The sequence below is a fragment of the Mirounga angustirostris genome, unplaced genomic scaffold, assembly GCF_029215605.1.
Source record: "Mirounga angustirostris isolate CCGP_5_RB_7025 unplaced genomic scaffold, mMirAng1.0.hap1 SCAF_3, whole genome shotgun sequence".
Taxonomy (NCBI): domain Eukaryota; kingdom Metazoa; phylum Chordata; class Mammalia; order Carnivora; family Phocidae; genus Mirounga; species Mirounga angustirostris.
This window is the reverse complement of record NW_026991711.1, coordinates 160694784-160901426: the sequence shown is the minus strand read 5'-3', so window position 1 is coordinate 160901426 and position 206643 is coordinate 160694784. Positions and strand designations below refer to the sequence as shown.

Below are 206643 nucleotides of genomic sequence, written 5' to 3'. Positions count from 1 at the left end.
TCTGAAAACTGTAAGACACTGAAGAAAGAAATTAAAGACGACACAAATAAATGGAAAGATATGCCATGTTCATGGATTTGAAGAAGTAAAATTGTTAGCGCATCCATACTACCCAAAGCAATCTATAAATTCAATGCAATCCCTATCAGAATACCAATAGCAATCTTCACAGAGCTAGAACAAATAAGCCTAAAATTTGTATGGAACCACAAAGGGCCTTGAATAGCCAAAGCTGTTTCTCAAGCTTCTTGAGAAGGAAGAACAAAGCTGGAGAGATCACAAGCCCAGATTTCAAGATATACTACAAAGCTGTAGTAATCAAAACAGCATGGCACTGGCACAAAAACAGACATATAGATTAATAGGACGAATAGAGAGCTTAAAAATAAACCCATGTCTGGGCGCCTGGGTGGCTCAGTTGGTTAAGTGACTGTCTTCGGCTCAGGTCATGATCCTGGAATCCCGGGATCGAGTCCCACATCAGGCTCCCTGCTCAGCAGGGAGTCTGCTTCTCTCTCTGACCCTCCCCTTTCTCATGTGCTCTCTCTCTCTCTCATTCTCTCTTTCAAATAAATAAATAAAATCTTTAAAAAAAAACAAATAAACCCATGTCTATATGGTCAATTAATCTATGACAAAGGACACAAGAATATACAATGGGGAAAAGACAGCCTCTTCAACAAATGGTGTTGGGAAAACTGGACAGCAACATGCAAAAGAATGAAACTGAACCACTTTTTTACACCATACACAAAAATAAACTCAAAATGGATTAAAACCTAATGTGAGACCTGAAACCATAAAACTCCTAAAAGAAAACATAGGCAGTAATCTCTTGGACATCTGCCTTAAAAATATGTTTATGGATATGTCTCCTCAGGTAAGGGAAAAAAAGGTAAAAATAAACTACTGGGACTGTACCAAAATCAAAAGCTTTTGTGCAGCAAAGGGAACGATTAACAAAACAAAACAGCAACCCAGTGAATGGGAGAAGATATTTGCAAATGATGTATCTGATAAGGGGTTGATATCCAAAATATATAAAGAACTTATACATTAAAAAAATAAATAAAACAATAAAAAGAATGAGATTTCCAATTTAGGAACATTAAAAAAAAAACCCAAAACAACAAAACAGCAAAAGAAAGAACTTACACTATTCAACACCAAAAAAAAAAAAAAAAAAAAAAAATCAATTAAAAAATGGGCAAAGGAAAAACAGACATTTTTCCAAAGAAAACCTACAGATGGCCAACAGATACATGAAAAGATGCTCAACATCTCTGTATGTATATGTGTGTGTATGTATAAATACATATGCACACACCCACATATGCACACAATGGAACATTACTCAGCCATAAAAATGAATGAAATTTTGCCAGTTGTGACAACATGGATGGATCTAGAGGTTACTATGCTAGGTGAAATAAGTCAGACGGAGAAAGAAAAATACCATCCGATTTCCCTTACATGTGGAATCTAAAAAATAAACAAAAACAAATGAACAAATAAACAGACTCTTAAACACAGAGAACAAACTCGTGGTTGCCAGAGGGAAAGTGGGTGGACGGATGGGCAAAATAGAGGAAGGGCATTAAGAAGTACAAACTTACAGTATAAAATAAATAAGTTGAAGAGATGAAAAGTATAGCATAGGGAATACAGTCAATAATATTGTAATAGCATTGTATGGTGACAGATGGTGACTGTACTTATCTTGGTGAGCACTGAGTAATGTATAGAATTGTCTAATTAGTATGTTGTACACCTGAAATGTAACACTGTACATCAACTATACTTCAATAAAATAAAGTTTAAAAAGTATGATATTCTCGGGGCACCTGGGTGGCTCAGTCAATTAAGCGTTCTACTCTTAATTTCAGGTCAGGTCATGACCTCAGGGTCATGAGATGGAGCCCTGTGTCGGGCTCTGCACTGGATGTGGAGCCTGCTTGAGATTCCCTTTCTCCCTTTGTCCCTCCTTGCTCCCTCTCTCTTCCTCTCTCCCTCTCACACACACACACAAGTACGATATTCTCTAACCACTGCCTGCAATCTTCCAGCTCACTTAACTCCAATACTCCTATTTAAATAATTTCTCAACTTCACTAAGATCTCCAATCCATTAACCTCACTACTTTTTTCACTATCCATCACCACCTCTATATAGTTACTTCTTTCCTTCCCAGCTTAGAGTCCCTGGTCCATCAGGGGAATCAATCACTTATAAACATCCTCAACTCTCTTGCCCCTCTCTCCTTGTATTTCAACCCTAGCTGAGTCCCATTGTCAGCTCCTACAATGAAGCTGTTGAATATTCCTGGATAAAAGTCACATAACTGGGATGACTGACTTGTCATCCATGTTGTAACGATTATAATCTCAAATAGGTTCTCATTCCTTCTTGGCAATCCTAGAACGTTTCTATAGCAAGTTTGATTTTTCAATTTCTCAAGATAAATAGTTTGTATTTTATCCTTCTCCCTCAAACCTTGTTCACACCTCATCTTCTTTACTCTTAGCCTCTGACCTTGCTTTAGATTTAATAGAGAAAATAGAAGTCCTTCAATCAGAATTACCTCATTTTCCTCATTTATCAGAATACCCTCATTACTGTGAAATTTACCTAGTTATCAGAACTTTATCTTCTCTGTTTTATCTCCTATCTCTGCTCTTGTCTAATAGAAATTCCTCCACTTGTGGAATATTACTTAGTCATTAAAAGAATGAAATCTCACCATTTGGGGGTGCCTAGGTGGCTCAGTCAGTGAAGTGTCTGCCTTCAGCTTGGGTCATGATCCCAGGGTCCTGGGATCGAGTCCCACATCAGGCTCCTTGCTCAGCAGGGAGCCTGCTCCTCCCCTACCTGACACTCCCTCTGCTTTTGCTTGCTCTCTCCCTCTCTCTCTCTCTCTCTCTCTCTGTGTCAAATAAATAAATAAATAAAATCGAAAAAAAAATATCTTACCATTTGCAATGACATGGATGGAGCTAGAGAGTATTATGTTAAGGGAAATAAGTCAGAGAAAGATAAATACCGTATGATTTCACTCATGCGTAGAATTTAAGAAACAAAACAAATGAGCAAAGGGAAAAAGAGAGAGAGAGAAACCAATAAACAAACTCCTAACTACAGAGAACAAACTGATGGTCACCAGAGGGGAGGTGCGTGGGGGATGGGTGAAATATGTAATGGGAGTTAAGGAGGGCACTTGCTGTGATGAGCACCGGGTGTTGTATGGAATTGTTGAATCACTATATTATACCCCTGAAACTAATATAACACTGTATGTTAACTAACTGGAATTAAAATAAAACTTAAAAAAAAAAAAAGGAAATTCCTCCACTTGTGCTCTGGCTCCAGTACCCTTTTGCCTTCTCAAGTATCTTATTCCTTCAGTGGTCCCCACTCTCTCTCCTGCATCACCAATCTCTTCCTTTCCACTGAATCATTCCCACCAGCATAATCTGCTCTAGTAAATTTCATCCTAGAGCTTCTTTCTCTAATCCCATATCCCACCTTAACTACAGCCCCACTTCTCTCTGTTCTCTTTACTATAGGTCTTCTCTACAGCTTTATAACCAGTTTCCCATCTCACATTCACTCATCAGCCCAGTTTTATCTGGGCTTGCATCTTCATCACAGTACTGAAACTGCTTTTGTCAAGGTCACCAAGAATGCCCATATTATCCAATCTAATGGACTCTTGATCTCTGAGCAGTGTTTGACAGAAATGACATTTTCCTCTCTGTAGCTGCAAACTCTCCTCCCCTCTGGCTTTGCCTTTTAAGCTTGAACTCTAAATATTGGAGACAGCACTCCATGCTACTTCTTATTTGCCTGTTCTTTGCATAGGTGATTTTATCCAGTCCCATGGCTTTAAATGCTGATGCCTTCTAAACTCACACCTTTAGCACAGAACTTCACTCCCGAGTTCCAGATTTATTCAATTGCTATTCAATCTCTACTTGGATGTCTATTAAACATCTCAATCATTATAGTCCTAAATACAGCTTCTAATCTCTCTCCTAAGTCACCATTTCAGTAAATGGCACAATCATCCAGTTGTTCAAGCCAACAATTAGAAGTGATCCTGCAATTTCCCTTTCCCTTATTTCCCATATGTGGCAGCCATGAAAACACACCGCTCAGATCTCTGATCACAGGGAGCATTACGGGCTGATGGCCCCAGTTGCTGTGCTCTGAAATCTATCACCATGATCCAGGCTGCATTTCCCATGGATTACTCCCAGCCAGTGACTGAGTGAGGCAGGGTCAGTAAAGGAGGCCCATTCCTGGAAGACACAGGACTCCTCTGATGGGGGACATTGGCTTGAGGATTCCCCATTGACTTTCTTGAAAGATTCTTAGAATTGCATCATATCTACAACTTTTCCTACCCATTTTTCTCCGGTCCTCCATGAGAGTTGAATCAGCATCCAGTCTAAAGGTTTTCTCAGTCCCCTTCAGAGCCCTCCCTGTTTTTCCTTCACAGGTGTCTTCCCCAATAAGTCTTTTGCACATTTAATCTAACCTTATGGTCTGTTTCTCAAAGAACCTGAACTAACACACCACAGCTGAACTGTCAGCAATTTTATGTTATTTCTGTTTCCTAAATACATCTCTTGCAGCCATCCATTCCTCTCTATTGCCACCATCACTGAGTAGCAGCCATGCCATTTCTCCCCTGGATTATTGCAACAGCTGCCTACTCTCCAATCCAGTCAACACAGTAGCCAGAGTGACTTTTTTTTTTTTTTTATAGTAAATCAATCATGCCACTTCCCTGCTTAAAATCTTTCGATGGTTTTCCATTATAATGCCTAGGGTAAAATTTAAACTCCCACAACCGCCACAAGATACTTTAAAACCTGGCTCCTGCCTATCTTTTTAGCTTCATCTCATATCACCTTCCTCCTTAGCCCCGATGCTCACCAAGCTCCAGCCATACTAGTCTCCTTTCTCTTCCTACAAATTGTCAAATGCTTTCCTGCCTTGGGGCCTTTCCGCTTGCTCTCTCTTCTTCATAAATTACTCTTCCCCCATCTCTTCAGAGGGTGGGCTCATTTTCATCCTTAGTGCTCAACTTAAATGCCCCCTCATCAGCAGGGCCTTCTCCACCCAACATTATCCTATTTCCTCTCAAGTAGTTACCACTCTCTGTAACCACTTCCCTTAGTGTGTTTCTCCCACTTGAACAGGAGTAGGCAAATTATGACCCATAGGCAGCAAATTGTTTTTGTAGGGCCCAGGATCTAAGAATGGTTTTTACGTATTTAAGTGTTTGAAAAAAATTTTTTAAGAATATTTCACAACACATGAAAATTATGTGAAATTCAAATTCCAGTGTCCATAAATAGAGTTGGAACACAGTCACTTTCATTTAGGCATTATCTATGACTGTTCTAACACCACAACAGCGAAGCTGAGTAGCTGCATATGGCCCACAAAGCCTAGAACATTTACAGAAAGTTTTCTTTAAACTTTTTTTTTTTAAGATTTTATTTATTTATTTGACAGAGAGAAAGAGTGAGAGCAGGAACACAAGCAGGGGGAGTGGGAGAGGGTCTTTTTTAAACTTTTATTTATTAAGTAATCTCTACCCCCAACATGGGGCTCAAACTCACAACGCCGAGGCGAAGAATCACATGCTCTAGCGACCGAGCCCGCCAGGCACACCCAGGAAAGGTTTTCAGACCACTGCACCAGACTGTGAGTGCCATGGGTCGGGGGCATTGATGGTCCTGTTCAGTCCTTCACTCCTAGTGCCTGGTCCACAGCTAGTGGACTTATCCAAGTGCATGCGGTGTAGTACTAAATCTCGGCATTGAGCAGCTCAGTTTGGAGCGAAGTGCCCTCACCTGGCAGTGAGAAGACATAACTCTTCCTAACTCTTACCACTTAACTGACCCCGAACAATAGCAACTTCGGTGTTGTTTCTTTTCTTCACGTGTGAAAGCAGCCTCTGCACGGACGCGACATTCCTCTGGGGTCAGGCCGGCGTCTCTCGGCCAAGTCTTGCCTTTTCCTGCAGGTACGAAGCCCCCCAACTCACACCGTACGGGAGCCGGCCGGCTGAGGCGGCCTGAGGGGCGGGACCAGCCCGGGGGCGGGGCGGGACCAGCCCGGGGGCGGGGCGGGGCGCGTCTGGGGCGGGGCCTCCCTCTTTCCGGCTGTAGTCGCCGCCGGGCCGGGCCGCACGGGGGCGCCGCTGGGGCCGCGCCGCTCCACGAGTTGCCGAGCAGCCAAGGAGGCCCTCACTTCCGCGTCGGGCCCCGCGGCGTCCGGCGGCCGCGCGGAGGGCCGGGCGGGCCGCAGGTCAGTCGGGGAGGCCGCCTACCCGGCCCCGCCCGTGCAGAGGACCTGGGCGCCGGGTGGGCCGCGGGCCGGGAGGCGGCGGGGCACCCCGAGGAAGGGCCCGGATCGCGCCGATATCACGGGCGCCCCGGGCTGCAGGCTCGGGCTTCGGGCCGATTCGGGGGCCCCCGGGCAGCGGGGAGACCCTGGCGGGCCTTTGAGGTGTCCCAGCCCCTCCCCCTTTCGTCCCGCATCGTGGGAGGAGTGCGAGTGCCCTGAGCAGCGTTTCTCAAAGTGGGGTCCGCGGGCGTACTCCCGACTCTATCTCAGACTTTCTGAACCGGACTCTGTGCTGTGGCCCGGGAATCTGAATTTACAGCAAGCGACTCTGATGGTTTTGATGCAGGGGGTCACAGAACCGCACTTTGGGGGCACTTCCCCAGAGGGCAGGGCATTTCCGACACGGCAGGGAGTCTAAGTGGGTGCATTTCAGGATGGGGCCTCGTGACTGGCCTTGAAATGGTGATGGATAGTTCTCTGCCATAGGAGAAACTGACTGAGGCAGGGCTATCTCTTAAATCCTTGCACTCAGGGTGCTGCTGTGTTCCTTTTGTCACAACAGAAGTCTTCAGATGGACAGATGCTTAGTGAATGAAGTGCCCGGGTCAGGGGCCTTAGGGATGAAACAGTGCTGAAGTAGGCAGTGTGGGGTGCAGCAGAAAACTCGGAGCTGGTCCCGCTGACCTGGATTGGGGCCGACTCCACCTCTTAACCAGCGGGGCAGCCCTAGTGTGGACGCTGCTCACATCACTCGATTTCTTTCTCCAGTGTCCTCATCTGTCAGTAGGGACAGTAATTCCTATCCAGTAGCGCTTTTGTGTGAATTAGGTAATGTCTGCCAAGTGTCTCCTGCAGTAACTGGCACCTAATAAGTATTGAGTAAATGGGAGTTATTAAGAGTGATGTAGATTCTGCCTTCCTAGGGCTTTTGGTCCCCCAAATTAGGGATTAAATAAATGAGATAAAACGTGCAGAGAGGTACAAAGTATATTTGGTGGACTGTGCACAGATTCTAACTGGGGGTGCTTGGGAAGGTCATGCAAGTAGTGAGATTTGCCTGTGGCTTTGAAGAAGAGACGGATTCCAGGGAGCTGGTAATTGGGGCAGCATGAGCCGGGTCCATCCCATGCTTCAGAGGTGGTTCTCTCACATGGATCATTGCCCGGTTGCTCCTAGGACTTCGAGGCAGCCAAAGAAGTCACATTGATCGGTGGTTTTTGAAAGCTGGACCATTGGTCCATAAGAGTTTCTGTCTGCTGACCATGTTTGACACACATTGTTTTCGTCAGACACCAGCGGTCTCCTTTTCCCAATTCATTGGAGATTGGCTAAATTGGAGCATCTACAAAATGATGCTTGTTGATCGCGTAGTAAAAGTTAGTTGCCATGAATATAGTTGAGCCTCTTGACAGCCATTTTACATTTGCTGTGAAATGTGCAGTTACATCAGGAGTACCTTTTTCATCACAGTATTGTTTTAGGTTCCATAGAAACACCACAGTCACCTGTGGTTCATCCATCTCCAGAGAGGATTAAGAAGTCAAATCCTTAAAACTTCTCTAAAGCTTCAGGCATTTTTGACTGGAGAAGCCAGATGATTTACAGGTGTTATCTGTTGCTCTTCTGGACCAGTCTGGCTACTGGTATACATAAAATTCTGATCTCAGTTGATAAATTATGTATTCCTTAGTTACCTAACCTAGGAACTACAATTACCATTGTTAATAATTTCTGCTGTTATGTCTCCTTAAATCTCCAGAGCCAATATCAGTCCCTCTGTATACACTTTATGGTAAAATTTATATCATTATAGATAACATTTATCATTTATCGAGTACTTACTCTGAGCCAGAGACTGTTCTATATGTTCTGTCAGCTTATCTTGGCTTTTTATATGTTCTGTCAGTTATTTCTCTGATAGTCCGTTGAGGTAGGCACCATCCCTGGCTCCATTTTATAGATGAGGAAACCGGCAGAGGCAGATAAGTATTTGCCCCTCCCAGTAAGTGGTAGAGCCTCGTAGCCTAATCCCATGCTACATGCTGCCCCCCTCTGCAGTCTAGACAGCTCCCTCAGACTTACTATAGCTTTAAAAGATATGTGAATATCAAAGAACATAAGCAAACTTCACCTTTGCTTTATATGTGACAGACAATGCACTATTTTGTTTAATTCCTTATACAATCATTTCAATAGCTATGATTTGGTTGGTGATAGTTTATCATTTACAAATACTCTTGAGCCAGTTTTCCAGCTTCCCAGCATATCTCAAACTTCTTTCATATTTTATAAAGTCCTTCAATATTGTCAGTGCTGAGGAATTTAAGTCACATTAAAATGTATTTATTATCTACTTAGTGTACTGTTGGAAATGTCAGCAGTGACTGTTCTTTGTTTTCACAGAGGTGGACCCGGACCACCCTTATTTTGCACTTTCTGAAAGCGTTTGAAGGCAAAAATTAAGGTGTTGCTGGGAACAATGGAAGGTCACAAGGCAGAAGAAAAGGTGTTAGATATTCTTCGACTGAATGTGGGCGGCTGTATTTACACAGCCAGACGTGAGTCCTTGTGCCGCTTTAAAGACTCGATGCTGGCATCCATGTTCAGTGGTCGTTTTCCTCTAAAAACAGATGAATCGGGTAAATATCTAAAGTCTGTAAGCATGATCATAAATACTCATTACAATAGTCTAGTTTAAATTCCCTTTGGTTTTCATAATTGCAATAGAATGCATTCGACCAGTGTACTAATTATTGAGACCATTAGGGCTGAGTGGAGATTTATTAAATACATGGAGAAATGAAATACCAGTTTCCAGAATCTGTGATGCTGTCACTACAAGTTGACAAGACAACGAACGCGTGTAAAGGCCCACCATGACCTCATTATGGTGACAGATTATATTTGGAAAGTTGTTCCATCCATGCAACTCCATGGATAAAGGCATGGAGGCTTCTGTCTGTGTTCTTCAGGTGAACACACTGATTTCTCTGGAGAAAGCAGCCGCCCTCCTCGCTCCCGGGGCAGTCGGCAGCAGTGAGCTTTAGTGTGAAACCTGCCACCTCATCTAGCTGCGTAGCCTTGTGTGGGCTCACGTGCACACAGAAAATGTCAGTCACCTAGTGGCAGAGGACTAAACGCTGGTGTTCCAGAAGAAGCGGGGTAGGGATCTGTGCTGCCGTCCCTGCTTGGAGTGCTCCAGTGTTGACTGAACCTACTACTGGTTGTAGAGAAACCTCAGCAAGGCCAGTAAGGCATTTTGCACCTCTTCGGTGTTCTGGGGCCCGGACAACCCACTCTGGCTTCTGTGTCAGAAGAGAGGGAGTGAGGAGTCTTGAGCATGAGGGGCTGTTAGTAACCCTGGGTCTTGAGAGAGTGCTTTGCCAGCTGAAGGGCAGTTGAATGAATGGGAAACACCAATGGCTGGCGCCCAGGGCTTGATGGCCACGTGGGCAGGAAGGTTGTTGGTGGAAAGATGGTAAGCAGGGACTGCGTTTTTGCTCTGTCCCCAAGTTTTAGTTAATCGCTTCTAAGTTAATCAAGGGAGAAAAGGAATTATTGAGTAACCTCACACCAACTTGGCTAAATTGTCATAAAGGAGTGCCAGCGTAGCATTAGGAGCTCTGGGTTTATATGTCAGTGACACTCCCAGTCGACTTCCAGCCAAACATGACGTATTAATGGGCATGCCATCATTAGGGAGGCACTCCATACATCTTTCCTGGCTGGGCAGGGCTGAGGTTAGGGGCGAGCTTACATTTCAGGGGCAGTCTGGGGTCTCCGTGGCTTTTGAAGGGCCACAGTGGGAATATGGTCATTGCATCCAAAATCCCAAATGGACCTCGGAACACATGTTCCTGTATGGTAGGTGAGAAAACAGGATCACCAAATTTGACTAAACCCATTTGAACAGTAGCTCTTAACTTTCTTGTGAGAAAGAAACGTTTCTAATTGTAGAGGTCTTCAGTCTGATTTTAGTTTGACATGTTGAAATTTTATCTATGGTCATATGTATCTATGCAATGATTTTTGAACTGAATGTTTTCTAGGGGCTTGTGTTATTGACCGTGATGGACATCTGTTTAAGTACCTTTTGGATTATCTTCATGGAGAAGTTCACGTTCCCACAGATGAGCAAACCCGTGGTGCTCTGCAGGAGGAGGCTGATTACTTTGGCATCCCTTACCCATATAGCCTGTCTGACCACTTGGCCAATGAAATGGAGACATATTCTTTAAGGTCAAATATAGAACTTAAAAAGGTCTTGGCATTTTCTTAAGTTTTAAAAAATATATATGTATACATATATCTACATGCTAATACACAAAGCAGTGTGTGTTATTTTGCATAGCCTGTGTTGCCACATAAGCCAAACATGGGAAAGTTTTACTTTTTCTAACTTTTGAAGACACTTTTCTTAATTACTACTCATTTTTTTAAGGCCAAAGTCCTATGTTCTAGGGAAGTGTATTACATTGCCACTCAGAAGTTTATGGAGTCTTTATCTCTCATTGAAGATTAATGTCTTTTGATGGCTTTTTAGATAGAAATATTCTGCTCTTTAGGTTCTTTGTAAATTAACAGCAATACTGTAGTATATAAGGGTATAGGGTTTTATTTTATTTACTGAAATGACTTTTTAAAAGAATGGTCGTGATAAAGAAATGACTGTATAAAATCTCCTACCTGATTTAGTGAGTGTAGCAGTTTGTTACTAAGTTAAAACATCGGTTTGATTAATTCACTTTGAGATCAATAAATCTTTTTTTAAAGATGCTTCTCCTTTAAATCACATTTTAAAGATCTTTACATGACTTGGAAAGCTTCATTACCTGTTTTTGTCTTATCGATAAGTATTATATTTGCTTTTAGCACCTTTAGGGATCTAAAAGGAAAATATTTTTCCTAGATAATTAATAATAGTGAGAACTGATCTGAATTGATTTGATTTGGACATTGGCTTAGGAGAGCAAGCCGGTGGTATGGTTATTAGGAGTGTAGTGTGAAGAGAAAGTTGATTTGGTTCCAGATCCCCTTCAGGATTTTCATGGTTGTATGGGTTCTGCTACTGAAGTTATTTAGAAATTGAGTCATCAGTTATTTGGTGCTGTTTGCCACATCTGCAGATTGGGGCTAAAACACCTGACTGGAAAGTTGGGGTGGGTTAACATTCATCTTCTGAAGTCTCAACTCTGTAGTCTTTTATTTCTGTTTTGTATGCAAAGAGGACACAGCATGTGCACATTCACCATGTCAGCCAACACATACTTATCTCAGATGTCTTAGGTGCATAGAGCACTGCTCTAGGGACTGTGTGGGACACAAAGAAATACAACTGCAGTTAGACAGCAATATTAAATGAAAATGTAAGACATGTTAGTGTCCTATTTTCATTCACTTGAGTCAGTAAATATTACGCATCTCCTTTGTGTCAGGCACTGTTCCAGGCCCTCAGGATACTAACAAAAGTGCTGGTCCTCAGGGCGCTCGCAGGAATGATGCTGTTTCTCCCAGGGGAGGCCCTTGCCACTCCCCTGGGCGAAGCCCTACTGCTCTGTGTCCCTTAGCACTTCACCGGCTCACCTGGTAGCACTTACACTGTGTCCTGACAGCTTGTCAACTGTCTTTCTTTTACCTTAGCTATAAACTCAAGCAGGGCTGGAACGCTGTATCCAGGACCTTAGACACCGCTCACCACATTCGTACCTTCTTAATAGTCAAGTGGATGAATGAATAGGTAGATAAATGCCAAAGGAGTTCTTATAGTTTGCATTGAGTTCGTATATTCATATCTTTCAGTGGAAAAGAACAAGTTAATCTGGTTAATTCATGATTGGACGTGGAGTTAAAAATAAGCATCAACCATGAGCCTTAGTCAGTAGAAGGTGAAAAGAAGATTGAGTCAAATGGGAAATTGGGGGAAAATAAAGGGAAAAGAGAAAGGTCTTTTAGTCATACGAAGATTTTAAAATTAAAAATAATGTTGGTAGTGAGGCTAAAGGAGGAGGAAGGAAAATACAATTTCTATGTGGGAAAGGATTCTGTAGAGGAAAAGGTGTTGGGTTTTTGGGTGATGCCTTTTGTGATTTGCCCCACCCACACCCCAAGTTCAACAAAAGCATGTTTGGTTTTTCAAGGCATGAAGACTAGGCCGAAATTTATAATCTTTTATTTCCCTTATGACCAACTGGTAATAGAGCAAATTCATTTTTACTTTACTCCAGAATTAAATTCAAATTTTGTATATTTTTTTGCTCCAGGCTCTAACAGACTTCTGTGATTCATATGGTTTAATTTGCAATAAGCCAACAGTTTGGGTTCTTCACTATCTTAACACATCTGGTGCAAGCTGTGAGAGTAGAATTATTGGTGTATATTCCACAAAAACTGATGGAACAGATGCTATTGATAAGCAGCTGGGAGGAAGAATTCACAGTAAAAGCATTTTTAAAAGGTATGTCCATATTTAAATATGAAAAGGAACAAAATAAAGTCTTGGTGTCTTGTAAGAGGTGTTACTGAATGGAGTATGTGGTTGACTAGAGAAGATCATCAACACCCGGCAACAAGCAGCATGAGCCCTCGTGGCTGGCGAGCCCAGCCCACTTCATGATGTATATGTAAGCTATAGGACATCCACGGTGGTCTAGTATATTGCCTCTCAACTGGGAGTGGGCATCAGAAGCCCCTGAGAGACTTTAGAAAAAAAGGAAAGAAAGAAAAGCAAAGCCACCTGCCTGGCTGTCTCCTCTGGACCATCGTCCAGGAGCAGAAGCACTGCTCAGAAGTCAGCAGGCCCGCCAAGTGACCCAGGACTGGCCTGTGCCTTGGTGTCCTGTTCTGAGAAATGATGAAGAACTTCCCTGGTCCCTCCCAGCCTTAAAATTCTATGACTCGAACATGTCAAATTCTTAATGGTTATTCTCTTAATACTTTTTCTGTAAATTTACTTAACATTGGTCAATTCACTTAGCAGTCCTTTTGTTTTTTTAATTCTCTGGATGGTTGGATTGGGTCACATATCAGTGACCAATGAATGACCACATGAACTTGCTTATTAGGTGATTAAATATGTTATCGTTTTCTGAATTCTTTACAGGATGTTTATATAAGATATGGGAGTGCCTGGCATAATGCTATGAAAGTTTTAGTCAAAGGCGGATCTTTTAAAATTTTCCTGGGGTTAGGTAATTTTTTTAAAAAACTTATTTTTAAAAATTTGTTAATTTGTCTGCAGTCTATATTGTGGAATTAATAAGTACTTCACCACAGTAAAAAGAGATCAGATGTAGGTCAGCATGAGTATAGTATATTATACTCATAGTATATGATACATAGTATATTATCTATATGCTTAAGGAAGGGTCACAGAAGAACAACTATTCAATACCAATATATTTTTCCCCTTAATTAACAAGCACTTGGTGAGTATCTATTAGTTATACGTGTGTGTGTGTGTGTGTGTGTACACATTCATACTTAGGTAGTATGTTTTCATCACCTTTTGCAATATTTCTAGAGAGGCGGGAAATAATGTTCAGTACATTTGGAGCTATTATTCAGTAGCTGAACTGAAGAAAATGATGGATGCCTTTGATGCCTGGGAAGGAAAAGGTATAGTACAATTCTTTTATTTCATGGCAGAAGGTAGATTTTTTCCTTAATAAAACAAAGTAAGCACAAATGCTGCATTTCTCTTTTTTAGAAAGTATTTCTTTGTATAGGTCAAGTATTTCTTTGTGTATTTGCCACCTCATAATATCATTGATTGAGGCAGTTTACTTAAAAATCTTTAGACCTGGGGCACCTGGATGGCTCAGTCATTAAGCGTCTGCCTTCAGCTCAGGTCATGATCCTGGGATCCTGGGATCGAGCCCCACATCGGGCTCCCTGCTCGGCGGGAAGCCTGCTTCTCCCTCTCCCACTCCCCTTGCTTGTGTTCCCTCTCTCGCTGTGTCTCTCTCTGTCAAATAAATAAATAAAATCTTAAAAAAAAAAAATCTTTAGACCCCTTGGGGTGCCTGGGTGCCTCAGTCAGTTAAGCTTCTGACTTGGTTTCAGCTCGGTCCTGGTCTCAGGGTCATGAGATCTAGCCCCTCGTCAGGCTCCATGCTTAGCACAGAGTCTGCTTGGGACAGTCTCTCCCTTTCCCTCTGCCCCTTCCGCCTGCTCTCTCTCTCTAAAATAAATAAATAAATCTTAAAAAAAAATCTTTAGATCCCTGAGTTGCTAGCTATTACTAATAGTTTATAATCCAGTAACCTAAAAAATAGTTTGTAATTTCAGCATCTGTTAGTTAAGCTTATTTAGTTCAATTAAACAGCAGTTGATTTGGCACCTACTGTGTGCCTAGCATTGTTCCTAGGAAGTATACCTTTAATTTAAGCATACAGTGTACAATCAAAAAAAAAAAAAGGAGGGGTGCCTGGCTGGCTCAGTTGGCAGAGTATGCAACTCCTGATCTCGGGGTTGTGAGTCAAGCCCCATGTTACGTATAGAGATTACTTAAAAGTAAAATCTTAAAAAAAGGAAAAATCTAAAAAAAGAGAGAAAATGAAAATAATGCCACAGATGTCTGAAGAACGCTTAGGAAACAATCATCTTTAAATGCACACTTTGAAGTTTGACCATTTTTACCAACTGCTCATATCATTTGATAATAATAATGCTGTTTAGGATCCAGTGTGATGAGTGGTTTACATTCAGTACCTCTTAGTCTTAAAACAATTCTGGATGCTGTTTATCACTTTACTGATGAGAAAACTGAGTCTCAGAGAGGGCATGCCACTTGTAAGGATAAAACAGAGGGTTAACTGTTCTATGCCTAAGTTTTTTTTTTTTTTTTTCTTAATTAACAAGTACGTATTGAGTGTCTCTTCCGTGCAAACCCTATAAGAAGTCCTAAAGTTGGGTCCACAGATAAATAAGACACATCTTGGTCCTCAAATGATCTTCAAAGCTGGTAGAGACCAACATTGCAAGTCACATGAGATTGAATAAAGGAGAGGAGGAGGCTTTTAAAAACTCTCCCATCACCTGTTTCCCTTTCAGGCGAGGTGCTAGTACCAACCCTCTTCCTTTCCTTGACTTTGTCCCCCTCCCTTTTCCTCCTTTATTTTTTTTTCTAAATCAGACCCCTCAAACAGATAGAAAACAAGTGCTATTCTCTTTTAAGTTTTTCATTTTAGATTTAATTGACTTTAAGACACTTAGGCTTAAGTTAAGGAACAAACCCCCCGGTGTTCTCTGTGTCTCCTGTTGTGGCTCTGGACTGGCAGATGACCCCGGAGGTTTTGTGGGGGGGCCCTGTCTGGGATTCTTTCTCCACTGACCCAGGAAGCCGAAGTGGAGAGCTGGTCTTACTGGCTCACAGAGTGGAAGACTGATTTTAACTTTTTTGAGAGCATGTAATGAAGTATCATTGGTATTTAACACCGTTCTGGAAGGCCTGTGCAAAGCCATCAGACGGGAAACAGAAAGAGAAAGAATTATTAGAAGGAAGAAGACAGTTATTATTTGGGGACAGTATGTCTTTTTAGAAAACCCAAAGGAATCAACTAAAGGTATTTTAAATGATGAGTTGAGTAGACCAAACTAGCTGGATACAATATGACTAAACAAAGACCAGCTTACTTATGATAGATTAGTTAGAACTTACAGGAGAAAATCCCATTCACAATAGCAATAAACAACAAAATCACTAGGACTGACCTATCAAGAAATGCTTTTGTGGAGTCTTTTGTGAAGAAAACTGCTCAAATATATTTATCCATCCATCAATTCATCCATCCATCTATAAAAAAAAAGAAGACAAAGATTATGGTGAGACATACCATGCTCCCGAATGGGAAAGCTATTCAGACAGATTTTATAATATTCATTATAAAGACGTCAGTTCTTCTCAGATTAAGTTACAGGTTTAATGCAATTCCTACCAAAATATCAGTGGAACTCTTTGGGAATCTTGAGGAAATGATTCCAAAATTCCTTTGAAAGAATAAGCCAGTGAAATAGGAACATTTTGGGAAGTAGCAGTCATTAGAGGAATGAGTCTATAACTGTGTGATAGTAAAAATACTATATAGAGATTTGTAATAAGAAGAACCATATGTTTCTGGTACAATAATAGATGCAGAGATCAGAAGCAAACCCCAGTGAACTTACAAGAATAAAAATACTATGTGATAAGGAGTATTAAATATCAGTATAAAAAGATGATTTAATAAGTAATTGAGAAATATACTTGGGAGAAAACAACTTTAGCCTCATGTCATTTATCAAAATAATCCCAGGTGAATTTATGGATGAAAAATGAAGCTGTAATAAACTATAGTGAAACTTAAGCAAATAACTGATTTCTTAATAGGAAAATAAATCATAAAGACGAAAATGGATAAATTTGATTACATATTTAATATATTAACTTTAAAACAAAAATGCATAATAAAATTAAAAGGCTAATAAAAACAGATAAAAATATTATATTTAGAGACAAGAGTATCCCTAAAATAGAGATTTATTTAAGTTGATTAGAAAATCAATTCAACCCCTATTGTAAATAAATGTGCAAGGTTCATGACCACAGAATTTCCAGGAAAGTAAACATGTGGCAAGAGGTTCAAACTCATTATTTATTAATGAAATACATATTAAATGAGAATTTTTTCATACCAGATTAGTAAAGATCTCTCATGAATTCTTGGCAGGAGTGAAAGTTAATATTACTTTATTGGGAAATAATTTATCATTACATATCCATAACATCAAAATTGTTCATTTCCTTTGACCCGATAACTCTACTTCTAGGTATCTACCCTAAGGTCATAATCAAATGCAGACAAACATTTATGAACAGATTGTTCAATTAAGCATTATTCATAATAGAGAAAAAATAAAGGCAATATAAATGTCTATAATAGAGAATTAAATACATATTGGTACATCTATGGGAAATAGTTGAGCATAGCTATTAAAATTATTTTGAATAATTTTTTACATAGATGAATGCCCACGATAAAATAAGCTGTCATGGAATGATCAAAAGCAGGAAACAAAATTAAATATAAAATGTTTTCAATTATGTGCCTATGATATGAATAAGAAAAAGACGAATCAGATTCATCAAAGTGTCATGAACCATGATTCCTAGTTTTAGGATTAGAATTGATCTTGATTTTTTTTAGGATTTTATTTATTTATTTGAGAGAGAGAGAGAGATTGAGAGAATGAGTGGGGGGAGTGGCAGAGGGAGAAGCAGACTCCTTGCAGAGCAAGGAGCCCGACATGGGACTCGATCCCAGGACCCTGGGATCATGACCTGAGCTGAAGGCAGATGCTTAACCGGCTGAGCTACCCAGGCACCTGATCTTGATTTTTTTATATGTACTTTTCTATATTATCCAAATTTTGTACAATGAAACTGAGTTACTTTATAGGCAGGAAAAAAATAAAAGTTTTTAAAATAAATTATGGTGTATCTATATAATGGAATACTACTCAGCAATAAAAAAATGATCATTAATGTGTATATCAACACGGATGAATCTTCAAAGCATCATGCTAAAGAAGCCAGAACAAAAGGCTCTCTACTCTATGATTCCATTTATATGCCACCCCTGAAAAGGCAAAACAAGGGAATGGAGGGGAGGGCATTGATTGCAAAGGGGTACAAGGGAACTTCTGGGGTGATAGAAATGTTTTACGTCTTGACTGTGGCTATGATTACATGACTTGTATACATTTGTCAAAACCCATTGAACTGAGTACTTTAAAAGGGAGAATTTTATTTTGTGTAAATTATATCTCAATAAACCTGACTTAAAAAAAGTCTTGGGAATGTTTTTATAGCTTAAGTAGGTTTGGGATCAAGCAGTTCCAGAAAATTATTGTCTTAAAATGAGGTCCATAGGCTTCTGTGAGTATTGGGTATGTCTATTATAATAATTTATATGCCCAGCTTGCTAAGTTGGTTAATATTTATCACTAAATCTTTAATGATTAAACAACAAGACACCAGGGGTGCCTGGGTGGCATAGTCAGTTGAGCATTGGACTCTTGGTTTTGGCTCAGGTTACTTTTTAAAAAAATGTACTTTTACTTTTTAAAAAAGTTACTTTTTAAAAAAATGCCAATTTTTTATTCAACGTTATTTTTTAAGCCTTTTAAAATGCAAAGTGCATCTATATATACTTTTTTGTGATTCTTTTTTTTAAATTGAGGTGAAATTCACATAAAATCAAAGTATACACTTCAGTGGCATTTACTATGTTAACAGTGTTGTATAACCACCATCTCTATCTAGTTGCAAAACATTTTCATCACCCCCCAAGGAAAGCCAGTACCTATAAGCAGTTACTGCCCATTCTCTTCTGTTTTCAGCCTCCGGCAACCACCCATCTGTTTTCTGTCTCAATGCATTTGCCTATTCTGGATATTTCCTGTGATTGAAATCATACCCTATATGACCTTTTGTGTTTGACTTTTTTCACTCAGCATAATGTTTTTGAGGTTCATAAAAATACATTTCCAACTTTCATTCAGAAACTTAGCTGATTTAAAAATTAAAATGAGTTTGACCACAATCTTGGCCTAACACATTAACTCAGATTATTCTTGTTTGAAAAGGTGCTTATAGGGTAGTGATCGCTCATATTTATATAGTGGTTGCCTTTTACAGAGTGGTTCACAAAATATACCTGACTTGATGATTACTGCAGCCCAATGAGGTGGCTAGGGCGGGAGTTAGATGACCCTCACTGTCCAACCCTTACACGACTGTCAACACTATGATTTATAAAATAAAGGCACCTAACGTCTCTTAAGTGTTCAAGTGCCAGGAAGTATACTAAGCATTTTGCGTTTATTTACTCATTTAATCATCACAATCAACCTATGAAGTATATACCATTATTGTCATTTCATAGATGAGAAAATTTAGGTACAGAAAAGTTCACTGACTTTCCCAAGGTTGCATGATCAGTGAGTGATAGACGTGGCATTCAGACCCAGGCAGTCTTGGCTCCAGAGCTTGTGCCTTTAACAACAGCACACACTCTTCTGCCCGGGACCCGTATGACGACCTACTGATGATCAGTGGTGGAGCTGGGGCTGGTAGGCGGCAATTCCTCGACCTGGCTTATGAGCTGGGCCGCTGTTACCTTGGCTCTTCTCGGGAACGCTTGCTGTGTACACCTACCTTCTTCAGATGGGAGGCATGAATTTCAAACTCTTTCTGCCTAGTCTTTGACAAAACAGTGCTGCCCAACCTTTTGCCGTGGACAGTGGCTCTCTTAATTATGCCTTTTTATCTTCCAGGTGTTAGCTACTGGCGGGTGCCTCATGAGCTGATAGAATGTTGGACCCTGGAAGAGCGGCCCTTACTTGGAAGCCTCCGTCACATGGCCCCAATTCGAAAGAGGTTATCTGTGCTCTGTTGATATTGTTTTTTGTTCTTTTAATGTGACCTGTAGTTTTACTGCCTTTATTGGGGAAATGAATAATGTTGACCATACTAAATTTATTAATCACCAGGGTAAGTATTCTGCCTTACCATCAAAATTAAACTGTGATAAATTCAAAGTTACCAAAACCATGTAAAAACGGAAAATAATTCTCTAAAACTGAGTTATAGTATGTTCTTTTGGGGAGAGTGTGTTTTTAAGAATACTAGTGGATACAGTGAGAATGCTGTGGTATTTTTCCCTATAAAAGTGAAGTCCTAGGCTTTATTGGCAGTAGTCAAAAACTTATTTAATAGACTTAATATTTGAAATCTCCTGTGACTTATTTTGAATTCCTTTCTCCTTCCTATTACCACAAATAGCATTTTTATTTAATGGTATTTCTTATATTTTATGAAATTATTAGCATTAAATTCACTACATCTGTGCTTTTCACTTTAAATACATTTAAATACATTTAAAATCATATTTATTTTTTATTGGGTATTATTCATGGTTTTCAGATGTTCCGATTTCTTTATCATTTGTCCTCGAATTTGATTCACTGCTCCTGTGGAATCTCTGATTGCATTCTTTTTTTTGCCCTTTGGCTCTTCCACAGAAATGCAGAGAATTTTATTCAGTTTTTAGTGGTTCATTATCTCTTGTTAAAACAGATCTTTTTTCTTAAAGGCCCTCAATTTATTATAATTATTTTGCTTTTTTTTTTTTAAGATTTTATTTATTTATTTGAGAGAGAGAGAATGAGAGAGAGAGAGAGAGCATGAGAGGGGGGAGGGTCAGAGGGAGAAGCAGACTCCCTGCTGAGCAGGGAGCCTGATGCGGGACTCGATCCTGGGACTCCAGGATCATGACCTGAGCCGAAGGCAGTTGCTTAACCAACTGAGCCACCCAGGCGTCCTATCATTATTTTGCTTTTTGACCTTGCAGTTAACAAATATTGTTTGGGTCTCAAGCAGTGGTTCTCAAATGGGGGCAGTTTTGTCCCACAGGGCATATTCGGCAATGTTTCGAGACACTGTCGGGTGGGAGATGCTGCTGGCACCTAGTAAGTAGTGGCCAGGGACGCTGCCAAACGTCATAGGGTGCACAGGCAGCACCCACACCAAAGATTTATCCCGCCATAAATGGCAATAATGCTAAGGTTGGGAAACCTTGGTCAAGAGTCTAGTAGAAGATGTGGACTGAAAAAACAGGCAGGAATGGTCTTAGGGAGATTCTCCTCTGTGTTGTCTTTTCTTTGGTTTATTAAGCATTATTTTTGATTCATGGATAAGATAATGATGACTTAGAAGCAACTGCAAGGTCCCAAAGAATCATTTGAGTCACTTGAGAAAATTTAGTTATGTTCAGTAGTTTTAGGGTTGAATATATTATATTTGCATTCTCTACGACATGTCGGTGTTCAGATCACCATGCCATTTTGATGAGAGGGAGAAGACTTGGGGGAACTTTCTGTTCAGGAGATGATCTTTGTGAAGTGAAACTGATGCAAGCAGTAGGAGTAGGCAGGGTTTCAGCAGTGGTTGTTTGACAGTTTTAAGGTCATTTCAAACAATATTCCCTGTGATTTGTCCTTCATTTTGTTAATGTGGTATATCACATTGACTGGCTTACAGATGTTGAACCATCCTTGCATCCCTGCAATAAATCCTACTTGATCATGGTGTATAATCCTTTTAATGTACTGTTCAATATGGTTTGCTAATATTTTGTTGAGTATTATTGCATTTATTTTCACCAGGCATACTGGCCTGTAATTTTCTTTTCTTGTGGCGTTCTTGTCTGGTTTTGGTATTAGGGTTCTCCTGGCCTCGTAAAAAGAATTAGGAAGAGTTCCCTCATCTCCTGTTATTTGGAAAAGTTTGAGAAGGATTGGTATTAAATCTCCTTCAAATGTTTGGTAGAATTTACCTGGACTTTTGTTTGTTGGGAGTTTTTGTTTTGTTTTTGTTTTTAAAATAAGCTCTAGGCCCTATGTGGGGCTTGAACTCATGACTCCAAGATCAGGAGTCACATGCTCCACTGACTGAGCCAGCTAGGTGCCCTGGTTGCTTTTTGATTACTGATTCAATCTCCTTAGTAATCGGTCTGTTTAGATTGTCAGTTCCATCATGAGTCAGTCTTGGTAGGTTGTATGTTTCTAGAAACTTTTAAAAATTCATTCATTCATTCATTCATTTCCTTTTTTTAAAAAACACTGTTTGACATACAATGTTATATTAGTTTCCGATGTACAACATAGTGAGTCAACAATTCTATACATTATGCATTGCTCACCATGCTAAGTGTCGTTACCATCTGTCACCATACAATATTATATAGTATTATTGACTGTATTCCCTATGCTGTACTTTTCATCCCCATGACTTATTTATTTTATAACTAGAAGTTTGTACCTCTTAATCCCTTAGGAATTCGTCCATCTCTTCTAGGCTGTCCAATTTGTTGGTGTGTAATTATTCGTAGTAAGCTCTTTTGACCCTTTGTATCTCCATGGTATCAGTTGTAACATCTCCTCTTCATTTCTGATTTTATTTATTTGAGTCCTCTCTCTTTTTTCTTGGCTGGTCAGTTTTATCTTTTTAAAGAACCAGCTTTTAGTTTCATTGATCTTTTCTATTGCTTTATGGTCTCTATTTCATATACTTCTGCTCTAATTTTTATTGCCTTCCTTCTACTAATGATGTGTAGTTGTCACTCAGCTATTCTTTAGGATTTTATTTTTTAAGAGGAAATTGTTCCATATATAGATGTAGACTCAGTATATCTGTGGGAGGAGGTAAATTCAAGATTTTCCTACATCACCATCATGAACTGAAACAAATCTATCATATGGTTTTGATAACACATCAAAAATCATATGATCATCTCAATAGATACAGAAAAAGCATTTGACAAAATTCAACAACAATTTATGATAAAAACTCTCAACAAAGTGGGAACAGAGGGACTACATTTCAACATAAGAAAGCCATATATGAACAGCCCACAGCTAGCAACATACTCAGTGGTGAAAAGCTGAGAGCTTTTCCCCTAAGGTCAGGAACAAGACAAGTATACCCACTCTTGCCACTTTTATTCAACATAGTGCTGGAAGTCCTAGCCAGAGCATTTAGGCAAGAAAAAGAAATAAAGGGCATCCAGATTAGAAAGGAAGAAGTAAAACTGGCACTATTTGCAGTTGGCATGATATTATACATAGAAAACCTTAAAACTCCATCAATACTGTTAGAACTAACAAACAAATTCAGTAAATTTGCAGGATACAAAATTAATACATCAAAATCTTGTTTCTATACTAATGATGAATTATCAGAAAGATAAATTAAGAAAACAATCCCATTTGCAGTTGCACCAAAAAGAATAAAACATCTAGGAATAAATTTAGCCAAGGAGGTGAAAGATCTGTTTTTGAAAACTCTAAGACGTGAGAGAAATTGAAGAAAACATAAATAAATGGGAAGATATTCTGTCCTCATGGATTGGAAGAATATTGAAAAAATGTCCATACTATCCAAAGCAATCTACAGATTCAGTGCATTCCCTATCAAAATTCCAATGGCATTTTTTTTTTTTATGGAAATAGAACAAACAATCCTCAAATTTGTATGGAACCACAGAAGATCGTGAAGAGCCAAAGCAATCCTGAGAAAGAAGATTTGACAAAGCTGGAAACCTCATGGTCCCTAATTTCAAATTAGCATAGTCCCCCCCCTTATCCACACAGGATATGTTCCAAGACCTCCAGTGGACGCCTGAAACCACAATAGTGCTGAACTGTATATGTACTGTGTTTAGTTTATAAATTAGGCACAGTAAGAGATTAATAGCAATAACTAATAAAATAGAACAGTTATAACAATATACTGTAATGTTATCTGAATGTGGTCTCTTAAAATATTGTACATCCTTCTTGTGATGATGTAAGATGATAAAATGCCTATATGATGAGATAAATTGAAGTGAATGACATAGACATAGCATTAGGCTAGTAGTCATAGTATGAATGACATTGTGACACAGCGTTAGGCTACTACTGATACTCTGATTATAGTCAGAAGGAGGATCATCTGCTTCCAGACCATGGTTGACTATGGGTGATTTAAACTGCAGAAAGGGCAGACTACTGTATATTACAGAACTATAATAATTAAAACAGTATGGTATTGGCATAAAACCAGACACATAGATCAGAAGAACAGAATAGAAAGCCCAGAAATAAAGCCACACATATATAGTCATCTAGTTTACAACAAAAAGAGCCAAAAATACACAATGGGGAAAGGACAGTCTCTTTAATACATGGTGTTGGGAAAACTGGATATCCACATGCAAAAGAATGAAACTGGATCCCTATCTTGCACGATACACAAAAGTTAACTCAAAGTAGATTAAAGACTTGAAGGTAAGATCTGAAGTCCTAAAACTCCTAGAAGAAAACAGAGTAAGTTCCTTGACATAGGCCTTGGCAATGATTTTTTTGTATCTGACACCAAAAGCAAAAGCAACAAAGGCAAAAATAAACAAGTGGGACTATACCAAACTGAAAAAATCTGTATGGCAAAGGAAACCATCCAAATAAAAAGACTTTCTGCTGAATGGGAGAAAATATTTGCAAATCATGTATCTGATAAGGAGCTAGTATCTAAAATATATAAGGAACTCATACAACTCAATAGCAAAAAAAAAGTGATTAAAAAATGAGCAGAAAATCTGAATAGACATTTTTCTGAAGACAAGAAGGCTGACAGGTACAAGAAAAGATGCTCGGGCGCCTGGGTGGCTCAGTTGGTTAAGCGACTGCCTTCGGCTCAGGTCATGATCCTGGAGTCCCTGGATCGAGTCCCGCATCGGGCTCCCTGCTCGGCAGGGAGTCTGCTTCTCCCTCTGACCCTCCTCCCTCTCATGCTCTCTGTCTCAAATAAATAAATAAAATCTTTGAAAAAAAAAGAAAAGAAAAGATGCTCAACATCAATAATCAGGGAAATGCAAATCAAAACCACAATGAGATATCACCTCAGAGCTGTTAGGATGGCTATTACCAAAAAGACAGGAGATAACAAATGTTGGCAAGGATGTGGAGAAAAGGGAATCCTTGTGCACTTATGGTGGGAATGTAAACTGGTGCAGCCACTGTGGAAAATAGTATAGAGGTTCTCCAAAAAATTAAAGGTAAAACTACCATATGATCCAGCAATTTCACTTCTGGGTATTTATCCCCCAAAAATTCCAAGAGTAATTTGAAAAGATATATGCACCCCCATGTTCACTGCAATATTGTTTACAATGGAAAAATTCAAGTGTCAATTGATGGATGAATGGATAAAGAAGAGGTGATACACACACACACACACACACACAGTGTATTCTTCTTCAGCCATAAAAAAGAATGAAATCTTGCCATTTGTGACAACATGGATGGGCCTTGAGGGCATTAAGTAAAATAAGTCAAAGACAAATACCATGTGACCTAATATGTGGAGCAAAAAAAAAAATCCAAGCTGATAGATACAAAGAACTGATTGGTGGTTGTCAGAGGCAAGGGGTGGGGGAGGGAAGAAATGGGTAAACTAGGGTGGGTTTTTTTGTTTAAATAAATCGAATTTTTTGAAAATTAAAAAAAAAATAAAACACTGCTCCGCCTTTAGACTTTTTATCATGAATGGCAAACTCAATTCAGGAATCTTTGAAGGTTTGTCCAGTACCTCTCAAATTCAAAAATTCAAACGGGTTTGACCATTCTAGCAGCTCCCAAAATGCCTTTTGTAGAATGCTAATTTTCCTGGGTGCCAAATGTTGCATTACAGAATTATTGGGAAATATGGATCCAACAAAGTTAATCAAGTGTCTTTACTTGAGACCTCAGAACCTTTGTTAATATAGAGTGTAAAGTTTCAAGAGGAGAGTAAAACATGCAATAGCATTTCTCAAAGAGTTTATTGGACTGTGAAACACTCAGTAAACTTCCTCAGTAGCTCTCTTAAAAAAACAAAACAACAACTTGGGATCATCCTGGTTATCCTCCGGATCACGTGAGGATTCTTAGGAACCAAGTGATGTAGTGTATAATTCCAGTGTAACATACTAAATTTTAATTTGTCGTTCATATTAACATTATCGTGATTTTAAGAGTTTGTATTCAAGCAGAAATAATCTTACGTATACTTGGTGATTTACTTATTGACCTTGGTGGGAGAGGAGATGAGGTAGTCTGATCCCTCCGAACCTGACTCAGATTCTTGATGAAAACGATTTTGCCCCTGAAGATAAAACTTTGGAGACGTTTCCATGGGTCACCCAACCTGTAAACGCTGACCATGACCTGCTTCTGTATTCACAGGCGACTGATGGCGTTCAATGAAGAGGAGGACGAAGGTGTGAACTGTAAGACTGGTCCCAAGCCAGTCAGATTCCTGGGCCCTTCCACCAGCACCCAAATTAAAGTCAAGAACTCGGCGTCGGTCAGGGTGTCCCCGGCCAGCGCCCTCCAGTCTGCGGGCGGAAAGGCAGCGCTGCGCTCGGCGCCGCCGAAGCCTCCGTCCCCCGCGGGCACTGCGCTGCCGGGGCAGCCCCAGGCTCCTCGCGGGGCCGGGAGCGCCGAAAACGGAGCCGCGCACCCACCCCCCGCCAAGGTCCTGCTCTCCGACAAGAAGGCCACCCCGCCCCGAGTGATAAAACTGAAGCGGACTCCACTGCGCGCCGCCGGGCCGTCCCCGCCTGCCGCAGCCGCAACCGCAGCCAGGCCCGCGGGGCCCCCGGCGGCGGCCCCGGAAGCCCCCGGCGCGCACGCGCGGACTGAAAATGGGCGGGGCCAGGCTGATTGACGGAAGCGTGGGCTCCGGACATCCCGCTCGCCTCCCGGAGCGCCCGAGCCGTGCGCTGCAAATAGGTGGCGCTGTTTCTTGGTGCAGTAGGGGGTGGAAACCTGGGTTTCTCTTTAGGATCATTACGGGAAAAATGAATTGTGTCAAGTAGGAATGGAAGAGGGAGAGTTTACGTGGTTGGGCCTATCTTTACTTCTCCCGACTTTGAAACGGTTGTCTACTGACAGTTTGAATTTCAGGTTTTTAATTTTTTTTTTTTTTTTTGGATGGTTCATTGGTATTAAGGCAACAAAACAGTACAGTAAAATCATCACTAGAGAAGTCCACTTTGTTCCTGAGTAATTATAGACTTTAGGCACTTTTGTAGTGTTACTCATTGCTGCCCAGGGCCGAATGAGGTTAGATATTCCCGTCTGGTGAAATAGGGTGACGTTCGTGTTTCCCTGTGCTGTGTCACAACCAAGAGATTTGAGAGAAAATGCAGACCCAGGTGAACTCCCTGCAGGTTTCTTTCAGTCTCAGAAGGCTTCGTGAAAAGAAATGAGGAGGAAAAAAAAAAAGACAGTAATCTAAGATCACACGTTCTCTGACTCAATTGAACTATTTTCTTTTCCTAGATTGTTTTTTTCTTACTCCTTTTTTTGCTAGCCGATTTATTTATACATCACAAGAAGATGTCTTGAGATGAGAACTATATAACATGTCTTCGGAATGAATTGTTAAAATATTTTATTTTAATTTGAATAGTGAAGTTCTGAAAGTACTTTGAAAAAGAAGTTAAGCGTTAACTTTAAAGTTACTACTTGTTTCTCAGGAATGACCACTGAGGAGTCATTCTGACTATACAATATGATTTTTATGCATAAAATTCCCACTTAACTTGAACTTAATATTTTTAAACAGAATATTTTGATTAATCCTCTATTTTTTCACAGCTATTCAGTTGTATGTGTTTACTCTTATGCATTAAGTTTTATAATTGGATGCCATATTTCCACCTTCAGTAAGCAGTATGCCTTCAGTGTATTAAAAATAAGTTCATAAAGCAGGGTACTTTTTACTCAGTGCTTATCATTGTACTTGCATTACTTTGAAAGAGTAGAGTAAATATACTCAAAACATTACTTTTTACAAAATAAAGTAAAATTTTTCCATACAAAGTAACATTTTCCATGACTGTGCTTATTTTTAAGCCTTACAGCCCTTTGGGAGTCTGAGAGGTTGTTTGCTTATGTAGTTTATCTATTTCTGGTTACAAAATTGCTTTCTTGTCTAGATAATATATGAAATAATTAAACCAATTTCAGATAGCTATCCAGATACCAGCAGCCTTTTAAAATAGGTGTTTTATTTGGCTAGAAAAAAGTGAATATTCAACTGATGGTTCATGAATGACATTTCCCTGTAGAATATAAAAAATATTTAGTCACCTTGAAAAATACTATTATAAAGAATGCAAGCATTCTGAAAATCAAAGATCACAGTGAATTTGGAGAACTGCCATTTCCGATGTTACTAGTATTGCTTGATCTAGGGCATTTTGAATTGCTGATTCGTTTAAGAGTATTATTTTACACCAATGGTACCAATAGACTTGCTTGATGCAAAGTTGCCACGAAACCTTCAATCTGTAAGAAATGCAGTATCTATGAAGCACACAATAAAGCAAAGTGCAATTAAACGAGGTGTGCCTGTGCTCATGGGTGAGTCTGTGAACAGCCTGCTCTTCTTTGCCACTAACAGCTTAAAGGACGTCTTTTTAGCACATCTAGTCTTAACAAGCAGAAGAGTTTTTGAAATAGCTACCAGGCTGTGGTGCAGCTGAGGTGGAAAGGAACAAGTGGCCCCTTCTGGGGATCAGGAGTCAAAGTCGAATTCAGAATGCTCAAGTAACTTGAACATTACTTTTGTTGGAGTGGTTCCTTGGGGATTAGGTACTTTTGCATGAAAACACATTTCTCAAGATTCTGCAGACACAAAGGAATAACTCATAACCCACTGTTCTTCCTGGAAAATGAAAAATAAGAAATGGGAAAGTGTGCTTTATAAATAACGGTTCAGTGTCCTTACTTTGGGAATGTAGGTTTGTGCAGTTGTTGGGTCAGAGGACACAACAGAAATTTTTAGTGGTGAGTGTAGGATATTTAGTTATTGCTCATATCAAAAAAAGATATTTGACTATGATGCCCTTTCAGGTAACCTTTGCCCAGATTAAAGCTGGTTAGTTATATCATGGAGAGCCTAAGGCTGACAGTTTATATTTCATATTTGTAAATAGTAAGTTTTCGGTTCAATATTACCTTACACTACAGTTTTATAAAGTATTTTCATATATTCTATTTTATTGTGTTCATTTTGCTTCTTAGTTTCAGAACAACAACATAATGAAGGTCGTCTTTCCCAGTTCTTTCAAGATCAAGAAAAAAATGAGGTTGAACAAAATAAAGGCTGACACCCCCCATCTCAACCCCATGTTTTGGCCCATAATCTGATATCCACAGAATGACCAAAGGAAACAGTAGACGGAGGAAGTAGACTAAAAATGTGAATTTGTTTAATATTTAAAGTTTTTGAGCAGGAAAGTATTAAAGTATTAGATTACATGCTTTTCCTACTCGAGAGGGGACTCCGTTGCCTCTCTTATGTGCACCGCCTGGTACATGGTAGTCCTTCAGTGAATTTCTGAACGGTTAAGGCAATCCCCTGCTCCGCACCCCCCCCCCCCCCGCCACAATTATTTTTAAAAGCGTGTCTGGTAGCAATCTTCAGGAGCTGTGGAAACTGATTTCCGACCTTGCAGAGTATATCCTGTCAGAACAAAAGAGGTGGAAGTAGAAGTTTTTTAGTAGGGTGATTATTGCTAATAACCAAAATTACCGTCAGTAATGGCCAGACCAGTTACAGGACTTGTCAAGCTGTTTAAAATAATCCAGAGCCACGGATCAGGAGATCTCAGGTCGATGCCAGCACTGGACTGACTTCTGAGAAAGGAAGCAAGCAGTCTGGCCTCTCTCCTCCTGCCTTATTGCTTCAGCTGGAATTGCTGATGCAATTTCTTTTTCATTCACAGACTTAATCTTATTCAAGTGCTAACAGTGAAAACATTGTTGACTCACTTCCCAGTCTGTGGTTAAATATAGTATAATTATCCAGCTATTCCTTGATTTTTAAAGAAGGAATTAACATACAAGCATATTTGACTTTACCTGAGGAATTGTTCATAGAACACTTTTGATTTAAATAGCGTTTTGAATGGGCACAAAGACTTGTGGTGGTAAATTGTTCTGTAAAGGGGAGGATGCTAACATTTGTATGAATATGAGGTTACCTTAAAAAGGATTCCCTTCTACCTGCAATTCCTTTGGATGGCTTTAATCTATAGCAGGTAGGACGTAGGTTAGATACTGTAGTGGAAAGTATGAATTTGATAAAATGAAGGGAAAGAACTTCTACTCTAGCAAATGGGAAGTATTTGCAAATTATTTACACATGTGTATTCATTCCTAAATTAACTAGGAACTTTCTTTTTTGTCCCCCAAAACTTAAATTTTATTTATTTTTTTAATTTTATTTTATTGTTATGTTAATCACCGTACATTACATCATTAGTTTTTGACGTAGTGTTCCATGATTCATTGTTTGTGCATAACACCCTGTGCTCCATGCAGAACGTGCCCTCTTCAATACCCATCACCAGGCTAACCCATCCCCCCTCTAACCCCCTCCCCTCTAGAACCCTCAGTTTCTATCTCAGAGTCCATAGTCTCTCATTGTTTGATTCCTCTCCGATTCCCCCCCGCCTTCATTTAACTAGGAACTTTCTAATGATGGAAAATACTGTCATTTTGCCATATGTGGAAACTGCCTTGAAAACTGTCAGCAAGCTGCTGGTTGCTCCCTGAAGATTCGTTGTTGAGGGCTGCAGTTAGGAGGCAGGATTTCAAGCAGGTAGTACAGCCACAAAAGGAAACATGAATAGCCAACAGGAAAAAAAGAATTGGTTTCAAGCTATTTTCAGAATTTCCTATTCATGGGAATTTGGTTGGTGGTGCAGCCTCACAAGGGCCATTTTCACTTACCGTCCTGTCAGCCTCATGAGATACACATCGTTACACATTGTTACAGAAAAGCTAATTTTTCTTTGTTCACATGTGTTGCCTCAGACAGCCTGCAGACAGTTCGTATTTGCTGGCTAGCCGGTTCCTGAGGTAAGCTGTAGCTAAGACAAATCGAGTTTTAGAGTGACTGTCAGTCAGTATTCAGCCCGACTTGTTTATTTAACAATTTCTCATTCTATACTGTGGCTTCTCATGCTTTTCATTTCCTTCCTTTACCCTAAAGCCCTCATTACCTTAGTAACACTTTGCTCAGCTACAGGGGCCTGGAGCTTAGAAGAGAAACTTGTTTTAAACCGAGAGCACGTTACTGAAAGAAAAAGGTAGTGTATTTGCTGAAGTTGGGAAAAGGCAAATACCGCTTCTGTCTGCCAAGATCTCTTCAACCCTTGGACATTCTGCTTCAATAGCAGCTCTTTCAAGAACTCATCCCCTGGGGCGCCTGGGTGGCTCAGTCGGTTAAGCGACTGCCTCCGGCTCAGGTCATGATCCTGGAGTCCCTGGATCGAGTCCCGCATCGAGTCCCGCATCGAGTCCCGCATCGAGTCCCGCATCGGGCTCCCTGCTCGGCAGGGAGTCTGCTTCTGCCTCTGACCCTCCCCCCTCTCATGTGCTCTCTCTCTCATTGTCTCTGTCAAATAAATAAATAAAATCTTAAACAACAACAACAACAAAAAAGAACTCATCCCCTAACTTCTTGGTTTGGAAGATGTGGGAACTTAACTTTTATGTAGATGACAGGAATAGCCCAAGGACCTCAGGAGTGGTGCATTTAGACTTCAGCTGTGGGTCAGACAGTCTGGATTTTACTGGTAAGCTAGGCTGAACCAATCAAGAACCCAACGTCGCTGGGGAAGCAAGACAACATGTGCCTTCTCACCAGCTCTGTCTGTTCCCTTTCTCCAAATCCCTTGTGCCCTCCAGATGAGGATTTTTTCAACATTGACAGTATTGACACTTTGGATAATTCCTTATGGTGGGTAACTGTGCCGTGCACCGTGGGATGTTGAGCAGCATCCCCGGCCAGTGACCCCTGGCCTAGTTGTTATAATCAAAATGTCTCCAGACTTTTCCAAGTGTCTCTTATGGGTGGGGGGTGGGCACACAGTTGATTATCCCCAGTTGAGAAGCATTGCTTTAGTTGGGTGACTTAACCTGAGCAAAATAATTCTTCTCCTAACTGGGGGCCATGGGTATGTGAGAAAATATATCCCTGGGGTCAATCACAGGCAGGATGGAGCCTCGGGGATTAAGGGAGGGGATGATACCAAAGAAAGGGTGTCCCAGGCCTGCCAATTAAAAAATATATCCTATTAGCCCCCACTTACATGTTTGGTTTTGGTATTGTAGCAGCCAAGGGCAAGCTGCCCCAGGATGGGTTACTTGGGCATGAAGATTATTTTGAGTTGAAAGTAATCAAAACCCAGCAGAGTCAGGAAAAGTTCTTTTCTTTCCCCTCAATGGCCTAAACAGAATGTAGATAGAGGACCTGCTCCAAAAAGAGAGCAATCACCATAGATAACTATAATAATATGAACCAGATACCCTAGGCAGGGAGGAACCTAGCAAGGTCTCTGATCAAAGTACTCTCTGTCCCATTGTTCCTGAATGGCTCAGCAAACATTTGTTTACCAAACATTTACTTTTTTCATCTTTCTGTGAATTGCATTCTTTCCCTTTGAAGTCCCAGGCCCCTTAGTTCAGGATGACATACACTCCTCATTTTGCCTGACTGTCTGGGGGATTCATGTCTGTGATTCCCCATATGGATGAAATTGAGATTTATTTTCTCCTGTTAGTCTGCCTCATGTCAGTTTGATTCTTAGTCCAGCTAGGACTTTGAAAGGCAGAGGAAATTCTTTCTCCCTGACAGTATAATATTAGAAACATTTTTGTTTGCTGTTCTGACCAAGCAACTACCTGATAAAAATGAAGATGTACTCCCCTAGGCTCTTTATATATTGACTTATTTAGTACACCCACCTGATGATGTAGGTATATTATTATTATCCCCATTTTACCGCTGGGGAAACTGAGGCACAGAGGGATTTGGTAAGCTGCCTAGCAGCTAATAGGAGGAAAGGCAGGATTCACATGCCTGTCATCTTCCTGGAGTACAGGCCCTTACGCACTATGGTAGGCCTCCTCTTAAGGGACCTTGTGACTCCATTTCCAAAGATGAGCTAGACAGGACTTGTGCATGCTCCTTGGTTTTCTGTATTCTGCATCGTCATCTGTATGCTGCCTAGCTATTATTTATTTATCAAATTCTCTGGTAATGCTAAAAGTATGCCAATTATCAACTCTTTGCCTCTTGGTTCTGTTGGGGTGGCCTGTCCTTGGCCCCTACAGTTCCAAATCCACTCCTTATTGCCCTCCTTGTGATTCAGGAGCTCTATAAGCACTTCTCTTTAGCTCCCTCACTTTGTCACTGGGGGACCCGGCAGAGGGAAGGGGCTTTTTGCTGATGCATAATATGCATCCCTGTGTTCTTGCTCCTGCGGTGCTTAGTTGGGGTGTGGGAACCCCAGAGGCCCTTGCCCCCAGTAAGTTTTGGCGGCAGCTTCCAGTCCTGTGGGTACCCCTGCTGGCTGCCCAGATAATTCAGCAGTACCCCTGCAGGTGGCTTCCTGGCAGGTTTTGCTAGTACCCCAGCCAGATTCTCAGAGTTCAGCGTCACCCCAGCAGGTGGACCCCTGGCAGGTTGGCCAGCACCCTCTCTGGGGGAAACTCTCTGGCTCCCCAGTACCCCATGCGGCTTCTTGCTGGCCAGCACCTCCGTGAGCTTCTTGACCTTTAACGGGCTACAGGTCCACCCTCCTCAAGGAGATCAGAATCTCAGCCTTGGGGGGCAGGGTCAGTAGGGGTGGGGGGCTCGCCCAAACTTGTTTTTTCCTTGGACACTCTGCCACTACTCCAGTGGTAACTGTCCCTGTATCTGCTGTTCTTGTATTCTTTAGTAGGTAATCCCTGTTACTAGTTATTTCTTCTCTCATTCATAAACACATACACACACACACATAAAAGAACATATATATGAAGTTTCCCCATATACACTTGTAAAGCTTCCCCATTTAAATTACTTGGTGGTTACTGTCTCCTGATTGGAACCTGACCCATACAAAGTGCCAGGAATTATTCCAAGTCATTTGCAAAGATGAACTTATTCAATCCTTACAACAAACCTTCAAGGTAGGTGTGGTTATCAGACCACGGAGAAACTGAGGTAAGATGTTTGGAAACACACCCAAGTTTACACAGCCAGGAAGTGGTGGGGCCCAGATGTGAATCCAGACAGTCTGCCACCAAGGGCAGAACTTTAGTTGCTCTGTTCTCTTCCCATCTTCTCTAGAATTGGCTTCCTGGATTATTTTGCATAAAGCCATTTAGACTCCAGAATTTTCTAAGGGTATTGGGAGTTGACCACTCTTTCCTATCTGCTCTCTTGTATGTATTGAGTTCCTACTGTGTGTCAGGCATTGGCAGAGAGGTAATAATATTATTAGCCAGCTTGTTACATAGTGATGGTGATTCATAGAAAGTGTCTTCTCACAAAGGACAAGAATTGGTAAATCTAATTCAAACTTAAGCATCTGAAGTTAAACAAAATAGGATAGTTTTTTTTTTAAAGATTTTATTTATTTATTTATTTGAGAGAGAGAGAATGAGAGAGAGCAAACACATGAGAGGGGGGAGGGTCAGAGGGAGAAGCAGACTCCCTGCCTAGCAGGGAGCCCGACGCAGGACTCGATCCAGGGACTCGATCCAGGGACTCGATCCAGGGACTCGATCCAGGGACTCGATCCAGGGACTCCAGGATCATGACCTGAGCCGGAGGCAGTCGCTTAACCAACTGAGCCACCCAGGCGCCCCAGGATAGTTTTGTTTTTGATGGGAGGTACTTTCTACACTCCTTTTCTGTAGAAATTCTTTGGTCATTGTTGCACTCGTGGTTCTGAAATAATTTTTGTGTGTGTGAGAAATCTACATGTTTTCTCAAGCGGAGAAACAAATTTGCTTAGAATTTGTTTATTCCCTAAAAACGGTGTGTGGCAATGTCACCTGTGAGATTTGAACTTGGTGGAACCAAAAGTTCGTGTGAGCTGTGAGAAGAGGCAGAGTTCACAAACAAGGGGACTTCTGAGAAGCACTCCCCAAAAATAATTTACAAGAAACTGCGTGATGAGAGCGACATTGCGCGCATCTCAGCGGGATGAGATCCAGACCAGGGTGCGGGGGCCACTGTAACGGGATGAAGCACTAGTTTGGGCTGCTCCACAGCCAAGGACTGGGGACCTGGTTCTTGGAAACTAAGAATAGACAGAGAACTGCCTTGGGGTTTATAAAGCCTTGTTAGAAAAAGCAAAAGGATAAAAAAGAGAAAAAACTCCTTGAAATAGCTTGCAATGGAGAGTATTAAAATTGTGCTACAAATTCTGAGGTAAGAAGAGACTGCCTGGGACTTAGCAACACCTCATTTTTGTTTTCTCACCAAACTGGAGCAGTTACGATGGCTCAGTACGTTTAGGAAAATGCTGGAGCAGTGTATTAGCCTGCGGACTGATTTGGATGGTGGTGAGGAGTTTGATTAGGAAATGTGGGAGCAGGTCACTGGTTCTTTCTCCTTTGCGTCATTTTTTGGTGCCTGGGGGAAATCTGGAGTCCTAGCCCAACTGCGCCAGAATTTTAGCTATGGCCTCTGAAGCCAGTGGAACAAATGTGCCCTCACATGCATAGTTCAGGATGCTCTCATCAGCATGTCCTAGAGAAGTGGAGATCTTACCATCTCTAGACACAAGAGGGCACTCTACACAGACAGGGTAGGGGGACAGTGCAAAAAGGGAAGGAGGAAGGCAAAGCCGCCCGAGGGTGAAGCTCTCAGTCAAAGGTGGTGTCGAATTTAGGCATCTGCCTGTCTGGTCACTCTCTCAGTTTCCCCTTCTCCACGGCCCCCTCCCGCATCCCAGTTGCCCCAGGAAAAAGAACTGACCGGGTCCTAGATTCCCTCGTCTCATGATTACGTTGAAATCGAGGCTCAGATCTAGGCTTTCAGAGTCACAGTTCCCAAATCTCTTAACTTTGGCAAAAATCTGCAGGTCGCTTTTTTTTTTTTTAAAGATTTTATTTATTTATTTGAGAGAGAATGAGATAGAGATAGAGAGAGCATGAGAGGGGGGAGGGTCAGAGAGAGAGGCAGACTCCCTGATGAGTAGGGAGCCCGACATGGGACTCGATCCCGACATGGGACTCGATCCCGGGACTCCAGGATCATGACCTGAGCCAAAGGCAGTCGCTTAACCAACTGAGCCACCCAGGCGCCCCTGATCAGAGCTTTCTACCTTTGCACTGTTATTTTTTTTTCAAGTTGAATTTTTTTTTTTTTTTTTAAGATTTTATTTATTTGACAGAGAGAGAATGAGAGAGCACATGAGAGCGGGGAGGGTCAGAGGGAGAAGCAGACTCCCTGCTGAGCAGGGAGCCCGATGCGGGACTCGATCCCGGGACTCCAGGATCATGACCTGAGCCGAAGGCAGTCGCTTAACCAACTGAGCCACCCAGGCGCCCTGCAGGTCGCTTTTGGTCTGGTAACTTTTCCCATTAACCTCATTTGGTGTCGCTTCCCTAGGAATATTTAATTAGAATCCCTTTTTCTGACGCCAGCAGAATTGAACTACTTGCGAACTGAGATTTAAAGTGGCTATGTCATGTTTCTAGTTTCTTCCCTCGGACTCCTGTACATCTTTTATTGAGGGTGAATTTTGCATGACTTGTGTTTAACTCTCTAAGCCTTGCTGTATTCAGCACCCCTCGGAGAGGCTCAACGGGACAGAGCTGAAGTAGGCAGAGGTTCTCAAACGGAATATAAATTTGCAATGTAATGGGAACCCAACAGGGAGGTTTGAATTTCACAGATGGAGTCCTGGTACAATGTAGGTGAGTTTTGAAGTTATTCAATCTTCATGGGTATTAAAATGTTTTAACCTCTACTAGAGAAATGTCTAAGAGCAAGGAATCTATTCTTCCAGCTCTTGTGCATTAACTACAGACAGGAGAGTGCTCGTGCCTGTGGGTTTTTTTTTTAAAGGAATTTGAAACATTTTCAAGGAATGGCAGTCTCCTACCCAGCTAAGATCACAATGGTTGCACGTGAATAGAGGTAGTGTGGTATTTAAATGGCCTAACTTGCACTATAATATTGAAATTACCATTTCAAACATGAAAATTAGTAAAGGCTCACATGCCCGAGGCCTCATAAGAAAGGCAAAATCTAGGAAAAACCAAAATTAGGTCTGAACACTTTTTAGCACTCTTTTTGTTTTCTTTTCTGTGACCTGGGCGCATTTGCAATGTGCTTGGAAATGTGTTCTTGCCAGTGAGGCAGTCCAGGCTGAGAGTGGTTGGGGCGGACGCCAACGAAGAAAGGTGCACCCCTGAGCTGGAAAACCCGGTGTTTTTCTGTTGCAAGAATTATTGGACTCATCTTTAAAGCTGTCACATATACACTGACATTTTTCAGTGGCAGGCCAAATCTTGCTACACAAAATTTGTGCAAAGTCCTTCTGTCTTGTAAAATATAAATTCAGGGCCTCAGATGGAGTAAACAGGGATTGCAGTCCTGCACATTTATCTTTCTTATTTGAACGAACAACTCTTCCTTCCTTCCTGGAATGTGACTTAACATTTAAAATTCCTGTTAAATCTCTGGGTACACCCAGAGACCTCAGAAAGCTCTCCACGGAGAAAGCAAACATCCTCCTGCGCTTGGCAAAAGAAACGGATGCTTGCGTGGCGAGTAGGCTCAGCTGCTCGGGGCCGCTCTGTGCCAAGAGAACCACTGAAGCTGGTTGCCAGAAAAAATGTTAATGTTGAGCTGAAAGTCAGCATGTGCACTTGAAAGAGGCCAACCAATCTGTAGGACACAGGGAAGGTGATGGAGGCAGGGCCCACACTGAGCTGCCCTGCAGTCAAAGATAGGGGATTTGGGGTTCTTTGGGGCTTGGGCTCCCTAGCATCCATTCTCCCTTCCTGAGGAAACCATAGCCCTTCCCACAGGGCCCCTGTGCTTCTGGGGAGCTGGCCACACCCCAGCTCCAGGGCTGGGATCCGATCAGTCTACACTAATTAGTACATCTTATCTGCTGCTCCCTCCCCCATTTTGGTGATTGGTTGATTGGTGTAGTGACAAGCCTGCCAGCAATCTGGGCCAATGATTTTCGCAGAGAGTGTTTTTGCAGGGACTTCTGACAAGGACACTTGCTCCACGGGGATGCTACCTGGAGAGCCTCTCTTTTCTTCTGGACAGTGCAGGGGATGGACTTGAATCCGAGAAGCAAGGTAGCTATTTGCCATCACTCTGAACACAATGTCAGCCTAAGGAGGAAGGAGAGCTGAGCTAATCAAGAGAAATGAGCTGGAGTCCTGACCAAATTGGACCCAAGGCATACTTTGTTGCTGGACTTTTCAGTCACTGAACCAATAAATTGTCTTTATTGTTTAAACGAGCCTGGGCTGAGCTTTATGTTTCTTGCAACCAAGTTTTCCGAACTCCCACATGGTGTCTAGGATGGTTGGGGTGCGTACCCACCTATATGTGGGCAATGTACTGGCCAGAGCCATTGTGAGGCCTTGTTTTTTTCTGAAGAAGTACTTGTCCCAAGAGCAAGAGTATTGCGGAGAGCTCTGTGCCACAATCGCTCGAGTTTCCGCGGAAGTCCTACACTGAACAGTAAAGTGGGCATCAGTAAGAAAAGCAAGCCAGGTGTCAAATGCAGCATATTTTAATTTGTTTCAAATAAAGCAATATATGTATATATATTTTTTTCAGAAAAACACCAGATGTTAAATTCTACAAAAGCGCATGTGTCTTCAGCAGATCACGTTTGTCTGATCAGCAAGAATTTTTCTTTTCCCACATTAACTCTCTAAAGACAAGCGATGGACTGACATCACCGTTAGGACACAGGCTGCTACCAGCCTCTGCTCTCTGGCCACACCTGGCTTTTCCTCACAAACGAGTAAATACCGCCTGGCTAAAATGCTGCAATGTCTCGATGAGAAAAAGCGTCAACAGATCAAGCAAAGCCATGAAAGTTATGAAAGCAAGCTAGAGCTGATTATTAGAATTAGTAAAAATGATTAAGAGAGGATGACACAACCATACAGGGTTTGTATACTCTGATTGACTCTCTTTTGGCAGCGAATTGGGTCAGCACCTCGGGCAGGGAACCAAAACTGAGAGAAAACTGCTTTTTTTTTTTCCTTCCCTCCTAGCTCAGGCCACCAACGTCACAGCCGGGACTGAGAGGACCGCAGCATCCGTGGAAACTTCTATTCTCGTGGGGCAGAGATTGCACTGTGAAACCCTAGCGACATTACCCCGGAAAGGCCTGGCCTCCGAGCTGTCTCCGGTGTGCCTTCGCCGGGGCTTCTCCGAATGGGCTGCGGCCTCGGGGGTCTTTGTCCCCAAGGGGGCTTCTTGGCTTTTGGCGCCGCCTTTGTTTTTGGGACGGTAGCCATTGTGTGGCTGTCTTCTGTGTTCGTGGCGGTTGCTGCCCTTTGTCATCGGCTCGGCTTCATTTCCACTGCCCTGCGGCTTGGCAGACCCGTTTAGCCTGTTGTTATGGTACTGGGGATTAAATCTTCGTCTTTGGCTAGAAGACCCATTCTGCCAAAAAAAGAAAAGAGATAGGTATTAGATGCCAACAAACCCCAGGGGACATCAGGGAAACCAAACCTCTGAGCCACAGGTAAGCTTTTGCATACCCTAGAGGAATATGTCAACATGCAAATGGGGTCAAGCTGATACAATCCTCAAGCTTAAAAGAACAGTGGACTGTCTTGTAAGCGGAACTCCAAGGAAATCACCGACAGGAAGAGAGGTTTCAGAAGTCTAAGAGAGACAATTCCAGAACCAAATAAACCCCATAAGGTATGCCTAAAATATAATGGAATGAAACGTTAACACAGAGGCAGGGCAATGATGATTCTCTACCATGAAAATTTCTTGGACCTTCTAAATAGATTATGTATATGAATTCTCATTATATATATAAGAAAAATGTAAAATTCTGCTTAAAATTTAGCTTGTAAGTTCTCTTCTCTAAAGCAGTTTTTCTACTTTCATCTCAAAACAAATACCATAGCTTAGAAATATTATCTTGGTAGATACAAGGATGGGGTCTATCTGGTAGATCCTGGTAGAGGTAGAGGTGACGTTATTTTCCTACAGGTGATTAGTTCTTCTTCTAAACTTTTGTAGTTCTCAGCCAACACGAGTTCTGAAGCATCACCCTGGAAAACTGGCAACCTTCAACAAATCAGCAGACAAGAACATAAATGGAAGAGTAGAGAGGAAGCAATGGTCCGCATGTCTGTCCCTGTACAAGGGAAGGATATCTGAACCCCTTGAGGTCCACAAGAGTCAACATTCACAGAGTGCTTGAAGTGTGCCAGGCCTCCCGCAAGGGACCATCTCATGTGTCATCACACTCACCCTTTAAGATAGTTGCTATTATTTGCTTCATTTTATAGATGAGGATAATGAACTTAAGGGACTTGCCCAAGGTCTACAGTTAGAAAATGACAGAGCCATTCTCATTTCGCGCATGGTCTCCTGACAAGATTCATAAATAGGTTGTTCCATGAACAGAGACCTTTATTGAAAATCAAATTTATATTATTAAAATGTGTGATTTTGGGGCGCCTGGGTGGCTCAGTCGTTAAGCGTCTGCCTTCGGCTCGGGTCATGATCTCGGGGTCCTGGGATCGAGCCCCGCATCGGGCTCCCTGCTCGGCGGGGAGCCTGCTTCTCCCTCTCCCACTCCCCCTGCTTGTGTTCCCTCTCTCGTTGTGTCTCTCTCTGTCAAATAAATAAATCTTTAAAAAAAAAAAAAAGTAAAAAAAAATAAAATGTGTGATTTTATGACTTACAAACATATAAAGTTCTAAATTGGTGCTTTGTGCCTGGATAGTAGAGGTTTAGGGCAGACCCACCCCTAATCTTTCAGGCCCCAGGGCAAGAGTACAAGGGCAGGCCCATAAACCGCACGACTGAATACTGTCTCTCCCCTGCTCTGACTCCTTCCCACATTGTGAGTGGGCCTTGCACACATGACTGTGGACCCTCTAGCCTGCACACTTAAGCTTCATCCTCACCCCCCACAAATAATCCTCCCTCTGGACCTAGGGATGTGCACACTGGCAGTATGGTTGGCTCTCAGGGTGCTATATCCAGGGAAGTGGCCCAAACAGACCCTGAGAGGAGGCTTTGGGCCATCTGGGACTAGAATTCCAGGATCTGGAGTATTTGGAGCACTTTCCCAAAGGGAGAGTACAGATTCTGAGTAGTGACATCTCCTCAGTCTTGCTCCATGTGGAGGGCTGTGGCTGGGAGAGGGCCGGGAGGGCTTACTCCAAAGCGAAGGGCCTGCCCCAAGGGCCCTTCTTGTCTGGGTCTGCAGCACTCTGACTTCCATATGGAAGTATATTTCTGTTTCAATGAGCCATTGCCTGAAATGCTTTATTGGAAATGGTAACCGTGAGCTGAAAAAGTATCTGTGTAGATTGCATTAATTTGGCTTCTTTTGTTTTTAGAGAAGTGAAAGGGAAACCCGGCCTAAATTCTAGACTTACTTTTCGTATGGGGTTTAATAATGACCAAAGAACAAAAGCTGTGAAGATGTGTTTAGATGACAAGTAAAACAGATCCAATTATGATCTTTAGCCCAGGAGTATATGAAATGCTCCTTGTCAAAGTGCTGTTTTGATGTTGGGAAAGACATCTGGGCCCAGAGAAATGCCTATCTGTGTCATTCATAACCCTAGACCACAGAATCCAACAGGGCACTTGCTAGAAAACCAGGATTTTGGAATGCTTTAAAAACGTCTCTTTATTTGAGCTCTCTTTCTTAGAGACCATGAAAGGTGTCTTTATAGCATGCCCAACATCTGTATCATCAAGTCCCATGTCTTGTTCGTCCTCTGACGATAAGGGGGAAATCACTTCTCAGGCATATAGTGGAGGAACAGAAGGAAAGAAGGGGACCTTTGGACACTTATATTTTTAGGTGCTATGGCAGAGAGGAATTAATAATGTCACTTTGAAATATATTCTCTTTACCATAAGCCCAAAAGAAGAGAGGGAAGTTTGAACTAAGTTTGGCCTCTTACTGATAAACTACACATAAATGGGAATTCAAGGGTCCAACAGATGCCAGATTTCCTTTCACCAACAAAGCCAGTGGCCAGGTACGGAATCTTGTTCCCACGTCCGTGTGAGTCCCTTCTGCACACGGGCCAGTTACCGGGGCTTGGGGGCGGGGGGTGGCCTCGAAGGCACAAGAAGAGCTGGCTCCTTCAGGCAGACGCTGCTAATGCCAAGTGCATGAAGGCCACCTCGTCCACCTGGGAAAGGGCCTGTGAAATGGGGATGGATGGACCAGGGGGCTTCCGTGAGGCCGGCTGGCAGACAGAGGACTCCGACGTCAGGCAGGTAGTTTCCTCCCGGCACCGGGGTCTGCAGGACCCCCGGAGGCAGCGCACGCCGGCCTCCCCACACGGGCTCACCTGCTTATTAGCTGGCACGGCCTGGTGAGAGCTGTCGGCAGCACTGGGAAGGTTGCTCGCCATTTTGGGGTTTGCAGCTTTACCCTCCAAGGGCTTGTTGTGATTGGACGATTTTCGGGTAAAGTGACTCTGTTTCCCAGAGGTCGCTGCATGGGCGTTCAGCAGGGGCAGCAGGGAGCTGCAGGGAGTTCTTGAGGAATAGTTGTTCTTTGGGTGTGTAACTGCAACAAGAAAGCGCGTGGCGTTACGGGCCGTGCCATGAACCCTCCTGCCTCAGTAACCCCTTAGCAGATGGGAGACACTGGCAGGAGTTTCAAAAAACACTGTTTTGTTTGCTTTTTGTTTTTTTTTAAAGATGTCATTCGAAAGGGCACTTTCGTGTTTGGGAGACCAGCAGGGTTCTGTGAGAGTCACTGGACTGTGATTACAGCATAATCATCCAAGTCGGGAAACAAGAAGACGTATCTGAGCGACTGTAATATTATTCCTTAGGTGAGGAACCACAGAAGGAAGAGAGAATGAAATCTCGACGTACCCTCTCATGCCCGTGCACGAGTGTATTCTGCCTCTCGGGTTCCCCGTTCCCAAGCCCGGGCCTGCCGTCAGCTCGCTAGACCAGTGGGTGCTGCGGAGACGCAGGAGGACCGGGAGGCACGAGGACACGTGCGTGTTCTGCTGGGTGTCAGGGATTTTGTCACCCTGGGTCATGCATATTCTACAACGACGGAGCCAGGCCTGCCGGCCCCAAACATGCCCTAAAGCACTGTTCGGATTCCCCGAGAGCCACTTATCTGCTTTTTCTCAATGCCATTTTCTACAGCTCCGCTGCAGATGGGCACCGATCCCAATGCCAAAGTCAGTGCGACTAATCACACAGATCCCAGCGGGCTGGTCTGTTCAATGTTGATGATCCCCATCCCTGCTGGTTTTGAAAGAGGTGGTCTGGGGTGGGATGATTTCATGTGATGTTGCCGAATCAGGGCTGGAGGGAACCACTCAAGGATGAAGTTATGACCTCCCTCTCACCGCTCACCGGAATTTGACTGCCATGCTCGACAGTCAGACCTTTGAATCTTAAAATTGTCACCAATTTTTAAAAGCAATTTTCTCTGCTACCTGTGTTGGATCAGACTTCATCCTAAGGTTCTTCCAGAGGATTAGCAGTGACTAGTAAGGATCACAGAACATCAGAAATGGAAAGGACAGGGATGCATCTCTAGTCCCCGCATTTATAGGTACGATGTGACAGCCCACTGGGAACTGTCCAAACGTGGCCAGGGGGGATTTCAGTGACTCTAGTGTTCACTAGGTTCAGTTTCATGGGGGAGCGGTCATTATCTCCCACGTCTCAGAGATGACTCTTTCTGGTTCATTAGCTGTGGGTTTTCAGTCTCTCAACAAAGCTGAGCCGGTAGGACGACTCTCTCCAACAGGGGAGGTGGTCTCCCCTGTGGACCCTTGGTGTTTGGCACGGGATGGTCCGTCCCACGAGGTGGCACTGGGAGTGCTCAGGTTGAAGCTGCACCCATCACGCCGCTCAGCCAGTGACAGTCACTTGGCAACAGGGTCTCATTCATCACCAGGCTAAAATGGAAACTTGCACGGACAGTTAAATGTCCAACTGTGAACCGGACTGCGCTTTTTTAGAAATGGGGCAAACGCTGGGGTTTGAGAATGATAAACGGGTTGATTATGACACAAGGGAGGGAACACATAAGGAAAAAAAAAGGAAAATAATTGAAAAGAAATGCCATCAGGGGGAGCCCGGCTGGCTCGGTTGGTAGAGCATGTGAATTCTGCTCTCGGGGTTGTGAGTTCAAGCCCCATGTTATATGTAAAGATTACTTAAAAATAAAATCTTAAAAAAAAAAAAGAAATGCAGTCAGAAAATCAGATAACTGCCAAAGATACGTGAACAAGGATGCTCACAGCGGTGTTATTTTAATGGTGAAAAAGTTGTGAGCAACCTAAATGTCCACAATCAGGCGACTGGTTACGTCAGTTATATTTATATAAATTATGAGTTAAATACGTTGACATGGAAAAATCTCAACCGTATGCTGTGAAATGATAAAAGCTAATCATATTACTATGTATTATGTAGTATAGTATAATAAATTGTAACATGTAGTATCATGATAGATGTAATATATAACTTACACAAATGAAACGTGCATAAAAAGTGCGAGGGATACATAAAAGTAATGTCATGTTCTATTTAATACAGTTCTCTAATTTTTAGATCAAGCTTCTCTTTTTTTATACTCAGGAAAAAAAACACTTCCGACTTTGGAAAAGAAAAAAAAAGTGCAGCCAAATCTCAAATTTTCAGCTGACTCTGAGGCTGTGGGTAATCCACGTCTCTCACCAGTCCTTCTTTTCCTCCTTGGGCCCGTCCTTAAAGCCATTTCACTGTTCACTCCCCCCCTCCCCCGATGGGTGGGCTGGAGTAGGAGAAAAAAAGATCAGCCAGCTTTGTTGCATATTAACTGCTCTAATTAAGGCTTAATAGCGAACAAAACTGAAGCTAATGGTTGAAGTGAAGTCTTTCATTATCTGCAGACTTCCCTCGGCAAGCACAGAGAACCGGCCAGAGGAGAGGCTCAGGGCACCGCTGAGCAGCATGCATTCAACAGCTGGGCCCTTTATGACTCAAGAGCCGAATGTTCCCAGACTTGTTAGGGAGACTGGCTCTCAGTGTAACAGGTCTCTGTGGAACCAGGCTATTGGAAATCAGAGAGGCAGTTTATCTGGCGGTGCTTAAGAAAAGTTTGCCGAAGATACAGACTAGTTGACCTGTTCTGTTCTGCTTCATAAATCCTGGGGATTTACTGACGGGCAGTGGCATTTGAAGACTCTAAGTTCAAATCTTGACATTTCTAGTGACTTGTGTCGTGACCTTAGATCATTAAATCTCTTCAGACTTCGCTTTAGCCCCGCTGGGGGACCGCACACCTGACATTTCCCATGTCAACTCCAAATAGCACCGAGCTTACTCACACGGAATTATTTAGCAAGTATGCAAAACTCACTTTCTCCGCAGAGCATGATTTGGGCCTTTAGCTGTTCAATGTCACAGGAGAACCGGGCAGCTTTCCCGAGCTCTTCATCATATTTACGCTCGCTGACAAAGTGCTGCAGGAAAGAGAAGTGAAACAGGAGCCCCACAGTTACGGGAGTGACTGAGGCACACAGCAGATCCATTCACTCTGCTCTTCGGTGCCACTGACCCTGCTAAGCAGGAGGCCAGTCATGCCCGCTCTGTCCCCTGTGTGGCTGTTAAATCGGGCCTGGTTTGACCTGCCTGGAGCACGATCACCTTCTCCTTCTGGGAATATGTGAGGGGCTTGTTTTTCCCCTGCCCAAGACCTGGAGAAAACTGTGATCGGGCAAAATGTGTGTCTGGACTCACTTGCTTAACCTTGGGCACCCCTCTACCTCCTTCTAGCATGTTCTGTCCTGTTACAGATTTTGGGGTTGCATTCTGGCAGTTTTCCTAATTTGGCCAATGGCAATGGCTTGCTAATGTATTACCCCCTCGAAAGAAGATGTGTTACCCTTCCTGATCCTAATAGGGAAGCAGAACGCCCAAAAAGCCTTTAGTAATTGGAAAACATGATCTTGAATGGAGGAATTTCAAGTGCTGTTAAAGGAAGTGGAACAGAGATTATTTTTCATTGAAAATTAAGATCTGTGTGTAGATGACAGAGTGAGAAATACAGAAATAACTATGACTCGGTCCGTCCTGAATTTGCTACGGAGTTTACCGCACAGCAGGGGAAATGGATACCACTAAACATAATATAAGGTAGAATGTGGTAGGTGCTTGAGGAATATAAAAGGGGAAGAATTATTTCCTACTAAGGGGACTAGAGAAAGTGTTATGTGAGAAGGAGCATTCGTGCTGGAACATTAAAGAAATATATATTGATCACTTACCAGACATGGACCAAATTCTTAACAGATAATCTCATTTTCATCTGATCACAGTATTATGAAGTCAGTACTGTCATTATCTCTACTTTATAGAGGGGGAATTGAGGTTCTAGGAATCTGATTGGAGAGTAATTTCCCCAAGGAGCTGGACTGTTTCACTCCAAAGCCTGCGCCATTAACCATCTTATGATGAGTGGGGTCTGAATAGGCAGGAAGGAAGCTTGGAGAATCAGCAGATGTCAACAGACCCGGAAGCGGGCAACTTCATATTCCTCACTTGATGTTCTAGCCAGGCGGGGCACGGAGGTTGGAACATATATAATGGAGTCCAGTTGTGGATTCTATTCTGAGGGGAAGGGTAGGCCATACGGGGGGAGATCAGATCTGCTCTGGACTATGACTCTGGCCTTAGGGTGGATGACCAGGCTGGAGGGAGATAGGGGAGGCAGAAAGACCAGGCAGGAGGACATTGCAAGGGACTGGCTGGCAGCAACAAAGACCAGATGAGAAGGGAAAGACCATTAGGACTTCTCAGGATCCTCAGAGGAGGTCCTTATCCCCAAAGGGCTCCCTTTCATGCCTAACCAGGGCAGAGGGGACTGAAGTTACTTGCCACTTTCGACCACACCCAACCACTTTTATGCCTGGATGAGCAGACAGTCCTACTTAGAAAGCAAGTAGCAACTGTGTCCTGAAAGTGCTCTAGACCCTAGAAGCTGGGTAGACGCTGAGCGTGTGTGTATATGTCTGTATGTTTAGTGTACTAGGGAAAAAGAAGAGGATAAGGGAAAATGTATAAACTGTAACTCCCTGTTTTGTTGTAGATACTTGTTTTTGCCCTTCTGGTAACCATTTCTTTTTCTAATAACTGTATCCCAATGCAGTTTCAAAGATCCAGTATTGGTGGGTCTGTCAGTCAAGGCCTCCCTTGGCCCAATGGTGTCTATGATCCAAGTGAAGGCCAATCAGAATCTCCTTCTTTGGGATGTGACTCGGGTGGGGTGGCACAAAGGGAGATGACATCTGAAGGTCCCCCATTCTAATGGTGCCCTGAAGAGAGTCTGGGAATTACATCTGTCTATGTTCCCCAGGTGGCTGCCTGGGTTTCTGCCTAAGTGTAGCCTGGAGTCTTCAGATCACACTTTGGTGAGCTACGCTCATATTCGTTCAGATTCCACTTGTTCTTGAGGTTAGCCAGGGTCAGCTTCTATTGCTTGCAACTGTAGAGATCCAATAAATACATATCTGTGGGTGGTATTCTTAATAAAAGGGCAAGTCAGCTAGAAAAGGGTACCGGAAAGAAGTCGCTGTATATTGTGCTAGCTTTAGAATCCTTACTGTTCTACTAGGTTCATACTCACTGTGTGTTCCCATGTACGAGTGTTTATATACATACACCTACATTACATATGGTGAAAATAATATCCCCCATTCCAGCTATAATACATGGTTGAATACAGTTTATTTGGGTCAGTCTCCACTGAGTAAGAAAATAGCTCATTCTTCTCCTCTGTAATAATATACCCCTTCAAACCATAGTATCCTTAAGTACGGTGATTAGTTGGTTCTTCGCCCTTCTGTATTCTCTAGTTCAACACTGTGAAAGAGAGAGCTGGGTGCATGATGTTAGATCCTCAGAGAGCAGCACTCTATGGATGCAAAACAAACAGAATGGGGCTCAGATCTCTGGCTCAGGGTTCAGGCTGTGATATTTTAGAACTGACCTTAATTTCTGCCCTGAGTTCAGCCAGCTGCATCTCTGCCATCTGACTGGCCAGATCGGTCAGTCTCTTTAGTTCTTCTGCTTTCTTCTGACGAGCAGTCAGGATCTCCACTGCCAAATAAGAAAGAATAATACGTTAGGGCCAGAGATCTAAACATATTAAATGACCTAATTTCTTGGAATTGGTTCTCCCTCCACACACTGATCACTCTGTTGGACCACGACTATGTTTTCCAAGTTGGTTACTGAGGTGGGTTTGCCCTCGGTGCTCATGACCGATCACTCGCTTCCGTATGTTCTTATCCACCAATCCCCAAATCAAACACGGTCCCTTCGGATTCACTGTACACCCAGTCTTCTTTGTTTTCCTCACTGGCGTCTGATCTCACTTCCTTAATTTGGACTTTTCAACTTGTGCATTACTCCAAACAAGTATCACCAAAAAAAGACGTTTGGTAAAATCCTGTCTGAATGATATCGCAAAGATAGGGAGTCCGCCAAGCAAAGACCACTCTTCTGTATGTGCTGTACTATTAAATTCTAACAGCATCAGACCCTCTGAACTTTAACACTTACTCATTTAGAGCAACTAGCTGTGTTACTGGAATATGACATAAAATTTTTACTTTATTAGCTTTTTGTGGGCTAAAAAATGCCTCTGCTTTTGATACTCTGCAGATCTGTTTCCATTTTTGCAACCAAAGAGAAGTTCCAGACCAGAGTGCCTTGTCTTTGTTTTAAGTGTCCCCCATGGAAAAATTTCAAGGGTGAGTCAAAGCCCGCTTGGACTGGATTTGTGTATACTCTTTAGCATCTGCACATGCAGAGAAGACACCAGGGAGTTTTCTGGTGCCACATTTCACACGTCTGTCTGATGACCTAAAGGTTCAAGCAAATGTAGTAGTCCACAGGTGAATTTCTGTGCGTGTGTGTTTGTTTCCCAAAAGATCATAAAGCTCAAAAGCAATACTAACACATACAGTGAGATTTAAATATGAAATTTCATCTTCCAAAAGATAGCTTTTTGTTCTCTAATTTTAAGTCACATATGAACTGCCTTCATTTCTTTTGGACAGCATTTTGAGTTATGAGAAAAAACCAGTCCATCCAATGAAGATGCTATGCATGTTGGATTCACATTCCTTTCTTGGCTGAACAAAGGTCAATTGCTTTATTAGACCAGATTCACAGCACACACGCAGAGCTAAACAATGATTTCTGACTGTAAGGGTTCTTAATTTATAAATGTCAAAAACAGTCACTTCAAACCTCCCCCCCAAAAAAAGTTCAAAAGCAATCAAGAGTTAAGATTTCCTGCACACTATAAACCATTCTGCAGACAGACTGAGAAACATCATCTTTCTATGCTGATACCAATGTTGAGATGTCAACAGAATAAGTAATCTATGACTCATAAAGCCTAACTGTTTGCTAAACTACTCTAATCATGCTTTGATTATTTACCAGGACTCCCCTTGCCTCCCATTTACAATTCCTTGTAGCTGAGCAGAGGCTGCTTTGTGCCTTCGTCTTACAGAATACAGAGGGGCTGGTGGAAAACATGTCCCCATGATGGTTATGAAAAGAATCTCCATCTGAACACAGACACTATATTACTGAATGATGTCCCAGCTACCCAGCCAGATAAGAGGTCACAAAAAGCTGGCCTATTATCACGTGTGGCCGTAGAGTACATACATTTTGTTTGGTCCACATACTACTTTTACAAATTAATTGTCCACATTTGAAAATTAGGAGATTCCACTCGGAAGCTGGATTTCTGGCTTCTCTTAAAATACTGGAATTTCTGGCCACAGTTGGCCAACAGTCCCATGTGGCAACAACTGGCTACCCCTGAGTTGTTGCCCTTTATGGATGGAGCATGGCGCCCAGCGTGCCATGGTCACTCCCTGCCCTGCTCGGCTCATTAATGTTTCCAGCCTGGCCCCTGTAGGCAACTCCAATCATGGCACAGTTCTTTGTGTTAAAGTTCTTTGTGTCCACAATGCCTACGGCCTGGTACAAAGTGGGTGCCCAATATGTACGTTTGCTGAATGAGGACTGAATGAATGCGTCAGTCCATTATTTAAAAGGAATATGCCAGGCGCCTAGGTGGAGCAGTCGGTTGAGTGTCTGACTCTTGGTTTTGGCTCAGGTCATCATCTCAGGGTTGTGAGATGGAGCCCCGTGTTGGGCTCTGCGCTTGGCACAGGGTCTGCTTAAGACTCTCCCTCTCCCTCTGCCCTTCCTCTCCATGCTCTCTCTCTCAAATAAATAAATCTTTTTTTTTTAAAGATTTTATTTATTTATTTGAGAGAGAGAGACAGAGTGAGATCATGAGAGGGGGAGGGTCGGGAGGGTCAGAGGGAGAAGCAGACTCCCTGCTGAGCAGGGAGCCCGATGCGGGACTCGATCCCGGGACTCCAGGATCATGACCTGAGCTGAAGGCAGTCGCTTAACCAACTGAGCCACCCAGGCACCCAAATAAATCTTTTTTTAAAAAAAGGAATACACAAAGAAGGACAGAAGTTCCTTTTCTAGAAGGACCACTGAAGCATATTTAGCACTTATACCTTTGATTATATGTTTGCCATTATAATTCAACATAGGAACGGGACTAAAGTCTGCAGGATGAATAAATGATTCTTGAGCAGGAAGCTGAAACAAAGTACTTTGCTCTTGCAAACATAAAAAAGAAATTCTGAAGGCCTAGACTTGGTGAGCAGATAGTAAAGGGGTCAGCAGACCATGAATGACTACTCAGTTAAACAGATCTGACTTTTCTTAATGGATCATTTGTGGGACTGGTAACAATTAGGGATAATTGTACTTTTTGAGAAGAACTTGGGCATTCACACAAAAGATTTTGTAGAAATAGATATAAATGGGCCCTAAAATAGGAATGCAGGTGCAAGATCACCAATAAATTCTGAGTTTACCCTCATGCAAATGTGCATGAAAATGAATACTTTTGCATCAGCAAGCACTGGGATGAGTTTTACATATAGTCACATTAACATTTCAAAGCCTTTCATTATGAAAAAGCCTTAAAACTGGAGATCTAAAGCCAATATTCTGTGGGGACACTAACATTTTCACCTCAAAAACATCAATCACAGAAACAAAAAGCAAAAACAAAACCAGATCAGATCCTAAGATTCATTGATCCTAAAATTTAAAACAGAATAATAAGTTATGTTTTGAAAGCACCATCCTTTTGGAAATCTGTAGAGGGAGACAGTTTCTTACAGCTTTCATTTTCACTGCATTCAGGACTTCATTAATATTATTGAGCTACTTTTATAAACAGTATCTGGTATGCTGAAATCCATTTTCTCAATAGGATTTTGAAATTCCTTCAAGTTTTTGGAACACATTGGAAGCTTGCTCGTGTTGCAAGAACCATGGAAAATTTTAGGGCTTCTCAAATAATACTCCTTAGCAGAGGGTGGACTTGAAATCCTGGGGGGAGGAGCTGGGACACAAAGCTTGTTTCAAGCACAAAGATTCTTTGAAATCCTTTTTATTCTTGTGAGCTCTGCATTTTACCTCACAACATATCTGCGTTTCTGTCACTATGTTTTCTTCCCATATCTTCAATAAATTTGATACTCCAAGAACACACCTATTTTGGCCTTCAGTTCCCTCAAACAGAGTCTGAGACCATAGCACCGCAACATGCTTTGTTTCTTCATCTGTCAACGTAATAATCATATTACCTTGTAGGGTTATTGTGGAACTAAATGAAATAACCTACGTGACGTGTTTAGTATCATACACTAAAAAATGCTAACCTCACACATTAATAAAGTGAGATATGTTCATCTAGAATATACTTCCTTTTTTTTTTTTTTTTTGCAATTACTAATATTGGATCCCACAGCCTACAGACACTGAGTTAATTACAATAATTCATTTAACAAATATTATGAAGTACCGACAGTCTTCTCGGCACCATGTTAGGTGCCGTGACAGACAGAGGAGCTTATGTTATAAATGAGGAAATAGGTCTGTAACATGTACAGCAAATAGAAAATGTGGAAAGTACTCTGGAGATGATAGATGAGCACGCTCAAGATGGTGGTTGGAAATTCTTAGTGGAGGGAAATTCAATGGCTCTTTCTACCTGTGGAGACACACGCCTGTGTCACCTGAGAGATGCTGCATAGCCCCTTTGGCCTCCATTTTCTGGCGGTCCTCTGACAGAGGAGGCTGGACTGACCCCTTCGCAGGTGAGTGCTTTTCCCTTTTTGTACACATACTGTGTCAGGCACTGCCTAAGAGCCTGGCATATATTTCCTCCTTTTATCTTTACAATAACCATTTGAGATAGATACTATTCTTATTCCCCCTCTTCTGATAAGTAACCTTGGACTTTGAGAAGTTTAACAAAATGGGTCAAGGTCACACAGCTAGTAAATGGGTGGAACTTGGATTTGAATTCAGTCCTGCTAGCCCCCCCCCCCCCGTGCATGCAAAACGGCTTCCCTGGGGCTCTGGGCGGTTCTAAAACCAGGAGCCGTGGACCAATGACTGAGGTTAGGCAAGCCAATCTCGCCCTTTCAGCTAGGCTAAAGCTCCCTGTGTGCAGGTCCCCAAGTGTGCTGTTTGCTGTTTAGCCCAGTTTGAGACAGTTGGTAACACATAAGCAAGCACACAGTACGTGTTTATTGATTGAGTGGATTTTAAAAATGGGGATGCTCTCCAGAGAAGCTCCAAGTCCCACAGGTCTTGGCACCTAATATTATTGTCTCAAGAAGATAGAATGAGCATGTGAGATCTGAGGTCTATTGATAACCTTTTAGGAAGTGATGTGCTGGTAACTTTACATTTTGGTACCAGAGACACTCTTGTGTCTGTGTTGGCTGTTAACATTTTTATCAGCAGGACATGAAACTGACAACAAAGCATAAGCTACACCTGAGAAACAGGGAAAAGCCCAGATCATGTGGTAAGCAACTTTTCTGAAGGAATCAACAAACTTCGTAAGAATACAATAATTTCACAGACAGAGGGATTGTGTAACTACCTAAATATTCCACAGCCGAACCCTGAATCACGTTTCATTTTATTTAATAAAACTTGCTGAATTTGAGGTTCTCACACATTGCTTAAAGTCATTTAAAAAATTTGTGTAACAAAAATACCGATCGCTATTTTTCATAAAGTGACTACTGAATTACGGCCAAGGGCCAGGAAAGAAAAATAGAAAAAGAATGAAGAATCTGGTCGATCCTTCGTTCTGGTAAAAAGAAAGGCACAGTGGTCAAAGGGGAAGGAATTAGCTGGTTGGGGTGCAGAATGCCATTCATCCAATTAACGAGATAAAATCTGGGTGAGGATGGAGAATTTAAAATGCGCAGGAGATAAGAATTGTAAGACTAGATCCCAGCTGAAAAATATGGTCTTAGGGAAGGTTCCGTCAACGACAGCGACAGCAGACTGCATTTGATCCTAAGAGAGGGCTCAGCAGCCCCGCTGTGGCCTGGTGTTGCAGCTGACGGGGCAATCTGGTCTCACGTACAATGTTCCACCCATGAACCCCAGCCTATTCGAGAGAGTTTAAATCTGTCCTACTATCTGTTGAATAGCTTTACGACCGTTGGACAAATTTAGAACCAAAAATAAGTTTAAAGATAATACAGTAAATCCAACCCAGGGTATACTAGTATTTTAAGATTGTCTGAGGGTGTTTATTATTTAAACAGGGTATTTGGGACATTAAACAGTCTCATTTGTGATTTCAACTTAAAACATGTAATTGATTTTCTTTTGAGGTGTTAAGTTGGCAGCTGTCAGCAGATTTGACTGAATTTGTAAACAGAATCGGGAGTGTTTTAAGAAAACTTCACTTAGTACATCTCTAAGTTTGAATTATTAATCTTATAAGAGCTGCTTAAAAGCTTGGAACATGTTGCTCTTAGGCTGGTGAGTTTGCCTTGTCAGGCATCTGAAGCGCTCGGAAAAAAAAATCAGACGCGTTAAATTTATAGATGTGACTCAAAATGTTAAAGGGATTTTAAGTAAAGTTTCAAATGGACTGTTTTTTTTAAGGGAATGTAATTTGTTAAACTTGAGCTAGTTGAACCTAAGAAAGAACAAGTGAAAAGGATCGTATGAGTAACATAGCAAGATACGTAAGTTGTGAAAGCATACAACTGATGTTTTATAAATTTAATTCTAAACTCAATGTCATTTTAAACCCCGTTAACTATAAGTAACCCTTTATATGCCCCCAATTTTCAATAACTCAGCTGACACCTATTCTTTGCTGAGTACCCGCTCTGCTGTGCGCTCAGTGGGGCCTGCTACTTCTATCCTCTGGCCACGTGAGGCTCCCAAGGTTTCCAGGCGCTAAGTGACTTGCCTGAGGTCACAGAGCTCATGAGCCAGGATTTCGGTGTGAATTTTAGGACCTCGCTCAGAGTCCATATCACTGCCAGTCGACCTATGGGTTGCTTCTGACCAGGAGGCTCCTAACCGAACAACCATGTGTTACTTACTGGCTTCTTCTTTAACTTTATCCATTTCTGCCATTAATGAAACTTCTTTGTCAATGATGCTGGGAAGGGAAACACAAAAACAAAAGCAAAGAATGCTTAATCAAAGAGAAACTTTTAATAAGCACTGGAAGCAAAAGAAAAATTATTGTCATTAAACAAAATACAAAATTGCCATAAATATTTCTATGTTACAATGCCAGCAGCACCCTCTGCCTTTCCAAAAATGAGGCTACACGGAAGGGATGCTCCCAAGTATTGCACAGTGACATCTGCTGATTAAATCACTGTCAGCAAATCTAAAAAAAAAAAGCCTTTCAGAATTGTGCTGCTTTGAATTTAAGTTTGGGAGTATTTTTGCCCTGTGGATTCCAAAGTTCCACCACTATATGAAGAGTATTTGAAAAGCCGGCACTCAGGTGATCAAGGGCTGTGGGTCACAAATGCCTCTGTGCCTCGCTCCCCCAGACACTGGCTGGGGGGCAGGGAGGTGGGCCCATCTCTGGTGCAGATGGCCCGGGGACCTACTTTGGGAAATAGGGCCTGGGTCAATCCATCCATGTGTTCTATAATATGAGTCTATGCCTTCTCGTTCCCCCAAAGAAGCATTCCAACTTCAAATTAACTTTTTTTCCCCCACTATATTACTTTTTTGGTTAGTTCTTTGAAAAAGTGTAACCTTCATAAAGTAAATAATGATCTGCCCAAAAGTTCACTTCTCTCCCATCCTGACTCCTAGTTCCCCTCACAACGAACACAGCATCAGAATTCCTTTATCCGGGTGACTCTCGAACAATACCTTGAACTGTGCATGTCCTCTTACACGCATTTTTTTGGGTAAACACAATACAGTACCATAAATGTATTGTCTTTATGATTTTCTTAATAACATTTTCGCTTCTCTAGCTTCCTTTATTGTAAGAACACACTATATAATACATACAACAAACAAAACGTGTGTTAATCGACCCTTTATGGTATCAGTAAGGCTTCTGGTCAGTAGGAGGCTATAAGTTAAGTTTTGGGGGAGTCAAAAGTTATATGCAGACTTTAGGCTGCACGGGGGGTGGGCACCCCAATCCCCTCCCCTCCACTGCTCAAGGGTCAGCTGTATATCCTTGAACAGATTTTTAGGTATATATAAACATAGATGTGAGGTGTTCTTAAATTTTTATTTCAACCATAACTATTTCAATATATATCTCAAAAAGATAAGGACTTTTGGGATTATAACCACAGTATTACTAGAATACCTAAAAACATTAACAATAATTTAATGTTATCTGGTATCTATTCAGTGTTCAAATTTCCCTAATTGTCCCATACATATTTTTTAAAGTTTTTTATTAACATATAATGTATTATTTGTTTCAGAGGTACAGGTCTGTGATTCACCAGTCTTACACAATTCACAGCGCTCACCATAGCACATACCCTCCCCCAATGTCCATCGCCCAGCCACCCCATCCCTCCCACCCCCCTCCACTCCAGCAACCCTCAGTTTGTTTCCTGAGATAAAGAGTCTCTTATGGTTTGTCTCCCCCTCCGGTTTTGACTTGTTTCATTTTTTCCCCTCCCTTCCCCTATGATCCTCTGTCTTGTTTCCCATACATACTTTTTAACAATTTGTTTGAACCAGGATCTAAATAAGTACCATCCACTGCAATTGGTTGATTGTCTATGAAATCTCTTTTCATCTCTTACCCGCCTTTGCAAATCATTTACTGAAGAAACCAGGTTGTTTGTCCTATTAAGTTGTCCAAGGTCTGAGTTTTGCTGACTGCATCTTCATGGTATTACTTAACTCATTTTTTAATTTTCCTATGAATTTGTTATGAGATCTAAAAATCTGATTAGATTCAGATTTGTTTTTATTTCAGGAAGGATACCTTATGTTATCTACTTCCATCAATAGACATATAATGACACAACACAGTTATAAATATTCCTCTTAGAAAAAAAATCAAACCTGAATGCATTCAAATTCCAACATCTCATAACAAATTTATAGGAAATACAAAGGACACCTCTATTTTTTATGATTATTAGCAGTCATTGATGATGGTTGCCTAGTTAAATAGGGTTTTAAGAAGAATGGGGATATTCAAATTCTATTACTCCTTCTTCATTTATTTACTTTGAAGTCTTCCACAAAGAGAAACTTACCCTTATCAACTATTTGGGTTAATATGTAGAGTACAATTTACATAGGTAAGCAGGATAAATGCTGGTAGATCCGTTTTCAAAACGATAGTTGGTTCCTTAGCATCCCTCCAAAGTAACCAATGAGATTTTTTTGCTTGTTTGTAGTTTATGAACTCATAATTAATGTGCTTCCATACACGGCAGCAAGCATCCATAGTTATTACCTCTCTGTTCCAACAGATGTACTTTCTTTTCCTCCATCAGGTGTACTTCTAAAAACTTAAAGTGTATTGAAAATTTCTTTCCTCTTAAGAGGAATATTTTGTAATATTCATCAGGGTAAGAATCTTTGGACTATGTCTATAGGAGCATCCAGATGATGGAACCTGAACACTTGGGAGAGTCAGGACTGTGCACTGAGACACTCAGCTCGTTCCAACCAGGAAATCCTAATGGAAAGAACTGACGTGTCCAGTGAATGGCAAACTCTCCAGAACTGGGCACTAAGCCTAATTCATCAAGTGCAGATATCAACTGTCCCCATGACGCATATGGCTTAAGGTCACTGGATATGATCACTTTGGTGTGACAGCACATCAGGAGACCTGTACCTTATTTATTGGCATTAAATAGGTATGATGTCAATGTGGTTTTTTTGTTTGTTTGTTTGATGTCAGTGTGTTTTAAATATAGGAAATACAAAAGAAGGAAGTCTTTATCCCATCTCTGTCGCAGTGTATTTGGCTCTCTTCCCTGGAGGTGTCCACTATCACCAGCTTCTTGCATTTCTTTCCAGAAACCATCTATTCATAAACCAGCATATGTTTCTTAATCATATGAAATGCTGAGTTAAGTCATGCTTGTGCCTCTGTGATTAGGAGGTATATTTAGCTTCTCTGTCAAGTTCACACATGTAGCCAATAGGGGCCAAGCAATTTTTTGTTTTTGTGTTTAACAACCCTCCCAGAGAGGGCAGTTCTATGTTAGTTTAGGAAAATGAGGCTAATTGATGAGCTGTTAGAGATAAGGTGAGAACCTAGAAATCTGGAGTCAGAAGCCCCAATTACAACAATACGTTTCAGCTACTCTGTGTGAGGACATGTTTTGAATTTTTATCCCTTATAGAAAGAGAGGCAGAAGAGAGAGGGAGGAGTCAGCATGAAGGCTGGGAACTGTGCAGGGTGAGACAAAGGCGAGAGGACCTGCCGAACTCACTGGGGAAAAAGCGAAAAACCAGACAGGGGAGAAAATGATGATGGCAAGAAGAAACTCCCCCCCCGCCCCCAAACAACTGGTAGGCTTCTAATTAGAGTCTCTGGGATCTGAAAGCATGTAAGGTACGTAGCTAAAGGAAATTCATGCACAGGATACAAGAGTGGGTGTGGTCAGCCTTCCTGAGTGGCAGCCTCCCATAGTCCTCCTACCCACCCAGTTCCCAAATAAGTCCCAGAGCCTGGAGGCTGGGAGCCCTGCACCCTGTGTGTGTGTTGGGAGGGGAGAATGGTGGAGGAAGGGGCCTTTGCTAATTTCTTTACCAGCTGCAAGATCGGGATAAATTCTTGTGATTAAATTTGTTCACATAATCATGTGCCCAGAGAGTTTATAAGATGGACATTTGGGGTATAATACATATCCCCAGGTCCAACACATCCTCAACAAAGCTGGATATTCATACAGTGGTTAGTTTTGGGCCTTCCGGGCGAGCAACAGGAGGGATGAAGGTTTTCACAATAAATTGTTAATCTGCCCACTTGAGGATGTGAAGGAGCCTGTGAAGTCGGCATCAAACCATGCTTCCATTCCTCTGGGTATTTCAAGTAAAGATTGTACTCAAGAGTCTTAGTAATGCAAGCACGGCTATGTACGACTACTTTCAGAACTCGAGTACATAAAGGCAAGCCAGGGATCTCTGCTGAGTCCGGACCCTGCGCAGAACCGATGAACTGAATGCAAACCAGGGTTCAGTGCCAGCCTGAAGCAGCTCCCTCCGAGCCTCCCTCCGGAATCTCAAGAAGGTACACCTGAGGGTTTCTTTGGGCTTCACTTTCAAAGCGGCAGGACTGTGGAAGGGAAGATTACTGTGGGAAGTAGATACAGAGGATGAAGAGGAGGCAGTAGTAAAGGTCAGACAGCGAGGAGCCAGACCAAAGGAGGGGTCAAAGAGGAAAGACTGCATCTAAAACCTTCCAAGGCCTGGTCTCATATCCAGCTCCACGAGCACGTTTGTCAGCTCCATGCGCGTTAAGTCCTACTGGATCTTCTTAGAGGTCCTGGGGCAGATACATACACTGAGTGCACCTCATGAAAAACTCTGCAGGCTGGCAAGGACAGAAGGTGCTGGGCAAAACCCTGGGATGGAGGAGTTAGCAGATACGGGGGGCAGGAAGTCTTGAGAGGAATGACATCAGAGAATTGAAAAGGCAAGGAGAAATCACAGGCAGTGTCGCAGACCACATTCCTACTGAGGAGCTTAAAGGTCACGTGTTTGCTTTTTAGGGACACCTGTGCAGACAGACGTCAGTCCTGAGTTGCTTCAAAATGAGAGCTGATCATAACTAACACATCCTGAGTGCTTACTGTGTGCTAGGCACATTAGGTAGAGCACCGGCACCTTATTGCAATGACCTTGTTTAAGCTTCATGAAACTCCAGAAGGTATGAGCTCTACTCTCTCTTCACCACAGGGCCTTAGCACATGCCCTTCTCTCTGCTGGAAGACAACCCTCCTCCCCAGCCCTGCCTTTCTTCATTTCATTAACTGTGAGTCTTCCTTCAGGTCTCCACTAAATCATCACTTTTTCAGGGAAACCCTGAGTTTTAAAAAACTTCTGTTCAACTTAATGGTCTGAGACTATTGCAGGTTGCTCAACAAGAAACTGCTCAATAGTAACGATAGCCAAATTATGGAAAGACCCCAAATGTCCATTGAGGGATGAATGGATAAAGAGATATGGTGTGTGTGTGTGTATATATATATATATATATATATATATATATATATATATATATATAGAATATTATTCAGCCATCAAAAAGAATGAAATCTTACCATTTGCAACAACATGGATGGAGCTACAGAGTATAATGCTAACCGAAATAAGTTAGGCAGAGAAAGACAAGTACCATATGATTTCACTCATATGTGGAATTTAAGAAACAAAACAGATGACCATAGAGGAAGAGGAAAAAAAAAAAGAGAAGGGAAAACAAACCATAAGAGACTCTTAACTACAGAGAACAAACTGAGGGTTGCTGGAGGGGAGCTGGATGGGGGGATGGGCCAAGTGGGTGATGGGCACTTGTGAGGAGCACTCGGTGTTATATGTAAGTGATGAATCACTAAATTCCCCTGAAACCAATATTACACTATATGTCAACTAACTAGAATTTAAATAAAAACTTGAAACATAAAAAGAAGAAAAAGAAACTGCTCAATAGTGACGTGCAGGGGAGACAACGTATTCATTTTTCTGTGGGATAACAATAATGACACTTCTTAATTGGTATACTGTAGTGCTTGCATATAAATCGTGTTTAAGCAAAAATTTATATAGTTTCTGCCACTGATGGAATCTAATCATTTGAGATGTAAGCTTATGAATGAAAGTGCAATGATAATCACCAAACCACATAGGGTTTGGCTCAGAATCAAAACAGGTAGTTGATGATTCTGCATGCAAACTAGGGTGGCAATAAATTTTGAAATTTGTGTTTTCCCCCACTGATCATCAGCAATTCTTGGTTTTGAACATTTTTGCTTTGAAACAGTAATCCTCTGTACTTGACAGAAATACAGAACTCTTTAACTACTCTTTCACTGACCACTATAAGTTCCTCTTTTTTTTAAATTTAAGGTTATTTATTTACTTATTTGAGAGCGAGAGAAAGCATGCGCAGGAGCAGGGGGAGAGGGCCAGAGGGGGAGGGGCAAAGGGGGAGGGAGAGGGACAAGCCAGCTTCCTGCTGAACACGTGGGGCTCTATCTCAGGACCCCGAGATCCAGACCTGAGCCAAAATCAAGAGTCTGAGGCTCAACCAACTGAGCCACCCAGGTGACCCCCACTAGACATTCTTTAAATAGTTGGATAAAGTCCTCCGGAGGGCACCAGACTTAAGACACATGGAAAATGTTCTACATAAACCGAGCTCACATAAAACCTATGCTGACCTCACATGTTTCAGATATGCCCTCTATCCTTCCAAAAATACATCTTCTCATTTTATCTAAACTGTCTGGATAGTAAAATTTTATTCTGTTGCCATAAAAAAGCTTTTATTATTAAAGCAATAAGGTGTAAGGAGGAGATTACCATGGCAAAGCCTTTACGGTTTATTATATAGTTAATCACAGAGATAAAGTGTCATTTTATAAAAATGTTGCCACTGTCTTGATTCTTTTCTACAGAGGACTTATAATAACAATAATAAAAAGAATCAGAAAGGCACTTTAGCAAGAAGAGATTTATCATTTTCTGCTCTGTGAAAGATTCTTCTTTAAACCCGGAGACTAAGACACTGAGTGACAAAACTGCTTCCTTTTGAAGCTGGGGCGAGCCATGTCGAGTCTGTCCTTCATAAATAAAGATGCTGGGATAGGGAGCAGCCACGGGACTGTCAGTGGTTGATAAGCTGGCGAGCAGAACCTGCTGGTGGGTACTGAGGAATGAAAGCAGAATTTCAAAGGGAATTTCAAGAAATCAAACTGCCGGGACAGCTGGATTCGATGTTAAAGAGTTAACACTAGACCACATTTCATCTCGGTGAGTTTGCCTCAGGGAGGCTGCAGTGAGAGAAATTGCCCGGGACCATCTGATCCCAGACAATTTGGCTTCAGGACCCTCTTGTGGATGAAGTGCTTCAGTTCAGAGCCTTCTTAGCTCCTCAGCTGCCAAGCAGAACAAAGCAGGTGGAGCGGAGGGGCCGAGGCCGCAGCGGGATGGGCGCCGAGCATGCTCTGTCCCCCAGCCCCAGCCCGGCAGACAGAAAGAGAGCGTGGCAATGGCTGGGGAGACAGGATGCCAATGACCTCGAGGGTGAAGTTTCAGTCTTTGTGGCCTGTACCAAACAGCATAAAGAGTAATGTAAAAACATGGCCCCTGCTATAGGCTGCGCTCCTGCCTATGGCATCAGGGGGAAGGCCTGTGAACGCCCAGAGGAGTACCAGCTTCAGTGTCCAGGGGCCACCATGTGGGCCGAGGTGAGGAGCCAGGGCTGACGGAGGAGGCAGCTTGTTGCGAGGAATCGCAACTGCCCACCAGGTGGATGGCAGCGAAACTCCCTTTATTGGACGTTTAAGGGGTACTATGCTGTTACCATGGGTGCCATTTCCAGTCCAGCTCCCCAAGTGTTACCAGGAATTCCCGGGCCCAGGGTAAAACCCGTTTCTCAGCTACTGCTGTTGTCAACAGAGCTCCTGTCCTGGGCTGACAGGCACAGAGGCGGTGAGGCCGCGGTGGTTTTCTATTCCTAGGGCCAGGAGGACTGGCGGCTCTACCACCTGCAACAGGTGCCTGCAAATGGCACCCATGATCTCGCATGCTGCCAAGTCCCCGTTCCTCCTTTCTCTGCTCTGCTTCCTGAAGGGTTGCAGAATACGCCCCCTCCCCCCAAATACAGCAGTATGGTGTACTGACTATTGTGAACTCCAGGCACTTGAAAAACAGCCAATGCAGGGAGAGGCGGTATCTAAACTTCCCTCATCTGACTAAAGACAGAGCCTCCAAGGAACTCAATTGTCATAAATCCCCTCCTGGCGATTTTTGCCAAGCAGGTTAAGACTGTTGACTCCTGTCACAGGAGCCCAGAAGGTGACACCACACCCAGACGCACTTTGTCACAAATGATCATACCTCCTGTCTGTTCTTCTAAGGGCCCACTCATCTTTCCTAGAATCATTTACTCTCCCCTGAGAGGCCTATATCCCCCCACCCCTGTCCCTGTCAAAAGGGTATGTAGTTCTGAATTTTGAGCCACCTCAGGAGCTTCCTCCCTTTTCCCTGGGTATCTCCCATGTAGACATGAGGTACACACGTTAATAAACTTCTGTTCGTTTTCCTCTTATTAATCTGTCTTATTACAGGGGTCTCAGCCAAAGCTCCGGAGGATAGAGGGAAAGTTCTTTTTCCCTCCATCCCCATCTTGTCCCTCTCCTGTACGCTGTATGCTGGTCACTGGTATCATGTGATTTGTGTGACTCCTTTTCCTTCCCATGTGATCACATCCTCTAAAGTCTACCCCAGACGTGTCTCTCCTGCCCTTCTCTACAGCCCCTGTGGCCGGTTTCACTCCATGCTCATTATTAAGTAGTTGGCTATTTTCATTCTTTAGTTTGTTGCGATTCCTCGGTCTGTCGCCTTCTACTCTGTACCTTTTTCCATTTGATTTTACAACCACCTGCCTTCTTTTTTATAATTGGAACTCTTCTTTCCAAATGCAGCAGTGGTGACAAATTGATCTTTCTAAACATCTCCTGAATTCCATACTGTTATCTGGTAAACACGGCAAAACCCAACATACGTGTCCACGGCACGTAGACTGGGGTTGGGACACAGCTCTTTGAAGAGGTGCCTAGTAATCGGGACTATCGGGGAAAGGAAGTGGCGGTGCCTCTAAGCATGAATCACACTCAAAACATAAAGCAATTAAAAGCCCTCTGGCTGTCCACGAATGCAATAAGTGCACTCAATTTGCCAATCAGGCTGAAGCCCGTTTTATTTCTCTTTCTTTTATCCGAGGTAATATTATCTGTTAATGTTAATATGACTTAGTTGCGTATTTTATATTGGAATCCTACAGTGATTTAAATCACGGTCAATGAATATTTCATCACACTGTCTGAGGTGCACTTCTGGAATGAGACACGTGCAGATTTAGCATAAGGACTGACTCCCGATACTTATAAAATCCAGGAGTTCCTCAAAAAGCAAATAGTTAATTGAAAAAAAAAAATCCACAAGGATTCTTTCTCTTCTTGGAGTCTTAAAAATGGTATCAGAGTTGCAAAATCCTATAAATTCTACCAGTCCCACAATACCACAAGCTCAGCTGAAAAATCTACCCTCCTTGTATACCTCCGTTTAGAATTTTACATAGGATTTCACTTAGTAATATAATTTCTTGTCTTTACTAATTACTTCTTCTTCTCTCAACTGATTGATTGCCCCGAGTTTGTACCAGGCCAAGCCTTTTGTTCACATACAGAGTCTGCCCCAAATTCTCCAAGAACTGGAAGTCCACTGAATCCAAAGAAAAATACTGAAACAAGTAATCTTCAAGCAATGTCTAGAGGTTTGTCTACAAGTCTGCCTGACTTGGACTCAGAACCTTGGGTAGAAGTTAAAAAGAGACATCGTTCATCTCCAGTGAAATTGAAGGAATCATCATCTCTACCTGAAGAGGCATCAGATCAGCTGTATCCTTCAGATGAACAAGAGCAAGAAGAACTTGATTTTTTATTTGATGAAGAGACAGAACAAATAGAAGGACGAAAAAACAAAATTACTGATTGGTCTGATAATGATTCAGATTATGAAATTGATGACCAGGATTTAAACAAGATTTTGATTGTAACTCAAGACACCACCTTACATGAGAAAACATCCTGGAGGAGATCGAACAGGCAACCACATGTCTCGGGCAAAAATTACATCTGAACTTGCTAAAGTCATTAATGATGGCTTATACTACTATGAACAGGATCTATGGATGGAGGAAGATGAAAACAAACACACAGCCATAAAGGTAATATTTTCTGGGTAATATTTCTGCCGATACTAGTTTTTTTATTATGTTGCTCCCTGTATTTTCCTAAACTTGAGGCTTTATTTTATTAAATTTTGAATATAAATAAATTTAATTTTGAAAAATAATAAAAAAAAAGTTTTGTTTTGTTTCTTTCCATGGAGATCACTATCCAGAGAAAGTAACTTACCTGTATTTCAGTTTCTATAGCTTAAACATTATATCATTTACTCCCACCCCCTTAAAAAAAAAACCTCAAACTAAGACTACCACTATGGAAAAGAAGGCAGACTTGTATCTGTGGATGTTTAACTGTCTTACAGCACAAGGGGGCCATTTAAGGCACTGAGTTAACATTCTTCACAGTTTTATTTCATTTTACATGCTCATTAAAAAAGCTGGAAAATATAGAAAGCAGTATAAAATAAAACCAATTTCAAAATGAAACAAGGCAAAGTATCTCTTCGTTTCATACCCCAAATAGAGTCAAGCACTCAGAACACCAGGGCATTTCTCTCTACTTTGAGTGGGGAGGGGAGGCATCCATGCAGAAGCCATCACGGTTGTTGAACACAAGGAAGAGCAACAGAAGCTGGAAGAGACTGATGTGGCACCAGGAGTCCCAGCAATGCTGGCCCACGTCTTGCTGAGCTCCTGGCCTCGGGGAGGCTGCTCCTGGCCTCCTGATGGCGCTTGTGTGAGAAGGGGCGGGTGGGCGCCTGAGTTTCCTGGTTTGGGCCCTGAGGCTCTTCCCCACCCAGCATCTCCAGGCTCGCTGCCACTGCTCCTCCTCAGCACCTGCCTTAGTCCGCCTGTACCTTTTCCCATTCAATTCTACAACCACCTGCTTCCCAAGTTGGGGGGGGGGGGGGGACGCAAATGAAATCTTAAACTTTATGTACTTACTCTTTACTTTAGAAAGCAGACTTTCCTAATTTCTGGGATACAGATTAATAGTGGTATACATATATGACTTATACATAAGTTTTTGGTTTGAGAGGGATGTGTTCACAATCCATTTATTCATGGCATGAGACCCAGGGAGCGTACTCCTCCCAGAGCACACTGTGGTCTCTCTGCTTCAGGTTCCTCGTGTTGTTCCTTCTGCAGGGAACCCTCTCTCTCTTCTCGGCCTGGCAATTCCTAGCCTCACTTCGAGTGGCAGTCCAATGTCACCTCTGCGATGGACCCTTCTCCGGCCAGCCATCAACCCTCCCCGACGCGCATTCCTGGGCTCCCCCCTCACCCACAGAATTAGAGCCTCTGGGAATGGTGTCCAGGTGCTCCCTGTGCCTTCCAAAGTCTGAGAAGCACCGGCTCATGACACGTTTGTCTCCCTATTGGAGGGTTGAATGAAGAATGGGGAAGAGAAGGCAGAGAGAGGGCATGGAAAGATGTGAGAGGGGAAGGGGAGTTGATCCGGTGGCCACGGTGGCCATTCAGAATCAGGGTCCTTTTGCCTTACTTCACCCTCCATCAAGCAACGAACAGTAAAACCATCCTTATCGCATAGCTGGGATCCACTGCATGCTAAACAGAAAGGTGGAAAAAGAGAACTTCTTCCCATTGTCTTGGTACAGAGAGAACGAAATTGACTAAATACTTATCTGGAAGGAAAGAGAACCAACGTAGATGGGCCAGGCTAGAGATTCTCTAGAATGATCTGAGAAATGCATATCTTGTAACTAAACTCTTCATAAAACCCCTTGATGGTAATACCCCGTTTTGTAGCTGAGTAGGGGTTAAGAAACTCAACCATCTTCAGAGCTAGAATATGTGGAGCTGAGATTTAAATCCTATTCTAACTCTACACAGCATGCCTCCTAATTAAGTGATTAATAAACCTTGGAAGATGTGACTTTTGTTAGAATATGGCTTTCAGTCACTGGAAGAACATAAACTGACATAATAAGGAATTCTGTTATACTGACTGCAGGCACAGCCTGTTATATGATTTCTTGCTGTCCTAGCTGACAAATTGCCCAAAATGACTCCTTAGTCTCCCCCTAAGAGACTACAGAGTCTCCCTCTGTATCAGTGTCATAAACAGAAATAAATCCTAAGATCCATTCTGAAGTTGTGATCTAGGATATCCCAGTTTGGAAACTATAACGTATTTTATATTTACACTAATATATAGGAACAAATTTGTCTTATTTTCCCGCTGAAAATGGATTATACTATAAATTAAAACACACACACACACACAACACATACTCTCCACCTGGAATTTGCTTCATTCCTTTTTATATCTCTATTCTATCATGAAAACTAACCCTATTCAGGAGCATGTTTTCCAAGCTGATGGGATTGGTAGCGTTCCTTTGCTGAAAAGATTCAGAGATCTTTTCAGATTTCAAGCTGAAATCACAATCAACTTCTTGTCCTCCAGCTCTTATTGTGGGTCTCTGATTCCACAAAGAAGGCTGCAGTAAAAGGAAAGCTGACCTCCAGTGCCAAGTGTGTGGCGGACATAACATATGGAGGTAATCACACACGGAGCTCAGAAAGGCTATTAATACAAGGTGCTTTTTATGCTGGTTTCCTGGGGACTATACCCAACTGAAAAGGCCAGTTCTGTACTTTTTGTATTTATCAACCCGCTCTTCCTTCATGTCGACTGATTCACTCAGCCCTTGCAGCGGCCCTGGGGAAACATCTAATGCACAGAAAAACCTCGGGGAGGAGAGAAAATAGGAAAAGAGAAGCTTCCACCTCCAAAGAGTGAAATACACCTATTTAGAATGACACATATTCACAAACGAGGCAAGATTTGAAATACAGTGTACCACAGGGACTCGCCTTAGTCACAAAGTCACAGGAACCTTGAGTTTCTCCGTGGTTTATGGTATTTACCCTTTTCACAATTCAGAATGGATCTGGAGCTTATTTCTATTTATTGGACTGGGGCAGAGTAAGGAAAAGGAGTCATTTTGCTCAATTTGTCAGCGAGGACAGTGACAGAAACCATACATAGGGCTCTCCTGAGGCATAAATATATTTATTAGCCTCTTCCATCATTGCCTCTTGATATCCTCTGCAGGTGTATGTTCATCTCCATACTGTGAGTTCTTTTAATACGCTGGCATAATCTCGAATGTTGGGTGTGGGGAGAAGGTACAGGTTTGTTTAATTTCCGTCGTATAGTTCTTTGTACAAGTCACAAGAAGGTGGGCACTTAGAAAAACTATCTGATGAGAAGGAAAGAGATCAGTCGGAAAGTCTTTGCTGGTGCAGCTTTTGATCAATGGGAAGATTACATTTATTTCCAAAGCAGAAGGACACGGAAACCTTTTATTAAATTTTGTTTAAAAACCGTAGAAAAGGACAATGGAAGCTTCTGATTTTGTCTTCATTACACATTTAATCTAAGGAGCTGGCAAAATCTAGCAACCATTGAACACGTTGCTGCTATTTAACAGGGAACCAGAGTCTGTGCGGCATTACGTAACGACGCCAAGTGGCTGCAAAGGTTCCCCATGTCAGCTCTCCCGCAGGTAATCCCATTACGAGCATCCCCTGGCAAACGGCCTAGAGAAGAGCATCATTCTGTTAATGGACAACACACTCTTCCAGAACTCTTGACGTTCACGGGTGCACGAGGGATGAGTACCAATTCAGCCACCGTTTTAAAATGGAGTCTATGCTCATTATCTGGGCTTATGTCAATGTCTTCCATGTGACTGAACTCAAAAACCAACTTTGCTTGTTGTCACGGCATCTACTCTGATTCTAGAAACCGCTTCAACTAGGACGTATTTCAACTCGCCCATCAAGGTATACATAGCGCCACAGTTTCCGTGATTCAGCTAATTAGATGGTCACCAAATATTTGCTCCACCACGACTGCACCCTAAGGGGCAGAGAGACCTGTTTTCCTTCAGCTTAAGTAGCTCAAGGGCCGGCGCGGCTGCAGATGTCACCGGCGTGACAGTGGCTGGACACAGGCCATGTGAGCCCAGGAGCACCAAGGAATATTGCCACCTGGCCGAAGCCAAAGAGAAATAATAATCCTCTAAACAGACATTTAATGAAACAGCTCCCTACTGTATCTTTACATACCTCAACCTAATCCTAGTCCCCACTGTGACATTTGGTTTTAGGGCAAAATGAGAAAAAGACTCAGGGAGAGACGGAATGGCTAATGAGAGTGTCCGCCTGCTATTAGCAACAATCTCTGGTTCTTCATTTTTCCATTTTCTCCTCAGGACTGAGTTGAATTCTGTAATGCAAAATAGACAAAAACGCCAAGCCCTCAATTTGCTACACTTCAATATAATTGTTTTTCTGGTCTTGAGGAGACAAAAGTGTAATGTAATGTAGCTAGAAAGTTTACGTTTAAAATTTCCTGCAACTGGACCATTTCCTTACACCACACACAAAAATAGACTCCAAATGGTTGAAAGACCTAAATGTGAGCCAGGAGTCCATCAAAATCCTAAAGGAGAACACAGGCAGCAACCTCTTCGACCTCAGCTGCAGCAACTTCTTCCTAGAAACATCGCCAAAGGCAAGGGAAGCAAGAGCAAAAATGAACTATTGGGACTTCATCAAGATAAAAAGCTTTTGCACAGCAAAAGAAACAGTCAACAAAACCAAAAGACAACCGACAGAATGGGAGAAGATATTTGCAAATGACATATCAGATAAAGGGCCAGTATCCAAAATCTATAAAGAACTTATCAAACTCATCACCCAAAGAACAAAGAATCCAATCAAGAAATGGGCAGAAGACATGAACAGACATTTTTCCAAAGAAGACATCCAAATGGCCAACAGACACATGAAAAAGTGCTCAACATCACTTGGCATCAGGGAAATCCAAATCAAAACCTCAATGAGATACCACCTCACACCAGTCAGAATGGCTAAAATTAACAAGTCAGGAAACGACAGATGTTGGCGGGGATGCGGAGAAAGGGGAACCCTCCTACACTGTTGGTGGGAATGCAAGCTGGTGCAACCACGCTGGAAAACAGTATGGAGGTTCCTCAAAAAGTTGAAAATAGAGCTACCATACGATTCAGCAAGTGCACTACTGGGTATTTACCCCAAAGATACAAATGTAGGGATCCAAAGGGGTACATGCACCCCGATGTTTATAGCAGCAATGTCCACAATAGCCAAACTGTGGAAAGAGCCAAGATGGCCATCGACAGATGAATGGATAAAGAAGATGTGGTATATATACACATGGAATATTATGCAGCCATCAAAAGGAATGAGATCTTGCCATTTGCAATGATGTGGATGGAACTGGAGGGTGTTATGCTGAGCGAAATAAGTCAATCAGAGAAAGACATGTATCATATGACCTCACTGATATGAGGAATTCTTTTTTTTTTTTTTTTTTGATATGAGGAATTCTTAATCTCAGGAAACAAACTGAGGGTTGCTGGAGTGGGTGGGGGGTGGGAGGGATGGGATGGCTGGGTGATAGACACTGGGGAGGGTATGTGCTATGGTGAGTGCTGTGAATTGTGCAAGACTGTTGAATCACAGATCTGTACCTCTGAAACAAATAATGCATTATATGTTTAAAAAAAAAGAAGAAGAAGAAGAAGATAGCAGGAGGGGAAGAATGAAGGGGGGTAAATTGGAGGGGGAGATGAACCATGAGAGACTATGGACTCTGAGAAACAAACTGAGGGTTCTAGAGCGGAGGGGGGTGGGGGGATGGGTTAGCCTGGTGATGGGTATTAAAGAGGGCACGTTCTGCATGGAGCACTGGGTGTTATACACAAACAATGAATCATGGAACACTACATCAAAAACTAACGATGTAATGTATGGTAATTAACATAACAATAAAAAATTAAAAAATTTTTAAATTAAAAAAATTAAATTTCCTGCGGCACTGATAAGAAAGCACCATCTTTCAGTCAATGTTAAGTTATTCACTAAGAGAACAAATAAAAAACTCCAAGACCACAGGAAAACTGGGCTTTTAGCATCAAATGGAAAGCTACGAATTAACCAAAAGTCAGCTAAAAGTTTGGGGAGGGCTGGGGAGAACGAACCCAGGAGGAAAGAATCCTGCTATGTGATAAACCTGCAAGGAAAGAAAAATTGTCTCATTTGGACTCGAATTGGAAGTCATTCCAAGCTGTATGTTCCAGGATTTGTACATGATTTGGGCACCCAAGGAGCAGCAGACTGGGAGTGTGGGACACAGGGCTGCCTCGCTTGTTCTGGAAGGTCCCACTGGCAATTTCCGCTTCGGGAAGCCTTCTCAGAAAAAGGACACAATGTTTAAAATGTCACAGGGATGCTTATCTGGTCGGTGTGTGGGGCCACCCTGCTGACTACCCTGGTGGTCTGTGTGGTTTTGCTTGGCTACCACTGAAGCTTCCACGGCAGACGAGAGGCCCACTTCGGAGTGAGATTTGAGGGATGCCGGAAGATAGACTTCATCTCGGAATGGCTTTTTCTGCAGCCTGAAATTCTCACTTGTAGGGTTATTCTTTTGGCTGATGGAGAGGGTCTCAACACTCTGTTAACATAAGAATTAAATATATCACTTTGGGAAGGAGAACCCACGGTCATCAGAAGGATGAGGTTATCAGTGACACAAGAATGAGTGTCAATCGTTACTAAGAAAAAAAGGAAAGTGATATGGGGACCCAGTACAAGTTTATCTTGTAGTGAGTGGTGATGTGGGGAGGAGCCCCTGGCCCACAGGGAGCACCTGTCTTTGCTGTGGGGGAGGATACTCCAAGGTGTAGAGAAAGAGGAAAGCAAGGGCTGGGGGTGTGGGGGCAAGCGGGGCCTGGAACTCCTGACCTACTCCAAATTCTGCTGAAGTAAGACCTGGCGTTGCTTCAGGAAAAAATAAACATGAGGTATAAGGACGCATGCTTGGACTGGTTTCCCTTTCCTACCTGAAAGCAAAGCAGCGTAAAAATATTGTCCCTCCCAGCCTCCATTCTCTATGACCCTGTTACCCCATCCCCAGCACAAGCTCTACCCTCTGGCTCATTACCATCTTCCATTTCCTTTAGGAGTGCTTTTAATTAGATGTTAAATTGACAATAGCGCCTCGCAATTTTTACAGCCCTGTTTTGGAATACTTCCTCCCCCAGCATAGGGCACAGCTATCAAGTATTATTCTCCTTCCTTGATGTTTTTTGAATTCAATGTTTATTGTTCATTTTAAGCCGGCACCATCAACTTGGACACACACACACACACACACACACACACTTGTGATGAGAAGCTAGACTAGTCTGCACACAAAGCAATTATATCTGGCAGCTAGGATTCCAAAGGATGAATATTTTCCAGTTGTGGTAGGGGGCCAATCATATAGGAGGGAAACCAGCTGTTTCATGTTACTTCCTGATGTGACTTTTCACACAGACACTCATGTTGCAAAATTTATTTTCTGTTAAGACCGCGTGAGAGCATCATGTCATCTTTGCTGCCCTCTCGGATCCCCAATTCTTTATGGGAAAACGAGAATGATCCATGTAATGGTCATTCAGCCTTATGTAACTGTGTCCTGGTCGCAGGCCAACTTTGAGCTACTTCATGGTCTTCTTCAGTAATTGTATTGAACAAAGCGTTCTTCACGGCCAGGCTGGCCCCAAAAGCATTGGGTTCATTTTATTCAGATGCGTGCTCACTGGGGACTGGGCATGTGCAAGCAAGTGCTTTCTCCCAGTCTCCCCAAATCATCGTTCCCGTGAATCCCAGCACGCTTTTGGAGAACTTGATCAGGCAGGATTCACCGCCTGAAGCCCGGTAGCAAAGTGAATGTTCAGAATGTCTTCCCTGAGAGTTTCTGTTTATTTCTAAGCTCCACGCAGTGCCCGTCGAAGGCTCTGGTGAGGGCGCCGCATGGCCCGAAGCAAGGACAGAGGAGCCAGAAGTGCAATGGGGCTTGTGCCCCGGGTGGGTTTAAGTCTGTCTCCGAACCATCACTCGTTTGGGAAATCTCGAGGCCTTGTCCCGCATCTTCCACATCTGCATATGCCTTACAATGTAATCCTGAGGGTCTGACTCTATTAAATGAATGACGCTGCATTCAAAATTTTCTCTAATGCCTGGAGTCCGAGATTTCACCCCCAAGAGGAAAGCTTCATTTCTGAAAACATGCAAGCTGCCTTCTTCAATTCTGTGACCCGTTATTTTTTAAGAGCAGCCCAATCCCTGAAATTCATCCATTTCTCCCCCTCAGAAAATGAGAGGAGGACTTTATCCAAGTACATCAATCATCTCGCTGGCTAGGCTGCAGGCTTGTTTGGAACAGAGAGGCAATGTTTTTCCGTTTGGCAGAAATGCCTGCTAATGGTCGATGAGAAAGAATTCCTTTTGTTTTATGTTTAAGTTAACATCTGTGTACTTACTTTGGCATCATTTTTATTAAAGGTTAGATCGGAAAGCAAGCACTGGTGTTGACGCATTTTTGTAGTAACAGCACATAGAAAATGGTTCATCTCTATTTCTTCTTCTTCCGTTTGGAGGAAAAGTGCCATTTGTTAGGAGGTGACTTTTAAACAGCAGTGCTGCCTGGCAGAGTTCATTCAGAAGCGATCCTACCCAGCAGTTTAAAACAAAATGTGACCCACAAGCCGAGAAAAGATACACAACTTCCCTGGATGCTGACTGCCCTGGCCCCACACTTCCAGGTCTTGAGGAGTGAAACACAGAGAGTCGGTTATAAATCTCAAGATGTCTCGTGACCCATGTGGTGCTCATTTTACTAAGGAAATAAAACAAAAAAAGTACTCCAAGCAGCTGGAGGAGAGGGGTAACTTGAGGTCAGTGCTACACTTAGTCAATTAGTGTGTGAGTCACTCGGAGGGAAGGGATCATACAGAGGCCCCAGAGGAGGAGTTTACTCTAAAATGCCACACAAAAGAGTAAGATAGAGTGGTCTTCTCTGAGCAGTTTACTAATGCCTCCAGAGACTAGGAAACTACGACCCCCACGAGCTGAATCTGGCCCACCCTCTCTCTGCATTTCGTGCCATAACAGAACTGAGTAGTTGCACAGAGACATGGCCGACTGTAAAGCTCAAAATATTTACTAGCTGGCGCTTTATAGATAAAGTTTGCTGACTCTGGCTCTGGAGAACAGGCCTGGAAGTTGAGTGTGCTTATATATATATATTAGGGTAATTTAAGGATAGATTTAAAAAATCATAGAACTATAAAATTTAAAAATCAGTAAAACTAATAACACCTTTTGTTTGTATAGCACCTTTATCTTCTCTAAGGACTTTCAAACATATTCCTCCAGTTTACTTTGAACAATTAGTTTATCGTCTGATCAGACAGAGAAGAGTTCCACTAAGGTGGAGATGACATGACTGGGTGGAGGGAAAATGATCCCTCACTGAATGATCAGTGATGGAGATGGTTTTCTTTCAAGTCTCTGATACATTATGCACATTGGGATCTTATATTATATGTAGCAGATGGTTTAAAATTCAAGACTTCTAGATTACGTTAAGCGTAATCCTTGGTTTTACACAATTCTATAATCTGCTAAGAAGCACATCTGTGTCAAAGAAAGGACTTGGAAAGGAAAGCTATGCAGAACACGGGATCAAATTCTAGAATCATGGAGAGCCAATGAGGTACAGAGAACACATGTGAGCCTGGGTACTGCGGATATGCTTTTCTTGTCTTTATATTTTTTCTCTTTAGCACCCTGATTTTCCTTCAGGAAACCACAGCTCTTCAACTCTCAGTCCATGGGATTCAGGTGGGGCTCACCCGACCACTAACTCTGTGGTGGGCACATGGCCCTGGCCTGGCTAGTGGGGAGACTGTCCCTCTTGCCACAGTGACCAGTTTAGGGACAGATACATGACCCAGCCCAACCAACGCGAATTAGCCCTTGGACTTTTGCTGGAACTGGTGGAGACAAAGCTCTCTCTCAGATCACAGGGACTAAGGATTATGCAAGCTGGGAGCTGCTAGGGGGTCACCTCTGCTACCACATGGGAGAGATCATACCTAAGAATGAAGCCAAGAATCAGCAGAGCCAGGGAGATTGTAGGAGAGGCTGAGAGAGGAAAGGAGGGAGAGAAGGAGAAAAGGAGAAAGGGAGGGAGGGAGAGAGAAACTGAATTCTCAGAACACAATTTGGGCTTAGAACCAAATTTGCCTAAAGGAATCTCCTGGATTTTTCATGTACATCAGCCAATAAATTATCCTTTGTCGTGAACTAGTGTGACTTGGGTTTCTGTCACATGAAACTGGAAGAGTCTTGACTGATACACTGAGAACTTTTTCTACTGACAGTAACTTAACCTTTACCAGTAGATACCTCATTTCAGTCATGCAGTACACGTGAGCAAATATACAGAGCTCAAAGAAATGTCTCCCATCAACACCAGCTGCAGAGCAGGGCAAGGCAGGACCAAAACCACACCAGTGTATCATTTCTTAATTCCCCAGTCTCAAGATACCCAAGAATGGGATTCTATCACTAAGCTTGCCTAAGATGTTTCTGAGTTTTGTTAAGGGAGTCTTTCTTATTTTATAATGATAAGGCTGGAAAATTTTTTTTTCTCAGTGGCGTTCATGATATTAGCCTTCCAGGGATTTGTCAAAAATATTATTTGTTGAGGTTGTGTTCTACATCATTCATATACTTTGGGGCCAACTTCAAACTCCAATGAATTATGTGTATCGGGTTTCTTCTTATTCAAACATTTTCCCTTCTTTTTTATTCCCAAGATATAGGCCTCTGCCTGCAGGATTTAAAAAAATTTGCTGAGGAGTTGTTCTGTGATGTTTATGTATTAAATAAACAACATTTCCCATCAGATGCTTTTACCTGTAGGAACAGCTCAAGTGCCGTCAGTTTATAGTTTCTAAGTCGAACTACTCACCAGTTGTGTAATTCAGCAAAGGCAGCTTTGATCTTCTTCACCGAACTATCCACTTCTTCCTTGATCATGACACGGTATCTCGTTAGAGATACAGTGCAGCGTTGCAAATCCTTCACCGATTTCTCAATGTTTGGGCCTAAAAGTAATGTCATGAAAAAAATGTTAAATTGAACACTTTATCTTTTTCTATCTGAGCTAAACAACAACAACAAAAGCAGCTAACTCCCCTACCCCTAATAAAAAGAGAGAGATTTATCTTTTGTTTCTCAATGAAAAAAGAAAAAAGTTCTGTCAAGAAGATGTTTCCGTGTTTACAACCCAGACTTTTAAAAAAACCCCAGCGGGTGACTGGTGCTGTGGTTTGACTAGTGGGTGCTGCAGGCGGGCCCTTCTGGGCACACGTGCCTCCCTTGTGCTTTGGAAAGGGGCTCTGATCATTATGTTCTATTACAGATGACAGTTTCTTAGAATCTGATTACGTCTGAAGACCATTCGTGCTGCTGGCTCTCACCACTCTGTGTGGTTAAAAGCCAGCAGGGCTTTTGGAGGAGGAAAAGGACATGGGGATTGGGAGAGGTACAAATGAGCTCTGGAGGGGAGGGAGCCGGGTATGCTGGCTCTGGTTCCCATCAGTCCCGAGCCAGGCCTGTAATTAGAGCGGCAGCCCTCAGAGCTGCTCGAGGGCTGCCAATCTCGCCTGGTTTCCTGAAACCGTCACCAAGGTACACGGGTAGGGCAGAGCAAATGGGCAAATTGTACCGATCCCAACAAGGCCACGTTTCTTAGAAGAAAGAACTCTCCCTCAAGAGAAGTAAGAAGGTCTATCAAACCAAAGCCAAGGAAATCAGATACAACTGAGGCTGAATCAGAAGAATATCATTTCATCTTCTGGGAATCAGAAAGGAAGTGATTAAACCTTTCGTGTTTAATACCAGTTATGTGTAAAGTATAACAAAGTCCAAAATGCAATAAAATACAATAAAAACACAGTGTGTCAATGATAAAATCCTCTTTTGGGGTTATACTGTCTGCAAGTTCTAACACAGAACTGAATTTACATGAGGAAGGTCATATCAGCCTCTAGATTCATCTTCATTCAGTGCAAGTTAAGAACGTGTGTGCCAGGGAAACATTCGGCAGTCACATTACCAAAAGGGCTCCCGCATTAACGTTTGCTTCATAAAATATGAAGGTAGAAAGGATTCATGGTGCAAATCTATCCATGCCTACGAAGAGAAGAATGACCACAGAGGGGCAGAGAAAGGGGATGTAATTCCTCTTAAACATCTGAGACCTTCGATGAACATGGGAGGAATCACATCTACTTTTTAAACTATGTGGGTCACAGAAAGAAATGCAATTGCATGGGCATCTCTCTGCACTAAGCAGCATCCTTTGGAAAATTCTTTCATTCTGGCACTTCTCTGAGTGTGCAAAATGTGTTGAGTCATTTGTGCAAAAGAAATCACTTTACCTCTTTTCTTTGCCAACTCATCTGGCTTTATTTCAAGATGAGCTGCAGGGGTATTGGACTTAACAGGAGATGTTTTTGCCTTAGGCTTGCTTGGGTTACAAGGCTGCTCAGCTGACCACTGTAGGCCATCTGACCTCTCTGGTGTTCCATGTATAGGTTTGGGATTCCCATCTAAGGATAGTTTCTGTTGCAGTGGTCTGTTGCCTTCTGTAAGAAAACACCAAATAATGACTGTGAAGTGATAAACTAAAAACAGTGATGAGAAAGTGATGGGGGAATGCCAAGATTTTTGTTTTTGTTTACATGTTGGCAATAATGCCCTGTTGCAAACAGTGAGGAGACTGCTTTAAAAGAATCTCTAGAAGATTTGAGGATATCCTAGAAATACCGCCTTGAGCTGGGAGTTGGAAGACCTGGGTGGGCGTTTCGGCTCTGGTAATTACTCATACGGTGGCCCTGGGCAAGCCACTTAACATCTCGGAGCCTTGGTTTCCTCACTCGTAATGAAGGTTATTAGGAGATGAAGAGGTTTTTGGGTTTTTTTCCCCTCATTCAGTAAAGGTGTAAGCATCTTTAAGTAGGATTTCATATTGAGGCTATAAAAATGCAGGCTTCCTATCTCCAAGTGCTACATTAATGTCTTGTGGTATTTTATTCTGAATTAATGAAGGCAGAAGAGTGATTGGAGATAGGGCAAGAATGAAGTGACAACAGGTACTATAATCATTTCACTTAATTTATGGAGGGATTAAATCGGGAAACATAATATCTCTACCATATTTAAAATCTAGGGAGTCAAATTGTCTCTAGAGCTTTAATAGATGTGGCAATAAATTAGCAGCACATTGCTCTCAGCATCTTTTAAAGGTAGGGTTCTATTTAGTTATTGCTGGAGTGAATTAAATGGCATCTTAGTGGCCGGAAAAGGAAATGTATCACCCTTAACATCTTACTCACAACCAGAGAGAGCTTTGGGTATAAAAAAAGTGAAGCCAGAGTGCTTTTGAAGGCCAGGTTCTTGGAGAAAGCTGAGTGTAGTAGAGAGAGTGCAGGTATGGATCCAGGAGACCCATGTTCTGAGCTTCCCTGTGTCCTGGATGAGCCTGTAGGAATGACTCCACTTCTCTGGTTGACTATGGCTCACACTCAAACAGAGCACAGCACAACCTCTATGAATCCCAGCCCCTTTGTGCCCTGTCTCACTTCTCTCTACTCCAATGGCACCTCATAAAAACTTACTGCATTATATTTTAACACAGGGCTATGTGTCTGCCCCTCATCCCTGCCTTGAGGAGGCTAGGACTCCCTTGAAGTCTAATACTGAAATCAGATTCATTTTTGAAGCCCTAGTACTTGGGTCTGGCTCAATAGCTACCTGTAAAATTGTGACTGAATTAAAGTACCCTTAAAATGATTTCATAGGAAAAAGACACAACAAAACAAAGAACCTTTCCTAACACTTGCCACAAACATTTGGAGACTATACTTGGAAGGTGCAAAAGACTATCATCTGGGTCGTAGTCAGTTTGATTTTAGACATTTAAGAGAAGTGTAAATTTTACTTTGGTTGAATCCATCATTCATAACTTATATATCAAGAAAGCACAGGGTGCCTGGGTGGCTGTCAGTTGAACGTCTGACTCAGGTCATAATCTCAGGGTCATGAGATTGAGCCCTGCATCAGGCTCCATGCTCAGCGGGGAGTCTGCTTGAATTCTCTCTCTCCCTCTCCCCCTGCCCCTCCCTGCCATGGTCTCGCTCTCTAAAATAAATAAATAAATCTTAAAAAAAAAAAAAAAGCACAGCATCCATCTTATGGGCTGAATGATGAGTACTCTCTAAAGGGCAATTACAATACACAATGAAATACTCAACAAAGGTAGTGAACAAATTAAGTACTGAAAATAGCATTTCCTCCAGTGGTGAAACAGATTTAAATGGTAGTATGCAATTTTATCTTTAAGTATACTAAAGTGGAATTTCAGTGTAGGGCAGTGGTTATCAAGGTTTATTGTACTTGAGTTCTCCCTTAGTACTTGTTACAAATGCAAATTTCCAGAAAACACCTTCAGGGATTTTGATTCAGCAGTGGGCCCAGGATTCTACTTGCCAGGTGATTCTGTTGAGGTGAAGATGGATGGCACCACCCACCTAAAGAAACTCTACTGCATATGAGGAAAAACTAATTTTCTGATGAGTCTGTAAATGTTTTGTTAAAATAGTGATTAAGTGCAGGCTGGCTCCAACTCACTCCCTCTCTAAATCTTAGTGAAGATTCAGCCTTGATGAAATATTATAAATTGAGAATCTAAAATATAGCTCATTGTGCCCAGTGTAGTAAATTAGTCTTATTCTTGAAAATAAGGGGATTTATATTATAGCCTAATGGAAATAATGACCTTAGAATGAAGGGAAAGCATTATTCTGTTGGATGCATAAGAATTTTAAATGGAAGGCAAGCATGCAAATGAGCATGGGTTCATTAACCTAGAGCTGAAAATATTTTATTTGTGTCTCAGACAACTGGTATGTGGGTTACTGGTTCATTTCATCATTCATCCAACAAAAATTCATTGAGAAATATGAATAGCAGGTTTTTTTTTAGGGGCCTGAAAAGCTGTCTTATTGGTAGAAATCACTGAACACTGGAAAGATCTGAAATTCTCAAAGATGGTTTGGATATATTTGCACATTGGCTGTCTCCAAATATAGTAAAACTCTGGAGCTCTTTCAGATGAAAGCTGGTGGTAAGTTATTCAGCTATAACAGAATTAGGTTCATCTTAACCACAGATCCTGATGTTTCTAGCAACAGAATAATGGGGGTTCTTTCCTGGATACTGTGATTTCCCTCTAACATTATGGCCAGAAGTACCATCAGTTCTCTATCTTTCTGGAATCTACTTATAAACTTCAACAGACTGTAGCTGACTCAGAGTTGATTCCTATCTCTGTTCAATAAGGTAGCCACTAGCTCTAAGTGGTTATTCAACATTTGAAATGTGGCTTGACTAAATTGAGATGTGCTGTAAGGGTAAAATACACACTGAGATTTGAAGCCTTAGTCCAAAAAAAAAAAAAAAAAAAGAATTAAAAATATTACTTCGACAATTTAAAAAATATTGATATGTCAAAATAATGATATTTTGTGTATATTAAGTTAGATAAAATATATTACCCAATCTAAATTCACCTGTTTCTTTTTACTTTTTTAATGTGGCTACTAGAGATTTTATTTATTTATTTATTTTGCTACTAGAAATTTAAAAATTACATATGTAGCTCACATTATATTTCTATTGGGTAACACTAATATAAAGCAGAAGGAGCATGAGATTATTGATCTAAAATCTGCCATCACTACTAATTTATATTCTAGACTAAGAGAGTTCTGATTTTAGTGAAACCTTAAAATATCCTCTGCGATTTCTACATGAGAAAAGTGGTGACAGAGTGATGTAGGTCTTGTTCATCACTGTATGCTTGGTGCCTAGTAAGTACATGATGAACACTGAATGAATGAATGAATGAATGAGCATTATTCTGGTACTTTCCATGTCTGGGGCCCTTCTAGTTATAGGGAGCCTAGTTTGATATGAATCTCTGGCTGTGTCTTTATCCAATATTCATCAAATACTTGAATCAAAGTAGTTACATCTTGGAAAGAAAAGTTATCTCTGGAAACACCCAATCTGCCCAGATCTCAATAAATATTATATATATTTTCATCTAATCCTAAAAATGGCTCCTAGAAGCTTATATGTTTTTGAATTTAACTATTACCTGAGCCTTCCCTTTATTAAAAATACTTACCAAATCCCAACATAGATGGTATACATCTTCCTGAGTATCATTCTGATTTCTGATTCAATCTAACTCAACAGATACATATGGAGTGCCTGGTATGTGCAAGCCCTGGTTTATTCATGGGAGATAAATGGGACATAGTCTCCCTGCCCTTAACAACTAATATGTAAAATGTGAAAAAGTAACATAAGACCATAACAGTAAATCTGAGTTCACCTTTCCCCACTGAATTATGTTGGCACCTTTGCTGAAAATCAATTGACTATTATGTGTGTTCTATTTTTGGACTACATTCTATTCCACTCATGTAGTTGTCTATCCTCACCCCTAACACCACACTGTGTTCTTTACTGTAACTATTTAATGAGTTTTAATATCAGGTAATATATGTCCTCCAACTTTGCTCTTCTTTGTCAAGATTGTTTGGGCTAACTTAGGTCCTTTGCATTTCAATGTAAATTTAAGAATCAGCCTATTTCTACAAAAACAATCAGTGTATTTCTACAAAAAATCTGATGGGAGTTTGATTGGGCTTGAGTTGAATCTATAAGTCAATCTGGAGATATTTAGTATCTTAACAATATTGCATCTTTTGATCTTTGAACATGATACATCATGCCATTTATTTAACTTTTCTTTAATTGGTCTCAGCATTGTTTTATAGTTCTTAGTGTCTTGTGCATCTTTCGTTAAATTTATTCCTGGGTATTTTAGATATCTTAGGCTACTGAATATAATATTTTTAAAAACTTCATTTCCCAATTGTTGGCTGCAAAAATACAACTGATTTTTTATATATTGAACTTTATACTTACTTACCTTGCTAATTTCCTTATTAGTTTTTTTTTTTTTGTCTTTTATAGGTTTCTTAAAATTTTCTATATAGGCAATAATGACATCTGTAAATGCAGTTTAGTGTCTTTCTTTCCGGTCTTTCCTTGCCTTATTAAACTGGTTAGGAACCCTAGTACAATGCAGAATAGGTGTCCCTGCATTGTTCTTGATCTTAGGGAAACTGTATCCAATATTTATTATTAAATATGATCTTAACTGTGGAGCAGATTTTTCATATGTTTATTAGGAAATTCTCTTATATTCCTAGTTTTCTGGGACTTTTTATTATTTTGCCAAGTGATTTTATTTTGTCTCACTTATTGAGATGATCATATTGTTTTTCTCCTTTATTTTAATAATATAGCAAACTACATTAATCGGTTTTTACGTTAAGCCAATGTTGCATTCTTGGGAAAAAGCACACTTGATCATAGTGTATTACCTTTTTTATATATTGCTTACTTCAACTTGCTAATATTTTGTTGAAGATTTTGCTTCTTCACTCATGAACAATATTGTTCTGCTTCTAATGACTAATCTTTCTCTTCATTATAGGTCACATTTGATTGCTTCTTGTGTGGATTTATTTTACACAACAAAACATAAACTGTGGTGGTTGTTTTTTGTTAACATTACCAAAGAAAACAAATCTTCCTCTTGGGAGAAATATAGGACTAGGTTTCAAAGATTTTCATAATATATGTACAGTCATGTATGTGTTCAGACTTGAAAGTTTCTGAAAACTCTTTTTTCTTGTTAGATTTTACTCTTCAGTGAAGCTTTATGTATTTATAAGTAGACGGAAGGAAGTATACTCGGAATTCAAATCTAAGTTTAAGAAATGTGTTACATATAAGAGTAGGTCTAAAAAAATTATTTTAACCCATTGAGTTAAGATCCTACTATACACCGTAAAGCACAGCTCCTGTACACAGTAAAGCAGTTGTCTGATGATGATTAACACAGTATTATAAAGTAGTTCTACTTAGAAAAAACTGAAAAAGAAACAAAGTATAATTTTGTTATCAAATTATGCCTAAAATTGCTAATGTCTATGTTACTGAAAGCATGTTACATTCACTTAAAAGTAATTAAGTCAATATGTTAGTGTTTTATGGTAACTGTTAATAATAATAATAGTTCTTTGATCATAATCTTAGTGTTCTTAAATATTCACAAAAAGAGATATGCAAATGGAAAAGAAACATCTTAAAGTGTTCCATCACCCTACTAATCAGTTTTACAAATAAAAACAATGAGATTAGTACAATCTTTCTGGACTGCAATATATTAAGAATTTCAAAAATAATCATACTCTCTGAACCCCAAAATTCCATTTCTAAGAAAATACACCAAGGAAATCATTATAGTTGTTTATAAAGATTTATATATAAGAAATGTTCACTACAGCATTATTTACAAGAGCAAACAAATGGAAACAATCCACATGGACAAAAGTTTGGGAATAAAAAGAAGTATGTCAAATTCATAAGAACACAATGTGGCCATTAAAATCATGTTTTTAAAGAAATGAGATAATGTTTATCATGTCATGTTAAGTAAAAAGAATACAAAAGTTCACATACTAAATAATATTTGTTTTTAAAAATCCTATATATCTGTGCAGTTAAGAAATTCTGAAATGAAATTTAACAGTGGTTGTTTCAGGGAGGTAGGATTTTTTTTCCCCTTAAACCTTCAGTTTTCAAAAAAAAATTTTTTTTTTAAAGATTTTATTTGTTTGACGGAGAGAGACACAGCGAGAGAGGGAACACAAATGGGGAGTGGGAGAGGGAGAAGCAGGCTTCCCGCTGAGCAGGGAGCCCGATGCAGGGCTCGATCCCAGGACCCTGGGATCATGACCTGAGCTGAAGGCAGACGCTTAATGACTGAGCCACCCAGGCGCCCCTCAAATTTCTTCATTAGTATTTTCTTCTAAAACCAGAAATACAAAATTCATAATTGTCTTTAAAAAGTAGCACAGTGACTTCACAAAATTTAACCTACACTTCTTTACATATTCTATCACTAATACTTCCATGGAGAAAGGCTTGTTTGTCCGAGCGCCTCTCATGTCCAGTTACTGTTTTAGGCACCAGAACTACAAGGGTGATCAAAGGCAGATGTGCTCTCAGTCTTTCCAGAACTTGCTGGGTATTAGGAAGACATATAAATCAAACTGCCACACAAACAAATGTAGAATTGCAGCTGTGATAAGTGTTATGAAAGAAAAGTGCACAGTGTTCTGAAGTCTGTCACTGGCGTAGCTGACTTCATACAAGTAATTCCCCAGCCAACACCTCTGTTCACCCGAAAGCCTGTGAACTAACCAGGTTAAGGAGGCAGCAAAGTGCAGGCCAGGCAGAGATGGCTTTGGGGGCAGGAGGGGGCACTGTGTGCCAGTTATCAAGTTACTGTCTCTTAGCTCAAATCTCCCCTTCTTTGCCTCACTTTGTGGTGCTGGAGCTGGTCCCTGTAAATGATTCTCTTTTGCCGGCCAGCGGGATGTTGGCTTTATCAGGGGAGGGCGATAACGTGACCATGCGTGCTAAGAGGGCAGGCATACTCTTCTCTTCCAGGTCTGGTTCTTTATTATGCTTATTCGTCACAGGAGCTCCGGGCGGCACTCCTGCCGCGTTCTCCGTGTCCCGTGGCTCTGAGCAGGGCCAGTCTCCCTACACCCTCTGGCAGTGGTACCGTTCTACAGAACAGCCCGGTCCAGGCTCTGCAAGTTTTTGTTGTTGTTGTTTTGCCACCATAAGGCTGCATGTTCCTCTGATGGCCATATACCTTTGATGGGAGGAGAATCTCAGTGTTAGATTGGAGGGCTCTCTTTATTGTCCAACCTTCCTAGAGATAGTAACTACTCTCTTGCGTGTCTAGATCCCTTTTAGTAATTAACCACCTCCTGGTATTTCTAGTGTTTTAGTAATTCTCTGTATTACTTTCCTCCCATTCAAATAAACCATGTGGGTTCTGTCTCCAGACTTGAACCTGACTGATACCCACAGCCAGCATGAGGGACTGAGAGGGGACCAGGATGGCTGGAGTAGAGACAGCAAGAAAGAGTAGGCCATACAGTGAGGCTGGAACTGGAACAGGGGCCAGACCATGCTGAGCCTACAGGCCATGGTGAGACTTTTGGTTTTTATCTTAAGAGTTCAGAGTTGTGGTTTTGAAAAGATTTCGGGATACAGAATGACTTAGAGGGGAACAATGTAAATGCTAGGAGATTAATCAGTGAACCCGTATAGCAACACAGGCAAGAAAGGATAATGGCTTTGGTGGGAAGGCACAGGTAGAAACACAGTGAGACTGGATGGATTCTAGGAATATCTGGAAAAGAAAATCGACAGGACTTGTTGATGGATTGGATGTGGGAGTTGAGAGAGGAGAAGATGTCAGGACTGATGCCTAGATTTCTGGCTTGCACATCAAATAGATAGTACACTAGGATCATGAGCACTTTAAGAAAGTGGAGCCTGGGAGGGAGATCATGAGTTTGCTTTAAGCATGTCGTTGAAGACTTTGAACTGTTAAAGTGAAAATGTCAAGCAAGAGCCTGGAAAACAGAGTTGCCTGGACTGGGAAGATGAATTTGTGAGCCAGCTTATATAATTAAAACTCGGGCATGGTTGAAATGATCTAAGAAGATGGTACGGTTTTATATGAGAAAGGGCTTGGAACCAACCAAGCCTTGACGAACTTCCCTGGTTAACAGCCAAGTAGAGAAGAGTGACCCTCAAAGGAAACAGAGGAACAATGAAGATGGAGGGAAAATCAGGAGAGTGTCATGTCATAGGCACCAAAAAGAAGAGACAGAGTAATTAAGGATAGAGTGATCAACAGCACTAAATGTTGCAGAAAGAAAAAAAGACAAAGGATTGCAAAGTGTCTGCTAGATTCAATACATGGAGGCCACTGATTAACTTAGTGGGAGCAACGTCTTTGGAGTGATGGGGCTGTAAGCCATAATGAATAGGTTGATAAGTGAGAGACAGAGGTGAAGAAATGGAGAGAGTGAGTAAAGATAATTCTTTCAGATGTTACAGAATAATGGTCTAGTGATGAAGCCCCAAGAAAACTCTTCACATGACTGTGATGGTGCCCCTGGATTTGCATGTTCCATCATTCTTCTGTCGCTGCTCGACAGGGGAATGAACAAAGTCAGAGGAACCCGTAACTTTGAAACAGAGACCCAAACAGACAGGTTTATTTCAAAGACATAGTATCAGTCAGTTCTGCCTTTTCATAACTTCTTTATCAAAGACAGATGGACTTTATTATTTCAAGTCCTATGAAACTTGATCAGTTCAGTGGGTATAAGGCTGGTAATTTTCAGATTGGAAAGAAACCTTTTAGTTTTATTTACATGACTTTTCAAGGTCTCATATGTCATTAATACCTCTCCAGGCTTATTTATATTAAAAGATAATAGATAATAGGGGTACCTGCATAGCTCAGTCGGTTAAGCGTCTGCCTTCGGCTCAGGTCATGATCCCAGGGTCCTGGGATCGAGTTCTGCATCGGGCTCCCTGCTCGGCGGGGAGCCTGCTTCTCCCTCTCCCTCTGCCCCTCCCTCCTGTCATGCTCTCTCTGTCTCTCTCTCTCAGATAAATAAACTCTTTTAAAAAAAGAGAATAGATAATAAAGTCAATGAGTTAAGTTGTCGGTGACACAGGTGGGCAGGTTCCCTTCATTTGTTTCACTGACTTATTTCACTACAAAACAGTCTCAATTCTCATTGCATTTTGATAGAGCCGTTTAAATCTTTGTTCAAAAATTAAAAAAAATTTTTTTTTGGAAGGTCTTTTGTTCTTTGCAAGGAGTGCATTCCATTTAATTAAGTCTGTCTGTAACGGAAATCACCTAACAAGGTACGGGTGGGAAGTTACAAAGATATCAGCTCTTCAGAGATGAGTAGTTTTGTGTTTCTGCTGCAGGCTTGCAGCAAAAGTCTCTTTCAAATGAGAAGGAGAACGGAGACAGCTCTGGATTTCACTCTACCCACGTGACAGAAAAATACCCCAGGGGTTCTGCATTTCCTGTGCCCGGGTGTCACTACATCCTGTGTGTGTCTCTGTCTCTTTCTGCTTTATCATTACCCAGAGAAAGGAAGCAGAGTCCCCAGTCATGGAAGCTGCACTCGCAGGCCTCCCCTAGCTACCTGAGCAGTTCAGACACTGGGAGCTGAGGGGGAGACTGAACAACACACAACTAGACCCAAGAGCTGACGCTAAGTATTCAGATGCTAAAATGATAATTAAGGAGGAGTGATAATCACGATAAACGTGCTTTAAAATGTAAACTTCCAAAACGCATGTTCTTATAACAGTACAAAATAAGATCAGCTGTAGAGATTAAAAAAGTGTGGTATCTTTAATTTAAAAAAATAGTAAAAACCTATGGTTACAACTCTGCAAGGGTTTCAGCTCAAGTCCTTAATTAAGGTTTAAATAAAACATGGGCTGCTCAGGCCACTGCAAGCTGGCGTGTGAGACCCTGCTTCGGGGCATCTGGGCCTCGGCCCCAGCGTCTCCTCTTCAGTCACTCACCCACCACTGCGGCCTTATCTCGTGCCGCTGTGCACACCCTCCCTCCCTGCCCTGGTCTCTCTCCTACTCACGGTCTTCACAACATTTATTATAATCCAGAATTCTCTTGGTAACTTGGTTCTGTTCTGGTCGATTTTGTATCTCCTCTCACCTTCAAAAACGTACACAAACTCCATGAGGGCAGAGACTGTGTTGCCTTGTTTACTTCCTCTAGAAGAATTCCTGGCATGTGTCAGGATGCTTAAAAATGTTCACTAAGTAGATAAATGATTTGAGGGTTTACTCCGCGCCAGATGCTGTGCTAATCACTTACTGCTTACCACGGTCTTGTAAAGTGGAGTTATATTTTCTGTTTTGCAGGTGAGGACACTGAGACGCAGAGTGGTTAACTTGTCGAGGGTCACACACCCTAGTAAGTGACGAGGCCAAGACTTGAATCCAAACATCCCTAATGCTAAAGCCTGGTTCTTCACTACAATATTATATTGCTTCCATTTGAGAGCTGGTCCTGCTGAAATCCCAGAATATACACATTTGGCTTTACTATTAAAGTTCTAGGCAAGCTGCTTTCATCTTGTTGATCTTTTCTAATCCTCTGGTCCAATATAGGGCTTAGAGAAGCAGGGGAGATAATCTTGAGGCTAGGACCAACAGCAGCATAAAAAAAATCTGTTTGGAAATCCTATAGGGAACCTCACATCATAAAAATACTGTGAAATAGTCTGGTGAGGTGTGTGTGTGTATGTGTGTGTGTGTGTGTGTGTGTGTGTGTTTAACAATCAGCACAAATGAGAGACAAGCAGCCAACATTCTAAAATAACAGGACACTTTCTCTCACATTTGGTTCAGTTCACTCTGAGAATGAGAAGCGGAATGAGAAGCAGTTCTGTGCCAGGCCCATGCCAAAACAGAGAATCCGTATTGTCAAGGCAAAATGACGGGGCTGTTCCTGTTCTATGATACAGAGCAGATCGTGAAGTCCGGTTTGTGGAGGTCAGTGAACACAGCATGGAGCCTTCTGTTTGAGACAGGTAACAAGTAACAGAAGAGCTGGCTTCCCAGGATGCTTCACCAAATGAGGGGACATAAAGGAAGCCTGCTGGCTAGCAAGAGGAGCTGTAGCTGACGAAAGCCCCGCCCCAAGGTTTATCTCAATGGAGCCAGTTGGTGGCCCATAATCCTGCTCCTTTCCTATTCAATGGGAATTGTGTCCAGTGGGAGGAAGACAACACAGAAATCTGAATTCCTGTTTGGGCCTACACTGTGATAAACACCTAAATATTTCAGCAATCGGAGCCTTAGGAAAAGTAGAGCAGGACGAATACTTAGGAAAGTTGAACCCTAAAGTCATAATGTGCTTTAGACATTTAGATGGGCCTCAGGATTAAACATGATCCGTGGCATTACTTTTGGTAAAAATAAATCTTAATCTACTCCTTGTCTGACTTTGTACTTGGATGCAGAATGATCTTGATTGGATTATGTAAAAGATCTAATTTGAGCTGTTATTAAAAATTCTGAAATACAGAAAAAACTACTCCATGGCTTAAAGGAGTAATTTTGTACTAAGTTTAAATCAAACTCCCAAACTTCTAAGCTCCGGGCTGACAGGCAGCATTGTCCCACTCGTCAGTGCTATATTTACAGCCTGAAACGATGATGCTTTTGGTGGTGAGTTTTCATGTAGGAAGTCACACTAACACCCCTGAACCACCTGCATATATCTTAAAGCTAACTTCTCCCCTACCAGAAAATGATTCTGTTTAAAACTTTTTAAAAAGAGAGATCTTGAATGTCAAGGTGTTATAAAAAGATAAAACACACGTTGCACATGTTCACAGCCTGCTGCCCAGCTGGGCATTCGGGGCAAGCTTCCTTGAGCCAGTTTCATTATTGGAAAGATTGATAAATGCTCCACTGCAAGCAGACTGGAGATTTCTTTTACGCTCATACTTCGAACTCACTCAAGTACAGAATATCATTATATGGCTTTGTTATGATTCCTTTTTCCTAATTTTTCAATTATACATCTTTTAGGAGTCAGGGAGCCCATGGTTTCAGCAGCAACTCCCCAATGCATGCATTAAATTGCACAGATCTGAGTCAGGCTTTGGCAAAGTGGTAAGAGTTACCCCAGGGGTGTGGGTTCTCTTCTTGTCCTCTCAACCCGGGGTGCGGGCATGCTTTGGCTTCCTCAGCAATTCAGTGAGGGGATGGGGTTAAAGGATCAATGCCATGCTTTCTAGTTCCACGGCTCTGCTCAAAATGGGGTGCAGGATGTCCAAGACCTAACACTCATCTGTGAGATAGCTGTTAGAGGCCTCGGGACTGCCAATGGATCAGACAGGCATTTCAAAGCCATTTCCCAGTTTGGGCATCACCTTCCTGGTAAATTTTCACTATCTTCTGGAAGGAAAACCTAACTAGTTACAAACTCATTTTTAAATGTATGATCATAACACGTGAGCCGCTGATGAAGTTAATGGTCAACCAGGAGGACTCCCTTCCTTTTGCAAAAATATCTAATGACCTTCCATATCATCATTTATTCTTTAACAGGAAAATTGATGTAAGGCATGGATTTGTACCGAACCAGCAACATTCACAAATAATACCGACGTACTTCAATGCCTTCGTGCTGAACGTAACAAAACCAAAAGGATCCTGGGATGGCTCTTTGTGCAATAAAGGAGGCTTCACAGAAAGTTTCATGGTAGAACTGACAAAAGCCTCCTTGTACAGAGAACTCCTCTAGTGGGTACTTAACTTTCAAGACAGCTAGCCACTGTGAAGTGAAGCGCTTCAATATTGAATTTGTTCTAACGTCATATACTTGATAGAGTTACCGAAATTGTTTTAGAAAGAAGGTATAAATTATAAGTAAATGAACGAATATACGTGCTAGGCTTTTAGTCTATGATTGATATCAAAACGGCAACTTGAGTAATTAGATTTTGAAAGTAATTCATGTGAATGCAATAACAAGCAAGGTTGGGAATCTGCCACTCGATTATTTAATTTTTTTCTCCTGCCCTTACTATAGATCAAAATATTCTCAAAATTGTAGGCATGGTAAAAATTGAATTTAAAAAATCCTGGGAAATTTAGATTCTAAATGGAAATAAGCTCTTTCTGTTGTTTGTCTGTTTGCTTTTGAGGAAGCACCGTGCACTAGGGGTCATGTGAATTACTGCACTCACTACCAGTCGAGTTGGTAGGTAATGTGTTTGTGGAAGAAAATCAGTGCTTGGTGAGCAAGCTAAAAACTTACTAGCGTGTTGTACAGCATGTGAGTTATTTAACGCTTCCCCACGGGAGCCCTGGTTTGGTACACGTCACCATGAGATGGTCTGTTTGCATTTGTCTCTTCTGCCGGGCTGAATTCTTCCTAGGCAGGGCCCCTCTTGCTCATTTTTGGCTGATCAGAGGACAGCGTTGCCTCACAGGCTGCAGACTTGCAGTACACGAGGTTGTGGAGTCCGGTCCTTTCTACTTCTTTTTAACCCTCCAAATCCCTTCTTCCGCCTCAAGGCTATGGGTCCTTCAATTACCGTGACTCCCATGAACCCTCCCTGGATCACTCATGGATGTAGCACCTCTCTTCCCCAAACTGTCAACTCAGCCTTCTCTTCGAGAATAACAGAAAGCGATTCCTGCAGGGCCTCAACCATACCATATCCTTCTGTGAATTTACTGTGGCTTTAACAGCACAGTGGTTAGCATGTAAGAGGAGCTTAGAGAGTCACTGAGTCGATCAGGGCGGGATTTTATAACTAAAAGAAGGACTGCAGGAAGACATGTATCATATGATCTCACTGATATGAGGAATTCTTAATCGCAGGAAACAAACTGAGTGTTGTTGGAGTGGGGGGTGGGGTGGGAGGGATGGGGTGACTGGGTGATAGACACTGGGGAGGGTATGTGCTCTGGTAAGCGCTGTGAATTGTGCAAGACTGTTGAATCTCAGATCTGTACCTCTGAAACAAATAATGCAATATATGTTAAGAAAAAAAAAGAAGAAGAAGGTAGTGGGAGGGGAAGAATGAAGCGGGGGAGATCGGAGTGGTAGACGAACCATGAGAGATGATGGACTCTGAAAAACAAACAGGGTTCTAGAGGGGAGGGGGGTGGGAGGATGGGTTAGCCTGGTGGTGGGTATTGAGGAGGGCACATTCTGCATGGAGCACTGGGTGTTATGCACAAACAATGAATCATGGAACACTTCATCTAAAACTAATGATGTAATGTATGGGGATTAACATAAGAATAAAAAAAAAGTCAAAAAAAAAAAAAAGAAGGACTGCAGGAATTACTGGGTGGTGTGGTCCTCGCTAGGGGATCTGCCAGGCATTTTGAATTAGGAGGCATTTGTTAAAAATTTGTGTGTGGGGTGGAGAGGCCTACACCCATAGTTAGGTGACTTAAAATCACAGGAATCCTGCACAACAAAGAATCGCCCTGTGTCCTGAACTTTCTCAGGTCCTCTTGGATGCTTTACATATAAACACAAAGTATTTTTTGTACAATTCTCCTATGGAGTTCCAGGATTTAATACGGGGTGAATTAAGAAAAGACTGTACTTCATGGTGTTCAGAACTGACCAAAAGCTTTGCAGCATTTGGAAAACTGCACAGCCAATGACTCGTGCGGTCACGGTATCTGACTTGACAACCAGCGTCCCTGCATCAGCCTGCATTTGTAGTAGCCACTTTCAGAGTGATTCTAGGTCTATATACAAACAGGCTTATTTCTTTCTTGCTTCACGCATCAAATATATAAAAAAAAACAGTGTCCACAATATCCTGTTGACCATTGTTTTCTTTTAAGTGCAAAGTGATTCATTTTAAGTGGGTGTGAATATCTGACCATTTTATAAGGTTTTCTAGTTTAGTTGTTCCAGATTTCTTATATTTTTTGCTTTACTGAAATTCTGTTTCTAGATAGACTATATTTTCTCTGATTTTTATTTTAGGATTTGTTATAAAAGTGGAGCATTCGCTTAGATAGTGTTGAGACAACTGTCTAGTACATTCTGGTGCAGTTTTCTTATTTTACAGAAAGGAAATGGGACACTAGAGATGAAATGATGCACCCAAGGTCATACAATTTGATTAAAAAGTAGCCTTTTGTAGGTTAAGATATAGCTCTAGTACAAATAATTAACATTCCAGATGCTAACACCCTGGAAGATTATGTTCTGTCACATAATACAAAATACCAGGAGTTTAAATAATCTGATCTACCCTTTAATAACATTTGCTGTTACCACAAATTATTCCTCCCTTACCCCAGCAAAGGTGTCTTGAAAGAAAATTTCTTTTAACTGGGATTTCTGTTTCCCTGATGATCCTAATACACACTAGAACTATGTTCTTTGGACAGAATTATCTTCTTAGTGCGGGGCTATGCTGAGCTTTCTCCTTCTGCCCCGTGACATCCCCCCGACCCTGTTCCTGTGGGAAGATGTTTGAGTCCTTGTTGGAAGGAAGACCTTTCTCTTCCAACAGCATCAGTAGCGGCCGCCACCGTCTCCGTGGGTTCCCTTCTGCCTCCTTCTCTTCTGTGTCTTCCTAAGCAACTTTATGTAAGAATTACTGACCTGTGACCCCACGGAGTGCCTTCGCAGGTTCCTCGAGTATCGAGATTTTTTTCTCCCGAGGGATAAGGGCCGGCTTTTCGCTGGCAGAATCTGTGGACGAGCTGTCTTTCTCACAGCCGTTCACGTGGCCGTCTTCCATCTGGGGTGGTGGTGGAGGCTGCAAGGGCCCTGCTTCGGGCCTCTCTGCCTTGTCCTTAGCATCTTTGTTGCCTTGATGCTGCTTGGACTTGCTTCTCTTTCTTTTGTTGTTCTAGAATGAGAAACAAATGAGAAGTTGACATCATTCAGCTCAGGCCCTTGAGATAGAAGATGAACCTGAGAGATCAAAATAAAGTGTGTTATCTTACTTGTTTTCTGGGGCAAAACACCTACATCTTTATTGACCACCCACATGTAAGTAAGTATCTTTTTTCTCACAGTAAGTTGTGTAAACTTTTACCTCGTGAACACAGTAAACAAAAGAATTTCCCTTAAAAGGGAAAAACAGCAGGGAATGGCTTAAAAGCTGAAATGTTATTTGAGCAAACTGAAGCCCTACATGTATGAGGGGTAATATATAGTCTTGTGAGAACTGCTTTGAAAGAACTTGAATTCAGATATTGTGTCGCTGGAGAAGAGCTCACGTTTCTTAAAGAGGTGATGGGGGGGGGCGCCGGGGGGAGGCAAGGAGGACTCTAGGGTTCTGCTCCTCTGAGGGAGGACAGGGGCTTGAGTAGGAGAATCAGTACGAGAAAGGCCACGAGGCCTGGCGAAATGAGGAAGTAGAAGGCAGGCCCCAAAGTCGAGGATGGGTCTCTGAGACAGGCACCGATCCACCAGGAGATGCCTGGCATCGCTGCCTCTGCGCGCAGAGCGCAAGGTAGCCACAGGACATATACTCATCCCCGGGAATACGTCAGCTGGAGGACACTGCTGCCACAAAGTCATGCCAAACTGATGTGCGCGCCCCTGGATTTGGACTGTGCAGCTGAAATCCCGGATCTCTCAGCTGCTGGTCAAACAGCATTACCAGGCTTCACTTCATTCCCTTGGAAGTAGCACAACCCTGCATTTTAGACCATTAAAATTTTTCTGGACTCCGATGATCACAATTTGGCCAGGGGTTTACTGTACCTCTCCTACAGTGCCCTAGTGGTCCATACATAATAATATATAGGAAATTAAGATGTTCCCAATTATGTTGTATGCTTTCCTTGACTTTGGTTCTGTACGCACAGGGTGCTCCGTGTAGTTAACATTCAGGATGGTGCAGGCCTGAGCCATCAGCCCAGACCCTGTCCCGCCCACTGCAGCAGGGAGTTCCCGCTGAACGGCAGCCCGGCTTTGTTCTCCAAGACGTTTGAAAAGAAAAAAACAGTAAAAGGAAACTGTTTTCTCTTAATTCTCCTCCCCACTCCCTTTCTTCCCCTTTGCAACCACAATCACTCCCCGGAGGCGCGCTCCTTGAGCTGAGAGAAGCCATTCACAGGGCGAAGGGAAGGGCTGACGGCCCAGATTCCCACACAGGCTCTGTGTCTGCTGGGCTGGGGAGACCATTTTCTCAATGAACCTCTAAGATGGGGACTCAGTAGCGAGTTGGGTCCACAGCTGCTGTCTGATCCTTTACTCACATCAGAGAAACTTGATAACCAAACCACACATCTGAAATTTTTCCACGGACGTGTAAATATTGCCTTTCCATCACCTGCGAATCATCTTCTGGCACAGACGTCAGGGAAGCCACGAGTTGAGCTAAGCAGAGATTGTCAAAGAGGGTGACTCACAACGGTAAAAAAAAAAAAAAAAAAAAAAAAAAAATCTGGTAATTCTTCCTATTCCCATGAAATTCGGGTGCGAAAGAAAGAGGAAGGGTAATTTCAGTCATCTCAGGATTTTATGAAAGTGATGCTGCTTTCTGTTTGCTTAAAACCTGTTTGGCAGGCCTGTGATCTCCCTTCGGTGGGGAAGGCGGGACTGGCCTATCATATTGTGGGATGCCCAGAACACAAGGCCCGGCTGGGAAATAATGGGGATGGGTGGAGCAGTTACTTTGAAAGGAGAATCAGACTTTTTGTGACAGTCATCAAACAGGTTGCAGGCGGCGAACAAAGGTGGTGCCCCTTGTTGGAGCTAGTGCGCTCTACAGATGCTCACAAGATCAGGCAGGCACAGGCTGGACACAGAAGGCCACAGGGTTCACAGGCACACCTCACGTGCGCCCAGAAGCCCAACTCCTTGTGACTGGCCAAGAAAGCAAAATGATTCGAATCGGGCAGAGTCAAATCTCCTTCTCTCTGTTCTCAAAGAGCGGTTTGCCAGGATTGTCAAGAAGGAAAAACAGGTCCCTGACTTACTATGACTTTAAGGTATTTTCTTTTCTTCTTCCTTTGTTAAAGATCGAATGTAGAACTCGGCAAAAAAAAAAAAAAAAGAAAAAGAAATGTATCTCAGGGCAGCCTTGGACAGATTCTTTCAGTTGGAAGAACATGGGAAAATATATTTAGAGCTTTTCAAGTATCTCTAAAACACTCCCTAATTTTTTCCTTTGTGCTACAGAATATGTTCAGGCAAGTTAATGTCTTGAATCCTTTGAATTCCCCGGCTGGGCTCCCCTTAATACTTGAAAAAAGAAAAACTCAGGGACTTCTAAGGCACACCTGGTGGTTCAAAACAGTCGAACAGAAAACAAGGGCATTACTAGTAAGGCTGGCTGGTAATTGAAGAGAGCCTTGAATTTGCAAGCCCTCTGTGTATACATATCAACATATATGGAAGAGGCATAAAATTGGCAACCTTGTTTAAATGGTAACATTCATGAAGGTTTTGATTGGAGATGTTATTAATTTACAATCGATATTCATCTTACCTTCTTTTTCCCCGTCATATTCCATTCTTTTAGAACTTGGACTGCACTGCCTAGACAAAGACAAAGAATCTTCAACACGTATTCATGTAATAAAACACCACACAGAATTTATCGCTGCCTTTCCATCCTGGCAGCGATTTTTTTTTTTTTTTTTTTGCTTTTTCATTTGTTTTGATACATCCTACCTTAATAAAAATGCCAGTTTCATTTTTTATTTCCAGATTTTCATTTAATTCACTGCATGATCTTGGTTTTATCAAAGTATTAAAGCCCCACTACATGAAGCTTACCTTTTTATCACTATGTTGTCTTACAGAAAATGAAATATATCTTGAGAATGTTCTGTTAGCTGCGCTGGCATAGGTGGAATTAAAATTGTTCTGTTTGATATATGAATCAAAATACCTGTAATCTTCCAGACCAAACATGGGATTTTGAATATTATTAACCAAGTGAATCAAAGCTTTCTGTGTGCCCATTCCTGCTCTTTCCCTGCCTTCCACTCACTATATTCACAGCTTGCAACGTGATAAGGACGACAGATTATCTGATGTTGGTTTTGCTGTCACCTCACAAAGGGATGGGATGGGCTCTTCGGAAGGAAGGCTTCCACTAGGAAACAAAAAAAAGTTCGTCGAATGACAAGTTGATCCCAGGTTTTCTCAATGCTGTTCACATACGTATGTGGCCGTGCACAGGCTCAGAGAGGAAAAGCCTAATCTGATTACGCTGTAAAATATTTTAAAAGACATGTTTACCGCTGATCAGCTACGGTAACTGTCTCCATGTGGTCTAACAAAGTTCTCCGTTCATTCCAACTGGGTGGGTCATCATTTCAACAGTAAGTTATTGGTAATGAGTACATGGGTTGTTTTCATACAAATAAGTACTTCTAAAAGAGTAGCTCTTAAATGTATTCTTTTAACAATTTTAAGCCTTCTCATACAATCTCATTATACTAATAGTTCTCTACAATGAGTGTGTTGGCTAAACGAAGATAAACTTCAGGCTGGTCTTTATAACGAATTTCAAATTAGTAGGGTCCCAATTATTGAGTCCACTGTCACTGTTAGATAAGGAGAAGGCCATATTGCTTTGACTAATGTTTAGACAGGCTAATTATTCCTATCTATTCAAAGTTTCCAATTCAATGCCCCTCTTAGGCTTTCTGAGTTACATGTACTTGAAATAATAAGACTGCACTTAAAAGTAAGTTATAATTCAGACTTTTTATTAACTGAGCTGGTCTCTCTCTCATTTGCCCAGGGAATTAATGTTTCACCGTATTTTCCTTTTGAAGAACTTTAAGAAGTCACTTTTATTAGGCTCCTTGGTTAGTCAATCCAGGCTAATGATCATTAGGGTAGTTCTTACTTCCAGCCAAAGTTCAGTTTTCCAAATAAAATTAAATTTTAAGGAAGTGTCAAGTACTGTTCTTTTTAATCAGAGAAAGGTGAGTGGCTTACTGCTCTAAGTGTGATATTCAATTATTCCTCTGATTTTCATATTTTGACATAAATTCTGTTTGCAATTTGGACAACGAGCTTTTGGAGAGTAATTCTGAAGGAGAAATAGTCATGTTCACAGTGAATTTCGAAACTGCTATTACTAAATTTTAATTATGCCGAAACTGCTCGGAGCTTTTGAAGCCACTCGGAAATAGTGCCTTTAATATGCCTCCTAAGTGGTTCCTAACAAATAGTTTTGAATCCCAGTGGTTTTTATTTATTTTTTATTTTTATTTTTTTAAAGATTTTATTTATTTATTTGAGACAGAGAGAATGAGAGACAGAGAGCATGAGAGGGAGGAGGGTCAGAGGGAGAAGCAGACTCCCCGCCGAGCAGGGAGCCCGATGCGGGACTCGATCCCGGGACTCCAGGATCATGACCTGAGCCGAAGGCAGTCGCTTAACCAACTGAGCCACCCAGGTGCCCCTAGAATTTTTTTTTTTTTAAAGATTTTATTTATTTATTTGAGAGAGAGAGAATGAGAGAGAGAGAATGAGAGAGAGCACATGAGAGGGGGGAGGGTCAGAGGGAGAAGCAGACCCCCTGCCGAGCAGGGAGCCTGATGCGGGACTCGATCCCGGGACTCCAGGATCACGACCCGAGCCGAAGGCAGTCGCTCAACCAACTGAGCCACCCAGGCACCCCTCGACTTTTTTTTTTAAGATTTTATTTATTTGACAGAGAGAGCACAAGCAGAGGGAGAGGGAGAAGCAGACTCCCCGCCGAGCAGGGAGCCCGATGCGGGACTCGATCCCGGGACTCCAGGATCATGACCTGAGCCGAAGGCAGTCGCTTAACCAACTGAGCCACCAGGCGCCCGAATCTCAGTGGTTTTTAAACAAGTTTTCCAATTGGTCCCCAACCAGAGTGATACGTTTCTCAGCAATCGGTGAGTTATTCTAACGAGATCTCAACGCTGACAAGGTGACAATTTCAAGGCCAAGCAAGGTACGTTACTTAAACACAGATGGATTTGATGACAGTCTTTCAGTTCCTGGGCATCTGTGCACTTCATCAGGGTCACTTTGAAATAAAAACTGTCATGATGGGGAATGTGGGGGCTTCAGTCCAAGTGAGGGTGGGGAGGAGTGGGGATAACTTTTTTCCTTTCCTAAAGCTTTTTTCCACGCAAGTGACGTTGGCAAGTGAATCTTGAGAGTTTATCTGAGCCAGGATGTGCAGATTTCCAAAAATTTTTTCTTGAGACAAATTGCACCAAATGCTGCAAATCACATTAATATCAGATTCTCTACTATTGTTTCTCACAACTCAAAATTCTGTATCTGCTAGTACATGAGGCAGAAAAAAACAGGAAAGTTACTCATTATGGGTCTGCCTTCAGGTCTGTTTTGAATGGCAATCATTTTTAAATTCAATTAGAACCCTAAACCTTGATTGTAGATATCAGAATGTGAGAGTATTGCCTGGTTTCAGGACCTTGCCTGAAATGCAATTATACTTGCAGAATCTTGGGAAAATTATTCTATTCCTAGGAAAATAAATAAATCAAACTATCCCTAACAAATAAAGTATGAACAGGATATAACTGAGAAATGGGCTGACAGGTCTCCTCTGACCTTATTTATCAGATTATGTTTAGCTGGTCCATATTTATGACAGAGAAACTAATACCAGGGAGGAAGACATATGGTAACTAAGGACAAGTATGAGATCTTTGTTCATAAATGGAAGTTGTTCAAATAAGAGAGGAGAGGAGAATTTCCCCATAATTTACAGAAAATATAAGTTTATAAGATAAACATATTCCTGACACTTTAGATTCTATAACATCACTGGCAATGGGTTGTCTGAAGAAAATTCTTCTTTTAGACAGCAAAAAGGTTCTAGAGGTAGATAAGATGAATTGATATTCTGATTAATTAGGCAATCTCAAAATAAAAAACTAAGGATATTAAAGAATAAACCAATCCTCTCAGACTGTGTAAGCATCGAGTTCAAGGATGGCGGTCAATGAGGCCACGTAGAACTATGCGGGCTGAAGAGTTGAGGAGGCCTTCCAAATCAGGAAGCACATTACCCTCCATGAATAAGGACACCATCAAGTAAAGGGGTGGACAATGGAATTAGTATCATTACAACAGGTATCTTTTGGAAACTAGCTACAATCTTTTTTTTTTTTTAATGAGGGAAAAAGAAATCCCAAATTCTGCACTTATTGAGTACATAGATGTGTTTTTAAAGTGTAGCATATTTTTATGAGAATTAAATTATTAGGAACTAATTGATACTCAATGCAATCGAGGAAAAAAATACAGAAGATATAGAATCGTTAGTTCTAACAGGTTTGGGGGTCCTGTAGACTTACCATCCACGAAGGCTTGCACTGCTTTATCGACATTAAAATCAAACTGTTGTAGCACCAGGACGATTTCATTATTGCTTTTGTTGGGAACAACTGATCGAACTGCATAGATCTATGAAGAAAAAGAAAAGAAAAAGAAAGGTAAACACTTTAACTATTGTTCATCCGTGAAACTCTCACTGGATAGAACTATAACTCTTAGAAAGGCCTTGAAAAGCCAACTAATCTCTCTTCTTGCCCTTAAGCAGACTCAGGCATTTCAGAGCAGTAAAAATTCATCCTAGTAATCACCTCGATACCCTTTTTATTTATGTGCACATTTCACAAAGAGCTCCTTGTGGGGAGTGTAGTAGTGAGTATGAAAAGCCAACTCTGGTCTTGCGATCTGCGCCCCCCAGCCCAGCTCCCCAGACTACAGATGCAGACAAGATGTGTTTGCAGTGAAGACACAGATCGCTTTCTGTCTCAGGCTCTCCTGTCCACGGGCTCAGGGGCTGTCTGTGCAAAACTCACAGAAACAGCCTCATGCCTCAGCCTCTCTCATCTGCACAGTGGAAGCAGTCATCAAGGCTCACAGAAGCGTGTTGTAAAACTCCAGTAATGTTTACAGGGAAGTAAAAATGTGGGGCATTGTACTTTTGAAATGGTAATCTTAGCACATTTCTGAAAACCAAACATTTAAAACAGTGTAAAAGTAAATACATATATGAGGGTTAAGGATTTCAATAGGTTAAGGTGATAATAAAATTTTAATGACCTATATGTATTTCTTAAACGAATTTAGCACATATTCTTTACTAATAAAATTAGTTGACCTCTATCCCACAGAACTTGGAATTACTACAGGATGCTCTACTTATTTGAGCAAAACTTAGCTCACCCAGCTTTCTATTGTGAGGATTCCTGTAGTTGATACAGGATAGATTCTAGAGTCTGCATGGTGCAATGGTAAGTGGTATCTAAAATGATGATCACAAAAGTGCTGCACAATCTTTACATGTTTTCATCAATGGTTCAATTATGGCTAATTGAGTTTTAGAGTTACATACAGTTTACTGTAATCAAATTCATGGACTACGGATTATATGGGTATGATATGTGTAACGTGACTCTATTGACCAGAACATTTAGTTAAGCAGTATGGCCTGTTTTCTAATTATGTCAGAAAATAGGCAGCCTATTTCATATAGATCTGTATACAAGATCTATTTAGATAATTATGAGCAAACAGCACAAGCTATGAGTACCTAACTTATAGAGGTTTGACACTATTGATCAGAAAGCTGCTTTTGAAATTTGACATTCATAAATGCTAAACATGTGGGTTTTACCAAGGACTCTAATACACTATATGTATTTGTATGTATGTGACTCAAGATTCCTTTTTTTTCTATTCTCACCTTTTATGGTTCTTAGCTTTTTAGCTTACACATTAAAAAAATTAACTTCTTCAGATACAAGTTCTTTCTCACTTTTTTTCCTTTCCCTCTTTAAAAATCCAATCAGTGAATATTTTTTTGCATGCCTACTGTGTGACAAGGCACCAAACTTCCTGGAACTTATAGACTAAAGAGGAATGTACACATTGATCAAATGATCACACAAATACATACATACTTATACATTGTGATGAATGCCATACAATTGTATAACAGGGAGGGGCGCCTGGGTGGCTCAGTTGGTTAAGCGACTGCCTCCGGCTCAGGTCATGATCCTGGAATCCTGGGATCGAGTCCCGCATCGGGCTCCCTGCTTGGCAGGGAGTCTGCTTCTCCCTCTGACCCTCCCCCTCTCATGAGCTCTCTCTCTCTCTCTCTCTCTCATTCTTGCTCTCAAATAAATAAAATCTTTAAAAAAAAAACCCAAACAATTGTATAACAGGGAGACGTGACATTACATACATATGCTAACATCTGGAAGACAAGTGAGAAGAGATGGGTAGGAGGTAAGGGGAAAAGCATTTTAGGTAGAGGGAACAGCATGACTGAGGAGTGAGGCCTAGATGAGGAAGGAGTAGCTGGAGGGGAGGATGGAGGGAGGCAGCGGCTGAGGCTTTTATAAAACAAGATGAGGCCAGTCATGGGCAGGGCCTACATCATGCAGGGCCTACAAGGCCATGCAAAGGATTTAGGTCTTGTGGGCATCCCTTGACCATCCTTTCTTTTGTTAAGTTGTCCTTTCTTACTCATTCATCGGGTTAGAAAAATAGCTTTCTCACTCTATCTATCTCTATTATTGTGTAAGTTAAGGTATACAGTGCGTTGGTTTGATAATTTATAGACTGAGAAATGATTAGCACCACAGCATTAGCTAATAACACTATTCCATCACATAATCACCATTTCATTTTTGTGGTGAGGACATTTAAGATCTACTCTCAACAACTTTCAAGCATGTTATACAGCATTATTAGCTATAATCACCATGTTGTACATTAGATCCGCACAACTTATTCTCATATAACTGGAAGTTAGTACTCTTTGACCAATATCTCCCCATTTCTCTCTCTCTTTTTTAAAGAGAAGCCGAGAGAAAAACAAGAACAAAAACACCTTCATCCAGCCCAGGAAAGTCATTAACAGTGTGTGTCCAACAACAGATACAATTGGCCTAGTAGTTACTAGTCCACTGGAGTTATGTATAAACATTACATGTTACCCTTCTAATGTAGCTCTTTTATTTATTTTTTATTTTTTAAAAAGACTTATTTATTTGGCAGAGGGACAGAGAGTCTTAAGCAGGCTCCACAATGAGTGTGGGGCCTGACATGGGTGGGGCTCAGTCTCAGGACCCTGAGATCATGACCTGAGCTGAAGCCAAGAGTCTGATGCTTAACCGACTGAGCCACCCAGGCACCCCTGTAGTTCTTTTAAATAAAATTCTAGCATTTCAAGGTTGGTTAGTATTATATAAAATTTCTTAATAATTATCATTATTATTACTATATCAGCGATACCCTTCTATATAATGCAATGATTAGTTATTAATTACATTAACTGCATTATAATTACATTAGACCAAAGTTTTCAATCTACCTGCACAATTGTGTGAGCAATAAAGACCCAGAATTATGGAATAAACTTAAAATAACCGTTGTCCCTGCCTCCAGTCTCTCCTCTGCAAAACATATTTTATTATATTAAGGTAAAATATAATATACAAACCACAGCTTATGGAGACACTGCCTTTGTAGACATTTATACAACTCCTGCCTATTCCTCTTTAAAAGGAAAAAAAAAAAACAATCACGGTCAGATATAGAAAACATCTATCCTTGTCATTTTATATATCCTAGCTCTAAACATATCCTAAGAAAATTGCCAATAACTGAGTTCTGATATCAAATCTAACTATGAATATTGCATACAATTCTCAGAGGAAGATACTTAAGACAGGAACGTCCCGTTTTAAAGAAATCAGAAAAAAGAAAAGAAAAAAAGAATTTCTGCCTACCCCTAGATATTCCACAGTGATGCTGAATTCTAGTGAATTTCTGGGCCAAGCTCTGTGTTCGCTTTAATCACAGGGCTTGGCTAATGTGAAGAGAGTAGTATTGTTTTCCCACCTTCCTATTTATAAATTCACTACATCTGTTTTCCAATGAAAACGTCTTTGAGAAAGATGGAGAAATCCGGTGTGCCCGTGTGTGCCCATAAAAATACAGGAACCTCACGGTGTCAATCTTCGCGATGCAGGAGAGTTAGAAGGGGTCCACGCATTTAAATCAAAAAAGACCTCATTTATGAAGTAGCTTTAAAAATAAGGAGTGGATGACACGGGCGGGGTGAGAGCGAGGTTGTCCTGAAAGGCCACCTCGTCTGCGTTTGGAACTGAAGCTCCTGGAGGCGCGGATCAATCAATGCGTGACTAATGGTGGTTTGCATACCGGGATCTCATAAAATTCACGCCCGCAGTGAGTGTTTTGCAGACTGTTTCTGGCGCGGCCGCAGACAGGCAGCCTCTGCTTCACCGCCACAGCCCGAGCGGTGAGCCTGCGGCTGCAGCTCCCCCCCCCCCCCGCCCCCGAAGCCCCCTGTTGGAAGCCGCACCGACTGCGTCCCCCCGGGGCTCTGCCGCCGCCGGCAGCGCGGTCCGGGAGGGGCGGGCCAGGCGGCGGCGCAGGCTGTCCGGTGACGAGCGGGACCCGAGCTCGGCCGCGGTTCGTTTAGCAACTGCTTTACCTTTCTCGAATCACTGTGCGCTCGTTGTGCGTCTACTAATTTAAATCTGCTTTGGCAAATGCAATTTGCAATTGGGAAATCTGCCTTTTGCACCTGAAAAGTTGTTTTGATTTCACCTTCCGCGTTTCAATCTCGTGCCTTCCGCTCTCTGGGCCTTTCTATCTGGCTCGGCAGGCTCGGCCCCGTTCTGCCTCAGGCCCGCCCTGCTGGCGGTCCGCCGGCTGCGGGCGGCGGGGCCGGGTGGCTTTCACAGACGCTGTTTGGTTTCAGTTTCCCACATTAACCTGCCTCCCCGAGACTTGAGTTGTCTGGTTTAAGAGCTGTTAGCGGATTTCCTCGTTCACAGTGTGCATTTTGTGAGCCTGTCTGTGATGACTCCTTACAAATTCTTCTTGGCTTACTGATGAGTCACTTAGACTATGTCTGAGTTTCAAAAATGGTGCTCTGACCAAGCTTTCCAATCCACCTACACAGCTGTGTGATCAGTAAAGACCCAGTATTCTCCAATAAACATGAAATAACTGCTCCCTCGGCTTCCAGCGTCTCCCCTGCAAATTCATTGCTAGGCTACTGCCAGCCTGCACTTCCTAAAGTATAATCACCGCCATTTCACTCCCTTTCTTAGGAAGAAAGCTACAGCTCTACAACCTAGCCTTCAACCTGCCCTTCCAAACGACCCCGCCCCCCGCCCCTCTGCCCAGTATTAGCTCCCCACCCCCGCCTCTGTGAGCTTTGCCCTTGACATGGGAGGTATCTGCTTGTCCAAATCCTAGAGTCCAGCTGAAACGCCACGGGTTCCATGAAGTCCTTCTCTGCTAGCCCTGCCAGAAGTCATCCCGCCTCCTTTCAGTTCCCACAGCCTTTATCAGGAGGTCTCTTTACACATGGCACCTTCTACTCTATCCTAAGTGTGTATGTGCTGTGGTTACTAGATGGTAAGCGACATGAGGGCAAGAGTCCTCCTCTCAGACCTTCCTGCATCATCAGCATGCCCACCCCACCTGACTAATATCCGTGTACGGAGTAGGTACTTAACTTATTTGTTGAGTGAGAGAATGCCAACATGTAGCTATATCCAGCTGCTGTTTTGAGTCGAAGGAAGATCCTGCCAGCAGGTTCGGGCCCTCCCATCACTCTGCATTTACCGTCCACAAAAACAGGGGGGCCAGGGGGTGGGTCAGCTGACTCTGGTATGACCTCAACATTATATGGGTAGGGAGAATCTGTCCTCTAAATTTCAATAACAGAGATGGGAAGGATATTTAGGAGACTCGGAAGTTTTACTTTCTTTTAGGTACTCATAGTATTTTGTGAAATTTTAAAAATATGAAATAGCATAGTAACTGCCTATCATTCCAAAGGCCAGCCCAGCAGACAGATATTGCTTGAGTCCCCACTAAGGCACAGGCCCTGAGGACACAGAAGGGAACCGGATACAGTTCCTGCCCCAAGAGGGACAGTGTAGCAGTGGGGCCAGAACCCTTGTACCTGAAAGTGTACCGTAAGCCTGTGCTGTCTTTATGAACAAGGTGCGTGGTACTACAGAGAAAGGAGACGTAACGTTTGCCCAAGGAGGGGAGAATACAGAGGAGACAGCCAAATGTCTCGGAAGGAGCTTTGGAATTAAACAGACCTGTGGTCTAGTCTTGGTCCTGCTACATGCTTGCTCTAGGACCTAGGAGGAACTGTTTAAATTGTTAAAACTTGGTTTTGTAGCTGTAAAATGAGGAAACTACCCGCTAGAGTCTCAGTAAAAATGAACAGAGATGATGCATGGCAAGTGTTTGATATAGAATTTGGCATATATTAGCAGCTCAATAAATTTTAAAAAGTGTTGGCACATTTACATTGGGCCACGAAGAAGAAGGGTCCCTCCCGCATGTCTTTGAAGTGGCTAGGGTGATGGCCAAAACTTACTTGGATATCCCTCTTCTTAAGAAACGTCCTGCACAGCCTCACTGAACGGTCAGTGGACCCAGGGCTCTTCTCAATCTGTCCCTCTCCCGCAAGCTGATGTACCATAAGGAAGCCCATCTCTACGGTAACTAACAACATGTGCTTTCTCCACCCCCACCCCTTGCTCCTTCTTTCATTATTTATTCACTAAATGCCTTCTAAGATCAGGCATACTAGTGGCTGGATACAGGAGCAACAAAACAGATACGGTCACAACAAACCTAGAGGGGAAAAGACATGTGAATGTGTAAATTTGAAATGTATATAATTGCAACTCATGCTAAGTGAGTGATATGAAGGAAGCAATCAGGATGTAGTGACAATGATCACAGGGGTCAGGAAGTGGCCTGGCAGAAAAGACAAAGTGGGCTAATCAGATTGTCATCCTGGGGCATCTGGACTATTTGACACACTGCGAGAGAACAGAGTGGAGGTGAAGAGGGGCTGTTTCTGGAGCTGCCTCACTTCCTGCCTTCCCTGCTTCTTTAACGTTTCTTGAAGTCTCATGAGACCCTACCAGACCATTCTAATAACCTCTCTTGTATTTGCACTAGTTTGAGAGGGTTTCACTCTATAATAAGGAGCAAGTGCTTAGATGCTACACTAGCAGCTAGGGCTGAAAATAAAAATAATAAAGCCAAATAATTGATTCAATTGGCAAAGGGGAGAAATGGACAATTTTACAGATAAATCCAGTTAGAATGTGAAGGACAGAGCGGAGAAGGCCCATGAGCCTTGTTCACATACCTCTTCCTGCACTCAAGTTGGCATAATTACTCATGTGACTCTTTGTCCCATTGGACTATGAGCTCCTGAGTGAGAGAGACCATAGTTTTATATTTATGGGGGCCTAGAACAATGGGTGGCATTCAGTAGATGATTCATAAATGTTTGCTGAATTGGCGAATGAACAACTGAATGAACTGAAGGAAGTAGGGAGTCTAGTAAGACGGCCCCTGAAATATTCCAGTTTTATTTATCCGTTTTTTCCCCAGTGCATTTCTGAAATTCAGCGTAAAGTATCGCAGTATTAAAAAGTATTCAAGCCCAAAATGGATGGAGTCCCTCCTAGGTACCAGGCACTGTATATGGCTGGTCCTAGCCTTGAGGAGCTTGGAATCTTGCAGCTTAATCTTATCCCCTACAATAAGGACAGCAATCGAACAGCCAGCAACCTCCTTTTCACATCAGTGGGAACCAGAGTTATTTATGGGTTTGCCATTCCTGCAACTTTGAAAGGAATTTTATAATCAGCTTTGGTCACATTTCTCAAATGCGGAGCTGTTCAGAGATGCCTTAAAAACAGCTCATCGGTGTACGTTTTGCTTCACTTGCTGGACCACTAATACTATCTACACGCTAATGAAGGCACTTCTCTTATGAATCTTCTTGAGGAAGAAGATACTCTTTGTAGACCGGTACCTCTGCATCACGGATAATTCTATAATTTAATTGCCTTTTCTAACATCTACTTTCTGCCAGCAAAAAAATATGCACGAGGTGTTGTCAGGTTCTACTTGGCTGACTTTTTGGGAATTAACACCAGGGGTCCAAATCAAAATTAACTTTTTTTTTTTGGCAGGAAACCAGGATTAGAAGGAATAATGAAGATTTGAAAGTGGAAAAAAATGCAATTTTCATAGACTCATGAGACGTTTAAAGTAGAGAAGATCTTAGAGATAGGCTAGTTGTGGCTTCTCAAACTTTAAAGTACATTCAAAGCACCTAGGAATCTGATCAGAATGCAGAATCTGATTCAGATGCTTGGGGCAGAGCCCCAAATTCTGCATTTCTAATAAGCTCCTGGGTGATGTAGATGCTGCTTGTCCAAGGATGTGGTAGGCATAATAGTGGCCCCCCAAGACATACATGTCTCAGTCCCCTGGAATCTGTGAATATGTTAGGTTACATGACAAATTAAGGTTGCACAGAATTAAGGTTGTTAGTCAGATGACTTTGAAATGGGGAAATTATCCTGGATTATCTCAGTGGTCCCAATAGAGTCACAGGGTCCTTGTAAGTGAAAGGAGGAGGAAGACAGTCAATGTCAGAGTGATGCAATGTGAAAAAGACCTGACAGGCCATTGCTAGGTCTGAAGATGAAAGGGGCCATGACCAAAGAGTGCAGGCAGCTTCTAGAAGCTGGAAAAAGCAAGAGAACAAATTTTGCACCTAGAGCCTCCAGAGAGGAACACAGGCCTTGCTGACATCTTGATTTTAGCCCAATGATAACCATTTGGACTTCTTTTTTTTTTTTTTTTTAAAGATTTTATTTATTCATTTGACAGAGAGAGACAGCGAGAGCAGGAACACAAGCAGGGGGAGTGGGAGAGGGAGAAGCAGGCTTCCTGCTGAGCAGGGAGCCCGATGTGGGACTCGATCCCAGGACCCTGGGATCATGACCTGAGCCGAAGGCAGACGCTTAACGACTGAGCCACCCAGGCGCCCCCATTTGGACTTCTGATTTCCAGAAATGTAAGATAATCAATTTGTGTTATTTAAAGCTACTAAATTTGTGGTGATTTGCTACAGCAAAGGGAAACTAATACAATGGAGCACAATTTGAGGAGCAAAGGTCTACCCCTTTCTTCTTCCTAATATGGGGATGTCTTTCCCTTGCTTGCCAATTAATGTCTTTAAAAAAAACAATGCACCTTTCAGGGGCATCTGGGTGGCTCAGCTGATTAAACGTCTGCTCGATCTCGGGGCCTGAGATCGAGCCCCAGGCCCGTGTTGGGCTCCCTGCTTAGCGGGGAGAGTCTGCTTCTCCTTCTCCCTCTGCCCCCACCTCCCACCCCACGTGCTCTCTCTCTCTCAAATAGATAAAATCTTTAAAAAAAAATACAAATTCCAAAGAGCAGCATTCCCCACCATACACACATATTTTGAGGGAATTCTACTGTTCATTCAAGCCAGATTTTGTGAGGTAAAGTGACATGAATCTGACATAATCTTTGCCCCAGGAACTGGCAAAACAGAGGGAAAATAAGACAAAGTCATAAGTAACAACTAAACAAGAGTTATTCTGACAACAAAATCCTTTCTGATTCACATGTTCTCTATGCTTCCTTTCACTACCCCTCTCAGGTTCCCTTTGCCTTTCACCTGGACTCTGGAAAAGGCCTTCTGATGGAATTTTCTGGCTCAGTTTTTACCTCTCTCCAAACCGTCTTAAAACAATCACTGCACAATTAATCTCCCCAAAATGGTTGAGCACGTTTATCTGATTGAGGGCAGGAGCCGGCAATGAGAAAGAATTTGAGCAGAGGAAAGACAGGAGATGAATTATGAAACAAAGTCCCAGAGGAAATGAAAGAAAATGGTATCCAAATCCATGTGGAAAAGCAAGCTTTGGAAAAGAGTGGAGTTTCTTCTCTCTCATTCTTGGAGTTCTGAGAAAGGAAGACATAATGCAAATTTGAGATTGTGAAGAGAAAAATGTAAGGAAACTATTTCCTGAGTGAGAGTTTTAGTGCTTGCTTCGGGCCTTAAAAAGTGGGAACAGGCTTAGAGCTGCCTTATGGGGAGGTGAGAGAAGTGGCCTTTATAAATGGAAGAATGAAGAGCAGGAGTGAGGGTCCACGAACGCTGGACAGCACAGATTTGTCATGATTTTCCCTAGCACTTCTCTGGAAGCCAGGAGCAGAGAAAAGGAATGATTCAAGGTTACAAACTCTAAGGAACACAGTGGTACATCTTAGGGCTCAGGAGATGGGGACTGAGAATCATAAATGTAGCTGATCGAGGCATCTGTGGGGGATGATGGACTGAGAGTAGGGAGAGACTGAGGGCTGAGGGATCCTGTCAAGAACACAGAGCAGATGTCAAAGAGAGGGAGAGGCTGAGAGAGGCCGATGATAAGAAGGATGTGGCCAGAGAAGGGATGTTAGATACTGCCAGTCCTTGGTCCTAGTCTTTTAAAGTGTAAACATAATCATTTTCCTCAAGACCAGCCCTTCACTTTTCTCAAGGAACCAAAGTGTTCCCCAGAATGCCATCTTTTATGGAGTAAATGTATGCTCTTCAGCACTTTTTTTTTTTTTTTTTAAATCAGCGGTGCTTCCCAAGCTTTTACCACCCTGGTCAAGCTCAAGTGTATCTGAAATGTGGTTCTAAATGAAGCACACTGTACCAGGAATGGCTGGATCAGGGCAGAGGACTATAGGACCTGCACCTGTCCTCGTTGGGCTCCATTTACCCATTAAAGGAATCTAAGATGGCGTTAGCACTTCTAGGAGGCACATCAACTACTGGCTGAAATGGGAGCTTACTTTGCTACTAACACACCCTGGATCGTTTCGGCAACAAGCATCCCCCGTCCTATACTTGTGTAGCAGCTAGAGTGCAGGGGTAGGATTTTGCATTCGTCTTTGTTAAATTTCTTTTTATTTTTTTTTAAAGATTTTATTTATTTATTTGAGAGAGAGAGAGAAAACATGAGAGGGGGGAGGGTCAGAGGGAGAAGCAGACTCCCTGCCGAGCAGGGAGCCCGATGCGGGGCTCGATCCCAGGACCCTGGGATCAAGACCTGAGCCGAAGGCAGACGCTTAATGACTGAGCCACCCAGGCGCCCCCGTCTTTGTTAAATTTCAATCCGTAGATTCTGACCCATCCCTCAAGCCGGCTGTTATCCCCTGGAACCTTGCTTTTGCCCACACCCCCAAAAAACAGGGAATGCATTAGCCATCCCTTCTAACTTTGTATCATTTTAAAAATTAGTTGGTATCTTCTATATCTTATCCAAATTGATTTGAAGTTTGGATGGGCCAGAGCTAAGTACAGAGACCAGAGAATTACTATGAGAACTTCCTTCAGAGCTGATGTTTACCACTTAACCCATGTTCATTTGTTTATTCATTCAGTCACCACGTACAGACTATGCTGAAAGCTGGACTGCACGCCATGGCAGGCACACCCCCTGACCGGCTTTGGAGTTTATAGTGTAGGAAGGCAGATGTTCGATGAATGTTACAGAAGGGAAAATAAAGACGCTTTGGGTACCAGTAACAAGGGAACCTATCCTAATCTAGAATCAGGGAAGCCCCATCCGATGAGTGAGGATGAAGGGTGATTAAGGCCCAGGAGAGGGCATGGAGGGAAGAAATGGAGTGTTCCAAGAAGAGCACACAACATCTAGTAATGGACAGGACAGAGTGACTAGAAGCACGTTCAAAGCCATGATGCTCCAGGACTGTGGGAGGATTAAATGTTAAAAGGAAGGGGATTTCAGATGAAGCTGGATCGAAAAGGCGTGGGGCAAAGTCTCTGCAAGCCATCCTGTCATTTTGAGCCTTATTCTAAGGGCAAGCCATTGAATGGTTTTACTCAGAAGAGGAGAGTGACAGTTGCATATTTAAGAAGGTCACCGTTGTTTCTATATAGATGAGCAGCAGGAGGTCAAGTGGGTGGCAGGATTCTAATGCAGTGTCCAGGGGACAGAAAATAGACTGAGATGGGGCAGAGTAGAGGCTGACTCACAAATCAGTTGGGAGAAGTGACTGATTGGTGTTTAACTAGATGCAAGGAATGAGGAAGGCGAAAACCTATGGATGAGCCAGGTTTCTGGCTTGACCATTTATATGATAGGGGTGTCATTTGAGAGACATGGAGCCCTGGTAGAGGGGCAGCACTCTATCTGAGGGGTTTGTGAGGTCTCCACATATCCAGATACCTGAAAGCAGCTCAGTCTCTGAAACCGCAGCTCCAGGGAGGACCCAAGCCAGGAAAACAGATTTGGTCACCGTCGGCATCAAATAGCAGTTCTCAGCCCTGGCTGCAAACTGGAATCACCCGATGAATTTTAAACATATTCCTACACATAGGTCCCATCCTCAACAATTCAATATGGGCCTGGTTGTTGATTACTTTTTGTTTTCTTAGTGAATCTAATGTTCATCCAGAAACTGAGAACCATGGATGAGAAACAAGGGAAGTCCTAGATAGGTAAGGGACAGTGTGTAAGAAAAAGAGAGTGGCATAGGACAGACCTCTTTTTAGGTATGACTGCTCACCTACCAACGAATTTACTTGAGTGCACTATCTAGCCATCCATACCTCGCCATTATTTATGCAACATCATAACTTCAAAAGTATCAGTTCTAGTTTAGGACACTTTTTGCTAACTTTAGAGAGGGTATTCCAGATATCTACTGCTTCATAGAGAGTCACCCCAGAACTTTGTGGTTTAAAACAACAATCAATCTGTAATTTTTCAACATTTCTGTGGGTCGGGAATTTGGGAGTTCAGCTGTGTATGTCTGGCTTGGGGTCTCTGGTGCAGACAGATGGAGGAGGTGGTAGAGCCAGGCAGACGGACGCAAGTGCGGGTGGGATCTGGTCGGGCATCTCTCTCTCTCTCTCTCTCTCTCTCTCTCCTTATGTAGACTCAGGCGTTCTCCATGTGGCCTCTCCTTATGGGCTAGTCTGGGCTTCCTCACAACTTGGTGGGCTTAGAACAGTTAGATTGTTTATACAGCAGCCCAGAGGACCAGCACGAGTGTCCCAACTAGTAAAGAGGCTGAATCACCTAGCTTTAGAAGTCACATAGTGTTACCTCCTTTTTACTGCCCTGGTCAACCAGTTCCAAAAACATACCTAATTTTAAGGGGAGTGGCACAGACCCCACCTCTCAATGGAAGAAATGTTGTTAAAGCCGTTGGAGAATACGACCTACCTCAAAGGGTTAAAAACAAGCACCACCACCCAGATTTCTTTCCATCATTTCTATAGGTCTACACTTTGTCAAGTCGCTGAACATTTGAGGGGAAAAAAAGAAAATTAATTGAATGGTTGTTGTAATAGTAAATGAAAATTGATAGCTTAAAGTTATATAACTTCTTTAATTCCTAGAAATAACCTGATGACTTGTAGAGCAAGAGATACTCAAATGGATTTTCTCCTCTCTAAAGAAATAGTAAAATTAATAGTAAAATCAGGTAAAAAAAGATAACCAAAGTGTCTTAAAGCTTTTAATTTTAGTCCATGATAAAATTTTCGTATTAGAATTCTGACCTTTAATCTGATACTTGGAGGTTTAAAAAAATATCAAATGGCTGCTGTTAGCATTAGTGGCCCTCTAATCCATATTGAGACAAGCAATGAGCTTTATACACATTTCATTTCACCCATTTAGCTAGCATGGATTCAGCATATACCTGCATGTTCACTATAATTGTGCTTGATTCCTCATATTTTCTCAGAACTACAGTTAGATTTGCACATAATTTAGAGCAGGGTGAGCTCCTGAGTCCACCGGAAGTGTTTTTAGCCACCTGTTGCACCCACACAGTATTAGGACTTAGGTAAATATTCTGTCTAGCTACTTTCCCTGATGAATTCCACATTTGGACTTACTAGTGAGCACAGAAAAAGAGGCAATGTTATTTTTACAAGGGATTTTGTTTTTGAGATTTTAATCAGAATAGAAAAGTAAGATGCTTTTAATTGATCTTCTGCTTCTAACTTAGAATATTCAGTAAAAATCTTTCCTCCTTTTCTTTGGAATTTAAGGTCTCCACTTTGGGGGGAAAAGATAATTACTGACATCCACTCTCACTCTGGGGATTTTTCTCCCCCTGCTCATTCATAGAACTTTTCGGATAAAGAGTACCAGGAAGATATAAGTCACAATTACCATTTAATCAATACCAGAATAAAGAAGTTAATTACCTGTTAGTCAATACCAGAATAAAGGACTTAAGTTAATCTCTAAATTATATCAACTGTGGCGATTTTTTCACTGTGGTGTGAAGTAAGGAGACTTTCTAAACGCCATGGAAACCAGGAACACTCACTTTGGGGGAAGTGTATTTGTTTTCACCTACACACTATGTTTTAATTCTAACAGGCTTGACCAATTCAAAAGAGGCATGCTGGTTTAAACATCAGTAGAAATTATCATCTGACTGATTGTGACTTGTTTTTCTGATGATTTTACGAGTTTGTTAGTTTGATTTTCCTGTAAAGGCAGCAAAAGAGTTAAAACTCGTTTGCACATTCAGTCTTAGTTGAATAGCTAAAATTATAATTTCAGCCAATAAAAAAGCCCAACACTAACAAATGCCCATTGATGGATAAGTGGATAAAGAAATGCAGTATGTACATACAATGGAATACTCTTCAGCCTTAAAAAAAAAGAGAAGGAAATCCTGTCCTATGTGACCACATGGATGAACTCTGAGGACATTCTGCTAAGTGAAATAAGCCAGACACAGGAAGAATGCGGCATGAATCCACTCATATGAGGTCTCTAAACAAACAGTCAAACTCGTACAGAAGCAGAGAGTAAGAACAGGGCTTGCCAGAGTCTGGGGGAAAAGAGAATGGGACGTTGCTTTTCAGTGGGTAGAAGGTTTTGGTTGTGCAAGATGATTAAATTCTAGGGATGTGCTGGGTGACACTGTGCCTATGGTTAATAATGCATTGTACACTTAAAGAGGGTAGATCTCACGCCAAATGTTCTTACCACAGTAAAAGAAAAAATGTTAGCTTTCGGTTATGCAATTGATCCCCATCATCATTTCAATACTTTTTTTTACGATAGTCATCTTCAAGGATTGAGGAGCAGAGCTCTGAAGGGTCTGCACACAGGATGACATCAGAAATGCCCTACCAGTGAACCATAAATGGACTTTAGAGCTGGTTTAATCAAATTTTTTGATGTTACAAGAAACTGAGTACAGAGAGGTTATGTCCTACACTTGAACTGAGGCAGCTCATTTCTATCAGAGCTAAGACTGCCTCCAGGCTCTCCGACCCGTGACGCAGTCCATTTTGTCGGTCTTGTAAGACACCTCTAAGGTGGAAAAGACCATGAATTTATCCAACATTAGAGTTGGAAAGGATTTGGAAATCCTCTGCATGAATTCCCTCATTTGGCAGATAAAGAAACTGAAGTCCAGAGAGGTTTCTACCAAAGGATACACGGTTTTTCAGCAGAATTAACATGTTTTGTTTCCTTACATGTGATTAGAAATAGAGTATATTTTTAATAGAAAATAGGACCCCCAAATTATTATTTGCTGGAGAAGTTAATACTCCCTATCCTAGTGGCAGTATGGCTCAGCTGGCTAAGGGAGGGGAAATCCTGGAGTTTGCATGTTAATTTACTAATTAACAGTAGTTCTCAAACTTTTTATTAATTCTCTTCAATGAATATATAAATCTCATGCTTTTCTCTTAAGTGAGTGAATTTCAAAATAGGTATTTCAGTTTTCTTTTTTATTATAAAATGTTGTTATACTCTAGAATATCGTGATGCTATGGAAATTTCTCGCTGCGGGAAGGCGAACAGAACCCAAGCCACACTCCCCACAGGATGCTCCCAGCCAGTGACTGTGTGGCAGGCAGTAGTGGAAGTTCATTTCTAAGGGATGCGGGGCTTACCCAGTGGGCAGGTTTGGCCCCAGGACTCCCCATCATCGGAAACGTCCTTAAAACTGCACTCCAAGCTCAGACTCTTCCTACTGGGCTTTTCCTTTCCTTTCTTCTCCCTCTCTTTCAAAGACACCAGACCTGCATGGAAGTTTGTAGACTCTCCCTGCTTGCTCAGGCTTCCTCTCCCTTCTCTTTTACAAGCACTCCCTCACTGCCCCGAGCCCCAAGAAATCTCTTGCTCATCTAATCCCATGCTGGCATCTGCTTCTTGGAGGACTCAAATGAACACAAATAAGCTTCTTCTAATTACTTCTGTCTTTCCCTACTGACTTTCCAATGCTTGCCCCAAACCAGGGGGGCATGGCCACTCCCTCCTCCCTTCTTCTTAATAGCTGAGAACCACCATTACAGAATCTTGGCTCAGTTATTTAGCTAAATATTGATTAACAAATATTTCAGGGACATAAAGTTTATGATATTACTATTACAGGAGCCCCTGAATACACAACTAATTTAAAAGTCCATTTGTGTTTATAAGGAGCAAGTAATCAAGTTGTAGAGGAAGGACTTACAGACAAAGAGTGGCTTCGATAATAACATAAGCAGCACACTTTTAAGTGCTGAATCTATCTAATCTAATCTAATCTAATCTAATATATCTGGACAGATTTTTAGTGCTCAAGGTCAGAAGAGAAGAAACCACTGTAGCCTTGTCATTTTTTAAAATCTGTATCAACTGGATAATTTAATACGAAGGATCATTGTGAGAAACAACTAGAATATTGGTGAAGTGCCCATAAATTCCAAGGGATTGCCAATAGAGGTAACTTTTCCCTTGCTGCCAAAGGGTTTTCGTTTTTGGCGTGCTCCTGTATACTTTAGCATTAACCATCTATGTTACATACATCTCTCAGCCATAGTGCAAGAGGGGCTCCTTTTCCAGCAAAAGGCTGGAAGGACGGGGGACAAGAGAAGCAGAACAGAAACACTGTGAATTCCAATCATGTAGCTCGGAAAAAGCAATGTGATGCTAATCCTGCAATAGTAAATTTCTTCTTATCCCCTGAAACTGATGCTGACATTTCCATTTATTCATTCAGTTCCTTTAGACTCCCTGTCAAATCTCTTCTAGTTGCCAAGCAACAATAACAGCAGTTCTGTACATAAGCATTAGGCAATAACTATTGTCAATGTTTCTCCTTTCTTTGAAAGGGAAATTTAATGACCCTTTCCTATGAGAAAATGATGACAAGAACCTGTCCATGGTGAAACCTGAAAGCCGTTTGTGTTTTGCTATTTGAGTCCAAGGACTGGGCTCAGTTGATTTGCACATCCCTACAAAATTATGAAATTAAGATTTGCCCCAAAGCTTGCATGATTTGGTCTTTAAAAACAACTATGTATCGGGGCGCCTGGGTGGCTCAGTTGGTTAAGCGACTGCCTTCGGCTCAGGTCATGATCCTGGAGTCCTGGGATCGAGTCCCGCATCGGGCTCCCTGCTCGGCAGGGAGTCTGCTTCTCCCTCTGACCCTCCTCCCTCTCATGCTCTCTCTCATTCTCTCTGTCTCAAATAAATAAATAAAATCTTTAAAAAAAAAAAAAAACAACTATGTATCATACACCTGAAACTAATATAACACTGTATGTTAACTATACTGGAATTAAACAAACAAACAAACAAACACAATAGCATATCATTAAAACTGTCCCACATCCTATGAAATGAGTTCTCTGTTAAATGAAGTTAATATTTTACAGATGCTCTGATCTTGCTAAAATTTCTTTAATCAGATACTTGGATTTTTCCAACCATTCCCCACCTCACATAAAGACTTGAACTATATTTCACTACACTGTAAAACACAGATCAAGATAGTTACAGGAAAAAAAAAATAAAATGGGACATCTGCCCACCTGGTAAGGACAGACTCTAGGACACACAGTTTATCTCCGTCATCTGTAGAAATGACCCCTCTCTGTCCTCACAGTGGACTAGAGGCTCTTCTCCCCTTTTCTAGTCTTCCTTCTTCACTTTAATGACTATGATTATTGTTTACAACCCAATTTACCTCCATAACTTTAACAGCTCTAAAAGCTATTCACAATAAGTGGTACAGGTCAGCAAGGATATTCTAGATTAAGCTTCCCCATTTCCATATCATTCTGTTTTCCAAGCCTCACTTATTTTTTGTGAGGCTCAGCAATAGCTATGAAATTTTTGTTTGAAAAAGTCAAGTCCAGTTTTATGTTCTTTTTCTCATTTGGGCTTTTTATTTATTTTATTTTTTTCTAATCTCGGTTCTATGTAAATTTGTATTTTGAGTTCCAAACAAAAATGTTAACTAGAGCTCCTTTTCCATTTTTTAAGTTATAAAATAAATAGATGAGCTCCCCTCAGATCTTTTAGAGTTTACATAATTAAGAGCTCATAAAGCTCAATTTATTATTGTATTTGCTGACTCTGTTAGGTGGTATTATTACCATGTCCAATCTACAGATTAGGAAACTGAGGCCCAGAAAAGTTAGGTGACTTGTTCCAGACTGTTAGTAACTGGGGGGCCGATAATCTCTGCCTCTGTCTCCGAACTCCATGACCTTACCTCACTGGAGATCACTTCCTAAGCATACAAGGTTTCCTCAGGTTGCTTAGGGATCACTCTTTGTTAGAATTAGTTATCAGTCCATACCTGGACAGTCAACAAGTATTATTTTGTAACCCCATTTTATAAGCAAGTATCCCCTCTGCTTTCGATAATAGAATTGTATTCTATTTAAACTGATTTATAATAATGCATGAAAATAGCTGACTAAAAATTTTATTTTGTCTATGCCTGTTCTAATAATTTTTTTAGTTGAGAATTACATATAAACTTTCATAAATTAGCTTGACAATCTAGTGTTTTACGTGAGAAATAATATAATAGTCACTGCTGAGACCCTATCCTTAATTCATCCATGAGTTTCTAGTACTGAACTTCTTTTTTTATTATCATTATTTTTAAAAGATTTTATTTATTTATTTGAGAGAGAGAGAAAAAGAGATCACACAAGCAGGGGGAGGGGCAGAGGGAGATGAAGAAGCAGACTCCCCACTGAGCAGTGAGTCCATGTGGGGCTTGATCCCAGGACGCTGAGATCATGACCTGAGCCAAAGGCAGATGCTTAACCGACCGAGCCAGCCAGATGCCTTCTAGTTTGAACTTCTTAAAAAATATGTCATTTAGAAAGGAGTTGTAAAAAGTGAGTATGTCCAAAATATAAGGTCCCTGATTAGTGTAAAGATTTTGTTCTGGTATCTTTCCTTAACAAAGTGAGATGTGGAGATTTTTCTTCTTCTTTTTTTTTTTTTTGGTACATCAGGATATGACTAGTTTTACTCAGCAAAGGACCTCAGTTGTTATGGTGAAACCTTCCTGAGGTCACCTATATTTGATAATCATCTTATAAAGATGCTGCTTTTTTGCAGAACTACAAAGTAGTCAACCTATGTAACCCTACTTTCTGTTTTAAGAAGCAATTTAAAACTTGCTTTGCTTTATTTAACAGCAAAGAGTACTAAAAGAAGATGACAATTCCATTAGCCTATATTTGTTTTCCAGAAGGCTCGGGATTTTGCAAAATATCGTGAATGGGAAATGTAGTCTCTAAAGAGCTTACCTATTCAAGTAGGCATGTTCATTCATTCATTATCCATTCATTTACCCAATTGTATTTGGGGGTCAACTATGTGTCAAAACCAAGAATATGAAGATAAGAGAGGCCCAATCCCTGCCCCCAAGGAGCACATAGTCTCGCATGGGCAGATGACAACTAACAATCACAATCTGAATAATGGTTTTGGTGCAGAAAGCAGATGCTCAAAGGAGAACAGGAGGGCAAGAGAATTCAGGTGAGGCAGGAAGGAAAACAAGGGAGATATTCCTCTGAAAGAGCTCCTGAAAGGGAGGTGAATGAGGGCCAGGTTCCTGAGGAGGACACCCCCCATATAGAGTAAACTGCCTTTGCAAAGGCCCACAGGCAGGACCATTCAAGGTCAGGATGGTGGCATTGAAGGGGGCCTGCGGGAAAGCGGCAATAAACAGATGTAAAGAAAGACAGGGTCAGATCTCAGAGGACGTATTGAGACTGAATTTGGAGTCCAAGATACTTCCAATTTAAGTCCTTACAGTTATAATCCACTAATATAAAGATATTTTAAAATGAAAAAGCCACAGAGAGTGTCAATTGTAAATTTCCGTTGTCTTGGATATTAAACCTTAAGTTCTTAGTTTCTCCTTTGGACTAAAAGCTACCCGAGGACAGAAATGATTTCCTCACCAAAGTACCTACTCCTTTTCAAGTCATCCAACAGTGGATCCACTCGAGGTAACTGATGAGCTCATTTCATCACAAGACTTTTGTGAAGTATTAATTTCCCACAGTGCTTGGCTAGGTATTTACAAGAATACTGCACAGATCTGTTCTCAGGTCTCTAAAAGCTTGTAATTGATAATTTAAAACATAACAGTTGTGATTATTCTTAATTTTCAGAACTAAAATGTCATTGCTCATGTGACAGATTGAGAAACAAACTAATCATAAAAAGGCCATAAAAGCTAATAACTAAAGGAAATAAATGTACTAAAATAAATCCATGTAAAATTATAAATGATCGGAATTTTCAGTTGTTTATTATGATTTATTTTATTGAGTTGAGAAATCTATTAACCTTTTGATATAGAAATTTACTAACTGAGTTAGAGGAGTTCTACTTTCATTGTCATGCAGATTGATAATATTTACAACTTAAACATCACCCTCTTTCAAAATAATGCCTGCGCTTTGATAAGTCACTGAAGCGCAATGGCAAAAACACCATCTACTGTTAATCTTCCTGTGCATATATGACAGTGATCATGACAAGTGGATGGATGTGGCGCCTAAGCCAATGCATGGAGCATTCACACTGAACCTCTGTGGTCTGGGAGCTGACGGATCAGCCTCCTTCCCCTTACTGGCTGGATGCCACCTCTGTTTTGAATAAGACACTCTTTCTGCTGAGCCTACCATATTGGTCTGTCCAACTAGCCATGCTTGGCAAAGAATCAATTACTATGACTCGGATTCTTTAAAGTGCTTTTCCTTCCCATAACCCAACTTTAGGAGCTGTCCAATCCATCCATCAACAGACACTTGGAAAGGGGCCAATCCTTGGTCAGCACTGTGGTGCTGGACCCAACTTCTCAAACCGGAAAACACAGTCTCACCTAAGAATGTGACTAGGAGTCAGAAAGAATGTGAAGCCCTGATGTAAAAGGGGCACATCTTTCTGCTCTTCTTTGCTCAATTCTCAGTAAGTAAAAACAACCTTGTATTAAAATGATATATGGAATATATTACAGAATACAATGACTAAAAAATTTGCATCAATTTCTATAACACATAAGACTCCAAATAAACTGTATGTTGTGGAAAAAGGTTTTGGCCACATTTTCAGAGACCTGGGGTCACAGGTTTGTTCTTCTGTGCCCTGGGGGTACTTTGGTGGAAAACTGGGATGTAGAAGTGCAGTGGAAGGAGGCCAGGCTTTAGAATCAGACACAGCTGAGTGTGAATCCCTACTCCTCCACGTTTCCTGAGAGTCTGACTTTGACCAAGTCACTGTACTTTAAGCTTCCGTGTCCTCAGAATGTTATTTAATATGAAGATCTATAAAATAGGTAGCAAGTAGTTGGCGGAGGCAGGGTGAGGTCTAAAAAAAATATCGCACAGGGGCACCTGGGTGGCTCAGTCGGTTAAGCGTCTGCCTTCGGCTCAGGTCATGATCCCAGGGTCCTGGGATCGAGCCCCGCATCGGGTTCCCTGCTCTGCGGGAAGCCTGCTTCTCCGTCTCCCACTCCCCCTGCTTGTGTTCCCTCTCTCGCTGTGTCTCTCTGTGTCAAATAATAAGTAAATAAAATCTTTAAAAAAGTTAAAAAAAAAAAATCACACAAGTCATGCTCCTGCCTAAAACCTTTCAGCAGCAACTTTTGTCCTTTGAGTAAGCCCTACATGGCTCCATCTCAGATTCTAAACCTTTTGGGGCACAGACCCTCTTTGGCAGTCTGGTGAAGCCTACGAGGTCTTTCTTAGAATGTTTTAAATATAATACATATGATTATAAAGGCAACCACCATTCATATTGAAATAAAAAACTATGCCACAGTAATATCTGTGCTCCTCTACTAACATCAAATAACGTGATGTAGCGGCAGTTCCAGTAACTATAGTAATTCTGAAGTAGTGATGAACAAACAACATTTTAGGAGATCTGTAACAAATGTAATTTGATTTGAAAGTATCTGTGACTTCTGGTTGTGAAAGTCACAGATACTCCTGCTGCAAATGTGGGTTTTTTTCCTCTGCCTGCATTCATGATTGAAGGAGATGCTAAATTTCATCTAGATGCGAGTGAAGATGAAAATGTATTTTTTTTATGCCAGTTTGTGGAACCCTGGATTCCACCCACGGATCCTGGGGAGGCCCAGGAACACAGGCGAAGAGCCACTATTCTACAAACACTGGCTCCCGCCGTGCTCACTGATCTCATGTCCCCTTACCATCCCTCTGCCCACCACACTCTGGCAACACTGACCACTCGATCTCCAAACACATTAAATTGCCCCGCCTCAGAGCTTTTGCTTTTCTATCTGGAATGCTCTGCCCTTGGCTCTTTGCATGGTGTTTCTTTCCTGTTGTCTTCATCTCAGCTCAAGCGTCACCTCCTCTGAGAGGGCTGCCCTGACCAACCCCACCTAAAGTACCCCCTCCCCTAGCCATCCTTATTGTACCACTATCTGAAATGGATTTATATGGTCTCAATATGGACTCTCCTTTTCCCTGCCCTAGAAAGCAAGCTCCATGGGAGCAGGAACCTCATCTACATGTTTAGCGCCATAATCCCAGCATCTAGAACAGTGTTTGGCAAAAAGGAGGAGTCCAATACATCTTTGCCAAATGAAAGAAAAGAAGTGGGGACTCCACAAATGTTACTGCTCCCATCCTTCACTCTGTGTTTTAGGTACTGTGAGGAAACAAAGATGTGAAAGACAAACTCCTGCCCTCAAGTAGTTTACAATCTAGTGGAGGTGGGAGGTGGCCCTGTGGAAGGTGGAGAGGCCTTCCCACTCTGCTGTACAACTATGGACAAATCTCTCGTAGGGCCTCAGTCTCCACAGTGCCAGATGAATGGCTTGGACAAATTTATCTCCATGGTCTCATATGGTCTATGGTTTATGATCATTAGGAGCTAACAGTGCAAGTAGTATATATAAGAAGTGAGGGGTTTTGAAACCCCAAGGGGAGGAAACTTCACAGAGGAGGACAAGACTTGGAAGGGCTTTGAAGGGTAATCAGCCCCCAACAAATAATGAGAAGGCGGGATTTTCAGAGTAATGAACTGTCCCTGTTGAAAGAAACGTTACAGGTTAAACCACTAGATAATGCTGTGGCCATCTCTATATGAGGCCATTTCTGGAGATGTAACATAATAGCCTAGCCCTCAGATGTAACCCAGCATGGTGGTTAAGAGTATGAGCTGTACAATGGCACTCCCTGGGTTCAAATCCCAGCTCTGGAGCTCACTAGCTATGTGAACTTAGACTAATTACTTAACTTTTTGGTGTCTCAGTTCTCCCCCCTGTAAAATGAGAAGAACAATACTATTAACTTCGTGGGGTTATGGTCAAGATTAAGTGAGAAAATGAATATAATATGCTTAACATACATTCAGCAAATGCTCCTTTTGATTCTTTCTGTTGAGTGGTTTTCTAGTGTGTCAAACTTACTATGTATCCCCCCAAACCATTTTTTTAAAAGATTTTATTTATTTATTTGAGAGAGAGAATGAGATAGAGAGCATGAGAGCGGGGAGGGTCAGAGAGAGAGGCAGACTCCCCACTGAGCAGGGAGCCCGATGCGGGACTCGATCCCGGGACTCCAGGATCATGACCCGAGCCGAAGGCAGTCGCTTAACCAACTGAGCCACCCAGGCGCCCCCCCACCCCCAAACCATTTTTCCCTTCTTCCATTGTAACTGAATTTTTACTAGCTAGAGACTATTCAGTTTGGAGTTTCTACAGCCAATATATAACTATATCGTACCTTTTCCTTGACATTCACATGTGTATTGAGTTCAGCCATCTTGCTTCTAGTGGAATAAGCCCTATAAAGAAGGAAAAAAAGGTTAAAGTTTTAAAATTGATTTTTCAATGTTTATTTTCATGCTCTCTCCCAACATAGTAAACAATTTCATTCAGCCATAATCATAAATACTATTTTAGAATGTAAAAATACTTTCAAGCTAAGCATTTGTCTTAGATATGTTCTAAAAGCATGTTATGATAACTCTAGAAGACAATGTAAAATCTTTTATTCATACTGTATTGACATGAAAAATGACAAAGGCAGATGGGTGTGCACCCAAACTGTGTTTCTTATTAAGTAAAAGAAAGGTGGTCAAAAACAGTGAGAGGAGGAAAAGCATACCTATTTTAACTGGGCATTGTCATCCCAATCCTTGCTATCCCAAAACTCTTATTTGCCTCTAGTTAATATAACAAACATTTAATGAGTCTTTCCTGCATATACATAACTATACCAAAGCTCTCGAGGAAAAAACAGAATAAATGATTCCAGATTTAAACATAAGAAACACTGTACATAACTTTTTAAACTGGCTTTTTCACATATGACCATCCTTCCAGATCAAGGCATATATATTCCTTCACCACAATTTTAATGACTATAAATTCATGACCTCTATCAAATGGAGTGTTAAAGTTGCCTATAATCTTTCTGTCTCCCTAAATTCTTTAGGTTTTCTACCTCTGGTGTCCAATCTTCTCTGTGAAGTGACCCACTCAGGGAAGATCTCTATTCTTAATAAGAAGTGGTGGTATTTTCTTTCTTCTCATCTGGTCTAAATCTTTCACCATTATTATGGAAGACAGAACTTAAGTCTTTAATAGTTTCAATCTCTTTTTGGAATAGAGCATAAATGACTTAAATGGGCAAACAGATTGGTTCAGAAATTAGCAGCAGGATAGGCCAAGATATCGATACACTCCCTATTTGCATGTTTAACGCTTTTTGTCAAGCAAGAAGCACTGAAACTCTATCTTAGATTCTTTTTGACTCATGCTACAATGAGAGTCTCTAGAGTTGATACATTTCAGGGATAACTTGCAATAGTTCTCTGATTTCTCCTCACCATTTTGTTTTAAATTTAGGTCTTAAATAAAACATACATTCAGATCCATTATCTTTTGTTGATTTAGGATGAAAGCTTGGCAATATGTAATCTTAACTCTACTACCACTCAAATAGGAAACCCACATAGATATATTATTATGTATTATCAGATATATAAACAGTAAGATTTCATTTTCATAAGTTTCCAAATGATAATGCCACTCACACATGCATTTGGGCACAGTAGCAGGAGAGACTCGGAGAACTCAATCCCCAGTAAGACAGCTCGTTCCCATATGCTCTGTCTGCAAAGAGTGTCCATGCCACTGAATACAGCTCCCATTTAAATAACTGTCCCAAATGGCAAATTCTACATCCTCTGACTTGGCATATGGCAGAAAGCAAATAATACTAGCTGGGGAGGGGGGCGGCCTGGGTGGCACAGTCAGTTAGACCCACTTTTGGGTTTCGGCTCAGGTCGTGATCTCAGGGGCATGAGATTGAGTCCTGAGTCTGGCTCCAAGCTCAGCAGGGAGTCTGAGATTCTCTGCCCCTCCCCCTGCACTGCACTGTCGCTCTTTCTCTCTCTCTCAAATAAATAATCTTAAAAAAAAATACTAGCTGGCAAATAATACCTGAATTTTCCTCTCATTTCTTGCTGCTTCTGAGAATTACTAGTAACAGAGAATGGGATTATTTTCTGATGGTTGATTTTCTTATTCAAATGGAAGTTTTGGCATGTAAACACACTGTATACACGTGGATTTTTCTGCGCATGACAGTGTGTGTGTGTGAGAGAGAGAGAGAGAAAGGAAACAAGGGTGGGGGAGGGGCGGATACGGGTTATACCTATGGAACTATGAAGGATCAAGGGTGACAGCTGGATTTAGTGTCATTTGTTAGGATAGATCTGTGAGCCACAACTCCTTTCATTAGACTACATTAGCTAAATCTTCTGGACACGTCTAATCTTGCCATTATAGATATGTGAAATCTGATAGAAAAAGCATTTTGTTTTTGTTTTGCTTTGATGTCTAGGATTTGGGTGTGAAGCATTTTCTAAGGCTGGAGTGTTATAATCCATGGAGGAATCAGGGAAGAATTCCATTGAGGACAGAAAATTTCTGAGATCTGAGGAGGTGGCAGCACTGAATGGTGCACTATATTTGTAGATGAAAAATATACACATATAGATGTACCTTTCTTTTACTTAATATATATACTTATATATATTTTCTTGGCAATTCCCTTTCTCTTTGACCTCAAAGTCTAACTCAAGAAGACTCTTCTTTGGTTGTGGTGCCAGTGGATTAATTACAACATTTTGTGTATGTTTGCGTGTGTGTGTGTGTGTGTGTGTGCGTGTAAGGAAAAGCTGGCTCTGAGGATGGAATGGGGCTATTATAGGTTTCTCAGATGGAAGGATAGGATAAAGATATTGGTAGGGGCTGTTCTTTGCCCATCTTATTTTCTTAATCCTCCTTGCCTGTGTGGAGTGCTGTGTCTACAGGCTGTACCTTCCAGGTGGATTCCAATGAATGCTCTCTCCACAGCAAGGCTTTCTGCTGGCTGGCGTATAACAGAGAGATGGGGAAATCAGCTATAGTTCCAGTTAGGGAAACTAGATGAAGGATATTAGTCTAAATAGAACACAAATTTGGTTTGCCTTGAAGAATTAAGAGTTTAAATGGCTAGACAGTCAAACTGAGTTCTATCGCTAAGGACAAACGTTAGGGCAAGGTTGATCATCCGTGTGCTGAAGGTCCTTGTTAAATGTCCACACCCTCAGTTTGGCACCAGCCCCTCTGGATTATTCCGAAGCACACCTCACAGTGGCATGCCATCATACGCGCCTTACCCTTCCTGAGCTGACTTTCTCTCCCCTATAAAAATGAAACTGTGCTGTGCCTCTATTCTTTTGGGATTCTCTTTTCTGCCATGAACTCCATCTGGACAGTCTGATCAATTTGATCTGAATCTTAATTGTTTAACTTATTTTTAAATTTTACTTATTTATTTGTCAGAGAGAGAGAGAGCACAAGCAGGGGGAGCAGCAGCCTCCCTGCTAAGCAAGGAACCCAATGCAGGACTCGATCCCAGGACCCTGGAATCATGACCTGAGTCAAAGGCAGACACTTAATGACTGAGCCGCCCAGGCATCCCTTAATTGTTTAACTTAGATAGTTAAAGAACTTCTCCTTTAGGACGGATATTGTCACCTCCTCCAAAATAATAAGCCCAGAGTTTGGCAACTTAGAGTTGCAGACCCCTTAGCTAATCTGAGAGGCCTCTAATGCTGTGAGTGACAGGGGTTTGGGACTAACAGACCTCCTTATTTCCCTTGCATCACACTTGGTCACCACACATGGTAGTTTATCATTATGGGACAGGACTGATGCCCATATCCTAACATACCTTGATCAAAAGAGCTTTAAATCCAGAAGAAAAGTACAGGGATCTCTGACTTCTTGGCAAAACATCTGGTTTCTAATTCCTACTATCACTTAAGAGTGTTCTCAGAACTGACCAGTTACTGAAGCCCAATTATTCAAATCCATAAATACGTGTTCTGTGCCTATCAATCAATCAATATAAAATTAAAATAACCAGAATTCTGATACCGACGTAACGTTTCAATAGCTTAGGTATTGCTTGAAATTTTTTTCCTTAAAGTTGTACTTTAGCTTTCAGTAATAACATTACAAACATACATAATCATTTAAGTTTTATATATATCCTAGAGAAAAATAAAGATCAAGAAAACTGTTGACTGAAATGTATGAAATAACAGATTAATCTCTTACTTCGTTCTAGATATATGTGTGTGTGTGTGTATTCCATAGTCAAAAAATTTACTAGGAAAAGATATCAATCCCAAAGAAAAGAATTTCACAATTTATCACCCATATATCATCTATATACTTCTCCAGTGCAAAATTAATAATCCGCAAATATGGCTACCACTAGTCACTTCATGGGCAAAGTTGTATCAAACTGAACTACTCATTATGCAAAGATCTTACTCTGGCAAATATGTTTCAGCATTTCTAATTAATACAAATCGTGAAATTCAATATATATGTCAATCTAATCAGTTACCAAACTCTGAGTTTAAAAAATATATGTATTTCTAATTCTTATGCAATCATATACAACATAAAAAGTGAAAACAAGGTTTTGAAATGCCAAATTGCTTTCTGACTCTGTTTCCCTCGTGTGTTACTGTGTAGACAGGAATGAAGTTTCACTTTTGTTTCTCTGAAACCTATTACTGCTTTTAGATTCACTTTCTTGTTCTCAGGTACTACATCACTTTTCTTGACATGGATTCAGGGAACCAGAGGTAATACATAAGAAAAATTTTAAAATAATGATTTTAGCAATTTTTTCAAGGCCATTTACGCAAAATTCTTCCATGATTTATAAAAGCATAAAGATCATAATGCATAATTGGAGTTGTTAATAGGGTATTTCATAAATTATCACAATGTAGCTGAAGGAGATAATTAAATGGCGGACATCCCGACAAATAAGGTACAGAGAGGGAAGATGAGCAAGTTCGTAGAAGATGGGGATCAACTTGACTTTCTGGCTGATCATCAGAATCAACTGGAGAGCTTTCAGAAATAGGGAGCTCTGGAACCCAATGCCAATTGGTATGAGGGGGTTGAGGCCTGAGAAAAGCAACTCTCCAGGTCATTTTCATGCAAAGCCAGATCTGAATGTGGCTGGGCTGAACCGGAATGTGCTGGGACTGTAAAATATATCCTTGATTTCAGAGACTTACAACAAAAAAGGAATGTAAACCGTCTCAATATTTTTCAGATCTATCATGTGTTGAGATGATAATATTTGACATATGGGGTTACATAAAATACAACATTAAAATTAATTTCGCCCATTTCTTTTTACTTTTTTAAAGGTGACTACTAGAAAATTTTAAATGGCCTATGTGGCTTACACTGTGTTTCTATTGGAAAGTCCTGTCCTGGAGTAGCTGCTTTTAGTTTGATTCCCAGAAGGGTAGTATCAGCGTCACCTAGGAACTTGCTAGAAATGCCAATTTTCTGCCCCTCGTTAGACAAGACTGAAGCCTAAGCTCTGGCGTGGGGGCAGCTCAGCAGTGAGCATTTCGTCGGCCCCTGGGGCATTCCGATGCACACAGCTGAGTGGGTCTCTAAGCTTTGAGAACAACTACTCTCAAGTCTCCATCCTGGGAATATTAAGAAAGGGCCTCTTCCTGGATCTCAACCACTATACACACACATAGATTCTTATAGAAGCCTATATAGATAAATGGGGGGCCAGTTTCCCACAGATTACATTAAAGAATGATCTTTCCACCAACATTTATTAATAATAATTAACACGCTTATGGAGCATTTATAATGCCAGGCACTCTGTTAAGTGCTCAACATTTTTTTCAGTTAACCCTCCCCCTATAAAATAGAAATTATGATTATCCCCCGTTTTATCCATGTGAATGCTGAGGCACAGAAATTCAGTAATTAAGCCAGGGTCGCAGAGTAAATAGCAGGCCCAGGACTCAACCCTGGGGGCAGTCTGACTCTGGAGCCCACAGCCAGTGTGCTTATGGCACCTCAAAACCATCGTAAACAAGTCATGGGGCTCACTGTATATGAACTGCAGCAAGAATTCTGCAGGGAGAACGGAACCCATCCCAGGCATTGCCTTCTCAAGCGGGACAGGCAGGTGAGGTAGGCCTTGTGCCTACGCAGGGCATACACACTGCAGAGCAAAACCACTAAACTCACACAGGAACGGACAGGAATATACTTGTTATAAAGAGATGGCTGTTTCCCTGCAGCTTCCTACCTCAGATGAGAGTGTAGAAAGCTGCGTTTAGCTGGCCCTGAGCCAACAAAGTGCTTCCTTGGCTCTTCGATGCTGCCCAGGGGCTCCATGACATTCCAGGGCCTGAGGTTTAACTGCTTCTTCTTTCTAGATTAAAATAATTAAAGTGTCCATGTGTCTGACTCTGGTACAGCCCAGACAGTGCTGTGATCACGTGGGTACTCCTGAGACTTCTTCTCATGGCTGTCTCAGAGAGGAAGAATCAAGACTGATCTTGTGGGTAGGTAGTCAATTACTCAATGTGATTGGCGGGAGCAGCAAAAAGACTCAGTCAAAACAGAGTGTCCACCAGTCTCCTAGAGTGCCAGCTCCTAACCTGTATAAACTTAAGAGACATCTGCATTTTTACTCGGTTTACCTCTGGAAGAAGGCAGAATACAACAGATTAATTTATTTCCTTCTCTACTGCCATCAATGGGTCCTTAGCAGAGAGCAGTGCTATGAGAGAACGAGAAAGAGGTCAGGTAAGTTTTGACTAGATCTGTCTATGTGGGGCACCACATCCTGATGGACATCTGAAGAAAGTTCTGGAGTGTCACCGTATAGCATGAGGGCCTCAGGTCTCCTGCTACAGAATAAGACGCTGGAGTTGCAGGGGAAGAAAAATAATTTTACCTATGCCCTTCTGAGTTCTTACCTGACAACCCTCTGTAATAAAAGACAGATTAACAAGAGAAAAACGAACAGAAGTTTATTAACGTGTGTACCTCCTGTCTACACAGGAGATACCGAGGGAAAAGGGAGGAAGCTCCCAACGGGGCTTAGAATTCAGAATTAAATACCATCTTAACAGGGAAAGGGGAGGAGGGGTGTAGGCCTCTCAGGGGAGAGCAAAAGATTTTTAGGAGAGATGAGAGGGACGATAGTTCATGACAAAGTGTGTCGGAGTGTGGTGTCAACTTCTAGGCTCCTCTCCTAGGACGGGAGTCAACAGTCCTACCTGGTTGACAAAACTGACCAAGAGGAGTTCAGACACTGCCTCTCCCTGCATTTGCTGTTTTTCAAGCGCCTATAGCCCACAAAAGTCAATAGGTCAAAGGGGCATAGTTTGGCAGCAAGTCCTGAACTCCTACAGTCATATTTTGGGGCAGCATAGTCTCTATCCTTCAGAGAATGACCTCTGTGGTCCTCTTAAGCTCTCAGGACTACACGTGTGGAAGGGCCCTGGGAGTGATGGGAACGTTCAACAAGTAAGGCGGCAGAAAGTTGAAAATACACCTTAAAAAAATAAAAGGCGTGGGTGCCATTGCAATGTACTAGGCTGTTTCCCTGAAAAGATCACCTTTAAACTGGGCAGGGACTAACTGTCCAGTCCCCCAACACAACCAGGGGTACCTGCACGTCTGCTGAGGAGGGAAACAGTGTTCCTTCAACAAAACCGGGACTTCGTCTAAATGGCACATGACATAGGACTTCTGTGGCTTGACTCTCCCATTGCCTAATCCTTCTCTTCTGTTTTGTGCTGTCTTCCCTTTCCCTCAGTCCTTTGCTGTTCCTTATCTGGTGTTGTAATTACCGAGCTCTCTTCTATTCCAAGTGCTTTAGCTCTTTCTTCCCTGGTTTAATTCCCACAGTTTAATAAAAATTCTTGTGCAGTGCCTTGTTCCTCAGAGGAAAGCTGCTTTAATTATTAGGAATGAGGACACATAAACAATGAAACAGAGAATGGTGACTGAAATATGAATTTCATATAAAGATACTTACCTAGATTTTTTTGTTTAATTTGGAGGGAAAAAAACACCTCAAGGTTGCATTTTTATTCAAAGACACTTCAATGTACTAAACTCACTGTTAGAACAACTTGGCTGAAAAGCATTTTAAGGGCAAATGTCAGAAAAAATTTCACATTTAAAAGCCCAGGCTCTGCCTCTTTTGAAAGGCAGGGTTAGCCTTTGGTTTAGAAATGTCGCTGCCTACGAAGTTCTTTGTGGGGAGAAGAAAGAAAATTGAATGTTTTATTTAAACAGGTCATTAGCAGTCGATACTTATTTGAAAAGGCCTGCTTCCAGAGGCAGATAAAAGCTTCCAATCACTTAGAATATCACTTGAGCGCATCTAGGGCAAGATGTGCTGCTGATGCCAGTTCCAGACCTCTCCGGGAGAACGTCTTCACTCAACAGCCCAGCACTGGAGTAGAGGCAGAGTCCTCCAAATTGTCCACCCTTGTATATGCTGCACGCATAGGCAGCAGAGAGCACAAAGCACAAAGCACACTCTATGGCAGGCCCAGCTTTGAATTTTCCATTTTAGTACTGGCAAATGCGTATGAATGAAGATTAACCATTTTTGCATAGAGTGCCAAACCACCTCCCCCAGGCAGCAGAATGCAAATGGAAGCAAAAGAGCAGAGGGCAACTAAAATCAATGCAGCAGATCCCAGGCTCTGCGAGCACATGGGGTGGGCGTGTGGCAGGCTTTATTAGCATTCAGCTGTGGCATGATTTTTCTCTTTAATGTGAAATTATTTCATTTCATAGGGTTCTGACGGCTTGAGAATATAAATAAATGCCTTTTTCTAGAAGTGACCCGATGCTGGCTCCTGGAAGGCTCTGCTTCTGAAAGCAAGCATATGTTTCCATAGAGATGTGGGTGACCCGGGCCCAGTGCAAGTACCCACTTGTACCAGCCGTTCAATTATGTTTCAAGATGCAGTGATGTCAGCTCAAGTCTTTAAAACATGTCCATCCTCAGAGACGCCTTGGGAAAGGTGAGGTGACTGGCATTATGAGGTTCAGAAGGAGAAATTCTGCCCTCCTCATGCACGCCGTAATAGGCTCTCTTCCCGCAGATTACACCTGCTTGCCCCCCACCCCCCTACTGCCCCTTGAGCAAATCTCTGATCCCGGACGGGTGTGGACAAAAAAACCAAGCACGGTTCGTCTTCACACACCTGAGCACCAAGTGCCTTACACAGACTCCCCAAAATGCTGAAAAAGAACACGCTTTCCCTCTCTTTCCTAGCCCCCAGTTCTTCGACTAGCTGTGAGCAATTCTTACAGAGGGCAATGCTTGTTCTTATTATGTGACAGACATTCACTGGACACCTACCATGTGCCAGGCTCCACGGGGAATGCCGGCAGTGGTTACAAAGTAACGCTTACGCACTTCTCATGTAGCAACTCATTTAATCCTCATAATAATTCTATGGAGTAAGCTCGCCTCATTTTATAGAAAAAGAAATGGAAGCACAGAGAGTAAGCTATTTACTCCAGTCACACTGCCAGTTAAGTGCCTGAGCTGAGCTCTCAACTGGGACCTCCTGAATCCTATCACCGGATGGAGACAGACATGTACACAAAAACACAGACGAAGGCCAGACGAGGAGGTGGAGAAGGAAATCAGAGCTGGCATGGAGCTGGCTCAGGGACGTGGGCGGAGCAGCCCTTGGGCTGCCTGCGAGTCTTGTCGCGGACACGGGGCATGGCAGAGGGCTCGAGGCGGGCTTGCCGTCAGTGGGGGCTGTATGCTTTTTAAAACTTTTTATAGCAGCTTTATAAAGAAAACGTTGATACTCATCTCCAAAGAAAACATGCATTGTGGTTCTGCAACATAACTCTGGACTGGCAAAGAGAAATCCTAACCAAACTTGGCAAAGAAAAGCTACACGTTTGTAGCCAGCTCTGGGGAAGCTGGCTCATTTGTCGTGGAATAAACCACCTGGTAAAGGAACCATCCTCTTTTCGGAGCCGAGTCTGCTTTCAAAAGTCTCTGTTCCAAGAAGCTCACAATATTCCTAATTCATGAAGTCAGAGCTCTTTTAGTAAAGATTTAATGATTTTCTCAAAGTAGCAGAGAAGGGTTTTGCCTACTTCCTTGAAATGGCACTGGCGGAGTAAAGACAGTGTAAGATGACTGCCTCACATGCCCTGGCCCTGGGTGGCGGGGGAAGTACCAGGAAACTGAGGCAGCACCTTGATATCCAGCAGCAGAGAGCCCACCAGCAGCCAGCCCCTTTAATGCGTTGACCCCCGCCCCCCCCCCAGCAGCAGAGAGCCCACCAGCAGCCAGCCCCTTTAATGCGTTGACCCCCGCCCCCCCCAGCAGCAGAGAGCCCACCAGCAGCCAGCCCCTTTAATGCGTTGACCCCGCCCCGCCCCCCCTGCCCACCACAATTACTGTTCCTCCTAAGGCTTTCTGACAAAATCAGCTTCAACTCACTCTTTGAGGCTTCCTGGCGTGCTCCAGATCAAGGTGCCCAGTGCAAGGCCCGAGCTTCTGGCTTTCTCAACAGGCAGATAAGCCCTGCTCTCCAACTGGCCCCCTTTATCAACACGCCTTTACCATGACCAGTAAGTCATCTCGATAGTGACGCAGGTGGAATCAGAAACCCGTAGGTGGCAGGATCCTGGGTGTGGCCCAGTAACGGCAGTAGGCTGGTGGCCTCAGCCACCTGAGAGGCGCGGAGGGGCTCACCTTCTGAGAAAAGGCTTGTTAACTGGCCGGTGCTTTTGCCTTCAGGCCCCTATTAGTGAATGGCCGGTTCTTCAGTCTTCTTATCTTAGGGAAGGCACAGCTGTAAGACCGAACTTGCAACCTTTACGCTGACTGCCTCAGACGCTGAGGGACAGTACAGGCTGGGACTCTAGTCATCATTCCAAAGGTCAGCTTCTGGGTATGGTCATCTGCTAAACGCTTCTAATCTTCCCGTGACACTGGTGCAGGTGTGTCAATCAATTAGCAAACATTCCTGGCACTGCACCCTGAGGCTTGCTCTCTCCCCTCCCCCTTCTAAAACCTGTTCCTGGTTCTAGACCTAACTGGAAGCATCTGGTGGCTAATTCTGCACTAAATGAATCATGTACTACCATGTCCATGGGTACATACATTTTACGAGGGGTCACGCTCTCATCCAGAGGAATGAAATTCTCATGGTGAGGGTTCAGTCTTTACCAGTGAAAAGCTAATGTGAGGTGTATGGGGTGGGGATAGCCACCGGCGGAGGAGGGGGCAAGGCAGGCAGAATGGAGGCTTTCTTACCTGTCATGCCTGTTCTACCTGGAGGGAAGTTAGTCCTGGATATGTTACCTCTGTTTGTTGGTTTGATTTTTAAAAAACTAGTATGTGAATTCGACATGTTTTCAGAAAGGTGTTATTTCCCCTTAGGGTCAGGCCTGTCGTGGTCCCCAGCATCAGAGCCCATGTCAGTCACCACCCACAGGCAAAGTCATCCAAGGACACCCCCCCACACACACACAGCACAGCCGGCCCTGTGGTAGAGTGGTGGAGGCGTGGGCATGAATTAAGGTGCTTCTGTCAACATCCACAGCATCTTGGGCCCCTAAATGATTGCGGAGAGGAAACTGCCTATTTTCTGCTATTCAGATTCTTCCTTATCTTCTTATGACAGAAAATAAATAATTACCATTTACCACGTTGGAATCCCAATTCTGCCTCTTACTAGTTTTGGGATTTGGGCAGACTACCCCACCTCTCTATGGCTCTGTTTCCTCATCAGTATAATAAGGATGATAATAATAAGGACCTCACTGGGGGGTAATGAGGATGACATGAGTTCATGTTCATAAAAGTGATTAAAACAGCGCTTGGCACACAGTAGGAGTTATAAAATAAATATAGAGGGGGCGCCTGGGTGGCTCAGTTGGTTAAGCGACTCCCTTCGGCTCAGGTCATGATCCTGGAGTCCCTGGATCGAGTCCCGCATCGGGCTCCCTGCTCGGCAGGGAGCCTGCTTCTCCCTCTGACCCTACCCCCTCTCATGTGCTTTCTCTCATTCTCTCTCTCTCAAATAAATAAATAAATAAATAAATAAATAAATAAATAGAAATCATCTCACTAGATTCTTCCATAGCCTGTGTGGTTGCTTTTCCATAATCCTCATTTTACAGGTGAGAAACTAAGACTAGCATCTAGCTGGTCACGCAGGTAGCCAGTGATGGGGCTGGCCCTCGAAATGCAAACTTCTGACCACAAATTGTCCTTACAGGGCTACACCCTCCCCTCCCCTGGACACTGACACCTTATGGGAGGACGAGGGCAACTCGAGGGAGGCATGGGTGGCAGGCCGCAAGCCCGGATGCAGCGTTGCCAAGAAGGATATAAACTCGCAGGGCTCTGACTATGCCCACAGAGTAATTTGTTTTTCATGTTCTTTTTCACGAAGACCTCTTCCCTGCGGAATGGCTTGGAAACCCAGGCCAGGTCACAGTTTCCGGCCGTGTGGCTAACTAGATATGATCGGAGCTCCAGTGACCAAATTCATAGCTAAGGTACTTGTCTTCAGAGGACAATAAGCAGTTACAATACAGAGAGAGCAAAGTTCAAATGAAGTCTTAGGGCTAATTAGAGAACAAATTAAAAATTACTACATCTCCTTTCATACATTCTGATTTCAGGTAACTGTATTAAGATGGGTAAGAGAGAATTAATATGATTTTTAATGCCCTTGAGTTTATTCTAATGTAATCACAGATAATAAAAACTCATTTTGACTATTTTATGATATGCTAAAAATTCTACAGGTCATATTTACTATCTTAGTAAGTTTTCTTTCAATTTCTAATTGTAATAAAAAATAGAAATTTGTCACCTGAAATATGCTATGATGGGAAAATTAATAAGAACTTTTAAAGCACTTCAAATATACAAGATATTAATAGATTTAATGAATTACAAAAAGAATTCCTTCCCTTTCAAAGGCCTGTCTCTGATAAATTCCACTTCTCCTTCTCTTTTCCAAAGTACCTATCAGAGTGCCTCGGACAATTAAATGTTCAGTGAAGATGTGGAAAAAGAGGAATAAATGTCTTCTCATTTTATTTTTCCTTCCTTGGTTGCAATGAGCCTTTAATAATTCATTCCCTGGCGTTCAACGTCTAGGACTGGGTTATCACTTTATTTATTTATTTTTTTTAAAGATTTTATTTATTTATTTGAGAGAGAGAGAATGAGAGACAGAGAGCATGAGAGGGAGGAGGGTCAGAGGGAGAAGCAGACTCCCTGCCGAGCAGGGAGCCCGATGCGGGACTCGATCCCGGGACTCCAGGATCATGACCTGAGCTGAAGGCAGTCGCTTAACCAACTGAGCCACCCAGGCGCCCCTAGGACTGGGTTATCACTTTAAACGCCACCATTAAAACCAGCATTGGCAAGGGCTGTTCTAACCACGTCACTTTACACACCCTCCAATCCACTCCCTTTCCTCCTCCCCCGGTATCTCTAACCCTGCAATATTTTGGTCATTCTCAGGGTCAAGGTCTAATCATGAGCACTAAAGCCCTCAACATCTTTCTATATCAAACCTCAGGTGTCACATCTCTTTAACCAGGTAACTTCCTCAATGTCTTCTACTTATTTTATTTCTTCCTCACGCAAAGTCTTGTGTTCAGGGTAACCAGGTCACTAAACTAGCCCTCTAGTTCATTCCTCTCCATCAAAACCTATACTCAGCCCAAAAGGGCTGAAACTGTACACTTTCTATGGAATCTGAGAGAACAAAAATTAATTGGTTTTCACAACCCAATGCTAAATACATTTAACCACTAACCCTACCATTTATATACTCCTATTAACTCTACCCACAGATATGGATTTTTATTGCTGCATTCACCCATATGTATGCTGTGGGTTCTTTGTAAACCTTTCACGGCTGCCTGCTTACTCCTTTAGTTTACAGCATGAGAGGCCTGGGAGCACACACCTCACCCTCTCTCCTCTGCGTTGAGCTCCAGCCTGCCCTGTGGCTCAACTCACACCGGGGGAAGTTCAGAAAGCACTGAATGCTTACGATGGTCTATAGGCCTCAGCAATATGTAGTTTAATCTCTTCCAAATCATTTTTCTAAAGATTGAATCAAAACTGGTTTTTGTACAGTAGTTCAAATATTGTACAGGCCTCTCAAATAAATATAATACCGTATATTATCTCCCTTTGGAAGACTTTCTGTTAGTCATCCAATCTACCTTAAAGCAATTTTCAGGTGTAAATGTATTAGGTTTTGATCACTTGTTTGATGAAAAAGATCCATCTCTCACAGCCTCGATTCCACTTATACCCATTCTTGGCAGACTGATAGAGACAAGCAATCAGGGTGGTTTGATTTTTTTACTAATGCTAAAAATGTCATTATCCAGCCAGAGAACATGCCCTTTGAGGGTGCTCCCTGTGGCCTGGACACTGAATGTAGAGGGTCCTTACATCTATGTCCCTGTGGGAAATGATACTCAATGCTTCTCGAGGGATGGATATTGTGGGGCATTGGCTGGGGGTGTGTCAGAACCAAGAGAAATAAGAATGCCAGTAATGGAATCGTAAATCATTCTGAAATGTCTACAATCATGTTTATAAAAGGGGCTTCTTAGAGGGGCAAGAAGACTTTAGTTTAGGTGGGTTTATCAGACAGGGCTTCTGAGGGGAGGGGCTCTTTTACGCTACTTTAAGGAAGTGCTGGTAATGATGGGAATGGCATTTCAAGTTAAGAGGAAAAGCAAAACTGAACCTCTCTGGCAGAAACAAGTAAGTCACACATGAGGCCGGAAATAAAGCCTGCCTCCAGACTGCACAGAAGTCAATTGATAAATATTTACTGGGGGTCCGCTATGTATCTTGGCTAGTAGATGTAAAGTGTTCAACTTATTGTAATGCAGTATAATTTTAAGATTGGCTCTGAACAGAGATAAGATTAGCAGGCAGTAAGCAATTAGATGACACCAGAAAGCAGTTGGTGAAAGGTGTTATATGGTGAGGTTTCAATTATACACTTGCCCTGTTCGTAATGCAGCAAAGAGATAATGTCCTTGTTTTGCTTTCCTTTTAGCAAATGGGAGAGTTCCTTCTCATCCCTACCTCACCCCAATTCTCTGACCCACTCCCCTGTCATTTTTGGTTCCGGGTTCTGAAACTAAACCCAATTTTCTCTATTATTTTTGAAATGCTGAATTGAAAACTTGACCTTTTTTTTTTTAAACCATTTCAACCTGATGCAACTTGATTCTTTGTCCTTTTAGTTTTGCAAAAATATACACTTTAATCTGACTACTATTAAATATATGCTCCAAAACAAATAAAAGCTATGCAGCTGAGTTTCATTTCATTCTGGGAAAGCAACTCATAAATTACATTAAAGATTTCATTTGGTTCTATTTTTACCTGGTTTTGTATCCCGGGAATACCCAAAAGTTAATATTATGTAACTTACCAAACTCTGTCTTGAAAAGGAGATAACCAGACACTGAAAAGACACTCTTGTTTGTTTTACTAAGTAATTCTTTTTAAAAATATGAGTAAGTATTAAAGAGGGAAAATGTCTTTGAAAATTAATCTACTTAAAAAAATCTATTTCTGAATGGCTGCCAGCCAGACTTCAGTTGGGTTTCATTTTTCATTTCAAGCTTTCTAACAATATAGGAATAGACAGAATGAGACCACTCTAGATAACCTCTTGAAAAACATAGGGGAAGGACTGAGGAAAGACTACATAATGCTCACGGTTTTAGTTTAATTTTTTAAAAAATCCTGAAGCTATGCTGTATGATGGGAAAAAAGAAATTGATCTGTGACAAAGCATTCTCCTTCTTCAAACCTCTGAATAATCCATCAGCCTCTTGCTTTACAAAGACTTCTCATATCTGATAATGCTGCTATGCCTTTAGCAAGAGCTATCATATGCTGAGCTCATTCATTCATCCATCCACTCATTCATTCATTTAACAAACACTTGGAGAGGACCTCCTTTTGCCAGGCACTGTCCTAGGTACTGGGGAAGACAACAGCCAACAAAACAAAAACTCTTCAAGCATCTCGTTGGGTTTTATCCCTTTATGCCTATTTCACCAAGTCCTCACAATGCTCCTGCAAGGTAAGTATCATTATCTTCATTTCATAGATAAGAGAACTAGGCATAGAGGAGTTCAGGGCAAGGTCCCAGAGCCAGTCAATAGCAAGGCAGGGACTCGAATCTCTGAAACTAATTCCCAAGCATGTGCTTATTTCCCTAGATGGCCGCCATTGTTTTGGTTCAATGCACATAAAGGAAACTGTTTAAAAACTATTTAATGGGGTCACTCCAGTTGGGAAATCTTACTATTCACAAGAATTAGAATCAGAAATGTAAAGCTGGCTTGGCAGAAAAGCCAAATGGAATAGAAAAATTATCAACGGGAAGAACAATGTTTTCTCAGTGTTTTAAATTTTGTTCTCCACTTCCCAGTGAGGACAAATCATGGTGGAATACATTTTGCTGAACCATTTTTCATCTTCCTGCTCACCCTTTCCTTTACTTGCTATCTCCTTGTGTTCCTGTCCCCTTCTTCCTATTACCTCTTATGTCTTTGTTATTATTTAAAATTTTTAAAAAAGTTCCAGTTGAAGTAGAGTTGATATGGAATATTAACATCTGGTTCTTTAAGTGGAAGATGCTGTCTTGAGAGTAATGTGTCTCCTGGCACAGGATCTGTTCAAGCATAGGCTGGATGACCACTTTGTGGGATGCTGGAGAGGGGATCACTTATAATTCAGGAAAATGGGGGACCTCTGAGTCCCTTGAAACTCCAGGATTCCAAAAGGGGAGACAAGGTAGTATTGTAATCTCTCCTCAGTGTTTCCTCTAAGTTTCCCATGAAGTGTCTCATTCTGCCTTTGTCATGTATTGTCTAAAAGCTTGAAAACGAACACTGAAATCGTTAGGTCTAGCTGATACTTGCTAGGCATACTCCCAGAAGTGAAATATTTCCTCTGGGCTTCTCGTGCCCAGGAGTCTGAGATGGTCATGGAAAGAGCCTGCTTGTAGGCAAGACAGGAAATGCTTCCAAATATATGGCTTTGTTGGAAAATAATTTGTGACTTACCATTGAGGCAGATTTGAAAGAAAACTCACCAGAAAGGAATGAATACCTTCTGTGTAACTTAGATTTTTTGTTTGATTTGGTTAATAATTCAATCTGACTCCCATGGAACGTATCTTCAGGTCTCAACTTACCCACAGTCCTGCAAGCTGGAACAGCTTCAACACTCAACATCCATCCCTCAATACTTGTTTCACAGAGGTCTAGTAATTGTCCACTCTTCTGGAATCTGGAGTTAGAAGGGACTCAGACGTCTTCCTTCTTCCTGACTGCATGTGAGCCTCCCTTCCAACACCCTCATTAAGTGGTCATCCAGTGTCTGCTCAAACATGTTCCATGATGGAGATTCTGCACCTCTTAACATAGCCACTTCTGCATGAGACTAGTTGTGAGTAAATTCTTAGGTAAAATGGAACCAACCACCTTCCTATAATTTCCCATGCAATGTTCCTAGCTATGCCTTCAGATAGTCCATAAATCTGACCACTCTTCCCCACGTGTCACATTTGTCCTATGCATGCTTTCTCTATTCTAGTACGGAATCATTCACAGAATCACAGGATATTAGATTGGGTAAGGACTTCACAAATCTCTAACTTATTTTATAGACAAAACATTTTGTATTGTCAGAACTTTAGAACCTCATTTTTGAGAGTGCATTCATTCCTCATGTGACATAGTATTGCGTATTCTCACCCTGGTATATATGATATCTATACCATATATTATGTTATGCTAGATCATATTATGTACCAAGATATTGTATAACAATATGTGTATATATTCATTCTATGGTTTTATTCTTTTTTTAATGCAACCTAAGATTGCGTTTTATTGACAATCAATCACACTATACATTGGTCATAATGAGCTTATATTAATGAAACCCCCAAGACTTCCTCATTCAATCCATTACTAAGTCCCATTTCCCCAATCTTTACTTTTACAGTTGATTTTTTGGGGGGAACTTAAGTGCATGAGGATACATTTAATTCAAATTAATTTTGCCTTGTTAATTTGGCCAATTTTTCCAGTCTACTGGAATTCTTTTGGATACCAAATCTACAACTTTCCACTTCAGCTCTACATTTCACTTTGGTCATTCACAAGCTTGAAGGATATCGTTTATGTAATTTATGCCATTAAGTAAACAATCTGGTCTTGAATCTCAGCTCTGACACCTAAGAAATGTGTGACCTTGAGAAAGTTACTTAAACTCTCTGTGCTGCAGCTTACTCTTTTATAAAGTGGAAATAAAGTATCAACTGCATAGGATTGTGGTTAAGGATTATATAAACTAATATATGCAGAGTAATAGAAGAGTGTTTGACACATAAGAACCCAACAGGTATCTGTTATTTCGATTATTTTTATCAAATTCATCATTTTTAAAGTCATTGCTAAAGAAATATCTAGAATAAAACAGAAGTAAATGTCTGTAGATCACTTTCTATGATCACATGGACCTATTCTTTAGCACTCTTTGGCTTTAGTTATGCAAGCCTACTTGTGAATCCACTTAACTATTGTTATTCCATTCATATTTCTCTATTAAATCTATAATGAAATCTTGAGATATTGTGAAAACTGGCTGCATGATATTCCTATACACTGTAACTACCACATTTTCTTCATCTTGCATTCCAATTACTCTATTGAACAGGAATATCACTCAGCCCCCTTGATTTCTTGTTGGTACCTAATGATTATCACTTTCATTTCTAAGTGTTCTCAAAAATTTCAGAATAAATTCTAAAATTCTGTTGAGATTCTATGTTTTCTCTTTTTGCCAATCCCCAGGCACTTGGGGCTTTATCCATTTGCTGACATTCCTTCAAGATGGCTGGTTGGAGTGGGAGAGTCCCAAGTGTGAGTGTTCTCAGGCCTGTGGATATAATCTGGGCCAGGAGAACCCAATCCACGAGGAAGGGCTAAGGATCTGGTATTATGCTGCCATGGGCTTCAATTCCCTCTTATCCTCATTTTGTTCTGGAGGCAGAACAGATCCATTTCCCTTATCAGGTGGGAAATCATGATCCTTGATTAAAAGCCAAGAGTAAGAAGAGATGAACAGTCCTTTGTTTTTCTCATCAGAGGTCCTGTCCTTTTCTTGTTCTTTATTCTACAAAAGTAAAATAAAATTCTACAGTAAAAAGTACAACTAAAAATAATACTCTACTCTTGACAGAAATTTAACTATGTTATTATCAAAAACAGGAACAACACACTTGACATCATAAGCATTCCAATTTTCTATGTCTGGTTTATTCTGTGACCTTCATTTTCTGTAGGATTGTTCCTTGCCAGCTTTTTAAGTCCCTTTTGTTGTTTTTAGAATTTTTTTTACATACTTCAGCTCACTTTGGACTCTAGGCTTCCCGACACCATTCTAGTGGGATTATTTCTCTCTTTGGTATTTGTTCTTATTTGCCTGTCCTTCAATTCTTCTTTAAATGGTCTTTTATATTTTGAGTTGATCTGAGCATGCCCTTTGAAGCCATAGCCATCTCTTCTCCTCACTGTTTTAGAACTTTCAAAAACCTCTAGTTTTTTTATTTTATTTGAGAGAGAGAGAATGAGAGAGAGAGAGAGAGAGAGAGCATGAGAGGGGGGAGGGTCAGAGGGAGAAGCAGACTCTCCGCAGAACAGGGAGCCCAATGTGGGACTCGATCCCAGGACTCCAGGATCATGACCTGAGCCGAAGGCAATCGCTTAACCCAACTGAGCCACCCAGGCGCCCTGTCAAACCTCTAGTTCTAATTGTTAAAAAAAACTGTGGACTCTTAGACTTGACAAATGTGTGTGTGTGCATTATCTTTGATAATTTGGAAAAATATTCATGATTATATTATCAGAATTTCATTATTGCTTTTTGCTTAATTCATTATATATACAATGAAGTGTGTGTGTGTGTGTGTGTGTGTATTTATTGGGTATCAGCTATGTGCCAAGTCCTGTCCTATTTACTAGGACACAGAGATAAACATGATAGATACAGTGCTGCCCTCTTGAAGCTTAAAGTTTCACAACAAATAGATAAGTGAGTGCAAAGGCAATCATGATCCAGTGTGATACTGAATTTGAGAAGGGAGGTTTGAGAAGCTTTGAGAGCACATAGAGCCCTAATCTCAGTTTTAAGAGTTGGGTTTCTCATCTCTTTAGTCTAGAGTCTCAGCCTATAGAATCATATCTATTTCTTCTCTGAGACTTGAAATTTCCCTCCTAATATCTGTGATACATATCTGGCTATAACCATCACCTGCTCCTTGGTTATCACAAAAGCTAAAATGGCATGGTCACTATTTTCCAAGAGTTTGGCACGTAGTAGACACAGAAATATTATTGAACAAATGAATAAAGTTTCCTTCTACTTCTATTTCACCAACCAATTTCTTCTTGGTTAAAATTAGATCCAAAACAGCAGTTCCCTTCATTTCCTTTACCTTCCTAGAGATGAAAATGAGGTAAATTGGTATCTGAAACCCTGTCTTCCTTTAAACATGAATAAGACTTCTAGCAAATGCCTGAATAATTTAAGTTTCTCATCATTCCCATTTACTATTTTTGTGTCACTTTTGTATGCTATATCAGAAATAAATTATATCAATGCTTGATATGGCTGGATGGTCTCAGTTCATTTATCCATGTAAAACTATTTACTGAGTGCTTATTACGTGCAAGAAATTGTTCTGGACGCTGTATTTTTTCCTTCCTCCTTTTAACTTTGCCAAGTGTGTGTCCTTTCTTGGGTTTAGAGATACCCACTCTTCTGCCTACCCTGGAACATCTGGAATCCTGCTGCATAGGAACAACTCATTTTCCTTATTTCTTCTCTGTCAAAAATTCTGCCATTTACCAACCTGTTTTTAACTGCAGATTAATTAAAGCAGGGTTTCTCAATCTTTTGATAAGGAAAACATTCTTCTTTTTCTGTGATGTTACTGAAATATCAAATTAAGTAATTTCTAAATTTCTAATTTCTAAAAGTAATTTCTAAAAGTCAGAGCTATGAGACAAAGCACTACATTGTTTATGAACAGCATCCTTTACCACCTGCCATTAAGAATCATTGATCTTGGGGCTCCTGGGTGGCTTACTTGGTTGGGTGTCTGACTCTTGGTTTCGGCTCAAGTCATGATCTCGCGGTCATGAGATCGAGCCCAATGTGGGGCTCCATGCTCAGTGGGGAGTCTGCTTGGGATCCTCTCTCTCCCTTTGCCTCTGCCTCTCCCCCTCCTTGTGCTCTCTTTCTCTCTCTCTCAAAATACATAAATAATATCTTAAAAAAAAAAGAATCACTGTTCTTAATGATGGAAGTAATTAACATGCTAAAAGGATATACCCAAATTCATAGCATTATTTAGTTGATCATCAACATGAGCAGTAACTTTTAGGGTTTGAACTTTCATTTACATGTTACATGAACATATATGTTCATTTACATATACCCCATATGCAGCATAAAAACCGGAATTCACTTTCAACACTCAGACATGTAAATATGAGCATTATTTTCTTAATTTCTTTGATCTATTTTTGCAAAGTAATTTAAGTAATCTGTAATCGAAAGCAAAAACTGTCCTCCAAATAAACCACCACAATTTATTTTCCATATAAAGATATATTCCTACCTTCTTGAAAAGTATAGATTTTCATCAGAGTTTCTATATCAAGTATTTGAGTCATCAAATCATTTTCATTGGTGGTGATTTGAGCTCAGAGTAACTTGTCAGTAAAGAAACAACAAATCCATTTGTCTTTGGTGTTTTCCTGGTGTGCCGCAACAAACTGCTCTGTCCACACGAGGTCATGGCCACCTGACCTGCAGTGGGCTTTGCTGAGTCAGGAGGTCAGAGATCACCATGGACTGCTAAGTAAGCAACAATGCATAAAAATAACGGAGAGGGGAAAAGATCCCAATGCTAATTAACCTATCAGCTAGGCCACATACACTTTTGTCCAAAGATAAAAGGAATTCTGCATTGGGCAAGAAAACTTTCAATTAAAAGCAGAAAATAAAAATCATGTGTAGCGAGTTTACTTAGAGTCCTAATGTTTTATCCCATTAGGGGTATCATTTTAATAATAACTGATCAAGACTTTGCAATAAGGTTAAGAAGTAACTTTTGAAAAATGTCAAGTCTATTTTCAAGTTTGAATTAGTCACGATTACCAGGAAATATAGAGCAAATTTTAGGAAAAATTAATTATACCTATAGAAACTCTTAGTAAATTACTACTTCAGATTATTACATAGAACATATGAATGAAATATCTAAACATGTTTAATTTACTAGCAAGAAGTATCTGAGATATACTAATACTCTGATCCCTGTGATAATTAGCGCTAGGAACATAGAAGGAAGCAACCTCCAAAGTGTAAGCACAAATACAACCTGTAGTTGGACATGGATTCCTTGACCGGGGAGTTAACCCAGCAGACATCATGTGTGAGTTACTGCAATGGTTTACATTTGACAGTAACACTTTTACTGTTGGCATGTTAGTGGTTCTCTTTTTCCTTTTTTTTTTTTATATCAAATATTTCACACAGTTATATACGGTATTATACCTACTACCAACTCAAGTCCATGAATAATCAGCAAAAATGGCAGATTTTGTTTCTTATTTGAGACTACAGTTCTCATCTAATAGTTTTTTAAATTACCTTCACTTGAAATTCTTAGTACAGCAAAAAGTTTCATTAACTCCCTCTAGGTAAAAACAGATGGACATAAGAACAAAAAAGTAGACATAAACAGACTTTATTATTTTTCAGGCTTAAGAGGCTCTTTTCAGATGTACCAATCAGCATAAAATGAAGAGAGTATCCAACAGAAAATAAACCCTTGGGTGAAGAACAAAAATATCAACATAAGAACAGGTATGAATCTGTTGACCATTAATGTATACAAGTGGATGGAATGAAATAATCAATCCATGCTCAAGAAATTAAGTCCATGGCAATGGGCCCAACTTAGCATTTGCAAGACATGACTGCCGATTTATGGTTTCTGGGTGGCTCACGAGTTGCATTAGAATCCCAGTATGTTCATGTTTGAAAAGAACTTCATAATATCTCAGTGAAATTTCTCTGTTTATAAATTTGGAAACTGAGATCCTAAGTGTATAAGGAACTTGTCGAAAGTCACACAACTGGAAAGTAGCAGGGCCAGGCCTTGAAGATAGGTCTTCTAGTCCTTATTCATTCAAGAACATTTTATCAAGAACTTCCTATATACATAGATTTGTGCCAAGTACTAGAAAAAGCGAGTGGAATATAAACCCTGGCCTCAGAGAACTTTGATTCTGGAGAGGGTTACCAAAAAGGTAAACAGGACACAAGTCAACACATACTATTACAGAGGAAGGACAAGTTTTATTAGAGCACTTTGACTTGGGGGGGAAGGGGGCAAATTAGCAAGATTAGAAGGGTCAAGGAAAGCTTCAAGATGGATGTTAGATCTAAGTTGGAGCCTGATTATAAAGATGAATGGGGTGCAGTGAAGAGGGAATGAGAGGGGAGAACATAATCTCAGCAGAGGGACTCGAATACACCAAAGCCCAGACTTTGTGCAAAAGGCATTCGGGCTTGACAGGGTGTTCAGTATCCCTAGAACCAAATGACAAGATGAATCTAGAGAGAAAGAAGTCTCTGAATCACGTTATGGAGCCTCAACTTTACCCTCAGGTTAGCAAGTTGTCCCTGAAGGGTCGCAAGCGAGGGAGGGAAATGGCCAGATGCACATTTCAGAGAGAATGCTAGGGCAGTGCAGGGATCAGACTGGTGAGCGAGAGAAGTCTATGAGCCCTTGACACTGGAAGGCGGATGTCCTGGTCCTTGGAAAGAAAGAAATGCCCTAGTGATAAAGGTTGATCCATCATCCTTATTAAAACTTGGTTAGCCTGAATATATCACTGCAGAGTCTGAGCATCTCTGAGCTCATGAAGTCCAATACATGGACTTTGAAGACTAAAAACCAGGCCTCAACCAAAAGGTCTTGCGTGGGCAACCAGCTAGCTGCAGCCCCAGACAGCGGTCACACTGCTGTCCCAGCCAACCATACAGATACCACCCTCCCTGAGCCCTTGGCTCCTTAGCTATAAACGGGAGTAACCGTATCTATTTATCTACTTCATAACGATGCTGTGAGGACACCTCCTCTTCCTCAGCAGGACACGAAGAGTAATACTATCTATTTCACAGCAATGCTTTGAGTTAAAAGATAACATATGTAAACACACATAGTTTTAACACTTGGGTAGTAGGAATACAATGCTGTTAGTTTCTTTTCCTGTGATAAAGCAAAAGCTGTTCTCTGTGAAAATAACTGACTCAACAAAGATAGAGAAAAACCTGTGGACTTCACTTCATTTACACTAGGCTCTACCCAACTAACTTAACGAAGCAAGTCAGTGAATGTTACACCGTGGAGATTCTCATTTTCAGTGGGGATCGTCTTGGTTGTTAAAAAAGCAAGAATGAAAACACACACACTTTCTTAAAGTTAAAAAAAGAAAACAATACACTGGAGTACATCCTTCCCAGCACAGCCAGGCTTTCACTTGGAAAGCCTCTTTCTGAAATGACAGCCCCACCTGGTGCTCCCCCTCCCTGACTGGGGTGCTTGGCAGCTGGCCTTTGTCTCCTCTCTGTTACTGCTGGGCATTTGCTCCCCCACCTCTCCACAGACCCCACCAAGGTTTTAGGCATTTCTTCAGACAGGGCAGAAGACGGGGAAGACACAGGAGGAGAACAGCTTTGGGGAGGACCTAAGAGCTGGTTGTACATGGAAGTTAGTAAAAGGAATTTCCCACAATTGAAATATAAAATCAATGTATCATGAATCTAAGGAGAAATCTACAAAATCCTTTTAGAGTGACAGGGCCAGTATAAAACTTGACTCTTGTCACTGATATAAAGAAAGAAGTCTATCAGCAACATAAACATGGGAAAGTGCCCTCAAAGCGCAAACCTTGCCCACAAGGCCAGGATGTCACCATGGGCCCTATGCTAAGTAATTCTCATGGATTATTTTATTTAATGTTGACCAGAATCCTGTGACATTGATCATTCTATTCTTCTCACAAGCAGAGAGGAAACGGGGGTATTAGTTTGCTATTGCGGCTGTAACAAATTAGCACAAAGTTACTGGTTTCAAGGAACACAAATTTATTATCTTACCGTTTTGTAGGTCAGAAGTCCAACATGGAGCTCCCTGGGTTAAAATCAAGGTGTCACCAGGGCGGCATTCCTCTCTGGAAGTTCCAGAGGAGGACCTGTTTCCTGGCCTTTTCCAGATTCTGTTGTTCGTCTCCACATTTTAGCTCTTGTCCCCCTCCATCTTCAAAGCTAGCATTGTGGCTTCTCTCTGATCATTCTTCCACCGTCACATCTCCCCTTCGCCCCCACTCTGACTTCAGCCATAATATCTGACTCTCACTCTTCAAGAATGAATTTTCACCCCCTTGGGGGAAATGTAGCCCCTGCTGAGAATGCACAATCTACTCAACTGGGAATATTGATACCGAGGTAGAACCAGCACAATCTTCCACCCAAAGCTCCTTGGCCTTCCATCCTCTGCTGTGTTAGCAGGTGTGCAGTGTGGATGGAACTGATTCGAGGCTTAAGCATTGAGCACAGAAAAATTTGTGCAGGGAAGGAACATACTGAGAACTCAACACATGAGAGTTTTCATTATTATTATATTATTATTTCTACAACAGACAATAGAAATGTTGAATTTGTATGTCAAATAAATGATCAGCTGAGAAACACATTTTAAATGCAATTTTTAACATCCCCCATATACTTAAATTAATCCAATACTTAGGTAGAGCTATATATTTAATTTTTGTTCCTGGTTAAAATAATGGATGTCCCTGATCTAATTCTGCCTTGGTTTTTATTACTTTTCTCAATAACAAAAGCCAGGAACAAAATCAGATTTTGCTTCTAGCAGTTTAAATAGATAAAAATCAGTGTGACTGTCAAAATCCAGGTTGCTCTTGTCAGGCTGAGATGAAAACCAGGGTTACATTTGAAAAAGATGAATGTGGACACTAACAGGAAAAAGTGCCTGGCTAATTGAGTAAACAAATAGGACTCGCAAGTCCCAGATGGAATATGTATAGCATTGTAATCAGCAAAATGTCTTTTTATGGTTATTTTCCTAGAACATTCTTAAAGTAATGTAGATCCTACAAGGGGGTAGGAGCAGTAGTACCATTTCTTTTAACTTAAAATTTTCATTTACTAGCATTTAAAAAGTTGTCTTTTTTTTCTTTTTTCATTACAGACCTCAAATATATGCTCCTGCCCCTTTCATGGAAGTGTAGCAAAATACCTCAGACTACTAGGATGATCTAGATCAAAAGGCGATGGAGTAGCGCAGCTTCTGTGGCCTGAAATAGAGAGTAACCGGGCCAAGTTGTGATCTTGGTTTTATATTGAACCTATTTAGTTTGGACACTTCACTTAGATAATCTATTTTAATTAGGTGGTAGAGTAGCCAAAGAATATTCTTGGAGGGGGCGCCTGGGTGGCTCAGTCGGTTAAGCGTCTGCCTTCGGCTCAGGTCATGATCCCAGGGTCCTGGGATCGAGCCCCGCATCGGGCTCCCTGCTTGGCGGGAAGCCTGCTTCTCCCTCTCCCACTCCCCCTGCTTGTGTTCCTTCTCTCACTGTGTCTCTCTCTGTCAAACAAATAAATAAAATCTTAAAAAAAAAAAAAAGAATATTCTTGGAGTTAATTAAGATTCCACTTCATTTCTAGCAGCAGGAGAGGTGTACCTTATTATTGAAGGCCAGGACTGAGATCTGCTAGCTTATAGCACCAATCTTCTCCAGTAGTCTGGGCTCCTACTGCACAGCAAGATTCTCTCCCTCTTCATATCCTTAGGTATTTTCTGCACTCCTTAAAAGTCCCCTAGCTGAACTCATGGTCAAAATGTGCTTCTCAGCCTGGCTCTACAGAGCCTGAGGCAGGGCTGGTATCCCATCATCCGTCTTCTCTGCTCATCAGTAACAGAACTCTGAAGTCCTACCTGGGCTCATGCCCGCCCAGCACAATCCAGCCTCTCTGGCAGCTCAGTCTGTTCAGGTGGCTACATGCTGGCCAGAGGGATGTGAATGGAAGGGATGTGCACAACTTCTGGGTTGTCCCCTTAAAACAAGGGCGTGGTCTCCTCTCCTCTGGCCCTCTCTTGTCGGCTGAAGTGTGACAGTATCTTGCAATGGAAGCCATACAGAGAGGATGGCAGAGCAACAAGATAAGAGGACGGTCCCTTTCGCTGCGGAGCCCCGGCATCAGCCCGCGTGCTCGCGTCTCGTGTACACTTTCACAGGGAGAAACTGACCCTTACGTTTAAAGCCACCACTGTTTTGCTTTTATTACAGAAGCCAAATAGGCATCCTAACCAGTATTTGCTCAAAAGTGTCCTTCACTGACCTTCCTGAAATTTCTAGCATTCACACTTTTGGATTAAGAAGACTTCTGTATCCTAAGGAACTATGAGTAAATGTCCTAATACCCCCCCGAAATCACAATGGACAGGTAAAAAGCTGATTTTAAATTAGCATTGTATCTTTTTAAGCTGACTAGTTTGGATAAACACATGAGAGCACATAGAAACCACCATATAATCCTTTTATTTAGTTTCCACAACTAAAACAGGGTGTGGAAAATTGAGGAAGATACAGAGAGGCACCACACAGAAGATTCAAAATAAACAAAAAAGAGGTATAGGATGGCACTGGATTGGCTTATTCAGTTGGAAATCTGGTGGTCAACTTAATACCGTGATATCACACAAGGGATGGTGACAAACTGTCTCTTCCACTCCAGAAAGGAAACAATTTTAAATTGAAGCCAGAATGCCTTGACAGTTTGGAGAAAAGTGTTCTCTGAGCCTATGTTTAATTATTTGAATTCGTTATTGAGGGAGGTTGTGAAATCTTCTCTGTACGTATTTAAAAACTGGATAGATTTTAATCTTCCAGAATGTCATGTTAGAGTTTTGCCCCATGAGGTCAGGCAGGAAGAGTGAGAATGGACCTCAACAAAGTCCCTCACTCCAGGACCGGAGGTGCTCCCAATGCAAAACCTCTCTCTTTCTCCCTTCCTCTCTCTTTCTAGAGTGACACTAAATTACCTTCTGCTTACAAGCAATGAGAAGCAATAAGCTTCTGTTTTTCTTCTTTGTTTTCCAGAACCACATGCCTTTACCTATGTCTTTCATTCCATGATGTGCCAAAAACTGTAAAATTTAATGTCAGGGAACCCTGTGTGTGCGTGTGTGTGTGTGTGCGTGCGTACATGGTGGGGAATAGGGAGGCAGAGCTAGGAAAGGAGTTTTACAATAATCCAGATGAGATTGATGGCCACACCATTCTTTTCAAAGACACACACACACACGGATGCATTCTGTTCTAATGCAGGGTTGGGAAATCAGATAGTGAATCCTGGGGAAGGGCCATAGAATGGCATCAGGTTCCAGGCCTCAGTCCAGATACATCTTAGGCCTTCAAGCACACAATTCAAAATCCTGTCAACAAGTTCTATGTGTTTTGCTTGTACTTTTGGTGAAAAGAGTGCTCTTTTTTAGGGAGATACATTTGAAACAACAGAAAATCTTACTTATTAAGAGGTGATAAAAGCTGAAACAAAAGTGGTGTATTTATCAGGAGGGACCTGCATATTATAGAAACACTGTGACCTCTCTCCACCTGCTACCTACTTTCCCTCCCCCATGAAGGAATGGCTTATCTCATAGGTGCGTTTAAAATAATAAACTGAGCATGCCCCACTCAATCCCCCCTTCTCTCCCTCTGTTAGGATCTTTCTGCCTGCCTGCAAACAGAGTGACTTCTTAGCTGCTCTTGGTCATGCAGTAAGCTTTGGGCACAGGCCCATAGGCCCTAGCTGACTAGAAAATGTCCTATAATTTCCCACTTTGCCTGTGACTGCGTCTGCTCACTGCAGGGGTAAAGTATTAGCAAACCATCCTGGCCCTGATATAAAGCCACACTTTCCAATAAGCATCTATCAGAAATAGAGCTGACATTTTGATCTCCTCTTACCTGACTTCTCTATCTCTTCACACTGCTTGGCACACTGTAGGGTAGATAGCAAATAATTTTTGAATGAGAAAAAAAGTGGACCTGGGTGGGCCAATTTGCTGACCTCCTAAAAATCCCACTGAAAGTTCTGAATTTGAGGCTCTATTTTTTTAAAAGATTTTATTTATTTTAGAGAGAGAGAGAGGGAGTGGGGGGCCGAGGGAGAAGGAAAGAGAGAATCCTCAAACAGACTCTCCACTGAGCACAGAGCCCCCGCACAGTGCTCGATCCCAGGACCCTGAGATCATGACCTGAGCCAAAATCAAGAGTTGGATACTTGACTGACTGAGCCACCATGAGGCTCATGAGGTACCCAATGAGGCTCTCTATATTTTTTGATCATTCACTCCATTAGTAAAAATGCTAGCACATGGATGCCCAATATGTGTATACTACTTATCTGTAAATGGTTACCAGGTACCTTTGTACTAACACACTATATACTTTATTAAAATACTCTAAAATAGAAATTTCAAATGACATGAAAAAATGTAAATATGAGTTCCAGTAGATTCTTCCTGTACCCCAGTGGATTATTCTGAGCACCCCACTCTGTAGCCCGCTGGTCTATACTTTAAGTACTGTCAAGGTTAGAAGAGAAGGATCTGGTGGTCTGGAGCAGTCCAAACAGACTCGGGCAGTCCAGTAGGGACCCTGTTTCACACAGCCTTGCACTCCTCCCCATGCACTGTAAGGTGGCTTTCTATTTAATGGCACATGCTCAGAAAGTATGTGTTGAAATGAATTGCAAGGAGAAAGTGGATGAATGGGTGTTCATTGAGCTAGAAGGAAAAAGGGAAGGGAATTCCAAGTGAGACTTATCTTAGAACACTTTGTCCAAAAACAGACATCACAGAAATGGGATGGAGGCTGGCTTTCATCAGACACTGACTTCAGAACCAACATAATGTGAAGCAGCAGGAGATGAAGCTGGTTATTGGAGGAGAGAGAGAAGAGAGAAGGTGGCAGGTCACTCTGGGCCATGAAATCTAGGCAGAGATATCTATCTGCATCTGATTCCCTGTAGAACAAAATATGCGATCGCTAGACACTTTAAAGATGTAAACATCTTTGTGTTTTATGTTTTATGAAGATCAGACTGGAGTTAGGATGCGTATCAGATGGATTAGTATTTGCATTTGGTTAGAACAGCTCTGAAGAGTCTAGAATGAGACGATGAGAGTCTGGCTGGAGCAATAAAGGAGATAATGGAGAAGAAAGTATGAAACAAATAGTCAATTAGAAGGAATATGATCAAGCCTTGGTAACCAATAAGATATGAAGGAAGAAAGAGAGGACCCAAATATGCCTAGAGATGATCCCACCAACTGGAAAATAAACAACCTTAATTGATTTCTGGAAATATTCCTCTCTCCTGATTTGCTATGGTTAAGTAATTCCAGTGTGAGTTGATGTTTCTTTGTTCCTATTTAAATGCTTGAGGTTCACCCTATAAACTCAAAGTAAAATTCTGAAACATGAAACATGGACTAAATTTTCATGAGTCCAGGGTATTACTTACTAAGTTTGCTGGAAGATAAAATCAAGCAATGGCACTCTGCCTTGAAGAAAAAGGAAACATCACGTTTGTGTGTATGCAGTTGACAACCGCCGGTTTCCTACACGCAAGTGAACAATCTAGTCAACCACAAAGACTAGTAATAAATTCATGACCTTTTCAGCCACATTTTTCCTGTATGTGAACTCCACGGTATTGTAAGCTATGGAGTTTAGCTCTGGGGTAATTCAGACAGCTGGATAATAAAAAGGGATAGAAGCTAGAATAGGGCGCCTGGGTGGCTCAGTTGTTAAGCAACTGCCTTCGGCTCAGGTCATGGTCCCAGGGTCCTGGGATCGAGTCCCATATCGGGCTCTCCCCTCTGCGGGAAGCCTGCTTCTCCCTCTCCCACTCCCCCTACTTGTGTTCCCTCTCTCACTGTGTCTCTCTCTGTCAAATAAATAAATAAAATCTTTAAAAAAAAAAAAAAAGAAGCTAGAATAGACAACAGTGCTGGAAGAAAAAGAAACCAAGCCTTTTTGCCAAATAGCTGTAATTCTGTGGACAGGCTATATGATGTGCTTATGTCTGTGCAGTTCATTTTTTGAAACCTGTGTGACTTAATCTGAAAACGGACTTAAAATGGGAAGAAATGACCAAAAATTACATAAAGCTCACTTTCCAAATAGAGTTCTGCAGAAAATACAGCTGCCATCTGGCCTTCCAGCTAACTTCACTCCTTTCTTTTTCAGCAGATATTATTTAATCCAGACCACACAGTTTGTTCGTCTAGTTGGTTCATGAAAATTTCAGAACATGACTCTACGGCAGGAATGTTTGGCAAGTGGCAGGACATTAGCTGCTTGACATCAGGGCAGTTTCCTTGTCTCTGGTTAAGTAAGTCTCTCCCAGGCTCTGCGTGCTCAGTGTCTTCAGCGATGGAGTCAGATTATCCTTGTCCTCTCTCCAATGGGAAGTCTGCAGTGCACTTTGAGACAGCTCCTGCCCTCGCGTATATGCGGCTACTCCAAAGTTAACTACCAAGACTTTAAAACCCAAGTTCACAGTTAACGAACAGTATGATGGTCTACTTGCATGTAAATGGATCTAAACCAAGTCAGTGTACTTGCCATTTCGTGTGAAATGGGAATAAATTTTCCCTATCCTCATTATATAAAATACCACCTGTGCTTTAAAATTTAGCCAAGATTTATGAAAGTACAGAAAAAAAAATTTGGTCTGGGTTGGCTTTTCAAGTCCTGTTTAAACTAAGAAAAGAGGCATTTAATAATTTAAAAAAAAAATCACATCAGTTACATAGCGGCTTTTCTCCCTTTCCAAGTTTTTCAAAAGGCGGAAGTTGCTGGTCTCTGTAACTGCCAGTCTCCAAAGAAAGTGAGAGGGTGAGCTGAGACGTAGAGCCTGTGAACTTCTGCCAGGTTCAGATAGGGAGAAGTCTTCCCATGACATTGGGGGTTTGGCTTGTATTTCTCAGTGGTCTCACTTAGCCAGCAATGCTAAAGACTGCAGCAGAGCCCAAGCGTATGGAATCCTATAGATACTGCCATTGGAATGACCATCAGGAATAGTAAGTAGTAACCTATCCTAGTGAGGCAGATTAGAGAGGTAAATGTATGTCCCCCAAAACCTGGCCATAAAATAAAAATGAATGGAACAAAAATTCAACATCTATGAAGAATGCTGGAGGATGATGCTACAGTTTGAGAAAATATTCAGGCAGAACTTCACACAATTTTAACCATAAACAAGGTTCTAACAAATAATAATTCCATGATCCTTAAGGCTTTATTAGATATTTACCACACTGTTCAGATTTTCATTTCCTATTAAATAATCTAATTGATCACAAGTTTGTCATTAATCTGCATAATTCCATTTCCTTCACCATTTCTTGTTCAGAGTATGACATCATGGAGTCAGAGAATGGAAACTGTTTCTATACTTTGGGAGGAAAAAAAAAGCAATGTTTGTGATAACCCAATTTTTTCCCTCCTTCTAAGCTAAACACTTACAATTCTTAACACATGTTTTTTCTTGGAACCATTTTTACTTCTGGCTTTATGTAAAATGTGAGATTTTCTATCTCAGAAAATGGCACCAGTTCATCTCTTCTGATGTCCCCATTGTATGTTCATTGCCAGTGAGACAATCTGCTTAGAACTATCATTATTATTACTATAAATAGACTGTAAAATGTGCTTTTCGGCATGTTTCATCATTTTCAGTTTCAGAACTGTGTTTATTTAAGCCCTGATCAGAAGGTTAACACATAAAAATACCTAATGAACCTGGCTTTCTGGTATGGAACTCAAATATACTTTGTAGATACAAATAATACCCATTTGTCAAGAGTGCACTGACTTACTATACACAAGGAATGCAAAACCACAGATGTAAATATAGTGTTTGGGATTAGGCCTGTTATTAAAATATATATTTCATGAAATTTATTAATTTTTTAATTAGTAGTTACATAGCTATTTCTTAGTCAGGTTGTAAAATCTTAACATTCAGGTTTTTAAGTATGTTTTTATAGGCACATACAATACTCTCAATCTCTTAAGCTCTTGAAATAAGGCCCAGTTATCTAATTTTCACCATCTAGGCATCAGGGTGTTATAAAACAGAATATTGAGGTGAGAGATGGTTTCAGATTCTGTGAATTGTATTGTTTCTTAATCACCTGCAAATAGGTTTGCATCACTGTTGAAAAAGGCAGAGATGTGTGCACGTGTGTGCACATACAAAGACATACATGCATAAAGATATTGACACACACAATGGAATATGGAATGGAAGGAGAACTAAATTCAGAATTTAAATTTGCAGTTTTTAGTTCAGCTTCCAGCAGCTCAAATATTTCAAGTTCTCTGAGTCTGTCTCACCATTTGTAAAGCAGCTGAAGAACAAATGTGTGTGGAAACCTTTTGTAAACAGGGAGACAAAAAGCACTAAACATACACAAGGGTTGTGTGTTTATATGTGTGGTCACTATAGCCTGACCCAATTCACTGAACGAAGGCAGTTTTCCTCAACTCTCTCAAAGCCATCTAGATCTTTAAAAAAAAAAAAAAAAAAAAAAAAAAAGGATACCTGTAAGTCAAGATGAAGAAAAGTAAATGAAATTAAAAGGAATCATGCCACATTAAAGAAAATATTGGGGAGTCTACCTGGTCCTCCCCAGGAGCTATCTCTGGGGCCAGGCCCAATTGTTGCCTATTATGCGCAGCTTCTTCTTCCACTTTTTTTCTATAGAAACCACACTTTTTCCAGAAGAGCTAAGTTTTCCCAAAGGCAGTTTCCATAGCAGTGCTCCAGTGGCCTGGCACTGAGCGGGACGGGAGGGAGGCGGGTTGAAGGGCAAAGAGGAGAAATGAAAGGGATCCTGAAAGGGGAGGGAAGGAGGAAGGGCAGCCTTTTATGTCCACTGGAAACTTGTTTGTCAAGTTCTTGTAAGTCAGGGATTGTACGTATATCCAACCATACTTACTACAATTTTTAAAAAAGTCATTCAGAGTTGACATTTCCTAAATGTCATGTTTAGCTACAAAACACAACCCTGGCAAGACGTTAAAGGTACTGCCTTTGTTGCTAAAATCTGGTTTGTTCAGTCACAGCAAATAATTAACAAACTCAATTGAAAAGCATTTTCTTGTGTATCCCAGAAATCACTTTAAAATACATCTACAGACAGTTAAAGTTACTTGTATTTTCTACACACTACCTCTCAACATGGGAAGAAAGGACATTAACAAAAATCCTTGGCAATAATTAGCCTCCCATTTTGGTGAGGACTCCAGAGGCAGGAGACCGAACCAGGGAAGCAAGATGGAAATGGCCAAACATGGCTCTTTACTAGGGCTGCTGACACTGTATAAGACCTGAGGCTCCATTTCTAGGGTCATGAGACTACAGCTAAAGTCATCTCGTTGTACAAAGGTGAGGAACATCAACATTCTTTCCTACTAAGCACAAAGAGCCTTCACTAAAATTTGTGGTCTTGCCCATATATCTTCTTTGGGATAAAAGAGAGGGTCTGAGCTAATGATTCACATTGTTAAAATTATGGACACAGGCAAGGAATTACTCATGGTTAGCTAAGCTTAGATTTGTTCCAACATGCCTTCCTGAAGCGACTCCTCTCAAAAACAAACTCACTAGGCAAATGTTTAACTTCATTAAGCCTGTACTGACATCAAGAGGGTAGATTTCCAATGGACTCTGCCATGCAAAATGTGGATCAGGCATCTTTACCGAAGGCCTGCTTGGATATTTATGGAATGTTCTAACTAAAAAGAGGAGCAGAGTTCAGACAAGAAAATGTAAAAGCTGTAGTTTCCTACAATAGTCTGATGTATTTCTGGTTTAGACTATAGCACAGGACCTGTAAAAGTCACTGCTTCAATAAGAATTGATGATGTGTTTATTTCTCAAGAAATGTGTCTGAGTAGCAAACACCTCAGAATTATTTTTGGGGGATAAACTAAACTAAGTCAGGTGTGTGTGTGTGTGTGTGCGCGTGCGCGTGTGCGCACACGTGCAAGAGGGGATATGGCAAGACAAAGGGTGTTTAGATTTAAAATCTGAACATTTGGGGTATTGCAGCAACTGGGGGAAGGGGGTGGTGAAGGGTTAGAAGTGAGTGAGAAAATCAGGGCCACATCTATGTGCTCTTGTTTTCCCCTTTGAGGGTAGTGACTTTCTGTAAAAAAATAAGAGGTTTATTTTCATAACAGCAGTGAGGAATCGCTAGGCAGATGTGTGTGGGTTGGTTCTGGCCCTTGATTAGCACACAGGAATGATACTGCCTTTACGTTTCCCCAAATACATCCATTGAAACACAGACGAGGGGCCTCCATTTGAGTTGCACAAGCAAGATCCCAAATTTCAACGCCATGATCATGCTGTTTGAGGAAAGTTTAAACGGGGCCAAATTTCTATTTGCAGAGCCATTCTCAGATGTGGTTAACAAATTACATGCACTTTTTCTTCCCCTCTTCTCTGCTCCTCTAGGTTGAAAAATCTGAAATCAAGGTATTTTGAAAATGTTTCTGCGTCTTGATCAAGGAAGGTACCTGAGAGTCACCAGATATAAATCTTATGGCAAAGCCGAGCATATGACCGTAGTCCGTCCCCTGCAGCCAACCACGAATGCTCCCAAGTCTTCTCAAGACCATCCCTGCCATGTACAACATGCAGATGTTCCTGTCAAAGTAGCTCGCTTTTTGACAGCTAAAATTGGAATGTGGCTTTGAGCACACGCGGGAAAGCTCGCTGTGGGGCTGTTTGTGTGTCAACGTGGGAGTTCCCCTCCCCCGCTTTTCCACTTTTTTCCTCCTAGAAGCTGGTTTTTGTGCTGTTAATCCTCTCGGAATGTAGTTCTTATCACCACCTAGAGGAATTCATTACCCTTTCGCCCTCACAGCTTCCCAGGCCCCTTAGACGAAGGAACAAGAGAGCAATTGTCTGGGGAGCTACCCCCTGAATTCAGGTGTGCTGGCACTGAGGTCCGTGTACCCGGTTTTTCCTATAATCCAAAAGGAAGGGGAGAGATTAATCATGCTTCCCCCTCCAGGGGAGGGGGAGGAAAAGAGGCTTCAGGAACAGAGGCCGAGGCCCCCTGCCATTAAATCCAGCTATTCTAAAGCCAAGGGCTAAAAAAAAAAAAAAAAAGGCCGCAGGTTCGCAAGAGCATTCCATAGCTGCGTCTGCACAGGCCAGAGCGGCCGATCAATAGAGTGGGGGAAAACGAGTTAAGCCAGTTATTTGGGGTGATGTTGAAGAGAGAGAAACACTGCTTGTTTGCCTTTACTTTTTAGCTTCTGCCGGTGATATAGCGGCTTCAAGACCAAAACGTTTTGTATTTTATAGACATTGCAAAACTCGATTTACGTCTTTCGGTGTATGCCCTTTTCTGTCATCCTTAAATCGCCCGTTTTGCTCACGCAAGAACACGAACTCAGAATACAAATGCAGCATGCTTCTCTTTTGCTTATAAACCGCGAGGCATTGTCTCATCGGCTAGGCACTAACAAAACCCAAGGGGTGGGACACAGAAACACATCAGTCTGGTTCTTTCTTCAAGCACATGGACATAAAACTGAGATGTACCCAAACCAGAAAGGTAGCCAAATGGACTGGGAGAAGAGATAGAACAACATTCCCAGAATCCACGGAAAGGTAATAGAGGGGCGCCTGGGTGGCTCAGTCGTTAAGCGTCTGCCTTCGGCTCAGGTCATGATCCCAGGGTCCTGGGATCGAGCCCCGCATCGGGCTCCCTGCTCAGCGGGAAGCCTGCTTCTCCCTCTCCCACTCCCCCTGCTTGTGTTCCCTCTCTCGCTGTGTCTTTCTCTGTCAAATAAATAAATAAAATCTTAAAAAAAAAAAAAAGAAAGGTAATAGAAAGCAACAATTAATTAAACAATACTGAACTGGACCAACCCTCTTAAAGAACTATGTCACAGGGCAGGGATTTATAACCAAGCTCTTCAGGTATTTCTAGAATCCAGTATTTCCTGAATGAAGCCCACAGGGCTATCTCACACTGAAAGTCTACATTATCATTAGCTATGTTTTTACAGGGCTGAACTGTAGTTGTATTGAAGCACAAACTCAATTTATAATCTCTCACTGGAGGAATGGGGGAGGGGTAAATGCCAAAATTTTTATGTCTCACCTTTCAGTTTAAGGTATGTAAATCAGTCGTCAATTCTGAATCCAATATTAGTGACTCCCTTTGCTAACAATTATGCATATCAGAACACCAGGAATAATGCAGTATTAACTAAAATACATCAAGTGTTGGAAAAAAGTTACTGACAGGCTAATATATTTATTTTTTTAATGGAAAATTTTAGTCCTTGGGAAACTAAAATTAATTTCTCAGGAATTTGCAAAGTACCTTGCATTCAAATATTTTTACTGCAAACATGTAGCTGCAGTCACACAAATCCACTACCATACGTTAAGTGTACTCACTTCACACACATTTGTTGCCCTGCATCCCTGATATGTGCACACTTGTGGGAAAGCTTTCCGTTGCTGGTTAGCGCATCTAAAAACACAAACACTGAGAGAGATGTTTGGCACTTCCTCCCAGCAAGTGCTCAGCTACGGAAGAAATATCCAAATCTGCCTCTCCCTCAGAGTCCTCATTGACTTCTATCCACTGATTTCATAGTGGCACATTTCATTTTCAAAACACTTCCATAAACATGATTGTGAACCACGCTGTGAGGTTAATTTTGGTGATAACACAGAACCCGAGATTTGTTATTCGGAAGGTTCCTTGGTAGTGACTGAACATACGGTGCGTGCACTGCTCGGGGTTAACGCCTCACACATCAGTACTGAGAGATTGCCTTAACCCCTTCTCTGGAGCTGAAGGCCAAGATCCCCAACATTCAAAGAGAAAGAATTAACTGCAGTCATCCTCGGTCAGTCACTATTCACTGGGCTTTTTACGTCCACGTTAGAACCTCGTATTAAGAGAAATGAAATTTTGGACAATATACTGAAAAGGGGAGGCTACTAACATTCCATGGGGATGGGATGAGGTGGTTAACAGATATGCTGATCTCTGCTTCCTTCCAAAACCTACTAGTATTGTGAGAAAGAAATAAAAAAAGGCAAAAGCCCAGGACAACAAATGGATGAGGAGACATGAGGGGCTGAGATGTGACACAACAGTTTGGGAAGATGGAAGGCCTACTGAGGAGCTGAACGGACTCTGCCAAGGCGACTGACACCTAAGGATCCACAGACAAGAATGTAAAGAGAAGCCAGCCAGTTGGTTCCCAAAGAACCCCAAGAAGGTTCAGAAGGGCGACAGGCCCACTCCACTCAGAGCAGCCAGGCAACCATCCTCCCCAGCCCTTGAGACACGGGTTCATTCTCTAGAAAAATGTACTCCAAGAGGCTGGAGGCTTCAGGTGTGATGGAGGACTGTCTGTGGCACCAGGCTGGAAACAGGGGACTTAGGAGGAAGTCGGGGCACTCACAGTGAGACCTCTAGCCCTTCTCCAACTCAACAGCTTAGGAGGATGGTTACTCTTAGACCTCCAGGCAAGAGATGTGGATTTAATTCATGGGAAATAGAGTGACCATAATAGCAAGACGTATAGATGTTGACATTTGGGGAAGGGGTAGGTGGCTTCTAACAAACTGAATTTGCAGAAGGGAATGAATTCTTGTCTTTCAGTGGCTGGATGAGATTGGCAATTAACAGGAGACCAGAAGGAGAGGTTTGGAGGATAACCAATAGAGTCTGGTGGATACGGTCATTATTTCCCCCGACCTGGGCATCAGGAACCTTGGCTTTTGGTCCTGCCTGTTCATGCAACCTCTGAGTCACTTTTCCTTTCTAGGCTTCAGTTTTCAGTCCTTCGGTCCTGTTATTTTCAGATTCTCACTCTTCCCAGGAGGTCTTAGATGACAGACAGAATGTCAGGGGTCTTTAGCATGGTGCCATCTGCAGCCTGAGGTCTCATCTGCTCCCACAGCAGATGGCTGCCATTCTTAGATGTGAGACAATGACACCATCTTTCCAGAGTGGCTGTTTTCAACAAACTTGCATCCTAAGTAAGTATAGGACAGGGCACCTACAATATGCCAATATCAACTCTCTCTTTTTCCACACGACAAAGTAAAAGCACCATCAGGTGGAGCCAACCTAAACTCAACTTCTTCACTCTCGCACCTTCTTTTTTTTTTTTTTCTGAATGAAACTCAAGAGAAAAGAGTGAAAAACTCAACACCCCTCCCTCTTTTCAAGGGTCAACTCTGAAAACAGAACAATAGTTAACATGCACTAAACACTTAGATCGGTCTGACGCACTGGCTAGAAGCTTTACTTGCCTTTTCTTTTTTTTTTTTTTAAAGATTTTATTTATTTATTTGACAGAGAAAGACACAGCGAGAGAGGGTACACAAGCAGGGGGAGTGGGAGAGGGAGAAGCAGACTCCCTGCCGAGCAGGCAGCCCGATGTGGGACTCGATCCTGGGACTCCAGGATCATGACCTGAGCCGAAGGCAGTCGCTTAACCAACTGAGCCACCCAGGCGCCCGCCTTTTCTCATTAGATTCTGATATACCCCCATTTTACAAATCGGGAAATGGAGGATCCAAGAGCTTGAGTAATCTACTGGTACATGCGGGGGGCAGGGCAGGGTCAGACTTAGGTGTCTCTCTAACTGAACCCATACTCTTGTTGCTGCTGTCTTCTACTCAGGTAGCCGGTCCCCCAGCCACGCAAACAAGCCTTCTGCAGTCCACTCTCCAGTGACATTTCCTGTGGCTTCAGAGGATTGACATGATCAGCCCTTCTGCTGAAAACAGGTATCTTATGTAGGCTAAGGAGATCCTACGAGGCGCTCTGAAAAATCAACACTGGCTCTGCAAGAAGCAGCCTTGCCCAAAGCTAACTGAAAGCCATCTGAACATTTTCAGAACCGTGGCCATAATCATCTGTCTTGTCGCATACCATGTCCCAACATGCAACTGCAGTAAATCTCTTGAAAATCACTTCTGCATGTTCGCTCAGACAAAACAGAAGCCCACAATATTTTTTGTCATTGCCCTGTAGCTCCCCCATCTAAACTCAGAGCACTGGTATTATGGTTACATAATAGGTAGCTTGCGGACGTTACTTTTTTTAAAGGACCACTTTTTCAGGGTTTATCACAAGTCATTTTAAATTCCATTTAGCTCTAACTTGTTATACCACTTTATGTTCGGAAACAATGTCCTCTGCTGCATCAACAAGCTATACTGGAAAATACAGCTGTTTGGGGTTTTTTGGCGAACTCTGATTCTACCCTTTCGAAGGGTCGTATATAGGGTGCTAAGGAGAAAGCGAAGTTATATGGCTTACTACAAGACATTAATCTGGAAAATTAAATTCAGGTATTTTGATATCTAATCTGGATTAATGGTGTGGCCTTGAGACTTCAATTTCATTTGCCATAAATGAATCCAAAGACCAAATCATTGTGTACTGTAACTTTGCAAACCAAATGATTAGTTTACCTCATTACCAAAGACCATAATAACTCAATGATGGGACTGAAGAAAGTGGCAAACTTGGTAGGGTGGATATTTGTGCTTTGATCATCCAGTATCTATCCTCTCCCACAGCAGCTCTATTTTGCTTTAGAGGACTCGGTGACGCTACCTCCAGAATGGGCCTGGGGGTGAGATATATGGCCCAGGATGAACTCATTGGCACATCATTCTAAGTGTCTCAGTCATGGCTTTGAACGCAACCTCAATGGGCAATCGGGCCAAGGAGAAGCAAATCTGGAGCTTTGTTTGAGCTATTAGAAAATTAGGCTTTCTCTTTGCTAGGTTTGAATGAAGGCGATGATGGGACTAAAGCTGCCTTAGCCATCTTGTGAACACGTGGAGTCCGGAGAAGAGCCAATGTAGAGGAATGTAGAAGAAGCAGAGTCAAGAAATGCACAGCCTGGGGTGCCTGGGTGGCTGTCGGCTGAGTGTCTGCCTTCAGCTCAGGTCATGATCCCAGGGTCCTGGGACTGAGTCCCACATGGGGCTCTCTGCTCAGCAGTGAGTCTGTTTCTCCCTCTTCCTCTGCTCTCTGCCTGCTTGTGCTTACTCTCTCTCTCAAATAAATAAATAAAATTCCAGAAAGAAAGAAAGAAAGAGAGAGAGAGAGAGAGAGAGAGAGAGAAAGAAAGGAAAGAAAGAAAGAAAGAAAGAAAGAAAGAAAAAGAGAGAAAGAAAGGAAAGAAAGAAAGAAAGAAAAAGAGAGAAAGAAAGGAAAGAAAGAAAGAAAGAAAGAAAGAAAGAAAGAAAGAAAGGAAGGAAGAAAGAAAGAAAGAAAGAAAGAAAGAAAGAAAAAGAAAATGCACAGCCCAGGCAACTGTTGCTGAAGAAGTTTTCTGGAAATCCTGTCTAAAGATTTCTCTGTTGGTCACCCCTAACTGCAGGAGGCAGTCTTTTGGCCGGGTACATTGGCCCTTTGAATAAAATCAGGGTGTGTAACTAAGGAAGGAAGGATTGTATTGGGTATTGAGTGGGCAGTTCCCAGTCTCTTCTGTGGCCTGTTTAGGTTGGGTTTTCTGTGCTTACTACAGAACACAGATATCTTATATAGGCTAAGGAGATACTACATATTTCAGAGTCTACAAATTAGACATCAAGCTAAAACACACAAGGGAAATCTTTGATTTTTAAATCTTTCATTAGAGTAAACTGATTTTTCTTTTACAGCAGATTCGTTTGAAATTGTTACTCAATTTTAAAATATGCTCTCTACAATTAAAAATGCAGGATTGGCAAGCATGTGCAGCAGCCGAATTTTTCATATTCAATGTAGATACCGAAAAAATTGTTGTTAAAAATGTTAAATATCCTAATTTCTTCTTAAATCGAATGGATAAATCATACTAAATATTTATGAGTCCACTGTCTCAAGGCAGGAATTCTTCTGTTTCAAATTATGCCTTAGACTTCTATAGGTTAGGTTAGAAATGATAACAAATGTAGGAATGTTTGAATTGACATTTAGTTCTCAGGGGATAGCTTTTAAGACTGGAGAATAATGGAAGTAGCTGCTTTTAAGAATTTTTTTCACTAGTCACAAAGACATATCATACATTAGAGGATATAGAGAATGCCAGAATGAGATTCTCTCTGAAGTTATGTTGTGTGGCATGAGAAAAGGAAGATAAACAAGAAAACAATGGTTTTTTGCACCAGGAGAGATAAGAAGGAGGGGAGTCACAGGGCTGGATTGTTAACAGAAGCTCTGCCTTCAGTCTTGAGTTATGTAGGCAACAATACATGGCCTTTGTAGATCATTTTCATACAATCTCAGAGCTGAAGGGAAGCTTGAAAACCCCTGAATTCAACCCACTCACTGTACAGAGAAAATCTTGGACCTAAAAAGACTGGGTCAGGTCTCCAATGTTTCAGAGCAAGTTCATGCCAGAGCCAGAGTCAAAACACAGGTTTCCTAACCCACGGCACAATGCTCTTTCCACTAACTTCCATTTTAGAAGATACAGAATGAGGAAGCCCGTCTGCAAGATGTGTACTGTAATCTACCTCTATGATGACTGTGAACCTGTTCTGAAATTATACTTTTAAAGGTAGGAGGAGATTATTGTAAGACCATGACATCTGTCAAGAGTGATTAATGAGTAAAAAATAGATGATATCGCCCAACCCTGAACTAAAGTGGGCCCAGGAGGCGTGGACAGCAGAGGTCTCCATGATACCAAAGGAAGTGGCCAAGAGGTCATCAGGGTTTCACGGCTGATGAGAATTTTATCTGCTAACGGAAGTGAGTTCTTTGCCACTGTCTGCTTCAACCGCTACCCACCCGTTGCCAAATTTCCCTTGGGTCACCGAGCAGTTCTCGGGTGTGTGACCCTCACCATAAGCTTTCCCCAAAGTTCAAAACTCGGGTAATCAATAAGTGATGGAAAAACGAGATCTTTTGAAGGTCTCTCTTCAAAACAGCAGAAGATAGACACCAGGGACAAACTTGCAGAGTGGGTTAGTTTGTGTACTACAAATACAAAGATGACTCCTTATTATTAATATGCTTTCATCACTTGGCAGCTTGTAAATATGAGAAATGCAGCGAGTCCCCAATTCAGCAGTTTCTCTGCGTCAACCTAGAAAGTGTAGACCTGGGGTTTGGAAGTAGGAAGAAACCTCAGAGTTGGTCAACTAGGTTGAGTTCCTTCATTTTGCAGAGGTTAGGGGAAAAAGCTCCTAATCTCTGCTAAATCAGGTGCATGAAAAAGCAATCACTGTTCTCAAATCATGGCACACTTGCTCAGCTGAAATATGTTTACAAATATATTCAGCTGAAACACATCCCATGAGGTCTCTAGTTATCCAGAATCAGTCATTTTCATATGGTTTGGCTCACATACTTCCCTCTCTTCAATTAAAAATAAACGTTGTTGGTTCCTTCTTGTTGTAAAAGCAGTATATGTTTAGAGTAGGAAAATTAAAGACCCAGATAAACAAAAAAGAACATTTTAAATGCCCATGACCATACCACCCAAAGAACCACTTTAAAAACCCTTAAATATATTTCCAGGCCATTTTCTAAGAATACATCCATACATTAACAAAAATGTGACCACACTGTGCATACTTATTCTTTTAGAACACGATTTCATCACCCAACAATATAGAATGGATGTCTTCTCATTATCAACATCTAGCTACAACATCATCTATAGTAGCTGAGTAGTATTTCACTCTTTGACTAGAACATACTATTTGTAACTAATCTGTTTTGTACATGTAAGCAATTTTTTATTTACCCTATTGTAAACAAGGATGTGATTAACATCTTTGTGGCTAAAACCTTTGAGTATATCCTTAGTTATCTCCTCAGCATAAATTCCATAGAGATAAGTTCTGTGACAAAACAGTGCACACATTTTAAAGGATTAAACGGGGTGCCCCGCTGGCTCAGTCTATAGAGCATGCGACTCTAGATCTTGGGGCTGTGAGTTTGAGCCCCATGTGTGGCACAGAGTTTACTTAAAATTTAAAAAATAATTTAAAAAAAAAGGATTAAAAAAAACATATTGCCAAACTGCCCTCTACAAAGGGACTCACACGGTTTGATTTCTTGAGATACTTGCTTATCAAGTGTTTTGGTCAGTTTAGCACTTCAGGAAGAGATACTATAGGTACGCTTGGATCGGTCAAATGCGATAGACGTGCTTCTATCTACAATTCTGACTGAATGTTAACTATGGACACTTTAATCAATTAGATGATTTTAGACTAGGAGCTCCCTATTTATACACTTCCAGCCATGATAAACTTATGTATTTCATTTTGACTCTTTCTTTGGGGTTTGATGCCTTTTCCCCTTCCCTGTGTTAAGTACTCTTTTTATACACTTCACACCGTTCTTAAAGAGATTCTAGACAGTTAGTCCCTGGCAACATTCTTGCAGTCCTCGGATTACATGCATCAGCTAAAAAATCTATCATCCAAGTTATGCTCCCAATTAGATGCCAGAACCAGTTTGCAGTCTGACATTTTAATGAAATGATAGAAATGACATCTGAAGTTCAGGCAAAATCAACAAGTACCTGGAAGACTAAAGAGAGGAAGTGGAATGTGTTGTCAGACCACACGTTTTCTTTTAAATCTTTATTTGTTCCTTTTTATTCCACCTGATTCCAAAACGGACTTCAAGCAGCTTTTCTTTTTAAACATGTTTTCTAAATTGGACATTTTCACATCATTGAGGCTGCCAACTTCTTTCCCAACATAAGGATATTCTTCTATCATAACTGCTTGCTATATTTAGGAGACTGAATGACAAGGATATTGTTTCTATCCAGAAAAGGGGAAAAAATAACTCATTATGATCATGAATGCTGCCTGGAAGACCCTCTGAAACATGCATAACTCTGGGTATGCAATACCAGTCCCATTAAAAAACACAGGAAGAACTCAATATCTAGGATGCATACAAGCTTCAAAGAATCACAAAAGAAGTCAGGCCCTTAGGCTATTCATTCCCCTCAAGGGACTGTAAGAATTCAGATCCCCCAACATTCTAATTTGTGAGAGAACTGTGAGACCTGAAAATGCAGAAGCCTGACAGCAGGGAAAGCAAGCCCAGAGTTAGAAGGAGGAGGGTGCTACCATCTTCTCTAGACCAGTGGCAAGGAAATCCCCATGTCCCGTATGGCTTGTCCTTCCCAGTCTCTTCTTCCTTTCTCTTCCCTGGTCCTCCTCTTCCAGCACCACCCATCACATCTCCCTGGAGTCTATCTCTGCTCTCCTGTCCCACATTTTGAAGCCTTTTTTTTTTTTTGTGCCATGGCCTTTCTAAATCCTCATCTTCACATGTGATTTCCACTTCTTTTCCACTGGCCTACACCTTGCCCAACATCCTCTTATGTTTCAAACAGCCCCATGCTAGCAGTAAGATACAGGGTCCCAGACCCTATATGACACATTGAAGGACACTTAATGACAAGTCACCAGTATGTGGTGAGCAGAGACTTGAAAGAAAATTGATTTTGCAAGATTTAGAAAAGAAAAAAAAAAGGAAAGGAAAAGGTGTTAAGGGCTACATTAATGAGGGAGAGTTGAAGGGAACGTGTCAGTGAAATTCCTTGGCATATTAAAAGTGTCATGCCGAGTTTGCTGAGGCGCTAAATATATCCGCATGCCACCATTTTGGAAGAAAAAAAATCATTTTCATCGTGAAACCTGAGGTCTGCTGAGATTTCAAGAAAACTTCAAGAGAAACATGTTGTTTTTCATCGGAACCAGCAGTATATCCAAGGAGCAAGGGCCAAAAGCCCTCGACTAACAGAAAATATCAACAGTTGGCCCAAACTTAAGCCTCATGGTGTGGCTCTTCACAATGTGTGGAGCCCTTCCAAATAATGATTTTATTTGATCCTCCCCACAGTTTAGTAAGGTAGCTGTTACTATTCCCACTTCAGAGATGGGAAAAGTCAGGCTCCCAAAGATTATGTGACACAGTCGAGTCACTCGGGCTGTTTGCTCAGTGATTGAGAACATGGACACTGAAGCAAGACCACTTCGGTTCAGGTCCTGGCCCTGCCCACCATTAACTATGAGGCCTTGAGCAACCCACCTTCACCATGCCTCAGTGTCTGTGTTGTAAAATGTCGACACATGACAGTACTGCCTGTCACAGGACTGTTTTGAGAACTAATCGAGTTAATACATTAGAGCCGTTACAGAATTAGGAAGTCAGTCCAGCTTACATAGTAAGCACTTAAAAATTTTTTATGTTCGGAAGAGTCAGTTCCCAGAGCTAAGTGTTTTAAGGCCTTATTTTTAACAATTACATTGCTTCTATGATTCATAATTTTATCAACAAAGAAATTATTTCTCACAAAAGGGAAATACATGCTAAAAGGAAACCCTGATTGGATATAATGAGTCAAAAGGGAAGAAAAGGGCAAAAGTTCAAGTGTGGTTTCTTGAAAGAACCCCATTAATTTCTGTTTCCAGAAAAATACTGTACACGATTTAAGTATTTTCAGTCATTTTAGAGCACAATGAAAGGTCAAGCTAAATGGAAGTAATATTTGTGTAGCCCATGGTGACTGTCGGGGAGCCTGTTTCCCATGGCCTGGTCCTTGATGTGGACAATGAAGCACTTCTCTGGGCGAGCGGTGAGGAGAAAGGGCTGTGCCAGTCCCCCCAATCCTCCCCCCTCCTGCTGCACCCCCTCCACGTGAGCTTTCTGTAAAGGGAGGAGAACAAAGCTGCAGCTGGCAACTCTGGAGTGCTGTGGAAAAGAGCAATTTCCCCCAGAGAAGAGGGCAATGGGAAATCAGCAGAGGAGTATCACCAGGATGCATTTTCTCGTTTGTAGTTTCCCGTGGCCGTGGTGGGGGTGGAGTGGCGGGGGGAGGCTGAAGTGCAGAAAATGTGGTATTGGGAGGGTAGGAAAGAACAGAGGGAACAACCAATCCTGGAGGCTGTCAGATGCAAACCACAGGCAGCTGGGAGAACTACGAAGAAAGAACCAGCCTGCAGGACATCCCAAAGCAGCAAAGAAAGTGTTATGCAAAAGAGCAAAGAGAGTGTCATGGCAGAGAAGTTCTGGAAGAGTAGGTATGCCAGAGGGCCACAAGAGGAGCCACAGAAGACCAGGAATGAGTGAGTCACTGATGGCTCAGTCTTTTTCTAGTGCAGGTGAGGGACTGGGAGATGGCCACGGCGGGGGGGGGGGGGGGGGGTGTTCTGAGCCATCATCTATAGACTGCACCTGTGAGGTTGGCTGAGGTTCCTTCCTAGAAACTGCACCTCCTACAGCATCATGTGAAGCATGCTTCCGGGGGCACAAGTGTGCATCGGAGGGTTCCAAAGTCAAGTGTAGTATGAAGGAACCCAGTTAAGGAACTCAGGGCGTCTCTGACCTAAGAGTTACATGTGAAAAAAGGAAATCTCACTCGAAACAGAAACATATTCAGCATTAAAACATAAAGTTATGGACTGTTGTTCAGTCCAGAAGTTCTGCATGCCACGAGTGTAAAAAGAACAATAACATATCACATCTGTATAGTAGTTTAAAGTTTATAAAGCATTTTAATAAAAGCGATCTTCTGTCCCACATGGGTATTTTTCATGCCCCAACAAGACACATTCTTCACATTATTATAAGAGTCCCTAACAATTGACTTTATGCTACTGAAAATGTTTTTTTAGATCTATAAATACTACTCATAGAGTTTTATCTATAAATATCATACATAAAAGCCAAATGGTGGGTTTTAGGTACTGAATCTATTTTAAAAAATCTACTACTTTTCCAGAATGACTAATTAAATATAATTTACATTAACTGAACTAGGTGTAAACATTGCAATACTCCGCATAGACCATTAAGCGTATCTCATTAAGAAGTTTCTACATTTCCAAGCCCTCAGACGTTCTAAGGGGGTACTATAGATGAGTAATTATTTTTAAAAGAATATATTAAAAGATATCCCTCAAGGGTCTTTAAAAACAGCTCTTAATAGCATAAACAGGAAGCATGCTATAAGATTATGAAGGATGGTGGAATAAAAATAATTGTGGCCTATTTCCATAAAGAAGCATGGAAAAAAGAAAACAAGCTAAAATTACTTCCAGCTTGCTGAGTTAAAACGAACTGTTATGTTATTAGGCAAGTGTCTTATTTACTCTTTGTCCTATATACAATAATAACATGTGTTGTTGAGAGTCAAGAGTTCACATTAGCATTTTTTAATTTAGGAAAAGGGGGAAATTGTAAACTCTAAGGAACAGTTTTCCGGTTGACATAGTTCAGCATGCCTGGAGGGTGATGTGTACTTTGTACCCAAATCTTTATTAAACGTTCTGTCCTTGAGATACAAAGATAACACTGCTGACCCACAGTCAGCATAGCATTTGCTCTGAGGTTCTTTCTTTCTTTCAGCTTTGATGATAAATTTGTGCTGATCTATCCTCTTTTGGTCTTCTAGTTTCCTATGTGACTGACAGCATACATTTGGGAGACAGCTGCCTGGCTCTGGGAGAGAAGTTGCAGCTTGGAGAAGGGAAGCGGAGCAGAGAGCTAACCCTTGGCCTTGGCACCAGGCGCTCATCAACTGATGTATTAAAGCAAAATTCTATAAAGTGGAAACTCATACTGCCAGTATGGTGAGAACTCCACCAACCTATTTACATTAAGAAATGCTGTGATCAGCTGAACCTTTTCTTTAGATATGTTAACTTCTGGAGTAAACGAAGCCTTCTGGAAAGTTGTATCCATTCCTTCTATACCACTGAGTTTTTACATTATGCTAGGTTTTGCTTTTTCTAATCCCTTAGTCCCCATCACAGCACTCACCCTGTTGAGGTCTTTTGTAGCCCGCATCGCTAGTTGTTTTTGCTGTGTTTATTCACGTGGTTACTTGTGTCTTCACTGTCTGGCTCCTCTACTAGAATATTAGCTCCACGTATTGGAAGATCCCAATCTACTAAAGTTGGGTAGTGATTCCTTGATCAGAGTTTATCTGGCTCAGAGCATATCTGGCCCGATATATACTTCATCAATCTATAAATCACAGAAAGATCTGCCACAATATATTCCTTTCAGTAAATACTAACTGAACATCCCTATGTACCAGGCAATGGGCACAAGCACTGGGAATACTGGTGAAGAGAACTTACATTCAGACAGTAGTGGTCTATTATCGGGCTAGCTGAATATATCATGTACTGTCTTGCTAAATCTTTGAGCAGACCACAGAGAAAGAAGACGAAAAGAGAACATCAGCTCGTTAATCAGAGCACAAGCTCACAGAGGACAAAGCCGCATCTCTCCTACTTCTTTGATTTTATCTCCCTAACTCTTTTTCGCTCTAGGTAAGCAACACGTCCTCTTAATTGGCTGCCAGAGCCCTCTTCAAGCTCTCTTTTCAGAAAGCTTTGCAAAAGTCTTATGAACAATTTTGCTATTCCAGAAAATGTTAATGCTCAAGGTACCCCTTTAAAAGAAAGGGAAAATTCTTTTGAGATTTTTTTCCCTCAGTAACAAGGAATGCAATTAGGCCTATATTTGGCACTTTGTCAGTTCCCAGAGCCAAGAGATCTCAGGGTTAGGAGAACAAAGCTACCAAGATGCTTTTGCTATTGACTATGGCTGGCCCAAGGTTCCAGGGTTAAAGCCTGAGAATGTTTTACCCCTTGACTTGAATTTCCCACATAAGTAACTTCCAAATACCAAAGCTTAGACGAACCAGAATGCAAAATCCTTTCCATTACTTTATTGGAAAATTATGTATGCTGTGATTTATTGCTAATGCTGGACTTTCGAAGCATTAGACAGGACACCTGCAAACCTTCGGACAACAGCTGCCAATACCAGTTTCATATTTCATGGCTCGGCACTTAAAATATGACGAATAATAAATCATCCTTGTAACCAGTGTGAGGCACTTGGTTGGTAATGTATTGAGAGTTGGTAAAAAAAAAAAAAAAAGAATGAACTATAGATTATGCTGTAACTCAGCACTTGAGACTATGGAGGCAAAGTATATGGTGATTGCTATTCCTTTCTCTCCGTCTTCAGTGGCATGCTTTCTCTAAGAAAGCAACTTCTTTGTACAAGGAATATGTCCCTGTGTATTCACAATAAAAACCGCGGTGATTTCAAATGTATATGCACTTGAAAAACAAAGAATTTTGGAACCCTTTATAGCTTTACGGCGAAGGATCCAAATGGGACAATACTCTATTTAGGACCTGTTAGGGCCTAAATTTGAAAGTGATGTTTAACTGGTTTAGGAAGATAGTCATCACTTTTTCAGGCATATAAATATTTTCATCATTTCCATTCTTGAAATATTACAAATAATTGCCTAAGCCCCAGTAGAACAAATGCTCCTTATCAAATACCTGTGGGTGTGAGGAACGGCTGTGATATATTCAAATATACTTTAAGAGGCTCCCAAGAGAAAAAAAGGTATGGTCCTTTAATAGTGTGATGACTTGTCTGTAATATGCAGACTCTGTGCACCTCTCTTCCCATCTTCCTGCTTTGGCATAAAATGTTAGGGCAAGTCGGGCTGTCAGTGGAGGGAATATCAGCAATAGGAATGCTATGTATTTAATACCTTCTTTCTAACAAGAGGTCAAGCAGTAGCTAAACGTGGACCCAGAATCGAACCCTGGAGAAGCAGCCTAAGCAAAAGGATGCCCCTTGGCACCGACACAGAAACTTCCACATCAATGGAAGTGATTTCAAGTTCAGCGGACACCTAAAGAAGAACACGAGAAGCCGCCCAGGCTCAGTTAGGTGTGTTGACATTTACTGCAGAAATCACTCTTCTGATTCCATATTTATACCTGATTCTTTTTACGTAATTTCCCTAAAGAAAGTTGGGTCATTAGCAATTATTGAAACACTAATACCAGTTTGTAGGTAGAAGCTCACAGGGATCCCTGATTTTCTGGAATGGCCCACGGTACGCAGTACCAGACCTCCCAGGCATGCTGTCCATACTAGGTGACCCCGTCCCCTCACCCAAGGCTGACTGGTGAAAAGCGGTCAATCAACCTAAGTTGGACGAATTAGATTCTCTCTTCCAGGAGCCTCGGACTTGGAAACATGAAACACAGAGGCTGAAAGTCATCAGTGCTTGGTCACATTAATGGCAGTATCTCGGAGAAGGACACAGACCCTATGCTGTGATCACTGGAGCTTCCAGGCTCGCAACCCTTCATGTGGTTTCATGGCTCCACCCTTCCTTCAAGTCTGGGAGATAGCCCAGGATATATCCAATTAAAAATTTGAAAATAATTGGGTTTTTGTTTGTTTGTTTAGGTTAGTCGGTCCGTTTCTGCAGCTTCCACTCAAAGAATCTTGTAGGTTAAGGACATCAGCACTTTAATAAAAAGTTACATTTTGCTAAAGGAGAAGTATAAGGGACATGATCGTAATTCGTCACATTTGTAGGAAGCTCTACATTTTACAGACGCTCTCCTATGTGATCCCTGTAAGGGTTGGAGAAGGGTTGTTCTTATCACTCTCACGATGGCGAAAAGGCAGTGCAGCTCAGAAAGGGTATTACCTGTGTGCTGTGGCCTGGCTGCTGGCAAATGGCAGAACCAGGCTTAGGACCCAAGTCTCCTGACTGCTGGGAATGCCCTTCCCATTGCAAGCCATGATGCATGTGCCATCTACTACTTGCTATTACTTTTGCTTTGAGAAAGCCGACCTGATGGTATTCAACTTTTATTTTTAGCACACAAAATCCTTAATTAAAAGGACATGTTTGTACAGAGAATACAAACAAAACAGAAAAACAGAACTATTCTGTGTGTGTGTGTGTGTGTGTGTGTCTTTTCATCACTCCTACTCCAACTCCAACACAGGCTTGAGAAAAGTTTTAATAAAGTAAAATATAGAAGCTATTGCCTTAGTGTTGGTATTTGCCAATAAAAAAACATTAGGGCTGAGAGGTGCCTCCTTTTGATATGGGTAGCAAGTTTACCATCTTCTACATATTTTAACTATTAGCAGGGAGTAGTACCCTTTGAGCTACATGGCGGTAGTTCAAGATGTTTTCAACATGTATCCCCAAACATGTGCGGTTGTTTATTTACAATTCATATACATATATTACTATATTAACATGTTATATACTTTAAAGAACATGAACAAAATTGAAAAGAAGGACAGATTTTGCTAATCATGACTATCTCAAGGCAAATACACAAAGGACAAGGTTAAGGACTAATTAACCACAGTGGACATAAATCCATAGGTCTCCCAGATAATTTAGAATTTTCATGGTCAGCTTCTTGCAAGATCTGATTCGACGGTCATGGTCATCACTTCATAATGTGGCTGACAAGGAGTTTGTGCTAAACTCTGCCCTTTTCTTGTGGCTTGTAATATGAAAATTCTCTTCCAGTTATGGAAATTCTTTACAGAGTCTTTTAAAGATTCTGTTAGTTTGTGATGGTTTGCTAAAACTAAAATATAAAATTTGTAAATCCAATTAATGAGGCACAATATATCTCACGGAACAACCTAAGTGGAGGAAGTAGTGGGGAAGCCACTATGACGGGCCTGGCCTCGCCTCCCTCTCTCCAGGTGATAAATGACCCCCCGACATGTGCACCCAGGGATTACGCCAGTATAATCACCAGCAGTTATCACAACGTTTGATGAAAATAAAATGAATGTAAATGCAAGTTCCAATCAATTTCTTTTCCACCCAAATGAATTTTCTCAAGAGCTCCCCAGGGTGCATATCCCAATTTGGAGGCCACTTTGCCATGCAACAAGGGGACAGTTTACTTCCAGAGCATCTTACAATTACAGGAATCTCCAGGCCTAAAACTATGGAGGGCAAGGACAAACCAACCCAGGCCACAAAGAAAGTTATTTTGCATTTTAAAAACTTTAAAAATTATGAACTATAATTCAGCCAGAAAAGCACATAAAACATTAATGTTTGATGCAATGTGCTGCATATTGTCCATGTAACTACCCAACCAGTCAAAAAACAGGACCAGTGCCAGCACCCCCACAAACCCTCCAGGTCCCTTCTCTTCCCCAGCACACCCTCTCCTAAGAGGTACCCACTAAACTAATTCTTTCAGTAATAAATTCCTTGTTTCTCTTTATAGTTTGAGCCACTTATATATGCCCCCCCTTAGCAACAGAGTGTGGTTTTGTCTGTTTTCACACTTCATATAAATAGAATAAGATTGTTATATATTCTTCTGTGTCTTCCTTTGAATATCCTGTCTGTAAGATACACCTGTGTTATTGTGTGTAGCTCTAGTTCATTCTTTTTCATTGACGCGTAGTAGTCCATCTTACTATTACGTCACAATTTATTCAGCCACTCTGCTACTGATAGATATTTTGGATGGTTCTTATTTTTTTTTTATTATTTTTTGACAGAGAGAGAGACAGCAAGAGAGGGAACACAAGAGGGGGAGTGGGAGAGGGCGAAGCAGGCTTCCCTGCGAGCAGGGAGCCCGACGCAGGGCTTAATCCAGAACCCTGGGATCATGACCTGAGCCGAAGGCAGACGCTTAACGACTGAGACACCCAGGCACCCCTTGGATGGTCCTTATTTAAGATGAATACAAATACTGCTACTAAGAACATTTCACACCTGTCCCTGGGTGCACATGGGTATACATTTCTCTAGAATACATACGCACATGCATGTGCATCTGTGCACAAAGTGGAACTGCTGGGTCCTAGCATAGTTTAAAAAAAAAAAACAACTAATCATGGCCCCTGATTTCAAACTATGCTACAAAGCTACAGTAATCAAAACAGTATAGTATTGGTACAAAAACAGACAGATCAATGGGACAAAACTGAGAGCCCAGAAATAAACCTACACATGTACGGACAATTTGTTTATGACAAAGGAGCCAAGAACATATAATGGAGAAAGGACAGTCTCTTCAATAAATGGTTTTGGGAAAACTGGACAGCCACATTCAAAAGAGTGAAACTAGACGACTATCTTAAACCATACACACAAATTAATTCAAAATGGATGAAAGATTTGAACATAATACCTAAAACCATAAAATTCCTAAAAGAAAACATAGATGGTAAGCTATGGTAGTAGTGACATCTTTGTGGACTTGACTCCAAAGGCAATGGAAACAAAGACAAAAATAAATGGAACTACATCAAAGTAAAAAGCTTCTACACAGCAAAGGAGACCACTGTCAAAATGAAAAGGCAACATACAGAATGGGAGAAGATATCTGCAAACTGTATATCCAAAAGGGGTTAACAGCCAAAATACATAAAGGATTCATATAACTCAACAACAAAAAACCAAACAACTCAATTAAAAAATGGGCATAGAAGTGAACATGACCAAGAAGACTGCTCTTAATGGAATTTTGTTCTAAGCACATCAACAAGATTTATTAAAGTTCTTTGAACCAAAAAAAAAAAAAAAAAGGCATAGGATCTGAATAGAGATTTCTCCAAAAAAGACATAACACATAGCCAACAGGTGCATGAAAAGATGTGGTTTTTAAATGCATTTCAAAACCACAATGAGATATCACCTAACACTTGTTAGAATACTGATTATCAAAAAGACAAAAAATAACAAGCATTGGAGAGGACATAGAGAAAAGAAAACCCTTGTGCACTGCTGGTGGGAATGTAAATTTGCAGCCATTATGGAAGACAATATGGAGGTTCCTCAAAGAACACTGCAGCGAACATAAAGGTGCATATTATCTTTTCAAATTAGTATTTTTGTATTCTTTGGATACCTAGAAATGGAACAGCTGGGTCGTACGGTAGTTCTATTTAATTTTTTCCTCAAAAAAAGTTCTTCCCTATGTTCACTGCAATGTTATTTACAGTCACCAAGATACGGAAACAACTTGTGTGTCCGTGAATAGATGACTGGATAAAGAAGATGTGGTCTGTTTACATAATGGAATGCTACTCAGCCATCAAAAAGAATGAAATCTTGCCATATGCAAGACCCTGGATGGACTCTGAAGGTATTATGCTAAGCAAAATGAGTCAGACGGAGAAGGATGAATATCATATGACTTCACTCCTATGTGGAATCTAAAAAAACAAAGCAGAAGAATAAACAAAACAAACCAAAAACAAGCTCACAGATACAGAGAACAGACAAGTAGTTACCAGAGGGGAAGAGGGTTGGGGGGTGTGAAATGGATGGTGGGGGTCAACTGTATCATGATGGATGGTAACTAGACGTGCGGTGGTCACTCTGTAGTATATACACATGTCAAATTATAAAACTGTACACCTGAAACTTACATTTATTTTATTTTTTTGAAACTTATATTTTCTTTTAAAAAAGGAAACAAAATAGAGATCACTACAGATTACAAACAAAAACTAAAAAACAGGGGCGCTTGCTTGGCTCAGTCGTTAAGCATCTGCCTTTGGTTCAGGTCATGATCCCAGGGTCCTGGGATCGAGCCCCACATCGGGCTCCCTGCTCCGTGGGAAGCCTGCTTCTCCCTCTCCCACTCCCCCTGCTTGTGTTCCCTCTCTCGCTGTGTCTCTCCCTGTCAAATAAATAAATAAAATCTTTAAAAAAAACAAAAAATAAAAACTAAACTAAAAAACAAAATATACCTAAGGGAAGGTAATTTTGGTGCATCTCTTGGCAATCAATTTTAGTATTAACTAGCTCTTCTGCATCCATGATGAAAGCTCATTAAATTACTAGATTTATCTTTCCCTAGATTTTCACTCCCGCACATTCATTAAATTTGAACTACGATATTAAATACATTTAAGTCTGTTAAAAATAGTTTGAAATTCTCCAGTGAATTTATTGAAGCCAATTCTCTCAAGCCCCCTCCCCACATATATATTTTGTACATATTGTAATCACAATTCTCCTATTAATGAGGGCCAACACTGTATCTACAAAATGTTCATTCAAATTTTAAAGGAATTTTGCACCAAAAAGGGTTCAAGTTAACACTCATATTGATCAAGCATGAAAAGACAAAAATGTTAATTCTGTAGTCAAATTGAGGAATACAAATACAAATAAGAGATTAATTCCAACTTTAGAGTCTCCGATGATTCTTAACAACCATGAATGATCTCCAAATGAACTGAATAAATGGGATATACTTAGATGACAATATTGTGGCACCAGCAAAATTGGCCTGCTCATCAGTCTCCCATTGTCTTACTGATAATGAACATGGTAACGAACATTTATTATAGTGCCAGGTACTTTCTGCATATTAGTTCATATATGCAATGCTATTTTCATCCTCAAAACAGTCCTCAAGGTAGGTGCTACTATTCTTCCCAGTTACAAAAGGAAATTGAGGTACAGAGAGAAAAGTAACTTCGCCAAGGTCCATGGCAGTAAGTAGTCAAGTTAGGTACCAAACCCCAGCTTCCTGGTGTCTCAGTCCTACTCTACCACATTGCCTGGCAACATATTGGTTTTGTTGTTGTCACTGTTGGCATTGTTATTATTCTGGTAACAACAAGAACAGTGCCTTAACACCAGAGCAAAAAGTGTGAACCAAGAGAAAGGGAAAAAAAATCTATGTACATTTGTTTTGATTTATGAAAATGTTGTGAAAATGACTGTAACCAAGCAACTCTAACTCTGGGAGAACTAATTAAGAAATGAATTAAGGGATTCAATGCATACCCAAATTAGTCATCAGAGCTCAAAGATCTGGAGTTCTGGTCTGTATCCAGCTTTGGCACTTGCATCCAAAACAAACATGACCAGATAAGAACCACAAGCTCACAATTAAAGTGGATTTATAGGGCTTATGCGTCCACATGGGAGAGGCCTCTTCCTAACTGAATTCGGACACCTCTTCAGTTATTGTGGGTTTCATTTGCCATCTCCCTGCTCTTTTGTAACTGCTGGCAATAGGTTTATGCTGAGGGAGAAATCATTTCAATCAGTGATGTGTGCAGAGCGAACATAAAAAGATAAAAGAAACGCCTTTGAACTGTAATTAGAAAATTCCTTAAGTGTGCTCATGTGACATATGTTTGAGACTATGACCAACTGGCAAGGCGAGTTACGGAATGGATGTCCAATGTCACCATCCTGGGATAAGCAGCCAGTAAAAGTAGTGTTCGGACACGGGATTAGAGTAATCTTTTGCAGGCCAAAACATTCCTGCTTCCCACCTCTAATATGATTAGTGACAGACAGCTGGAGGCATCTCACTCTCCTGACAAAAATATGATCAGAATTGTTTGCAATTGGTATATCTTTCCATCAAGCTGTTTGTTGCCTTCCAGCAGAATAATCAGAGTTTCTGATGATTTGGTACGTTTCAAGAAAACAGTAATTGATTGTGCCCTTGCTTGTCTGATGGAGAGAAGGCTGCCAGAATTTACATAGTAACTCTTTGGTTGCCTAACCCAAAGAAAAACTAAGCAGCGGGCACGTGTGTGTGCGCGCGCGCGCGCGCGCGTGTGTGTGTGTCAGAGAGAGAAAGAGAAGGAATCCAGCCAGTAGCGGGCACGTATGTGTGTGTGTGTGTGTGTGTGTGTGTGTGTGTGTGTGTGTCAGAGAGAGAAAGAGAGAAAGAGAAGGAATCCAGCCAGTAGTTTCCATACTAATTCTCTTTGAACAGCTATAAACAGTTTTCAATGGTGATTCAGATTTCAGATATGAGGAAGTAAAATTATTCTATTCCTCTCATGGAAAACTACCAACTCCCACCAATGTTAATGGCTCTTTTCAAAAAAGTTACAGTTACTACTACTAAAGTTTCAGGGTTATAGAAAAAGATCAAGTTGAGATTTAACATTCATGGAAATGTTCTGGTGCAATGAGGCCTCATTCATTTGGACTACCTCAGTTTAGAATTTACAATCATTTGACAGTGTCCAGACCAGTGATGATCTTTTCACAATGAAGATATGGTTTGCTAAGTAAATGAATTTAAACAAGCAAGACTACTGGGGGAAAAAATAAAAATATTTCAGGTAAAGTATGATGAATCAAAAATAACAACATGCTTCCTGTACGGCAAACACTTTTGATGAACCCATTCAAATACTAATAACTGATAACAATAATTACCATTTAACTGAATGTCCATCTTGTACAGTTCATATTGCATACATGAGCTAGAAATATTCCAACAACTCTGCGAGATGGTTAGAATTATCCCCATCTCAGATAGGAGGAAACTGAGGCTCAGAGAAGCAGGTGACATGCAAATACCACATAATTACTAGGCAGCCGAAGCAGGAAAAAAGTCAGGTTGCCTGGCTCAAAAGCCTATGCCCTTCCACTCGCACTCAACACTGAGTGAGCACTAAAGACTCCAAGTCAGACTTCTAGAGTCACTGGAGCAAGTTCTTCAACAACAACGACAGCAAAAATAGAATCCCCGCATTGGGCTCCCTGCTCTGTGGAAAGCCTGCTTCTCCCTCTCCCACTCCCCCTGCTTGTGTTCCCTCTCTCACTGTGTCTCTCTCTGTCAAATAAATAAATAAAATCCTTAAAAAAAAAAAAGAATCACTGGAAGGAGGGATAGCCAGGCAGTCTGCCCCAGAAATCATTCTTCTTTTCTGTAGAAAGAACGATTCCTTTCTACATCACAAAGGCATCTATAAAATACCTATTAGTATATTGAAGAATTTTGCATGCATGAAACTACTCTGAACAAATGCACAGAAATGCTGATGGAGGTGGAGAAGGGGGATGCAGGGGAGGCAGGAGTGCCTCGGGTTCGCTGCCCCTTCCCTGCACCCCATCACGAGTGACTTCAGTGTATACCCCTATAAACAAGAACGGGGGTTGAGACCCCGAGAGGCTGACAAAGGCTGTGATGAGGCCTCTGGGAGTCAGCTGCAGGTGCAGGGACGGCTGGCCACGGGCAATGGGAGAGAACATGGAGAAGGGAAGGAACATCTCTACTTACCCAAGAATCCACGGAGATATTCCTGAAAGCAGCCTGGATTCCGGAATGCTCTAGGAAAAAAGTAAATTTGGGAGGTCAGATCCACATTTAGCAGCCACACCACCCTGTTCCATCACATCCCAAGCACAGGATATGGAGTCAGGCAGACATGGAATTGGTCTTACCTATGACTTACTAGCTGTTAGGCAGATTAACCTCTCTGTGCCTCAGTTTACTCAACTGTGAGATGGGATATAATAACATTACCCTCCTCATAGAGCTGTTGAGAAGACTGGATAATATATAATTCGTGCCATGAATTAAAAAAACAATAGTGCTGTTTTAATAAGTACAGTAGCTAACATTTATTGCTTAGAAAGTGCCTAGCATTGCTTTAAGGCTTCAAATAGGCTAACTCTTCAATACCTTGAGGAAGGCACTATTGCCATGGGCCTTTTGCAGATGTAGAAAATGGGGCACTGAAGGTCAAATCACGTTTCATAAAAGTATACCAGGTAAGCGGTGGAGTGGGGACATGGGACCACCTGGCCTCCGAAGTGGGGTGCTACGCAGTGATATCCTGCCTAATTTATTACAAATAAATGTTAGCTACTGTTATTATTGCTGTTATAATAGTCTCCTCTCCAAGAGATAGTTCTAGAATATTCCCAAAACCCCAGGGAGCTCACCATGTAGCTAGTCACCACTCAGGCACAGAGATAGGTGCCAGGGTCCTAAGTCACTCACTAAGTCAACAATCTCTTCAAGTGTCCCTGAGATGCTCTGTTAAGCACTACGTGGGGCTGCAGGGGCTCTGGTCACTGATCCTGCAGTCAGATCAACCTCCATAAAGCAAATGGGGAATGACAACAAGGAGGAAGCATAGAAAGGGCAGGAGAGGATGTCGGGACACTGGATACTGTGCCTGGCTCTGGCATCAGCTCTCTTGCTGGCCTTCTCTCAGTCAGATGACCTCTCCAGGTTTCATCTTTAAATGAGCAGACTGACCTGAGATTCTAATTTAAGTCTATTCTGATTCTCTTTCAATCTGACTAACTTCCCTCTCAATAGTCCATTTTTGAGAGAATATATTATAATTCTTCATTCATCCAACACACATTGACCGAACACAATGCCACACACTGTGAACAGCGCTCAGGATATCAACACAAGACTTGGCCTACACTCTGTAATTAGCTCTGGGAGCAGGATCAAGTCCTATCAAGGAAATCTTGGCAATCAGAAGACCAAGGAAGGTTGCAGCCCCGAGGACAGCTGCACACTCCCATTCTGCCCTCTGAGTGGCCCCAGTGAATTCTGCACCAATCCAAAACGGGGGTCCCACATTGGGGGAGGGGGTGCCATGCTAAAATGATGGGGCAGATAACAATGTCTGTGAAAAACAAGGCAGAAACTAGACAACCAGTGAAATGCTTGGGCTGAGGGTTAGGTTTGTTTTCTAAGAGTAATAGTGTTGTATGCAATAAACCAAAGAGATGAGAACTCACTTGACACTTTACTTGACTTTCTTGACTTTCTTAAGGTACACTAATGGCCACTTGGGTAGCAATCTTTCACGTATGTGCATGTAAGTGCACACGTGACTGCTTCTTTGAGAAACATTTACTTTGACACAAGATGCTACTGACTTTATTTAAAGATTGGCTCATCACCCTTAAACATGTTTCTTTCAAAGAAACTCCTCGGAGGGGAATAATTCCATGAGTATAATACTTCCATTAAAAAGAAATTGATTTTAAAATATGCTTTTCAAACTTTTGACAAGAACAATTTTTTGATTTTATGAACTAAAAAAGGCAAACAATGCTGTGGAGACAATGTAATAAATAACATGAGTTGTCAAATAAACTATTAAACATTTATAGATAAAATTTTTAATACAGACTTTTAAACATGCCCCAGAATGTCCATCAATCTTTGATATGGGAGGAAGTAGAATTTTGGCAAAGTCTATCTCCTACAACAACAGAAGTCAGCACAAGATGTTTATGGTTCTTAAAGAGAGCAATGATGGCATTCTTTGCAGGGTGGTTAAGTATTTTCAGCATAAAATTTTAGAAGGCAAAAAATGGGAGAACATTAAAAAAATGTATTATTTTGATAGGTATTCAGGTAAAGTAGTACCCTGTGCATGGAAGTCTACAGAGAATTTGGTTCCTAAATTGGCCCTGAAAGAGATTCCAAGAATGTTTTAAGCAACATTGTTGGAGTACAGGCATAAATGTCAAAGAGGACAACTCTGAGGAACAATACTCTCTTGGATATATAAATTAGAGCTTTCTTAAGCTTGGAAAGAAAAAAATTAAAGATTTCGTAGCGATTACCACTGGATGAAGAATTACGGGTGGTTTTTTTTTTTTTCCTTTTTCTTTATAATTTCTCTGCTTTCCAAACTTCCTATAATGAGCATGTGTAATACTTTAACACTTTTTTAAAAAAATGTTTTTTTCAATCTCATGATATATTATGGAGAGTCACCTGATATAAAAAGTGAAAAGGCTCTGGGATCAGACAAACTTGGGTTCAAAGCCCTTTCTGGTTTGGTGCCCCAGATAAGCTACTCAGCAGCCCCTGCTGCCCATAAAACGGAAATAATAACACATGCCCTGAAGCCCCATTTTGTCTCCTAGAGGTGAGACACTGTAAGTGCTGAACACAGAGCAGGAGCCCAGTGAATGATAATGACTCTTCTCTCCACAGTACACAAGGAAGGAAGGCCTCTCTGATAACAGCAAATAAATCTGTTTGTGTTTATAAACTGACTTCAGGCCATCTGTTTATAGAAACACTGGGAGTTTTTAACAGGTAACTTTCAGAAATCTTCTAATAGTTAAAAGTTCCGAAAAAGAAGTAGGAATGAGTTAATACCCTACTCTCCTTTCTCTCACGATTATTAGGACCCTCCAGTCTACAACTCTTGGGTTCGCTTGCATCACTACTATGCCATCATGTTCAGAAAGCCTCTGGTTGGGATGGGAGCTGGGGGAGGTTAAGGTTAAGGCAGACCCACTGGAGCATAGGGAAACCACAGCTACCACGATCAAGATCTTTTCCATCTTCTCATTCCTTGTGATTCAAGTGAGCAAAATAAATTATGGGATTGCTTAAATGAGGAGTGAGGGAAAAGATTTTTTTTTATGGCTTTTCTTTTTTTTTTTAATGCTAGCTATGTTGATATTTTCATCCTATTCAGCTGAAGGTAGTTCAGTCAGTTAGGTTTATGACAAAAATATATGTACTCAACAAAATACGGCTGTTGGGGATGTGTTGCCCTTGGATATATGTTGCTGTACCTTGACTACAGGAAGAAATATTGATTTAACTGGCTTTAATATCAAGTCAGGCATTTGTTGACACGTGGAAATGAAAAATATCAAAGCCATGAAAAGCTTGATATATAGGTCAAGTCCCATTTCAGCTCCCTCCAAGGGGACTGTCCAAAGTCTTCTGCTGTATTGGAATTGTGTTCCAGTAATGCTTGCCCCAGTCACAGATAACATGAATTTTCATTATAATGGGATTTGCTACATAAATGAATATTGGTATAGATTTTTATATAGTACAATTTATTGTAGAAAGTACAGCAAAAAAAAAAAAATCATTATGTGTTTAACTTCTCCCTTTTCCCAACTCTGGAGGCATATCTTGCTTTCTACCAAAGATATGTAATGTTCTCTCCTTTTCAGTGTCTGATTACTCCTTATTCCTCACAGTGCCTAGTACAGAGTAGACAAGAAATAGCTGATGAAGAAATGAGCTGAATAAAATGTGGTACCAAAGCAAATGAAGGAAATTCAAAATAGTTTCCTGTGTAAGAGAAATAAATTTTAGAAATTGATTCAAAATGAGTACAGCAAGCAGGTTTAGCCATTCCCAGCTAGCATGCTCAGGTCATCCGGGGATCTGTGGGCCTTCAGGTGGCTCCCTATTGCTAAACCATCACGGAGGCCTGTCTAAAATGTTCAGCACACAGCTTACACACTCCCATCCCTGGGGAATGCCATAGAGACACTTCAATCATTAATTGCCTGAAACACCTTCATAAGATTCCTACAGCCCCTTCAGCCCTAGGGCAGCTAATGATCAAATTCTGTCCTTCTAAAGGACTGAGAGAAAGGACCTCCATGACCATCTTGGAGGCAATAAAAGGCAGAGAGGTTGGCCCACAGCAGCCCAGGGAAAGGGAGTCAGTGCAGCCCCAGGATTGGGAGTTACTTTCTTACAGCCAGACTCAGAAGCAGTTTCTGTGCCCTTAACTAGGACATAATCAGGGCTACGGGAAAAACCAAGAGAGACTTCTGAAGAGCTTGCTGGACATTGCCCAGTGTCAGAGTTCTTAACTTCTTGTTCTCTTTTCTATTCCCCTCCAGCAACAATGATTACTTTAATAATCAAAGAGCTTCCTATAATTTTTTATAAAGCAATCTAGTTGGAATATGTTTTTCTACCTTATAGGTTTTTTTTCTTAGAGCCTTTTTTTATTGAAAGCTACAATAATGCATCAAATATAAAAATTTTGCTTCTATCTTGGAACAACATAATAGATCTAAATGCCTATTTTCACAAAGGTCTTGATTGTGTTCAAAGGAATCACCTATTGATGCCAAGGGCTTCCTTCCCTCATCAGAGGAATAAACCATGGGAATGAGCTTTGAGAGACTCCAAGCAAGGCACCAGGGGTTTACAGGGCAGAGAATGGGCCTATCCCATTATTATTGGATAAAGCATGAGCAGAGTTAGGAGGGTCTGGTGATGTTAGCCCCAGGAATGGTGTATTTTTGCATATATTTTACAAATATTCCCATTATCCATTTAAAAATACTTTAAATGGTAAACTGGCTTCTCCTCAAGAGGGATGACCCATGGCCATCAATTAATAACTTAGAAACTCATCATAAAAGCACTTTTGAGTTAAGCACACGGTTTGCTCAATAAATTTAATCCGTCATATGCCCTTTGTGCAGTAGTCGTTATCTTTGTATGAGAGTGGAGGGAGCCGAGGGGCAGAGACAGTAAGGCACTCGGGCCCAGGTCAGATACCTACCACGCAATGGAGCCCACATCTTGAATCCAGTCTGCAAATTCATGTCCAATTCTCTGTTCACAGTTACAACTACTCACCAGTTGTATACAGAGCCCAAATTTAACTTGTTGGGCCCTTTCCAGCTAAGACATCATCATGGGGGACATACTCTCAACAGGTCAAGTTGGTGGTCATGTTCTGTCAAGAGCCAAACCTTTTTAGTTACTGGGCTGTGGGCGACACTGTTTATCCCTTGCAAGAACTAAAATGACTTAAGAAAAACTGGAACAATTCTAAGGCAAGAATGTGTAAGCTCAAAGGCTATCAAAATTCAAGAACTCAAAACCAAAGATAGCTTTCTTTCTTTCTTTCTTCTTCTTTTTTTTTTTTTTAAGCAAAGATAGCTTTCTTGACTAGACAATAGCTGGTTATAAAGTCTGCAACAAAGTACCTTTTCAATGTGAAATTTTACTACTGGATTTTTTTCGTTCATTTTTACTAAGAACTGAAGCCTACAAAATGACAAACCGGGATTACCCTATTAAAAGACAATTTCAATTGTTCCTTTGTTCTAAGAAACTGTGTTAGGTACTGACTGGCAATACCTACACCTTGATCTTCACATTAATTATGCATTTTTCCTACAAAATTGACTGCCACACTGCAGGCTCTAAGTCAGATCTGAGAGCTGCCAAGATAAATGTTCCGAATGGCTGACTTTTTAAAGACAACTTGTCAGTTCACCAAATAATTCTTTGGAGGTTTATCCCAGTATATTCGATGTCTCCCCATACCTATATCTTTAGCAAATACTGTAGCTCTTGCTGATGTATCATCTTATAGCTAAAGCTAAAGATGTTTCCTTTCAACCCCTAGTATGAAAGTAATGAAACTTACAGTTCCTTTTGACACCATCAATTTACTTTGGCTGTTATTATCACTTAATTCCTATACTGATTTATGTAAAATACTCTGATTCCTAGGGAGAGAAGTAATCTTGGCCTAGTCCACACCACTAAAACAAAGACAACTTTTGTATTATTGACTAAATAAATGTTTTCTTCCTGGAGGTTTGCCTTCATCAAATAATCGTATCGATGTCTTATTTCCTTTAGTTAACACCTTATTTTAATGAGGTTTGATTCCAAAACATATAAGAACATATGCCCACGAGAGGTACTACATGGAGGAAGCCAAGAAGAGTTCCAGCCAAGTGTCCTATCTTTTACGCGGTACCAAGTGACATTCTGTAAAAAGCACAATGGTAACTATTCATTCTGCCAGACTTGAAAGGATAGGCACGAACTGCATGCCAGAATGGAAAAGCTTAAGCTTTGAAATCAGACAGCTGCCTTCAAATACCATCTCTACCACCACTATCTCTGTGACCTTGGGCAAACTACTTATCTCCCCTCAGAGCTTTTTCATCGGAAAAATGGGGGTAACGGATTTGCTTCACACAGGTTGTGGAAGAGGTAAACAAGAATTTTGCTGTAAAAAACCTAGCCTACAACTTGGTATATGAGTATACACTAAGGAACTGTTCTTTTTCCACCTATAAAATGCCATTAATGATTCATTTTGAATCTGTTGTCTATGCACAAAAAATAATGTAAAGGATATTAACACTGGGGCTCTTTATGATAGCAAGGAATGGGAAATGGTCTAAGCATAGGGAAATGATTACATTAAGGTATAGTCATATATTAAAATATATGCAGTCGTTCCAAATATTTTTCCAATAATATTTTACGACAAGGGAAATTGCTATCCTAGAATTTAAGTGAGGAAAACAGACAAGAAAACCTGTATAAGAAGCTCACACTTATTGAGCATTCACTATGAGCCATGTACCATGCTATGCACTTTACATGCATTATCTTATTAATTCTTAAAATAAACCTATTAGATGCATACTATTATTATCCTCATTTTATAGAAAGAGAAACTGAAATTTTGATAGTTTGGGCTATTTACAGGCACTACATAAGAAGCATAGCCAGGACTGGAATCTCGAACTGTCTGATTTCAAAGCCCTTTTATTTACTTTTTAAAAAAGATTTATTTATTTATTTATTTGAGAGAGAGAGGAAGAGAGTGTGTGAGAGTAGGTGTGTGGAGGGAGGGGCAGGTGGAGAGGGAGAGCATCCTCAAGTGGACTTCCCACTGAGTATGGAGCCTGACAAGGGGCTTGATCCCAGGACCCTGAGATCATGACCTGAGCTCAAATCAGGAGTTGGCCGCTTAACCAACTGAGCCACCCAGGCAACCCCCAAAGGCCTTTTAACTAGTATGTCACACTGATTCTTCCATACAAACTTCCTAGGTCCGCCAGGAGGTAGTTTAAACACACACAAACACACACAAATGTACGCACACATGCATACTCAAAGCCACACCACATGCATATCTGGAAGGAAGACACACCAGATGCTAGCGATGACACTCTCTGACTGGTGAAATTTTAGCTGACTTTTAATTATTTCTTATCCATTTCAGTATCCTCTCCAAATTCAATGAGTATGCGTTGTTTTTACAATCAGAAAAAAAAAATTCAAAGAAGAAAATGAGAGTACTTTGCAAAATATACAGTATTATACAAATAGTAGTATCTTTACTTACAGATTTGAGTTCCTCAGTGCTACTGTTCTTTTAAATTATTTTTTCTTTCCACTGAGTCCAAGGTAAAAAGCATGTAAAAAACTATTTTGAATATGAATGCAACCAAATATAGTACAGGAAGAACCATATGTATATTTGACAGACATTTGATATTAATACAAAAACTCAAAGAGCTTGTGTGAGGGGGGTGGGGAAACCATCTTTTCAAATAATACAGAATTTTCCACTTAGGGAAAACACATCCATTAGTGACATGATGCCATCAGTAACATTCTCTGTCATGGTCATGTTAAGTGATATTGTCATGGAGCCATTTACGTAGACACCAGCACACTGTTTGGACATGCCTCAGCCTGATTACTGTCTATCCCAGAAGGTGTGAATATAATGATGTGTTGGAGTGACACCTAAGGAGTGATTTCCTGTCACACCACCAATTCATTTCCAGAGTAATGATTCTATAAAGAGAACTGAATGATGTAAAAAAAAGCAATTCCTTTGAACCAAACAAGTTCACATGAGTTGAAATTATAGACGAGGAATGAATTTATTTTACAAAATTGTTATTTTTAAATTAAACTAAAAATAAGATTATTTAGGTATGCTTTTAGTAAATTTTTCAAAAGAAAAACTGCTTAATACTATCTTAAAAGTGACTCCAAATTAATCGTTTTGCTTCATAATAGAGGTTCTATGATTGGCAATAAGTGGATCAACAACGATAGCATTACTGAGGCATTTGACTAAATATTTCCTGACTCTATCCTCTTAGACAGCCTGGGGAGAAGAAAGAAAACACAAGTGAAAGATTATCAAACTAGTCAAAAGAAAAAAAAAACAACTAACAAAATTCACATATTGATGCCAAGTCTCTTGTAGAAAGTCACAGGGCTGTCCTGGTCGACATTTGATCAATGAGAGAGAAAATACAATTCTCAAATGTGTAATTAATAAGTGAAAGAAGTACCGCTAATAAATTGAATTGAAAAAAATTAGAATTCAAAAATGTCTTGTTAGAGAAGAAAAGTGATTTGACAAAAAGGGACAATATGTAACAAGGATAAATGTAAAATCATCTACACAGGGTCACACAATTAACTGCACAAGTACAGAGTAAGGGAGACATGGCTTTGTAGTAGTTGTTTAAAAAAAGACTTGGAAATTTTGTTTGACTTTGGAGGTAAACCAACAATGCGCTGCCCTAGATTTAAAACGGAGGCCGACAGAATATTTGACTAGATTAATAAAAGAAGGGTGCCCTGAAGGAGTTTGTTTCCTACCGCTTAGAGAACTCAGGAGGAGGGTGTTGAGTTCAAGATCCTTGCTTTTAAAATGGCATGGGCAGAGCAGTGGGGGACTAGAGGAGTGCTGACAGGATGGGAGAGCTCAGCTGAAAGAGCTGGGACCACGTCTGCCTGAAAAGAGAAGGTCCAACAGCTGCAGTCAAATATTTAAAGAGCTACCACAAGAGAGTGGTACTCTGGGGCACCCCAAAGGATAAACGGAGGCAGATTTCAGCAGTTTTGTCTGCCTATGCTTCATAGTGGCAGCTGGCCGACTGGGATACTATGGACGGAATCCTGCATTTGGGGGAAACCTGAAAGAACCATAGCCCCCACTATCCCTTTCCAACACACATTCTATGCTTCTAAATACACATTAGTAACTTTCATGAAGACGGTCCTAGGGCATTTATGTAAGCAATATCTAAATATGCCTGCCTTGATAAATGAGAAATAACTATAAATTTAAATGCAATCTGGAAGAGTCCAGAAGGTGAAATTCTACCAAAGTTTGGAAATTATAAATTAATGTTGTCACGGCAATCTTAGTTGATATCATCCATTGCAGCTGAAACAGTTCTTGCCCTGGGACTATCAAAACAATAAGTGGGTTTATATATTCAATGTCACAAACCAGCACTCAATAATATTTTTAATGCTTTTATTTTTAATTTTTGAGGCAGTTGATTTGCATTTTCTCCTTGAGTGTTCACTATTTTCACATGACACTATGCTGAGGCTATGGTACTACAATGGGGTGGTCAATTGCACCAGGAGCTGAGGAAGTCACTGGGAGCCCTGTGCGTGCACTGAATCCAGTCCACCGTTCGGACTTCACAAGGGAAGTAAAAAGAAAGGACAGACTTTCTAGATCAGGACATTAGCAGCCACAATAGCCACCATAACATCTTCCACTTTTCCCCTAAAAATTCTAAGACTGCTCACATTCCTACAATAAACACTCATCGATCAGAAGTGGCACTGTGTCAGATCAGGCTATCTCCGTGCTGTTTATGGCACTTCAATAAACGGGTTTTCTCAGCTATGTATGAGCAATCACTGTAATGTACGAAAGTCAGCTCACACTGAGAAGAATATTGCCTCCAATCAAACCATTCTTTCCTTTAGCACACCAAAGCTTTCCCCCTTCTTGTAAGCAACAAAGACCACAACCAAAGAATTCCCAAACACCCACAGTTAAGGAGAGAAGAGTTCCAACAAAATAAGTGTGCGATCTGTCCCTGGTGTCTAATTTGTCTATGAATCTTCCTCTTCAGGGTATTTTAGTGACGTCCTTTATTTGTAACTTATCAACAAAGAATAGAAATAAAAGTTTATTTTGATGGCAGCACACCTGGCTATTCAGAGATCCAAAAACGTGCTTTGTTTATTCTTTTGTTTTTTAAAGATTTTATTCATTTATTTGACAGAGAGACACAGCGAGAGCGGGAACACAAGCAGGGGGAGTGGGAGAGGGAGAAGCAGGCCTCCCACCGAGCAGGGAGCCCGATGCGGGGCTCGATCCCAGGACCCTGGGATCATGACCTGAGCCGAAGGCAGACGCTTAACCGACTGAGCCACCCAGGCGTCCCTGTTTTATAGCTCATTTAATAAATCTACAGAGGACACCTCTACAGATGACATCCCCTTACTCCTAAAAAGAAAGAAAAAAATAGAATAAAAAACTAGTCATTTCAACCCCATACGATCTCTCTCTTATTTCTTAAAACATCAGCACCTGATCCCATAAGATCATTTTTAAAGATTTTTATTTATTTATTTAACAGAGATAGAGAGCACAAGTAGGCAGAGCGGCAGACAGAGGGAGAGGGAGAAGCAGGCTTCCCGAGGAGCAGGGAGCCCGATGCGGGGCTCGATCCCAGGACCCTGGGATCATGACCTGAGCCGAAGGCAGACAGACGCCCAACGACTGAGCCACCCAGGCGCCCCGCTTTGTTTATTCTTATATTACCCTGGCAGAGGATGTGAACATGCCCTTTTTCCATGCCTTCATGCTGTACTCATAATCCCAGATGAATACTTGCACAAATGCAAACCATTAGGTAGGACTGGCCTTGAGCGAAACGTGAAGGCAACTTCCTTATGGTCCTTTTTCACCCTTGGATGGGTGAAATCTGGCCCCTTGACCCAGATTGCTTATTTTCTTCCTTATTCATCTCAGGGAAGGGTCCATCAAAGTATTCAACCTAAGGAGCATGTGTCCAGCATGTTTAAGTTACCACTTCCCTAGCCTTTGCATTTTAGGCCCTACTGCTACGCACTTGATATCTCATTTTATTTAGTCACAACAAAACACATAGGTATCATTGATTTCACTTTATATAAGAAAACTGAGATTCAAGAAGATTAAATAATTTAAATAATATAGAAAGCCAGTTACAGAAATCAAAACCAAGTCTTTCAAGCACCAAATCTGTCCTCTTTTTTCTGATAAACCCTATTGATCTTAGGAAAGGAAACAGAGTTTGTATAATGCAGCCTTTCACGTGTTAGAGAGCAGGAAAGAGAAGCTGTTGATATCTAAAGTGCCCTTTCGAGTAATTTGGATTCTGAAATCACACCGTGAAGCCTGCACCCTTCTCGTCTACACATGAGACCAGCCTTCCCACTGGAGACAAAGAAGTGGATGTATCAGAATTTAGGAAAAGCGGCCCTCACTTTGCCTTCCCTGTCTCTTCCCAAGCTGCACATAGGGTACAAATGGGACCCAGAGACCACTGGGGAAGCTCCTTAGTAAGCAGTGTTTGGTGTCAGGGGTCTAAAACCAGGTAACAGCCAGTATCCAGGCAAGCTGTCAAACTCACTGAGTTTCCTGCCCACAGCTGGCAGGTGTCAGTATTGAAGAAGCCTGGAAGGGAGTAGCAGGGACTTACCCTAGGGCTTGTAGCTCAGCAGTAAGACTACTGTCCTAAGAAGGCATGGAGATATATGATGGGTCCCTTACCTAAGGCAATCTAGGTTTCCTACACAAAAACACAAAGCAGGGGCTTGGGAATGAGGGAGACAAAGTGAAACCTAGGGCACAAAGTGAAAAATGTGGTTACCTAAGAATGAAGAGAGTTATGGCTTCCTAGGTAAATTGCCTGGGCAAGGCAAACTGCAGGCCCAATCCCACGGACAGTCCCTGAGCAACGTAAGCAAGGGAGCTGGAACCCTCCTGCAAAGGGCTTAAACTCGTCCCAGATCCTACAGATGGGAGGACAATAACCACACCGACTTGGTTGCCATTTTCTCAGGCCATTTTCTGTAGATATATGACTTTCAAACTTTTATTTTTAGCACATGAAACTCTCTCCTTATTAGAATCTTAGATACATGCCTAATATATAGACACAAGTAAAAACAACTGCTCGGGGGGATTCTTCCCTGAACCGAAGGGGGCTCGACAGAACACAATCTGCAAACGACCAGGAGAGAAGGTGCTGAGTCACTCTGCCTATCAGACTTCGCTGGAATCTGATCCTGCTAAATTTTTCTCATGATAGTCATGATTTCTTGCCCGCACCTCCAGGTTTCTCCCTCCTGCTCCAGCCCGATAAGCTCTGGTTTCCTACCACTGGTCGGCTTTTCTACTGTGAAAACATAAAGCTCTGCAGATCTCCTAGGACACAACATATCTTCTGGGTCATTCTGGCAGCCCATATGCCCTTCCTCCAAGCCTCTGGGGCCAACTGATTCACAGATTGCTGCCCTCGGTATCTCAAGTGCTCTACTAGCAGTTGTTTGATGCACAATGACTCTGTGCCATACATATTGTTAAGGCTCAAGACCCACTGGTTCATTAGTTTGTTCAGAATCCTAAAGCTAGACAGTGGGGGAGCTGGGCCTTAGACCACCAGGCAGGATCAATGGCAGGATGGGCAGAGACCTAGGCAAAGCTCTAGGTGCCACACATGTTGGAGGCTTCTCAGGAATGTGACTCCACTTGCCCTTCCCTTGCTCCTACTGTCTATCTCAAATCTTCCCTCTAGCACACAAGTATCCCTGCCTGCTTCCCACTCCTGACCAGGACTGGGTAGCCAAGGGAGACAGATGTGCTTTAATCATGATTTCAGCATCGTGCACATTGTATGTATGACTCCTGGCTGTAGCTTTCACAATCTGTCTCTTTGATTCTGAATCTTATCTAAAGCATTTTGTATCTTTAGATTTAAGAATGGAGCAATTGCTGCTTCTTTATACCTGTAGGGCTGACTTAATCATTCAACAAGCTCATGGGCTTGGCTCATATAGGATGCATCTCCTGGGAACAAAGAGATATTCTATAACAATACTGTCCAATAGAACTATAATGCAAGCCACAAGGCAATTTAAAATTTTCTAGTAGCCATGGTAAAAAAAAACAGGTAAAAATAAATATGTGAAATTAATTTTAAGAATATGTTTTATTTAGGGGCGCCTGGGTGGCTCAGTTGGTTGGGCGACTGTCTTTGGCTCGGGTCATGATCCTGGAGTCCCGGGATCGAGTCCCACATCGGGCTCCCTGCTCGGCAGGGAGTCTGCTTCTCCCTCTGACCCTCCCCCCTCTCATACACTCTCTCATTCTCTCTCTCTCAAATAAATAAATAAAATCTTAAAAAAAAAAGAATATGTTTTATTTAAACTGCTATATCCAGAAGATTATTGTTTTAATATGTAATCAATATTTTAATTTGTTAATGAAATATTCTACATTCTTTTCCTCCTGTAGAGTCTCTGAACTGTGGTGTATTTTACTCTATCACATCTCAATCTGGACTAGCTGCATTTCAAGGGCTCGATAGCCACGTGCGGCTCGTGGCTGCTGTACTAGATAGGACAATTCTAGAATCTCTTCTCTGTTCCCATCCTTCCTCTCATTTCTTTCCCGTTAACAACTCATTTCCTCTAGTAGGGATGCTAGGGGCAGGGGCAGAGACCAAGATCATTAGAGAAGACTTTGATACACACACAAAGGGAGAGCCAAGATCACAAAGGAGCTTTTGTGCCACGCTAGGGAGCTTAGATTTTATCCTGGAGAAGCAGTGATTCTGCTGAAGGATTTTAAGCCACAGAGAGTCGTGATCAAATTTGCCTTTTAGAAAGGCAGCAGTGTGGGGAATGGGTTGGAGGCAGGCCAGGCTGAAGGCAGAGAGACCAGTTATGAGGCCACTGCAGTAATCCTCAAGAGAAGTGGTGATGGCCTGAACCAAAGCAATAATGGTGGTAAGTGTTCTAGACAGGTGAGGGCAGATTCCAAAGAGACTGAGAAAGATGGTTTCTACAGGGCTTGGTGATCAATGAAATGTAGGGGTTGAGGAAGAGGGAGGAATCTAGAACAACTCCCAGATTTAAAAATTGGTGAAGTGGGTTTCATTGATTGAGAGAGAATATACATTAGGAATATGCCATAAGGGGAAGTCAGGAGAGAGGAATGACTCAGAAAACAGGTGGGCCAAGTTTCAAGGAGCAGAGAAGGATCACTTAAGGCACACAGGTAAAAAATTAGAAAAGAATCCTGGACAATGGACCTGCCTGTTTTTAAGGTCAGAGGAGGCCATCATGAGAGGACAGGGCTGTGGGGGGCTGCACAGAAGGGGAGAAGGGGAGGTTCAGGTGCTGCATAAGAAACTATCCTTCTAACACCAGGAATGGGATGGAACACAACCAGACCAAGAGGGAAGGGGCCAGGGAGATTTTGGTTTTTTATAAAACACGAGGAGACTTACGCATGTTAATGCACTGAAAGCAAAAGGTTGGTTGAGACCCTAAAGAAAAGAGAGATAATAGAGCAAGGTCCCTGAGGAAGCAAGAGGGGATGCTGTCTAGAAAGATTAGCCTCAGACTAAAGACAGTAAAGGGAAGAAAAGGCGTGAGGAGGAAGAACCTACCATTTATAAGGAAGATATAATATTACCATTGCAAAACTATTTTTCCTTACTTAGAAATAGAAATGAAATATAATTATATAGGAAGTTTTTTTTTAAACTAGTACTACATATCATGTATAAAATCAGATAAATGCTGAACACAGAAGTCACTCGTTTCCTGGAGCCCCAGATCTGTGGTCTTGGTATATTACCAAGACTTTCCCCTACCTTTGGGCTTTACCTAAATCACCTTGGTGACTCAGGAGAGCCACAGCGGGTCTTTATAGCTTGTGGCCTCTCTGGTTGGTCAGTGTCTGTGCTGAACTGATAGGTAAATATTTCGGTATCACCACGAATTATCTGGCAGAGTGGTGTAAGAAAAAAGCCCAGGCTTGGGGGGACCAGACACCAAACAGACTCCTCTGCCACTTATCAGCCCTGCAGATTCAATCAAGTTATGTAACTTCCCTGATTTCTGTGTCGCTCTCTTAAAAGAATACATAATCCCAACCTTGCAAGATCACTATGAGGTTTAAATGAGATGATCAATAAGTGATACCTATTACGATGGTGATAATTGTATTCACTTTGTTCTGAATTTTTAGAACTGGGTGCCCCTGCTGATGAATTTGTGCTTTGCAACAATCAGCATCTTGATCCCTAAGGAGAATTAAACCACCAATCCTAGTGATAGGAAGGGCCCTAAACATCCTAATGGCCAGGGGCGCCCGGGTGGCTCAGTTGGTTAAGCGGCGGACTCTTGATTTCGGCTGAGGTCGTGATCTCATGGGTCCTGAGATCGAGCCCCTCCTCGAGCCCCCCGCTGGGCTCCACACTCAGAGTCTGCTTGAGGAATCTCTTCCTCCCCCTCTACCTTTCCCCCTACTTACTCTCACTTGCTCACTCTCTCTCTAATATTTAAAAAATATATTAAAAATCCTAATGGCCATCCAATGTGTGTGTCCTTTCTTCATCACAGTACATATTCAGTCTCGGCCCTCAAACGCCTGACATCTGCTCTACGCCTAACCCACTGCTCAACCTTTCCAGGCTTTGGTATTGCTCTTCAGTAACACGGGGGTAATAAGAGTATGTACTTCAGAGCACTGTTTTGGGGAAAAAAGGAGATAAGGCATGTATTTAAATGAGACACTGCCTGGTACAGCCTGTGCTTGAACACATTTTGTCATGGTGGGGCTTAGTCACCTCATGAAATAGCACAATCCATAACAGGACCACCTTTCTTACACTGACCCCAAATCTATCTCCCTGAAAGTTGTATCCATCTGTCCTTGTTTTACAGTTCGTGGGGTTAGTTCTACAGAATCAGAACCAGGGTTCTAGAGAACAGTATGTTTGCTCATTTACTGAGCTCTCCTAGGTGAACTGGGCAGTGTCTCACAGATGGCTGGGTCCTTGGGGCCAGACCTCTCCCTATGTATAGTTCTATTAAAGTTTCAACCTTCAGCCATGTTTCCGTAATGCAGGAGACCTTTTTGAGCATTCTGAGCAAGTTGGATGCCACCCAGAAAGGCACTGGTTATATTGCTTACAAGATTTATTTTGTGCTTTATGTCATGGTCAGTTCAGCACTTGGCACCAAAAGTAATTATTGCAGGGATCTGTATATCCTTTACGTTTCATTACTGAACACTGCAGCCCACCAAGGCCCAGGAGAGCTCTGGCGGGGTTTCGGCTTAGGAGCAGGGGCAGCGTCACAGAGTACTGATGTTACAGTCGCAACTCAAGAATGCCTGCCCCGCACTACCCCCTCACCCCGCCACCATACCCTCAGCCCTGTATTCCCAATGACAGCTGCTGAAATCTTTTGATAAACAGCTCAGACAACCGTCACTTTAGAAAGATTCCCCACCACCTCCCAGCAAAAGGAAATCTTCCCTTCTGAGCGCTCTTAGATCTTCATTTCCGGGATACACGTGTCATTTCTCCTGTTAAGACTATAAACTCCTTCCTGGCAAAAACAGTGTCTTGGATAAAGTGAGCCTGATTTAAAGTTCTTTAAAGAATTGAATTTTGTCCTGAACACAATATGATGGGTGTGGCAACTCTCTCCTATCTTACCTTTCATCCCTGGATGGATCCCCAGATGATTTTTTTTTTTTTAATTTACCAGGAAGTTTTAAAATGAAAAGGCTGGGCAGCCCCTGCAATACAGTCTGGGATTTTATGGCCGATTAGCTAAACTTGTATTTAACTGAGGACTCCAGTCTAATTGTTTTAGGTATAAAATGCTGGCATAAAGCCTGAATGCTTTTATTTTTGCTCACTACTGGGACCCATCACTCCACCTTAAAATAACGACAGCCTCCTTAATTCCAACTCACAACTGCCAGCCTCCATCATTATCTCGACTCTGGAAAATGCCGAGGCCTCAGAATCTCACAGCTGATGAATGGAGAGGCTGATTAGAACCACGGAAGAAAAATGGAAAAAACTCCTTGACAGATGTCTCCTTCAAATGCCTGTCCCTTTTAGCCAATGTCAACATTAATTTCTATGTTAACAAATATTTATTGAGGTCATGACTAGGTATCAAGTTGCAAGCTAGGCTCTGGGGACATAATGGTGAGCAGGATACAGGCAATATCAAAGCCCATCATACAGAAAAAAAACACCCTTACAGTTTATTGATTCTACTGGTATACTTATCAACAGTTTGCTATGCCAAAGCCCTGTAGATGGTTCAAGGACAGCATGCAAGTTCCATCAGTGCCCTCAAGGAACTGGCAGTCTAGTTGCAAAAGCAAGAATGAAGCACACAATATCATGGGAGAGTATCTGATGGTCTGAAGGGATGGTGCGGACAAAAGGGCAAAAGAAGAAACCAATGAGTAACGTGATCAGGCTGACTTTAACTTGGAGACAGTTGTTAGGTTAGAGGAAAAAGGAAAAGGCATTCTAAAAAGCAGAGCATGAACAAAAGGGCACAAAGTCATCTTAGAAGGGCAGTGAGATCCAATTACCAGGAAGAGAAGGTTCATGTTGGAAAGAAGTAGAAAATAAAGTCAGTAAGTCAAATTTGGGCAAGACTGTGAAGTATATTAAAACCTGGTTGAGAGGTGGGACTGAAGCGGGGGGGGGGGGGGGGCGGTGCATGGAAAGTATTTGAACTAGTAGAAAGAGCACTGGCTTTAGAATCAGAGAAACCTGAGGTCAACACAGCCTTCCTGCAAGGCAGTCCTTGGACAGGAGTTCTAAGGAGAAGAGTTTAGGAAGGCTGATGTGCTGGAAGCATGCAGAGTGGGGAGAATTCATTAACCAAGAAACCAAGATGTAGCCGGCTCTAGTCATACTAGAACAGTGATGGCCAAGGACCTGAGCTATCAGGGAGAATGAGGAATGTAGAGATGTGGGGACTGGCTCAGAGAAACTATTACAAAGGAAAAGTTAACAGGACTTGATGTACAGTTTTACTGAGGGAATGAAAGGGAGGAGTCAGGGATGGTCCCTGGATCTCAAGTCTGGGTGATGAAGAGAATGCTGAATATCAAGAAAAGGGAAAGTCTTTTCATTGTGAAAGGAACAGGGTTAGCAGAGAATATGAAGTTTGTTATCAGGCATGCAGCGTTTAGTCTGACAGCAGGACATCCACCATGAAAAGTCTATTAAACAGGTGCATAAATGGGAACAGAGTTTGTGTTAGTACTAGAGATAAAAACGTATATGCTGTAAGAATAACCATCACACTTAAGAATATTTTATTAGAAAATACAAATACTAGCTATTAAACAAAAATAATGAGTATGATATAAATAGAGAGAAATACATCTTCATAGACTATGTTTTTTAGTTATGGTACTTAGGGGATCCTATCCATTACCACAACACTGAATGAAGAGACTTCTGTAGATATTCAACATATGGCCTATTTACATAACAAGCATCACAACTCCAAATTAGCCATTTTGATGTGTCAAGGAAATAACACCTTCATAGCAGACTACTTCAAAAAAGGAAAGAAAAAAGAAAGGTTTGTTTTTCTTCTATAATTATGTGTATTGGGTTTTTAACTGTTTGTATCATGAAAATCACACTTTAATTGTGTGATTACACTCAAAGGCAGAACAGTGATGGGATGAATTGATTAGCTGAATTATGCACAATCATTCAGAAATCAATAAACAGACTCCATCGTTTAAATCTTCCCATATTATACATCAGCCCTCATGTTCTGTGCCATGCTGATAAAAGCGACTACTCTGTGTACAAAAATTGTAACAGCCATATGATTCCATTATCAGAGTCAGGAAAGGGTCTACAGAAGATGACAGGGCAGTGAGTAGGCCGTATCTATCTATTGCATACAAAACCCACTCCACATTCATCATATGGCCAGACAGGTGGCAGCAGCTTGGATCTTACTATAAGCAACCTCAACTTCTTCCATTTCATCGAAACTGTAACCAAAAGTTCTTGTCCTGGCTCACACCATGAGATGCTGATTAAAACCATGTAAAGATAACAGAAGAAAGACCACCAACATGCCTTTCACACATAAGCCATAAAAGAATAGTCATTGTTAATGGCAGTACAATTCTATGGTCACAGACTGAAAAACTGATAGAAGTTAGAACCAAAAATGAGACATCTCTAGAGCTTAACTTCTTATGGCAAGTATTTCCATCTGCACAGCAAAATTGATCTATGAGATGCTTCCGACTGGCGGCACTTCAAAGACTGCAATGGTGTGGCCTAAGCATTTTCTTTCCCTGATCACTATGAAGTGGCAGAACAGCTTCATGAGCCCATAGATACCCATCCCCACAATGGCCACTTGAAAATCAGTGGGAGCACAGAAACAGTCAATTTAAGATTTTCATTAGGGAGCTCCCTCAAACAACATGAATACAAAAGGAGTTTATCATCTTGCCTAAATTGGTATGTTAAACTAAGTTGATTCCTAGGAAATAATTTAATATTTTCAGAGGCAGGGATTAAAGAGAGAAAGAAAATTGGCAATATACTCCTTTCCCAGATGTTGAGTTTTTACCATTCTCTTAAACAGTCCCTGCATTCAAGTCATTTGTATTTTTATGCAACTTATCTTTGGGGCTAGTTGTGTGTGTGTGTGTGTGTGTGTGTGTGTGTGTGTGTGTGTGGTGTGGCTAGTCGTGTGTGTGTGCGTGTGTTTAAAGCCACACAGAGGGGTGCCTGGGTGGCTCAGTAGGTTAAGCATCTACCTTAGGCTCAGGTCATGATCCCAGGATCCTAAGATCCAGCCCTGTGGGGCTCCCTGCTCAGAGGGGAGTCTGCTTCTGCCTCTCCCTCTGTCCCTCCCCCCTGCTTATGCTCTCTCTCTCTCTCTCAAATAAAATCTTTTAAAAAATAAAGCCTCACAGATACAGAATTTGACATATACCTTCTCTTCCTCCATTAAATAGGTTCTAACAAAGGTTGAGTTTAATCCACAACACTAATTAGAGACTGCAGCAATATTTGCCTTGTTCAAATAGAAATTCATTCCTAAAGTTGATTTTCCCCAGTTAAAGATCCAATAAATATTATCATACACAGATATTTTTAAGCAGTACACCTACTTGATAAAACTGCCCCCATGCACACAACACACTGCTCTCTAGTTAAGTGATGGTTTTATAAAGCCAATGAAATACTTTATCCAGAAGGCCATCTTAGTCTTTATTTTCAGAGTATCTTTCACAATAATTGGATTTGTTACTTGAATATTGTTTGTTTTTTTCAGAATGAAGCAATTTCTGACTTCCTGTCCCTTCTTTTCCCTGCCATCTTGCCCATTCGCTTAACCTCTAGAAAACAAAAATCAATCAGAATGGCAATGAATTGTTCCTCTAAGACCAACTAAAACGGTATCATAAAGGTCACACGACAGTACTCTTTCAAATACTGGAATAAGCCTCTTCCTCTGCTTAGTTTCTAAAATTTCAGAGACCTTTTTTTCTCACTTTTGACCGGAATGGCGAAAGTTTTTAGCATAACACTTAAATTTTGTTTAAAAAGTGAAAAATATTACATATAACATTTTATGTGAAGAGAGAGGCTGTGTTTGAAGTTCAAGGTTTTTCACTAGTTCTCGAGCTACAGAATCTGTAATACACTCAAAGGAAAACGCTGTACAGAAAGAATCTTTACAGTGTCAGGTCTCCAAAACCTTGACATCCGCTAAAACCAGGACTGCTGGGAACTGAAAGCTCACGAAGTTCACGAACACACCCCCCCCCCAAGCCCCCCAAGAACGGGAAGCCTCCACTCGCGAAGATGGGAAGCCTCGGTCGCATCTCTGTCCAGGTGAAGTCTCAGCCCTGCACCTCCCACGTCTGCAGTAAGCATTAACAACCAGAGTGCGAGCGAGCAGGGCCGATCTTCCGAGACACGCAAAGTCGAGCGTGCTGAGGGCGCGAACGCTCTCCGCGTCTCCGAAACAACCGCCGCCTTGGGCTTCAGTCCGCCGCCTGGTCCCGAGCCCCCGCCGCCTCCCGCGGACTCCGGGTCCACCCGCCCAGACGCGGCGGCGCGACCGCTTCGTCCCGCGGTCCGGTCGCCCGGCGTCCAGCCGCATCACCCCGCCTGCCATCGCGGCGACTTCGCGGCGACTGGGGGCCACCGCATCCCGCTCCCGCCGGGCGCCGGGACGCGGCTGAGGGCGGGCTGGTCCCGACCGAGGCGGGCAGCTCCGCGGTTCCGAGCGAGGGAGGCGGGTGGCAGTGGGTCTCACTCCGTTCCGCGAGTGGAAGGGGGCGCTCGCACCGGAGAGGGCAGGCGAGGGACGGCGGCCGATTCAGATCCGGGGCGGGCGGGTCCACGTCTGAGCGCGGCGGCCACACGCTCGCCCCAAGCGCGCAAATGTGCGCCCGACTCGGCGCCTCCTCCCACCCGCCCGCTCTTTTGCTCGCGCCGGCCTGAGAAAGGAAGGACGGTGCCCTCCGCGTCCAGTCCGCGCCGCCAGCCCGCGTCGGCGCCGAGCGGGGGCCACACCCAGCGCCCCGGGGAGGCGGCGGGGGCTGGGCGGCTCAGGCTGCGGAACGCGCGGCCCGGGCCGAGCCTCCGTCCCGGCCGCCCAGGCCCCGCCGCGTCCGCCTGAGCCCTGCATCCCGGCCCCGGCCCGCCGCGCGGGGAGGGAGGACTGGGGGTCCCGGGCGGCGGCGGCCGGGAGTCCCGGGCTTACCTCTGTGCGGAGCGCCGGCCGCTCTGTCCCGGGCCGGGGGACGGCGATCGGGGGCGCGGTCGCCGGGGGAGGCGCGGCGGCGGTGGCGGCCCCTGCGGCGCGGAGGGCGGGCCGAGCGGGAGCCGCTGCCTGGGCCGCGCGCCGTCCGGAGCTCGCCCCGTGCTGCCGGCGCTCGCGGCGGAGGGCGCAGCCAGCTCGGCCCCCGGACTGGATTCCTTCACTGACACAACTCCGGATCGGCCCGCTCCACGCAGGGACACTCCCGCCCCTCGCAGGCTGCCCCCGCCCGCCGGCCGGCTGGCCAGCCCGCCCCTCAGTGTCACTCACCCGGGCGCACACACCCCGAGCCGGCGCCCCTCGCTCCCGCTCGCACACACAGAGCTGCTCACGCCTCTCTCGGGTTTTGTATCCGCTCACACGCACGTTCTGACACAGATGCCTTCCCTCCACACGCCCTCCCTAGCTCCTTTTCCCACCCCACTTTCTAGAAGAATCCCCGTACGGCTTCCGCACTTTGCTGGCTTGCCCCACACCTACCTCCTCGCCTTTCCCCAAACCTCCACCTCACTTAAACTGCCCCTGCGATTCAAAGATTTTGTCACAACCCGCACGTGTCGCAGGAGAGTCGTCCTCCCACACGGGGGAAGATGAACTTTGCCCCTCCTCCCCCCACCCACCACCCCAGCACTGTCTACGAATGCGGGATGCTTCTCCTTTCAGAAGGTAGTAATGCTTTCTGGGGCCGAGCCAGGTTCGAAAATGTAAACAAAGATAGCCGATTTCGAAATGACCTGAAGAACTAGGCGCTTAAAAAGTACTGGGGCTCTGATCTGTGCTTAGAAACCCGGCTCACCCTGAGCGTTCCCGCCCCTCCCTTCGCTGCCTGTTCACAATGGGCTCCTGGAGGATGGGTTCCTCTAACGTGTGTAATAACCAAGTTCCAGATAGACACCTGGGCATCAGCCCACGGATTTCCACCTGGGAGTACAGTAGTCCGGAGAGTAAAGGCAGTTTCTCAATCATTATTCATGATGGAAGCACTTTAGATAACACACCTCTTCCAGAGGCAGTAGAACGAACCGCAGGCAGCAGCGCTCCAATTCAGTTTATTTTTTGAAAACGGTGACTTCTTAGCCTCCCTTTTTCTGAATACTAGTCACTGTTTCTCAGCGGCTCCTTGGATGTCAAAGCCCCTTACAAATAGAGGACCAGGGTTAGTTAGGTCTCTCACGCTCCAAACTCTAAGGGGTCCCTGAGTGTACAGCAGGACGGTATATCATTCCATGTTTAGGAATTCATAATTTGAAATAAAATCCGACATCTTTCTGGTAAATCTCAAATCTGCTAACATTATGTGCCTCTGTTGACAAAGCACAGCCATAATAAATAGAGGAGCTAAAAGTAAAGGAACTCAGTTTCTCATGTGACTTGTGGTGGCCGTTCTTGTTACACTGGATTTATGTACTGATCACGTAATTTAAACATCTGTAAGTGTTTTATAAGTGTTAACTCATTTAATCTTTAAACAATCCTATCAGGTAGGTACTACTTTTGTCTTTTTTTTTTTTTTGCAGATAAAGAAACTGAGGCATGGAGAAGTTAAATAACTTGCCTTAGCTATTTAGCTGGCAAAGGTGGAGTGAGGATTTGAACTTGTACAGTCTGGCCCCACCAATGCTGCACATAGGAGAACTTGCTTCTAGAAGCCATATTACATAGAAATATGAAGAATAAACATCACATTGTTTATTAAATTTAGGTGTAAAATAACTTGTAGCAATTAGACTTAAATTTGATGTACATTTTAGGTTCTGTGGCAAAATAAATCATTTAATTGGGAGGGTTATCTCCATAATTACAATCCAAAATGAATAATAAATTATTGTTTTCCTGGGAAGGCTTTGGAAATAACATTGAACTCAGTCTTCATTCCTTTCCTCTACCACTTCATATTCTTCCCAAATCTAACTTGCTTAGTAACACTGGAAAGAAAAATGCTCTCAAGAACTGAATATGACCAGCGGGAAGAGTTTTCAGAAGCCCATATGTGGCCTTTTGCATTTGAAGGCTATTTCCCAGCAAGTAGGTAATAGCTATAAGAATAACTGGCATGTGTATTGAGAGCAAAATGTTAAAGCATTGAATGGATGAAAAAAACAAATGGAGAATAGGAGTGAGGTTGTGGCCACTGTACCACAAACTAGACTAAAATTAATCTTCTCCTGGGAATGGCCTAGCCCATGGAAAGACAATTATAAAGACACTAAAGAAAATAATTATTTACTCTGGAAAAAATGAAAACTTCTTCTGTTTCTGGGAGAGAGGGTTTTAAATGCTTATTGAAAAGTATGTAAAATCTTTTTGTGCATCAAATAACTCCCAAAGCAGTATTTTGATGAGTTAAGCATAAATGATTTTAAAAACATATGAATTACATTTCTATAACTGCATGGAGATGTAAAAGGTGAAAGAAATAGAATATGGAAAAAATATGTATCAGTGTTTGCACCAGATATTGAAAATTTATTTGAAAAATTATATTATTTGAAATTTTGGTCTGGAGGTTATCTCTCTAATACTAGCATGAAGCTATGGTTCAAAATGATTCTCTATAATTATAATCCACAAATCTCTTTTTACTGTTTTCTAAATTAAATAGAACAGTGAAGGTCTTTTCTTAAGAAAACAGGCCAAGAATCATAAGAATAAATGTTCTTTGAGGAATGAACAAAGTATGTTAGTTTATATATTCTAATATTTCTACGAAGGTATTTTTAATATGCTTTCCTCCATATTGTCACCCAAACCCTTCATCCAATGTATTTAATTATAAGTGTGGAGCAACACTGCCTATTCTTCAATGAGGCTGACTCTTTCCCTGCAGTATTGATTTCAGCAAAATGCCATATTCCACCCCCTCGATTGTGCTGGGCTCCTGATTATCTGGGCATTCAGAGCAGGGTTCACACTCGTGCAAGCGGCTCAGATCCCAGACGGCTGTTAGAGACCATGATTAGTTGTTGCCTCTATTACAATTTTGGCATCCGAATAAGTAGTGGGGACAGAGAATAATTTTGGTTGCTAG

The 206643-nt window shown here is 41.7% G+C and overlaps 2 protein-coding genes and 1 long non-coding RNA gene across 11 annotated transcripts; 2 read left to right on the top strand and 1 right to left on the bottom strand.

The window, feature by feature from the left end:
* Positions 1-6164: 6164 nt before the first annotated feature.
* On the top strand, positions 6165-27812 carry KCTD18 (potassium channel tetramerization domain containing 18). Its single transcript, XM_045868276.3, has 7 exons — positions 6165-6322; positions 8765-9000; positions 10411-10622; positions 12622-12815; positions 13881-13975; positions 19676-19778; positions 26165-27812. The coding sequence occupies exons 2-7, from the start codon at positions 8841-8843 to the stop codon at positions 26646-26648; spliced, it is 1248 nt and encodes a 415-aa protein (XP_045724232.1). The 5' UTR covers positions 6165-6322; positions 8765-8840; the 3' UTR covers positions 26649-27812.
* A 10713-nt stretch (positions 27813-38525) lies between these two features.
* Positions 38526-204114, bottom strand: SPATS2L (spermatogenesis associated serine rich 2 like). Of its 9 annotated transcripts, none has more exons than XM_064586880.1 (14): positions 203886-203960; positions 181620-181669; positions 128721-128846; positions 122796-122856; positions 99166-99274; positions 95331-95380; positions 92486-92735; positions 76692-76898; positions 75218-75353; positions 54491-54549; positions 47989-48098; positions 45361-45463; positions 42329-42549; positions 38526-39428 (listed from the first exon to the last, which is right to left on the bottom strand). In XM_064586880.1, exons 3-14 carry the CDS (start codon positions 128807-128809, stop codon positions 39036-39038), a joined length of 1788 nt encoding a protein of 595 aa, XP_064442950.1. In that variant the 5' UTR covers positions 128810-128846; positions 181620-181669; positions 203886-203960; the 3' UTR covers positions 38526-39035. The 9 variants fall into 9 exon arrangements, with proteins under 9 accessions (XP_064442950.1, XP_064442949.1, XP_064442953.1 ...); XM_064586879.1 differs by lacking the exon at positions 203886-203960 and adding an exon at positions 203559-203575; XM_064586883.1 differs by lacking the exons at positions 128721-128846; positions 203886-203960 and adding an exon at positions 204096-204114.
* LOC135363910 (uncharacterized) lies at positions 79308-87870 on the top strand. The gene is made up of 3 exons (XR_010410265.1): positions 79308-79438; positions 87247-87298; positions 87736-87870. It is a non-coding gene; the product is annotated as an uncharacterized LOC135363910 (long non-coding RNA).
* Positions 204115-206643: the final 2529 nt, after the last annotated feature.

What these genes read in the sequence shown, in the direction of transcription:
- KCTD18 (XM_045868276.3), top strand. Translation starts at nt 8,841, where the DNA reads ATGGAAGGTCACAAGGCAGAAGAAAAGGTGTTAGATATTCTTCGACTG. An exon ending in TCTAAAAACAGATGAATCGG is followed by an intron (nt 9,001 to 10,410) that starts GTAAATATCTAA and finishes AATGTTTTCTAG; the next exon opens with GGGCTTGTGTTATTGACCGT. An exon ending in AGTAAAAGCATTTTTAAAAG is followed by an intron (nt 12,816 to 13,880) that starts GTATGTCCATAT and finishes CAATATTTCTAG; the next exon opens with AGAGGCGGGAAATAATGTTC.
- SPATS2L (XM_064586880.1), bottom strand. Translation starts at nt 128,809, where the DNA reads ATGGAGCCCCTGGGCAGCATCGAAGAGCCAAGGAAGCACTTTGTTGGC. An exon ending in GGCACTCCGTGGGGTCACAG is followed by an intron (nt 76,899 to 92,485) that starts GTCAGTAATTCT and finishes GTTTTCTTACAG; the next exon opens with AAGGCAACAGACCACTGCAA. An exon ending in CCGTGCCAGCTAATAAGCAG is followed by an intron (nt 39,429 to 42,328) that starts GTGAGCCCGTGT and finishes TTTTTTTGGCAG; the next exon opens with AATGGGTCTTCTAGCCAAAG.